General features: G+C 43.3%; 5 protein-coding genes and 1 long non-coding RNA gene across 16 annotated transcripts; 3 read left to right on the top strand and 3 right to left on the bottom strand.

The window, feature by feature from the left end:
- Nucleotides 1-48,379: 48,379 nt before the first annotated feature.
- Nucleotides 48,380-57,965, top strand: ZFAND2A (zinc finger AN1-type containing 2A). 3 transcript variants are annotated; one of them, XM_079954076.1, is made up of 7 exons: nucleotides 48,382-48,523; nucleotides 51,984-52,080; nucleotides 53,051-53,145; nucleotides 53,383-53,514; nucleotides 55,246-55,397; nucleotides 56,329-56,397; nucleotides 57,811-57,965. In XM_079954076.1, exons 2-7 carry the CDS (start codon nucleotides 52,026-52,028, stop codon nucleotides 57,827-57,829), a joined length of 522 nt encoding a protein of 173 aa, XP_079810202.1. In that variant the 5' UTR covers nucleotides 48,382-48,523; nucleotides 51,984-52,025; the 3' UTR covers nucleotides 57,830-57,965. The 3 variants fall into 3 exon arrangements, with proteins under 3 accessions (XP_079810204.1, XP_079810202.1, XP_079810203.1); XM_079954078.1 differs by lacking the exon at nucleotides 53,383-53,514 and having other exon boundaries at nucleotides 48,380-48,523; XM_079954077.1 differs by lacking the exon at nucleotides 57,811-57,965 and having other exon boundaries at nucleotides 56,202-56,335.
- Nucleotides 57,966-62,299: 4,334 nt separating this feature from the next.
- CHLSN (cholesin) lies at nucleotides 62,300-215,446 on the top strand. Of its 6 annotated transcripts, none has more exons than XM_079954038.1 (6): nucleotides 62,300-62,455; nucleotides 65,913-66,072; nucleotides 104,266-104,313; nucleotides 186,260-186,447; nucleotides 212,963-213,044; nucleotides 214,260-215,446. In XM_079954038.1, exons 2-6 carry the CDS (start codon nucleotides 65,914-65,916, stop codon nucleotides 214,440-214,442), a joined length of 660 nt encoding a protein of 219 aa, XP_079810164.1. In that variant the 5' UTR covers nucleotides 62,300-62,455; nucleotide 65,913; the 3' UTR covers nucleotides 214,443-215,446. The 6 variants fall into 6 exon arrangements, with proteins under 6 accessions (XP_079810164.1, XP_079810169.1, XP_079810167.1 ...); XM_079954041.1 differs by having other exon boundaries at nucleotides 62,303-62,450; nucleotides 65,902-66,072; XM_079954039.1 differs by having other exon boundaries at nucleotides 62,303-62,455; nucleotides 65,902-66,072.
- Nucleotides 82,376-87,149, bottom strand: GPER1 (G protein-coupled estrogen receptor 1). The gene is made up of 2 exons (XM_079952248.1): nucleotides 86,706-87,149; nucleotides 82,376-84,046 (listed from the first exon to the last, which is right to left on the bottom strand). Exon 2 carries the CDS (start codon nucleotides 83,710-83,712, stop codon nucleotides 82,642-82,644), a length of 1,071 nt encoding a protein of 356 aa, XP_079808374.1. The 5' UTR covers nucleotides 83,713-84,046; nucleotides 86,706-87,149; the 3' UTR covers nucleotides 82,376-82,641.
- GPR146 (G protein-coupled receptor 146) lies at nucleotides 96,106-162,990 on the bottom strand. Of its 4 annotated transcripts, none has more exons than XR_013833150.1 (3): nucleotides 162,230-162,990; nucleotides 131,951-132,074; nucleotides 96,106-98,386 (listed from the first exon to the last, which is right to left on the bottom strand). XR_013833150.1 is itself a non-coding variant. In XM_079953973.1 (3 exons), the coding sequence occupies exon 3, from the start codon at nucleotides 118,144-118,146 to the stop codon at nucleotides 117,145-117,147; it is 1,002 nt and encodes a 333-aa protein (XP_079810099.1). In that variant the 5' UTR covers nucleotides 118,147-118,190; nucleotides 131,951-132,074; nucleotides 162,230-162,961; the 3' UTR covers nucleotides 112,380-117,144. The 4 variants fall into 4 exon arrangements, 3 of the variants coding, with proteins under 3 accessions (XP_079810099.1, XP_079810101.1, XP_079810100.1); XM_079953973.1 differs by lacking the exon at nucleotides 96,106-98,386 and adding an exon at nucleotides 112,380-118,190 and having other exon boundaries at nucleotides 162,230-162,961; XM_079953975.1 differs by lacking the exons at nucleotides 96,106-98,386; nucleotides 131,951-132,074; nucleotides 162,230-162,990 and adding exons at nucleotides 112,380-118,190; nucleotides 122,251-122,674.
- Nucleotides 214,577-229,320, bottom strand: LOC307203350. Its single transcript, XR_013833172.1, has 2 exons — nucleotides 228,867-229,320; nucleotides 214,577-215,598 (listed from the first exon to the last, which is right to left on the bottom strand). It is a non-coding gene; the product is annotated as an uncharacterized lncRNA (long non-coding RNA).
- A 10,789-nt stretch (nucleotides 229,321-240,109) lies between these two features.
- Nucleotides 240,110-260,843, top strand: LOC307203220 (cytochrome P450 2W1-like). Its single transcript, XM_079953878.1, has 9 exons — nucleotides 240,110-240,335; nucleotides 244,796-244,958; nucleotides 247,584-247,733; nucleotides 247,839-247,996; nucleotides 249,652-249,828; nucleotides 252,071-252,212; nucleotides 253,025-253,209; nucleotides 254,197-254,338; nucleotides 260,652-260,843. The coding sequence occupies exons 1-9, from the start codon at nucleotides 240,135-240,137 to the stop codon at nucleotides 260,831-260,833; spliced, it is 1,500 nt and encodes a 499-aa protein (XP_079810004.1). The 5' UTR covers nucleotides 240,110-240,134; the 3' UTR covers nucleotides 260,834-260,843.
- Nucleotides 260,844-277,905: the final 17,062 nt, after the last annotated feature.

Below are 277,905 nucleotides of genomic sequence, written 5' to 3'. Positions count from 1 at the left end.
CAGGTCTTTCTGTCTTTCCCTTGCCTAGGGGCTGTGAAGAAGCGCGGGGGGGGGGAGCCACAGGGAGCCTGCTACTCGGAAGCAAGCGCCTTCAGAATCTGCGGAACTTGCTCCCTAGTAAACGCGTCGAGGGCGCAGCAAGCTCTTGGGGCGGAGCCTTCCCACACCTGCACAGCAAACCCTCGAGAATCTCCACGCGGCTCCCTCGAAGGCGCTTCAAGCCGGAGGCGCCTGCTGAGCTTCTGGGCTGGGGGGCTACATTTCGGGACCCCCCAGGACGATCGGAGCCCACCTTCCTTAGGAAGGGAGAGTCTAACTAAGCCCCTTTCTCTTTCCCCGCCTAGTCCGTCCGTCCGTCCGTTCAGGTCTTGCTTCACCAGCCACCGGCGTCGCCTTAACTCATTCATAGATTTTAATCATCCCTGAATCTGTTTCGGAGGAAGGACTGTGGGTTTGGCACAGATGCCTCGCCTCTTCTCTCTCTCTCTCTCTCTCTCTCTCTCTCTCTTTTCTAATTTGCTGTGCTTTATTTGAAAGTGCAATGGAAGTAATAAGGGAGGTTAATATTTTATAAACAATAAAAATTTTTAGCTCCGCTGGTTGCCTAGTATTTTATAAATTCAATCTGCGCGATGTTGCCCTCTTGTGAGCCGTTTCGAACCGAGATCTCCTGGATTGCCACTTGCCTGCCAAGTGAAAAGAAGGCACATCCTCAAACTTTCCTCCGCCTCTGTGTGTGTGTGTGTGTGTGTGTGTGTAGGGAGGCAGACTCACAATTCCCCCCCCCACCCCGGATTTGGGACAGTTCAGACCGGATCCAGGCTGTTCCCAGGGAATTTCAGCCCTAGGATGGCTTTGGTCCCCGAATCATAAGAGGAAAGAGGGGGTGGGTGGGTGTGTTTTCCTTCCTGATCCGAATCTCCCTTTGCTTTTTAGTTAAGACCAGACAAAACACCGGAAGGGGAGTCCCTCTCCTCCCTTACCCTCCAGCCCGCTTTTTGTCTCCTGGATCAAAGGCGCGCACCGCAGAACGAGGCTTTAGTTATTACAGAAACCAAATCGCTGCCCTTTTAGCCCGGGAGAGTCAAAATAATCATGACAGATAGCCAATAAGGGGAGGCAGGGACGCTGGACTAGGGGAAGGCGAAAGCGGAGTTAAGCAGCTGCGCGGAGCGGAGGTGGGTCCTCGGATGCAAGCGCACGCGCACGCGCGCCCCCCCCCCCAACGCGCGCAGACGGACAGACAAAAGCCACCAGTCCTGGATGCGCGGCCCCCTGAGTTCATTTCCGGATTCACTCCGGGGTGAAAGCTCTCAAGGTTGCGGGTTAATTTTCCTACTCCGGAGTAATTTCCTGCAACTCCAAGGGTTTCACTCCGCAGACAAGGATCTGCTTCCTCCGCTCCGGAGTAGTTCCCTCGAAATCTCCCTTTCCCATTGTAGCGAGCCCAACGCCTAGCTCAAGAATAAAAAGACCTGGGTTCGCCTTTCCCTAAAGGGAAGTCCTGATCCTTGTTTCCCACGTCGTTAAAACATCAGAGGCTTTAATGGGGCTTCTGGAAGAGCGTTTAGAGTCGAATTGGGAATCGGTTTAGCCGGCGGTAAACCTAGCCGCGTTCAGACGGCTTTGCCCCTAGGAAACGTGCGCCTTAATCGACTCTAATCTCCCACCCATCTCTGATTCACCCAAGGGTGTTCCAAACAGAGTCTGGTCACAAGCACACGTTGCACATAGGCCATTTGTTTGGAGGTGTAAGCGCCATTCATTTCCATGAGATTTCCTTCCGAGTAAAGTCAAGATAATCTCGCTTCTCCAGAGGCCTAACGTTGGTCAGAATATTCACGTACTGTATCTGGATTCCTCAGTGTCTAATCCAGAAAACGCCTGTCGTGAGTAAGAGAACGCGCTAGATTGAATAAGGGCTGCGTGGCCGTTTCCGACTTTCATTAAGAACAGTCACACGTGCACACGGACAACGGGGAGGAAAGGCATTTCGGAGAGCCTCACGTGTGAAAGTGCATATGACTGAATAATTCCTACAGGATTCTACCCCCACCCCCCTTCCTTCAGTTTATAAACAGTTTTAGATTTGGAATCCTTCGGGAATTTATTCTAACCCTGAGGCAGGGTGAGATGATGTGTTTGTAGTGCTTAAGGCGAACCAATTTGCTTTCTCGCTGCACCAGGATTCGAACTCGCTTCTCTCCCCCCAAAAGACGCCTCAGGCTGTTCGCCGACAGGCGCAACCTTCCTTCACATAACCGGCAGAACCGACTTATTTTTCACAAGCGAGGCCCTGAGCTTTTCGTAGCCTCTGACGCCTAACTCCGGAAAGTCAAACTGAAAATGGCTCGTTTTCACTGAAACACACTTTCCAGGCGAATTGCTGCACCGAATGTATTGTAAAATGTGAATGCGCCAGCGGGTGTTAGGAAAGACGCGTGTCATCCCGCTCAGGGGCCCGCTAGGCTCCGAGAGCAAACACTGGATGCTCCCTGCTGCGCGACCCCTGTGTGTGAATCGTCCGAGGGCTTTCCAAGGTGGCCGCAAAATAGCTCGGATGTGTTTTGGTTTGCAAAACAGCTGCAGGCCAGTTTTCACAAGTGACGTTTAAATGGGAATGTATTCATTCATTCCCTGGATTCCTCGTTTTGTCATTCGCCTCGAATAAACCCAGGACCGGCTTTGAGGTTGAGAAACGGCTCTTTCCTGCATTGGCCCGGTTCAGAAAGGACGAGAGAGGAAACCCCACTCCCCAAATAACGTGTGAAAACGTCTTTTAGCCAGGGACGCTTTTTGCTCGAGTTTATACATTCCCTGGTCGTTCGCCAGAAAGATTTCCAATTGCCTTTGGGTTTTTGTCATATATAATATATATACTCTCTCTCTCTCTCTCTCTCTCTCTCTCTCTGTGTGTGTGTGTGTGTGTGTGTGTGTGTGTGTGTGTGTGTGTTCCAAAAGGGAGAAAGCCTATTTATCTGCGGAATCTGATTCAGATTTGCTTGGGATTGGGTTTAAAAAAAGATTTACCCATGGTAAATCAAAGGCGAATCAGTACCGCTTCAATTCGTATCTGTAAAGACTCAACTTTCTCCCCCGCCAGAAGAAAATCATGTAGCCTTATTTCCATGAAAACAGCCAATTAACAAAGTTCCCTTTATCCGTTAATTTATTTTGTGTGTGTGCGTGTGTTTTAACCAACCTTTATATAGGTCTTTCGTGGTCCAAACTATTCAGGTGCTGTCCCTGGTTGCCCTGCTTACAACAACCCCAAAAGGTAGGCCGGTATAATAAGGTTCCGTTTGACCAGAGAATGCAAATCTAGGGGAATCCTCGACTGGCCCCGAGTCGGAAGTTTCTCCCCCACCTTCACTTCGCCCCGCCCACCCCATTTGCTCCTCCCATCGTCGAATTTCCGATTGTAAGCCCTCGCGGGGCAGAGACCCGATTCTGGTTTTGCTTTTAAATCAAGTTATTTATACTCGCGCCGCTATGCAAAAGCGCCCTGTTTTATGAGCGTGGTGAATGCAGCGAGGAATGTAATGATTAAGGAATAAGAAAACTGCTAAGAATTTATTAGGAAAAAGAGGGAAAACTCTGTCTAACGGCGTGCCTTCTTCTCTGGCCGACCTTCTGTTTCCTTCTGACACCTTTCTCTTTGCCCAGAAAGGAGAGAGAGGGAAGGAGGGAGGGGGAATAAAAAAATAAACCCTCTCTCGGACGTGTTCCCGGTTTGCACGCGCGCCCGGCCGTCCCCCCCCCCCTCCCCGCCTTGTTTGGTGTCTGTAACCTGCACTCTAAAGGGTTAACAGCTCTTTGTTCGCCTTAATTTTAATCCGCGCCTGGGTCGCCAGCTCACGTTGTTCGGATCTGCTAGAGAGAAAGCGTTAACTATTATCTGCTTCTAGCTTGACCATCTGCTGTTGTAGAAAATTCAAAACCCTGGAGATCTACTTATATCCACATCGTAAACGAGAAAAGATGTTTTAATTAAGGGAAATCAGGTTAACTTAGCTCTAATTTACAAGCCGCCTGCCTAATGAATTGTCTGCGCAGTTCCCTCTTTGTAGAGAGTAAATCTGAGGATCTTTTTCCTCTGCAGTTCAGACACTAATTAAGTAACCAAGATTTTAGTAGCAACCCGACTTTTTCTCCTCTAATAGTTTTTACCTAAAGCCAGGCTGGTCATTGCTTATACAAATTGCCAATTAAATTTGATTGATATAATGAAATTGGATTTTATTTTCACTTACCTTATCCCTCACACTGTCTTGCTGTTCTCACCCCCCACGCCATCGCCCCCTCCCCAAGTTGCACACGCGCGCACCCGTGCCTCCCTCGCCCAGGAAAACAGCATTTCTCTCCCCAAACCAAACCTCTTTTTATATCTTAGCCCAGGACAAAAAGTTGCCAACTTAAGTTTCTGTTGCAATAAAGCGGGGGAGTTCGTGCGCGCATATATATATATATTTCTCTCTTACATCTTTTAAAACGTATTTATCCTGGTTTTCTAAAAGCTGTACTTTCTTTTTTAAAAAAAATAATTTTTAAAAAATCATCTTGTTTTTTGAAGTTAGCAGCAAAAAGCAGAGATCTAAAGGAACCGTTCTGGAAAGATATTAACAGTTCCCAAAATCTATATCGCTGCTTAATTAAATATGTTATCCTGTTTATAGGATCTGTGGCTAATTATTTAGAGTCATTTAATCTACTCAATTTGCACGTTAATTAAACAGCACTGGGTTGGAATAGAGAAAGGGAGCGCGCGGGAGCGGCGATGCTTTGAAGGGGGTGCAGCGCCCCCTAGAGGCTGAGCGCGCGTCCTGCGGCTCCAGCATCCACAATTTCGAAACTTTGCTCTCACGCGCCCAACGCGGGTTTTATTTTATTTATTTATTTTGTCCCCGAGATGAGCGGGAGCGAGAAGTATACAGAGTTTGAAAGTCTACTCTGCAATAGATTTGAAATTAAACAGCGAAAAAAATGAGTGTATTTTAATAGTAGGCAATACATCTTAAATACCTCATAGGAAGAAAACGTGGAGATGGGCAATAATAATAATAATAATAATAATAATAATAATAATAATAATAATGATGATGATGATGATGATGATGATGCATATGGTCTCATGCACAGGATTAGGGGGAGAATAGAGATTGGTCTAAATGACCTCCCTGCTTTTCTTTCTTCCACACCCAACGCCCCCCCCCCCAAGAAGTTCTAAACCCTAGAAGGTTCAAACACTGAAAGTTATAATCCCCATCTCATGTACTTCAGAGTAAGTTCTGCTGAATTTAGTATTTTTAAAAAAATTACCTACATTTATTTGTATTCCTCCAAGGAGCTCAAAGGTGGTTCCCTGTAGTTCTCCCCCTGCTGCATTTGATCATTACAACAACCCTGTGAGGTAGGTTAGGCCAGAAGACAATGACTGGCCAGTGAGCTTCATGGCTGAGTGTGGATTCAAACCATCATCTCCCAGGTCCTCGTCCAACACTCTAACCACTACACCACATTGGCTCAGGAGGAGTTATTTCTGAGGAAGCTTAGCTAGGACTGCAGCGTCACTTGTTACAAGTTGGCACACAAAAAATTAAAGTCCGTTTATATATCCGTTTGGCCTCACTTTTTGGGGGGAAAGCAAATATATTTATTGCTGCTTCCTTGACCGAGGCTACGCGTCTATCCACTTAGGTGAGGACTAAATGCATTTGACAAAGTAAATTCAGACCTATGATGAACTGCTGGTCTGGCTCGGTCTAATGCAAACTTTTTCAGCAGGGGGCCAGTCCACTGTCCCTCAGACCTTGTGGGGGGCTAGACAATATTTTTTTGGGGGGAAATGAACAAGTTCCTATGCCCCACAAATAACCCAGAGATGCATTTTAAATAAAATGACACATTCTACTCATGTCAACACACTGTTTCCTGGACTGCCCACGGGCCAGATTTAGAAGGCAATTGGACCGGCTCCGGCTCCCGGGCCTTAGTTTGCCTACCCATGGTCTAATGTCATGTCATCAATGTGCTCGGTGTTAGTCCAGTTCTGGATGTCCAAGATCTCAGGTACAGAGAGGTATTTGCAAGAAAATGTATCCTTTAACTCCGGGATTGCGGAACATGTGGCTCTCCACATGATTCCATGGTCTCCCTAAGGAGATTCTGTGATTCCCATCATCTCCCATTAGCATGGCCAATGGCCAGGAATAATGGGAACTGTAGTTCAGTCACATCTGGGGGGGCACAGCTCCCAAATTATCTGGAGCTGCTGAGCTTTGATCCCAGGACCAAATGTACACAGCCTATGTTCTTTGCCTTTGAAATATAAATGTTGGCATTTTTCATTAGATTTCTTTTGCAGAGTACCTGCAGTTGCAAACAGCCGACTTCCTGGAGCAGAATAGAGCCTGCAAGAGGCAAAGTGTAAACCAGGGAAGCACAATGTTCCTTGCTTCAGGCACTGAATAACTATCTGTCTTGAAAACACACAGGCACACCCCCCTTTGGAAACAGGAGAGAGCACCCAGCAGTAATCAAATTCGAAGTGTAGAGTGGTACTCTGAACATGCCTACTAAATGAAATTCCAGTTTGTCACTGACCTAGTTAGAACTATGGCAGCACCTCCTGGATCTGACCAAAAAGTCCATCTAGTTCAGCATCAAGCCAGCCAACATTTATTATTTCGATTATGGTGCATTGGATATTAATTATTATATTTTTGTAACACTCCCTGAAACCACTGGGCAATAACTACGTTTCCATAGTGCTGGTTAAAACCCTAAACGGCCTTGGCCCAGTATACCTGAAGGAGCATCTCCACCCCCATCATTCTACCTGGACACTGAGGTCCAGCGCCGAGGGCCTTCTGGCGGTTCCCTCCCTGCGAGAAGTGAGGTTACAGGGAACCAGGCAGAGGGCCTTCTCAGTGGTGGCACCCACCCTGTGGAATGCCCTACCATCAGATGACAAGGAAATAAACAACTCTCTGACTTTTAGAAGACATCTGAAGGCAGTCCTGTTTAGGGAAGTTTTTAATGACTGATGTTTTAATGTATTTTGAATCTTTTGTTGGAAGCCCCCCAGAGTGGCTGGGGAAACCCAGCCAGATGGGTGGGGTATAAATAAATTATTATTATTATTTGTCGTTGTTTAGTCGTGTCCGACTCTTCGTGACCCCATGGACCAGAGCATGCCAGGCACTCCTGTCTTCCACTGCCTCCCACAGTTTGGTCAGACTCATGTTTGTAGCTTCGAGAACACTGTCGCACCATCTCGTCCTCTGTCGTCCCCTTCTCCTTGTGCCCTCCGGCCTTCCCAACATCAGGGTCTTTTCCAGGGAGTCTTCTCTTCTCATGAGGTGGCCAAAGTATTGGAGCCTCAGCTTCAGGATCTGTCCTTCCAGTGAGCACTCAGGGCTGATTTCCTTAAGAATGGAGAGGTGGTTGTTGTTGTTACTACTACTTCTACTACTACTACTTCTTGTAGGCTTTTCATTGGGGCATCAGGTTGACCACTGTGAGAACAGGATGTTGGCCTAGATGGGCCATTGGACTGAACCACCAGGCTTGTCCTATGTGCTTAATTTTTCTACCCCCAGAGGATGTCAGCCTGGGTCTGGGCTGTCCCGCTGCAGAGAGGAAGTGTAATATAACTGAATGTTGCAACAAACTTTAAAAACAAAAACAAAAAGCTCACATGATGAGGAAAAGGGTTCTAGCCTTGTACTCTCCCTGACATGCTTGTTTTCTTTGTGCAGCCATTTATGTTATTTTATTGTTTGGAATGGAGAAGCATTAGGTCCAGTCGCTTTCTGAAGGGCTCCAGCCCAGCCCCCACCTCCATAAGAAAGGGAGGCACCCAAGATGGATGGCAGGGCATGTCCTTCTTTGCGTGCAGAAGGTCCGAGGCTCCATCTGTTGACTACCCTTTGCAAGTTAGCAGGCAGCTTGGAAGCTGGCTGCATTCTGCGCACTTGGTTGTATGAATACTTAACCTCAAGGCAACCCCACAGAGACTCCAAGTGTGGAAAATAAGAAAGCCGAGCTTATTTTAAGAAACACATACTGGATAGCAAAGAGTTCCCCGCTCTTGCTAACTAAGCTGGAGATGCTTGCTCTTCGTCATCTGCTAGAGGGATACAAAAGGAAGATGGCTCCTCTCCGCTCTGCTTCAGATGTCAGAGAAGAAGAGAATTGTGGGGAGCAGGAAGGTGGTTAGCAACCCAGAGAATCGGGGCCCATAACCAGTTGATTACTTTGCAGAGTTAGCACCCAGCTTGGACGCTGGCTGTATGCTGAATAACTTGGGGAAGGGCCCCCTTTTAAGTCTTGATGGAGACATACAGTCCACATATTGAAAGCACACTGCGCCCTTTATGCTTCCTTCCGCCCAAAAGTCTTTGGGAACTGTAGTTTGCTGGGAGTTGTCAGGCAACCCTCGTTTCCCTCACAGCGCTACGATTCCCAGAGCAGTTTATAAAAACCCTCCCTCTGGGAATGGTAGCTCTTGAGAGGCAGAGGGCTTCTCTTAGCAACTCTCAAGCGTCTGTAACAGACTGCAGTTCCCAGGCGGACGCCGCAGCTGTTTAAAATGCTACGATGCCGTTTTAAATGTATGGTGCAGATGCATCCTCAGAAAAAGCAGCCGTTCTGAAGCAAGATGCAGAGGCCTCTTGGTGTGTGTGTGTGTGTGTGTGTGTGTGTGTGTGTGTTAGCAAGCATCAAGAGGTGTGTGTGTAATGATGGCCTCATCTGAACTTTACATTCGGAGCAGTATCAAATCACTATGAACAATCATGTCTCCCCTCCCCCCCTCCCCCCAAAAGAATCCTGGGATCTGTAGTTCATTGGGGGTGCCAAGATGTGTTAAGAGACCCCTAGGTAAAGGTAAAGGGACCCCTGACCATTAGGTCCAGTCGTGACCGACTCTGGGGTTGCAGCGCTCATCTCGCTTTATTGGCCGAGGGAGCCGGCATATAGCTTCTGGGTCATGTGGCCAGCATGACTAAGCTGCTTCTGGCAAACCAGAGCAGCGCACGGAAACGCCGTTTACATTCCCGCCGGAGCGGTACCTATTTATCTACTTGCACTTTGACGTGCTTTCGAACTGCTAGGTTGGCAGGAGCAGGGACCGAGCAATGGGAACTCACCCCGTTGCGGGGATTTGAACCGCCGACCTTCTGATCAGCAAGTCCTAGGCTCTGTGGTTTAACCTGTGTGATCCGCAGTTAGAAGGATAGCAGGAGACGGCAAAGGCTTTTCTCTGCCTGAGGAAACTCTGGAGAGCTGCTGCCAGTCTGAGGAGGCAACGCTGGGCTACGAGGACAAAGAGCCCAACCTGCTAGAAGACAGCTTGCTCTGTCTGGGCTGCACATGGGTCCAGAGAGCCGAAAGGCTTAGGCCCCCTGCCTTGCCTGCAGAAGGCCCCAGCTTCAGTCCTCAGTGAAAACGACTGGACCGCAGGTGCTAAAGGAAGGCCTCAGCCCCCCCACAAAGGCTGGGAAGCAGGCAGCTAAGCTCACAAAACAAAGGGGGACTTGGGCAAATACTCTGATGGTATTTAAGGCATAGGATGGAGCCCAAATTGATTTCCTGGCCTTTTGGGGGGGGGGCAGAGAAGCTTTCTTTTTCAACAATTCCCCTGAACCGTCTAATAATTTCACACCATTCCTAGAAAATGGCCTCCCCCTTGTGCTATCTTTGAATTTTGGGGTGCAAAATTTGATATTGCAAAGGGTTTGTCCCCCCCCCATTTGAACTATAACCACTGCTTTCCAAACAGTTTAAATAAGCTGAAATTCCTCAGAAGAGTTTTCCGGGGAGGGGGGGGGAGAAAGTGTTGGAGAATCTCACTCATTCACTTGCCCGCAATGATATTTTGCAGAAATGCCCCTCCAGTTTCTCACTGCCTCTCCTTGACTGGCCCCCTTGCAATTGCCTTGTTGATTTGGCCATATTTACGTAGGTTTTGGTTCGGGGATGAAAGGTTGTTTGTTGGTTGTTAGTGCTGGTTTATTAATGCTTATGAGCTGTGATGGCACATCACATGCTAGCGTGATGATGTTCACTTTGCACATGTACATTTTAGATGACTGTGAATAGTATGATGGAAATTATTGGGGGTTTCCCCCCACAACCTGTCTTGAAGGACATTGTTAGGGGGTAGCCCAGGTATCCCCCAAGCCCCTAATATTTTGTACCCAACCCTAGATCTCCTGCCCCCTTTACAAACACAGTGGTGTCTCTTTGTTTAAAAGAAACTTTCCTAACAAGGTAGCTTTCTCTTCAGAAGTAGGTCACATCCACACCAAACCACTTTGAGGGTTGTTTTTTTTTCTGCAAGCAAGCGGTATATAAATTTTATGAAATAAAATAAATACATCCATTTAAAGCTTTGGCTTCCCCTAACGAATCCTGAGAACTGTAGTTTGCTGAGGTTGCTGGGAATAATTTGCTGAGTGTGTAGTTTGCTGAGGGTGCTGCGAGGGGGAAAACTACAGTTCCCATGATAATTTCTGCTTTAAATGCATGGGTGCAGATGTGATCACGGCTTAGAGGCTCAGAAACCTGCAAGTGTGTTCTGCCCTCAACCCTCCAGATGTTTTGGCCTACAACTCCCATGTTCCCTAGCTAACAGGACTAGTGGTCAGGGATGATGGGAATTGTAGTCCAAAACATCTGGAAGGCCGAAGGAGGTTGAGGATGCTTGATCCAATGGCTGCAGGGCAGCCTGAGCTCCAGATATGGAGGGAAGGGGTCTGGATACCTTGCATGAATAAGCTCTCTTCCCGCAGGAGACATTTTTCTGGCCAGGAAATGCTGACCCACACAGGGCCGGATTTAGGTTTGATGAGGCCCTAAGCTACTGATGGTAATGGGCCCCTTTCTGTGTCCAGCTGTCCTTTGTCAACAACAAATAGTCGCTGTTTTTTGTGTCGAATATATACTATATGGTAATTTATGGACCTAATCTTAAGCCATTTGCACATGTTGTCATGCAACCCATCCATGCAGAATGTAGGCACCCTATATATAGAAATGAACAAACCAGTGATATTTGAGGGAGCAGGCTAGCAGGCAGGGCCCATGACTTACATCATAGGAACCTTCGCAACACAAAACATGGCTGCTATATGTAGGTTTTATTTTACAGTGGTACCTTGGGTTACAGACGCTTCAGGTTACAGACGCTTCAGGTTACAGATGCTTCAGGTTACAGATGCTTCAGGTTACAGACTCCACTAACCCAGAAATAGTACCTCGGGTTAAGAACTTTTCTTCAGGGTAAGAACAGAAATTGCACGGTGGTGGTGTGGCAGCAGGGGGAGGCCCGATTAGCTAATGTGATACCTCAGGTTAAGAACAGTTTCAGGTTAAGAATGGACCTCCAGAACGCATTAAGTTCTTAACCCAAGGTACCACTGTATTAGTTTTTTATCTTATATTTTGGAAATGTACATCCAGGTTTTTCCCCCATTAATTATTTTGGTGGCCCCAAGAGTGTGACGGGCCCTAAACTATAGCTTGTTTAGCTAATACATAAATCCGGCACTGCTCTGAACCTTGCATGAATAATCTCTCTTCCTGGCCAGGAAAGGCTCACCCACATGTATCTTAAAGAATCCAACAGGCCGATCGCCATCCCCATCGAGCTTGGGGGGCTTATTATTTGGGGAGGAAGTAAGTGATGCCTCTCTGCTCTAGACGAAGGTTCGCTTTCCATAGGGTCCCTGCAACCTGGGGGTGGGGGACCTCGGGGCAGTGGGGGTGGGGGGGTTATGAAAATGGACCCTCCCCAGAGTCTCTCTCTCTCTCCCCCCCCCCCAGGCTGAGGGGCCTCTGAGTTACATACAGCAAAGGCCAATGAAATTGACGAGGCGGGCTGGGGGTGGGGGTGGGCTGCGACTCCTGTCCCTCCCCCCCCCCCTGCCACCTCCTTTTGTTTTCTTTTATTCCAGGGAACATGTTCGGTAATAAAAGGGAGGGGGGAACCTGTCCGCCCCCGGCCTGATTAACTGATAAATGATAAAGCCTCCTCTCCTAATTGTTTTTCTCTATAGCCCCCTTCTCCCCCCCCCCCGTGATCTCCTTTCACTCCCATCTGTCTCTCTCTCTCTCTGCCTCCGCTGCCTCTTTGTCCTCCGATCTCTCCAGGGACACGTCCACCGCGCCCGGCCCGCGGCTGTCGCCGGCCCGGCCCCCCCCTTCCTCCCCATTAACCCATCGGCACGAGCCGCCGGCCACAAAAGACCCGCGAGCGGAGAGCGCGCCGGGGAAGGGGCGCCCGCTGCTCGCTATAGCCCCCCAGCCCCAAAGCAGCCACCTTAACCGGAGCCCCCCCCCAAAAAATAGAGATTTGTTTATTAAAAAGTCGCATTATAGGTTTTGTTTTAATGGGGGGGGGTGGAGAACATCACCCCCGCCTCGTTTACTCTGAAGTAGGTCCCATTGAAGTGAATGGGGCTCCTTCTCAGGAAACCCCGTGTAGAGTTCCCCCCCCAAGCCCCCCCCCACATCTAGGATGTGTTTACTTTGAAGTAGGTCCCATTGAAGTGAATGGGGCTCCTTCTCAGGAAACCCGTCTAGAGTTCCCCCCAAGCCCCCCCCCACATCTAGGGTGTGTTTACTTTGAAGTAGGTCCCATTGAAGTGAATGTGGCTCCTTCTCAGGAAACCCGTGTAGAGTTCCCCCCCAAGCCCCCCCCCCCCCACATCTAGGGTGTGTTTACTCTGAAGTAGGTCCCATTGAAGTGAATGTGGCTCCTTCTCAGGAAACCCGTGTAGAGTTCCCCCCCAAGCCCCCCCCCCCACATCTAGGGTGTGTTTACTTTGAAGTAGGTCCCATTGAAGTGAATGGGGCTTCTCAGGAAAGCCCCATCTAGAGTTCACCCCACCTCTGTTGTTGTTTAGTCGTTTAGTCGTGTCCAACTCTTCATGACGCCATGGACCAGAGCACGCCAGGCACTCCTGTCTTCCACTGCCTCCCGCAGTTTGGTCAAACTCATGCTGGTAGCTTCGAGAACACTGTCCCACCATCTCGTCCTCTGTCGTCCCCTTCTCCTTGTGCCCTCCATCTTTCCCAACATCAGGGTCTTTTCCAGGGAGTCTTCTCTTCTCATGAGGTGGCCAAAGTCTTGGAGCCTCAGCTTCAGGATCTGTCCTTCCAGTGAGCACTTAGGGCTGATTTCCTTCAGAATGGATAGGTTGGATCTTCTTGCAGTCCATGGGACTCTCAAGAGTCTCCTCCAGCACCATAATTCAAAAGCATCAATTCTTCAGCGATCAGCCTTCTTTATGGTCCAGCTCTCACTTCCATACATCACCACTGGGAAAACTGTCTCCATTTCTTCCCCTTCAATTTGTCAGGAGGTGATGGGACCAGTGGCCATGATCTTAGTTTTTTTTTATGCTGAGCTTCAGACCATATTTTGAGCTCTCCTCTTTCACCCTCATTAAAAGGTTCTTTAATTCCTCCTCACTTTCTGCCATCAAGGTTGTGTCATCTGCATATCTGAGGTTGTTGATATTTCTTCCAGCAATCTTAGAGTTAGCCCCACCTCTAGGGTGTGTTTACTCTGAAGTAGGTCCCATTGAAGTGAATGGGGCTCCTCAGGAAAGCCCCATCTAGAGTTCCCACCACAGCCCCCACCACACCTGTTGGGTGTGTTTCTTCTGAAGTAGGTCCTGCTGAGGACTGTGTTTGCTTATTTATTTTTATTGCATTTAATACCTCACCTTCTTTGCCAAGGAGCTCAAAGTGGCCTACTCTAGTCTCCCTGCTTCCAAGGTCACCCAGTGAGTTTCATGGCTGAGTATGAGGATTTGAGCCTCAGTCTCTCCCAGGTCCCATTCTGGTACTCTAACCACTGCACCACACTGCCACAACAGGCTCCCCCTTCCAATTTTAAGTGGGTATAGGATTGCAGCCTGATCCTCCCCAACATACTAGATTTCTGTGTGCAGATTCTCATATGTTTTCATTTTGATTTGGTGCAGCAGGCAATTATGGGGATCCGGTGTCAATATCTTTTGTGTGCACAAGTGCCATGAATCTAGGAGGTGTCCTTAAACAAGTCTCAGCCATGGTCTCCATCCCATTCTTCTGCTATTTGTGGGTGCTAATAATACTGACCTGCCTTCCAAAGTTATAAGGCTGAGAACAAGAAAAAACGGTTGTGGAAGAAAAGGATTGTGGAACATTTTGAGGACTCCAGAGCGCTGCCTGAGCTTTGAGGGCTGGCCAGAAAGCAAAGTTCAGTGGGGCTTGCTTCTGAGTAGACAGCCATAGGATTACACTGCACTGCCACACTCCTGTGCATGCTTACTCGGGAGGAAGTACCGTTAAACTCCATAGAACTTCCCTCTGAATTAAACACTAATAGGATCAGGCTTTACAGCTGTGATCCTGGGCACATTTGCTTGGGAATCAATCTCAGTGAAATGAGTAGGATTTTTTTTACTTTTAGTTGGCACGAATGGACTACAAATCTCTTCTCTTCTCTTTGTATTTTACCAAGGCGCTTACTTGCAAGTAAGGTGTCTGCAGAGAAGAAGATTGCAGCCTTCTAGTCCTAACTAGTACACATTTACTAGGAGATGGAAGGTCCATGATGTTCAGTGGGGCTTTACTCAGTGGGAAGCCACCAGGCCCTGTCCACAATCTTAGGGACATGTACAGTGGTACCTTGGTTCTCAAACTTAATCGGTTCCGGAAGTCCGTTCCAAAACCAAAGCGTTCCAAAACCAAGGCGCACTTCCCCATAGAAAGTAATGCAAAATGGATTAATCCGTTCCAGACTTTTAAAAGCAACCCCTAAAAAGGCAATTTAACATGAATTTTACTATCTAACGAGACCATTGATCCATAAAATGAAAGCAATAAACAATGTACTGCAGTCACACAGTCAGTCAATCAATCAATCAATCAATCAATCGGTAGCGGAACTGGGTTCCATATAGTCACAAAAACAAAAGAGCCGCAAAAATGCAAAATAAATAGCAAAAACAGACAGATCTCAGTGTAACATTCAAAACAGAAGTGTGGCACTCAAAATGGAGTATGTTCGACTTCTAAAAAAAGTTTGCAAAGTGGAAGACTTTCTTCCGGGTTTGCAGTGTTTGGGTTCCAAGTTGTTTGAGTACCAAGTACCACTGTATTCAGGATTGACTTCGAATCTAGCCAGTTGCTCTGAAATTACAATGCAAATTCTGGCCTCTTCTGCCACCAGCCAGAGAAAACAGGACAGTTTTGGACAACCTAACACATTCCAACTGTTTTGGACTACAACTCCCATGAGCCTCAGCCAAGTTGCTGAAGGCTGACCTTCAGCCATTTGGGAGGCTGAATCCATAATATTCCCAGGAAGGATTAGGCGGCATTTCAGATCCCACCCCTGATTTATCTCTGAGCCTCTGCTGCAACGCTTGCTTTTCTCTTCCCTCCCCATTCCTCTTTTCCTTTTCTTTTTGTGCTGCGTCTCTCAAAGGATGAGCCTGCAAAGGGGGGCTGTGTTTACTTCTGATACTGCATGCAACACTTTCAAAGTGTTAAAATTGACAAATAGGGGCAATAAAAGTCTGGCTGGTGTTCAAAGCTTGCCCCCAAGTAACCACTGGATTCAATTGAAGACTTATACAAACTCGCAACATATGAACAACTTGCATATAAACGCAGACTTACCATGGACAAACTCAATGATATTTGGAATCCATTCTTACAAATACTGTAATAGGTAAAGATTTGGTGAAGTACAATAACAACTTTGTAAAATATATAATTTGGGGTTTTCCCTTGTACACGGGTTCTGTTTCTCTTTCTTTTTCTCTCTTTTATTTATGTCTCACCATGTTTGGTGCACATATAATTATGTGCTTTTTTGAATTTTCAATAAAGATGTTATTTTAAAAAATAAAAATAAAAAGTAACCATTCAGCAGAAATATCCATACAGAAAAAGATACTGTACAAAATTGTAAAACAGCGAGATGATAGGTTTGTACCTAAGGAACTTGCAATTTGTAGCTTCTATATGTAAAGCTACATACACACAATTCTATGATTCTATGCCAGTGATGTCCAAACTTGGCCCTCCAGCTGTTTTGGAACTACAGCTTCCATCATCCCTAGCTAACAGGACCAGTGGTCAGGAAAGATGGGAATTGTGGTCCCAAAACAGCTGGAGGGCCAAGTTTGGCCATCACTGCTCTATGCATTTAAATGACCTTGGAAGAACATTTCCCCTTCAAACAATTCTGGGCACAATAGTTTATCCCTCACAGTTAGAATTCCAAGCAACCCTTAACAAACTTCAGAGCCCAGAATTCTTGGAGTGGGAAGGGAAACATGCTTCAAAATGTGCTTTAAAGGAATAGTGTGCGCACGGAAAAGCAGCTGAATGGGCTGGCAGATTCCCGAAAGCACCAGGGTGGTGCGCTGGTTAGACTAGGACCTGGGTTCAAATCCTGAATGAGTCATGAAGGTCACTGGGTGACCTTGGAAGCTGGTCACCACCTCCCTTGGCCTAACTTACCTCACCGGCCTTGTTGTGGGGTTTAAATGAGAAATTGGGAGGGCAGGAGAGAGAAGCACGTATACCTGCCCTGAGCAACTTGGAAGAAAAGGTGGGATGTGTAAATTTGACAACAGCAGCACCAACAACAAAAGTTTGGGTCATGGTTCCAGACTGCAGCTGTGAGAATCACAATTTTGAATGGGGGGGGGGGAGAGACGGCAAAATTAATTCCTTCCAGGAAGCAGACCACCAGCCAAACAGGGAGGAGACTTTGACAGAAGGACTGCAAGAGAGCTGTCTTCTCGCTTGCATCGAGGGCCTGGTTTTAAAAAAACAAAACTAGGGAGCATTGAAAAATGGCGTGCGCACCCTTCGCCTGACACAGTCCACTCTCCTGATTCAAAATTCAAAGATGGCGAGGAAAGCCTCCATCACCAACACCCCTTTCCCTTTGTATTTACGGTAATAGGTTAGAAAGGTTTGTCTTGCGCCGAGGGCATTATGATGAGGTACAAACAATAGAGAACAATTGTGTCCAACGTTCTTGGAATACCTTCCTCTTTCTTTCCTGCAATCAGTGCACCCATGAGTGGGTCAGTGGATCTTGCTGAAAACGGCCCTCTCTCTATCAAAATATCTTGACCCACCCCCCCTCTTCCCGCACCACCCCCTCTACTGAAATCTAAAATTACGTCCCTGGATCTAAGAATAAATAAGAAGAGAAAAAGAAAGAGGTTTAATTCTGCTTATCGCAACTGGGGAGCATCTCTTGAATTCCAAATTTGGGTCCAGGCAAAAAGAAGAAAGGGTTTTTTTTGTGGTGGGGGGGTGGCAGCAGGGAGAGAGGTGGGGGGAGGCAAGCCAAGCATGGCTCCAAAGCCCCGTCAAGGAGAAATCACACAGCTTTTAAAGAAGGGATTAGGGAAAGTGGTCACTTTTGACTCAGTGGGAAAAATCTTTCCCTGACAGTAATGAAAGCTTGGATGATATAAGTATCTTCTGGTTCACAATAGCAATTAATATGGTAATATTCTCCCATTAAAGATGCTAACTGCTAAGATGGAAGTGGCAACATGGATAAAACATTGAATTGGGGGGGGCGGGCGGAGGCGGGATGCGTTTGTAAGGCATCAGGTAACAAAGTCAAAAGAAAGATGAGGCAGGAGGATGGGGAGGGGGCTAGGAGAAGACCCCTTTCTTCTCAAGAACTGTATTCCGCAGACCTCCTGCGGAAGAGGCTTTGCTTTCCTCAAGGACACAGAACAGTAAACCACTTGGCCACATTAGTACCACTTCATCCTTCCTTCCATCTCCATTCCTTGCCTCTCACAGCACAGTTGGTTCCAGTCGAGGGTGTGTAAGCTCCTCAGGGCAGAGGCCTGCCACTCTGGGGGTGGGGGGTTTTTTTTTGCAACTGATTCATTCCAGTTTTAGGGTTTGTTTTGAGAATGCTGCCTTTCACTGAGTTCATCTAGCTTTCTCTTGGTCCATCTAGCTCAGTATAGCTTATACTGGCTGGCAGCAGCTCTCCAGGATTACATGCCAGGGTCTACTCCTAGCCCTATTTGCCACTGAGCTACAGCCCTTTCCCAAACAAACAAACCCGACCACAAACCCTGAAGTGGCTTTACAGCCAATAACATGGAAGGAAGGACCCAACGTCAGCAAAGGGCGAAACTGTAAGGAAATTAATGCAGCAATTGAAAAAAAGGGAAAAGAAAACACTCACCATCTCTGCAGGAACTCCTGAAATGCAGAGCAGAAGAGTCAACACCAAGAGCTATAAAAAAAGCAGACTGAAAGCCCTTACAGTGGTACCTTGCTTCTCAAACTTAATCCGTTCCGGAAGTCCGTTCCAGAACCAAAGCGTTCCAAAACCAGGGTGCGCCTTCCCATAGAAGGTAATGCAAAATGGATTAATCCGTTCCAGACTTTTAAAAACAACCCCTTAAACAGCAATTTAACATGAATTTTACTATCTAACGAGACCATTAATCCATAAAATGAAAGCAAGAAACAATGTACTGCCGTCACACAGTCAGTCAGTCAGTCAGTAGCTGAATTGGGTTCCACACAGTCATAAAAACAGAACAAAAAGAGCCGCAGAAACAAAAACGCAAAATAAATAGCAAAAACAGATAGAATTCAGTGTAACACTCAAAACGGAAGTGTGGCACTCAAATCGGAAGCATTAACATTCAAAATGGAGCACATTCGGCTTCCGAAAACCAGAACACTTACTTCCGGGTTTGCAGTATTTGGGTTCCACGTTCTTTGAGTAGCAAGGTGTTTGAGAACCAAGGTACCACTGTATTTTGGAAAAAAAAAAGCAAGATTTAGGATTGGCATGTAACGTTGAGGCCCAGTAGGCTTCCTGGGAAGGGAGTTCCATAAGACAGGGACCGCCAATGAAAAGGCTCTGCTGTTACTCCAGTCCTACATGAACAGTGGTGGTTGGTGGCCACTGGGACCGATAGGGTGGGAGGGAGGGAGCCCAACAGTAGGTGGAGCCAGAGAGGCAGTGAAAGGCAGAGCCTTGACCCCCCCCCTCTCCTCCCTGCTGAGTTCTACAAGGGCAGCACTGAGACTAAGGAGGGAGGAGTGAACAGCCAGGGCTACCTCCTGTAAAAGGTAAAGGTACCCCTGCCCGTACGGGCCAGTCTTGACAGACTCTGGGGTTGTGCGCCCATCTCACTTAAGAGGCCAGGGGCCAGCGCTGTCCGGAGACACTTCCGGGTCACGTGGCCAGCGTGACATCGCTGCTCTGGCGAGCCAGAGCCGCACACGGAAACGCCGTTTACCTTCCCGCTGGTAAGCGGTCCCTATTTATCTACTTGCACCCGGAGGTGCTTTCGAACTGCTAGGTTGGCAGGCGCTGGGACCGAGCAGCGGGAGCGCACCCCGCCGCGGGGATTCGAACCGCCGACCTTTCGATCGGCAAGCCCTAGGCGCTGAGGCTTTAACCCACAGCGCCACCTGCGTCCCTTCGGGGCTGGTTGTAAAAGTCAAGCAGGCAAATGGGGGTTGGGCAGTGCCCCACTTGCCCTGCCAGCCTCCGCTGTGCATGATCAAACATGCTCGGGGCCATAGCTTGGTAATAGACCTCATGCTGCCCATGTGCAGAGAAGGTCTCTGGTTTAGTTCCTGGCACCTCCAGGTAGAATAACAGAATCATAGAATTGGAAGGGATTCTGAGCGTCATCAAGTCCAATACAGAGGTGGATTTAGGGTAGGATTACCAGACATCCCCGGTTCCCGGATTTGCAAATCTGTCCCCGGACAAATTCCCAGATTTGCAAATCTGCCCCCGGGAAATATGGCAGTGGCAGCCTCAGCAGCCTGGAGCCAGCCTGGTAGCGCGGTTGGCAATGGCTGGCTTCAGGAGCTGCTCGCTGCAGTGGCACCCGCCATTTTTCCTCGCCAGAAGTCCCCATATGATACGTCTTGTGTGCATATGATATGTCTTGTGCGATGTCCTGCCCCCTGCCCCCTTTGTTTTTACTGATCAGGGGAGGCTTGGGAGTCGCAGGCAGCCAGCCATTGCCCAGTTTTTTAAAAACTCTGCGCATTTATGTTTTACAGGGTACGAAAGAAGGGCTTTGTACCTGAAATATATTCAGAGTCGCAAAGTGATTTCATGCTCTTTATTCAGCTCATAGCGGTGAGGAGGAATGAATGAATGTCCCCTCAAAGTATCTGCTTTATATACATTATTTACACAATGGGCTGCACATGATTGGCTAATTCTGGAATTCTACTGTAAGCCAATCAGGTTGTGGATTCACTTCAATCTGCAGCATGATTGGGTGGTTCCTGCCAACCAATCATACTGCTGCATTGTTCTAGGACCAATCAGACTGCTGCATTCTGAATCCTATTGTTCTAGGACCAATCAGACTGCTGCAGTTTGGATCCTATTGTTCTAGGACCAATCAGACTGCTGCAGTTTGGATCCAAGAAGGCCCTCTGCCTGGTTCCCTGTAACGTCACCTCTCGCAGGGAGGGAACTGCCAGAAGGCCCTCGGAGCTGGACCTCAGTGTCCAGGCTGAACAATGGGGGTGGAGATGCTCCTTCAGGTCTACTGGGCCGAGGCCGTTTAAGGCTTTAAATGTCAGCACCAATGCTTTGAATTGTGCTTGGAAACGTACTGGGAGCCAATGTAGGTCTTTCAGGACCGGTGTCTTATGGTCTCTCCCAACATTTAGCTTCATTGAATGTCCATGAGTTCTAGTAGGGGAGACAAAACTTTCTCTATGCATAGGGTTGCATAGTTACTTATCTCCTTAGCTCAGGGGTCACATAATTACATGCTCTCCAACATTTCTCTGATGAAAATAGGGACATCCTAAGGAAAAGCAGGGACGCGGGTGGCGCTGTGGTCTAAACCAGAGAGCCTAGGACTTGCCGATCAGATGGTTGACGGTTCAAATCCCTGCGACGGGGTGAACTCCCGTTGCTCGGTCCCTGCTCCTGCCAACCTAGCAGTTCGAAAGCACGGCAAAGTGCAAGTAGATAAATAGGTACCGCTCCGGCGGGAAGGTAAACAGCGTTTCCGTGCGCTGCTCTGGTTCTCCAGAAGCGGCTTAGTCATGCTGGCCACATGACCTGGAAGCTGTACGCCGGCTCCCTCTGCCAGTAATGCGAGATGAGCGCCACAACCCCAGAGTCGGCCATGACTGGACCTAATGGCCAGGGGTCCCTTTACCTTTACCTTAAGGAAAAGCAGGACATTCCAGGATCAAATAAGAAACCGGGACGGCTTCTGTAAATCTGGGACTGTCCCTCAGAAAATAGGGACACTTGGAGGGTCTGCTACAGGGCTGCAAATATAGAAAGTGTAGCTCATCCAAAGCAAAACTTGAACCCTGGTGTGTTTTTGTGTGTGTGTGTGTGTGTGTGTTTAAAATAAAACAAGAAAGACTAGCCAAGCTCAGCTGCCTGGATCTTCAGGTCTTCCTAGACAACAGTTCGATTTTCATTAGCCGGGACTGTTGTTTCTTTTTTGCTTTGGTGGGCAGGCATTAATTATTTATATTTAATTTTCCGAGGCGAGAAGGGGGCACCGTCAGCGGGACGCCAGAAACCTCTCTCCCCAGCCAGGGCTGCTGTTAAACATCCTTCTTCCAGCTGCCCCCAGCTGCCCCTGGGGGCTTCCTCCGTGCAGCGCCGTGGCCTCATCTTAATTGGCCCGGCAGATCACACCTTTGGCTCCCGCTCACCTGGGTTCCTCCAGCTCGTAATTCCTGGATATTAAATGCGGTTATCGGGGAAGAGCCTGGTGAATTAAAGCCAGGAAGTTTTCCTTGCCCTCCTTCGACCTTTTCCCCTTTAAACTCCTTCCCTGGGGGGGGTGCGGGGGGGCCGCGCGGGGCGGCTTAATTCATTCATATTTGTGTAGTGCTTTGAAATACTACAAGAGGCCAAAGTGTTATTATTGTTTCTGAACCCAACATCTTTGCGTGCCGGAGTAGTCAATGAGCTCGGTTCAGGTGCGTGGGAAGCTGGCCTTCCACCCGAACCTCGCGTTTTTATTGATAAAAATCGTTCTGCGGTAATTAAAGTCTGGAGGGAAAGGAGGGTCAGGCCTGGAGGAAACTGACTAACCTGCAACACGGGAGATGCAAGCGGCTGCTGGGCTCGAATAGAGGGTGGTCCGGGGGTCCGGACAACCAGGGACCATTAGGGACCAAGCAATGGAGAATCTCAGGCCCTGGGGGCCAAATATGACTACTCTATCCGGCCCTTGAGACTCTCTCTCCTGGCCACACCCTCTACCCCTAGGCCACACCCTCTCTGCAAGGGCCACACCCCCTCACCAGCCCTGCCCACTCCTCAAGCTGAGCAGAAACCAGGATAATGCCCTCTGCTTAGCTGGATGGATGGAGAGAGGTGGTCAGGTGGTGTAGAAACACCTCACTCTTGAGCAGCGAGAAGGAACCATCCTGAAAGCTGCATGCGTTGCTCCACCTCGGCCTTGGTCCAGTATGCCTGAAGGAGTGTCTCCACCCCCATCATTCAGCCTGGACACGAAGGTCCAGCTCCAAGGGCCTTCTGGAAGTTCCCTCCCTGAGAGAAGCAAAGTTACAGGGAACCAGGCAGAGGGCCTTCTTGGTGGTGGCACCAGTCCTGTGGAATGCCCTCCCATCAGATGTCAAGGAAATAAACAACTACAGTGGTACCTCGGGTTAAGAACTTAGTTCGTTCTGGAGGTCCGTTCTTAACCTGAAACTGTTCTTAACCTGAAGCACCACCTTAGCTAATGGGGCCTCCTGCTGCTGCTGCACTGCCGCTGCACGATTTCTGTTCTCATCCTGAAGCAAAGTTCTTAACCCGAGGTACTATTTCTGGGTTAGCAGAGCCTGTAACCTGAAGCGTATGTAACCCGAGGTACCACTGTATCTGACTTTTAGAAGACATCTGAAGGCAGCCCTGTTTAGGGAAGTTGTTAATGTTTGATATTTTATCATGTTTTTAATATTCTGTTGGGAGCCGCCCAGAGTGGCTAGGGAAACCCAGCCAGATGGGCGGGGTATAAATTATTATTATTATTATTATTATTATTATTATTATTATTATTATTATTATGCCTCAGGCACCTCCTACCACTGGTGCGCCTCGTGAATTTGTCTGAATACGTTTCGAAGCCATCCAAGTTGATGCTATCTCTTGTGGAAGCAGGTTCATAATTCCGCCGTGTGAAGAAGGGCTTCCTTCTGCCTGTCCTGAAGCGCTGACTATGCACTACTCAGCATTTCATAGAATCATAGAATTGTAGAGTTGGAAGGTACCCAAAGGTCATCTAGTCCAACCCCTTGCAATGGAGGAATCTCAACTAAAGCATCCATGACAGATGGCCACCCAACCTCTGCTTAAAAACCTCCAAGGAAAGAGAGCCCACAACCTCCCGAGGGAGGCTATTCCACTGACGAACAGCTCTTACTGTTATATGTTTAGTCAGAATCTACTTTCCTCTAACTTGAAGCCATGGGTTCGAGTCCTACTCCCAAGAGCAGGAGAAAACAAGCATGCTCCCTCCTCCATGTGACAGCCCTCTCAGTCTCCTCTTTTCCAGGCTAAACACACCCAGCTCCTTCAACCGTTCCTCATCAGGCTTGGTTTCCAGACCCTTGATCATCTTGGTTGCCCTCCTCCGCACACCTTCCAGCTTGTCACCATCCTTCTTAAATTGTGGCGCCCACAACTGGACACAATATTCCAGGTGTGGCCTGACACATCTCTCCCTGCCCCAAGCAAGCGCCCATTAACCAAACAATGGCCAGAAAGTGTTGGTCCAGTGGCTTCCCCTTTCCACATGCTGCTTCGGAGACCTAGGGTTCAAATGCAGGGCATTTTTTTTAAAAAAAAGGATTGTGGTATTTTGTGCATTGTAGTTTTACTGTTATTTTTATTTATTATCCTTTAGTACCGCAATTGCGAGCAGGGACGCAGGTGGCGCTGTGGTTTAAAGCCTCAGCGCCTAGGACTTGCCGATCGAAAGGTCGGCGGTTCGAATCCCTGCGGCGGGGTGCGCTCCCGCTGCTCGGTCCCAGCGCCTGCCAACCTAGCAGTTCGAAAGCACCTCCGGGTGCAAGTAGATAAATAGGGACCGCTTACCAGCGGGAAGGTAAACGGCGTTTCCGTGTGCGGCCCTGGCTCGCCAGAGCAGTGATGTCACGCTGGCCACGTGACCCGGAAGTGTCTCCGGACAGCGCTGGCCCCTGGCCTCTTGACTGAGATGGGCGCACAACCCCAGAGTCTGTCAAGACTGGCCCGTATGGGCAGGGGTACCTTTACCTTTACCTTTTTACCGCAATTGCGAGAGCAAATTTCTGTTTAATTATTATTTTGAAAGTTATTTTTATTGTGTACTATTGTATCCCAACAGATTATTGAATATTACTCTGTTTATTTTAAGCCATATTTTTCACTATGGCTTATTCATGTTGGGTGGGATGCGTCGTAAGATGTACGACCTTGCATGTTTTGTTGTTTCTTCGGCTTGTATCCCGCCTTGGGTACAGCAATATAGAAAGGCGGGATACAAAATTAAAAGTGAAATGGAATTAAAGGAAAATGAATGACAATAAACCTCCTTCCTCCCAGCTGTGACCTCCTTCTTTGCAAAATTTCAGGACCGGGGACCCGACTGCCCTCCGGCAAGACAGTCCGTGGCAACAGACTGGTGCCTGCTAGGGTCAGAAAAAGATACAGTGGTACCTCGGGTTACATACACTTCTGGTTACAGACTCCGCTAACCCAGAAATAGTGCTTCAGGTTAAGCACTTTGCTTCAGGATAAGAACAGAAATCGTGCTCCGGCGACGCGGCAGCAGCAGGAGGCCCCATTAGCTAAAGTGGTGCTTCAGGTTAAGAACAGTTTCAGGTTAAGTACAGACCTCCGGAACGAATTAAGTACTTAACCCGAAGTACCACTGTGGTTGGCTTTCAGACCCTCCAAGTGTCCATATTTTCCAGGGACCGTCGCTGATTTACAGAAGCCATCCCGGTTTCTGATTTGATCCTGAAATGTCCCGCTTTTCCTTAGGACGTCCCTATTTTCATCAGAGAAATGTTGGAGGGTATGGAGTTATCCGATCCCTGAGCCGTCCGAAGGCAATCCTGTACAGTGGTATCTCGGGTTACAGACACTTCAGGTTACAGACGCTTCAGGTTACAGATGCTTCAGGTTACATACTCCGCTAACCCAGAAATAGTGCTTCAGGTTAAGAACTTTGCTTCAGGTTGAGAACAGAAATCGTGTGGTGGTAGTGCAGTGGCAGCGGGAAGCCCCATTAGCTAAAGTGGTGTCTCAGGTTAAGAACAGTTTCACGTTAATAACGGACCTCCAGAATGAATTCAGTTCTTAACCCCAGGTACCACTGTATAGGCAGGGTTTTTTTAATGTTTATTTTTTTATTATGTTTTTTATAGGAGGGACGTGGGTGGCGCTGTGTGTTACACCACCGAGCCTAGGGCTTGCCGATCAGAAGGTTGGCAGTTCGAATCCCCTCAACAGGGTGAGCTCCCGTTGCTTGGTCCCTGCTCCTGCCAACCTAGCAGTTCGAAAGCACGTCAAAGTGCAAGTAGATAAATAGGTATCGCTCTGGCGGAAAGATAAACAGCATTTCTGTGCGCTGCTCTGGTTCGCCAGAAGTGGCTTAGTCATGCTGGCCACATGACCCAGAAGCTCCAAGCCGGCTCCCTCGGCCAGTAAAGCGAGATGAGCGCCGCAACCCCAGAGTTGGCCATGACTGGACCTAATGGTCAGGGGTCTCTTTACCTTTACTTTTTATGTTTTTATATATGTTGGAAACTGCCCAGGGTAGCTGGGGCAACCCAGTCAGATGTGTGGGGTATAAGCAGTAAAGTTATCATTATGGAATAGGACGTCCCTATTTTCATTGGAGAAATGTCGGAGGGCATGGGCTTTGGGTGTGCGTGCGCAGCCTTGAGCCACTGAATCTGAGGAAGGAAGGAAGGAAGGAAGGAAGGAGGAAGGGAAGGAAGGGAGAGGGTTAGGAAGGGGGAGGAAGGAAAGAGGAATGGAGGAAGCAAAAACGCCACTTCTCTCTCGATTGGCCTTGCTGAGGCTGAGGCCTCAAAGAATATTCCTGTGCTAAGAAAGTTTCCTCCCTGTTATCATCACCAACGTGGAGGAGACGCGCTGTTTCAGTTCTTCTCCCGGAGCCATGGATCGATTAAAGTTGTCAACACATAGGCCTCCCCTTTTCAAACACCCCACTGAGAGTTTCTGGGGTCTGCAGACTGCTTAAAGCAAACGGCGTCGCGGCAGCCGCGTTTTGTTATCTGCCCGCGGAACTGCGTGCATTTTTTAATACTTAATTGCATAATTGCTGCTGAATTCCTAAGCAGCGGGTTATGTGTGTTTGTTTTTTCCTCCCAAAAGACACGCTGGGGTTGGGTACTTTCTTTAAGTGCTAAAGGGAGCAAGGAAGGCCCCGGCGGAAGCCTTCACTTGAAGAGTACAAAGAGGGAGAATTCAACCTCCCGATGACGATTGAAAAAAGTTTCTGAAGAAAGGCACGAAATGGTATAGGCAAGTGGTGCTGGGTTGTGTCATTTGTCTAATTGGTGATATCATGGGCACTATCCAATAGGTCCCCATGATGCTAATGATCTCATACAGCACTTGCAATAGCAATTAACAAGCTAGTTAGGAATTACGCTTACCATTCTTAAATTGGGAACAGAGTAGTTGCTTTAGAAGACGATAATCAGGCATCCACACAACATGACTAGTCCAAGGAAGCTGATGTTGAAGAATCATTGCTTTGGCACTGGTGATCTTGGCTTCTTCCAGATCACCAAAGAAGAAATAGCTTAGGAATGACGTTTCCCCTTCCCCGAAGTGACAATGTATAGGAGTTTGGGCGCAGGGAAGACATTGATTCCCTGCAAGACGAGCAAAGTCTACATCCCAGGGAACACCTGGGATCTTGGATTTCCCAAAGGGGTTTGGACAGAGGGAGGCGAGGACATAAATTTTCTGGAGCATAGCTATTAGCAGCAGAATCCTAAACATGTCTACTGCAAATCCCATTGAGTTTAATGATGCTTACTCCCATGCAAGTCGGTCTAAGCCTGGCAGCGAAAGTGATGGAATCAGTGTGACATTTTGCCCCTCCTATTGTCTCAAGAAGTGCCCTCACTGCCTCTCAGACTCAGTTTTCCCATCCATGATATGGGGCTAATGATACTGAGTTTCCATAGGGATTTCTGAGATAATGTATTTATACGCAGCGCTTTGAACACTCCAGGGCTGCAGTATCATACCCAATGTTCCAGAAGCAAGCCCCACTGAACTCAATGGAGCCAAGTAGAATTGTATAAGATTAGGCTGGGACACTGGGCACCAGTTTGGTTCAAGAGGGGGGACCAAAGCACGACTTTGGGGCAGCAGATACAAAAAAGCGTTTCTCCCTCTCTCAGAACACTAGAACTCATGGAGATCCAATGAAGCTGCAGGTTGAAAGATTCAGGGGGTGAGAATATTTAAAGAATATATTTTTAAAAATTGTAAGAATAAGAATCTCCTGGCAGAACTAGAGTGATTCTTGTAAACAAAAGATGGAAATGATATTAGGTCTGGACGTACGAAAATAATTAAGCTAATTTGAGACTGTACATTATAAAGGAAAGAATAGATACAGTAAATGAAAATATTTGGAAGTCTTTTTTAGCTGCTTCACAGTAATGTTTTTGTTCTTTTTTGTGAGTTTGTAAATAATGGCATTTACATATATGAAAGGTATAGTAGCTAAAAAAGCCAATGCAATTCTGGGCTGCATCAATAGGAGTATAGCATCTAGATCAAGGGAAGTAATAGTGCCACTGTATTCTGCTCTGGTCAGACCTCACCTGGAGTACTGTGTCCAGTTCTGGGCACCACAGTTCAAGAAGGACACTGACAAAACTGGAACGTGTCCAGAGGAGGGCAACCAAAATGGTCAAAGGCCTGGAAACGATGCCTTATGAGGAACGGCTAAGGGAGCTGGGCATGTTTATCATAGAATCATAGAATCATAGAGTTGGAAGAGACCACAAGGGCCATCGAGTCCAACCCCCTGCCAAGCAGGAAACACCATCAGAGCACTCCTGACATATGGTTGTCAAGCCTCTGCTTAAAGACCTCCAAAGAAGGAGACTCCACCACACTCCTTGGCAGCAAATTCCACTGTCGAACAGCTCTTACTGTCAGGAAGTTCTTCCTAATGTTTAGGTGGAATCTTCTTTCTTGTAGTTTGGATCCATTGCTCCGTGTCCGCTTCTCTGGAGCAGCAGAAAATAGCCTTTCTCCCTCCTCTATGTGACATCCTTTTATATATTTGAACATGGCTATCATATCACCCCTTAACCTCCTCTTCTCCAGGCTAAACATGCCCAGCTCCCTTAGCCGTTCCTCATAAGGCATCGTTTCCAGGCCTTTGACCATTTTGGTTGCCCTCCTCTGGACACGTTCCAGTTTGTCAGTGTCCTTCTTGAACTGTGGTGCCCAGAACTGGACACAGTACTCCAGGTGAGGTCTGACCAGAGCAGAATACAGTGGCACTATTACTTCCCTTGATCTAGATGCAATACTCCTATTGATGCAGCCCAGAATTGCATTGGCTTTTTTAGCTGGCGCGTCACACTGTTGGCTCATGTCAAGTTTGTGGTCAACCAAGACTCCTAGATCCTTTTCACATGTACTGCTCTCCAGCCAGGTGTCACCCATCTTGTATTTGTGCCTCTCATTTTTTTTGCCCAAGTGCAATACTTTACATTTCTCCCTGTTAAAATTCATCTTGTTTGTTTTGGCCCAGTTCTCTAATCTGTCAAGGTCGTTTTGAAGTGTGATCCTGTCCTCTGGGGTGTTAGCCACCCCTCCCAGTTTGGTGTCATCTGCAAATCTGATCAGGGTGCCCTTGAGTCCATCATCCAAGTCATTGATAAAGATGTTGAATAAGACCGGGCCCAAGACAGAACCCTGTGGCACCCCACTAGTCACTCTTCTCCAGGATGAAGAGGAACCGTTGATGAGCACCCTTTGGGTTCGGTCAGTCAGCCAGTTACAAATCCACTGAGTGGAGAAGAGGAGGTTAAGGGGTGATATGATAGCCATGTTCAAATATATTAAAGGATGTCACATAGAGGAGGGAGAAAGGCTGTTTTCTGCTGCTCCAGAGAAGCGGACACGGAGCAATGGATCCAAACTACAAGAAAGAAGATTCCACCTAAACATTAGGAAGAACTTCCTGACAGTAAGAGCTGTTCGACAGTGGAATTTGCTGCCAAGGAGTGTGGTGGAGTCTCTGTGATGGCCTGGGAATCCGATTCAGAGGCTGAACCGGAGGAATCCCAGCCTGCACAGGAGTCCCCGCCTCCAGGGCCAGCTGAACTGGGGCAGGGCCTTGATTCTGAAGCGCCTGCACCTGTGCCGGATCCTCAGGAGCAGGAACCAGGTGAATCCACTCTGGCTCCGGAGGTGGTTGAGGACTCAGTGCCTACAGGTGAGTCTCCCCCTGGGCCCAGTAACCCTTCAGCCTCTCCTGAACTGCAGAGGCTCAGGGCAGAGAGGCGAAGGGAACTGGTTTCTCCCAGGAGGAGTGCTCGCCTTAAGGCCAGGAGAGGCGGGTCTCCTGGGGGCCGGGACCGCCCCTGGCCTCAGAACAGATAAAGGCCAGTCAGCCCAGTCCCAGGTTGCGGGAGCAACGTCGTTGATGAGCTGTTTCGGCCAGCATCCAGTCCTGTTTCCCCCAGAGTTCCTGTCCTTGCCCGGCTTCCCTCTGTGGACCCCGCTTCACCCGAGGAGGACTGTCTGCCGACCCTCAACTCAGGTCCTGGACCTCGCCCCACGGTAACTCCCCCCCCCCCCCCGGACCAGCACAGACTCCTTCTTTGGAGGTCTTTAAGCAGAGGCTTGACAACCATATGTCAGGAGTGCTCTGATGGTGTTTCCTGCTTGGCAGGGGGTTGGACTCGATGGCCCTTGTGGTCTCTTCCAACTCTAGGATTCTATGATTCTAGTATTATGTTTTTTTCTTTTTTTTCTCTTTTTCTCTCTTTTTATTTTCTTTCTTCTTTGTTTTTTCGCTTTCTGCCTGTATTAAATGTCGTTGCATTTTGATATTTTTTAATTCAAATGAATAAAGATTTAAAAGAAAGAAAGAGAAAGAAAGAAAGATTCAGGCTGGGTAAAATAACTTTGCAGCGCATAGTTAAAGCTATGGAAGTCACTCCTTCCAGAGGTGATGATGGCCACCAACTTGGATGGTTTCAAAAGAGGGTTGAACAAATTCACAGAGGAGAGGGTTATCAGTGGCTGCTAACCATGGTGGCTTCCACCACAGTTGGAGGCACCAATGCTTCTGAATACCAGTTCATACCCTCCAACCATCCCTATTCTCCCAGGACATTCCCAGAAATGCAGAAGGCATGCTGGCTTCTGATTTGATCCCAGAATGTCCCAGGGATGAGCTGCTGCTGCGCTTCTGTGTGAGCCAGCTGACTTGTGCAACAGCGCAGCAGCTAAAGACATATGTCCCAATTTTCATCAGGGGAATGTTGGTGGCAGTGCCGGATTTACGTATAAGCTAAACAAGCTATAGTTTAGGGCCCCACTCTCTTAGGGGCCCCCAAAAAATGTAAAGGGGGAAAAAACCTGGATGTACATTTCCAAAATATAAGATAAAAAACAAATAAAATTAAACCTACATACAGCACCAGTGTTTTGTGTTGTGTAGGCTCCTATGATGTAAGTCATGGGCCCCGCCTGCTAGCCTGCTCCCTAAAATATCATAGGTTTCAGTTCAACAATTAGATACCTACCAGGTCCATAAGTTACCATAAAGCATAAATTCAACACAAACAACAGTGGCCATTTGTTGTTGACAAAGGACAGCTGGACATAGAAAGGGCCCCATTACCTTCAGTAGCTTAGGGCCACATCAAACCTCAATCCAGCCCTGGTTGGAGGGTATACCAGATGGTTCCCTCACATCACACAGTTTGGGAAAAGCTACTTTAATCTGGGGATTGTGCAGAGGTTAGACCAGACTCCTCTTGTAGACCTTTCAGTGACTTCCTGTACATGGGCTTTTGATTTCCAACTGTTTAACTTTTAAGTTAGGCTGCTAAAATGAAGGAAGCTTGAAGGGAAAACCAGGAGTGGATTTCTACGCGGAAGGACTCTAAGCACAAGAGTTCTAGGGCTGAAAATAAATTTGTGGGCCCAGCATGCATTGAGACACTCTGGTCCTCGGTTCTACGTTCTTACCCACCCCTCTGAATTTTGCACCTGGGTCCAGTCGGTCACCCTTGAGGTCCCTGCTGGCTGGGGCTCCTGGGAGTTGTCGTCAAAAACATCAGAAAGGCGCCAGGTTGAAGGTGTACTTTCATATGCACCCTGGTATGGATTCTGGATCGTGTTCCTTGGACTTTCCTAGGGAAACAACTGCAAACTTCCAGAAATCCAAGATACTGTTATCTCCTACAATCTCTCACACACAGGCTAAAAAAGCCACGAACTCATAAAAACAACCTAAAACAATAAACAGCATTATAGTCAGATCCCCAAAGCTTGGAGTCAGGAGGAAATGAAAGACAAAGTGCGAGATTGGTTACATTATGCTCAGATTAAAGAAGTTTTTAAACTTGAGAAAAAGTTAGGATTCCAGGTGGAAAAATCGAAGTTAGAAACGGAACTGTTAGAGCCTAAGACTAAGGTACTCTCAAGAATGTATAACTTGCTGTTAAAATGGAACACACAAGATGAAATGGTTAAATCGGCTATGATAAAGTGGGCACAGGACATAGGGTATAATATTATGTTTGAGGACTGGGAAAAGTTATGGACCATTGGGCTGAATTTCACTGCATGTAATGCTTTGAAAGAAAATGTAATGAAAATGATATATAGATGGTACATGACCCCAGTCAAACTTGCAAAAATATACCACTTGTCTGATAATAAGTGAAGGAACGTTCTTTCACCTCTGGTGGACTTGCCCTAGGGTTAAGGCCTTTTGGGAAATGATATACAATGAGCTGAAAAAGGTATTTAAGTATACCTTCCCTAAGAAACCAGAGGCCTTCCTTTTGGGCATCGTTGACCAGAGGGTGCTAAGGAATGACCGAACATTTTTTATGTATGCAACAATAGCAGCAAGGATACTCGTTGCTAAGCATTGGAAAACCCAAGATCTACCCACACTGGAAGAATGGCAGATGCAACTGATAGACTATATGGAACTGGCTGAGATGACTGGCAGAATTCGAGACCTGGGAGAGGAGACGGTGGAAGAAGATCGGAAGAAATTTAAGGACTATTTGAAAAAATATTGTAAACTGTATGAATGTTAAGGAGGATGCTTGATCACAAACAACTTGGCACCATTGAATTAGATAAACTGAACTATGAAGATAAGCTAAATTTAGGAAAAAATCAACTTTTAGATAATGATTAGGCTAAACTAAAAAGTTTTAAAAAGTCAAATGAATATATCTAAAATTTAAGATATAACATTGGAAAATTAGATAAGGTGGGGACAAGGTGATAAATTGCTGAATTAATTTTTATATTTTGGAACGTAGGAGAGGGAGATGTGAGGAAGTCCAAAAAGGATAAGAAAATATGTTATGAAATGTGATGTTTTTTGTATGTTTTGTTTATTATGTTATAATTCAAAAAAAACCCTATTAATAAATATTATATATATATATATATATATATATATATAAAGATCCCCAAAGCTTAGGGAAATAAAAGGGGCTTGTTTGGTGCCAAAAGAACAATAACAGGGGTGCCACCACTGAGAAGGCCACGCTCTTCACCCTAGATGATGGGGACACCCATAGGAGGACTACCATTGAACATCTGACGGGCACCAGGTTGACAAAGGCTACTGTACTTTCATATACAATCAGGTATGGATTCTGGTTCATGTTCCCTGGGCTTTCCTGGAGAAACGACTGCAAAGTTCCAGCAATCCAAGCTATTGTTATCTCCTAAGTGCTGCATGCATTATCTAGCTATCTCTATAGGCCCAGGGCACCTGGCTAGCCTGATTCCATTTACCATGTCCTTATATTTATTATTATATCGGTGCCCTGGAGCAAATTGCTTTACAACTCTGAGCATTAAATATAATTTGTCCATATTCCAGTCAGCCCAAGCTATTATGAATTTTTCATCTGGCGCAAGCGCCTCAAATTATCGGCCATCAGCAAAAGTTTACTGTTGTTGCTAAAATATCAATTTGGCAAGGAGGCCCGCAATATACTTCCAATCCAGCTCTGTGATTTACAAACTTACATTTTATGATTAGAGGGAGACGGGCAGCATTAACTGAAGAGGCATCTCAGGCTAAAGGGAAGGCGCTGCTGCCACCTTTTGGCCAAATCTCTCTCCTCTTTCCAGTGGATCAGTTTCTGCCCATTGGAAAGCAGCTAATGTGGGTTAAACCACAGAGCAAGGACTTGCCAATCAGAAGGTCAGCGGTTTGAATCCCCGCGACGGGGTGAGCTCCCATTGCTCAGTCCCTGCTCCTGCCCACCTAGCAGTTCAAAAGTACCTCAAAGTGCAAGTAGATAAATAGGTACCGCTCCGGCGGGAAGGTAAACGGCGTTTCCGTGCACTGCTCTGGTTCGCCAGAAGCGGCTTAGTCATGCTGGCCACATGACCCGGAAGCTGTACGCCGGCTACCTTGGCCAGTAAAGCGAAATGAGCGCCGCAACCCCAGAGTCATCCGCAACTGGACCTAATGGTCAGGGTCCCTTTACCTTTGCTACCCATTGGAAAGCAGCAACACACATTGTGCTTTGGGTTTCTCAGTGTTGAAGCAATGATTCTTCAACATCAACTTCGTTGGACCAGTCATGTTGTTTGGATGCCTGATGATCATCTTCCAAAGCAACTACTCAATTCCGAACTTAAAAATGGAAAGCGTAATGCTGGTGGTCAACAAAAGAGGTTTAAAGACTGTCTCAAGGCAAATCTTAAAAAAGGTAGTATAAACACCAACAACTGGGAAACACTGGCCTGCAAACGCTCCAGTTGAAGAACAGCCTTCACCAAAGGCGTCATGGGCTTTGAAGACACTCGAACTCAGGACACAAGGGAGAAACGTGCTAGTGTGGAAGGACGTGTGGATCCAGAATCGGCCTCCACAGTCACTTACGGACTCATTGTTAAAACCGTGTTTATGGAAGACACTCTTACTCGGCTATGAGTGATCGCCAAAGAAGTGTGTTTGTTAAAATTGTTCACGATCCATCTTTGGACCAAACGTTTCCAAAGATGGACCCTTTCTCTCATGGAGAATAGCCTTTCCATTCTGGAAGGTGTGCAGAGGAGGGCAACCAAGATAATCAAGAGTCTGGACTTATGAGGAATGGTTGAGGGAGTTGGGTTTGTTTAGCCCAGAGAAGAGAAGACCGAGAAGGGACAGAATAGCCATCTTCAAATATCTGAAGGGCTGTCACATGGAAGAGGGAGCAAATGACCAGAAAGGAGATTCCAAATAAATATTTGGAATACCTTTCTGATGGTAAGAGCAAAATGGACTTCCTTGGAAGGTCCTGGACTCTCATTCTATGGAGGTTTTCAGGGGTTCTTGAGCTGTGATTCCTGCACTGGAGAGGGTTGGACTAGATGACCCTTGGCGTCCGTTCCAATTCTACAGTTCTACGATTCACGGAATAGAATCTTCTACACTACAGTAGCCTTCGTCAACCTGGTACCCATCAGATGTTCAATGGTAGTCCTCCTATGGGTGTCCCCATCATCTGGGGTGAAGAGTGTGGCCTTCTCAGTGGTGGCACCCCAGTTATTGTTCTTTTGGCACCAAACAAGCCCCTTTTATTTCCCTAAGTTTTGGGGTTCTGACTTTAATGCTGTTTATTGTTTTAGGTTGTTTTTCTGAGTTCATGGCCTCTGTCTGTGTGTGTGTGTGTGTATGTGTGTGTGTGAGAGAGAGAGAGAGAGAGAGAGAGAGAGAGAGAGAGAGACCGAATTTTTCCGTGTATAAGACTAGGTTTCCCCCCTTAAAAATAATGTCAAAAATGTGGGGGTGTCTTATACACAGAGGCCATCTCCCCCTATTTTCTTAAATCCAAGTTCCCCAAAATAGGGGGTGTCTTATACATGGGGGCGTCTTATAGATGGAAAAATATTTTTATTGTTTTAATCTTTTTGTAAACTGTCATGGGAATAGATTTGAAAAATACCATAAACAATACATGAAAACAGATTATTGTCAATATGATCATTTAAAACTGAAGCAGTTAAGATGATGCGGGGATGATAACTGCAAAGGTAATGCCAATACTTTATGATAACCAATGATGGATAATTAAAAATAAACCACTGTCAACCAAACCACTTCAGATTGCACGCATACCAATATGTTCCTATTAAACAGAGTCAAGACTTTAGAGAACCCATCCACAATGAACTGGCGACACCTAGTGGGTGATAGGTGCAAATGCAATGTACACACTCATGCGTGGTTCCTCTGCTTTCAGGCGTCTATCCTGTAATAATCATTCAGTGGCCTCCAGGATCGAATATTAACTGGATGAAAAAGGGCAGAGCAGTGCTGTCCCTAGCAGAAAGTTTTTATACAAGATTTTGTGACGTTGTTCAAGTGAAGCACATCTTAATTTGCTCAGTGTCTGGATGTTCAAGTAAACAGGAGCCCATTTAAAGCAACGCTGAGGTTGCCGAGGAAAATTCAGATTGTAGCCCCATTGCCAGTCAGCAGGGTTGCCGGATCTCTAGGGCTGACCCGAAGTCTCGGGGTGGCAAGGGGAGGACTTGAATCTCTAGCTTGAAATTTCAACTTTTAAAAAAATTAAGAGGACCATGTTGCAGGAATTTATGTATGGGGGGGGGGGTGTTTGCCCCTCCAGCAGATATCATGCACATGCAGCCCACTACCAAAATCAGCACAATCACTTTTGTGGCTTTTGTGATTTGTCCCCACAAAACACTTCATCACAGTTTCTTCCTATCTATTCAAAGGGCCTTTGCTGCATGATACCAAATATAAGAATTCAGTGATAAATATATCTATGTACTGGCTCACTGGAAAAACTTCAGAAATTCATATAGACATGTGAGCTCAGCTACTCAGCAGCCCTTCTGCCTGAGTGATAATCCCTGACATCCTGATACCTGAGTGCCAGACAGGTAGCCATTCCAGAAATAACAAACCCAGATGAAGACAAAAGGGTGTGATTAACTTGGCTGGGAAACAGGGAAATGTAAATATCTTTTTTGTTACACTTGATGGGTGTTTGGTGGAGGGCAAGGGGAACCATGGGGCAGGGTCCAGGATGCTCAGATTACTGCCACCAGACCTCCCCTTTCATGAGGTAACCATGATGTATTAGTGATGTAGTTTGGGGGGGTGTAACATGGGGATTAGTAGCTAATAAAAAATTGGGGGCTCTTTTGTTTGGGGCTTCCATCTTGTTCCACCTGGTGGCAGGTGGGAGTCCTGTTGCAACAGTCTTCAATAAAGACCAAGCCTACTGGCTGCTGTTTTGCTCTGGTATTCCTCGCTGGTGTCCTTGTTTTTTGTCCAAGGGAGCCCTCAGATTTCTGCGTTAACAACCATACTCCCTACTTGCAAGCTTCAACCCTATCAAAAGCCAGTTGCAAATTATTTCATAGACTCTCACGTGTGGAAGGCCTGCTCTCCTCTGCGGCCTTCTCCCCAATTAACCTCCGTCTCCATGGCGAAGTGGTGAAAGGGAGCACAGAGCAAAAATCACCAGGGCCCTCCCCTGGGTCTCATGTTTGGTCCCCAAGATCTCAGGTTCTGGGAGGCTCCTGACCTTTGCAACCCTGCTGGTCAAACACACCTTTAGGCTACAGCCCTACACCACTCAGTTGGCTAGAGTGTCATGGTGATAGTGCCAAGGTTGCAGGTTTGATCCCCGTAAGGAACAGCTGCATATTCCTGCATTGGGGGGGGATTGGACTAGATTATCCTCAGGGTCCCTTCCAACTCTATGATTTCAATGGGAGTGTAATAATAACATTTAAGGTCATATATATATATATATATATATATATATATATATATATATATAATAAATGTTCATAAATGTACCAACCAAGCACGTACATAGATCAGCACAGGAAGACAGTCCTGAAACCATTTTGACTCCCAAGCTGACCAAATGTTTTCTCTGCAAGGAGGGAGGAGGTGAAAAAACCTTCCCATTGTCTCAGGAATTGGGTGATCACCATCTCAAAGGAATGGCCAGACTACCAGGAAAGGCAATCAGATAAGGCATTATCAGATAACCTGGCAGACAGGAAAAACCACAACATTCACATTTCTGTTGTAGACTACCTTTTCTGTGATGCAGGTATGATGTTTGTGGGGGGTGGTCTTGTGTTAGACCCCTTCTGTGATGTACGTATGATGTATGGAGGGGTGGTCTTGAGCTCCAGGGCAGGGAGTTTAAAATGTCTATATAAGAGCGGGCACACCTTTGTTCTGGGTCCTCCTCCTTTCCTGCGTGTGAGGGGAGCACCCTGTTGCAACAGATCAATAAAGACCAGGCTTACTAGCTGCTTTGCTTCTCAATATTCTCTAGTTGGCCTGTTATTTTTTCCTACCAATAGGGAACCCATGTAAGGACTCTATACGGGCTCTTGGATACCCCATAACGGAAAAAGGGCAGATTTTGTTTACAACAGGAGTTACTTTTAAGTGCCACGCTTAGGATTCCACAGCTAAGCTCTCCAAGTCACCTCTTTTTCTGAAGCATCTGAAGCATCTGAAGAAGAAGAAGAAGAAGAAGAAGAAGAAGAAGAAGAAGAAGAAGAAGAAGAAGAGTTTGGATTTGATATCCCGCTTTATCACTACCCGAAGGAGTCTCAAAGCGGCTAACATTCTCCTTTCCCTTCCTCCCCCACAACAAACACTCTGTGAGGTGAGTGAGGCTGAGAGACTTTAGAGAAGTGTGACTGGCCCAAGGTCACCCAGCAGCTGCAGGTGGAGGAGCGGGGAAGCGAACCCAGTTCACCAGATTACAAGTCCACCGTTCTTAACCACTACACCACACTGGCATCTGCTCACATGCTTTGCTGAAAGTCAAGTCTTTAAGTGCTTGCTCCAGGGATGAGGAACTGGTGGCCCTCCAGATGTCGCTAGACTCCAATTCCCATCATTCCTGGCAATGGGTCATGCTGGCTGGGGCTGATGGGAGCTGGAGTCCAACAGCCTCAGGAAGGTGACAGGTTCCCCAACCCCTGGGTTAATCAAACAGTGTCCCTGCTTCTAGATTCAGGTAGATAGCCGTGTTGGTCTGACGCAGTCAAAATAAATTTAAAAAATTGTCCAGTAGCGCCTCAGAGACTATCTAAGTTTGTTCTTAGTTGGTCTCTAAGATGTCCCTGCTTGTTTCAGCTGTCCCTGAGAAGTCAAGTTCCCTTTCTGTTGCCGCCGCTGTTAGGTGATAAATTACACTCCCTTGTCCAGATGCTGTCCAAGAGCTTCTGTCTGCAAATTTGTGGATTTGTGTGTATCTAGGAGGAGAGAGAGAGAGAGAAGAAAAGCTATTTTCAAAATAATGAATCTTAAGAAGGCCATTAAAGTTGTAGAACTCCTCTTCATTATTTCTCTTTAAGGTTATTTATTAACCCAGAATTGCTCTTCTCATATTTCTCTTTTATTTGCAATCTTCCCCCCGGGCTAAAGTGTTATATATTTATCCTGCAGGTTAGCATTCTTTTTATGGTGTTCCTGGAGTTATATACTGCCCTTAATTTTATTAGTTTGTGTTGTATTTTAAATTATGCTAAGCAAAATGTGCAGCAACAGAAAGGAATCTGTCCTCACTCCTCCCCTAAGTGTACGTCTGATCCTATTTTCCAGTTACTGCTGATCAGGCAACATGGAGGCCATGCCTAAATTTACAAGGGGTGGGGTGGGGGGGACAAATAAAGCCCACCCAAATGACTTTCCCTTTCTCCCCTTGAGTCTGGAACCCCATAAAGCTCACCTTTAGAGGTAACGCATTTGACTTAACCCCCACTGTAACAAATTACAGCATGATCCAGGAGTTGCAGTGACTTCTCTAAGAGGAAAGACAGAGGCCGAAACTAGGAGTTGCTGAAACTGGCCCCTGCCAAGAGCACTGGCTTGGGTCCAAAAAATCACCATATCAGACTATGGAGTGTATGACCTATTTGTGTGTGGCGACGTGACACTGCTGTCGTGAGCGAGATCAAACACAGCAGTAGCACCCTGTGCTTTTCACACCACAGCACAAAGGCATGCAACATTTCCCCACCTTTCCTCCTCACCTCGCCCTCCCTCTGGGCGCTTCAAGTACTCAGGTCATGTAAAGGGGACCCCTGACCATTAGGTCCAGTCATGGCCGACTCTGGGGTCGCGGCGCTCATCTTGCTTTACTGGCTGAGGGAGCCGGCGTACAGCTCCCCGGGTCATGTGGCCAGCATGACTAAGCCGCTTCTGGCGAACCAGAGCAGCCCATGGAAACGCTGTTTACCTTCCCGCCAGAGTGGTACCTATTTATCTACTTGCACTTTGATGTGCTTTCAAACTGCTAGGTTGGCAGGAGCAGGGACCAAACAATGGGAGCTCACCCCGTCGTGGGGATTCGAACCGCCGATCTTCTAATCAGCAAGACCTAGGCTCTGTGGTTTAACCCACAGTGCCAGCCGTGTCCCAGGTCGTGTAAAACATAGCAATTTCTAAGTGTCATGGGCCAGAAGTCAGCTTCGCCTGCTGAACAGCCGCCTGAAGGGGGGAGAAAGCCAAGTGACAGCCTAACCTCTCTGTGGCCCAGCCTCAGTTAGATGCTAGAACAACACTCACTGTTCCTGGCTCAACTTTGCTGCTTCTTGCTCCTTTTGATCATTGGCTTCCCTGACCCCTGGACTGTCTGACCATGTGAACTGCTGTTTCCTGACCCTAGGATTGGACATGACTTTGGATACAGACTCTGCCTACAGGCAAGTGCGCTGTGGTCTAAATCACTGAGCCTCTTGGGCTTGCCAGTCAGAAGGTCAGGGGTTCGAATCCCTGCGACAGAGTGAGCTTCCGTTGCTCTGTCCCAGCTCCAGTCAACCTAGCAGTTCGAAAGCACACCAGTGCAAGTAGATAAATAGGTACTGCTGTGGAGGGAAGGTAAATGGCGTTTCCGTGCGCTGTGGCTTCCATCACGGTGTACCATTGCACCAGAAGCAGTTTAGTCCTGCTGGCTACATGACCCGGAAATCTGTCTGTGGAGAAACACCGGCTCCCTCGGCTTGAAAGCGAGATGAGCGCTGCAACCCCATAGTTGCCTTTGACTGGACTTAAACGTCCAGGGGTCCTTTACCTTTACCCCTGAGACTCTGTTGCTTGGCTGGTCTCCCACTCGCAAGCTCACTCACTGTTGCTCAGCAAAAGACTGAGACACTAACGTGGCTGTTGTGTTAAAGTGATTTTTTTCTGGAGCAGGGGGTGCTGTCAGGGACTGGCTAGATGATGAAGAGCGCTAGGAGGTACCAGCTGGGGAATCCCCACGGGAATCCCTAGAGGAGGAAGGTTCACCGCTGAGGGCTTAGTGGTGGGACACTAAGGAGAGAACTTTCTGTAGACTTTCTTTAAACTATTTCTATACCACTTTTCGGGACGCGGGTGGCACTGTGGGTTAAACCACTGAGCCTAGGACTTGCCGATCAGAAGGTTGGCGGTTCGAATCCCTGTGACGGGGTGAGCTCCCGTTGCTCAGTCCCTGCTCCTGCCCACCTAGCAGTTCGAAAGCACATCAAAGTGCAAGTAGATAAATAGGTACCACTCCGGCGGGAAGGTAAACGGCGTTTCCGTGTGCTGCTCTGGTTCGCCAGAAGCGGCTTAGTCATGCTGGCCCACATGACCCGGAAGCTGTACGCCAGCTCCCTCGGCCAATAAAGTGAGATGAGCGCCGCAACCCCAGAGTCAGCCACGACTGGACCTAATGGTCAGGGTTCTTTTACCTTTATACCACTTTTCCATAAGAAGTTCTCAAAGGGAAAGGTAGGTTACAAACATGTTTCCATTGCTCTTTTATAGAGCAAGGTAAAAGTTTACTTCTAGGCCCAAAATATATGGGACACCTTGTTCTGGTGGGCTACCTTGCCTGAAGGAAGATTGACTTCCATTTGGAAGCAGGGCCTTTTTGGTTGTGGCACCTCCATTGTGCAATGCTCCCCTGCCCGATAAGTCATTGACAACCTCCTGGGCTCAGGTCAAAGATGCCTTGTTCCAGCAAGTCTTTAACTGTCTGCTGTCTTTCTTTTCCTGTGCCCACTTCCCATAGACACCATCTCTGCGGGGTCCAGGGGCCGAGGCACCTACAAAATTTTTACTGTGGGTGCCCGGCTGAGCGACCCCATGCGGTGTGCGCATGACATCACATGGTGCGCCGAAGCCCAATGGGGCTAGTCACAGCTGCACCATGTGATGTCATGCATGCGACATGCTGTGTGATGTCATGAGTGTGACACTTGTGACGTCACTCACGTGCGCTAGGCATCCACGATGTGCGGGAGAACCCAGCGTGCCTGCCACCTCATGCCGCTGAACAGATCTGACATGTTTTAAAATTTAGAGGAATATCAAAACAAAAAAACAACTAGAGAATGGATAATATTCAAGAATTATGTAAAACTTTATTGTACAAATAATTCCATATTAGCAGAAACTGAGTGATATTTGTAAAGAGAAAGATTAAAGGAATGTATACAAAGTAGAAATAAACAATATTACAAATATAAATATGTAAAAAAGAATGTTTATATAGCAGTATAATGAGAACGATGGGAAGGATTGTGTCGATGAACACTTTTACTATGTAAATAATTTTGTCTTGTCGTTTTCCTTTTTTTGACTTCTCTACATTTTATCTTTTTTCTTTATTCTCACTTTTCTTTCTTCTTTTTTTAATCCTTTATAATCTTCTATTTTCTATATAATTTTACTTTTTCTTTACCTGTGAAAAGATAATACACAATGTTTGTATAGACATGCAAATTTTTAATCAATTAAGTATAATTTAAAAAAAAATAGATTTTATGGAGCTGCCGCCTGGACCCAGTGGATAAAGGCTGCATCAAAGAAGAGACAATACATGGACACATAAATTCAACCTCCCTAAAGCACGTTCTACCTAGCTACGTAAATACCCCTCCAATACTTGGGCGCTTGTTAGGTGCAACTTTCCCCCTTCTAAATTCAGGCTGCCTGCCTCTAATTAAATTCTGCTTTTCAGGCACTTTCCCCCTTGCTTAAATCCCTGCAAATCATTTCTAACTCTTTCTCATTCCTCGGCCGCTAAGCTAGCCAGCCTGTAATCCATCACCTCGCTGTGTGATCCTTTCCTGAATGAAGCCGGGTCTGGAGCTTTTCCTCTGGATCTCAGGAGCCCAACCTGTCAGGAGAGGGGAAAGCATCTAAAAATACCACTTAAGACCTCAGCTAATTTCTAAATCCTCCTTTTTCTGTTTAAGATGCCTGCCTCTGCCAGATGGGCTCCTTCCGCGCTTGGATTTGCAGTCTTCCTTAAGAATCGCAAATCCGCCGCACAACCGTCCCCTTTGTTATCTGCATAGGGGCTCCTCCTCTATCAAACCCCACAGACCGTGATCCAGGTCTTAGCCTGGGTAACAACATAAGCCAAATAACTTTCGCAGCCGCTCCACCTCCTTTCTCTTCCTGCTCTAGGGGGACGAATTTAGGCTGGATTCAAGCAATTCCCCCATCAGCTGGGTGTGTGAGTCCCTTAGCCAAGGGATGGGCGACTGTGTCAAATTTGGTTCCTCTGCGTTTGTCATTTCCCCAGTCTTGCATTCAGTTCTACACATTGCTAGATCGCATGGACGTCCTGGTAGAAATCCATCGGCGCATAAGTGCAATTTTTATCCTACCGCATGCATTTCTGCCTAATATGCACACTTCCGGGAAGCAATTTCCCCCAGCGGAATGCATTTCTGCATATTGTTTGCATATTGAAAATACTTTTTGCATATTGAAAATACTAATGTATTTTCACTAATGTACAGACTCTTTTACCTCCAGTATATGCGCTTTTTGGCTGGAGACATGGCTGGCAAAATTAATCAAATGTGAATTTAGAAGGACAGCCAAGCTTAAATTTGCATATTGTTTTAGAAAATGTGAATTGGATAAGCTGGCTTTTAAAAAGGGCTTAGGCTCAAGGCTGCCTGAAATATTGTATCTCCCTATAACAGGCACCCCCAAACTCGGCCCTCTAGATGTTTTGGGACCACAACTCCCATCATCCCTAGCTAACAGGACCAGTGGTCAGGGATGATGGGAATTGTAGTCTCAAAATATCTGGAGGGCCAAGTTTGCCTATGCCTGGTATAAATAAATTATCATTATTATTTTTATGTTCATTATATCTCCATGCTGCTTTTCATTCAAATGAATCTCAAAGTGGCGTACAAACAATAAATAACAATGACATGATAGAACATCACCAATACAGCATAAATAATATAGAATAATTAACAAATCACCTGCGAAACAATCACTATCTGTTAACGGAAAAATCCGAGGGCTCCCTTGGACAAAAACAAAGACACCAACCAGGATTACTTGGAGCAAAACAGCAGCCTGTAGGCTTGGCCTTTATTGAACTGTTGGAACAGGGTACTCCCCTTACTTGCAGGAGAGAGGAGGGACCCAGAAAAATGGTGTGCAACGCCTTATAAAGACTTTTGAAATTGCCACCCTGTAGATCAAGACCACCCCCAGAAGCATCATACATACATCACAGAAGGGGTGTAACCCAAGACCACCCCTCAGATACATCACACCTACATCACAGAAGGAGGGGTTAAGGGAGGAGTTGTGGTGGTAACCTGAGTGTCCTGTCACCTGGCTGGTTCCCCCTTTCCCCCTCCCCATGAGTACTTTCCAGGTGACAAAGGGGAGTTTGCAGTTTCCTGCCCCCAGAGGGAAGAGCTGATTTTTGTCCTTTGTTCCAGTCGTGCTGAATCCACTCCCATATGCAAGTTCTTTGTGATCTTGATGGTCTTCTGTCTAGGACCATCAGGGTTGGCATGCCAACTGGGTAGGGCTCCTGTGTATGTGCTAGTATGCTCAAGGGATTATGGCTTTGTTGTTGTTTAGTCGTTTAGTCGTGTCCGACTCTTCGTGACCCCATGGACCAGAGAACGCCAGGCACTCCTGTCCTCCACTGCCCCCCGCAGCTTGGTCAGACTCATGCTGGTAACCTCGAAAACACTATCCAACCATCTCGTCCTCTGTCGCCCCCTTCTCCTTGTGCCCTCCATCTTTCCCAACATCAGGGTCTTCTCCAGGGAGTCTTCTCTTCTCATGAGGTGGCCAAAGTACTGGAGCCTCAGCTTCACGATCTGTCCTTCCAGTGAGCACTCAGGGCTGATTTCCTTCAGAATGGATAGGTTTGATCTTCTTGCAGTCCATGGGACTCTCAAGAGTCTCCTCCAGCACCATAATTCAAAAGCATCAATTCTTCGGCGATCAGCCTTCTTTATGGTCCAGCTCTCACTTCCACTAGTATACTCAAGGGATTATGGCTACCCTGTATCAAACCTTCCCCATTTTGTAGTCCTTCCTTCATGGAGTAAAATAAAAGTGGAACAGTGCAAATCCGATGTATGGTTGATTTTCTATGAATTTATAACAGAAGCGTAGCGTATGTAGTGTGTGAGTGTGAGTGTGTGTGAAGTTTGTACAAACTGAATGATTGGGGGGGGGGTTCCTGTGACATATCTATAAAGCACTATTTAAAAAGCAACAACTAAAAAAATAAGCTCATGCCTGTTATCTGTTTGCTCAATGTGGAGGCATGAGTCAGTGTCTTGTGAGCATGATGTAAGGCCATAGGGAGATCACATGACCCCTGTGAGATCACATGACCCCCACACCCTGATTTTACACAGCATCCAGCTTGGTCACCGTCAATGAACACCCTGTCCTGGTCATGGTGACTTTCTGACACCAACTACGGTAGTTTAACAATTAATAGAAGACTGTGCTTTCAAGTGAAGCTTGCTAACTGCCCAGAAAATGACAGCCTAGTCTGCTCTTGAGCTTCTCATACCTTTAACCTCTGCTTAAAAAACCTCCATGGAAGGAAAGTCCATCACCTCCAGAGGGAGTCTGTTCCAGTGTTCAGCAGCTTTTACTGTCAGAAAGTTCTTCCTGAAGTTTAGTCGGAATCTCCTTTCCTGTAACTTGAATCCGTTGGTTCGGGTCTTACCCTCCAGAGCAGGAGAAAACAAACTTGCTCCATCTTCTATCTGAGAGCCCTTTAAATATTTGTAGATGGCTTTTATATCAGCTCTTTGTCTCCATTTTTTCCAGGCTAAACATACCCAACTCCCCTTCCCCCCCCCCCACAGGTCGCCCTCGTTCCAGCTTGTCAATAACCTTCTTAAATTGTATTCCCCGGAACTGAACACAGTATTCCAGGTATGGTTTCATCAAGGTAGAATAGAGTAGTACTATTACTTCCCTGGATCAGAACACTATACTTGTGTTGATGCAGCCTAGAATAGCATTAGCTTTTTTTGCTGCTGCATCACACAGTTGGCTCATGCTAAGTTTGTGGTCCACTAACACCCCTAGATCCTTTTCACATATACTACTGACAAACCAGGTGTGCCCCATCTTATATCTGTGCAGCTTGTTAATCCTGCCTAAGTGTAAAACCTTTTATTTGTCCCTATTGCGATTCATTTTGTTAGTTTGGGCCCAGTTCTCCAATCCGTAAAGGTCATATTGATCCCCAAGTCTCTTTTCAGCAACATTAGCTACACTTCCCAGTTTGGTGTCATCTGCAAACTGGAAGATCCCCCCCCCCCCAATTCCTTCATCTTAATTCAGGTAGGTAGCTGTGTTGGTCTGACGCAGTATATATATATATATATACACACACACACACACACACACACACACACACACACAGTGGTGCCTCGCAAGACGAAAAGAATCTGTTCCGCGAGTCTCTTCGTCTAGCGGTTTTTTTGTCTTGCGAAGCAAGCCCATTGACGGCTTAGCGGTTTAGCGGCTTTTAGCGGCTTTTCTAAGCAGATAAGCAGCTTAGAAAAAGGGGGGGGGGAGGGAAAAAAACCCGCAGGAACTCGCAAGACATTTTCGTCTTGCGAAGCAAGCCCATAGGAAATTCGTTTTGTGAAGCACCTCCAAAACGGAAAACCCTTTCGTCTAGCGGGTTTTCTGTCTTGCGAGGCATTCGTCTTGCAGGGCACCACTGTAATTAGAGGCAATTAGAGATCACACTAGACAAGTGTTTCAAAAAGCATGGGGAAAATTCTGAGAATACTTCACAAAACAGTGCCCTAAAATACATACCTGGACTTGTTTTGATTAATGTATGCAGGAGACTTTGTGGATATTTAAGTTATAATTAGAAAAACCTTAATAATTATTCATATAGGAAACAGTTTATAAGAAGTAAATAATGAGGCCAGATACAGGATAAAGGAAGTCTTTTATTTGGTGGTTTGTATGGTTGTATGTTATGCTCACTGTATGTTATGTTCACTTTTAATTAAGATGGATTTGTGTATGTGGGGTGGGGGGTTTATGTTATGTTGTAAATAAAATTCCAATAAAAATAAATAAATAAAATTGTCCAGTAGCACCTTAGAGACCAACTAGCGAAAGCTCATACCAAGAACAAATTTAGTTGGTCTCTAAGGTGCTACTGGACAATTATTATTATTTTTAAAAATATATTTCTCCTTCATCTTAAGTTGTTTATAAAGAAGACATTGAACAAAACAGGCCCATGACAACTCTATGGTGTAGCATTCCAGTTGTCCCTTTTTCCAAGATGATGAGGAATCGTTACTGGGTTTGGTCACTCAACCAGCTACAGATCCAAAAGTTACCTCATACAACCTACATTTTACCAGCTTCTCCACCAAAACACCATGGGGAAACTTTGTATAGTTGCACACTTTACGCAGAAGGCGGCCCTTGCACCCTGAGATCAATAGGATTTACTTCCGAGTAGGTGCGCAGGTGGCGCTGTGGGTAAAAGCCTCAGTGGCTAGGGCTTGCCGATCGAAAGGTCGGCGGTTCGAATCCCTGCGGCGGGGTGCGCTCCCGCTGCTCGGTCCCAGCGCCTGCCAACCTAGCAGTTCGAAAGCACCCCCGGGTGCAAGTAGATAAATAGGGACCGCTTACAAGCGGGAAGGTAAACGGCGTTTCCGTGTGCGGCTCTGGCTCTGGCTCTGGCTCTGGCCAGAGCAGCGATGTCACGCTGGCCACGTGACCCGGAAGTGTCTCCGGACAGCGCTGGCCCCCGGCCTCTTGAGTGAGATGGGCGCACCAACCCCAGAGTCTGGCAAGACTGGCCCTTACGGGCAGGGGTACCTTTACCTTTACCTTTTAGGTGCGCATGTGTGCAAAAGGCATGGATGGGGTCAGTGCCGGATTTACGTATACTGTTGTTGTTTAGTAGTTTAGTCGTGTCCGACTCTTCGTGACCCCATGGACCAGAGCATGCCAGGCACTCCTGTCTTCCACTGCCTCCCGCAGTTTGGTCAAACTCATGTTGGCCGCTTTGAGAACACTGTCCAACCATCTCGTCCTCTGGTGTCCCCTTCTCCTTGTCCCCTTCTCCTTGTGCCCTCCATCTTTCCCAACATCAGGGTCTTTCCAATATAGCTAAACAAGCTATAGCTTAGGGCCCCTCTCTCTTGGGGCCCCCAAAAAAATTAAAAGGAAAAAAACCTGGATGCACATTTCCAAAATATAAGATAAAAAACAAATAACATAAAACCTAAATACAGCAACATTGTTTTGTGTTGTGTAGGCTCCTATGATGTAAGCAATGATTTTAATAATTATTAATATAATTGTTAATTAATATAATTATTAATTATTTCACTATTAATATATTTCTTCTTTATTGTATTCCAGCTCAACAATTACATATTTTGTTATGCGCAAATGGCTGTGGATACCTATTAGGTCTATAAATTACCATATAGCATATATTCAACACAAAAAGCAGCGACAATTTGTTGCTGGCAAAGGACAGCTGGACATAGAAAGGGCCCCATGACCTTCAGCAGCTTAGGGCCACATCAAACCTCAATTCGGCCCTGGATAGGATGCCCAACCACGTCACGCGGATTCCCTAACTCGCGTGGGGAGGGCTTGAGAAAGCAAGGCTGACTCAGCGCGATTCCCCCATCACTGCCACGCCGCCCGCGGACAATCAAGACTTTCGTGATTCAGCAGAAACCGGGCGGGACGAACGGCGTCTCGATTGGTCGGGTGGTGCAGTGACGTCAAGGCCGGCCACTTTGGATTGGGGAACCGGGAAGTGGAAGAAGCGAAGCATGATTCAGCATATAGAATCCACCTACATAAAGCTCTGTAGAAGTCGAAACTTAACAACTCTTTGGGAACTTCACTAGAAACCGGAGAAATACAGAGTTTGGGGCATCAGGGAAACGGTAAGTCAAGTGCTGCCGCTGATCTGTCAGCTGATTTTACCCTTTAACTCTTCCTTTATTTTTAAAGAATCTGTTCGTTTCTTCATTCTTCTGTATTGCTGTCATTCTGTGCCTGAAATTATACGAGGCGGGAAGGAGGGATTTTTTTATCGGTAGGTGAAAAAAAAAAATCCCATTTCCATGCAGTATCTTTTTATATATATATAAATATTTATTAAGCATTTTTTAAAACAATCAAAAACATAGTATTTTCAAATATCCATGTTTCATGCACCTCCTTGGACTTCCTCACAGCTCTTGCTCCTGCATTCTAGACTTATAAATTTTGCTAGCAAATTATTAAATTAGTTCCATTCATATGATAAAATTTCCCCAAATTAATTCTCAAATTTCGGAATTTAAAACCACACTTATAAAGTACTTAATTATAAAATACTATTTAACCAAAATTTATCTTTTCTTCCAATTACGCTTAAATTTATGTTTTTTATGTTTGATTTGTTGAAGCCATGTTGTTACTAATCTTACATCTTTCTTAACATTCATACAATTTACAATATTTTTGTAAATAGTCCTTAAATTTGTTCCAATCCTCCTCCACCAGTTCTTCTCCCAGGTTCATTTCCATGCAGTATCTTAAAGCAGCTGGGGTGAAAAGGTGCTTTGCTTGGGATTGTACCAGTCCTTTTTTCCCCGCTCAGAAATATAAATATACAAATCCTTGTTAATGCTGTCTTGCCATTAACTAGTTTGTCGAACTTCCTTCTCCAACCCTCTGAAACTCCTTAGGTTTAGGAACTGCTCCCTCTTTGCTTACGATGATCTCCACCCCTGCCTCCTCTTCAGATACATTTTATTAAATGTTAATAACTAAAAAACAGATTACAGAGAAAAGGGTTTTTTTTTGGGGGGGGGATAAGCTGTCACAATTGCCAATAAGGAAATGTAAGATACAGCTATACATGACTTTTTGAGTCAATACTAAAATTGTTATGAGGGGGGGTATTTTTTTGGGGGGGAGGTTGTATGCTGAGACCCTTCTAATTCCTGGATCCAGCAGGTGTTAAACATCTAAGCAAATACAGTGGTACCTCGGGTTACAGACGCTTTAGGTTACAGACTCCGCTAACCCAGAAATAGTACCTCGGGTTAAGAACTTTGCTTCAGGATGAGAACAGAAATCGTGCTCTGGCGGCACGGCAGCAGCAGGAGGCCCCATTAGCTAAAGTGGTGCTTCAGGTTAAGAACAGTTTCAGGTTAAGAACGGACCTCCAGAACGATTTAAGTTCTTAACCCGAGGTACCACTGTATTTGTAGATTCAGATCAAGACCTGAATGGCAACGAACTGGTTTCACATGTTTTGACAGTGGTCTGGGTCACAACTGAGACCCTTGTTCTCATTAATCTGGATTTAGTGCAGTTCAAGGTTACTTCGTATATATTTTTTAAAATTAAAATAAATAAATTGTTTTGATTTAGACCACGGAACCTTTTGTATTTACAGACCACACATCTTTTCTCTTGATACTGTTGGACATCACCCCAGTCTTTGAGCGGTGCGAGATACCAGGGGTATCAAATGAAATACAGCTTACAAATGAAATACAGCATAGACTGTGGTGCCTTTATGATATATGGTTTATTTACACACACACACACCAGTGCCGGATTTACGTATAAGCCCGCCCCGCCCCAAATTTCACTACAGTGGTACCTCGGGTTAAGAATTTAATTCGTTCTTGGAGGTCCGTTCGTAAAATGAAACTGTTCTTAACCTGAGTTACAACTTTAGCTAATGGGGCCTCCTGCTGCCATCACGCGGCCGCTGCACGATTTCTGTTCTCATCCTGAAGCAAAGTTCTTAACCCAAGGTACTATTTCTGGGTTACCGGAGTCTGCAACATGAAGTGTCTGTAACCTGAAGCTTCTGTAATCCGGAACCCCGTTTGCACCCTGAGGCGAACGCAACCCGCGTCTGCGCGTGCAAGGGTCGCGATTCGCCACTTCCGTGCATGACGTCATTTTGAGCGTCTGCGCATGCGCAAGCAGCGAAACCCAGAAGTAACAAGTTCCATTACCTCCGGGTCGCCACGGAGCGTAACCTGAGAACGCTCAACCTGAAGCATATTTAACCCGAATTTTGACTGTAAATCCTAACAGTCCGACAAGGGGAGGGGTGATTTGTTTGTTCAGTTATCACTGGGAGCTCAGAAAATACTTTGTCCAGAATCCTTTTACCTTGATGCTCTGTGTAAATAAAGTACTTGGCATCAGCCCATAGCTAATCTTTTTCTCTGACTTAGTTTCCACCCCTTTTCTACTGTTGTTCCTGTATTTGCTTCCACATGACCTGTTTGTTGATTTTTATTATTATTTATTGAATTTATATACTGCCCTATACCCAGAGATCTCAGGGCAGTTCCCAGAACATAATCAAAATATAAAACCACAAATTATATAATCATTTGTTAGTGGGAAGCCTGTATTATATAATGTAGCAATCAGTACCCTATGGTTCTAAACATGTTTTCCTGTCACTTCCCTTACAGCAAAAAGCAATTTCTTTATTTTTAGAAACCGTTTTGTCATGCAGGAGCACCAAATCCACTTCCATTGCACAGCCTAAATCGGTTTCTTTTGTAGCCCATATTCCGCTTTTTCTTCTGTGTTTTGTGCCTCCCTCGGCACCTGTAATTCAACCCTTTAGATATTGGTGTCTTTGTTCAGCTGGGTGAGGAACTGGTTTTCTCTGATAAAAGTGTCTCAAATCTCAATTAGGCAGTTCTCAAGGGTAAAACTTTCAGCTTACTTGAAATTCATCCAGGCCGTGGCTGATTGGACGCTTGCTCACACCTCTATCTCCTTATTCCTATGGAATTAACAGGCACTTCTAACAATGCTACTATGCACCTTGTTTACTAAGACATCATTTAGCCTTGCAAGCATGCCCATGGTGATTTGTCTGAATAGAAGACCCTGGTCATTTGTGGCTTGGAAGGAAAAACACCTGACTTATATTGCGTATTTTCAGGCTTCTTAGAAAACCTGATGCATTTAAACCAGTAGTACCTCCTCTTACGGGACGCAGGTGGCGCTGTGGGTTAAAGCCTCAGCGCCTAGGGCTTGCCGATCGAAAGGTCGGCGGTTCGAATCCCTGCGGCGGGGTGCGCTCCCGCTGCTCGGTCCCAGCGCCTGCCAACCTAGCAGTTCGAAAGCACCTCCAGGTGCAAGTAGATAAATAGGGACCGCTTACCAGCGGGAAGGTAAACGGCGTTTCCGTGTGCGACTCTGGCTCTGGCCAGAGCAGCGATGTCACGCTGGCCACATGACCCGGAAATGTCTCCGGACAGCGCTGGCCCCTGGCCTCTTAAGTGAGATGGGCGCACAACCCCAGAGTCTGTCAAGACTGGCCCGTACGGGCAGGGGTACCTTTACCTTTACCTTTACCTCCTCTTACAGGTAACAAAGAACTGTTTAAGAAAAGCAGGTTGCTTCCTAGAAATGGAGTTTCCAGATTTGGGAAAACACTGCTCTGAGAAGACCTGCAAGCAGCTAGGTGAGAACCTGCTCAGGGGGGGTGTTGATGCTGTGTTTGGATTGTGCTGACCTTTCCTTAAGGGTAGAGTGCCATGGTATCAGGCAGACAACCAGAGCAGGAAGGAGCGCATGTAATAAATGAGGAGTCAGGGATGAGGAACCTGTGGCCATCGTCTACGGTGAGAGGAGGTGGGAGCCCAAGAACATTTGGAGGACAGCAAAGTCCCCAGCCTTGACTTATTTCTCCCCCACTTTTCCAGGTTGCCAAGGTGGCTTGCATTGCAAAAAAAGCAAATATAACCATATTGCTTGCTTAAAGTGTTTCTATACTGCCAATAACCAATGCCTTTCTGGGCAGTTTACAGTAAAACTGGCCACAACAGGTGCTTCAGGGCTTGGATAATCCAGTTTAGAGCTCCTCACATGGTGGAATGGGAAGAACAAGGGCTTGATAACCCTTCCTCCCAAGGGGAGGTGGAGTGACCTAGCTAAGCCTGGCAGAACAGCTTACTCTATGCTCTTAACCCCTTCATGCATTAATTAGACTTGAGCATGTTGGTTATAGGGACGTGGGTGGTGCTGTGCGTTAAACCACAGAGCCTAGGACTTGCCGATCAGAAGGTCGGCGGTTTGAATAACCGCGACAGGGTGAGCTCCCCTTGCTCGGTCCCTGCTCCTGCCAGCCTAGCAGTTCGAAAGCACATCAAAGTGCAAGTAGATAAATAGGTACCGCTCCAGCGGGAAGGTAAACGGCATTTCCGTGCGCTGCTCTGGTTCGCCAGAAGCGGCTTAGTCATGCTGGCCACATGACCCGGAAGCTGTACACCAGCTCCCTCGGCCAATAAAGCGAGATGAGCGCCGCAACCCCAGAGTCGGCCACGACTGGACCAAATGGTCAAGGGCCCCTTTACCTTTTATGTTGGTTATATGTGACTCCTCATCCCATATTTTCTTTGAACTAGGTATGTTTTCTCTTTTTTTCCTTGTAGACTTTCTACCTCTGAAATGCGATGCATGCGGTGAGGTCTTCTGCAAAGACCACTTTGCGTATAACCGGCACAAATGTTCCTCTGCATACCAGAAGGTAATGTAAACTGCAGAAAGGGTGAAATTTGATTAGTGTGTGGGAAATGAAGAACAGCGCTGCAAAACTGAATAGCTGACATTTTTTGAAAAGAAGTAGCTGTAGATAACAACACACGTGCTGTTCATAGGACCAAAGCAGGGATGGGGTTGTGCATGATGGAGTGCAGACTTTGCGCCTTAACACACCTGAGTTCTGCAGCCATATTTCCTCACTAATATCCAGCTTCTTTTTCAGGATGTGCAAGTTCCAGTCTGTCCCCTCTGCAACACTCCCATCCCAGTAAAGAAGGGAGAGGTGCGGGATGCTGCTGTTAGTGCCCACATGGACAGAGACTGCAAACGTGATTCTGCTCAGCAGAAGCAAAAGGTTAGCACCTTTTCCCAGAGCTATACTGGATGTACACAGCAGTTCAAGATGAAGCATCATTGTGAGGTCCTTGCTCTGTATCCAGTTTATCTTTCATCAGGAGACACTCAAATACTTTCCTAGCTGGCAACCCAACTTTGAGGAGGACACAGATTTCCAAAGTTCCTCTTTGAAGGCCCCTAAGAATTTTGAAGAAAACGGCTCTGTTTAAGTTGTTTCATAAAAGTTATACTGTAAGCTCTTCATAAAAGTTATACTGTAAGCTCCTCACTGGATCAAGAGTGCTTTTGGCTGGCTGGGAAGTGTTCTTAACTGTGATACCTCTTGCTTGCCTGACTGATTATTATTGTTTATTAATTTTGTATACTGCCCTTTGTACGTAGATCTCAGGGTGGTTCAATACATAAAATTATAATATAAAAAACACAAAATACCTATAATAAAAACAGCAACAACCAATAACCCCTCTCCCAGAAACGCATTTTAAAGGCCATAGGTTATTTAATCAGCCAAAGGCCTTATTGAAGGGAAACACCTAAAGGTGTGCAGTCAAACCTTCGTTGTCGAACGTAATCTGTTCTGGAAGCCCTTTCGGCTTTTGAAATGTTTGACAACCGAAGCACAGCTTCTGATTGGTTGCAAGAGCTTCTTACACTGTATTCTAACTTGTATTTTAATCAACTATTGGTTTGGGGTTGTTGTTTTTTTTGTTTGGTTTTGTTTTTAATGTTTTTACTGTATTTATATTCGGTCTTAGCTACCCTGAGCCCAGTCTTGTCTGGAGAGGACGGGGTATAAATATTTTATTATTATTATTATTATTATTATTATTATTATTATTATTATTCAAGCAGAAGCCACATTTTGAACGTTCGGCTTCCGAAAAACGTTTGAAAACCGGAGCATTTACTTCCGGGTTTTTGGCGTTTGGGAGCCGAAATGTTCCAAAACGGAGCCAAGGTTTGACTGTATAATGAAGACGTCACATGAACCTCCCTGAGGAGAGCGTTCCACAAATAGGGAAGCGCTGCAGAAAAGGCCCGTTTTTGTGTTGCCATCCTCCAGACCTCTCATGGAGGAGGCACACGAAGAAAGGCCTCAGAAGATGATCTTTGGGACCAGATAGGTTCCTATAGGGAGAGTCGGTCCTTGAGGTATTGTGGTCCTGAACCATTTAAATATCTATAGGTCAAAATCAGCACTTTGGATTTGGTCTGGAAACTTAATTGACAGCCAGGCTAGGAACGGTGTAATATTTTCAAGCTGTCTTGTTCTGGTGAGCAACCTAACCCCCAAATTCTACATCAGCTGTGATTTGTATGAGGAGAGACAGTCCTTAAGGTATTGTGGTCCTGAGCCTTTGGTGTGTGTGCAAACCTCCGTTTTGTGTGGCTGGAATGTAGCTTACGTAAAGGTAAAAGTTGCATCCCTTGACCTGCCCACCACTGGGGGTGTGGCCCCTGGAAGCCTGCTCTCAAGGGAATGTGGCCCTGGAGCTGAAAAAGGTTCCTTTCCATTGCACAACAGGGAAGCCAGATTCTCTTACTGGATTTGGTCTTAGCAGCACAATCCTAGACCAGTTCACCCAAGTCCCTCTTAGTTAAATGGAGTTTGCTCCTAGGAGATCATGCCTAGGGATTGCAACCATTAAAATGGTAGGCAGTTGTGGAATCCTTGCGAGACGGTCAACTTTCCTGGTCCAGTTGTAACTTGACTTCCTTCTTAATCTAGATCTTCACAAACAAGTGCTTCCAGCCAGGTTGCAAAAAGAGGGAGATGATGAAGCTGGTTTGCGACCAGTGTCAGGGGAACTTCTGTCTGAAACACCGACATCCTTTGGACCATGCCTGCAAAGGACAAGCCAGGGCCATTTCCAAAGCTGGGTAAGGCTAGAACCAGGGACTTTTGGGGGGGGGGTCCCACCCTGGGTGTCACCCTGACAGGGGCAAAAAAATAGTGGGTGGCACTCACCGCGGGGCCACGCCTCTCGGGCACCTTCAGGCTCCGCGCTGTTCGCCCGCTGCCTCCCTCCCAGCTGTAGGTCAGCTGGGGCCCCATGGTGCACCCCGTCCCTATGGGTGCCACACGCCCCATGCCGTCCCTATGGGTGGTTCACCCTGCCCCTATGGGCACACTGCCCTAGTTGCCTGAGAGGCTTCCTTCACTGCTGGCTAGAACTTCTCTGCTGGCTCAAGAAGCTGCCTGCAGAAAATATTAAATGTTTTAAATCCCCTTGAGGGTTTTAAAGCCAGTGTGGCCTTCTGAGGCCTTCTGCCAGCCAGCTCACATGCATCCATGCATCCATCATTTTATTTGTATGCTGTCTTGCCAAAGGCTTGCATAAGTCTAATGTCATCAATAGACAGCAGTGTGGACTTAGACCTTAAAACCTGTACAGTGGTCCCCCTGGATACGAATGTAACTCGTTCCAGGGGTCCGTACGTACCCCGAAAAATCCGCAAGTAGAGGCGCCGCTTCTGTGCACGTGCGTGGCATGATAGAGCGCTTCTGCGCATGCGGCAAAACCCAGAAGAATACACTTCCAGGTTTGCAACCTGAAAGTTACGTTACTGGAAGGTAATGTAACCTGAAGGTCCACTGTATTGGTCTTTCTGAATAATGTCAGCTTTTTTTCTTCTCCTGTGGCAAAATGTCCTGTCGTTCCCCCCCCCCCCCCCCGCCCCCAGGCAAAGAGACCTTTGCCTTGTGCAGTGAGGCTTCCTGAATGACGGAAGGGGTAATCCTGCACCAACCCAGAAGTGGCACAGCTTGGCTGGTGCATGCAGAATGCTGAGTGTGGCTGTTTCCTTGCAGATGTGCTGCTTTGATGAGATCGCTGGAATCAAACAAAATGTCTCTCAACCACCGGGTTCTGCAAAACAGGTAAATAACAACAGAGTATCCCCAGCCACTCTGGGTGGCTTCCATCAAAATATTTAAAACACACACACACACACACACACACACACAAGAAAACCTCCCTGAACAGAACTACCTTCAGGTGTCTCTAAAAGTTATGTTTATTTCCTTGACATCTGATGGGAGAGCGTTCCACAAGGTGGGCGCCACTACTAAGAAGGCCCTCTGCCTGTTTCCCTGTAAGCTCAGTTCTTGCAGTGAGGGAACCGCCAGAAGACTCTCGGAGCTGGACCTCAGTGTCTGGGCTGAATGATGGGGGTGGAGATGCTTCTTCAGGTATACTGGGCTGAAGGCGTCGGCACCAACACTCTGAATTTTGCTTGGAAATGTACTGGGAGCCAGTGTAGATCTTTTAGGACCGGTGTTATACAGCCCTGGCAGCCACTCCCATTCACCAGTCTGGCAGCCACATTCTGGATTAAATGGGGCTGGCGTGCTTCTCCCATGTCTGTTGAACCTAATAACTGGAGCAGAATCTCACCTGTCATGTACCACAGAAGTGGGCAGACCCAGACTTGTAGCATCCACTTCATTTTGCACTTGGACTTTGGAGGGCCACTAGATATGGCTTGGGCCGAGGCTACCTCAAAGAGTGTATCTTAGTGGGAGAATGTATCCCTACTAGTTCAAGAGCTGGTGTGCTGAGTGGATCTTGCCTGGGAAACAAGGCAGAGCTTAAAAGCTCTTTTCTCGCCGGGTCTGCTTGGGGCTACCCAGTGCAAAAAAATAGCTTTTAAGCACTCAGCCTTGCTTCTCGGCAAGGCCCACTCAGTACACTGGCTTTGGGAGTGTACAGGATGCTCTTGTGAGACAATCCAACTTCCCGCGAGATCTTGTTGAGAGCATCCCAACCGTGCCCATATATAAAGAAATACTGCAAATTAGAAGTACAGGTGAAACTTGAAAAATTTGAATATCATGGAAAAGTTCATTGATTTCAGTAATTCAACTAAAAAGGTGAAACTAATATATGAGATTGACTCATGACATGCAAAGCGAGATGTGCTTCTACTTAGAGGTCCACTCTTGCTCAATTTGCAATCCTTGTTTTGCTGATTTCATTGAATATTCTAATTTTCTGAGATTGTTAATTTGGGGTTTTCATCAGCTGTACGTCATGATCATCACAATTATAACAAAGAAAGGCGTGACATATCTCACTTGGCATGTCATGAGTCGATCTCATATATTAGTTTCACCTGTTAAGTTGAATTACTGAAATCAATGAACTTTTACACGATATTCTAATTTTTTGAGTTTCACCTGTACTTAAGATGTGGGCGTACTACAAAGGTAGAGACATGTCTTCTGAGAAATGGGTGGTTCTTCGTTAGCTGCAGTTTGTGGTTGACTAATTGCTTGTTGTTGTTTTTTCAGCTGCAAAGCAAAAAGCTGAAGTTTTCACAGCCTGGGTCCAAAACTGCCTTGTCCTGTTGACTGCTGTACAGATTTAGCTCTTAAAACTTCTGCGTATTTTCTATATTACTTTTAGATGTCTATTTCTTCAATAAAAACTGATGTCTTTACAAATAGTGGCGCTTCTCTGGTAGTTCAGTCCCTGGGAAACCTGAAACCACGCCCTATATTTGTTCGATAATTCTCCCAAGAAGCAAGGAGGAGATTTATTGCATTGCCCCAAGTTTAATGGCTTGCAAGTACGATGCCTTGAGCCATCCAGCTTTTGCCAGTCTGGTGGCCTTCACATGTTTTGGCCGCCAGCTCCCATCAGCGCCAGCCAGCACGGCCAACAGTTAACAATGATGGAAGTTGCAGTCCAAATAAATAGGGACCGCTTACCAGCGGGAAGGTAAACGGTGTTCCGTGTGCGCTGGCTCGCCGGATGCAGCTTGTCATGCTGGCCACGTGACCCGGAAGTGTCTGTGGACAGTGCTGGCTCCCGGCCTATAGAGTCTGGCAAGACTGGCCCGTACGGGCAGGGGTACCTTTACCTTTACCAGTTTGGCAAAAGCTGCTTTGATAAATGAATCCATGTCCTGTGTTCATCCTTCTCTTCTCTTCTTCCCTGCCATGCCCCACCCCAAATCCCTCCTCACTAGAGAGGAGGAAGACCTTTTCAAAAACGAAATACCGTATTTTTCGCCCTATAGGGAAATGTGTGTGCGTCCTATGGGGCGAATGCAGGCTTTCGGTGAAGCCTGGAGAGCGAGAGGGGTCGGTGCACACCGACCCCTCTCGCTCTCCAGGCTTCGCGGACCTCTCTGCAAGCAGCGGGAGCGCTCCCACTGCTTGCGGAGAGTTGCCTGCGTGCTGAAGCCTGCGCGCGCTGAGCTCAGCCCGTCCAAGTTTCGCGGACCTCTCCGCAAGCAGCGGGAGCGCTCCCACTGCTTGCGGAGAGTTGCCTGCGTGCTGAAGCCTGCGCGCGCTGAGCTCAGCCCGTCCAGGCTTCGCGGACCTCTCTGCAAGCAGCGGGAGCCAGCGCTGGGCTCCCACAGCTTGCAGAGAGCTGCCTGTTTGGGGACTGGGGTCGGGGGAAGCTCGGGCGGGCCTCGCCCACCCCAGCCCCGCACCTGAGAGGGAAATAATTTTTTCCCTTTATTTCCCCCCCAAAAAACTAGGTGCGCCTTATGGGACGGTGCGTCCTATAGGGTGAAAAATACGGTACTAAAACGATCCTACCCATAAAATGCTTCATTTCCCCCCTCTTTGCTACAGAGGGAAATTTTATTTATTTCATAAAATTTATACCCCGTTTGATTGTAAGAACAAATGAACCTCAAAGCAAGTTGCAAAAAAGATAAAACAATAAATCACCGATAAGAAAAATGAGCAATTTAGAACTTTCAAAAAGTAAAAATAACAATCGACTAAAAACGTCAAAACTTGCACCGGCTTTCTCTAAACATTAGCTCTGGCTTGTCTAAACAATATTTTTAGCACATGCCAAAAGGGGTACAGTGAAAGCAGCTGCCCAAGTTCAATAGTGTTATCAAGAACATGGAAGCCTAAATTTTTCAAATGTCAGATTATGGCTTTAAAGTCAGCCAGTGTCCCTGAGAAACCTGGTGTCTGTGGAAGTCTTGGATGCAATATCAGATCCAGCCACAGGGTGTCACAGCTGAGAGGTTTGTTGTGTAAACTGCCAAGTCTTATTCCTGCCTTTAAAAGGAAGGAATGTAATTTTGTGCATTTTGTAAATATTCCAGCAGATGCATTTCTTTCGAGAGCAAAATGTGGAAATGATCCCTCTGACAGTTGACCAAAGGGAGTCATGGCTCTTCCTCTGTATTGGTCACCATATTCTAGTCCCACTAATAATACCGCAATGATTTCTTAATCATTGAGAGACGGTGTAGTGTAGTGGTTAGTGTCAGACTAGGACTTGGGAGACCAGGGTTCAAATCCCCACTCAGCCATGAAAGTCACTGGGTGGCCTTGGAAAGCCAGTCACTGCCTCTTAGCCTAGCCTAGCCTACCTCACAGGGCTGACAGCTTCTGGGAGCCACAGGTGAGAGCCGAGTGCAGAATAGGAACCAAAGGTGGATAAACTCACCCAGAAGGAGCATGATTTACCAGAGGGGATGTACCCATTCCCTATAAATAAGAATCACTCAATTTCACTCAAATGTAGTAGGGAAAACACATTAGTCCCTGACCTGAAGAATCGCATTTAGGGCAGAAAATGCTTATTTTCCCTGCTGCTCTATAATACTAGTTAGTATTAAGAATAGACTGACAACACCTCACTCACCACTATTGTTTTACTGTATTTTTAAATCTATTGCAAGCCACCTTGATAGCTCTAGTTCATGGGTAGGCAAACTAAGGCCCGGGGGCTGGATCCGGCCCAATCGCCTTAAACCCGGCCTGCGGACGGTCCGAGAATCAGCGTGTTTTTACATGAGTAGAATGTGTGCTTTTATTTAAAATGCATCTCTGGGTTATTTGTGGGGCATAGGAATTCATTCATTGCCCCCCTCCAAAAATAATATAGTCCGGCCCACCACGTGGTCTGAGGGACAGTGGACCGGCCACCTGCTGAAAAAGTTTGCTGACCCCTGCTCTAGTTAGTAACTGCCATAAAAAGAGTCGTCTTAGAGGCAGACGTTAGAAACCTGCAAGCTTTATACCTTTAAATAAGTTCAGACAATATTGGCTAGCATATTGATTTTATCTTAGGGCCCTAAGGAAGTTAGATTGGCTTCAACCAGAGCCAGGGCCTTTTCAACACTGGCTCCAGCCTGGTGGAACGCTCTGCCTCATGAGACCAGGGCCCTGCAGGATCTGATTTCTTTCCGCAGGGCCTGTAAGACAGAGTTGTTCCACCTGGCCTTTGGCTTGGAGCCAATTTGATTCCCTCCCTCCCTCTCTTTCTTTTTTTCTTTCTTTCTCCTGCGTTGAGGCTACATTTTATTTTAATGTTGTAATATTTTAATGTTGCATTTTAATTTTGTTTTTAAGTTGTAATCATTCAACTTGTTTTTATTATTGCTTGTAAGCCGCTCTGAGCCCGGCCTTGGCTGGGGAGGGTAGGGTATAAATATATTATTATTATTATTATTATTATTATTATTATTATCTGCTTGATTGTCTCTCTGCTTGAGGGAGACCACAATCTGCCTAGCCAACAAGTTAGGCACTAAAGGTAAAGGTAAAGGTACCCCTGCCCGTACGGGCCAGTCTTGACAGACTCTGGGGTTGTGCGCCCATCTCACTTAAGAGGCCGGGGGCCAGCGCTGTCCGGAGACACTTCCGGGTCACGTGGCCAGCGTGACATCGCTGCTCTGGCGAGCCAGAGCCGCACACGGAAACGCCGTTTACCTTCCCGCTGGTAAGCGGTCCCTATTTATCTACTTGCACCCGGAGGTGCTTTCGAACTGCTAGGTTGGCAGGCGCTGGGACCGAGCAGCGGGAGCGCACCCCGCCACAGGGATTCGAACCGCCGACCTTTCGATCGGCAAGTCCTAGGTGCTGAGGCTTTAACCCACAGCGCCACCTGCGTCCCAAGTTAGGCACTAGGCATACCTAAATCCTTCACTGCTTTGGGCAGGCTCCTTTGGAAGGAGGTGGTTTGCAAACCTGGGGCTGCTCCTGGATCCATCTTTCCTGCTAGATGGCCAGATGATCTCTTACAAGGAGTGCCCACATAGCTATGACCATTTCTGGACTGATAGCTTAACCATGTGCTTGACCATGGGTAGGCAAACTAAGCCCCGGGGGCCAGATCCGGCCCAATTGCCTTCTCAATCCGGCCCGCAGACGGTCTGGGAATCAGCGTGTTTTTACATGAGTAGAATGTGTGCTTTTATTTAAAATGCATCCCTGAGTTATTTGTGAGGCATAGGAATTCGTTCAAATTTTCAAAATATAGTCTGGCCTCCCGCAAGGTCTGAGGGACAGTGGAACGGCCCCTTGCTGAAAAAGTTTGCTGACCCCTGTGCTTGACTGATCACTGTGGCAGAATACCACAAAGTTAATGCTTTCACTGAAAACAATTGCACTGGCTCCCAATTTATTTATCTTTTAAAGCGGCTACTAAACTGAATAAACAGTCACAATCATAATCTACTTCTCCCTGGGTGTGGTCTCAATTGGAGCCTGCCCCAGTTTTGCGCATCTCCCTGCGGCGTGGTAGTGCGCTGAACCAGCCCGAGAGGAAACCGCGTGAGTACAACGGCGGACGCAGACGTCACGCGCACTGGACGAGGCGGCGGGGTAACGGGTGGGGCGGGAGGAAAAGAGCGACGGCCTTTGAGCCCAATAGGAAGGGAGAAACCCAGGGCTCGCGCCCTCTTCACGTGCTTTGCTCCAAAGCCCCGCCCCGCCTTCCCCCCCCCCCAGGGCGCGAGGGAGACGGAGAGGAGGGGGAGGAGGGCCTGGGTTCCGTAGCATTAGATTTTGATTAGCTCCGCTGCTTGATTGAAATGCGGGGAGTCCAATGCGAGCGAGCGCGTGGCCTCCGGGCACCCAATGGGAGCGCCGGGGCGGTCTGAGGCGCTGGGTTGAAACGTGCGCGAGGAAGCGCGTGAGCGGCCGCAGCTGAGGAGGCGGGCTTGAGAGTGAGGTGGGTGGCGGGAGAGGGAGGCGGCCGCCGCCTCTGAGGGGACCGGGGCGGGGGCGGGTGTCGCCGTTTAGGGTTCCTGTGGGGAAGAGGAAGGTCCCTACCCCACCCCGACCAGAAGGGCGCCGGCGAGGGGGTGGCGCGCAACACGTGCCTGCGTGAGGGAAAGACTCTTCCCCCTCGCTGCCCTGCTCACTTTTCTCACGAGCGCCTTCATTTCCCTCACAACAGACCTGCCAGGTAGGCCAGGCTGAGAAAGAGAGTGGCTGGCCGCCGACTCTCAACCCCCCCCCCCCCAGTTTAGCCTCACAACAGACGTGACGTAGGTAGGCCAGACTGAGGAAAAAACATGAAAAACGTTCACTGTACAGTTTTGCGTGAATTACGTTTAGGTATTGCCCTTGCCCGGACGGGTGGCGCTGGGGGTTAAACCACAGAGCCTAGGACTTGCTGATCAGAAGGTCGGCGGTTCAAATCCCTGCGACGGGGTGAGCTCCCGTTGCTCAGTCCCTGCTCCTGCCAACCTAGCAGTTCGAAAGCACGTCAAAGTGCAAGTAGATAAATAGGTACCACTCTGGCGGGTAGGTAAATGGCGTTTTCGTGCGCTGCTCTGGTTTGCCAGAAGCGGCTTAGTCCTGCTGGCCACATGACCCGGAAGCTGTACGCCGGCTCCCTCGGCCAGTAAAGCGAGATGAGCACCACAACCCCAGAGTCGGTCACGACTGGACCTAATGGTCAGGGGTCCCTTTACCTTTACCTATTGCCCTTGCCAACATCTGACAAAGCTGTTTTTCACCCATGAAAGCTTATATTGTAATAAATTTATTGTAAACTCTCACTTTTTCTTACCACAGGGTAATGTAGATGCTCCTCTTGAGCTGGTTACTCAGGCCACCTGAGGAGTACCGAGGACTTGCAGAGTTTAAGACCTATTTAATTGTAAACATTTCTATACAGCCGCCAAAAGAAAAAAAGAATAAGGGTGGCAAACAAAATAATCACTTAAATTACACCACTAGCAGCAAAGTTTATAAGTCAATCATCAAATTAATATGCAATCAACTTTACTGGATCACACAGTGAACAGTGAACGCCTGAGAGAACAAACGTGTTTTAAGCTGGTGTTTAAAATCCAGTACTTTTAAGTGCCTGTTTAAATACTTGCTGAACGTGAAAAACAAAAGAGGTACCCCATGTTCTCTTAGTTTGGTACATTAACCATGGTACACATAACACCTGCCAACTCAGGGTAGCCATAGGTGCATATGGTGACATAGATCCTAATCCATGAAAGCTTAAACTACAATAAATCTGATAGTCTTTGTGGAGTAGTCTATGTGGTACTCTCCAGATGTGAACTGCCACTCTCATCCCCAGCCATCATAGTCAGTGGTCAGGTATGATGTGAGTTGTCCAGAATGTCTAGAGATCAGGTTGGCTGAACCTGTTTTTAGGTGTCCAAAATAATGTTTTCCAGATGTAGCCTGTACTTGATGCATCAGAAACAAAAGAGTATTATGTCACCTTGAAAGACTGCTGTAAGCTTTCACAGACTACAGTCCATCAAATGTTGCAGATTGAGACAGCTAATCTTCTGGAAGATCTAATGTATGCACATCCCTACTTTAGAAGGAGGGGGTGCTATGTAACATTTCACAGAAGAAAATAGAAACACCTCGAGGAGCAGCTATGTTAAAATGGCCACAACAAAAACAATGGGACAGCCTTGTGTCTCAAAGATTACATGTTCTATTCTGCCTCTCTGTGTCAGAAATTATTTGCTTTTTAATTAATGCTGTATCCTGACAAGATATATGCATTTTCATGAGGTGGATTATATTTCCAATGAAGGTTGGAGCCTATTGTCTGCAAAAGTGACTGATCACAGTATCCGTTATAGTCAAAAGCAGATAGGGCATTTCCTTGAAATGTTCTAGGTTGTTTCTAGAATCAAGTAGGATACCTTTTGATTTAAAACACCTGTTACTGATAGGCTGCATATAGGTTTCTAGGATTTATGTACAGTACACTTTTGTAAGAGGCTTGAAATTAATTCAGGCAGAGGATATTTTGTCTAAAACCCAAATGTCTATATATTTGTTCACATTATCTAGTGTAGTATGCTGTCTTCAGAGTACTACTCTCTGCCATCTGTTCTTGTGGAGCAAAGGAACAACAAACTAATCTACATGCCTCTAGCAATTGCACTGTATACCACATTATAGGGGAAATTAATCCCCAGCTCACTCTCAATTTGCCTGGAGGACAATTAATTCCTGTTTTCAAATGCGTCGATTAATCAGTTGTATGGAAGTAAAGTCTGTCCACCAAATTTTTCCAAGAGAATTTTTAATAGCTCTCTTATGCAATCCTACCCCCATTAGAGTTGCCAGATTAATTACAGAACTAGGCTTTCATAGTTACATTAAGGGGGGGGGGGAGATGGGTGGAGCCTAGAAAACGGAGTTTGGCACCCTGTTGTATTTTTAGCTAGGAACCAACTCTTCCCTTTTTTCTTGTGGTTCCTGTAGGACTGTGAAAAAGTGAACATACTTGGATGTTGATCATTGCAACTGTGGATGCAGCATGGCCATATATTGAGTGATACAGGCTGAGAGAACCAGTATATATTTTTTCTGGAGTTAAATATAATATTCATACAACGTGATAGTATATTTAGCTCATGCAGATAGAAGAATGCAGTTCAGGTAGTAATTTGGTAATCCATGTATTTAACTATGTAATGCACTTATTAATAGTTGAGATTATGTATAACAAAACAAAACAAAAATTTACATTTATTTACTTAACAGTAGTTTTTATACTAAAAGATGACTTGTCCACCACTACCAAGTTGCAGGGGAGTGTTAGTTGTGTTCTATCATACTCACTTGATGCTTGGGTATTGCTAATGACCAGTCTGAGCTGAGTACTTGGCCTAGGCCCTAGAACAGGCATAGGCAACCTTGGGCCGCCAGATGTTTTGGGACTACAACTCCCAAGATCCCTAGCTAACAGGACTAGTGGCCAGGGATGATGAGAATTGTAGTCCGAAAACATCTGGTGGGCTGAGGTTGCCTATGCCTGTCCTAGAAGAACCCAGCTCAACACACAGGGCTTCCATGATGCAGCCTCAAGGGTTCCACATCAGATGAGACAATGGAGAAAGAGTTCCCCTAAACCAGCCTTTCTCAACCTGTGGGTCCTCAGACGTTGTTGAACTACAACTCCCATCACCCCTAGCTAGCAAGACCAGAGCTCAGGGATGATGGGAGTTATAGTCCAACAACATCTGGGGAAACGCAGGACACTTTACTTGCTTTCAGGACAGGAGCTTTGTGAAAAACATTTGTATGTCTTGCTAAATTTTCAAGAAATATAGCATTGATGGCATTTTTATGTACAATGAAATGACACATAGATTCTTTAACAAAAAATGCACATTTCAGTTGTTTGTTAGAATGGCAAAGAAAAGAAAAGCTGCCGACATGAAGTCAGAAAAGAAAAAGGAAGAAATGAAGCATCACTTGGCAGAAAAGAAAAAGGAAAAAATGAAGCATCTCATATCAGAAAAGGAGCAACAGGTCGATGAACCTAAGTTGAAAAAACAGAATCTGGAGGTGAGTGAACAAGTATGAGTTTGTTGAACTTGCATATTTTCATATTTGCAGGAGAAGATGCACATCTTGACACTGGAAAATATTTGCAAAATGATAACTTTATTGGGATAAGTGCCATGCAAAGCATGTTATCAGTTCTGGAAATAAATGTTTTCTTGTTGTGATGCACTGAATTAATAAAAGTAGGCAAGGAAAGAAAACCAACTAGCTTTAAAAATCTTATATCTTGACCTCAAGCATGTACCTAGGAGCCTACAAAATGTGTGCACACAGTTCTGTAGTTAGGTAGTAACTACTATCAAGCCAAATTTCTAAATATATTGTGATACTTCATCCTCACAGATGCAAATATGTGTAGGGGCAAAAATATATAGACACTGTTGTGTAAAAATGCACATGTGCAGGATTTGCATCAACACACAGATTCTGAGTTGAGGGTGCATATAGTAAAATATACATGTAGGCAATGTTACTTAAGTTCTACAGTATGTATGTCCACATTTCTCATAAGTGATTTACATGTGGCATGCTTGAAATCTGAGGGAAGTTGGGAGTCTGTTGCCATTTGCTGTCCAGACACTATTGGAACAGCTCACACTTGAAGAAAATGGGTGGAAGATGACTGACTCTCCTCAAGTGTTTTCTGCACTGTCTATAATAAAGTTATTTATATTCACCTTTTCAGCTACAAATTTTGCTGTTTTTGTTCACTAAGTAATTTGGTGATGTCTCAGAGAGGAAAAGTGGAAGGAATACTCTTACCACACATCAGATGGTATAGTGCACATCTGTTTACCTAAAATAAAATGTGTATGCATTAAAAATGTAAGATGTGAAGCAGCCCTAAGATGCTGCCCTTTGTTCCACAATCTGTCCCTTGTTATCAGGACCTGACTACCCAACCCAATGTTCCTGCTGAGACAAGAGGAAATTCTTCATATACCCCCTACTTCCCAGCTCTGTAGGCTGTGTCATTTGCTAAACAGAAGAGGCCAAGAGGTTGCTTGATATTGGCATGTTGTTTACAGCAAGGTTATATGCTGTGTAGTGGTAGCAGTTTTGAAAAGTGCCAGTATATTACAACTAGAGTATAAGATTAGTTAGAGAGAATGGTAGTTATATAGCTGAAATTCTTGGTTGTCATTGAGGAAACGAGGTTTGCTCTTTGGTTTCTATAAATGATGTTTTTGATTGATTGGCAAAAAGTCAACATTACTATTTAATATTAAAGTTGGGAAATGCATTCCTATATGGTTCATTTTTGATGGGGAAAGATGTTTCACTGATTCATTAGGTTGCTGCATATAGCTGTGATTTACACAGCTTTTCTGTCCTCACATTTCCAATCTCCAAAGTGTAAAATGCAAATTTCTAATTGATTTTGGTGCAGAGCTGTTTAAAAGCAAGCTGAAATATTTCGTAAGTGAAGAAGTTCAATATTATGTTGACCATACTTTTAATGAAATTTGTTCCAACAAAAATTTTGCTCAAATAAGACTAGTACATTTGCCTGTAAGACATGTTGACCTTTCAGAGCAATCTTTCTTTATTGATTTTTCATCTATTCATTTCCTTCCTTTTACATTAAATAGCAACAAGCAACTTAAGTACTTTGCTAAGCATTAGTATGAATGGCTTTAGAGGCCACATTGGGCTGAGGTAAATAATGATCCGATCTTGTAACAATGCTTAAGAGATAAGGAGTTGGTTGTGGGGCCATGTGTTCCCTTCCGCCTTGAGCACAATTTCTCCTGCCTTTTCCTTGCTAGCCTGAACTGTGATTGTTACATCAGCACTGCCACTGACTAGTTGAAAGCAAGTTAACCAAAGTTTGCTAATCAGTTGCAAATTCTGACTAAAAGGTAACCTTAGTTCCTGATAACAGAGTTAAAATACTAATTCACACAAAACTAATATTTCATGCAATTGTAGAGAAATATCAGCCATGTCTCATTTTTAAAAAGCATAGTAAGAGGCACTTAAGTGTTGTGGTAGGAGTTATAATTGCTGCCAGTCTCATCCCTTATTGATTCAGATTACAGAAAAAAAAATTGATGGTTGACTGCAGCTTGTTATTAAAAGGTTTGCATTATTTTTCATCAACAGAAGTTGATCTACTAAATATAATTGCATTGCATAAAGATGTGTCTTGATTTGCAGCACCAGCATGGCAGTTGCTTTCATAAAAAGTTGTCCATTTGTGGAGTTATAATTACTTCTTTTATCTCTAAACATGAATTCTAATGGGAGCCTTGTCAGATACAAGCAGCTGGAGGCTTTGGCTACAACCATAACCTGGAGAATTTGTGTTATGTTCATATTGTTTGACCTTTACACAGACCCTGATGCCATTGATTATGATAAATGTTTGTGGGATTTGGCCATATTTGTGTAACTACTACTACTTGGCAGGGTTGAGGGGCGTTGATGGCTAATAGCTCATCACCTCTGTAAGACTTCCCCAGAGGAGTCTCACAAGGCTCCGTTTTTGTCCCCCTCTCTGAGATCTAGCAACACTTGTTTGTCTATCTCTCCTAACAGAGAAGAAATGATGATAAGCCTTCCCACAAACCAGCAAACTATTTCATCTTCACCAGTATCTTTCCACTTAGAGCTCAGCTAATTATGCAGAGCCTGCTAATAATCCATCAGGAACCCCCCCCCCACCCCCACAGCTGGACAGTCAGAGATCCAGTGGCAAAGGAAAGAAAGAACAAAGAACCCCATGAAAGCGGGAGCAATGGATATTTTTGTAGAAAGTATTCACTATTCATTTTTTAAAATGTTTGAATTGCTACGACACTGTTCAGGAGACGCCTACATAATGGGGGATCTGGGCATGGGCGTGCTGCTCAGGTGGCGAGATCAGCTACATCTGTCTTTATTCCAGTCATTGATGTGAAGCTTTTTTTTTTCTTTTTAATATAAAAAAAGACAGCTTCCGAAAATGAAATTTCAAGAAAGAATATGGATGGGTGGGGCTCTTCCCCCTTTTGTGTCACTTGAAAACAAAAACAAAACAAAGAACTGGAAAGCTCTTCTTTCCCCCCCCCTCACACTCGCCCCCTGCTGGTGAAAAAAAGAGGGGGAAGAGTTTTTATTTTTATTTTCTGGTGGTGTTTATCTTTGTTGGTTCCCTCTAGATAGCTTTCCTCCATGTAAAAAAGGAAGGGTTATTTTTCTTATTTAAAGGAGACTATCATTTTTCTTGCTTGCGCTCCCTCCCTCCCGTTATAAAAAGGGAGAGATTGGTGGAATGAGGACTTGCGGGCGGGGGGGGGGGGGGATGAAGGTGAGAAGGTTTAGCTGGCTGCCTTATGCTGAAATGGGAGGTTGGGTATTATGTGAGAATGATGGGGAGGGTGTTTTTCCGGTAAGCAGTGAAAGCAAAGGCGTTTCTACTCACAAGCAAGCCCTACTGAATTCAATGGGGCTTACTCCCAGGAAAGTAGAAGTAAGTTTAGTTTAACTCAATGGGGCTTATGCATGCACAGATTCCACTTAGACCTCTGAGTGGGGAAGCAGATGCAGCTTGACTAGTAAATCACTTAAACTACTCTTAAATTAGTTGAAAATATATTAAATATATTACAGTGGTACCATGGTCCCTGGAACGGCTTGGCTCCTGAACAAATTGGCTCCTGAATGCCTCAAACCTGGAAGTAAGTGTTCCGGTTTGCGAACGTTTTTCGGAAGCCAAATGTCCGACGTGGCTTCCGCTTGAGTGCAGGAAGCTCCTGCAGCCAGTCAGAAGCCACACCTTGTTTTTCGAATGGTTTCGGAATTCGAATGGACTCCCAGAATGGATTAAGTTCAAGAACCAAGGTACCACTGTACATAGAAGTTTATTTAGTACAGTATGTTTTTAAAAAATCTACTACTTCTTTACATTTTAAGGCCCTCCACCACCGCAGGAAGCCTCGTCAAGGCCCTTGGCTGCTGCAGGGAAGCATGGCGCACCCTTTGCTGCCACACAGAGGCCTAGTAAGGCCCTCCATGACTGCAGATATATCTCGTGATATATTGAGATAGCGTGATATTTTGCTGGAGTTATATCACCATAGAGATATATCGTGAAAATCAGATATTTCCCAGATATTGCTCTGTAGGGTTGTATGTATAGCTTGTGATCTAAGAACCCTAAGTGGCTTGGGTGTTGTATATCTCTGTGTCTTCTTAAAACCATTAAAATAATTTGAGAGCATCCTGTTAACAGTGGCAGAAAAGTTTTATATGGTTTTGTTCTTCTTGTAACCATGTTATCCTTCTTTAGTCTTGATGAAAAGGAAAACAAAAGGCAAATACTTGCAGTAGACATAATTTATATATTGCACTCATTCTATTCAATACCTGAAGTATTCTTACATTCTTCACTAAGATCAAGCATTTCTTTTTGTCCACCCACTTCTTCCGTGGATTGAATCCTCACCTGTTCGTTCAAATAAACGGAAGAAGCAGATGGGGGAAGCATTGGGGGAAAGAATGGGAATAGCTGGGGCTGCTTTATTGGTAATCTTTAAAGGAACTGAGTGAATATTTGGGTTGCAAACCACCATCTTTAGTAACCTGCTGTTTATCCCATGTTAAATGGCTGTTTATAGGAGTAAATTCAACTTTCTTAAGACCCTGGAACCATTTGAACACCCTATATGAGGGAACCTGCTTTCTGTGAACAAGACTTAAGTTACTCATGGGGGAATATGGATTAATTTGGTACATAAATTGGCAACACTTTTTTTGTTGTTGCTTTGCTTTGCTATTAATGAAGTATTCTGTCATGACAGCAAATTGAAGAAAATGTACAAAAATGTGTTTGAAATATTTGTATGCATAGATAAGAATGAATAATTTTGCATTCCTTTGAATATTTTTGTAATGGGCTGAACAAATTTCCCAGGAAAGCATATTCACAGCTGGGAAAACAGCTCCTACTTTGAAAATGGTTTTCCCAGGCAAAAAGCTTGCATCTCCAACTGTTTCTGGTATAAACACAATATTTTGTGTACTATTTAGCAGGGTTTCAAAAGGTTAAGAATTCTTCATCGGGCATTATCCAACAGAATGCAGCAGCATCTATATGTTGTGCTGTAGTTTTGGTTTCTTTCTTCAAGCTCAGATCAAAGTATAGGGAGAGGGGTGAGAAATGTAGTTCCCTTTTTGTGCTAGACATGATAGTGTGTTCATTTTTTAAATCCATGGAAATCCGTCAGTTAAACATTGTCACTTTATATACATGTTTTTATTTATTTAAAAACTACTATAGCCCACGTTTCTCTAGGGAGTGAAAGGTTCAAGATGGCTACAATAAAGATAAAAATACAGTGATGCAGTCAGTCAGAATTGAATTACTTAAATTCAAAGGCTATAGCTATATTCATTTTCCAGCTTAAGTGAGGTTTGCATCCAGAAAACAGCCCATTGTATTGTTGACATTGAGAGAAAAAGGCGTTTTGCTGCCAAGTTTTCAAATACATTTTATTGTAACTGGTGATTGAATGCTGCCTTTCAGACATTCAGTGGTTACTCTTGTGAATTATCTTACACTTTATTTACCATTACTATCTAAACCCTTAGCAGCAGCCATCGAGTATTGATATGTTGGGGTTTCTGGATGTCTAAGAAACAGCTATGAGCAAAACTTGTCATGGTTCTTTCCATTTCTGCTCAGGGTCTGCAGCTCTCATCTACCTTAAATGATCATAGGGTTTAGTTTACAGTTTGAACAAGTAGTCTCATATAGGAAGGTATGTGAAATCTTTTGAATGTCTAAATATAAGACATGTGACATTTAACCAAAAGATTTATTTTAGGAAAGAAAAAGCAACCTAGAATTGGCATAAAAGTTGCATAAGGATATAAAACTGTTCCTTCAGTTGAACAGAAGTTCATTTTTAGAGCAGGACGGAGTGCTTTTCTTTTCTTAACAGATTTTAGTAGTCAGGAGGCTGAAAATCAAGATTCCTGCTTTTGGGAGCCAGGAAGCATGCTGGACTCTTCAGAGCCAAAAGCCCATAGAAACATTAATGGATAAAGGAGGAGCAAATAGCAGTCAATCTTGATAGGCACACCCAAAGTTAGCCTCAGACCAAGAAGTAGCTCTGGCTCTGCCTTATGCAGGAAATCACTGTACAGTCAGACCTCGGGTTGCAGTAGCTTCATGTTAAGTATTTTTGGGTTACACTCCACGGCGAACCGGAAGTAATGGAGTGTGTTACTTCCGGGTTTTGCCGCATGCGCAGACGCTCAAAATGAAGTCATGCGCATGCGTGGAAGTGGCAACACGCGCAGTCGCGTATTACCTTCTACTCAGGATGCGAATGGGGCTCCAGAACGGATGCCGTTCGCATCCAGAGGTACCACTGTATGGTGTAGTGGTAAATCCTTAATTGCAGGCTATGTTCATGACAGTCCCCATAGCCATGCCCTCCACAAGACTACAACAAAAGCAATATTTTATCCAGTGCAGACTTTCTTGCTTAGCCCCTCATCCCCTTACTTAATATCTAGCATGACCACTATTTTGCCTCAGGTTGGTTGGCCAGAATAAAAGAATTTTGGTTTTCTAAAAAATAAAAGTGGCAACTTAACCCTTACACATACTTGGCTTATTTGGTGCATTTATCTCTGAAAAAAGCCTATTTATTTGGTTTGTAGAAGATTGGCAGATAAAGTCTCAGGAGATGACGTTATCATTCCTGCTCTATTGCATCACTGCTTATTACAAGACAGAGAAATTGACGGCTCTCTGCCTCCTGCCATGTTGGTCATTTGCTACTGTGTGTCACAGTGACACAAGACTGGAGAGCCAGTCCTGACATTTCGTTTTAGGGCAAAGGTTCCATGTCCTGTGCATATGAGGGTTCATGGCAGGAAGAGCTTAAACAACATCAAAGATTGGGAAGCCAGGCAGTCAGCTTTTCTCCTGCCCCAGGAGTGTCTTGCACAGATACTGAATTCAGTAAGGAAACTAAGGAGGCTCAAGGATAAAGTGCTATAGAAATTAGCAGGTTATTTATTTCTCTCAGTTGCTTACACATACAGAGTACTGAAGGGGTAAATATATCTTTTTTATATTCCAACTCATGAGATTGGACGACATGACCCTTGGGGTCCCTTCCAACTCAGAGAATGGCAACCAAGATTTATTTCTTATTATTTGTTTATTAAATTTATATACTGCCCTTCCCACATATGCATTTAAAAGGTTGTAGAATAATCAGCCAAAGCCTGGGAGAAGAATGTTTTTGCCTGGCGCCTAAAAATATATAATGAAGGCGCCAGGCAAACCTTCCTGGGGAGAGCATTCCATAAATGGGGAGCCACTGCAGAAAAAGGCCTGTTCCTGTGTTGCTGGCCTCCAGACCTCACTTGGAGGAGGCATACGAAGAAGGGCCTCAGAGGATGAACAGAGTCCAGGACAGTTTATATGGGGAGAGGCTGTCCTTGAGGTACTGTGGTCCTGAGCCTTTTAATAATAATAATAATAATAATAATAATAATAATTAAAAAAAAATAAATAATTTTATTTATATCCCGCCCTCCCCAGCCGAAGCTGGGCTCAGGGCGGCTAACAACAATCAAAATAATCCAACGATTCTAAAAACATTTCATTATAAAAATTAATTAAAATCAAATTTATGGCAACCAATAAGCAAAATTCTGTGCAGATTGCCAGAGGAGGGGGGTCAGGCTGCACCCTGACCAAAGGCCTGGTGGAACAGCTCTGTTTTGCAGGCCCTGCGGAAAGATGTCAAGTCCCGCAGGGCCCTGGTCTCTTGTGACAGAGCGTTCCACCAGGTCGGAGCCGCGGCCGAGAAGGCCCTGGCTCTAGTTGAGGCCAGCCTAACCTCTCTGTGGCCTGGGATCTTCAAGATTTTTTTTTATGAAGACCGTAAGTTCCTCTGTGGGACATACCAGGAGAGGCGGTCCTGTAGGTACGAGGGTCCTAGGCCGTATAGGGCTTTAAAGGTTAAAACCAGCACCTTAAACCTGATCCTGTACTCCACCGGGAACAGTGCAGCTGGTATAGCACCGGGTGAATGTGATCTCGCAGCGAAGACCCCATAAGGCTTTATCGGTCAAAACCAGCACTTTGAATTGGGTCTGGAAGCTAATTGGCAGCCAGTGCAGTTGGGCCAGGATCGGTGTAAAACGATCAAAAGTCTGGAAATCAAGCCTTGTGAGGAACAGTTGAAAGAACTGGGTATGTTCAGCCTGGTAAAAAGGAGACTGAAATGAGATATAATAGCCATCTTTGCATATCTAATGGGCTGTCACATGGAGGATGGAGCAAGCTTTTTTTCTTCTGCTAGGGAGGGTAGACCCAAACCAATGGTTTCAAATTACAAGAAATAAGATTCCAACTTAACATCAGGAAGAACTTTCTGACAGTAAGAGATGTTTAGCAGTGGAATTGACTTCTTCAGAAGGTGGTGGACTCGCCTTCCTTAGAGATTTTTAAGCAGAGGTTGGATGGCCATCAATCATGGATGCTTTAGTTGAGATTCCTGCATTGCAAGGGGTTGGACTAGATGATGCTCGTCTCCCTTCCAAGTATACAACTCTATGATCATAATAGCAGAAGTTCCATAAGGCCCACTCTCACATTCTTGGAATATCAGTCAATTTTTGATCAGTGACAATATTTGATTGGTCAGTTGATAAGCATGCCAACCCTAGCTGCTTTTAAATCTATTCCTACATTTCTTACAAGAGGAGATCCATTTTAAGAGGGGGAGAGAGATGAATGTATAAGGGATCTGGAAAGGAAAAAGCTATTTTTTACAGTCTTGATAATAAAAACTCCTATGAAATATGATAGCATAAATGTGACAGTGGTTTAAAAATCTGGAATTTTGAGAAGCATTGTATTGGCACTCCTGAACTATGGTTCATGTTATCATCCCAAATAATACTATAGAATTCACCAGAATTGCTTGTAGTAAGTCAGAACAGCCCCCAAGAGCTAATAGGATGAAACTGTGCTGTCTCAGTTCTTCTGAACAAAACAGAGCTGGCAGCTTCCTCTGTTGCCACCTAGGATAGCTGGCTCAGCAGACTGATGTTTATTCTTAGCCTCTAGCATTGCTGTATCCCTAGGTGAGGAAAGGAGAAACTATAGTGAAGTGTGAAATAAAGGGTTGAACTGTTTATCATGTATGTTTGATCCTTGTATTACTGTTTAAATGGGAACACATTTAGAATCAGTCTAAATTTAGATGAGTGGAGAGTATATATAGTTCAGGGACAGAGCATCTGCTTTGCATGGACATCGTCTTATGTTCAATTCTTTACATCTCTAGTTGAAGATTCCCAGGTATTAAACCATACTGGATAGCTGGGCCAATTGTTATATGTTCTTAATCCCAGGGCCAGTATCTTCCATGTTGAAATGCATCTGAGGTCATAAATGATATGATTGAAACCCTGCTGGCATTGTAACTTGAGAGCTCAGTCTTGCACCCATTTAGCATACCTGTGAAATGGAAACAAAATTTTTTAAAAATTATTTTGTTTCGACTACGGCAGACCAACACGGCTACCTACCTGTAACTGTGAAATGGAGAAATTGTTGCTTCATAGTTTATACTTGCTACACTGAAGACAAAGCTAGACCTATTATTACTCTCACAAATACTCTCACTATAGCAGGCAACAGAAGTTACCAGCTGATATTCAGTCAGTGGATGCATTGGAGAACATGTCAGCCTGACTGCAAAATTAATGCATACTTTTTACCTTCCAGTAAAAAGATGTTGTTTATCCGCGTTAGCAGAGGCCATAACCCTTTTATACAGATTTCATTGATTTGGCTGCAGGCTTTTAACACTCTGAGAGGTCACCTTAGATGCTATATAGAACATCGCCTCTGGCATCTATTGTTGACTGCTTATTGGCTCCACAAATAGTGCCCTTTGATTTTATTATAGATGGGGAAATTTCCTTAATTAGTTCTGCTTCAGAGTGAAAACCATATATTATCCTCATGGATAAGTGTTCAAAAACTAGCAGCTTCATTTAGCTGGTCTCTTGATATACATTCTGAATGTTTCTACTTCTGTGTTGCTTTCAAGTGGCATCAAATGTCATTGCATGCTTGTTTTGTTGCTTGAGTGCCAAAAGGCTGACTTTGAATGACATCCCACATACCAGACTTTCCACAACTTCAGGCATCTTTTTGCACAGAGATTTTCTCATGGGCTACTTCCTTTGCTGTTCTTCCAAGTTGCAGACGTAGCTTTGCTACCTCATTCACAACCATGTAGTATCTTTGCATTAGAAATAGCAGTTGTGTTGTGTATAAGTGAGTTTTTAATATTGTTGGAACTTAACTTGGTTTCACTATAAAATTATTGTGTTCTTGTTACCCTCTGTTGACCAACACGCTCTCTTCTGACGACTTTCAAGTGTTCCACAAACAGCTATAACTGTGGGTGGGAGAAGAGAGCATGCTGTTGTTTTAACTTTTACTCCTCATAATACTGGAAAGATTCCAGGCAAAATCAGCTAAATACATCATTTTTTCATCAACTGTACAGATGCTTATGACTTTCCCACAAAAATTCAAAGGTTGTCTTATACTTTATAAGAAAAGAAGCAGCAACACTTAGCTTTCATATCTTGACCTGTTCTAATCCAGATGGGGTCAGGTCTAATTATTGGACTGAATAAGCCTTGGTTGCCCTGATAAATTACATTTCTGTCGGAAGATGGACAAACAATTGCAACCTTGTTATACTTTCTTGATCTGTCACCATCTTTTGATACCATTGACCTTCGTATCCTCCTGAACTGTCTGGCGCACTATTCTGGTCTTATTGTCATAGTTGGATTCAGTGAATAGAATTACGTAATGATCTCTTGACCCTCTGGCAGTTATGCTGTGGGGCACCACACCAGAAGGTACCATTTTGCCTCCAGTGATATTTAACATCTACATGAAGCCGCTGGGAGTAGTCATTAAGAGATTTGGGTAGGTAATCCCTAATTTTATTTCTCTGTAACATCTGAATCAGCACCATTGGTGAGTGCTTCCTGGGTCCAGATAATTGGTCAATTGCCTACTTTGGATGGGATTGTATTCTCTCTGAAGGAGCAGGTACAATTGTCTCAGGGTGCTTTTGGATCCATCTCTCCAGGTAACCTCGGTGGCTATAAGTGCCTTATAGCAGCTTCAGCTGGTAAGACAGCTATTATTGCCATTTCTGGATCAGGATAGCCTGGTCACTGTTGTCCATGCATTGGTAACTTCCAGATTATTATATTTTTCATTTAAAAAGTTGTAACTAAAAAAATTTACAACTGTAATTTAAAACATACAGAAGGTTAAAACTGCAATAAAATAGACTAAAATGCATTGAAACTTCTACAAAATTTCTAAGCATTTGGGTAGGCTTGCCTAAATAAGAATGTCTTCAGCAGGCCTCAAAGACTGCAACGCACTCCCTGTGGAGCTGTCCTGGAGATTGACCCAGAAGCTGCAGCTAGGGCAAAATGCAACAGCTCAGTGGCTCTCTGGGGCAGCAGATCTGCATCATATTATGCCCTTGCTGAAATAATTGCACTGGTTGCCACTTAGGTCCCAAGCCAAGTTCAAGGTGCTGGCATTGGTGTTCAAAGTTTGCTTGAGACATGACAAGGATACTGTTTCATTGCTTATATATACATCATATCACTGCATTATTTAGATGAGGGCAACCTACGGGTACCATATTATTAGGAGGTCCTTTCTGAACCATATTGCAACCAAGTCTTTTAAGTGTGACAGCACCTACTTTTTGGAACTCCTTCATGTTTCATATTAGACAGACACTGTCTTTAATGTATTTTCTGTGCCTGTTGAATACTTTCTTCTTTCCATAAGCCTACTAAGTGGACTCCCCCCCCCCCCACATCCCAGTTCATTTCTGAATCCATTTGAAATTCTTTTAACTTTTTATTTATTGTAGTAAAGTAAAATTACTATGAGGTGCTTCATAGGAAGCAATTTATAACTAAAATAAATAATAGTAATAATAATATATCATTTTAGACCGTTCTAATGCTTCACACCTTTTCAATATGCCTGCAAGGTAAGGCAACATTATTACTCATATGTATTGCAGTTTTAGGGTGCTGAAACTCAAAGGATTGACTTAAAGGATTGTGACTCACCTGAGCCCACCTGGAAATTTCATGGCATGTTACAGGTTTACTCCTAGTAAATTCCTAGAGACATTTGGGTGGGAGTCTTCTTTGTTCAAGTTAGTCTACTAGCCCTGCTGCAGAACTGATTGTATGAACCTGCAAATTAGATAATGCATATATGTACATGTAAAAATATATCAGAAATGGTGATCTGGGAGGGATTGAGCCTATGCCTTTGCATCTTTTACACATGTATCTTCTACTTAGAAATTCATTTGTACCCACAAAAATATAACAAAGGGTCTGTAAATTAGGCAACAAATATTTATTTATTGATTGATTTTAAATTCTAACTAAGCTTTTAGAGTTTAGTGCACCCTTAGTTTAAAGTCTTATTGGGAACAACGAAAAGCTTCATAAACTTTTTAAAAAAGTATTGTTTGCTGTGGTCTTACTTGGGATCCTCATTCAGATTGTTGGCACCTGTCTGTCTCAAGGGACAATGGAGTGTGCCTCTGGGGGTGAAGAGTAACTGCTGCATTAGCAGCACTGAAGTGATGTCACCGTAGCATAAGCCTGTGCTGTGTGTATGGAGCTCTTAGGGCTGCCCAGAAAACAAGACCCCACTCTCAGCCTTGCTGATGTGCTCCAAAGGAAAGGAAAGCAATACATTTGACACCAGCCGGGCTGCTGGGAGTTGCCGGAAGGTGGCATACAATGTGCCATCCAGCCGTCTTAGGGATTCCACTTTGGATTTGTGTAGAGTCTACTCCTTAGCCTTTTCTCCCCCCAAAGATATCCTGCAAGGCAGCAGAGGTTTAGGATCAGAGTTTTCCTTCTCCCAGATGGGAGATTGACAAGCCCCATCTGCCCCTCACTTGCCTCTACAGCATGTGTAGAAATCGCCTTCTTTGCCGTTAGACCCAGTATTGGTCTCATCTGCTCAATCCGCCAGAGCCTGTCTTCACATACAGGGGAAGTCCTGGAGTGTTTGAGACCCATCAGCTACCCTCACCTGGTTTAGCTGGCCATTCGAAGCCATTGCCGGGTTGTCACTGCTGTTGCATGCTGACAGCTTCTAGGAGCCACAGGTGAGAGCTGATTGCAGGATGGGGACCAAAGGTGGAGAAACTACTCCAGAAGGAGCACAATGTGTTCTGTACCAGAGGTATTACTCTCTCCTAACACTCCCTACACCCAATAGTAGTCATCCAGTTTACATACAGTTTGCATGTGAGACTGTGGGGTGACCACATGTTAGTCTCCTTGAATTACTGGCTCCATGGGAAGCTTTATAAATTTAGATTTTTAATTTTTTTTAAAAAAATGAAACTACATCTTGGAAATTTGTAGTGAAACTTTTTGCTTTTTTGTTAGCTATGTGCCGCAGCCCTAGTCAAGATCTAAGTCTTCCTGTCCTGCAGCAGGCAGAGCATGTCTTCTGTGAGATCTGTGTGGAGGTCATAATATAGCACAGTTCTGGAGGGTACAGAGCACTTCATAGAGTATATATCCTAGAAGGGATTGAAAGTCAATCACATGGGAAAGATAATCTTTTGAAGCTCTGAAATGCAATCAGATTTTAGTTCCATGCCTAGCCTGTAATCAAGGGTATGATCAGCAAAAGAGACAGACCCCATCCAATAATAGGAACATTACCTAGTTTAGTGCAGCATCTCTGTGATTATCTTAACATTGCTTGAAAAGGAACTAGTGCATGCTAAACCTGGATGTACAAGAATGTTGTTTTTCTACACTCCAAAGTAGCTCTCCAATACTTTCTCCATGTTGCTTTCCAAAGCTCTCAAGACCTTGCAGCTTGTTAGTGACAAGCATGAAGAGGTTGAAGTCTAGGGAGCTAAGCCCAAAGGAGGCAGTCAAGGGTCAGCCAAGGTCCACTTTTCCCTTAAACTCAAATTTTTTTTCCCGTAGAGTGGTCAAAAGGGAGTGATTCAAGTCCAGTAAGAAGCAAACTTTTCTCCATCCTGGCAGGAAATGATGAAATCATCATAGTATGCAAATTGTCTTTACAAATAGATGTTAATATCCATATAGGAAAAGGTCTCTCTGATTCTGACTGTCCAGTCTCTGAGCCAGTTTAGATGATAGCCCTCCTTGTTCATGTGTACCTCCTCCCCTCCTTGCATGTAGAGTGCAATTTCTAAATTTGACAGTGCCTTATTTATTGGCAGTGCCATCTTTCCGTGATACCATGATGAAAGATTTTAAATAAGAGAATTAGGGAGAATCTGCAGTAAATTGCAATTCATGAGATATATTCTATATTACCAATGGCACGGGTGGCGCTTTGGGTTAAACCACAGAGCCTAGGACTTGCTGATCAGAAGGTCGGCGGTTCGAATCCCCACGACGGGGTGAGCTCCCGTTGCTCAGTCCCTGCTCCTGCCAACCTAGCAGCTCGAAAGCACGGCAAAGTGCAAGTAGATAAATAGGTACCGTTCCGGCGGGAAGGTAAATGGCATTTCCGTGTGCTGCTCTGGTTCGCCAGAAGCGGCTTAGTCATGCTGGCCACATGACCCGGAAGCTGTATGCCGGCTCCCTTGGCCAGTAAAGCGAGATGAGCGCCGCAACCCCAGAGTCGGCCACGACTGGACCTAATGGTCAGGGGTCCCTTTACCTTACAAATAATATTTGTTATTTTCAAGGTATTGTACAGTAAATAAAATTAAAGGAAGGTGAAAGTGAAATAAAAGCCAATTCTATTTTATGAATGGAAAGGGAAGTGGGAGGGGGGCCAGTTACCCATTGAATCTCCTGATTGCAGTGTGAATACAGGTATTGAGAGTGAATATTGCTTGAATATGCCCAGGATCCAAGTATTCTGGAAAAAAAGTTGATTCAAGTTAGTGGATATTGCAATACCCACTAGCAGTGTACTTCCCTACCCTGTAAGAAGAATGTCCTCATTCAGGGCTCCAAGTTGCTTGGACCAAAAGATGTGTAGTGGTATTTGACATCTGGGAGAGTTTCAGGAGAAGAAAAGTGAAACAAAACACCTTCCCACATGGCCTTTCTTTGCTACCCTATAAAGCACTAGACAGCTCAGGGTGATCTTAAGCATTTAATTGCTGTATAGTGCAAGAGGTGTTCTGAAGAGTGGAACTGTAAAATGTGTTCATTTTCCTTTTCTTGGAAACATTTCCTATATAGTGCAGGAAGAGAAATATTTTCTGCTTTAAACTGATGGCACACATACCCTTCCAGAATACTTACTAAAGGCTACATTGAGCTAGTAATTTCCCACTTTTCTCCCGGAGTCCATTTTCCTTCCCCCACCCTCAACTGGCACACTAACATTTTGCGTCTCAGCTCACTCACAGTCTGTCCTGGTTCTTTTAGAACTTTTCCTTTGTCTCCTGAGGTGGAAGTGAAATCTACCCATAGGGAAAAAGCCATAGGATTTAGCACAGTGGGGGTTATGCATCATTTGCCCCAACAACTAAAGCATAGTGAATGCACAGGAACTCCTATCTTTTATGTTAAATGTGGTCATGGAAACGTCATCTTCAGGTAACAGGATGAGTAATAGAATATTTCTTATTTCTGTAGGCACAGCTGTCATCCACATTCCATGAGTTAAGGAAGTTCACAAACCTTTGAGCCATTTTCAATTGTTTTTTTTAAAATACCGTTCTTTCCTGCTGCAAACTTATATAGTTCTGTATAACTGGAGAAGTCCCTTGAGTATGTACCATTACCTTAGTTTTGGGTGGCCCTGTTTCACTTACAAGCTGATTAGCACTCAACTGCCTGAGTCCACTATTAAAGGGGAAGATTCTTGGTGATTCAGGGGATTTGGAAGTAATAAAAGCCTAATAGCTATCTGTAATAATTAAAAAACAACAACCCAGAAAGAGAGGTCCATTGTAAATCTAGATTGAATTTCTATTTTCTTAATAGTTTGTGCAACAGTATGTGTCTATTAATATACAGTTCCAAGCTTTCTACGCTGTGGCTGTTTTCTTCACCAGGTTTGCAAGCTGATATTCTTGGAAGGAAAATCAACAATTCTCTATATCTGTGACTGCATCTCTGTATCAATATGTTCTATTGAATTTCCCTATTCTTAGAACAATATCAATATGTTCTATTGAACTTCCCTATTCTTACTTCAGTTTTACTATTTTGTTCAGGGTATCTAACATATGGCAGAAAAATAACATTATTTGATAAGTATATTATAGTTAAGTTCTTCCTTAGACAGTTTTCTGCTACCTTATTGTTCACAAGTATGCAAATACAGCTGGCCCCCCATGAGCCTTTTATTAGTTTCTAACCTTAATGAAATGCAGATTTGAGTAATGTGTAATCTTTTACATATCATAAAAATAGTACAAATCTTTGTGCATAGGACAAAGTATATGATTTTTCTATTAGCATTGTGATCAAGTTCCATTATGGCACCTTTAAATACAGGCTAAATTAAACTTCTGATTGCTCGTTGCTATCAGGAATAACAGATTTCAGGGTAGCATGACAAAACCGGTTTAAAACAGAGACTTTGGTTTTCTGTTCAATATACAATTTCAGTTTCTCTCTGAAAGTTTCACCTAGGAAGCTGTAGATAAGAGGATTCAAACAGCTGTTTGAGAAGGCTGCAAGGTTCACAATGTGTCCGGTTAAGGGATAGTTATGTCTGAAAGACTGGTCCCTTGATGAGGTTTGCTCTGTCTTTTGAAGAAGTTGCACACTTATGAAGACATTTTCAGGAAGCCAGCAGATGAAGAAGACAAGGACAACAACAAAAATCATACGAAGAGCTTTCTGTCTGCGTATCCGCAAACTTCTGTGCTTGTGGGCTCTTATCAAGACTCTTACAATTAACGAATAACAAAGGCCTATAATAGCAAAAGGGATGATAAACCCTAAGGTTATTTCTAGCCACTGAATTTCTTCTACATCTGCAAAGCAAAAGGAAACCTCCCCAGCATGTTGCAAATGTACAGCTGTGAAGGGCACTAGTGCTGCCGAGATAGATGCCAACCAGATGAGGCCACAGCTTAATCTGGCATGTTCCATGGTGCGAAATAAGTTGGACTTCATTACTTTTGCTAGTGCTATGTATCTGTCAAAACTCATCCATGTTAGGAAGAATATGCTGCTATACATGTTGATTTGAAGGAACAATGACATAAAAGTACAAATTATTGTGATATCGTAATACTTTTCGTCGAGATTAAAAACTTCGATGAGAGAGTCAGCCACCAAAATGAGATCTGCTACTGCAAGGTTTATGAAATATAAGTCTGGAATAGTCATCTTTTCACGAAAACTTATGTTCACCACTAAAATAAGAATGTTTCCCACAAAGCCAATAGGAAAAAGGAATATTGTGTAAAGGCATGATAAGAAAAGACCTATAATGTATTGCTGGTGTTCTGATTTATCCGCGAGGCTGACAGTTTTGTTTTCATTGCATAGATATGATCCATTTCGTTCAAAATATGTGCTGTTACAAAGTACTTGAGATGTGGATGCTGTGAAAATTTCCATGGTATGCGCCTCTCTTGGGTATATCACTTAGAACTTCAGTACCAAAGTGCTTAAATTGTTGGTGAATCCAAAGAGATCTGTAGAAGTCATATTTTGTATTCTGCAAAGGCAGAATCAGTTTAGGTCAAGACTTGCAGAATTTCTACAGTACCTTAAGAAAAGTGGTAAGCAAGAATCAATCGATATGTTCTATAACACAGGAACTTTTGTATGGTAATGATGATTTCAGGTGCATACATATTTCTTCTATTGTAACCTTGCTTACAATTTGAAAGATGCTGAATCATAATAGTTCTGTTTACTTCAGTTTAGCAACTAATGAATCTTGTTTGACCTGCAATTAATAAAAAGGAAAATAATTAATCTCCTTCCTGTAAAAATGAAAGAGTTCATTGTTTATTAACATGAATGGCCTTAACATCTGTTCATGTATATCCATGATGCTGTCTTTGTGAATTTAGTTAGATGAACCACAAATATATGAATGTATATGTTCAGTGTAAATGTTTTTGGGATCATTTTAGGATCTATATGGTGGCAATGAGCAAAACATCTTTTTGGCATTGCTCTTATGAGAAAAGGATAAAAATCAGGACTAAAGCCAGTTTTGGAAGAAATAAAAGATCAACTTTCTGTTGTATCATGTTCTTTGTTTTCATAGATAATTATAGAAATCCTAACATATAACCCCTACAGCACATGCTTTGGCTGCAAAACTGATAGCTAGAGGAAAAGTATGGGACCCTTCTGATTCTTATTCTGTTTTTCTCACAGAGGCTTAAAAAAAAAGAGAGGCTCTTATAGGTCTGCACATTTTAATTGCTTTTCAATTGTATAACAGAAGTCTTTGGGGAAAGAATATTTATCTCTTAAGCAGTTACCTTTTCTATCTATGTTGTTAAATGATTTGTGAAATTATAAGGAAATAAAAATAAAGCAGATTACCACAGATGATTAAAATCTTGAACTGGATTATGTAAACCTTGTTGCCAAAAAGCCATGAGCAGCTAAGATTCTTACAGCATTTTAAGTATATGGAAGTGGAAACACATGTAAATAAGATGTAAACTCTGTTTGGCCTAAATATCTCTGACCTAATTTTTGAGCCAGATTGAAATATTACATACATTTGATTATTGAGACCTATCAGCCTAACCTCTTCCAGCGCAATTGGTAGTAGAATGCTGTGTGCAGCTCTGGTTGCCTCATCTGAAAAAAGCTATTGAGGGGATGGTGAAGACAATAACTGGTTTAGAATCTCTATGAAAATAGACTAAAGATAAGCTATTTTTAGTATAGAAGGTGGAGGATCAAGGTGGCAGTGGCAACATGATACAGTTATAAAAGTGTAACCAGAATACCTTTCCAAATAGTTCTCTCCATCCGGTTAAATTGATTGACATTAATATGTGTTTCTTTTTACAAAATTTGTTACTACAAGCTGTGGTGATGGTCACCATCTTAGATGTCCATAGAAAATAATTGCAAGGATACATTTATTAATAGTGATTAGCCATAACAGTTTAAAATAAAAAGCCCAAGTTTTGAGGTTGTATACCTCATGAGTACCAGATCCTGGGAACATGCATCAGAGAGATACTTATTTCCCTCTTGCTCGGCTTTTGAATATCCAGAAGTAGCTGGTTGCTGTTGGAGACCAAATACATGCCTACCCAGAAGTGAGTTGAATTCAGTGGAACTTACTCCCAAGTAAATGTTCATTGGTTTGCAGCCTTAGCCTGGTCTCAGTCTTAATTTTTACTGTTTTATATGAAGGTATGCATAAAGTTGTTTCAAGGGGATTGTCATGTTTATTTCCAGAAAGAAAATTTATTTTCACTTGTCCAAAATAAAATACTGTGTTGTTGAATTACCATGAGGCTTGTAACAACAACATTTTAGATTATTTCCTTTTTTAAAAAAAATGCATAATCTTGTAAAAAAACTGATTTTAGTAGTAGAGGGTTTAAGAATAACTCAGCTATTTTTAAACTTGCCAATCTTTATAATTATTGTTTCTTCAAGGTAGAATAAATCACTTTTATACATCACTAAAAAGCAGGCCAATGTAAATATTGAAGGGAAAACTATATTTCAAATAGTAGTGCATCAGTGGCATTTTGATAATGCTCTGGGTTCTGCAAGAAATCTAAACGATTTCAACAGTGTTCATTATTTTAAATTGTTCTTACCATCATGTGTTTTTAGAATTCATTTTACCTTACACTAATGTGTATTCATAGGTTTTAACTGGTCTTGAGCTGGTTTCCTCCTAACCACTGGTTGGCTAATTTATGTTTAATCACATCACTATCACCACCACCAATTATAAAAATTAGTGCTATTCAGATTATTCTAGATTGAATTGAAGGCAGTAGTGTATTGGTACAGTTAATTTAGAACTGAATAAACACCTGCATTTTAAAAAGATTGTTTAAGATACTTAAGTGGTTTATAGCAACAAATCCAGGTCTTCCTGCAAGTCTTACCACTATAACAAAGCTTTATAGATTCTTGTAGTTTCTACAATTTTTGTTGAGCTGACATCATTTTAAAGGCTAAAATTAACTCTGTTTCTGCTGGTTTATTTCTCTTTGCCAGTTCAATCTGTAAATTAAAAAAAAACCAACATTTTGAGAGATGTGGGATGTTTGCCTATTTTCATCCCTCTTTTGCTTTTGGGATCCTACTTCAAATACAAAAATAAACTCAGATGCCAGTACACTGAGCACCATTTCACAGATTCAGCTAGAAGAAGCACCTTCAGCATATACCACTGCTTGGCTGTACAAGCGTATAGCAAATGCAATTAAAAGAAAAACAGAACTCAAAAGTGAAGAATGATTCTTTAACATATGCTTTAATAACTAGAGTGAGATATTCCTTGGCTGTACAAGCGTATAGCGAATGCAATTAAAAGAAAAACATTAAAGCTCAAAGTGAAGACTGATTCTTTAACACATGCATTAATAACAAGAGTGAGATATTCCTACCCTCTTTCGTGAGTCCTGTTTTCCCTTCTTAATCGCTTGCATGTTTCGGTCAGCTCAAGAGATATTCCCATCGTGATGTATTGCATTGTGGTGTTCATCATTGCTATCATTTTCCTGCAACAAACTTAGCTGTATCATACATTCAATGTGTCGGTGCTGCTTCTAAATCGTGATGCAGCAGGTGGAGGCTTGGGCTTCATCTGCTGCTGAAGGAAGCTTGTTGATAACTGCACAAACACCACCTGGCGGCTGCGAGAATTGCTCTGCTGACTGTGGGAAAAGAAGTCTTGAACAGCTACGTTAAATCCTGTTTTCTCAGTGGAAGGGACAAGACTATAGTGCATGTCCTCAGCAGACTTTTTACTCCGTGTGTGTTTGTGTGTGTGAGAGAGGGGAAGAATAAAATACCCATTCCTTTCTTAAGCAGCAGCACCCAATGCCTCATTCAAACTGCTTTTGAATGTTTTGAAGCAGTTAGGGATATTACACCAGGTTGGAGTGGGTAAATGCTGTTTAAAGGGGAAAAGCTCAAAATTCCACTTGGCATGCCTCCCAAGCCCATGGCAGCTTATTGGATCCTGGCCACAGCTGGGCATGCTGAATTAGAAAACTTAAGATAGAGGGGGAAATTGGGATTTCTGCGGATCATAAATGACCTATATTATATTAAAATAGTGCTTAAAAAGTTCAGCTTTCTGAGAATTTTTTCATTTTAGAAAACAAAAAAATCTGTCTAGTTCTTACGGTTATGAAACTATGCTTGAAAGTTCTGGTGCATGAAGTTGCCATACCAACACCTACCCTAAGTGTACTTCAGTAATACCATTGTACATCTGGGTACAGCATGATTTTAATACACTGTGCAGTTTCCATTATCTGATCCTGTTGTGAATAAACTTCTGGAGTTCACCTTTAATGCATTTCTCCACTTCCCCAGAAGTGCCTTACCTAGCCTGGTACCCACCATACATTGTGGAATATACAGTAGTCCCATTATCCCTGAGCATTATTCATGCTGGCTGGGGGTGATGGGAATTAGGGTCCAGTTTCTGAAGGACACCAGATTGGGGTAGGCTGCTCTGGAACCATGGTTGTTCAGCAAACCTTTCCCTTGTTCACTTCTCTGCCAGATAAGCCCTGTGTGCCTGCAGTGGAATCTTGGTGCATTGTAGAAGATTCTGAGGAATGTTATGGGGCGTGTTCTCTATGCACCATCTTGGCTTGCTGGGCGTCACTTTTGCCTCCGTTAACATTTCTAACCAGCTGCACATTACACAGAGAATATCGGGGGGGGGGGGCTGAGTTTCAGAGGAGCTTGACGCAGTTTGAAAATCATTGCTGCAGAACCCAGAAATCACAATTTTGGTCATTATTTCTGGCTGTTGATAGCCTTTATTCTAAACTATGTATGTATGTATGTACAATCCGGTTTTTGGTCAGAAACCAAACGTGAGATTTAACATTTACTAAATTATTCTGTATTTTGTAACATGTCCCAGTGCATCAGGGACAGCCAATATGGTGCCCTCCATATGTGAGCTCCAACTTCCAGTAACCTCACCCAGTATGGCTAGGGCTCAAGTATCAAGGGAGCTATAATTTCAAACATTGGCTACCCCTGCTCTACATGGCACCTCTTTATTATTCCTTTTTCATGCTTCATGCTAAGAGTGACCTTTTCTAAACTCAGTTTTTAAAAACTACCTGTATGCATGCTTTTCAGGTTAAGAATCCAGTTATTATCCAGTGGTATTGTGCTCTATATTTTACTGCGTGTCAATATTTTATAGTTGAAGCTAGCAAGACAGACAGTAAGTAATCATACTGCTTTGGGCATCGGTGGCTCCCCTGTCATACCTCAGAATCTCTGCTGTTGCTGAGATTCCACTTGCTGGCATTTGGTATCTCCACGTAGTAAGATGGAGTGAAATTAGGTCAGCGGCAGCAATTTATCAGAGTTCCATTTGTGACTAGGTAACAGTTATCGCTGTTCAATTTGGCATATGTTTCCTCACATTTTCAAAGAATGACCCTTGTTTTCGAATACCCAAGCTTTAGTGCTCATACTTTCTGAGCGTTTAACAGGTGTGCTGGGTCTATCTACAGATTTCTGTCACAAGTGCATGCAACGGCAAACTTACATTTCCCTCCATCTGAATGTAACAGATGCTGGAGTGGGGAGAACAGTTCCATGGAGGCAGGGGCAGTCAGTGGTAAACCTCACATCACAGAGCAGTTTAGTTCTAGCTTGTATTGTACATATCACTGTTCTAATGCTCATTTTATTTTCTCGGTATATGCATTTATTGGGTTCTTTGGGCTATTCCTTTCACACAGTGAGTAAGATAAATGGCTATTAGTCATGACGTCTATATGGAACCTCCATGTTCAGAGGTAGTATACTGCTAAATACTAGTTGCTGGAGTGTGCAATAGTTATTTCGTTACTGTCGTTTTATTCCAAGACACCCAAGAAAAGACTTAAAATTTCAAAATACTAAAACAAATAATAAAAAATGTAAAGTTGGCCTTGTGAGTTGAGGGGTCAGTCTGACTGGAGCAAGTCCTGATGTTTCCTTTTTTATATATAAATATTTATTAGAGTTTTTAAATACAAATGCAAAAATCAACAATATAACATATATCATGACATATTTTCAAAACCTCTTGGACTCCCTCACATCTCCCGCTCCCACTTACATCGTCTTAAATTTTAACCAGCAAATTATCATCTTGTTTATATTCCTAGGTCCCATTCTTTTAAACATAATCTATTCGTTCTCCAAATGGTTTATATTTACCTTGATTAGCTTATCGTCCTGATTCCATCTAATTTGGTGGTGGTCAATTATTTATGATCTAGCATCCTTCTTAACATTCAACCAAATTACAATACTTTTTTCAAGTCCTGATGTTTCCTTTGTCTGTTTGCCTGCCTGCCTCACTCTCTTCTGCCTTCCCACAGGGTGGATGGCGTCCTTTGGATCCATAGGGGAAGGGTTGAATTTACTGGAGCAGGCCCTGATGTTGACCATGCCTTCCTTCCTTCCTTCCTTGCTAGCTTCTTTAAGCACTTTTGATACCCAGGTCTCTGATCCCCAGTCCCCTTCCCATACCTTTTCCAGTCCCATGAGATCCCTTGGATTCTCTGTAGTTTGCCCTTCTTCCTCCCCCCCACCTCCAAATCAGGATGCATCTTTCCTTTGGTGGATTCATTTGAGATCAGATAATGCTTAGACCCCCCCCCCAATACTACTTGCTTAAGTGTGGGTAGATGTTAAAGAATCCCCTCTAATCCCCAAAGGAAAAATTTGAAAACTGTTCGAAGAGGCTTGGAAATGTCTCCAGCTTAATAGAAGCTAAGGATCAGGTTAACTACACAATGAATTATTAGTTTACAGTGTAATGGTATACGTGTCCACTCAGAAGTAAGTCTCTTTGTGTTTAATGGGGCTTATTCCTAGATAACTAGGTACAGGATGGTAGCATAGGCTTCAGTTTAGAGTTGGCAATTGGCTAAATCGGGGTTCTTGTGCCTTTAACAGTTGTATGACAGGCAGACATTCAACAGGTTAAGCCTTTTATAGAATGGAAGCACAATTACAGAAAAAACTTCACCATGACTGTGCTACCTCTAGTTTTGTGTATACTGTGGCCCCATGGCAGCCATGTTGTGACTGGTGCCCACAGCACTCGCTAAAAATTTGAAATCTGCCCATGTATCCAAAATAGTTGGTGACTCCTGTTTTATGCAGACAAAGGCACTTGTGGAGGGCGCAAAGCAGGACCATGGCCTAGGTATGTTCAAACATCCCAACAAAGAGGCTTGACAGGGCTTTTGGTCCCTGGGCCTGAGGTTCTCACCCCTGTCCTAGAGGCAGCTAGTTGGTTGCTCTGGGAAGCAAGATGCTGGAGTAGATGGTATTTTATATTTGATCCACTAGAGCAGGCATAGGCAAACTCTGGCCCTGCAGATGTTTGGGACTACAATTCCCATCATCCCTGACCACTTGTCCTGTTTGCTAGGGATGATGGGAATTGTAGTCCCAAACATCTGGAGGGCTGAGTTTGCCTATGCCTGACATATACCCCGCCCATCAAGCTGGGTTTGCCTGTGCCTGCACTAGAGCTCTTATGCTTTTATGGGCAGTGCTAATCAAACGATTAATATTGTTGGATTAAACAAATGCATTCCAGTAGATTAAAATTTCATTTGCATATGAATAAGAATAATTACTTGGAATAAAAAAGCATGCTTTCTTTGGTTGTAGACATTGGAAATGCATCCCCCAGGTCACAGCACCTAAGCCTATTAATTCCCTCCTGTATGCAGTGGAAGGAGAAATACTACTTCTGATGGAACTTGCAGTCTCTGTGGTGTTATATAAAAGATAATTTTAGAAATCTATTTCCTGATTAAATTTTTAAATGAATTAGTCTGAATGAATTGACTAAACATTGCAGCCCTAGCTTTCATATCTTGTGTAGAACACAACAATGTACTTGATTCTGCCACAAGTATCAGTCATAGTTCCTCTTCAAGCCTACTGAAATTTAAACCATAGCTTTCCATTTATATTTTTAAAATGCAGAGACTACAGAAAAATGGGATATTAAAAGCACATCAGATCTCCACAGGCTCCGGGTAAAGAGCTAATGCAGGCTTAGAATACTTTCAGTATACTCTAATAATTCTCACTCATCTTTGTTCGGATATGGGTGATGTTCTTTTCCATTTGGCTTATGGTTTACTATAATAACATTTCCTTAATTGCTGCAGGAAAAAACACACTACTGTATCTGAATAGAAGTAGACAGCTTTTCCCCATGACTGGAACAAACATCCATACACTAAAATGCTTCTAATATCCTACTTGTGCTTGCTATAAAAATGAATTATATAATAATTGGAAGATCATTTAGACTGCTGAAATATTTTTAGAAACATTTATTAACCATATGCATTGAGAAAACTTGAATTTGGTTCACATTTTGATAGCTGAAAAACAGTTGTTGATTCTTGTTGATCATATCATCATAAACATAATCTATATATACATAAAAAATAGCTTCTAGCATTCTGTCACACTCTAGTGAGATCAAGAAATGAAACACAGGGCAGGGCTATGCAGATGAAGGATTGGGGAAAGTTTTTTAAATCAATGGCTGGGATCACTAGGGGTGGGGATCATGCTTAATACCTCCCATAATAACAACCCTGAGTACATCCTTCATTGTTTCCCAATTCAGGGAAAGTGTTACACTTGGAGATCCTGTTGTAGTCAGGGCAGACCTTAGCCTCAGCCCCCTAATATTAGTTGGTCTAATATTGACTGGCATAGATGTTGAAAGGCTCACTACAAAATCCCTTCTAACATTTTCCCTATTGCAATGTATAAGCTCACAATGTTACAATATTTTCTTGCGAGCTATCTCAGACATAGAATCCCCTGAGTTCTTTCCTGGCACATATGTTTACTGCATCCCAAAGTCCAGCCTGTGGCAGTAGTTGATGTGTGATTTTGTTGTAGGAAGTTGGTGAAACAAAGATACCCTTTGTCATTACCAAAAAACAGTCCAAAGCAATAGTTTGCCTTGGATATACATTTCTTTTTTCATTTCCAGAAGTACTGTATTTGGAATAAGCCAGTCTTCTTGATGAGAAATCAAAGTATCATTATTAATAATGATTATTATGTTGTACATGGTGCCATAACCATAGACGACACTTTACAGAGTAGCATATGGGAGAGAAAGGTTCCTGCCCTAAGACACATAATTCCTGACCATCAGCCAGGGTGGTTGGGGTTTATGGGAGCTGGAATTCACAGCATTGATGGGCAGCATGTTGCCTACCCCTGCTTCAAGGTAAGCCCTGAACCAGCAGATAACGCTCTCTATGCATGAAAAGAAAAAGGCTCCAACACCCTGTTAGATCTTTCATGCCTTGCCTTACATTCATCTCATTTACTGTTAAGAAACTCCTAGACTGTTATTTATTACCCATCTTAATGAAAGAACTACTGTCCTCCTTGCATTTTTTTCTTGCTATGTCTTTTGACATGATTTTATTTTTCTCCAAAACATTTAAAGAGGCATGATTCACCATGATCACATGGACACATTTCATCTTACTATACCACATTATCCCCAATAGCACCATTCTCATGCTAAATCTTTCATGTTGTTGGTCATTGTTACATCAATTAGATCTTTTGGCAAAGGGGTGCCCAAATGTATTTAACACTTCCTGCACCCGAAATAATTAATTTACCTCAAGCCCAGAACAGCTGTTCTGGTTTATAGAACCTGTATTCATGTCCCATCCCACCCTGAAATATGACTTTTCCATTTCCACTTCACAGCAGTTAGGCTGTCTTGAATATACTGCACACTTCCAGCAAATAGCAATGCCCTTTTGCAACCCCTTGTTTTTTAAGGGAACTTACAGAATGATATAATTGTATAATTGGAATGGGCCCAATTCTAGTCCAGCCCCCTGCAATGCAGGAATCTTAACTAAAGTGACCATGACATATGGCCATCCAGCCTCCAATGAAGGCGTGTCTGCCACCTTCTGACAAAGTCTGTTACCATCAGAAAGTTTTTCCTAATGTTTAGTCGGAATTTCCTGTCTTGTAACTTGAATCCATTGGTTTGGGTCCCACCCTCGAAGCAGGAGAAAACAAGCTCCATGTGGCAACCCTTTAGATATTTGAAAATCCTCTAGTCTCTTTTCTGGGCTAAACATACCTAGCGCCTTCAACCTTTCCTCATAAGGCTTAGTTTCCAGTCCCTTGATCATCTTGGTTGCCCTCCTGTGCGCACATTCCATCCTGTCAACATCCTCCTTGTGGTGCTAAGAATTGGACACAGTCCAGGTTGGTCTGACTAAGGCAGAATATAGTAGTGATTTTCTCTTGATCTGAACACTGTACTTGTGTTGATGCAGCCTAGAATAACATTAGCTTTTTCTGCTGCTGCATCACACTGTTGTCTCACATTAAGCTTGTGGTCCAACAAGACCCCTAGATCTTTCAGGCATATCCCATCTTATATTCTTGCAGCTGATTATTCCTGCCTAAGTGTAGAACATTACATTTGTCCTTACTGAAATTAATTTTTTTAGCTTGGGCCCCGTTCTCCAATCTATTAAGGTTCTTTTGAATTCTGATTCTGTTTTCTGTGGCATTAGCTACCCCTCCCAGTTTGGTGTCACCTGCAAATTTGATGAGCATCCCCTCTGAAAAAGGAACACGACAAGGTTGCCCTATATCCCCTTTGTTATTTATATCGGTCCTAGAAGTGCTCTTGAATATGATCAGAGGAGACCGGTGGGTGGAAGGTATCCAGGTCGGAGCGAAACAATACAAACTGAAAGCATTTGCAGATGACCTAGTTTTGACCCTACAGGAGCCAGAGCCCAGTACTAAAAGGGTATTACAACTGATTTATGAGTTTGGTCGAGTGGCGGGATTTAAGCTTAATAAGCAAAAAACTAAGGTTTTGGAAAAAAAATTGACTTCTTCAGAATCAGAAAGGTTTCAGAAAGAGACAGAATTAAATGTGGTTAAAAAAGTGAGATACCTAGGGGTAAATATAACAGCGAAGAACAGGAACTTATTTAAAGACAATTATGAAAAATGTTGGTCTGAAATTAAAAGGGATTTAGATGCTTGGTCAAGACTGAAACTTTCTTTGACAGGACGTATTGCTGCAATTAAGATGAATGTATTGCCAAAAATGTTATTTTTGTTTCAAACTTTGCAGATTGTGGACAAAATGGAGTGTTTTGGGAGGTGGCAGAGAGATATTTCAAGATTTGTCTGGCAGGGCAAAAAGCCCAGAATTAAGTTTAAGATATTAACTGACGCTAAAGAAAGAGGGGGATTTGCCCTGCCAGACCTAAAGTTGTATTATGAATCAGCAGCTTTCTGCTGGTTGAAAGACTGGCTACTTCTTGAGAACACTGATGTTTTAGATTTGGAAGGATTCAACAATGCGTTTGGGTGGCATGCATATCTGTGGTATGACAAGGCTAAAATACATAAGAATTTCAAGAACCATGTTGTCAGAAAAGCAGTATTTAATGTCTGGTTGAAATATAAAGACTTATTGGAAAATAAGACCCCAAGGTGGTTATCACCAATGGAGGCTAAGGCCTTGAAAAAACTCAATATGGAGGCCAAATGGCCGAAATATTGGGAAATAATAGAAAAAGATGGAGATAACTGGAGGTTGCAGAGTATGGAGAAAATAAAAGATAAAGTGCGAGATTGGCTACATTATGCTCAGATTAAAGAAGTTTTTAAGTTGGATAAAAAGGTAGGATTCCAGGTGGAAAAATCAAAGTTAGAAACTGAACTGTTAGAACCCAGCTCTAAGATACTTTCAAGAATGTATAATTTGCTGTTAAAATGGAATACACAGGATGAAACGGTCAAATCAGCCATGATAAAATGGGCACAGGACATAGGGTACAACATCATGTTTGCTGACTGGGAAAAGTTATGGACCACAGGTTTGAGATTTACGGCATGTAATGCCTTGAAAGAAAATATTATGAAAATGATATACAGGTGGTACATGACCCCAGTCAAGCTTGCAAAGATATACCATGTGTCTGATAATAAATGTTGGAAGTGTAAAGAAGCTGAAGGAACATTCTTTCACCTCTGGTGGACTTGCCCTAGAGTGAAGGCCTTCTGGGAAATGATTTATAATGAACTGAAAAAGGTATTTAAGTATACCTTCCTTAAGAAACCAGAGGCCTTTCTCTTGGGCATTGTTGGTCAGAGTGTGCAAAATAAGGATCGAACCTTTTTTATGTACGCTACAACAGCAGCAAGGATACTCATTGCTAAAAGCTGGAAAACTCAAGAATTACCCACACTGGAAGAATGGCAGATGCAACTGATAGACTATATGGAACTGGCGGAGATGACTGGCAGAATCCGAGACCTGGGAGAAGAACTGGTGGAGGAGGACTGGAAGAAATTTAAGGACTATCTACAAAAATATTGTAAATTGTATGACTGTTAAGAAAGATGTAAGATTAGCAAAAACACGGCTCCAACAAACTAGTTATAAAGAATATAAATTTAAATTTAATTGGTAGATGAAAAGATAAATTTTGGATAAGTAATATTTTATGATTAAGCTTCAATAAGAGTATGTTAAATCCCAAAATTTGAGACATTAAATATTGGAAAATTATATTATATGAATTAAATTAAGTTAATAATTTGCTGGTAAAATCTATGTTTAGAAAGCAGGAACAAGAGATGTGAGGAAGTCCAAAGTTGAGAATGAAATGTGGATAATGGAAAATATTTTGTTATTATGTATGTTTTTTATTGGTTATACAAAAATTTAATAAATATTATTATAAAAAAAAAAATGATGAGCATCCCCTCATTTCCTTTATCCAAGTCATTTATAAAAATGTTGAACAACAGACCCAAGACAGAACCATCCCATGTGGCACCCCACTTTGTCCCTTTGTTCCAGGATGATGAGGAACCATTAATGAGCGCTCTTTGGGTTTTGTCGGTAAACCAGCTACAAATCCACCTAACAGTAACCTCGTCCAACCAACATTTTACCAGCTTCTTCAAGAATATCACAGGGGACTTTGTCAAAAGCCTTATTGAAATCAAGATACACCACATCCACAGCATTCACCAATGCACCAAGCTTGTAACTTTATCAAAAAAAGAAATGAGTCTGGCATGACTTGTTTTTGAGACATCCATACTGGGTCTTCGCAATCACAGCATCCTTTTCTAAGTACTCACAGACTGACCATTTAATTATATGTTCTAGGATCTTTCCTGGTATCAAAAAGCTGACGGATTGGTAGTTACCTCAATCTTCTCTCCCCCCTTTTGAAGATGGGTACAATTTCTAATCTCAGAGCCTCAATGTCTATAATTCAGTATAACTAGTTTGCCTGTTGTTCTGTGCAGTGCTGTTCCGTTCTGTACACTGGAAAGCCTTTTAGAAGCGCCCACATTCAAGCAGGCTGGATTCTGAAAGCTGGACTTCTTAGGCTAGACAATTCCATGGGTGGTGTTTATTGGTCCAGGATTGGTGAACAGAGAAAAAGGGCCCCCTCTGCAAGTGACTTGTATCCCTTATGAATGTATGTTGGGAGGGGGATAAAAATGTACGGACTGAAGGATTATGGTGTATGATAACTTAGTTAATTTTGTTGCTGTAAAAGTCACTTGTAGAATAATACATTAACTTCTAGGTGATGCACTTCTTTATCAAGATCTCCCTTCACTCTCCCATGCAGTCTTCCATATTCATTACCCCTTTGTTGATCCTGGAAAAGTTTCTTTTTATAAAAGCTCTTGACCATGTTGATGTCCTGTTGTTCACTCTGCTATCCATACATCAGCACACAACAACGACGTGCAATAGCAACACAGGAGGAACATTAAGTAACCATGATTGTAGCTTTCAGCCCCAGCTGGAGAATATTTGTTCCTCAGGTTGTAAGAATAAATAAGCTTGCAAATCTTTTATTCCTTCAGGTTCTGTATGTTGGCAGATTTGTAGCTTTTTTCTTCAATGCTAATATTTTGGAAGGCAAAGGTCAGTGTGATCCATTTTCAGAGGGCCCAGATGAGACTTCAGCACGAGTCTCTGGTATTTCAAGAGGACTGTTACTAGCATGTCTCCTCCTGCAAACTTTTGTGAGATTAGTTATAACATTCAGTAAGCCGATTCTGCATGGTTTATGAAGGCAAAGAATGATAACTAAACTAACACAGCTTTCGCTGAACAGCAGGATCTCTGCAATATTCATTGTCAGCTCATTTTGGGGTGTCCCTATTATCCTCTGTATCTTCAAGCTGGTCCTAGAGAGAATCATACTGTTGTAAAATAGACGACACACAAACATTGTTATTGTAATAACCAAAACAGTCAAATATGGGTGAATATTGTCTCTAGAGGGATGGATTTCCGGCTGAACTTTTTTAACAAACATTAGAATAAAGCAGAGAAGCTTGGCCAAAGATGGAATGCAGAAGCCAAAGGTAAATTTAATAATCTCATATTCAGGCCATGCAAATAAAGGATCTAATTGGCAGTCTGTTTCTTCGTGGTAATTCTCCATGCCCAGCAGTGCCACCACTATTAGTGCAGCACAAAAGGCACATATCAGTGCAAATGCAACAGATACCATAGGGTTTTGATGTGCCTTACTAATTAAAGCATTTTGGGGTGGGTGCCTATAAAGAAAAAAGCTAAGCACCATGAGGACAAGAAGGTACTGAGAGCTGAAGTAATTCAAATTGAAAAAAAACGACAGCGTTCCACACTCAAAATAGGATACTTTGAGGTAGGCAGGCCTTGTGATGATGGTGAGCGATAAAAGAATCATTAACATGTTGCTGATGGTGTGAGCAAAAAGCATTATATCTAGTTTCTCATTGGTGCCCTGCATATGGTTCTTGATGAGGATGCCTAAAATAACAATCCCAGCTAGTAGACCAGTTGGTACAAAGAGCGTAATATAGCAGTGCATAAATCTTGATATTACATGTTGTGAGAATATGATGTCTTCAAAACTTGTGAATGAATCTCGGCTCTGGCTTGGGTACTTCATCCAGGTCATATTATGAGAGACCATTCTTGTGAAGAACTTTGGTTGCTTGGTGTTTCTGCAAACTGGAAAACAAACAATCAAAGGACTTTAAATGTATAGTCAAAGCAGAAGAAAAGTGAGAAAGTACCACCGCATATCTTTGGATTTTTTAAATGTCAAAATGTGCTTACAGTGCACCCCAGCTGCAAACTGTAGAGCCATGTGCTTTGTCAGAAAGGAATGTAGAGTTGCTGTTGAGCCTGAGTACAATGTTACTTACTTAAGAGTAACTAGGGCAACCTAGCCAGATGGGTGGGGTATAAATAATGAAATTAGTAGTAGTAGTAGTAGAATTGGGAGGTGGTCTTGAGACAGCTTCACAAACAATAGAAAATGATGTTTATAGCCTCTATGGGGGAGGGCTTAGTTATTATAATAACTAGAGACACAACCATAGCCCCAGTAAAAGGACAGGGCGCTCTGTTGTCATCTGGTCACTACACTGGTATATCTTTGAATTCCACTATCAAAAGTAGATTCAGTAGCAGTTCTACCCTCTTAGTGCACATTGTGGCTATTGGGTTACTATGTTCACATTGATTGTTTCAGAATAGTTGTGAAGACTACAAGACTGCAGCAATAGAATTTCAGCAGTAATATTATGACCCTTTAATTTTAAATACCCCCAGTCTCATGATGGAACTATAGGAGATTGGGGAAAATAATTGTTTTTTGAAAACTTCCTTTTAACACCTTTATCTGATTATACTCTTTTGTTAGCTTAGAACTGTGTGTATGTGTTTATAGCAGTTATAAATTCCTAAAGATGGGGTTTTTTAAGGTGAAGCTGACAGGGAATTAACTGTAATAGCTCAATCATGTGATGCCATCATGATTCTGTTCCCATGAAAAGACATCACTTTCTCTTTTAAACAAATAATAGACTGTGTAAAAAGATACAATAGTTGTTTACTCTGCAGAAAATGACTGCCATAAATATGGAATGTGTAATTTTATAGGCTACCTAAAAGCACGATTTGTACGTTATCAAAAAGGTGATTTCCATATACTTTGTTGAAAGAAATCTGTTGCTAATATTATTCGGAGGTTTTTAAAAAAAGGATTGCTGCAATAGGATAAACATTTCATATTTTAAATTATGTAGAAAACTATATGGAGCTTTTGGAGTGTAATTATTAGTACATTTTAAAATATAGCTTCTATTTCCCAAGCTTTGTGCTCATATTAAAAGATGTTTTAGCATATCTGCAATTAAAAAATATAGCAGGCTATGTTTGCTATTTCGTCTTCTGTTTCCTTTGTAACATAAGCATTTCAGTTTTCACATTAATCCCCAGATTTAATACTGTGGTTTCTTCAAATCATTCAATAATATGCAAAGCTGATCCATTCAGGCAGAGTGTATATGTACAGTGAATTGCAGGGACACTACAATGCCTTGGGTCTCTTATCAGAAGTTTCCATAGAGCCTCATCTAATAATGGAATAATGTTTCTCCCTAAGACTTTCTTCCATAGCTTATATGTTATTAGTACAGTTCTGTCAATGTTAGAATGCTGTGCTTTAAGCTACAGTGTAAGTTTAAGGCTTTGGTTGTATGCCACATTTAAGAAGACTAAGAAGAGCCCTGCTACATTAGACCAAACACAGTGGTACCTTGGGTTAAGAACTTAATTCATTCCAGAGGTCCGTTCTTAACCTGAAACTGTTCTTAACCTGAGGTACCACTTTAGCTCATGGGGCCTCTCGCTGCCACCGCGCAATTTCTGTTCTCATCCTGAAGCAAAGTTCTTAACCTGAGGTACAATTTCTGGGTTAGTGGAGTCTGTAACCTGAAGCGTATGTAACCTGAAGCGTATTTAACCCGAGGTACCACTGTATTCATCTAGTTTACCATCTTTGCATCTTACGTCCCTTAGAGACTTAGAAACAGGACATGAAAACAATAGTCCTTCCCCAGATCAGGCCTCCAAACATGGACTTCAGCTTGGAACTAATGTCTTTTGAACTCAGTTGGACTTTCTTCTCAATAAACATGCACAGAATTAGTCTGTTAGTATGTTAGACAGAGCTGAAATATTAGCTTATTCACACACACACACACACACACACACACACGCACGCACCCTGACATCCAGCCAAAAATGGCACCCATGTTGACTTTCAAACAGTTGAGATCTACTATAAAAATACAGTATCAATAACAAATATTTCCGGTTGTTGGGATACGGGTATGTATGTGCAGAGTGGTGTAATAACATGGGCTTTTAATTAATTTATTAGACTTCTATCCTGCCACTCCTCCCTCTCCCCTTGTTCTCACAATAGCCTTCTGCTGTACATTAGGCTAAGGAATTGTGATTTAGGTCCCTCAGTAAGGGCCATGCTAGACGTGAAGTAAGTAGGTCTTGTGTTGCTTTCCTTTCACTGTGAACAGCAAGATGGATAGACTATCTGATTCAAATAAGGACCATGGTAGGGGTGAATACTCCCTCCCATAGTCCTGATTCAGCCCCCACCCCACCACTGGCTGTTAGTTAAGGGGTGGGGAGGAAGAAGCCCTGCAATAAAAGTGAAGCTACCACAGAAAAAGCTATATATGTCTCCTGCCTTTCACCCAAAGAACTTTAAGCAGAATATTTGTTTTCCGTTTCCTTCCTACAAATACCTTGTGAGGTAGAATTAGGCTGAGACAGTGACTGCCTTGGTTTTATAGCCAAGAAGGAATTTTGATCCCCAGTTTCCCCAATCCAAGGTGTTCAAGATTGAGAGAGCCATGGGATATAATGGTTAAGGTACTGGCCTTTGATGCTTGGACTTTGACCAAGAAGACACAGGATCGAACGCCTGCTGTGCCACAAATCCCTCTTCATGAACTGCAGGCCAGATTTTTGTCATGTAATTTGGTCCTGAACAGTTATGATCCCTAGCTAGCAGGACCAGTGGTAAGGGATTATGGGAACTGTAGTCTCAAAACATCTGGAGGGCCGAGTTTGAGGAAGCCTGTTCTAGAGCATCACAGGCAGCATGGTTGCATCATTGGCTGAATTATGCTAGATGAAATCAACAAAACCCTTTCCTGTACTGAGGCTTCAGCAATAAGTTTTGGGGGCAGCTTTTTCAATTAGGTATCTGTAATGGTTCTAGGGGTTGCTCGTGCGTAAACCGCTGCAACACCTGGCTGGGTTGCCTGAGTGAACCTTTTCTGTCCGGACAGCTCAATTGCTGGCAGAATCCGTCAGTGGGCGTTTCTTGAACTTCTTCCAGCAAAGAAGCTCTTTGACGCCTAGTCTCCTCCTACTCTCCCTGCATGGAAGCCTTCTGCGCAAGGAGGGTGTAGGCAGCGGAGGACCCTTACTCTCCCCGCTGGTCCCTGGCAATGAGTCATGGGACCGCCTCGCCGATTCCCCCATCTGTCCCCCTTCTCCACTGGTGCTACGCTGATTCTCTTCCCCAGAAGATGGGCTGCCTCTCCCCATCCCGGGACGCTCTCTGGGACCCCTCCGGAGCCCGCTCTCTCCCTCCGGCCCTGATGGCAGTTCCCTGGCAGCAAGAACCCGCAGCTTACAGTAGAAAGGTGGAGTTGGCTAAAATGAGGTAGCTTTGAAATTGGGATTTGGAGCACCCAGAGCATCAGATGCAAGAAAGGGAAGGTGGGCTGCACACAAAGGACATTAGACTAAATTGTTAAGTGGGAGGGAGGGATTTATCTGCTCCACTGGCAATAGCTAGCTAGCACTCAGCATGGATTTTTAAAAAAAAAAAATGTAAAAGGGATTAGTTCCTTTCCATTTTGCTACAGAATGAACTCTGTTTCATTAATGTAAGTTGAAATGAAACTCACTTGTGGGTTAGAAGAAGAAGAAACAGATTGTTTGCTAACAGAAGAAAAGCATTTAGTGAGAGCAGCACATCCGCAAAAGCCTGAGCCACTAGGTTATTACAATAATTATACCATTTATAAGACACTGAAAGAGTGTTCAAAGCACATGACATATTATATCAGTGACTCTTAAAAAGCAACTTTATGATGTAGGCCAGTATTAGTATCTGCAAATGTTTGTGTTGAGCTTAGTATTAGTACTGTCAATGTCTACCTTTCTGCTTCCTGACTCACAAGCAAGCTGTCAGACAAAGTGGCATTTAATAAGCATATTTGTAAGTGGCAATAAGAGTTGTGATTGTTGAGCTTTTTTTAGGAAGACCTCAATTTTTTGTTTTATTTTTACAAACCTCAGAGTTTTCCAGTTGACTTGCCTATGAAGATCCAGGACAAAGCGCCGCCTTTCAGAAATCCCCCCCAGACATCAATTCCGCCTTTGAAATCCCAGTAATGTCCTGGAAAATCCAGACGTGGGGTAGCCCTGCTTGTGATAGAATGGATCTAAGTTCTGATAGAATAATATAAGAGTAGTCTACAGCTTGAGTGTTGAAGAAATGCTTTCCATTTGTGAACTGACAGAGTGCATTCAACTAGAATAATAGAATTGTAGAGTTGGAAGAGATCCTGAGGGTCATCTAGTCCAACTCTGCAATGCAGGAATCTCAGCTAATCTTGAATGCATCTTTTGGATTTGAATTCTAAGGAAGTCTTAGATTCATTGCATTTTGTGTTGCCTGAAAAGCACTCAGCATCAAATGTACATCACCACATAGTACATTCTTAGTAAAAACCTTATAATGGCATTGAGAATTCCATTTTGTAAAATAAAATGAAAAACATTTATAACTGGAAAGGGTACCTTTTCTGTTAGTGAAGAAAAAATTACATGGAGGTATATAGATTGTGAGGATCTTTAATTTCCATTACTCTGGGAAAATAATTTTTACCACCACCTTTCGCTGATTACCTAGCATAACAGCAAATTTACTGCAGCAATTCTAGCAAGCTGTATGGCTTGTGCATCCCTTCACGTTGTTTAGTGGCTTCTGCAGAATGAAGTGTCTTAGAAAATCATCATTTCATGACAACAGCTGAAATTACAGTCAGAACGCATTAGGTTTAAAGCCATGGATTTTATACTTTTTGCTTTAACGCAGTCCTTCTCATATTACCTTTTCTGCTGAGGATCTTCTGCATATCTTCTATTAATGGGTGTTGCAGAGCATTCTGGGAAGTATTCTGAGGTGTGCAGTCAGTTTATCCAGAGCACTAACCTAGACATTGGGCCTCATAGTTACCACACGTGAAAGGAATGTCTGTCCAATAACAAACCCAACATTCTTCTTTGGATGCTTGTTGCATGCAAGGGAAAGCATGTTGTAGTAGGCAGGCTTTTAGGGGAGTTTCCCATATTACAGATTTTTCTCAGTGCAGAACCTCTCTTTTGCTTCCAAGGAACCCACAGGGTTTATTTGGAACATAATTTGAACAAGGAAATAGCATTTATTCCTAACACACACACACACACACACACACACACACACACACACAAATTGTCCTGGCTTTTGGAATATAACTAGATTGGAGCCTAATAGTTAAAGGTTTATTGTTCACTATGTTATGTTTTAATAGTTGGATTTTGTTGATGTTTTAGTTATTGTTGTACTGTATTTCTATTTTAATGGTGGTTGTTAGCTGCTCCGGGCAGGATATAAGACAAATGAATAAACACAATTTTTTAAAAAGTATTTTTTAAAAGAAATGAATGCAGTTCTTTTTTAGGATATGCATTTGGTTTCTTTTTTGAAAAAAATAATAATCTGTATACTGTTCACTTCTGTTTCTCAACTTCTTTCTGATCTTTTCTTTCACTGATGATTCTTCCCCTTATTTCTTTCTGACTTTTTCTGACTCCTCCATTTTAAAGAAAGCCCTTCTCAGGCATTGTGCTACTAGTATGTTAGGCTTTATTTGTTTTGGCAGTGAATACAAAAATGTTCTGGAATCCTGTTCTCAGGCTCAGACACACAGCTAATAAATTATCCTTGCCTCCAATAGATGGAGCCGAACCATTCCCCACAACACACAGGAGAGAACTACAGGAGGGCAAGTACTGCGAGGGAAATCTCTTGAGAAAGGCAGAACTTGAAATTATTTCCCCCTTGCATGCGTTTGCTTAAAACACTCTAGTCTGGGCATTTCAGTTTAATGAATTAAACTGACGACTTATTTGAAAGCTTCCAAGCCGCATTACTATGTTTAGGAATCGTTGTTTTAGAAACCAGATCTATTTTTGTATAGATGCTTAGCATATGACAGCCCTTCCCTGGTTTCTTTTCCCAACAGGAGAAAGAAGTTTCTTTTATACAAGCAAGCCTTGTGCGCAACTGGAATGTTATTGCTATTTTAGCTGTTTAGTGTAAATGTGTTTATAATTCTTTGCAAAAGATGGTTCTAGGGATTCTGACATAAGTTAAATTCAGATACAGGATTTGTAGAGGCAGAGAAATAAAAAATGGAGTTACTTATACAGTTGATTACAGTAAGAATTTAACTGAAGGAGTGCAGTTTCTACAGAAACAAACAAATTGAGAAGAGATTTTTTTTCTTCTACACAGAGGAAGAATGTCAACAGTGTTGTGTTTAAAATCTGTTATGTGTGCAACTCTTGCTTTAGTCTTATTCTAAAACAGTAGAAGGCAACATTCCGGCTCAGTAGAAAGTTTTGATTCCTCCTCCCCACTTCCTTTTGTTTAAATAGTTGAAGCATCTGGCTTCTTGCACATTTAAGAATTCTGTGACACTTTAATTATTTATAAAAGGATTCTAGCAGAACAGAAAAATCCTGGTCTCTTTTGTTTTCATAACATTTTTTTTAGATGTGATATTTTGCTGCATTTTGTGCAGCTTTAAGCATATTACTGAAGTAAAGAGGTTGAAAGAACAGAGCTCTTTTCACACTGTTTTTGGTCCTTAGTGATGATGAAAACATTTCATATTTAAAACAAAGTAGGTCACTTACCCGTGAAACAAAATGCAGATGCAACAGGCTGATTCTGTCTTTATGATCAGATTGATGAGAAAAATAAGTTTTAATGCATACTTGGCTTCCTGCGTGTGGTGACGTGTTCAGTTCGAAAACACAGACAACAAAAAACCACAGTTCTTCTGTAGGAAACAGGAACTTGGTTTCATGTAATTCAAACCATACACGTTGCAATTTTAGCCCGCGTATGGCTCCATCATGTGACTTTCAAGTTTGAGTTGACCTACACAGAGTGATGTTTGGGTACTCCAGAACAGAAAAGTAGTGTTTAGTCATATATTTCTGAGTCTTTGAGGCCATCCAGTGGCTTCTCAGTTATTTTAAATCATGAAGCCATTCTACCCCTATTCACTAATACTAGAAGTACGGTATGTTTTCACATGTCCAGATGTTTAGCATTTTCAAAATGCTGCACAAGTAAATATAAAATAAAAGTATTTTATACAAGTAAGACCTGCAACAAAATATTATCTTATGGAGTACTTCCTGTCCAGGATTCCAGCCAGTCCATTCCATTCACCCCTCCTCTCCCCTGATCTCCCTCCCACTAACAGTCAGCTTTCCATGCCCACTGAACGTGCTCAGTGATTTGGCTGTTGTGAAAGTTCATTTCCCATTTTTTTGAAATATATTTTTATGCTCCTTGAAACCTCCGAGTTCTCTGGCCTGCTGATAGTTCCCTCTTACGCATAAGCAGTGTTGATTAGGCTGCATACGGACTAGAAGAAGTGAGATCACTAGAAGTATAAATGGTAGTGATTAAAACACTCACACCCTTACCTTCCCCCCTTCCAGATGCTGATGCTGAATACTTTGCCTAGAATCAAAAGTTTGGAAATAAAGATTCCTACCTTCTTGCTCGGTTTGGAGGCATAATTGTGGTGTGTCCATGAAATAGCTTGTCCAAAATACCCTATGCATTAAGAGGTTATATTTAAGACAGGGTTTCCCAAACTTGGGTCTCCCAAGCTATTTTTGGACTACAACTGGAAACCCAAGTTTGAGAAACCTTGGTTGAAGAGATAGTCTATTTAATCTGCTCACTACTAACCTATAGTGTGCAAGATTGCTGAATACAATTGTAATTAATGATAATTCTAAACATTTTACACAGTGTAATTTACACAGTGCTGTAATTTTCATGCACATTTCCCTCTGACAGTTACTGTTGCTATTCGAAATTGAATGAGGAAGAAAAAGTGGGCATTCTTTTCAAATGTGGTTTCTCTTGAACATTATTTTTATAGTCTCAATTTGATTCAGTTGAGCAATCATAGGATACAGTCATATGAGCTCAGTAAGAAAGTAAACTTTATTCGGATAGCACACAAGGGGCTGTTTTAGTGTGAGTTTTCTTTTCTTTTTTAGTGGTTGGTCAACTGATTTAGGGCTAACTTTCTGCAGTTCTAGGAGGTTGCAGTCTTTATTAAAGCGAGCATTCAGCAAATTTAAGAGTTTAAATCATTTGCGACTTGGGTGCATAATCATTATGAGAGGCCTGTAGCAAACAGACAAGTGTTTGCAATATAAAGACTTCCTAGTTAAGAAGGAGCTTATGCACCAGCTGACAGCCCTTACACCCCTTCTGACAGTGAGGTAGCTGAAAACACAGTTGTCTGATGCATTATTGGAGAAAGCCTTAACAATGGTTGATTACACTCAGAACTAGCTGTTCACAGTTGCAACTCAAACGACACCATTTGGGTTTTTCATGGTATGAAACCTAAGCATGGGTGTAGCCAGGAATTTTGTTAGGGGGGGACAGGACTTTTGTTAGGGGAGTGGAACCAATGTGATTTGTCAGTGAGTATTTCTATTGTTTTACTTCATATGGGGGTGGGCAGCTGCCCCCCTGGCGCCCCCCCCCCAGGCTACACCCATGAACCTAACCTGTGTCATTTGAGAGTGTTTGGTTGCACAGCATGGGTGCACATCCTGGCAGAAATGCACACCAAGATGAGTCCCAGGGAAAAATAGGGTGTGTTCCTCATCTGGCTGGGTTTCCCCAGCCACTCTGGGCAGCTTCCAACAGAATAATAATAATAATAATAATAATAATAATAATAATAATGTGATAAAACATCAAACATTAAAAACTTCCCTAAACAGGGCTGCCTTCAGATCAAATCAAATCAAAAGGTTACTGGGTCTGGTTGCCTAAGCAAATAAAGATGCTTGTCAATAAGTGTGTCAGCTTTCAGGAGCAGAAACGTAGAATAATTTTCGAGGTTTTTCTACTTGTGAGAAGCGGTGTAGCTAGCCACTTGTGTGCCCAGTGCGGTGCGTGCATCCTGCAGCTGGGAGCAGGACGAACTGCATGGAGCCTCTGGCCACCTCCCCCTCAGCTGTAGGGCGGCTGAGGGAGAGGCGGTAGGCAGGTGCAAGCCCCACGCTGCCCTTTTAGGCAGTGTGGAGCCTGCAGGCGCCCAAGCCATCACGTCACTCCCAGGAAGGACACGTGGCTCGGGCAAACTACAGGCCCTGCGGTGTGGTGCCCATTGCCAACCGTGTTTTGTTACGTTTCTTGACTGAACTAAAAAGTTTAGTGAGCCCATTTTTAAAATAAAAAAACCCACTCATATTTTTGTCACCCCCCTCAGTGATGACACCTGGGGCAGCCTGCACCCACCACACCCCCTTCCTCCACCACTGCTTGTGAATGATGATGCACAGACAAGTGCCTCTCCCCTTCCCCCGCTCTGATACTCTCTGGACTATTCCTCTGGAGCTGCACATACTCCACTGATCACACTGGTCAAGGTATGTTATAATAATGCTATAACTGGTGGCTGCCTTGTGCCTCGTTCAAGCTGAGCAAGTTGCTAGAGCTTTGTGCAAGACTTTAAGTGATGCAAAAAAGTTTTGCAAAACCCTAGGAGCCAGTGAATTTTCTGGGAGCCAGGCTAGAAGCAGAGAGCCTGGATAGCTCAGTTGGTTCGACCATGGTGCTGATAACACTCAAGGTTGCAGGTTCAATCCCTGTATGGACCAGCTGCATATTCCTGCATTGCAGGGGGTTGGGCTAGATGATCCTCAGGGTCCCTTCCAACTCTACAGTTCTATGATTCTATGATTCTAAGAAATGGAGACCTGAGCATGCCAATGAGAAAAGGGATCCTGGTCTCACTAGTGCATTTTGCTCTGCTCCTCCACCCCCCACCCCGACTTTCAGATAAGGTCAACTAGGGAAGTGCTAGACCAGGCATAGGCAACCTTGGCCCTCCAGATGTTTTGGGACTACAACCCCCATGATCCCTAGCTAACAGGACCAGTGGTCAGGGATGATGGGAATTGTAGTCCCAAAGGTTGCCTATGCCTGTGCTAGACCTCAAGCTTAGCAGTGTTAAAGTGATAACCTAGGTGCTCCCAAGTAAGGAAGGCTGGCACTATGGCTCAATAGATAGCTCTGCATTTTGTTGTTAAAGCCTGTGTTAATGTGCTTATATCAAAAATAATGGCCCAGCAGAATGGTTTCTGCTATTGTAATTAAAGGTGTCTTCGAAGCAGGCAGTGTAGTGTGGAACAGACTTGTTTAGTGGGTTCTGTACCTCGATTTCCTCTGAGGTTTCAGCAAGGATTAGGAGCATAATGTGAACTCAAGACCTCTTGAGTAAAGGGGACAGGGTGTGGCGTCTGCTAAAGGCACAAGTATGGTATAACTGGTTGAACCCTTGGGCCTAATTGTAACTGATAAGACTTATGCAAGTCATTATATGTGTTCCTGCTGCATATGTAGAGTACAGTGGTACCTCGGGTTACAGACGCTTCAGGTTACAGACTCTGCTAACCCAGAAATAGTACCTCAGGTTAAGAACTTCGCTTCAGGATGAGAACAGAAATTGGGCTGCAGCGGGAGGCCCCATTAGCTAAAGTGGTGCTTCAGGTTAAGAACAGTTTCAGGTTAAGAACAGACCCCCAGAACAAATTAAGTTTTTAACCCGAGGTACCACTGTATATGGATGCCATTTATTTAGCTAAATTATAGATAACCAACCTGAGGCACCAACAGGGAAGTGGTCTGTGGTGCTGCAGGACTGGAGCAGAAATGTAGATCTACTACAGTATTAATAGGCATTATTATTTTCTTACTATTTAAATTATTATTTACAGCAGGACTACTGTTTCATTAATTTCTATACAGAAAGCTCATATAAACATATATGTATACAGTGTACAAAATATTCTGTTATCACTTGCAAAATAAGTCTGTGCTGTATGTTAATTTATGTTTCAGTTTCTGTGCATGCTTATGTTATTGTTTGCTTACATTATCTGTTTTGTTACTACTTAACTGAAAACCTCAAAAACAAATTTTTAAAAAACTTTAAAAATGTAACAAAAAATAAAATACACAGAGGAAACAAGTTTGTCAGCTGACAAGAAGGGTATTAAAAATAGTAAATCTCAAGTAGAATGGCACTATCTTAAACTTAAGCAGTGTATATAGGTGTATATATAGTTTCTCCCTTAAATTAGTGCTCCTCAGAGTATTCATTATTCATTCTAGAATGAAGGTAATTGATGAGAGAATGTTGTATTGCATTCTATAGTTAACCACAGGGTGGCGTTTCTGAAGGAACAACAATAGCCTGGTATTTCTAAGGGTGAGCTGCTCATAGAATCAATTGTAGAGATAGAAGGGACCTCGAGGGTCATCAGCTCCAACCTCCTGCAATGCAGGAATCTCATACATGACAGATGGCCATCCAACCTCTGCTTAAAAACCTCCAAGGGAAGAGAGTCCACTGCCTCTTCTAGGAGTCTGTCCCACTATCAAATAGCTTTTACTGTCAGAAAGCTTTCTCATAACTTGAAACCACTGGTTCGAGTCTTAGCCCGTGAAGCAGGAGAAAGCAGGATTGCTCCATCCTCCATGTGACAGCCCTTAAATATTTGAAGATGGCTATCATGTCTCCTCCCAGTCTTCTCTTTACTATACTAAACATACCCAGTTCCCTGAACAGCTTGTCAGTATCCTTGACATGAGCACCAAGACATGAAAATTGTGATTGCAGCCATCAGCAAGGAAAAGAAGTATTGTTTGTGAGGTCATTTCCCTCCATGGCACCTGAGGCTGCAGCCTGAAATGAGTGGGGAGATCCTGTGTGTGCTTGTGTCACTTACTTGGTTCAGGCAACCATGGTTTATATTATATTTATATTATCATGAACAAGCGGCAGTGATACTTGGTCTCACATGCTCCCTTCTTGTCCTTTTTGTGCAAGGGGAGAAGAGTGAATAACCCCACTTCCATTTTTTTACTAAAACATAGTTCTTCCAACACATTCCAACTTGTAGAACTGCGGTTCCGCAGTGATTCTGGGACGGCATTCAGCTATTTGGGGTGGCTCCTCCCTCTGACTTTAGCAAGCAGTGCACAAAGTTTTGACCACCTTGTCTTGGAGAGGAACCATCTCACACCCTCCAAACTGGTCCCTGCCTTAAACTGTGAGTGGTTGGGTTCACGACTGCTTTCCCTCTTTCTGATCTCTCTTTCTCCTTCATGGATCTTTTATTCACTCTATTGATCTTCAGCCTTTCCTCCCTCCCCTTCCTCTCTCCCATTTCCTAGTATAGGGCAGAGCACCCAGCGCATGGCGAACAAGAAGGCTGCAGAACCAGCAACGCAGCGAGGGAGCCATGGTCTTTTTTAGTGGTTGGCATCTTCTCCATACAAGGAGAGGCCATCTGTGCTTAGAGACAGCCCACAGTAGTCACAGTGGATTGTATTTTCCTCCCACTCATATGCAGAGGGGGAGTAATGCTTGGTACTGAGTAAAAGAGGCTGTAACTTGCTATCCAATCCCTTCCCACACCTGCCTTTGGGTCAGCCAGGACCTTCTCACCACATGATGACTAGCAGAAAAGCTACAGTGCCCTCCAAGCAGAGCCACTTGGAAGAGTGCAAACAATCTTCCCATTTCCAGCACTCATTTTTGGTAGAGCCTAAAAGCAGGCCACTTAGCACTTTCTACTATGGGTGCAGGGTGGGGAGGAATTCTTCAAGTTTCTCAAGTGAGGCTGGTGGTCAGGGAAGTGAAAGTGGTAGAGTCCTCACAAACAGCAGGCCCTTGTACCCCCACAAGAAGAAGAAATCCCCCTCAAATAGCCATAAAAAGCTGGGCATAAGAAGAGGAGGCATGTTAAGTTAAGAGATGCGAGAGCCCAGAAAAGGGGGACACCTCCTTTTCCCGAAGCCTTTTGTTTGTTTGTTTGTTTCGCCTTCAAAAAATTGAAAAACCGAATTATTGTTATTTGGGGGATTATGAAATACTTTCTTTTAGAATGATGAACAAAATGTTGAAGACGAAGTGCTCATATATTTACTTGCCCAAAATAATTTCTAATACTGTGTAACAGGAAGACTTTTATGCAAGAATGTTGGTAGTTAATGTTTTATTGTTGGGGCCCATAGGTATTTTAGGAGAAATTGGCACAGTTTTCCTTCTCTTAACTTTGGACCCCTTTAATTAAATAAGTAAATAAAGGAATAACAGTAGCAGCTGTGATGGGTCCTCCAAGCCCCTTATGTCGTTGGCATTACCTTGAGGGTATTGTGTTTTGGTGCCAGGCCTGATTGGGATGATGTGGTGATGATGAGTTAACAATCTGATTGCTGGGTTCTTCAGCAGCTGAAGCTTCTTGACATTTTTAAAAGATAGCCCCTTATAAAGCACATTACAGTAATTATACAGTCCTAGCTTTTATTAGAAGTTGAATGACTGCAAACTTAATCTAGTGAAAATACCTCTCCTCTTGTCTGCCTTCAGTATATTGTAGAGTGACTGGTTTGGTGTAAGAATTTAAATCCAGGTATGTCTCGGGATACAATGGAGGAGTGCGTCTTTGAGGGTGAAGTCAAGCTGTTGTAGAGACTGATACAGGAGAGACATGTTTTGTTGCAGTTGGGACAGATGAAGATGATATAAGATAGATGAAGAATTGAAACAGAGAATTGTAGAGTTGGAAGGGATCATGAGGGTCATCAGGCCCAATCCACTGCAATGCAGGAACCTTTTTGCCCAGTCTGGGGCTCGAACCCATGACCTTGAGATTAAGTGTCTCCTGCTTTACCAACTGAAGATATAAAAACTTTGGGAAAAGATGACACAAGTTGAGGCGGGGATGGATTTTTATTAGTTTATTGATTTGACATAAATCTCTCCCCATTTAGAGGAGATCTACAAATCATAAACCATTTTCAAAAATACGAATCTTTACTCTGAGAAAAATAATACTGTTAATAGTGGCACTGTTGTGCTGACTTTCAGAACACATATAAATCATATACAGTACTCTTTAATGATCTAGAGAAGTTTATTTTTAAATGATGATAAATTTGTATCTTAGGAAATAATTTAATAAATTCTTTAAAATGTTCTTTTTACATCAGTAGATTGCTTCTCTCTGCATATATACAGTAATATTCATTGTAATGTCAGTTTGGCTCATATATACAAAGTAACTGGAAACCTTCAGGCATTGAAATGGAAAGGCCCCACATTTTATAAGTAGAAAGTTAATATGCTTTAAGAAAGAACATAATTCAATTTTAATTCTTTAGAATTCTTTATCTTCACTGCTTTATATTTCCCCTTAGACTCATAGCTTTTTATTGGCATAAAGGTGGCAGACCTGTTGTCTTCTTAGTTATTTATGTGAAAGCTTATCTGAAAATCACATGTGATGCAAAGTTTATGGAAGTGTGTTTGCAATTCCTGTTCGGCATTGTAGAGGTAAAAATAGCACAGGGTGGTTTTGTGGAACATTATCTGGAAAGCAGCTAAAAGATCAGGTAATTTACATGTGTTACACACACACACACACACACAATCTTTAACCAGTTTAAGAGAGAAAACACAGAACTAGGAAATAACCACAAATGAAAAATTTGCAAACATTTTGAACAAAAGTGGCTCAAAATGTAGAACAATCTTCATATTAATGACTTACAGAGTTGATTGCATAAAAAGTAACCTTTCCATATATCTAACATGCTGCCCTTTTCGATTTTCAAAGTACTGTTGCTTTTCTAGAACATTGCACTGTATTGTAACTCAATTGAATTTGAGCTTACTTCCAAGTAAAAAGCATGCCTGAAGTGCAGGAGGCAAGACATTCTGTTGACTACGCAAAGGCAGATAGTCAGGCCCTTGATATTTATATTGGGCCTGATCAATCCAGGGGCTTCATGGTGTCTGCCAATCACAGGGACTGATGCTGGGGTTCAAGCTTATATCTAAAACGAAATATCCAATGAGCTGAAATGAAAGTCCCAGACATATTGTTGAATAAAGCTCATGAAACTAACTTCTGAAAAAGCATTATTTCAAATCTATTGTGATGTTTTAAGTGTTACGGAGAAGACCAACAAAAAGAAAAAGAAAAAGTAAACAAAGCTTCCTAATGCATTACAGTGGTACCTTGAACGTTTTTGAACGTTTTTCAGAAGCCAAACGTCTGATGCGGTTGTTGGCTATTGTTTCCAGGGTGCCTGCACCAATCAGAAGCTGCACCTTGGTTTTCAAAGATTCGGAAGTCAAATAGACTTCCAGAACAGATTAAGTTTGGTGCTTTTGTTTTTGCTATTTTGCGTTTTTGTTTTTGAGGCTTTTTCAGTTAATTTGTTTTTATGACTGTGTGGAACCCAGTTCAGCTACTCATTGATTGATAGTGCAACTACGGAAATGGATAAAAGCCCCCCATCCAAACAATGACTATTATCAGTGCAGGTAAGAAAAAAAATTAATTTTAATTTTTATCATCTACAATACTGTCTTATTTATTTTATAGTACAGTAAATTGATTATTGCTTTCATTTTATGGATCAATGGTCTCATTAGATAGTAAAATTCATGTTGAATTGATGTTTTAGGGGTTGTTTTTAAAAGTCTGGGACGGATTAATCTGTTTTGCAGGACTTTCTATAGGAAAGCGCACCTTGGTTTTGAAACAGACTTCTGGAACGGATGAAGTTTGAGAACCAAGGTACCACTGTACACATGCCTCGTTTTGTGGATAAATTTACATTTTCTGAAGCAGAGAATTTTGTGAGTCGCAAAAGAAATTACTGATATTCTATCTTCTGCAATTTAAGAATGTTTGTGGAATTTACAAAGGAGATTATTCCAGTACCAGTTCACTATGCTTAGATTCGTTTTTAGAACACACCTGGCAATATTAATAGACCAGATGTATTTGGTTAAATATTTCTCTACTGAGAAGGAGTCTCTACTTTGATAGGAACAGATTTGACAATATAAGGGTTATAGCCTTCTGGGCAGTTTCAGTGCTTAAAATAATAAAAGGCCATTGTGATTTTATAATGCCTACGCAGGACTGAAACACCAAGTAGATACTGTAAATCAGAACATCAGGTCCTGAAGTCATGCAATTTCATCTTTGTTTTGTTTAGCTCTTTTTACAACTTGTGTAGCACAAAAAAGCTGAATATAACCTAAGTGAATCTGATTTTTTGATAGTCGAGTCTAAAGACCTAAACTAAGAATTGTGAAATATCCTGTATTTTAGTCCACTCAGTTCCAAGAACCACTGTCTTAGAGATCCCTTCCAGTACTACCTTGACAAATGATGTTGTGTGGCAGCAAGAGAAGAGAGCAATCACCCCAGATGTCTTGCTCACTCATTTATGCAGTGGAAATAAGATGCTATGTTAAGTTCTTGCCAAAACTATCTTATTAGTGCATATCAGGACCAAATGGGGCTAAATGTCCAATTCTGATGTAGAATTGGTATGCTTTCAATTACTGAACCTATGGGATTTAACTGGAGCTGCAGTAGGAAGTAAATAGAGTTTTGTACTAGTGGAGAAGATACCAGGGGAAACCTTGCATCTCTGGTACTGATAATAATATTTTGGTGTTAAACATACTTGGACCTTGGACCTGCAGTGAAATTAAGACTCTGAATATGAAATACTGAAGGACAAGTCACTTATGAGACTAAACATGTGAAAAATTCAGAATCATGTACTCTGTCAAGGGGATTTGGAGAGCATTGGGGGGAATATACTGTGATGGTATAAATAGTGTGAAAACGTAGTGTGCCATTAACTTACATTTATGTGATCCTGCTGGATAGTCCTTTATGTGGACAAACTGCAACAGAGTGAAGTTATATTAAAGAGAGTTTGAAGAAAATACACGTAACGGAAATATTTATTCAATAAATGAATGTAACTATATTTAAAAAGTAACTTAGGATGTTTCTTTGAAAAAATATGTCTTACTAATAGAATCAGAATCAGGCTGTGAAGAACAGAATGTAGCTGTATTAAAGTGTGGATACGAGCAAAAATATTTATGTGCATGATTATCCACCTCTACAGCCTGATTTCTCCATGTATAGTGCACTCTCTGTGTTCATGAAGCAAAACAAGTTTTTTCTTAGGCAAAAATGAGCAGCCATTTGCATATATCTGAGGTGCTTCTACAAACCCACTAAGTTTTCCAGTTTCATCCTTCCACCTGCAATGCCCCATACTGCACTGAATGGTCTTTGACCTTCTCAGATGCTATGTCTGGAGGCAACTGGAACTGTAGCAGGGGCGGCCTGGGATGTATTGCCGCTTGAGGTAAAATAAAATCCACTGCCTGAGACTGCCACCTCACCTCATGGGTGGGCCCTGAGCAGCAGTGCATGTGTGCACAGGATTTCTAATGTGGCCCTTCAGAGCCTAACCTTTGCCTGCTCTTTTCACTGACTTGCAATATGTGACAAGAATGGAAGAAAAGCAGCACCATCTAAGGAGGAAGTGGGCAAAATCAGCTAAAAAACTAGGGCTAGAATGATCAGAATCCTGCTCCTGATGCATTTCATAGGCTGCATATTCACACAAGTTGCTGTTCTGTGGCACAAGTGAATTAGAGTTCCCTCTCTTCTGTCTTTCATTTAATAACGAAAAGATAACAAACACTTGTAAACCTTTAAAGTTACTCCTTTCCATTACAGAAGTAATACTTTTAAAACCACAATTATTTAGCCCCTAAAATAATGTAGTTAATTCGCATGAATATTTGGGGACCATAACAATTAGATACACACTGTTTAACCCATGTGCTTTTTAATTTTTTCATATTAAATTTGTCCTTCATTTTATTAGGTAAAGCAATATTTTTGTTTTTCTTACTTTTTCTAAAAGTGGCTACTTCTGACTGATTGAAATGTTTTTGTGATACAAAGTAAGAAAAAACATACAAATGCTTCTTTTGATGCATTGCTAAATGTAGGAAAACATGAATAATTAAAGATACATTAAAACAAATATTAATTTGCAAATAATCTGTTTTAGAATTGCAAATAGACCCTCCTTTTACAATACGATTTTGCAAAATAAGCAAGAAAATATAATTAAATACTAAAGTAATTTTATCCTTGATACTTCATTGTTTAGAGTGCTACACAGTTGGACCAGTATGATCATTAGTGGAGAGTATCTCAATGAAAAGGTACTCTCCTCATCTTGAAATAAAACCACTTTGTAGAATTAAAAATCATGTTATTTTATGTGGAACATAAAAAATACCATATTTGTTTAGCTCTAGAAGATTACAAAGTGCTAGGTGTTCAGTCAAAGCTTTTTGGCCCTCTAGTGATTTTCTCCAGGCAGAATTCTCAGAACAAAGCTCATATAGTGTAACTGAATCAGTGCATTGAAATCTCAGAAATCAAAGAGTAACCTGCAGATGGAATCTGAACAATTTTCTAACCATCTTCATTACCTGTATAGTTTAAAACTGAGAGCTCCTGATTTACAGTGTAAACCCCGTTTCCTGTCATCCTTGCTAGGTGACCTGCACAAAAGAGAAACTTGGAGAATAAGAGAATAAGCTTTCCAAACTAGGTTCTGGCCCACTGGCATTCATTCATACCTACGTTATAACTTGCTGAACAACCGTGCGTTCATGAGAGCATCCTTGATTTCCACAGTGCAGTTTTTTAAGCAGCCTTCGCAATTTGATTGGAAAGTTTTTGTTGATGTATCGGTAAAGTAGAGGCATGACAAAACTGCTTGAAAAAGCCAAGAATTTTGACAGTCCCTTGGTAAAATGTAATACTCTAGTGTAATTTTCATCCGTGACTTTTCCTTGCATACTAGTTAATGTGTTTACTAGAAGAGTTACATAATAAGGTGTCCATAATGTGAACTGTGTACAAACAGTAGCAATCAAAAGCCTGTGTACTGATGGATCTAATCTTCCAGTGTCTTGGTCCAGCGGTGTTGCCTCTTTGCGTATTCGCAGAATTAACACAAGCGCATACAGCACAGCAATGGCTGGTACGATGTATCCAATAAAAACCATGATGGCATCTGCTGCTTCTTTGTTCTGCATTTTGGAACATTCTATGATTTTAGTGGAGACATGGTTGCAGACATAAAACAGAAGAGATGAAAAGCTGGTAAGCATAGCTCCTCCCCAAATAAATCCACATACATGTTTTGTGTTGTATACACTAGACATGTAAGTTCTTGGCAAAGCACGTTCAATGTAGTAGTCCAGGCTGAGCAGTGTGGTGGAATACATGATAACCAGAGATGATACATTGAACAAGATAAGCAAGGTAATGTAGACTTCATTGTTGAAACTCCAGATGGCCCATTTTGTACTGGCAGGTCCTAGAAGGTACATTGGTGCAATAGCATTGATGATGAGGCCAGCAATTGCAATATTGACAAAGTAAACATCTGGCATGGTCATAGTTGCTTTGTTGTATAGGTTGACTAGCACCAGTAGGGCATTATAACACAGGCCAATGGGGAAACAGATGATGAGGTAGAGCAATGAAAAAATGGAAAGTACAAGATGGAAATCATGGCAAAGATGCTGGTCCTCTATGCTTTTGGTACCATTGAAAGATTCGCAGTTCCACATAGTGACCTTAACGTGTATGTCTTCTCGGCTGGTCACCAGCTTTCCTAAACGGGGGGAAAAGACAGTATATATTTTTTAAAAAAAAATGAAAACAATTCATCATTTTCTTTCATCTAGATATAGTGCTATTTTTCTAGAAAAGAGGTACGGAACTCACCATGAACGTCTCACTGGTTCTGTTATAATGGCAATGGTGCCTACCTGAGAGGTGCTGCAACTGAGTTCCGGATGAAAAAAAGCCCTGTCTAATTACCTACACATTATTGAAGTTTAAAATATCATTTAGAGTACAGTGGTACCTCGGGTTACTTCGCTTCAGGTTACATACACTTCAGGGTACAGACTCTGCTAACCCAGAAATAGTACCTCGGGTTAAGAACTTTGCTTCAGGATGAGAACAGAAATTGTGCTCCGGTGGCACGGAGGCAGCAGGAGGCCCCATTAGCTAAAGTGGTGCTTCAGGTTAAGAATAGACCTCCGGAATTGTTTGCCAAGAAAATTATGTGTCTATGTTTATTTTTGTAATTTGTGTGTAATTTGGTATTTGTGGTTTTTTGTGGTTTTTTTTCTTGTTGTATAAATAAATATTATTTGGGGGGGGAAAAAAAGAACAGACCTCCGGAACGAATTAAGTACTTAACCCGAGGAAAAAAGGTAAAGGTAAAGGTACCCCTGCCCGTACGGGCCAGTCTTGACGGACACTAGGGTTGTGCACCCATCTCACTCTAGAGGCTGGGGGCCAGCGCTGTCCGGAGGCACTTCCGGGTCACGTGACCAGCGTGACAAAGCTGCTCTGGCGAGCCTGCACCAGCGCAGCACACGGAAACGCCGTTTACCTTCCCGCTAGAAAGCGGTACCTATTTATCTACTTGCACTTTAGGGGTGCTTTCGAACTGCTAGGTGGGCAGGAGCTGGGACCGTAGATGGGAGCTCACCCCGCCGCGGGGATTCAAACCGCCGACCATGCGATCGACAAGCCCTAGGCGCTGAGGATTTACCCACAGCGCCACCCGTACCACTGTATAATTTTATAATTTGAAGACTGGAATATAAAGTCATCAAGACTGGAATATAAAGTCATCAACTTCCTTGTGCCTGTCTAGGATGGCATGCTTCATGACAGCTATTTTCTGCTTAGCATGGCTGTGATACTGACTGGATAATAATTGCTGCTGTTTAACCTAAACATTTCCTTCCTCAATTTAAGGTGTTTTTCTCTTGGAACCACAGCTAGCCTTTGTTCTTCCTGTGGCTTATAGCAGCTACATAGGCATTCAAAAATTGTTTTTATGTTGAACCCCTCCTATATTGTGCTCTTGCTCCTTTTAACTGATCTGGCCATTCTGTTTTTCTTCTCTATGTGTTTGGAATGACATTCGATGAGACCTAAATGGCATTACCTTTCTCCCTTCTTTTAAACGCTGCCTCAAAACTCTCCTCTTCTATGAAGCCTTTGGCTTAACCATACAAGTTCTCACACCCAGTTGAAAGGAAATCTAAGCAGTATAACAGTACTTGTACATATTTTGCCCCTGTGATCCTTTCCTCTTTACCCTGCTGTCAAAGCATAAATCTTAAACTCCTTGGGCCAGGGATATAACATTTAATCTGTGCATCCAAAGAACTCTGATATGAATTTACCAACAAGCAATCTCAGGTTGAGACCTATATAGTGGCAGTAGCTGTATCCCAGTTCTTAGCCACATCTCCACAGGAAGATGCTTCTTCAGTTAAAAGGTGCACAACCGACTCTAATAGAGTGCTGCTGCCAGCAGAACAGAAAAGCCTCTAGTCTCACTGGGGCTTCTGCAACGGAGTCCTCTAAGGACAGCAGGGCCACAACTTGGAGGACAGTTCCAGCTCCACATTTGGAAGGGCACTAACTACAGACTCATCTTGTGGAAGTGCATCTGTGGCTGGCACTATTTTCCCTTCATCTTCTGGTTTGGAGATACCGACTTCATTCCCAGAAGAATTGCTGGGGGTGGAATGCTTTGTATTTTATAATTTTTAACAGTGTAAGCCACCTTGAATCCCAACTTGGGAGAGAAATGTAGTATAAAATATATTAAACAAATAAATAAGGGGATTCTTAATTCATGGTCATGGCACCTCCTTTCCCCCTCCCTCCCTCCTCCCGCTCTTTCTTTCTTTCTTTCTTTCTTTCAAAAAAGCAAAATCAGGCTATACCCTTAAAGTGCATTCAGAGCACATTTCCCCATCAAAGAATTCTAGGCAGTGTAGTTTGTTAAGGGTTGCTGGGAATTGTAACTTTGTGAGGGTTACTGTGTCCAGAATTCTTTGGAAAAGTTTGTAATACTGATTGACATGGTTGCCTCTTAGCTACACAGGAATAGCTTGGCTGAGGTGTGAAAAGGAATTGCGTGGGTGTGCAGCTGGAGAACCTGGCCCCAAATCAACTTAGTTCTACTGCTGTTGTTTTTAAGCACATGTGTTTTGTTTGTGTTTTCAATTATGCACCCCTAATCTATCTCAGGAATCAAGAGAGCTCCAAAAGTTTTATCAGGCACAGAAGTGGCTGGATAATTTATAAGAACTGACCTCCCTCTCATAAGACAGTTTTCCCTTCTGGAGCAGCAAGCAAATGCTTTTGCAATTGCTTTGATCATAGCTTAATTTAAAGGTGTGTTATTTCTGCATATAATGATTTCCTATTTTAATTAACTGAAGGATTAGCATAGCATACCTTATGACACTTAAATAACGTATGTTTATCTTGAAAATCTAAAGCACTGCACATAATTCAACTGAAAAATATTAAGATAATATTCAATATTTTAACATCATGTGTACATGAAACTGATTTCACTGAGTCAGGATATTGCTCCATCTAGCTCAACAAGGTTTCAGGCAGAGACAGCAATACCATGTCAGTTCTCAGTCTCCTTTTTTTTAAACTAAAGATGTCAGGAATTAAACCCTGCAACCTTCAGGTTGCAAAGCATATGCCATACCCCTGAGTTGTGGACCCGCCACAACTGAGACCAAGCAGAAACCCAGGAAATTTGAATATGACTTTCTTTGATCCAATTTACCAAACACTGCTACTATGCAACTTCCTCTCAATTCAGTGGAAGAAGTTAGTTCTAAGGAAATAAAGTGATTAGGCAGCAGTCACTGGTGGATTGCATCTTTTGAGTTCATCAGTACCATAGACTTACGTGTAAACCTGCAATCTTCACTACCTCTCTTTTGTCTTTTCCAAGACGGGCAGGTTATCAATTCATACCCTTAGACTTAGTCCCACACAGCCATTATTTAAACAATATTATATCTCGTCATATTTCTTCTTATGCAGTGAAAGTGGCCCCAGTGTTTCCTATATAATGCCAAGATAAACCCTCCATAATCCCCAAGATTAACTGGTTTTTTTTTTTTTTTTTTTTTTTTTTTTTGAGGCCAAAGACCCATCTCGTCCAACTTCCTGTTCTCACAGTGACCAGTCAGATACTTATGAGAAGCCTGGAAGCAGGACCTGAGTGCAGCAGTGCTCTTCCCACTTACGATCCCCAGCAACTGGGATACCGTGGGATACCTGAGTGCAGCAGTGCTCTTCCCACTTACGATCCCCAGCAACTGGGATACCGTGGAGGTAGAGCATAGCCACCATGGGTAATAGCTATGATAGTAACTGATTTTTGGTGAAATTATCATGGTTATTCTTTCTGTTACATCATTTGAGTAATAAAAAAATTACATCATTTGAAAGCCCACAATAAAAATTTATCTAGGAGGTAGTGAGACATCCCTACCCCTATCCCAATGAAATCGGGGTTTCAGTCTGAAAAAATTACATTTTGCTAGATAACATGTCATTTGATTCTATTTTGTTTATTTTTCAGATAAAAAATGCTATTTTATAGTACCTAGAGAACAGTTATTCCTGGTAAGATAAAGTACCATGTGTTGCTTAGTACAATAAAAACCTTTGTATGAACGTGTGTGTTTCTCCAAAGGCTTATACTGTATTAAGTTTTAAATAAATTTTTGCTTCTTTAGAATATTGTATTACTAAAACTTTTTGCATAACATTCACTCTGTTTTGATTCTCAATTCTTACAGCTGTCATGCCCACTGCCTTACCTCAAACTCCCTTTCCCTGCTGCTACGAAACCTCTTAAACTCCTACCTTCAATTCATGTAGCATTTTCCTTTGTACTTCGGAGTCCAGATATGGCTGATAAATAACATCTCAGGAGAAGAAAGCATGCTGAAGGGTGTTGTATTTTCCCTCTTGGAACACATAGTGATCTTCTGCGATCACCAGGAGCCTTACACAGCTTGATAGTTTTTCTGCATGTGTGCTGCACTTGTTTTTCCTCTAGTAAATTACTCACAAAGTTTCTGCTTCTCTTGGCAAGCCAAGGCTAGCTCCTCCCTTTCTCTGTTTACAGCCAGTTTCAAGAAACAGGAGGCTGATCTCAGAGGGGAGTGTTTCCTGACATTACACTCTGCTGAGTGTTGGCTGCTTCCGATTGATTGGTAGAAAGGGAGATGTTCCTGGAAGACTCCAGTTTGGTGTTCAGTTACAGTTGCTCTATCTCTCTCTCTCTCTCTCCCCCCCCCCCCCCCACCCCACTAGCTGCCTGCCTTTTTCCAATTCCGCCGGGTTAGTTTACTGCATTCTCAGTAGAAAGCAGTTTTGCCCTAAGCTGGCAGATTCCATTGAAGATATGAAATGTCTTACGGGAAACTGTTATTGGGAAAATCAGTTTTCTCTTTTGATTTTTTTGAGGTTAAGATATTCTGGGCAGCAGGGCTTAATTCCACTGATTTTTTTAATAATTAAAACATATCTTAGCATTGTGTATATAGATCTTGACAATGAACAATTCTAAAAGTTTTGAGATATGCTATAAGCCGCCCAAATTGGCTGAGGTATAAATAATGATGATGACAATGACAACAACAACTAATAGCTACTAGCCAAGATAGCTATATTAACTCTTCTGTTGGACACAGTAGGTGCCTCTGGATACAAGGTGCTGGGAATTATAAACAGGGCAAATCTTTCTATCATGGTTTTAATCTGTTTCTCTGTCTCTCTGTCTCTCTCTCCACCCCCTCCCCGCCCCCCCATTTCAAAATCAGTTTGCAGTTTAACAGGGGGAAGGTGCAGAATCATTATGAAAATTCATCAGCATTTTACTGTGCATTTCTCCTAATATAACCCTTTTGTGTGCAATTTACAAGGATAAAAGGTAAAGGTAAAGGTACCCCTGCCCATACGGGCCAGTCTTGACAGACTCTGGGGTTGTGCGCCCATCTCACTTAAGAGGCCAGGGGCCAGCGCTGTCCGGAGACACTTCCGGGTCACGTGGCCAGCGTGACATCGCTGCTTTGGCGAGCCAGAGTCGCACACGGAAACGCCGTTTACCTTCCCGCTGGTAAGCGGTCCCTATTTATCTACTTGCACCCGGAGGTGCTTTCGAACTGCTAGGTTGGCAGGCGCTGGGACCGAGCAGCGGGAGCGCACCCCGCCGCAGGGATTCGAACCGCCGACCTTTCGATCGGCAAGTCCTAGGCACTGAGGCTTTAACCCACAGCGCCACCTGCGTCCCTATAACCCTTTTGTGTGCAATTTACAAGGATAATATAATGCATTTTTGTATGTTGTTCATAACATGCTTATAGGCTTATCAGAATCAACTAGTTGGCCGTTGTGAGGGCAAAATGCTCAGCAATATATGATATGGCTTTGGTCAGATCCACCAGGGCTCATCTCAATTTCTTATTTTAGTAATTTTGTTATATTATCAAGAGTACTGTATATCCAAGTGTATATACAGAGAATTACTAGGAATGAAAGAGTTGCACTGACTCCCTTAAGGGTCTCTGTTTATTTGTTTAGAATATTTATATAGCACTTTTCTATTTTAAAAAAAAGTTCTCAAAGTGGTTTACATGGTACAAGGTGGCATTAAAAAATGTTTCAATGAGGTTGTTTACAGTCTCAGCATGGGCAGGCTTCCACATGTAGATCCTCCACCCTAGAACAAAGAAGCAGACTCCCTCACCATATGCCAGATGTTTACTCAGATTCAGGATGTCTTGGCCTTGGTAATGGGGCAAAGAGCAAACCCTGGTAGAAAGAGCTATTATCCCCTTGCCCCACACCAAATCTGAGAGGCAGCAGCAGTGTCTAGGTCAGGAAGTCAAGATTGTTCCAGACTCACAGATCTTCTCACAGACAACTGATTTGAGGACAGTTGATGAAGTTGCCCCTTTTCCTTGCTGACGTCACTGGCTGTTTCAGTCTGCAGTGGAATTAACAGTAGTCCCTCGCTCGACGTACATCCGCTTGATTAGATCTTGCACTAGTCAAAATGGAATTTTGGGCTTTGAATAGCTGACAACTATGCCACATCATAAACCATTTCTGAAACTACTGACACTTTCAAACTGAGCAGATTGAGTGTTGTATGTTCTGCTCTTTGAAAAAAGTAGTCTAAAGTTTGTTTAAAGTCATGGAACTAGTTTCATGATTCTTCGTAGCCTGACCAATGTCCAGCTAATGTCGTTAAACCTGGCTCATACAAAACTGTTGCTGTGCTTTCATGTCACCCACAAAGCAGCCTAATCTTAAGATTGCAAAAGATGGGATTTGCCAAGGGTTAGACAAGAGGGTTAGACAAGGGTTTTCAGCAGAAACATGCATGACAAAAAGGTTAGAAACTGGTTGCCTGATAGCGCCTTATAATTGTTCGGGCTAATTAAAACACTTACTGAAATGCAGCTGAAAGGTTTACCATTAAAAATGAAGCTAATAATCATTAAAACACAAGCACAAACACTGCACTCTTTATTAGGCAATGAAACAAGGCTATGAGAGAATTTGCTTGTTGCTTTGTGTGTATGTATGTGCTCTGTAGCATACTAAGCAGACTTACTATTCAACCTCCAATATACATCATGGATAATTTTCAGGATAGTTGTTTAACAAAAGCGAACTCTTGGGATTTTTAGCTGCATGATCTTTAGATTCTTTTGACTTTTATTTAACCCTCACCTAACAAACATATATTTTACATGTAGTACTCACTAGAGAATTAAAAACATAAAATGGCAAACTTGTAGCTGTGCTCAAGTATGTCATGTACAGTGGTGCCTCGCAAGATGAACGCCTCGCAAAACGAAAAACTCGCAAGACGAAAGAGTTTTCCGTTTTTGAGTCGTTCCGCAAGACGAATTTCCCTATGGGCTTGCTTCGCAAGAAGAAAGCCCATAGGGAAATCTCCGGGAACCTCTTTTAAATGCTGGCGGTGGGGAGCAAAGCCTTTCGCCTCCCTCCGGCCTTCAGAAGAGGTCCAGGAAGGCCGGCGGGGGCCGAAAGGCTTTGCTCCCCACCGCCAGCATTTTAAAAGCGGTCCGGGATAGCAGGGAAGCGCGCTATCCCGGACCGCTTTTAAAATGCTGGCCGTCGGGAGCAAAGACTTTCACCCACCACCGGCCTTCCTGGACTTCTTCTGAAGGCCGGCGGGGGGCAAAAGTCTTTGCTCCCCCCCCGCCTGCCTTCCCGGGATAGTGGAGAAGCGCAGCGCGTTTCTCCGCTATCCCGGACGGCTTTTGAAGGCAGGCAGGGGGGAGCAAAGACTTTCGCCCACCGCCTGCCTTCAGAAGACCTCCGCTGTCCCAGGGGCTTTTAAAATGCTGGGGGTCGGCAGCGAAGGCTTCGCTGCCACCCGCCAGCATTTTAAGATCGCCCCGGGACAGCGGAGAAGTCTCCGCTGTCCCGGGGGCTTTTAAAATGCTGGCGGTCGGCAGCAAAGCCCTCCTGTCCCCGGAGCTTGCAGGGCGGGAGGTGGGGAGAAGGGCTTTTCTTCCCACCGCCAGCCTTCTGAACAGCCTTCTGAAGGCTGGCGGTGGGAAGAAAAGCCCTTGTCCCCCCCCCCCCGCCTTCAGAAGAGGTCGGGGGACAGACTGTCCCCGGACCTGGTCTGATGGCGGTTTCCATAGGAACGCATTGATTGATTTTCAATGCATTCCTATGGGAAACTGTGCTTCGCAAGACGAAAAACTCGCAAGAAGAAAAAACTTGCGGAACGAATTAATTTCGTCTTGCGAGGCACCACTGTATTCATGTTTCCTTCCAGTTCACTTTCTTTGTACCCATTGTTTTACATCAGAGACAACCAATGTGGCACCCTCCAATTGTTGGACTGCAATTCCCATTGTCCCTAGCTTTGCCCTTACTAGCTGGGGCTCATGGGAGCTATACTCCAGCAACATCTGGAAGGCACCACATTGGCTACCCTGTTTTACATAAATAGTGAATTTTCTTTTCCTGCATTTATTGTACAGAACCTAGTCAATTTCAGTTGCCATAGGGCTCTGTGGTACAGCACATGTTCTGTGTCATGTAATAGGGAGGGCAGATTGGGCAATAGGATAATCTTTCACTTGCAGATGGATGAGTCACAATTACTTATAACACAGGTATTTAATAGATGAGTTTTTTTATTTTAATAAGTGCAGTAGAAAATCCTGCTTGGTCAAGGGTGTTGGCATGAATAACCTACAAAACGTTTTCCCAAGCCTGTCATTTATTATTGCATGGTGGCGCCTGTGACCAGTTTGACTGGTGGGAGGTTGCAACCATCAGTATCATATAATGGAGATTGTGCAGTGTGGGTGAAAGCAAACAAGCTATTTTCCAGTGTAGTATTCCATGGTGGTTGTTTTTTTAAAAAAATATTGCCAAATTATGCCTCCTCCTTTTGTTAAAGGTAAAGGGACCCCTGACAGTTAGGTCCAGTCGCGGACGACTCTGGGGTTGTGGCGCTCATTTCGCTTTACTGGCCGAGGGAGCTGGCGTACAGCTTCCGGGTCATGTGGCCAGCATGACTAAGCCGCTTCTGGCGAACCAGAGCAGCTCACGGAAACGCCGTTTACCTTCCCTCTGGAGTGGTACCTATTTATCTACTTGCACTTTGACATGCTTTCAAACTGCTAGGTAGGCAGGAGCAGGGACCGAGCAATGGGAGCTCGAACCCCGTTGCGGGGATTCGAACCGCCGACCTTCTGATCGGCAAGCCCTAGGCTCTGTGGTTTAACCCACAGCGCCACCCGCGTCTCTTCCCATTTTTAATTTCGTTTGTTTTTCATCCTTGGGGAGCATCCAGGAGCATGGAACCCAATACACTTAGAACTTAATGAGGTTAATGGAACCCAGCCTGAAATTGTTGTGTGGTGAAGAGCGGGTAAGAAATGCTTTAAACAAACAAACAAAAATAACTTAGAGGGGATATGGATTGGAGTAACGGCAAGTGAGAGGAGTTAAGCACCAGTTCTGTGCTCTAAAGTTCTCCCTCCCAAAGCAGATTTTCATTTTTAACCAGTGTTTGGACTCAGCTACATGTTTGTGTAAATGTGTGATTACACTTTAGTAGTTCTCATTATCTCCTAGTTCAATCTTGGCAGGTAAATTTGGTGTAATTTGCTGTTAACATTTGAAATCACCTTTTCCTGGTTGTTGATCTCTTTAATCTCCTTGTGCATCTTCCACTGCTCCTTAATGAGGTTGGCCTAATTCTATGATTCTATGAACTGTCATATACATTACAAAAGGTAGTGGAAGATTGATGCAAAGAATGCATTTATCTTTCTTCAGATTAGAAACTATTCAGAAAATATACTGTTACAGATCTGGAGTAACAGGGTTTTTTTTTGGGGGGGGGGCGACGACCTATAACTGCTAGAGTTAGTGAATGTTAGAAATAAATAAATGGTAGAATTTAGATAATGTTTGGAGTAATGAAAGGAACATGCCAGACCAGTGAAGAATACAGGCTGAACCAGTTCTCCTGTTCAGGACATCACTGAAAAATTGACCATGCAGCTGCTGTTTGTCCCCCTCCCATCTGTGTGTTATTTAGCAGAAGAAATAGCAGAGTTTGGAGGGGGAGGTTACAGGAGGTGTGGTATCAAACAGGAAGAATGTGGTTCTTTTGAAAAAAGAGGTCTGGATAGGGGGGGGGGCGAACAGACACAGGGGGAGGAGTTGCTTGGACCAAGGGTTCTTGGGAAGAAGGGCAAAGCCAAAACTCCAGGTAGAGACCCTGTGGGGTAGAACCAGATTGACAGGCTAGGAAAGAGACCCAGAGATGGTGTGCAGGATGTTTTGGACTCCAATGCTGCATGGCTGTGGGGAACAAGCCCTGCTTCAGATGTACTACTCTGAACTCTCTCCAAAGTAGATCCAGATGTAAATATGTGTACAATAAACCATATTTCTTAAAGACACTGCCTTGATCTCCCAAAAGAAACACGACCCCAGGTGAGCACCTGGACCCCCCTGGAATTTCGCTACAACTTGGCAGAAATTGGGGGGTGGCACAGAACTTTAGTAACAATACTGTTCTGCCCTCATAAATTTAACTTTATTGCAAAAACTTCACAGAAGCAAAACGGACAACTGCTTTAGCAAAAGAGCAGGTGACTGAGACAGCCTAGCAACCTGAAGTACAAATGGATAAGAACGAGCCAGATTGATCTCTGAAAGAGATGCTGTAAGCAACAAATAATCTGTATATTGTAGGATTTTTCTTCTTTTCTCTGAATCACCTTTCAACTTTCAGTTTCATTAATCTGTATTAAAAATAGATGCATACATGAAATCTGGTGAGATCTGACATGGTTCACTTGAGATGTGTGCTGACACAAATCATCGTTCCAAGGCAATTCAAATCTCCCAAATTGTTGGCCACATTAGTTTCAGTGTGAGAAATGATGGTACTGTTGATTTTATTGCAGCTTGGCTGTTATTTCAGAACTGAATCTGCCTCAATGAATTTGGCACAACAGAAGCAACAGTTCATTTACTAACCCAAACACCATTTGTTGAAACTTTGTGAGTTTAGACTTTGTGAGTGGGGAAAGAAGTGAAACTTGGCATCATGGGAACATTTTCCATAGATACTCTTTTGCCAGTTGGAAAAGATTCACAGGCGGCACAGATGGTGCTTCTCCTGGAAACCATTATGCTGTGCTACTTCCTGTCAATAAAACAAGTGAAAGTCGACCTAGTGACTTATCAGCAGTGCATTATGCTGGCTGCAGTGGAGTTTCCTGTTGAGAAACGGGCTCATATTCTGTGGCCCCAGAATGCCAGGACTGGTAATGCATAAATATTTCCAGGAAATGCATTGAAACAGGATATTTTCTCCCGTTGGTGTTCATAATAAGGATGGTTGCTTTGGTTTGCATTTCTGGTCTTGAATGTTCAGGGTAGCTGCTTTGTGGCTAAAATTACTAGGAAGCGTGCTAATTCCCAATCAAACCATACTCTCTTTACTTAATCCCTAGCAGAGTTGGTAGCCTTAAGTGTTCTTACTTTATTAAAGTGTGTAACTGGAGGTTACCGTAGATTTTACTGAACATTCTTCCTATTATATTTACTAGGCTACACCTTTAGTAACTTTTGACAGTGAATTAGAGTTCAATTTTCCTAGCAACTATTTTTTGTTCTTCATTATTTCTAATGATGCAGACAATAGCAACATAATTAGGAAGTAACGTTGTTGCCTTTGGTCGGGCAAAATAAAAGGTCAGGCAAAATATGGGACATGTTGGGGCAGGGAATTTGGGGGTTACAAATTACCTGGTGCAGAAATGACTTCAAAGCAATCCATTACAATGGCACACAGGGGTTACAGTGGTTTATTCAATTTTTTTTAAAAAAACCCTATCACTCTCCGTCCCACCCACCTCTGCCCATGCAAAAACACTCATACCCAATCCCTCTGCTCTCTACCGAATGGACAGACCAGGCCCATGCAACCCCTCTTCACTCTCTGACGCTGTGTCTCTGAATCTCCATCTTTGATGCACCTGCCTCTGCCCCTGCAAAAACTCTTTCCCCCCCATCTCTCATGTTCCGTGACCCATCTCTACCCATGCAAAAACTGGCCCCACCCTCTGCCCATGTCCTGCGACAACTCTCTCACTCTTGGCTCTCTTCCTCCTGGACCCATCCTCTGCTCGCACAAACTCCTGCTCAGGCTCTCACTCCTCTCCTCTCACTGGACCCACCCTCTGTCCAAGCAGTTTTGAGGAGGAGGAGGAGGAGGAGCTGGAATGCATGAAAAAGGGGTCCCGTTTGAATGTCCAGAAAAAGGACAAACCACATTTTTCTAGAGATGGGTTGCAACCTTACTGGGAAGCTGATTGAAATGTTTCTAAACGTTAGATCAAATGTTTCTAAATGTTAGATCCTTGAAGCAGGGACAGTTGGTGAAGTTAATCATCCAGTATTAACCATTTTCTTTTTCAACAAGTCTCTTGTTAATGTTATTCATGTATTTATTATTATTACTTGAAATTTCTTGTGCATCTTCTTTTCTACTGTCCGTTTAACTGAAGTCCTTTGTAATTTATGCCCACATGTTATTTCACTAGTTGCATAAATGTTCTTTGTTCATGAGCACTATTATCATTATCATTATTATTATACCCCATTATTATTATTATACTGTTGGTCTGCAGTAGTTGCTAAGTTCCAAATTTTCCTTTACAAAAGGGCTTCATTTGTAAACTAGTTCTGCAGGACTGCATGGCTCCTGTCAGGCACATTTTTATTTTAGAAAAGAGCTGTTTGTTTCAGACACAATTGATTTTCTGCTACTGATCATTATTTGAACCAACAGTCATATAATGTTTACCAGTAAGACTATTCATATCTGCATTTAAACATACACAAATATTTCAGTTCATCTTTGACTCCTGAAGTCAGTTAGATAATATTTCTGTATATTTCAATTGGAAACTAAGGAGCAGGTATTCAGAACATTTTTGTACTTTTGTCTCTTTAGCTTTTTTTAAGGATTTATATAGAGTATCTAAGGTTCTGTTATTGATTGCTTAGCTCAGACCACTTCTGGGGGGAGTCTGCTGTACCAAAAATCACAAAGCTGGCTTTGTAGCACCTTAAAGAAAAATAAATTGATTATGGTACAATGTTTTGTGGACCAGAGACATAGAATCATAGAACTGTAGAGTTGGACTAGATGAGGGTCATCTAGTCCAGCCCCTGCAATGCAGGATTAATTTATTAGTTGACTTAAAAATTAATCTTTAAGGTGCTACAAGATTTAGCTGTTTCAGCCAATACTTCTTTTGAGTCTTGCTTAATACTACAGTAGACATGCAGATATCAGACTTAAACGAATACTTCATATCTGTGTCATATATTCATTCATATATATTGCAAAACAGGATTAAAAGTTCTTTTGAATCTATGTTAGCATTAAAATACCAAGCCAAGTCTGTTACAATCTAATGAAGTTTCATCTTTTACTAACCATCTCTTCTAATGACTTAATAAAAATGCAGCTGGATTGCTGACTCTAACTTATTGCAACATAAAATGTAAAATCACAGCTTTGTAATATTTTGTGTACCATTATATTTCTTCCTTAAATCTGTTGGTATAACCTTGTATTTTATGAATGACAAAATAGAAAGTATTAAAGTTACTGATCCATTTTAATGTATACAATACATATTTCTAGAAAAATTGCAGTAAAGAAAGTTGATAAGGTTAGATGAAGTTTAATTAGATATAACATCCATAGTATTGAAACAAAGATATCTACATACACAATTTCCTAACAGATTACCTTTTTTAAAAAATTATGAATCGTCTCACAGGTGCTTACTGCCTTCTGATGCAGAAGTTCTATGTTTTTGCTCATTAACCGTTTGCCTGTATTATAGCAAAAACAACACCCTTTAATTCCCTTTGTTTTAAAAAGCAAGCTACAAAGCAACGTAGCTGAACACTCACCTGGTATGCACTACCTTGCCTCAGAGTGAAGTATGTAGGCTTCTTGACAGCAGGCAGAAACATTTTGCTCCTCAAATTGGAACTTTCTCAGAGTAAGTTCAGCAAAAGCTCCAGTGTCTCATTTCTGTAAAGGGTAAACAATAGCTGAGCTTAGGAGAAGAACGCTGACTCCACCACATCACTGTTGTTAGTGGCACTGAACTCCATGTATTCACGTGACCTCCCCCAACACATACACACACAGCATAATCCTTTAAGCTTCAGCTGTACTCTCCGATTGGCAGAGAGGTCTGTTACAAAATCAAGCCCTCCACAGTGATATCTCTAAGTGATTAAGTCAGGAGGGTGAAGGGGCATTAATCATGAGGTCTGATTACTGCCCTGAGGCTGATTTGCCTCTGCAGCAGTGTAGAGAGAGTCCTGAACGCTCTCTGTATTTTTTTGAAAAGGCATCACATTTAAAAGGCATTTTTCTAGTTAGAGAACTGTTAAACCTCTAAGACAGTTTCATAAAAAAACCATTATCAAGTGCACACAGGCCACGGGACCACAATAGGGAATAAGCATTGAAGCTGTCTTAACTGAGTAGTCTTGTTAAAAAATAGGAATACTGAAGCATGTACATTTCCTTTGCAGATTATTCCAGGAAAGTGTTTTTTTTTTTTTTTTAAAGTCAAACATAGCAGTATTACCTTATTAATAGAAACATAGCCTTAGGAAGAACAGTATTCTAAAAAGGAACTTACAATTTTACAGTGTAACAAGGATTTCAAAGTACAATGCAGTACAACAGCAGGATTATTTAAACCAAGACTATACTACTGTATATTATTTCTGCTTATTAAAATTGCCTTTTTGTGGGTTTTAATTTTACTGTATGTTGCCTAGAATCTCAGTTAAGCCTCCGGAGGTTTCTTGTTTGGCCCTCAATAACAGCCACTGCTGTCAGAAATATCCTGCCTCTTCTTATGCACCTTCACGGTCATCGTCCCCCCACCGCCAGAACTCACTGGAACTCAGTTCCGGCATCTCTCAGGTCAGTGCCATTGCCATTAAAGAGTATGAGGGAGGTGTTCATGGTGAGTTCTGGCATCTCCTTTTCTAGAAAAATAGCACTGTGCACATCACTTGCCATTGCCATACCTTGAATGTTGGACAAAGCACCCTCAGTAGATCCACTTCATGTATTGTATATGAGGAGTGGAAACAGTTTTCCCTCTGACCTCAGGTGCTCCATGCAAAATGAAAATGACTGTGCTGTTGCAATGGTTGGCATTTGGCAGGTCTTGGTGCCTTAGAAAATACCAACCCTTGGCACTGTCTGGAGACAGGCATGTGGCTTCAGACACATACATTGCAACAGGCCCTGTCAGTGGCTTCTTCCTCAAAAGCTCTGATGCACAGGCTCTTTTACTGCCTTTTATCCTGCCTGAACACCAGCAGAAGACTTAGCTCCCTTTTGCCTGCATCTTGGCTCAAATAGGGAAGCAATAAATTGAAGTGTATAAGGAGTAGGCATTGTCAGAAGCTGTGTTGTTCATGCTGGGAAGAGGGTATTAAAAACATTTTGCCCATGTCACAGTTCAGTCAGTGGCCAAAGCCAGTGGCCTTGATCCTTGAGTCTTTGCTGCATTGAAAATATGGTCCCAGTTTAAAAATTAGTTGCCAGCCAGGGCTTTAGAATAAACTCATTCCTTTTTTTATTGGATTCCATATTCCCAGACTCGAGATTTTTCAGTCAGATTTTTAAATGGAGCGGCATTGCACGCAGAAGGTCCCACATTTAATTCCCAGCATACACAATTTTTAGAAGAAGGATTTCTGAAAGATAGACTTTCTGGCCCTGCTATGTGACACCCTGGAGAGCCATTGTCAGTCAGAGTAGACGGTACAGAGTAGATGAACTAATGGTTTATATGCTCTTCACATGTTGGTTTTTCAGTTGTTTAAAATGAGAATTAAGTTGAACCTCTAACATGTTTTTTGTGTGCAGCTTATTCTACCATTCTGACAGTTTTACTTACTCTTAAGCCATGTCTTCACAATATGAAAATTACCAAGCTATGTTTTTGCTAGCAGCTGAGTAGCAGAATCTTATTGGTTACTCACTCATACACATGAGCTGGAATGTGTGCAGAGAAGGGAGACCAAGATGATAAAGGGTCTGGAAATCAAGCCTTGTGAGGAATGGTTGAGGGAGTTGGGTATGTACTAGTCTTCAGTTATCTGAAGAGCTGTCATATGGAAGATGGAGCAAGCTTGTTTTCTGCTCCTCCAGTGGATAGGACCAGAATCAATTAATTCAAATCTGAATAAAAAAAGGAGAGAGATTTTGTCTAAACATTAGAATGAATTTTCTGACTATGGGAATTGTCAGCATTGGAAGGTGGTAGGCTCCTTCATTTGAGGTTTTTAAACAGAGGTTGGATAGCCTTCTGTCTGGGATTCTTTAGCTGTCATTTCTGCATTGCAGTGATTTGGACTAGATGACATTAGTCAATGTAGTAACATTGGCTTCCTGTTCTTTGGCATTATTTGATTTGTGTTGGGAGAGTTTAGGTGTTGGTGTCAATTTTGTATCATTAACAATGATTTGTGAACAATCAGTTGTGTAATATAATATTCTCTGGGGTTTTTTTAATTGATGCAAACATTAATTATACCATGTAGACTTTAAGGAATTGTAGTAATTTATATATGGAGAGAGCGAGCGTGTGTGAGTGAGCGAGCGAGCTACTTCAATATTACTGGTGGGGTCTAAAAAATTGCCCAACTATGTTGTTGCTCCATGTTTTGAAAGAGGCATATTGATGTGAAGGATGCCATCGTTTGTGGTATTCTGCACAATGTAGATGAGGTGGCTGTAATGAGGGGTGAGAACAGGAGTCATACTCCCTTGAGAACTTAACTATTGGATTTGAAACTACTGCTTCTTCTCTTAACAACAAACTAGATGATATTTGTTGACTTTTTTGTTTTTGTTTTAATAGTTCCATCATTTGTTTTAATAGTCCCATAGTTACCTCACCTCTTGAAGCAGTCACTTTCTAAAAGTATAAGTGAGGCTGTGCAACAAAATATTGCTGTGCTGAGGATGTGTTTCTGTTTTCTGGCTTCTCCACCACTGGAAGGATGGCTGGGACCCTTGAAGGTATCCAGAGTGGAAAAAACTGTCCCAACTAAGGAACCCTTGAAGACCAAGGTCATGTTGGCTGTCAGTAGAGTCCATGGCCATGTAATGAGCTCTGGCTGAGACTCAGGTCATGGCTTTGTTTGACTTTGATTCTGCACTCCTTCTTTCCATCCTCTTGTTTTCTCTATTTGGGAGGTGGGGTGGTATTCCCTCCCTTTTTTTGTACTGCAAAGTTCAGCATTCACCTGAGCCTGCTGATAATTTTCTTTTGTGAGTAGGTGGTGCTGTTTTGGCTACATAAGGATCGGTGCTAACCCCAAGATGGCATATGTGCTGGGGAAAAAGTAATAGCTAGAGTCTTGTGGCTACCTAGAAGATAAGCAGATTTAGCGTCAAGCTTTCATGAGAAGCATGAAGTGTATCCTCAGTTGGCAAATATATATCCACATATGTGCACAAAGGGGGCAGGAAGTAAACAATAAATCCTCAAAGCCAGGAAACGTATTGGATAGTGGTGGGTCTGTAACATTTATGTATAGCTCAAATCCATGCAAGAACACATTCACAACACTTTGCTAATACTACCTTCTCCAAAGGTTCACAGAGGGCATTCCTAATCCTCAGGATGATGCCCCCTTCTGGGGCATGTAGACAGAACCATTCACAATTACTTCACCGAGGGGTAGGGTGACCTTGACTCATAAACTGACTCTACCTGGTTAGCCATAATGTTGGACCATATTGGTGATTCTAGGAGCCAAACTCTGTAGCTCCAAGCCCTTTGAACAAGTGGTCACATTTTTCCTATTTTGCTCACATTTAGATGGGTTTTTTTACTGGCCATAACGCCAGCCCACAAAGACTCGGGGCTGAGAGTGTTGTTAGTGGACCAAAAGCCATGTGTCTTCAGCGTGATAGGCCTGCAGCCATATTTTCCCTGATCCATAGATTCTAGATTTCTCTGCTGTCCTTCTGCACCAAGCCTGTTCAACAGTGGAACAGACTCCCACAAGAGGTGGTGGACTCTCCTTCCTTAGGGGTTTCTAAGCAGAGGTTAGATGGCCATCTGTCATGGATGCTTTAGCTGAGATTCTTGCATTGCAGGGGTTGGACTAGATCACCCTTGGTCGCCTCCAGCTCTAGGATTCTATGATTCTGTGATCCCAGGGAATAGAGCCGGCACAAGCTAGAAGTATGTGGTGCACTGTGGGTGTGCACTGCGCTTCTATTTAGATTGCATGGAAGAGTACAAAGGTCAGAGGCTAGAGAAAGTAAGATGTCCAAATCCATATGGCTTAAAGAACACATACTCTTAGCCTATAAAGTGTTAGTGAAAGACCTACTAATGGGGTTATTGCTGCCCACTCTTTCTTGCAGGCAGCAGCTTCAGCAGCCTTTGAGGGTGATATTTGAGGGTGTCTTATACTTAGTAGCCAATGGCCATTAAATATAAATCATTAAAACAACTAATCGGAAGAGAAAGTTAGAACATACTGTTGTGAGGCTTTTTGGGGTGTGTGTGTGTCAGACCCCTCTAATCCCTTGATCCAGCAAGTGTTAAAAGCTAATCAAGCCTTCTAATTCCTGAAATAGGCAAGGTAACTTCCTGGTGAGGCAATGAGGAATTAAGGGACTTGGTGCAAGATGGCAAATTGGTGGAGGGCCCTCCCCCTACAGAAAAAGCCAGAATGGAGAACAGAATTTGGCAGTGATGTGAGCTAGAAGAAAAGCAGCAAGCTGGGGAGAGAGTCAGAGCAATTTTTGAAAGCAAGGTTTGATTTCTGTTTGAATCCAAGGCTGCGGCTGTGGGATAAACAAGACCCTTTGGGGGGTGTTATTGCTGTGAACACATCCATCACAGGCTCAAGTTGCGTAAGTGTGTAAATAGACCATATACAATGGAACCTTGGTTTTCGAATGTAATCCATTCTGGAAGACTGTTTGACTTCCAAAACATTCAGAAACCGAGAACTGAAAGCGGAAGCCTCAATATAATAGGGAAACTCAAAACGGAAGCTGTGAGGCACGTTTGGCTTCCAAAAATTGTTCAAAATCCAAAGCAGGTACTTCTGGGTTTTCGACGTTCGAAAGCCAAAACATGCGTCAACAGAGAGGTCAACAACTGAGGTTCCACTGTATCCTAAAGACACCACAGTCTTCACTAGGCCTCGTTCCAAAAGGAAACACAAACCCTGGGTATGTGTCTAGAACCCCTGGAGTCTCACACCACTCAGAGACTGGGGTGGCATGCAACAATACATTTTCAGAATTGCAAATTATTAAAGCTTATAATCACAAGGTTCCTCAAATCATTTAGATGAAAAAAGAACTCCTCTTTGGAGCTTACTGTATACTGTTTTAGGTCAAAAACATATCCTGTGATTTTTCTTGCTGCTAGCACATATAAAGAGGCCTTATAGGTAACAAACCTGTCTGCATCAACCAGTAACTATCTAATTTTGAAATAATCTGATTAACCTTCCAGAAAATTCTGTAGTGAATAGAAAAATACATCCCTAGGTGAATTATACAAAAGGCTATACAGGATATGCTGTGCAGTGTCTTTGTTCTGGCCTGATTTACACACACAAAGATGGTCATTGGTTGGCCTGTTAAAGAATTTACCAGTCCAGTATTCTGTGGGCATAAGTTGAAATGAAGCTGAGTAAACATGTCTAATGGGTGCGAAAATTAATTCCCTTAGATAAGCAGCCTTTTGTGGTTTGTTTGAATTTTCATATACAAACCGTTGTGCAAATCTAATAATCTAATCAATCAAATCATGAATCTTAACATAAGAAATATTACATAAGATATTACAGCTGAAACAGTTACAGCATTGTTTATAGGTTTCTCTGTTCTGGAGATCTAAAAACTACAGCTTTGCTAGATAATGATTTGGCCTTACTGAGAGTTTGTTTCCCAGTATAGAATCATGGATTTATTTATTTATTTATTTTATTTGTATATCACCCTTAATCTATAGATCTCATTGTGGTTCACAACATAAAAATACAAGAACAAAACACATAATAAAAACAAGAACAAAAACAAACCAATAAGAAAGCAAGAACTTTCCGCCCCTGTTAACAGGGTTGCCTCCATCTTTGGTGCCTTTGAGAAGGGGCATGTTATACACAATTCTCAAATACAGGACCATAGGATTGTAGAGTTGGTAGGGATCATCTAGTCCAACTCCCTGCAATGTCTGCTCTGCTTTGTTTGTGTACATTAAGAGAAAGCTTTTAGATTACTTCAGTTTTAAGTAATACACCAGGTTTCAGCTTAGATATGTATATTGTTGCATCTTTGGCATCTGTTCACATGTTTACTAAACATTACTAATAGAGTTTCTTGCCCCTGCAGATGGAACACTTGGCCACTGAGTTCTGCAGCAGTTGTTGGGACAGTATGACTGGTCCTCAGGAAGCCTAGGAGTATTACTGCTCTGTGAAATCAGAATTATTCATGCACTCAGGGAGCCTCTGAAGAAAATGGAAATGTTTTTGCCATGAATTTCTGTTCTCTGAGTCTCCCAGACGACATTCCACCCACCCTTCTTTCTGGGGCCAGCATATAACTTTCCACTAAGAATTAAAAGTATGGATTCTGCAAGTGCCATACATGTGAGAGGGGCCTCTACGGACTTCTGGGTTCAATTCCTTTCTCACTTCTCTTTTCATACATTATATTCATCATTAATAGTTACGTATATGGGATTTGCTTTGAGGTAACTCACATACCAGTCATGTGTTTTGATTCCGCGACCCCCCTTTCAGTTTGGGGTTAAGAGGTTGCTTGCTCTTCCATTCTAGATTAGAAGTCAGGGGAGCAATGGGAAATGATCCTGCCTAGGTGTTCCAGAGGGCGATGCCATCCTGATATGGACAACCACAGTTACCCCATTTCATGGTCTTTTGGCCCCACTAGTTACAGTTTCTTTCCTCTGTACCTGTGTGTATGTCTGCTAGGCTTTAAATTACCAATGTATTTACTAGTCTTTAAGCTGTTATAAAACTCTGTTTTGTTTGTGCTTATCTAAGTGAGCCCTCACATTTCTTTACCTACATAGCTTTCAAATGCAGCTCAAGGCAATTTTTTTTTATCTCCTATGCCTTTTCAGCTACACCATAAATTGCATTGGTCTTGCAAAAGCTTATCTTTGCTATTTTTTATGAGCCAAGAACATGCAAAAGTGGTAGCATTTGCTTCTCTGATTTTTACAGTGGAGCATTGCCATTTTCCTTGATATAGCATAGATAATGCTCCCAGATATGTAAAATTTCCTGTTGATGTGGCTTTTACACGTACTATTCAATAGTATAAGTGTAATGTAAATTCAGTTACATCTGAGTAAATGTCTGTAGGAATACATTCCACGCTAGAATTTTACAAAACCACAACAGCACAAATCAGCTGAGCTGAAAGCTATCCGAGCAGCTTGGATGATCTTATAAATGGCTTTTGTAATGGTTTAAAATTCATTAGTGATCTGTATTATAACATAGTGCATGTGCACAATTTGAGTCCATTTCAGTAGCAACTGCAAATGCATATCAAAAGAAAAACACATCATTCTTCCTGGAGTTTAGATATGAGTATTGCTCAGCAATTGAGCAATTCCATGTTTCTTCACAGGTCTTAAAACATAGGATTTTCCTTTCCTTAACCTTTTTTATAGTCTTAAGAATGTAAAGCAATCTCTGGTTTTATTAGAGTAAAGGCTGATAAGATACTTTTATCTTTTTTTGTACATTCCATTGACTTGGAAGTGTGCTAAATAGTTGGAGATCTGAGTGCCTCTATCTCTTGTACTTAAGGACATATTTGCATTTCTAATCTTGAGTAGCGGACCTATGAAAGTTCACTTATAGGTCAGTGGTGCTATGGCAGATGTGTTCAGAGGCAGCGGTGGCTGCTCAGTGTGCAGCTGCACTTCTGCATTCCTTGTGCAATTCTGTGCTGCTTTATATAGAGGGTCACTTGCCTAGCTGCACCTTTATCTCTTGCTACTACAATGCACTTTTATATGGGGCTGCCCTTAAAAACAGTCTGGAAACAACAGCTGTTGCGTGATGCCATAGCTTCTTGCCCAGTGACAGCATTTGCATTTATGAATGAGAGAGGAATTCACTTCAGTTCACATTTAAAGGAGAATATGTGTAATTCACACTTTCTAAAATGCTATGCAAACCAAAACACAGCAATCCTTTGAAAGTCACACTTCTCTGAATTTTGCAATACAGTTCTCCACACAGATCAGTAAAAAAATGCACACACTAAGGTAAACTGTGCATAAAATGCAAGTGTTGGTGAAAGTAACATAGAAAAATTGCATTATATTACTGAAATTTGCTTTGCAGTTTTTTAAAAAAACAACGACACAAGCATATGGAGAACTGAAGATTGGAAATACTAGAAACTGTGAAACCAAAATTGAAAGATTCACCCATCCCTATTTGCTTGCCATGGTAAGCCATGGTGAATAGAGTTACAGTGATACCTTTGGTTAAGTACTTAATTCGTTCCAGAGGTCCGTTCTTAACCTGAAACTGCTCTTAACCTGAAGCACCACTTTAGCTAATGGGGCCTCCCGCTGCTGCCGCGCCACCGGAGCCCGATTTCTGTTCTCATCCTGAAGCAAAGTTCTTAACCTTAGGAGTTAGAGGAGGTTAGAGGAGTTAGTAACCTGAAGTGTATGTAACCCGAGGTACCACTGTAAGTCCCTTTTTACTCCTCCCCAGTACAGGTGGGAACAGCAAACCACAACCCCTTACTCAGCATTATGTCAGAACATAATGATGGTTTGCTTTGCTCCATGCAAAACACAATATAAAGCCAAGCAAAGTTTGTTTTTGGCTTACCAGCCATGGTTTGAGCAAAACAAACCATGACAATTCAGACATAAGCTAACCCAGGAATCACAACTGATTTATTCTACTTTGTTTTTCACTTACTACAAGGAGGATCAATCTCCCCATTTCGAGGTAAACAGTTAACTGTGGTTTGCCATAATGTGCAGACTGGGCCAGTGAATTTCCAGACTTAAGCCAAGGTTTTATGACCTTTAAAGCCTTTCATAGCTTGGAACCCATGTATCTCAGGGGCTGGGCTGCCTTGGATATCTCAGAAACACATCTACTTTCTCCTCTTCCCCTATGTGTCATCAGTAAGAGCTCTGCTCCAGATACAGTCTTTGGGAGAGGGTAACACCAGTGCTGGAAAGTAAAGGGCTTTTCTGATAGTCTCAAGGCTTGGGCAAAGTTGTCCAAAATAAGTCTATTGCTGTGGTTACCCTTCAACCTTTTGTTTAAAAAAGGGGCAAGTGCATGGTCTTTTGTTTGTAGACTGAGATAAGAGTAGTAGGTGGGATCTGTTCTGTTTTGACTGCGTTTTAATGTCCTAGTAAGTGGTTTTTGTACATTCTTTTGCCTCTTGATATTTTATTGCTATCGGTTGGTTATTGTGGGCCTTAAACTGCTGCCAGTTCTCTCTTTCACCTGTGTAGGTGATGCCACTCTTGCCAGTCTTTCTATTAAGAGAAACAGAGAGCGTGCTCTCAGAATGACTGGCCCACCTGCTCCTTTTCTCTCCCTTCTGTCTTTAAAAGGGGATGGTAGCCCTTTAAAGTTGAGAGAGAGAGAGAGAGAGAGAGAGAGAGAGAGAGACGAATGAGAATGAATATGAATATGTAGCTGCTGTGGCAATCTTTCTCATTAAATGTCAAGGTTTAAGTAGAGACAATTTAGAGAAAGTGGTTTCATCTTCCAGAACATGGGTTGTGTGGGAAGGAGATAAGAGGAGTTTCAGGCAACAGAACTGTGTTTGGATGATGTCCTCTGCAAAATTATTTTGTCTTGCAAGACACACGTGAGCAATGGGGAAACCTTGAAAAGTAAGTGGGAACTCTGGTATAGGGGCAGTAGAAGGCTTCCAACCTTTTGTATGCGGAAAACAAGCTGGCCATAAAGCTTGGACGTGAAGCTTGGATTAGGTCAGAGCTTTCAAAACTTTTCTTGTTGGTGTCACACTGTTTTTAGACATGCAACATTTCGTGACACAGTAATTCAGTTTTACTAGCAGTAATTCAGTTTTACTAGCAAACTGGAGGTTAAACTAACCTCTTTCCACCCCAGGAGGTGTGTGGAGAACATTCACGTGATAGACCTAGACACTGCAGCCGACACACTAATTGTCGCGACACACAGTTTGGAAAGCTCTGGATTTGGTGGTTCACTAGACTGTGAGTGTAGTGATCCTAGAACCAGAAGAGTGCAGTGCAGAGTTCAAGCAGATCTACTGTCTTTTCCTCTCTAGGCAATGCTATACACAAACCTGTCCTAGTAGTTTACTTGTCAAGGTGAAATATATATAAAACCCACAGCAGAAAATCTAAGGGAGAGGACACACCCAGCATAGTAATAGGCAGAAAATTTCTTAACCTTCTAATCTGTTTTACTGTTGCAATCCCTTGAAGCAGACAGAGAGGAAACCTGTCTTGGATTTAAGAAACTGCAAATGAAGTTCATTTTGATTGCACCATACACAGTTTCACTCAATCTTGGTATTTCCTCCCCCCCCCCTTTCGTAATCAGCTTCTTATAAATTATTTGCTACCAAAGGAGAATAAGTTATTTTCCTCAGTTCTTCTTGGCAACCAGTTAAAATATGTTATACCGTACTTGGTAAATTCTACAAAGAGAAAAGGACTAGACAAAGGCAACTATAATTTGCACCCTGTGTGAATTTAAAAACTCTGGACTGTCACTTCAGCAAAGTTATTTCAAGAGAACAGCAGATACAGAAACTCATTGTGCACTTTTATTTTATACCTTCAAGAGCTAACGTCATGTGGTATTGAGCTATGAATCCAGAAATCATGGTTGAAATCTCACCTCAGCTATCAATTCACTATTTGCCCTTAGGCAAGAATAGCCCTCCCTCCCTCTCTCTGGCTACATACACACAATACATTTAAAACACATTGCTTCCTCCAAAGAATGATTGGAACTATAGTTTAAGGGTGCTGGAAATTGTAGCTCTGTGGTGGGCTAACTGCAGTTCCCAGTAGAGGATAATTGTATTAGATTAAACCAGTGCTTTTTTTATTTAAAAAAATGTTTAGGGGTATTCTCATTTTGACTCAAGAAAATCACCATAAACGCTTGCTTCCGTCTGAGACTCAGGAAACACCGTGACAGAAAATGAAGCTGCCATCGGAGGTAGCAATGGAACCGACGATTCACCGTGCTAGAGAAAAAACTAATTTTTTAAACATTTTTAGTTTCTTCTCCCGTTAGATTCACAAAATGTTTAGGGGTATGCGTCTCCCTGCATCCCCCAATAAAAAAAACCACTGGATTAAAGTAGGTATAAAGTAGGAACTGCTTTTTTCTGGGGGTACACAGGGGTGAGGGATGCAGGTGGTACTGTGGGTTAAACCACAGAGCCTAGGACTTGCCGATCAGAAGGTCGGCAGTTCGAATCCCCGCGACGGGGTGAGCTCCCATTGCTCGGTCCCTGCTCCTGCCAACCTAGCAGTTCGAAAACACGTCAAAGTGCAAGTGGATAAATAGGGGGCATTCAAGCATGTTAAATGTATGGTGTGTATACAGCCTCTCTCTCTCAGCCCTTATGCATTATGGGGATATTAATACTGACCTGTTTTATAGGGCGTTTTTAAGGATTTCTGAGGAAAAGAAATCTGTGAAACACTTCGAACTCAAGAAACACTATATAAACTTATCAGTATTTTGCAGGGCCCCTCATGCTTAGTTGTTTTCTACATTTTTTTCCTCTACTAGGTAAAACTAAGCTGAAGTAGCAATAATAAAAAGGAGGCGCTAACATTTTTAAAACAACATTCCACATGATAAAATTTATCAAAACAACTCTTCGGTTATCTTTTCAAAACATAAATGAGCATACACCAAAACAAAGTTTACATGCCAGTTTCTGCAGTTTACCTAATGTCTCATATCTGTGCAGCTGCTGAGAAAGTAACTGTTCTGTTAAAACGCAGCATGTTCTGTATTTTTAATCATGGTTGCCAGATAGGCTAGTCCAGTGGTTCACTTTTGGGGGGAGGCAGTAGTGGGACCCTTCACTTTAAGGAAAACTTTGGTGGAATCTTTTTAAGGGGAATAAGTTCAGTTTTGGCAGAGCAGCTTTGAAAATCTTTGCTGTCTCCTGATGTCCTCTGATGGGAGAAGCTTTTGTTTTGTTTGCTGTGCTTAAGACTGGCTCTTATCAGAGAGAGTTCTTACCTCTTTCAGAGTTAGAGAAGCTGCATATTTAACCCTTGCTACCAAGTGGCAGTTCAGTGGAAGGTGCTAAGTGGAGACCAGGAATGGCAGTTGTTTGAACAGCACATTTAACCAGTAGCAGAGCAGCACTGGGAGGGCGGTGTTGCTCACCTGGCTTTCCAATTCCACACTTGGTTACCAAGTGGGTTGAGGCAGTGGGGAGAGATGGATTGGCAGTGCTGCCATGCTTGTATTGCACCTAGCTCCCTGCTGCCTCCCCCTCCCTCTTGGTAACTAGTGGTTGGCACTGGGAAGCCAGGTAAGCACTGCTGCCTATCTTTGTTGTGTTGCCCCACCAGCCACTACTTATTCAACCCTTGTAAAGTATGGCAAGGGAAGGAAAGAAGAGGAAGCGATTCCCAGGACCATTGCCTGAGTAGTACACTTAATCCCCATGGTATCCTGCTTATAAAAGGAATTGCTGCAACCAGTGGCTATTCATAGTTGTGTTGTATAGTCTGTGTTGGTCTGCCGTAGTCGAAACAAAACAAAACAAAAATTCATTCCAGTAGCACCTTAGAGACCAACTAAGTTAGTTATTGGTATAAGCTTTCTTGTGCATGCACACTTCTTTAGATACAGATGCTCAGTATTCTCTACCCTGACTGGCAGCAGCTTGAGGGTTTCGGGCTGGAGCATAGGACGTTCTTCATGCAAGGCAGATGCTCTACCATGGAGCTACAGCATTTCCCCCAGTTAAGGTGAGAGTGACAAAATTGTGTTTGGGGTGGGAGGGTCTGTTGGCAGAGAGCATATAATCCTCCATCTTGGTTCTGATCTCTTAATCACAGTGAAGATAGAGCCAACATTATCTTTACACCACCCCTAAAAACAGTTTGTTCATTAAAGTTTTAAAAAACCCAAAACAATTATGACTGTTTAAATTCTGTTTAAGGATTTTTAAAATCTATATATTTGCAAGTAGTTTCTGCTTGTATGAATAGAGCATCTACTTCTGTCTGAAATATTTTACAGTATACCAGCAAACAGTGTCTCGTATTCCATTTGTCGGACCAAAGAAAGGGTGCATTCAGGATGTAGTTGAAGTCATACATTTTTGCCAATGACACGAAGGCTGATCAGAATTTTAATTTTAAGGGAAGGAAATGGTTTTGGCAGATACCCACAGTCCAGAGCAGTCCTTCTGTTAATGCACAAGTGCAGTACTGTGCTCTTGAACTTTGCCTTCTGATCCAGGTTATTGCTTGGGCCTAGAAATAGCAACTGCCACATTTACTTTTAGGATCTTTGATAGTATTCAAAATACCTAGCTTGTAGGGTTTGACCTCAAATACCTTGACTCCAAATCACTTGATAGTTTATCTCTGAAACTGAATTAAAGGCAGCTTATTTTTACATTATAAAAACAGAAGTTTTCAACTTTCCTATCCTCAGGGAACTCTTTCCATATTGATTTGCCTGCCAAGGAACTCCTCGCTTTTTTAAACAGGAAACTTGTGTATTATAGAGGTCTTCAGGTATTATTAAAGGAAAGAAATTGTTTTGGCAAATACCCATAGACCAGAACAGTCCTTCTGTTAGTTAATTAGTTAATAAGGTGCTGCCCAGACTGGCCTCTTGTACTGAGTGATTGAGTGGACTCTTAAGATGTGTCCAGCACTTTTGCTGTGGCTCTGCTCTGCAGGGGTAGATCATGGACAAGTTGTATTTCAAGAAACTTCTCCAAAATGACTGATCTGCTCAGCAAGGAACTTCTCCATGAAATGCCAGGGTTTCTAAGAACACAGTTTGATTCATACGATAACTTGCTGGTCTTCCCTAATATAGTATGCCTTTTCAAATTAAATTCATCTAAGAGGTTTTCTATATCAAGATGTGACCTTATTACTGCTTACTGTACTTAGTTCTCTGTAAATCTTTGATAGAAAAATTAAACCTCATGGGGAGACAAGAATACAGACTGCAAGAACTATTGTCTACAGCAATGTTTCATAGCCACAAGTAGGAGATAAATTCCTAGGAAACCTACCAGAAAGAACAGTTACAATAAGCTACAATAAGTCACAGTAAGGCAGCAGTTTTTCGATATTAAAAATTGGCTTTGCTGTGACCCCATTATCTCTCACAGATAATGACATTAGTATTATTTGTTCTCTCTGTTAATAATGCCTGCTTGTTCATTTATCACAGAAACATACTTCTAAATCCGCAGCCCTAAAATTAGTCACACTGATTTTGCTTTCATTCTCCCTCTTCTCCTCATACCACCAAACAAATTATATAATTGTCCAAAAAAAAAAATCCTATTCCTTTTCATGGTGTAATAAAGAAGCTTACCTTTGCTTTTCTTTCAGAAGGTAGTCAGGCATTTCTTGGGCCAGAATAATCCTATTATGATTTTAGAATGCACCTGGGTTACTTTGGCTGTCTCTTTATTTTCTATATTCCATATCACTAGATGTGAGTTATTGGTTAGCCCATCGTTTGCATGGCATGTCACTTTAGAAATTGATATGACATGGTAGCTTTCTGTTGGAGGAACAAACCCTTGACTGTTGGAATAGCAGCCATTGCTTGTAGAGTGGTCAATTGGTGTCAGGTATACTCTCATACTAACTTTCCCATTTCCTGAGATTTCACACACCCATCCTGAAGAGGAGATGTACAGATGAAACTCAAAAAATTAGAATATTGTGGAAAAGTTCATTTATTTCAGTAATTCAACTTAAAAGGTGAAACTAATATATGAGAGAGACTCATGACATGCAAGGCAAGATATGCCAAGCCTTTATTTGTTATAATTGTGATGATTATGGCGTACAGCTGATGAAAACCCCAAATTAACAATCCCAGAAAATTATAATATTAAATGAAATCAGCAAAACAAGGATTGCAAATAGAGCAATATTGGACCTCTGAGAAGTAGAAGCATGCATGTGTACTCAGTACTTGGTTTGGGCCCCTTTTGCATCAATTACTGCCTCAGTGTGGCGTGGCATGGATGCTATCAGCCTGTGGCACTGCTAAGATGTTATGGAAGACCAGGATACTTCAATAGCAGCCTTCAGCTCTTCTGCATTGCTCGATCTCATCTTTCTTTCTCTTGGCAATGCCCCACAGAATCTCTGGAGTTCAGGTCAGGTGAGTTTGCTGGCCAGTCAAGCACAGTAATCCCATGGGCATTGAACCAGGTTTTGGTACTTTGGGCAGTGTGGGCAGGTGCCAAGTCCTGCTGGAAAATGTAGTCAGCATCCCCATAAAGCTCGTCTGCGGAAGGAAGCATGAAGTGCTCCAAAATCTCCTGGTAGATGGTTGCGTTGACCCTGGACTTAATGAAGCACAGTGGACCAACACCAGCTGATGACATGGCTCCCCAAATCAACATAGACTGTGGAAACTTCACACTGGACTTCAAGCATCTGGCATTGTGTGCCTCCCCATTCTGCCTCCAGACTCTGGGTCCTTGGTTTCCAAATGAGATGCAAAAGTTGCTCTCATCAGAAAAGAGGACTTGGGACCACTGAGCAACAGACCAGTTCTTTTTTTCCTTAGCCCAGGTAAGACGCTTCTGACGTTGTTTCTTGTTCAGGAGTGGCTTGACAAGAGGAATACAACATTTGAAGCCCACCTCCAGGATCCGTCTTTATGTGGTGGCTTGATGCACTAACTCCAGCCTCAGTCCACTCCTTGTGAAAGTCCCCAACACGTTTGAATGGTCTTTTCCTGACAATCCTCTCCAGGCTGTGGTCATCCCTGCTACTTGTGCACCTTTTCTTTCTACACTTTCCCCTTCCACATAACTTTCCATTAATGTGCTTCGATACAGCACTTTGGGAACATCCAACTTATTCTGCAATTACCTTTTGAGGTCCTTATGGAGGGTCTCAATGATGGCTTTCTGCACAACTGTCAGGTCAGCAGCCTTCCCCATGATTGTGCTTCCTACTGAACCAGACTGATAGACCATTTAAAGGCTCAGGAACCCATTGCAGGTGTTATGGATTGAACAGCTACTGCACCTTTTCACAATATTCTAATTTTCCGAGATTGTTAATTTAGGGTTTTCATCAGCTGTACACCATGATCATCACAATTATAACAAATAAAGGCTTGACATTTCTCACTTTGCATGTCATGAGTCTCTCTCATATATTAGTTTCACCTTTTAAGTTGAATTATTGAAATAAATGAAGTTTTCCACGATATTCTAATTTTTTGAGTTTCACCGGTATTTTTCCCTAACTCTGCTCCACCAAAAAAGAAAGAAATGCCAAAACAATTCTGGACTGAATACTGTGCCCTTTGCTAGTTAAATGGTGATACTGGTAGCAATACGTTAAGCAGAAACCTTTCCCAGGACTCTGTGCTGCAGCTTGGACAGAGCAATAATTTGATCATACATTTTAAATAAGGCATGCCTGGATCATCCAGAATTGTTCCAAAGACAGACAGAAACCAGGACAAACCACTTGGAATGAAGACTAAATATTGCAGTTAAAGGGACATTGGCATTTTTTATTTAATCTCTCCATTTGCTAGAACAAGAGTCAACAGGAGGTAGATAGCAGTCCATCAGTGGTTCACTGGCCAATTTCTGGTGGGTGATGATCTTCTAGCACTTCCTGGTTTTGTGATTCTTGCCAAGCATGCTGGATGATAAGGGTTTGTTCCAGAAGGCGCTTCTCAACATTCTTAAGCAAGAGTGCATATTCTGGACCATTTAAAGAAGGTTCCTTTTAAAAATCAAAGTATACGTATATGTGCTGCTGTTTTACTTTATCAAAGTTTGCTATTCTGTGACTGTTAACCAGTCATGAGTATACACCTTTGCTTTATAAATTTATCATAGATCAATGAACTACAGAGAACTACAGAGCAAAACATTAATAATCTAGCAAACTGCCTTATATGAAGTTGGACCATTGATCCATCTGGCTCAGTATCTTTCAGACAGGGGTCTTTCCAAGCCCTGCCTGGATATATTGGGGAATTGGGCTATGCAAACATGAAGCCAGCTCAGCTTATGGGGTACAATGTACGCATGATTTACCTTACCTTAAAAGCATTCGGTTATTTGCTCAAATAATAGGAGTGGGTTTCGAAGTTGCTCCTTATGTTTTGTGTAAAAAAGGCATTTTGTAAATTCATGGGTGCAGATCAAAACATCACAGCCTAAAATAAATTCTGGAACTGGTTTCTGAAAACTTGTACAGTAATTGAAAACTTACAAAATAACATTTCATGCATTTCAAGCTGTATAATTTGAATTTACTTTGAAGTAAAATTGATTTCCCCTCCTAGCCTGGATGATAGTGCCAGTAATCACTCACTGTCTTGGTAGATGTTGCTTTTCATACCCCATTAAAATGCCTGAAAAGACCCAATATTTAAATGATCAAGAGCCAGTAGATTTAGAGAAGAGATGATATAATGAGTCCTTTGTTGAGAACAGAGAAGCATTCAGTCTCTGCTCCTTCAAATTCTTACAGTAGAAATTCACTACTGTTTTCCGTTTTACTGTCAGATTGAATCACTTTTTGATAAACATATATATGGGTATGGGGTGGGGGAGCGAGTTGAGACTGGGCTCCAGTCTTTGTAAAATGTCAAATTGTTCATATTTCAATTGACATAACTTTTCTAGAAAAAAATGTACTTTAACCACATTTGCAACTAGATTACTAGCTGCATTATTACTTCCATTATTGAACACACAGATGGCCTAAAAGGTTTGTTTTCAGTTTGTTTTCAGTTGTTTATATACACTCTAATCATGCGAAGCAATTTTGTAATTGGAAACCCTGAAAAATGTGGAAGTTGTTGGGACATACTAGATACAGCTTTTAATGGAACAAAAGCTTTTATTGAGGAGCTTTTTCCAGTGATTTTTTAAATCTGCAGATGTCATTATTTTATGCTACAACTATTACTTAGCATTTTCATATCTTTTGTTTTTGGTATGCAAAGGGCATTTGCAAATTATGTCAACATCCATCTTTGCATTAGCACTTTGACTAGATAGGTGATAATGAAAAATCTTGACTTGCCTGAAGCCATCTAGCAAAACCTAGGGCTGACCAGAAAAATTGGACACCAGCAGATCATCCAACAGGCAGCAGATGTCCACAGACAACCAATAAATATAACATGCTTCACAGAATCTTATTTTTTGGGGGGAACCTATTGGATATTTTTAGACTGAAGTTTAATAAGCTGCAATTTCATGGACGTTCTTTTACATATAATCAGGTGTATATACAAATGCTCATTAAGATTCTGAGTTTGCATATTATAATAAACCATGGTTTAGCAAGATGCACATGAACTACAGTGAACCTTTGGTTTGCATGCTTCCCTCCTCCTGTTTTCTTTTCCCCAAACCTAGAGAAGGATGTTTTTGAAAGCTTTTACTTTTGGTTTAGCATAATCCATGCAATTGAAATCATGTCCCTATAACAGTTGCAGCTGGATTTCTGGTTACTTGTTTAACCATTGCCTATGTGCATATTTGTTGGTAAAAATGTTTGAGTAGTATCATAAAAGTATATTGCCTAGTGCAAATCCTGTCAAAAATATTTGCTCAGAAGGTCCTGGGTTGAATCCAAGAAGGATATTGCAGTTGTGCAATAGAATGTTCTCTCCCCCTCCTTCCTGTGTGTCCCCTGCACTCACCCAAATCTACCCTAGAGAGTTGGGAGAAACCCGGCCTAGAGCATATTGGGGAAGGAGTGGGAGTAGACTTGCCATTGCGCAAGCAGAATTCATTCCTCGTGCACAGTTACAGTACTTTGTTGACCACAACAAGTATACCCATTTAATTTTATCCATATAGGCCCTGGTCTTACCCACACATATTTATTTTTATAAAAATCATGTGGGTGCAAGCCCCCCTTCTTCTTTACCAGTACGACAGTAGAACCTGTGTAAACTTGGGAGCCTATGTCAGCAGCCATAGCCCTAATGGTAAATCCTCCCCATTTCTCGTTGTGGATTTTGCAAGTGCTTCTTCGACCAACCACAAAATCTTCAGCTCTGAATGGGGAAACACCAGCAGTAAATCTATCTATGGCCACAGATTCCTTTGTTTGCATTGGATTTGCTAGGACTTGGCTCTTTGTGCTTGTATGTGGTAGCAAGAGAGGAGGTATATGTGGTAATACAGGACTTTTGTGTACTGCCTCCATAACAAAAATAGAGCCCACAAAGTTTTGACGTCAATACCAAATCCCCACAATGGCATTTCCAGATGTTATGCCATGCTCTGTATGATTTTAGTGTTTACTAGTTCATGCAAGAAGAGTTTAATGAAATTGCAATATCAGTTTACTACAAAAAGAGTGGTAATTGTTTTAAATGCCTTGGAAATGTGCAAGGATGGTTACAATTAGTTTCCATTCATTTGCGAATCCTAGATGAAATAAGTTTCATATGCCTAATGTTAGATTTACATGTAAAATGCATTACAATTGTTGTGATTTCAGAGCTATTTTAGGGCAAAGAATATTTTTAACGAAGTTGCTTGTTTTGTGTTGAACGTATTGCAATTTTTTTGCATGAATTGTCTAATAACATCTCAAAGACCTTTGCTCCATTTTAATATTTTTCCTTTATCTATGCTCTCTTTAAGATACAAATGTATGGGATTAAGGTGTTGAACTGTAAATATTCTGATTCATTGGGGTTTCTCCCTCATCATCCGAATACTTGAATCAAATAGGTTACTTAAAATGTAGAATTCCATGCTTCTTACAAAACTGATTGGGGTTTTTTTTGTTTTTGACTGTGAAAGCAAAACAGTCCAGGTGATATTCAGAATCTTGTGAAATGTTGAGTTTCTGGGAAGATATGATTGGAAGCCCAGTACATAAATAAATTAATGCAAATGGGCTGCACAGGCACTTAAGCGAAGTCCCCTCACCCCCCAGCTTCCTATTAATACCAATTGCTGCCTTCTAGCTTAGATGGTTTTGAGAGATTTGGGTGGGATGGGGCTGAGTATTCCTAGAGTTCTATGCTGTAGCAAATCACTCAAATTTGCCCTCTAGCACAATCTGCTTCCTGGGTACAGAACAGAAAGAAAGAATGTTAAATAAAAGAGAGAACATATTTAATTTCTTCATGTAATTTTAAAAATAAATATTGAAACTTGTTCATAGAATTGGAAAGCTTTAATATCTAATTATCCCTAATACATCAGATATTCATAATGTCATATGTGATTGAAGTTGAAGGGGAGAATAAGATGGACTATGCTATTTAAGTAATATATCAATTTGAGTGATGATGCAATTGTTCCAACACAATATAGTGGTTCAGATGTAATTCCAAACCATGGCCTGGTGGTTGTGAACAAGGAGTTAAGGCCTTGGAGTCATTCAGCCTTGCATACATCTATTCCCTGCCTAGTGTGACCCTTGTTTCCAATCCTGATTTGCAGGGCACTGTCAAACCTAGGACAAAATGGCAAATTACATACATTTTGCTTCAAAACACAACTGGAGGCAGGGAATCAGTGCATGGCTCAAAATTTTGCAATAGTGTATTCACAAATTTAGAAGGAAAACACTAAGCATTGTGTTTCCAAACTAATCAAAAGCAAAAGCTTCCTTTCCTTTTTCTTATCTTGTGAGCATTAAGAGCAAAAGGCAGGGAGTTGTTGAAGGTTTTGATTTATAGGCACATTATAACATACAGGATATTAACTAGTATCTCACACCACAAAAAATACCTTATTTGCATCCAGCAAGGTTAGGCCCCCTTATGATCTTTTGGCTGGTGGCACTTCTGTTTTCTGATTTTGTTTTGTCTTTTTGAACAGGAAGTCTGTACAATTAAAGGTAAAGGTAAAGGTACCCCTGCCCGTACGGGCCAGTCTTGACAGACTCTGGGGTTGTGCGCCCATCTCACTTAAGAGGCCAGGGGCCAGCGCTGTCCGGAGACACTTCCGGGTCACGTGGCCAGCGTGACATCGCTGCTCTGGTGAGCCAGAGCCGCACACGGAAACACCGTTTACCTTCCCGCTGGTAAGCGGTCCCTATTTATCTACTTGCACCCGGAGGTGCTTTCGAACTGCTAGGTTGGCAGGCGCTGGGACCGAGCAGCGGGAGCGCACCCCGCCGCAGGGATTCGAACCACCGACCTTTCGATCGGCAAGTCCTAGGCGCTGAGGCTTTAACCCACAGCGCCACCTGCAATTAAAGAATGCTAAAAACACTGTGATCTGAGAAAGAATAGCTCCTTCAGCCCAAGTAAATTATGTAAAGAAGGATTCCCAGGGTTGGTTGTGGTGTGAGCACTTAGCACATTGTTTTAAAGTCTTATGTTTTGCATGTGGTTGCATATAAATAAACAATTTATTTTTAATTATTGCTGTGATCATTTTTAATGGAAGGTGGAGTATAAATATGTTAACTAGTGAATAAATGTACATGAAACATGTAACCAGAGTACAAGAGGCACATGTTTGCAGGTGTTTTGCATGCTGCTGTGACATATATGGACCTTCTTGGTAGAAGCATCCCCTCCTATTTGAGAATGAAGGTAGAATCCCTTTGTTAATATGGTGCCTATCACCTGCAGCTTGTGGAACTTACATTAAAAATTAAAATGCCTGACCAACTGGGCAATGGAAGTGGTTTTTTAATTATTATTATTATTTAATTGATTACAAGTTGCAGATCCAGTTTCTAAGTTGATTTTAGCCTCATCACTTGCTTTTTAGAGTGTGTTCATGGAACGCAACACTGAGCCTACCACAGCAAACCAATTATAATACCAAAGCTGCTTTTCACATTTTCACATAATAGCATTGAATGAAATAGTCAAGAGCCTCAGATTTGACCAAGGATTATTCATGCACTTATTCCTGTAAACAGATCAGTGCTTGATGCAAGTTATGTGCAGAGCTATGTATATTTAAAATCTTAATCTGCCAGGGTAGTGGCATTTTCTTGCATTAAGAAAAACTGAATGTTATTACTTATATATATTGTGTATAATTTATACGATGACCTGGTTTCCACATAATACTAAGACAAACATTGGCTTTGTGCAAACCATGGCATAGCTCCTCCCCCTGCTGCACTACCCAGGGCTAAGCCATGGATTGGCTTATGGATTGGTTTGCAGGTGGTTGCTCACAAGTAAACAGCCAGGACTTCGACCTGTCTTTTACAGGTTTTATTTAGTGCAAACTATGTACAGTGCTGACTATGCAAAAGCCTTTGACTGTGTCGACCATGGCAAACTATGGCAAGTTCTTAAAGAAATGGGAGTGCCTGATCACCTCATCTATCTCCTGAGAAATCTCTATGTGGGACAAGAAGCTACAGTTAGAACTGGATATGGAACAACTGACTGGTTCAAAATTGGGAAAGGAGTACGACAAGGCTGCATTTTGTCTCCCTGCTTATTTAACTTATATGCAGAATTCATCATGCGAAAGGCTGGGCTGGATGAATCCCTAGCCGGAATTAAGATTGCCGGAAGAAATATCAACAACCTCAGATATGCAGATGACACAACCTTGATGGCAGAAAGTGAGGAGGAATTAAAGAACCTTTTATTGAGGGTGAAAGAGGAGAGTGCAAAATATGGTCTGAAGCTCAACATCAAAAAAACGAAGATCATGGCTACTGGTCCCATCACCTCCTGGCAAATAGAAGGGGAAGAAATGGAGGCAGTGAGAGATTTTACTTTCTTGGGCTCCATGATCACTGCAGATGGTGACAGCAGCCACGAAATTAAAAGACGCCTGCTTCTTGGGAGAAGGGCAATGACAGGCCTAGACAGCATCTTGAGAAGTAGAGACATCACCTTGCCAACAAAGGTCCGTATAGTTAAAGCTATGGTTTTCCCAGTAGTGATGTATGGAAGTGAGAGCTGGACCATAAAGAAGGCTGATCGCCGAAGAATGGATGCTTTTGAATTATGGTGCTGGAGGAGACTCTTGAGAGTCCCATGGACTGCAAGAAGATCAAACCTCTCCATTCTGAAGGAAATCAGCCCTGAGTGCTCACTGGAAGGACAGATCCTGAAGCTGAGGCTCCAGTACTTTGGCCACCTCATGAGAAGAGAAGACTCCCTGGAGAAGACCCTGATGTTGGGAAAGATGGAGGGCACAAGGAGAAGGGGGCGACAGAGGACGAGATGGTTGGATAGTGTTTTCGAGGTTACCAGCATGAGTCTGACCAAGCTGCGGGGGGCAGTGGAGGACAGGAGTGCCTGGCGTTCTCTGGTCCATGGGGTCACGAAGAGTCGGACACGACTAAACGACTAAACAACAACATGTACAGTGCAGAAACCCAAAGTTCATGTCTGTCTCAGTCACTTGCAGATTCCGGGAGTGGCCCCTTCCGGTTTCTCCCCCAACATAAGAACTTGGACACCCCAAATCTCCGCCTACCCTCCTTCCGTTTCATCCGTCTGTGAAAACTGGGCAACGGAAGCAGCATGCTTGTTTCCTGACCAGCATGGCTAAGCGAAGCGCTTGGGCTCACATTAGCATCTGTGAGCCTTTCCCTCACCTCGCCCCTCCTTTCCCCCTCTGCTTCACTGGAGGCGTGGCTCTCTCCACTTCCTGATGAAGAGCTACTTCTGGGCAACAGTTCCCTGACAGCTTAGCTTAGCATGTCCAAACCCAGGCACATGGCTTGTCAGATAAACTTTTACAGCTCATATCTGGAGGAACCAAACCATGGGTTTTATGGTGCATTGCCAGCCTGAGGACTAGAAAATTAACTGGAGACTAGAAAATTTCCTTTTGAGATTACATCAGGCATTGGCCATGCACTTTCAGGCTACTCTTGGTTACTGCAAAGGTAAATTAGGACTACGTATTTGAGGATTATAAATTCATTGCCTGCCTAGAGTTGTAAAATCTTGCAAAAACAACCTGGTCATGAGCCAGGATAGTAATGGATGTATGGTAAACAGGACATATAACTCCACAGAAGCTTGGTGAGGGACCTTATCAAAACTAAAAAAAAATACCATTCTTCTCATATTTTATAGATTGGGAGATGCTACCTTCTCTGGCTGAGGCAACATGTAGACAGAGGGAGAGTTTTAATTCAGGTTTAAGTCTCAGGCTTGATGTTCACAGATGTAGGTTGCTCAATTCTTCTCAGAGGAAAGTATGCTGAATGTGTCTTTGTCAGCTTAATTCCTGCTTAGACACATTGGGCAAGCATCTTTACTCACTCTCTATTATTCTCCCCTCACCAGTGCTCTTTTTCTAAAAAAAAATGTTTAGGAGTACTCTCATTTTCCTACTCATATTGAAATACTGCCCCTTAATGAGGGCAAACTTAGACTCACAAAATGTTTAGGGGTGTGCATACCCCTGCGTACCCCGCAGATAAAAACACTGCCCCGCACCTCCTAGTGACTTGTTTTTTCACTTGTCGCCTTTACTTTACTTACTTGAATAACTCTTTTCCATAGTTACAATTCATCTCTTTTTCAATGAAGTTTGCAGATTCTTATCTGCTCCCTATGTTTGCCTTATTAGAAAATATTTAAAGGAGAAAACACTACATTTTGACAACAAACTTAATTATTTAGTGTGTCACTGAAATATATCTGAAGTGAACAAATAGGATAAATGGGGCCAGTGTAGCCTCAACATATAATTTCCTGTGGTTCCAGAAATGAAAACTAAACTGGCCTGATTCTTTTTATATGCACATGCATATGTGGTCAAGTGTGTAGGTGTAGGAAGGGAGATGTGAAAAGCAGAGCTTCTGCACTGGCATTGAATCTGAACTGTTAAGCAGCTAAGTCACAGCTGCTTAACATATGCCCCCTGGTTGAACTCATTTTATCGCCTGACATTTGATATCAGACTTCTCTCAATGCAAGAAAAGGTTGTTGGAATGGAATACTTTTCATTGCTAGCAATTGGATGACATATAATTGTGCAGCTTCAATAATATGGAAAGCTGAGGAAGAAAGTGTGTCTGCATGTGAGTGTGCACAAAGCCACTCAACAAGCTAGCTTAAGGCACCATGTTTTGTGTTGTTGAAGTTAGTAGTTTTCTGTGTATTGCTTCTTGATTTCCAGTGCATGTCTGCTCATGTGTTTGTCTTTCATTGGGGGGAAAAATTTAGAACTACAAAACTATATGCTTGGCCAGTGAGAACTCCATTTGTGCAGAGGTTTTGCTACGTTTTGCATTTTGTACAGCCTCTTAGGGTCACTAGTGTGATTTGTGAAGACTGGAGCTTGATTACCGATGCAATCTGTTATGTAGGCTAAATCTTTTAATTGCTTGAATAAGAAGATCCCCTAACTCCAACAGATAAGAGTTATATTTCAGGATTTTAGCTTGCTGTGCTGCTCCTGAGCCACTACTAAAGCTGATACAGTGGTACCTCGGGTTATAGACGCTTCAGGTTACAGACTCCACTAACCCAGAAATAGTACCTTGGGTTAAGAACATTGCTTCAGGATGAGAACAGAAATCGTTCGGTGGCAACGGGAGGCCCCATTAGCTAATGTGGTACCTCAGGTTAAGAACAGTTTCAGGTTAAGAACGGACCTCCAGAACGAATTAAGTTCCTAACCCAAGGTACTACTGTAGTTTCTACCTGACCATACCAGCTTACTACTGGCAGAAAGAGAGAGGGTGCATACAGGTTAGCAACTTCACATTGTGGCAGGTTGGCATGTGTATGGTACTAGTTGTATGACTGGAAAATGGAATACAGTGGTACCTTGAGTTACAGACGCTTCAGGTTACAGATTCTGCTAACCCAGAAATAGTGCTCAGTTTAAGAACTTTGCTTCAGGATAAGAACAGAAATCATGCTCCAGCGGCGCAGCAGCAGCAGGAGGCCCCATTAGCTAAAGTGGTGCTTCAGGTTAAGAACAGTTTCAGGTTAAGAACAGACCTCCAGAACGAGTTAAGTACTTAACCTGAGGTACCACTGTATAGTAGTCTTGCTTTGTTCCAAACTTGAACATGTCTGTCACTATTTCTGTATGGTGCCTAAGAACTATGATGAATGAGCCACTTGCCAGTAGTGTCATAATGGGTTGATTTTTTTCTGGTTTGCAGCCGAATCTAAACATGTTTACTCGCAAATAAATTACAAGGATTTCAATCGTGTGTTTCTAATGGAGAATGCTTGAGGCTGTAGGCTTAGATAAATTTATAGCCAAAAAGATGGTCTGACAGAGTGTTTTTTGTTTGTTTGTTCAAAGTATCTGTACTATTTTGGGATTGATATGAGTGAATGCATAGTATCAAGGGATCTGTGGAAATTGTGCTCAACTGAAGGATATTGAATGGCTTACTATCTTCAGACTTATTCTTAAATTAGTCTGGTTGTTCAAATAGATGATTCATAAACCTTGTGGTTGGCCCTAGAGTGAATTTCATTCTCAGATAAAGCAAAATGTGGATTAACTAATGTAATTTGACAGTGACGGGAAAATATTCCACTGTTCTTGTGGTGAAGGCAAGAGGCGTATCACCTGAACCTTGAAAGTCTGGTGCCAATGCATACCCCAAGAGGGACTTTGTGCAGCCAGAAAACATTGAGTTTCTGGCAGTATGTCAAGGTGGATGACTAGACAAAATAAGTTTAGCCTTCAGCAACAGGCAAAAAGCAAACAAAAAGCTAGTAGAAGAAAGGTACATGCAAAGTTTTGCCATTGTACACTTGTTGCATTCATTTTTCATTATACTAGACTTTCATTTTACCAGCTACCTTTTGAATCACCATTTAAAAAATGCTTTGTTTTGTTCTCTTATTAGCCAAACTACCATATTTATGAGCATTTCTTTTGAACCAGATATAATATGCTTGAGGCTGGTGCAGATTGCAGGATAAATAATAAGTGGACCCATCAGAGGGTTGCCAAAGTGGCCAGGGTAGGGAGGGCAGGAGCAATACAGCTGTTTTTCTTTTTACTTCTGGTCAGTTGCTTTTTCAAGTAAAAGCAGCATCATTTTCACAATACCCAGGCCTAAAATGTGTATCTAATGTATGTGCCATGTTGTTGAGCTCAGTCCAAGCTCAGCACCAGCTCAGCATTTAACATACCCCTGCCTGTGAGCCTGTAAAGTACATGTGTCTGTTTATTCCATAACTCTCTTTCCACTTCCCCCAAATAAGATTTTTAAGCTGAGGCAGATAGGGTGGGTGGTGGCAGAGCAACTTGGCAAGTTCTCAGTGGCAGCTGGGGAGTCGGGATTGTTCTTACACCTGCTTCCCTATGCAGCTTTTTCACCCCACCCTAGAATGCAGACATGGGCTCAGTCCACTGTATTTGGCAGGAGCAAATGGAAAGCTTTTACTACTAGCTCTACTCTCTCTGGCGTCCAAGAGACTCCACCTTCTGACCTTCCCCTGGCTCCATAATTTTTGAAATCAAAAGTTGGTCCCCTATCCACCATTCTTAACTACAGATAAGAATTATGTTGGTACAGTGTGTACTGGGTTAAGACTCATCAAGGTTCTCTCGATTAGACAGGAGTCCTGTGGGTATCATGGTCAGCTTTAACTGTGGTTATATTTGGCACCAGATTAATTGCAGCTTTTCTGCTCATAAAGTATTCCTGAATTGTTTGTCCCTTCTCCCACCCCCACTGAAACATAAAAATGGTTGTTTGCTGAATCAGAATATGCTGATATTCTGGTCTATCTAACTCACTGTTGGCTCCACTGACTGACAACAGCTCTTTGGGATTTCTGACAAGTTCCAGCCCTACCTGGAGATGATGTGACCTGGGGAATCTGAATACAAAGCATGGACTCTGTCATTTTGGCCTGTCTGTCCCCTCAAAATAAAACATCAGCTATGGAATCTCAAAGGTTCTACTATCCATGGTGGTTTGCTATTGAATCCCCTTACTATAGATTCTACCCATCCACTACTTTTTGCCTTTATTGTTGGCGATGGGAGGAGCAGATGGCATCTGTAAGTGGCCCATACTTGGCTAAGGAGTTGTCAATTTCTGATCTGTTGCAAGTCAGTTTCTCTATAGACCATGTATGACATGGAGTTTAATATACAAGACAATTTTCAGTATCCATATGGTGTAGTCAGTTTCACGAGTCTTGCCATATCTTCTTAGACTCAATCAGATATTTGTTTTTAATCAAATCAGTTTACTTATTAGTACTAAAACATTACAAGTTAATCCCTTATCAACTTGAAAAAACCTGAGGTGAAGTAAACATTCAGAGGATGAAGGGGAAATTCACTGTGTCCCTGCAGACAACCAGTTTTACAGTTTTTGAAGTAACGAATGGTTCTGGATTTTGTATATCTGATCATAAAGAAATTGGGAGAAAAGTTGATGTAAAAGCCTGATTTTACTCATTTTTCATACCATTTCCTTTAAAAACAATGCTCTTTCTTTTACATTAGCTTTTGGATATTTTCCTCTCTCTATTTTTGCCATGGATTTGTGTAGTTCTGTTTTCTAGTCTGTTCACATATGGGAAGTTCTTTTAATGGTGGGAGCTGTACAGACACCAGAATTCCAGGTCCAAATTAGAGGTCTTTATATGAAATTCATTTATAAATCATCAATGCTTTAAAACAATATTTCCCCCACTTACATACTCTCTGACTGTTCTGTTTTCTGGGATGATAAATCACTCTCTCTATTTTTAGGCTCTTGATACGTCTTTTCAATAGTGTGAGATTCTAGAGTTGTCATCATTCTGGCCTTAGTTCCCTCTCTGGGGCGGCTAGAACTTAAATCTCTTGCATGGATGACACCATGTAGTGCTCAGCCTATCATTTCACAGACTGCAGCTGCTGAGGTGTATTTTAAACTACTGATAACATCATGTAGGACAATAATGTTTTTCTAGCATATCTTTAGCCAAAAGAACAAGGACCTTGGCTTTTAAAATGAATGGCAGTTAGGCTGTTTAAAATAATAAATGAGGCAGAGTAGAACCTTCAGGAATGTGTAACAGTGGAAAGGGGGGGGGTCTTAGCTAATGATCCTTACTATGGAAATAGGAGTGTTGGAAGCATGTCCCTATTTTCATATGGGAATTGTTGGAGGATATGCACTTGCTTTCTTTGTTTTCAGCCTAAGATGCTATTGACTTGTATCAAGTGTTTTCCCTTCTCTCTGCAACCATTATGGGGAGCAAAATAAAGTTTTCATGATTTCAAGTTTCTCATCATATTAAAATCATGAGTGTTGGCAGCAGAACTTGCTGCCCTAGTCTCCTGTACATTCCTTAGCAACAGTCTCTCTCTCTCTCTCTCTCTCTCTCTCTCTCTCTCTCTCACACACACACACACACACCTTTTAACTTCTCCACATGAAAATAAAATTATTCTGTTGCATTCTGTCATAATTGTTTAGGGAACAACAGATACTTTAATTTTTCTAGTTTTAAGAAGCATGCAGACTGCTTACATGGTCCATGTAGCTCTCTATAAAACCGATCAAGTGGATACATACTTCATTTGAAAATCATTACAGAAACCTTCAGAAATGCAGCTTTCTTTCTTTCAGTCTATGGGCTCCCCGATGTTTCACAATGAAAACAACAAATCAGGTTCCCAAACGCATGGAACACAGAGTCCTTTGGGGAGCGGGTAGAGTTACGTAATGGCCGGACTCTGGTCAATAAATCAGATTACACAAAAACACAATGACAAGAATAAAAAAGGAAATTCCACAGTCTTTGTGCATATTTGGCCATTCTTTGCTATGATTGGTGTCCTGGCAGAATTTTCAAAATGTCTCATTTCGGATTGCTAAAATACGTTGCATTCAAATATCCTTTAAAGAGTTAACAGGAAGGCACATTGAAAACATTTTTAAGTCACCATGAAGATAAGTGTCTTTTTAATTTCAAATTTTCAACCAAAAGGCTAAAAACTGCTCAGAGACTTACCTGAGATTGATCCTGAACTCTTAACTGAGCATGAATTCTCAGGTTTTTCTGCTTTAGTATGGAATCACCCCCCTTCAAGGCTGTCTCTTCAGCAGCTTCAGAATTCGCCACAACAGCAGCTGACATGCTATCCAGACAGAGAGCTTTCTTCTGAGCAAAATTCCATGTTTTACTTCCTCTTTCATTTCTTCACACGTTTTTCTGCTACAGGCTTCATCCTCTCTGCCCCCCACCCCCACCCCAAGTCGTAAGATCAGGCACTTGTCCGGAGGTGTCTTTCTCAGCAGGTTTCACGTTCAAAACAATCCTTTCATTGCTGCCCACGCTGTAAAAGAGAATGGAGGGGGTGAGTTGGAAGGAAGCTTAAAGCGGCTGTCCACTCGCCAGACCCCTGGACCAAAAATAATTTTTAAAAAACCTTTAGAGTCCTGCAAGGAGTAGCATATAGTTTTTCAAAGTTTAACTTCTGAAGGAAGGGGGGAAAGTGGAAAGCAAACTGAGTCCTGGAGTGTAGATTTGGTTCTCCCCCCACTTGGGCCCCTTGCCGACTGTTTTTATTGATTTCAATCACTGGAGGCTAGCTTAGCTCTCTGAAGAAACACTGTGTAATGTGTTCTTTCCTGGCTTTCATTAAAGAAACTCAATGCAGCTCCGTCACGCTGCCGAGCTCACTTGGCAACCTGCCTACACTCTGTGGTACTTCTTCTCCTTTCATTGGCGGAGACTGCGTTCTTGTTTCCTTCTCCAGCGAAGGACCTCAAAAACATCATATTCTCTCTGCCACTTCTTCTCTCCCCCCCCCCCCCCGCCCAATACTCCAGTCCTTCTGAGCCTTGGCTGGTTTACCCACAGCCTAAAAAAAGAAATGATTTTGCTGGAGCTAACATGGCTGCAGAACTTGCACCAGTTTAACAAAAACACACATATTCAGTGTTTTTTTGGTCTCTTTCACATTTGGAAGTTAGTGCCCAGATTTTTGAGCAGCGTCAGAAAAGCCTGGATGTAACTGTATAAATTAGGGGGCTGGGTGGGGAGCAGTTTTAAAAGCTTCCCCCCCTCTCTGTACTAAAATTATTTGGCATTTATCTAGCAATGCTGGGGAACAATTTTAAAAGCTTTCCCTCCTCTCTGTACTACAATTCTTTGGCATTTATCTAGCAATGCTGGGGAGCAACGAGCTGACTTAGAAGCAGCCAGTTGCCTATCTGGGCTTTGAGTGGGAGCACAGAGTGGCCTCTATACCAGGCTTAGAAATTCAGGATCAGCCAATGCATCTGGGGAGAATAAAGCTGTACCTTTTCTTTTCCCTTATTCAGAAGCACTGTGCTCCTGAAGTTGCTGGGGTGGGGTGAAAAGAGTGGGGAGGGGTTGGGGCTCTCAAGGACACGTAACATTGGTGTTTTAAAGTTGAATGTCTGTTCACATTTTGTTATGGCTGCTTAAGGAAACACAGGTGTAAAAACTTTGTCTGCAGCAAACACGAGCAATAATAGGTACGGTAAACTTGGGGCACGGGACGCGGGTGGCGCTATGGGTTAAACCACAGAGCCTAGGACTTGCCGATGAGAAGGTCGGCGGTTTGAATCCCTGCGACGGGGTGAGCTCCCATTGTTCGGTCCCAGCTCCTTCCACCTTAGCAGTTCGAAAGCACGTCAAAGTGCAAGTAGATAAATAGGTACCGCTCTGGCGGGAAGGTAAACGGCGTTTCCGTGCACTGCTCTGGTTCACCAGAAGCGGCTTAGCCCTGCTGGCCACATGACCCAGAAGCTGTACGCCGGCTCCCTCGGCCAATAAAGCGAGATGAGCGCCGCAACCCCAGAGTCGGCCACGACTGGACCTAATGGTCAGGGGTCCCTTGACCTTTACTTTAAACTTGGGGCACAGGCCATGAGAGAGTTTTGCATCTACAAAAGTTAAGGTGTCTGGAGTCCTCCCAGCACGGTGCTTTGCAGCCTGCCCAGCCATCCTGTAAACAAAGTTTTTATAAAATTAAAGGGCGTGGAGAGAGGCATGAGATATAGGCCCCATGGCAAAAGACCCGGGCCCCAGGCCCACTAGGCCACTCCCTAAACAGTATTCCTGAGAAAACACATTTGAAGTGTGCAGATGCTCCCACTCTGTATCATGATAAGGTCCACCTTAGCAAACTAGGTGATGAGAAGCAATATGAGAGATGGGGCATGGTCTGCCAAGCACTCCTGATGGGTAACATATTCCTGTTTCAATCTAGTTTGCTTGGGGCTCTCCTGTGACCTATTGTAACAAATGGAAGTTGTTTTACAGTCACAGCTTGGAGAACTTGCATCCATGTACAGATGTCATATTTAGGGGTGAAACTGTTGCCTTCAAACACTCCTTCAGAGGAAGCTTTATATTTCTGTCATTCCTTGGAAAGATACATATTGCAATTTCTTTAGCAGTCTTTTTTCACTTTTCTGTACCCTGTATATGTTGTCGGTTCCCAGATTGGGTAGCTCCATACACCACTAGTTAGGCTTTATTTATTAATTAAAATTCTGACGAGGGCAAATTCTGGTGTTTATAATTCAGTATAATCTCTGCTTCTTACTAATGAGACTGATTGGTAACTCCTGGCTGTGCCCCTTCTTTTGTGCTGTTTAAGATCCTGCTGCCTCTGGCAATATGTTTTATTTGATTGATTATGTTTAATTGTATTTTTAACTTTTTTCTGGATGCCACTTTTTAATAAGAAAAAATGTGGCTTATATAAATAAATACACGCACAAATTACTCATATACAGAAGCTTCTTGTTCTCCATACTGAAGCCATTCGTTTCAAAAGAGGAGGTGATACTGACATTCTACCCATTTTCCAGACAACATTGGCTGAAAACAAGCAGATGTTTATATTGTGGCCTGAAAAATTTTCACATCTTTTGAATTTCCAGACAAATAATGGTCGTGTTAGTCTTTGGCACCAAAAACAACAAAGAATCCTATTCACCTAGGTGGGCATGAGAAAGTCACTTTCTCAATCTAAACACCTTCACGGGACCTTTGTGATGATAAAACTATGCTCATTTACTGGTATGAAAGGACTGGGGACGAGGGGAAGAGACCTGTAAAATTTAATTGATTGCAATCATTATTATTTTTTCCATGCATTTCATTTTCTTCTGACCTCTCTACGCGCAGCCCCCTCCACCCTGAAACTCTGGATATATGTGTTTGTGTGTATGTATATATCTTAGAATAACACGTGCCATAATCAATTTGTTAGTCTTGAAGGTGCCATACTCTGCTGTTTTCCCTTAATTTTTTATATACACTTGTTATTATGGATGATTATGTGTTGTTCAGAAAAATGTTTAGTTCAGTATGAAGTGGCATCAATTTTAATTGAGTACATGCTGGCTGCTTCAGTGTGCATCGTAGGAGTAACAAACACGTGTGTGTGTGTGTGTGTGTGTGTGTGTGTGTGTAGATGCACCATTCTCCTTTTTCTTTCCAATAGTTGAAAGTTTTCCTAGCTCAGAAAGGTACAAAGGCTTTCATTTAAATTTAGCTTCCTGGAGAACGTGTTTGGGGGTTTACTGCTCGAGTTGCATATAAAGCAACCTTTCTAACTCTCTAGCTAATGTAATTTCTTTCCAGTGTTTTCCCCCCTGCCAAGCATTCTGTGAGATATTTTTGAGGAAGGCTATTTAAAGTATTTTGCAAAGGATGACACTTGAAATATTTTCCTTCATTAGTTTGAATAGCTTATTCATTGTTCCTTATTTGTTAATTTATATCTGGCCATTTGGACCTGGGGAGAAAACAGCAAAGACCTGATGAAGAGAGCACAGCAGAGATTATATTTTCTGAGAATCCTGCAGAAAAATAATCTCTCAAAGGACCTGTTGATGGCATTTTACCATTGTACTGTTGAGAGTGTATTAACTTATGGTTTGGGAGCTGCGCGGTCAGGGAAAAAACAATGTTGTCCAGGGTTGTAAAGACTGCAGAGAGAATAATTATGTGTGCTCTCCCCACCTTGGATCAAATCTATGCTTCCAGGTGCCATAAGAAAGCTGCAGAGATAGTGCAGGATAGTGCGCACCCTGGAAATGATCTCTATCAGCTTCTGCCTTCTGGAAGAAGGTACAGGGTTATAAAGATGAGGACTAGCCGCCTGAGAATAAAGATTATCGTTTCGTATTGGACTGTATCTAGGCCTACAAGGCTACTATTAACTCCACCCCGCCCCGCCCCCCCCCAAAACCATATTCCATACAATTTTTTAAAAATTGCTACACTCAGGAATAGTTATAAAATCAGTTTTAAAACCACGGTGATGAGTAATAAAATCAAGAACCAGCATATACCTAGGAACCCACAAATCATCCAAAGGCATTCTGAAGCAGAAAGTCTTCACTAAACATGGAAAAACTGGCAGTGAGCCAACCATCCTAATGAGCTCTCTTGTGAAGGAATCCCAGAGAACCCGGGATGCCACCCAGAAAACCTGCTCCTTGTAGACAGTAGTCTCATTTATGATTGCTTGCAACCACGATGCAGTGTGTATTATTCTAACCAATCAGCCACATTTTCCTCCAGGCTACTCCATTTTTCCCTCCCACCTGGTTTTGCATCCCCGTCTGCCAATAGCCTGTTACCCTCCTGTGACCACTGATCACTCTCAGTCCACATTGGAGATTTGGGGGTTAGTTCTCCCTTAGGAATCCCCTCTAAGTTTTTTTGTACTTCTCTAAACCTTGGGGTTTCCTGCAAGTCTACAGATACCAGCAGCACGACTCCTGAATCCAGCAGCAATCAAGTTCAGCCCTCTGAACATGCATATGTAAGGACAAGCACTAATCTCTGAACTTAAGAAATATGGAAAATGATTGTTTTTTGAACCAGTTATGTTTAATTTCCCCAACAGTACAGTAGATTGATGGGGAAAAAAGAAACATGAGGAGAGCCATCCTTTGGGGGAAATGACCATTTTATTGGGAAAGTATTACTATTTGGAGCCTCAGTCTGTTTCTATCTTAGTGAAATATGAGGTCTGAGATACGTTCATCATACTCAAGAGTAGATCATGGAAAGACCACTTAAATCAGTGGATCTGCTCTGAGTATGACTAACATTAAGTATCACCTGAATCATAGAATCATAGAGTTGGAAGAGACCACAAGGGCCATCGAGTCCAACCCCCAGCCAAGCAGGAAACTCTCTATGAATTAACAGTGCAATAAATATATGGAACATGATGACTTAACATAGTTACAATCAGTAACGTATCAGTGCACACACCCCAGGTCAGCCCAAAAATATTTGAGATTGTCAAATATTTCGGTAAAATACGCAACATTTTTTGAGGGGTTTTTGAGTATTTCTGAAGAGCAGAAGTGGGTGGAATGTTGCCTCCTATTCCCCATAAGTCCCACCCAAGGGGTGGTGGTAACAGATGGTTCTCTCTGAGGTGGTGAGCTCACCCCACCATTTGTTTTCTCTTTCCCCCAAAGCACGGCTCTCTCCCCTTTGGTGGGCTTTGCTGTCAGGGGACAGTTTTAGAGCTGCAAGGATGAAGAAGTGGAGATCCCATTTTGAATCAGCATAGCCCAAAGGAGCCTGGTCCTAACTTGAAATGGGGCCATTTGAGGGGTTTGTATTCTGAACTCCACATACACATGGCGTTTTGCACTGTCTCTAGTTTTAATTGTCTTGATTTGATTTGTATGGCGGTGGGGCAGTTCTTTGGCAGAGCCTCAGTTAGTTAATTATCAGTGAGCCTTTCATCATTAATATACCACCTTGAGATCTGCATAATTTGGCAAAACTGTTTGGACTTCTTTTCAGCTGTTCTGTATTTTAGCTGGAGTATTGCATTCCCATCCATTTATGGGACTCAGGGGAAGGAAGGAAATAGCTCAAATGTTTTCTTGTCTTATCTTTAATAAGTGGATGGAGACTGCTTATGGACAAATATGAAAAAGGCTTACCAGGTGAACATCATCTTAGCACATTTTGATGAGCTAGCACCTGGTAATCTATATTCAGGCACTGTATAGAATGAACACCAGTATTCTTTGAACTAAGTGCAGGGCAATGAATCCTTCATTTATTTATTTTCTTTCACAATCTCATCAAATTGTCATTTGTCATAAAAAAATTCACAGTAGTCAATAGTATTTCCTTAAGGGTGTTTGCAGTGTATTCTTTCTTAGATATTTCGCAGTTTTCAGTTTCTTATTCATTCTGTGCTCCTCTTCTGAAGAATAGTTTTATTTTACTTACGTACAGTATGAGACTCAAGGTGGATAACAAATCCATATATGACAACAATATTGAAATAAATAACAGTCCCCATTAAAATATTAACATGGGGGGGGGGAAGCAAAGTAAGAAAACATCAAAAGATAAAGCATAAAAATAATCAGCCAAAGGCCTTTTTAAATAGCCATGCTTTTAAGGTAAAGGTAAAGTACCCCTGCCCGTCAGGGCCAGTCGTGACTGACTCGAGGGTTGCGCGCTCATCTCGCTCAAGAGGCCAGGAGCCGGTGTCGTCCGAAGACACTTCCGGGTCACGTGGCCAGCGTGACGAAGCTGCAGCTGGCGAGCCAGCACCAGCGCCGCACACAGAAACGCCGTTTACCTTCCCGCTATAAAGCAGTCCCTATTTATCTACTTGCACTTAGGGGTGCTTTCAAACTGCTAGGTGGGCAGGAGCTGGGACCGAATGACGGGAGCTCACTGCGTCGTGGGGATTCGAGCCGCCGACCTTACGATCAGCAAGTCCTAGGCACTGAGGTTTTACCCACAGCGCCTCCCGCGCCCCCATGCTTTTACTAGCCATCGAAAACAATGCAGCGATGCAGTTTGCTGCTACCTTCCCTTTTTGAGGTATTTCAAATAATAGAGCACATGCTTTGAATGTAGAAGGGACCAGCTTCAATGCCTGGAATCTCTAATTTAAAAGTATCAGGTAACATATGATTGGAGAATACTTCTCTCTGACGTTCTAAGTAGACAACACTGAGGTATGCAGACAAATAAGCTGACCTAGCTTCATAAGTTTCTTTGCACCTTTTAGCAGTATGCTAATTCTGTTCCTCGAGCCTTACCTATTCTGTATCCATAAAATCCAGCTTTCTAAATTCACTGTTTTCTCAACTTAGACTCCTTAAAGGCCTGCTATGGTTAGGGCCCTTCATTGTAACTAGTGAATCCCAAACAGTTTGCATACTGACACAGTACTTGGCATAGCAGTTAAAAAATCCTTGCATATGTGACTCAGAGTTGCTATTTGGTGTGTGTGTTTTGCATGTTTGTAGTTGCTGTGAGTCTACGGGGTTATTACCTAGTCAAAGTCTAATTTGGAATGGTGGTGCAAAGTGTGTGGCTATTTCGCAAAGGCAGATCATAGAAATAATGCAGCACAATCTGTTCTGTTATTCTCTGAAGAGGCTGTATTCCAAAATAAGGAGTAAGCAATATTTGTAGGACTGGCCCTAGGCCTTGGAGACAAACATATCCCACTGTTTTGATGCTTCTAATAGTCCTGTCCAATAGCTACCCATATTGTCCATCTATTCTCAGAAGTACGCTTCCTTCCCTCACACTTATGCTCTCCTAGTGTGCACTCCATAATGACTTTCTTGCCACTTCTTCATAGGCATACTTCTCAGTTTGAAAGCCCATGTAGGCCCTTTGCGAGCTTTCCCAGCAGTAAAGATTGTTCTTCTTGCTCAGGTAAACTGTAGGCACCTTCCCTGGAAAATTCCACATCAAGTTCCTCTTATAATTAGTTACTGATTGATGCAGCCTTAAGAGGATGTTTTATGTGAGCCCAATAAAAGTGGGAGAAAGTATTGCAGTAGCATAACCTAAAAGCTGGCTTATGTAGTAGACCAAGATTCTGATATCCCGTGGTACCTTGGGTTACATACGCTTCAGATTACAGACTCTGCTAACCCAGAAATATTACCTTGGGTCAAGAACCTTGCTTCAGGAGGAGAACAGAAATCGTGCCCCAGCGGTGTGGCGGCAGCGGGAGGCCCCATTAACTAAAGTGGTGCTTCAGGTTAAGAACAATTTCAGGTTAAGAACGGACCTCCAGAACAAATTACGTACTTAACCCAAGGTACCACTGTACTGTTCAGAAAATCCACAGTTTGCATCTTGCCTCAGCCAAGAACTCTCTTGAGTAGCCGCTTTCTCTCAATCTCTACTTCCTCCATCTAGGATGATAATACCTACTTTGCAGAGTTATTGTAAGAATTACTGAGCTGATGCTTATGCCATTATTTATTATGGCCTCTAGCAAGCCACCCTTTTCCAAATCCAACAGCTTCATTTGTGCAGTAGTGCTAGATGTCTGATAGGAAGGAATTAGTACTTCTTGCTCCAATAATCCAAAAGTTGCCACTTGCTGGGTTTTAAACTCACCTGTCCATATTTTTTTTTTTTTGCCCTCTCCCTTGTTGTTTTGGGGTTTTTTCGCTTTAAGCTTCTCTGTGGCCTCTGTGTGGACACCTGTGCAGAGCCTTGTCTTAGAACTTTCTGGAGCTAGTGCAATGTTTTGGCATTGATTGCCAAAACTCTGGTCATTCTTTTCTACCTTTGTATTTTTATTTTATTGTTATTCTATCTTACATTTTGTTATTTGTTTTATTTGGTTACAGTATAACTGCTGCTATGTGTACCTGTGAAAAAAAGCCCATCTTTTCTGAACCACTGTTGCAGATACTCTCCCAGGGTTTTGGATAAATGCATCTCAGAAAAAAGGCTGGCTCAGCCCTGAATTCAGCTACAATCTTCACTTTGGTGGAAAGAGACCCCCTTGTCGTCACTCTCTACCAAAGCCTTAAATTGTGGGGAAACAGTCCACCAGGCCAACCTAGAACTGTATATTACTGAATTAAATACAATAATAATATGCCACAATATGCAGAAAAGTGGATGAGGGTATCATTAAGGGCAGAAGGCACAGAGCAATTAGTGGTGCTTGAAAAGTTATAAAAATATTTCACATTCTCTTAAATACTTGTGCTAGGAGGCTTGAATCTGAAAGTTTTGTACGTCTTGCTTTAATGTAGTTGAAATACTGACTGTTCCCTTGTAGGTTACCTGGATGAAGGAATCCTTTACTCACTTGGGTAAACCCCATGACAAGGGAGAACAGCACATAGCTTGTATAGAAGATATATGGATGTGATTATCTTCCAAATGGAGGTGTTTACAAGGGTTGGTGTTTTCTGCTGGGGTCTTGCTACAGAACAACAGTTGCTTGTATAGTTTTGGTTGTTTCCCACTGGGGGAGGAGGGAAACAGAGGAGGACTGCAAATAAAGAGATTTTTGATAATGTGAGGAATGTGGAGGAGGGAGAGAAGTGATAAGGATATACTGTAGTGGAGAGAAGGAAGGCCTATGTTATCAGATACATTCTCATGAAGGAATTAGTCTCATTTTAATTCAAACGCTTTGCAGCTGAGGCAAATACAAACAATTGGATTGTTCCACAAAGAAGATTTAAGTCAAGTGTGTCTAGCTGTTAAAATAATCTTTAAGAAACAGTTTGGCAATAAGCAAACTTCTTGCTGTTCCCTCCCCACACCCACTTGGTTCTCGTTTCATTAAATAGCATTCCCTAAACAATGGCTTATTGTATGAACATTCTGCATCCTGTGATACAATTATTTCCTTACTTTTATTTGAGATCTTGATTCCCCCCCCCATCTTCAGTTATTAAATATTCTGCCAACAATTGCAGCCCCTGCTTTTGATGCTTACAATCAATCCTAATATCAGGTAAGCCAGTGGTGAAACTCCTGTGGACTTTGATCTCAATGTGGCTTTGACCTCAGATGTTTTATCATCTCCCTGTGGAACATGTGACGGGTGAATCTTTGTGTCACGCTTTTGACCTCTGTTCAGTTATTTATTTAAAAATGTCTCTTTCCCCCATCTCTTTGAAAGTTGCGCTGTAACAGACTGAGGAGGTGAGACACGGGTGAAGGCAGAGTGAACATTTAGCACTAAGAAGCTGGGTTAACATCCAGCCAGGCTCAGGAACAAGGTATCTGACATCTAATCAATTCTAAAAGGAATGGGCATTGTCTTGTTTTTCCTGCTTGTACTAAAGATTTACAGCGAGGGTTGTTACAGTAGCTACAAGTAGGGTGTGTGTAGGGCATTAGTCATAACCTCCAATGAGGAGGCTGAAGTGTGGTTTTTTTATGTGTACCCTTAGAAATGGAATGTGGAAAACTGAGTTATTTAGAAAAGGTGTCCTCTGCCTTTTTTGCAGTTGCAGCGCTCAGGGCAGCTTGCAACTATCCACAAGAAACAACAAACAAAAAATCAATATAGCCACAAAAGCTTTAAAAAACACACGAGGCAGCAGATCAAAACCCTTTAAAAAAAAATGATGCTAGTCTATTAAAAACACGCAACCTGACATGTCAGAACAAACATTTTGACCAAATAAGAGATGATTAAGAGTAGGGGCCAACTGAACATCTTAGAGAAGGGGACGCTGCTGTTTGGGCACAGCCACAAAGAAGGACCTCTTGCCATCCTCGCCATTCACTCCTCCACCACTATCAGAAAGCAAAGAAGAGCCTCCCCCTTAGACCCTAATTTCTGGCTTGACAAGTGGGGTGCCGCAGGGTTCTGTCCTGTGTCCATTGTTGTTCAGAATTCAAAATAACCTTAACAGATTGGAGAACTGGGCCTGAGCTAACAAAATGAATTTCAGTAGGGACAAATGTAAGGTTCTACACTTAGGCAGGAATAATCAGCTGCACAAAAATAAGACTGGGTACACCCAGCTTGTCAGTAGTACATGTGAAAAGGATCTAGGGGTCTTGGTGGACCACAAGCTTAATGTGAGACAACAGTGTGATTCAACAGCAAAAAAGGAAATGTTATTCTAAGTGACATCAACAGTAGTGTCCAGATCAAAGGAAGTAATATTACCACTCTATTCTGCCTTGGTCAGACCACACCTGGAATACTGTATCCATTCTTGGCACCACAGTTTAAGAAGAATGTTGACAAGCTGGAACGTGTGCAGAGGAGGGCAACCAAGCTGATCAAGGGTCTGGAAACTACCGTATTTTTTGCTCTATAAGACTCACTTTTTCCCTCCTAAAGAGTAAGGGGAAATGTGTGTGCGTCTTATGGAGCGAATGCAGGCTGCGCAGCTATCCCAGAAGCCAGAACAGCAAGAGGGATCGCTGCTTTCACTGCACAGCGATCCCTCTTGCTGTTCTGGCTTCTGAGATTCGGAATATTTTTTTTCTTGTTTCCTCCTCCAAAAACTAGGTGTGTCTTGTGGTCTGGTGCATCTTATAGAGCGAAAAATACGGTAAGTCTTATGAGGAAAGGTTGAAGGGGCTGGGTATGTTTATCCTGGAAAAGAGGAAACTGAGAGGAGATAGGATAGCCACCTTCAAATATCTAAAGGGCTGTCACATGGAAGATGGAGCAAGATTGTTTTCTCTTGCTCTGTAGGCTAGGATTCAAACCAATGGCTTCAAGTTACAAGAAAGGTGATTCTGACCAAGCATCAGGATAAACTAGTAGGAGCTGTTTGACAGTGGAACAGTTTCCCTTGGGAGGTTCTGAACTCTCCTTTCTTGGAGGTTTTTCATCACAGGCTGGATGGCCATTTGTCATGGATGCTGTAGCTGAGATTCCTGCATTGCAGTGGTTGGACTAGATGATCCTTCCAACTCTATGATTCTATTCAGTACAGTGGTGCCTCGCAAGACGAAAAGAATCCGTTCCGTGATTCTCTTCGTCTAGCGGTTTTTTCGTCTTGCGAAGCAAGCCCATTGACGGCTTAGCGGATTAGCGCTATTAGCAGCTAAGCGGCTTTTAGCGGCTTATCAGCTTAGCGGATCAGCTGATAAGCGGTTTAGCAGCTTAGAAAAAGGGGGGGAAAGGGGGGGAAAGTCGGAAAAACCCGCAAGACATTTCGTCTTGCGAAGCAAGCCCATAGGGAAATTCGTTTTGCGAAGCGCCTCCAAAACGGAAAACCCTTTCGTCTAGCGGGTTTTCCGTCTTGCAAGGCGTTCGTCTTGCGGGGCACCACTGTATTTTGTCAATTTAATCCCACAATTGGATTAAATTATTACAGGGAGCAGGTGTATTTGCTGGATATAAAATATTTTGGAAGTCTAAATCCCTAATTTTAGCCTGATTAGCAACCATTATTATCAAAGCCTCAGGTGAAAAGCCCAATGCAGATATCTTGTTCCAAAGCAGCTTTCATTGATGCAAAGCATAGTTGGCCAAAAGAATGTACAACTGCATTACAGTATAATCAAATCGAAAGGTTCAGGGTAATGAGCGCTAGAGCTCACTGGTTGAAATCCAACTTACAAATAAAAAGCTGAAGCCCCAACTCATTTAAGAATGCCAAGAATAGACCAGAGGATGAGTGCCTGCTCGGCATCCACATATGGCCCAGCATCTTTAATCCAGATTGCAGCTCCAATCAGCAACCGGATAACAGAGTTAGCCTTTAAAAAAATCTAGAGCTCAGTGTTTGTGGAAACCACTGTTAGTGTAACAAAAGTGGACAATTGCTAAAGTAAAATATCACTTTTAAAAGAGTGAACAGAAGTGGAGAAAACACACATCCTTGATATACTCTTCTTGTAGTTGAAATTGGATCAGAGACGTTCTCACTTGTCCACAGTGAACCTACATTTCAGTTTGACTAGACATTTTACAAATTCAAAACAAAGGCCTCTTGTGAATAGACAGGGCCTCCAGCTTTACACATAACAAATTCCTTGGAACTAAATCAAAAGCATAGAAAGGTTAACGCCTCCCCCACTTTGATTGGAGTACTCTGCTGCATGATGGTACAAAAAGAAACAGTGATCTACAACTGTATGGCTTGGTCTGGAGCCAATTTATTCATCTCCAAGACTTTCAACTTCTTACTTCCATATCTCTCCCCCCACCCCTTAAACACTACAATTGCCTTATGATATATGGGGAGCACAGCTCATCTTAACACACAACGTGTAAAATGATGCTAAAAGGGGCACCTGTCGACTCAGATTCTCTTTTAGTACAGATGGAGGAATACTATCAAGCCTGGATGCCTTGTTCAATTCACTCTGTGAAGTTAAATCATGGACATCGTGTTACATTTGTGCAAGTGTGTCCACACATGAACCCTAAAACATGCTTCCTAGAGAGGTGAGGCCTTTTGTGTGAGACAGTCACATGCTTCTCTGAAAATTTGTCACACCAAAGTATCATTGGACACACAAGCGACACATACGGTTATTGCAAGAAAGTAACAACGAAATTAATCCTAAATTGATAAATGCAGTGCAGCATGTACAGTGAGATGAGGTGGGAGTTGGAGGCACAGCGTTATGGTGGTTCCACTCGTACCTAAAGGTTGATTTCAGAAAGCAGCATTCAAAGACGTCTGCTCAACATTTGAGCTGCAGGGTCCTGTAAGCTTTCAATTCTCCTCCCATGCTTTTTAACATCTCTGTGAAACCTCAGGGTGGGGTCATTAGAAGATTTATAGTGATGTGCAATGAATGTGCTGGTGGCACTTGTCCCTGTTTTTCATTGTCAGCTGAGTCAGGTGAGGTGGTCCAGGTGCTTTGTTGTTGTTTAGTCGTTTAGTCGTGTCCGACTCTTCGTGACCCCATGGACCAGAGAACGCCAGGCACTCCTGTCCTCCACTGCCCCCTGCAGCTTGGTCAGACTCATGCTGGTAACCTCGAAAACACTATCCAACCATCTCGTCCTCTGTCGCCCCCTTCTCCTTGTGCCCTCCATCTTTCCCAACATCAGGGTCTTCTCCAGGGAGTCTTCTCTTCTCATGAGGTGGCCAAAGTACTGGAGCCTCAGCTTCACAATCTGTCCTTCCAGTGAGCACTCAGAGCTGATTTCCTTCAGAATGGAGAGGTTTGATCTTCTTGCAGTCCATGGGACTCTCAAGAGTCTCCTCCAGCACCATAATTCAAAAGCATCCATTCTTCGGCGATCAGCCTTCTTTATGGTCCAGCTCTCACTTCCATACATCACTACTGGGAAAACCATAGCTTTAACTATACGGACCTTTGTTGGCAAGGTGATGTCTCTACTTCTCAAGATGCTGTCTAGGCCTGTCATTGCCCTTCTCCCAAGAAGCAGGCGTCTTTTAATTTCGTGGCTGCTGTCACCATCTGCAGTGATCATGGAGCCCAAGAAAGTAAAATCTCTCACTGGCTCCATTTCTTCCCCTTCTATTTGCCAGGAGGTGATGGGACCAGTAGCCATGATCTTCGTTTTTTTGATGTTGAGCTTCAGACCATATTTTGCACTCTCCTCTTTCACCCTCAATAAAAGGTTCTTTAATTCCTCCTCACTTTCTGCCATCAAGGTTGTGTCATCTGCATATCTGAGGTTGTTGATATTTCTTCCGGCAATCTTAATTCCGGCTAGGGATTCATACAGCCCAGCCTTTTGCATGATGAATTCTGCATATAAGTTAAATAAGCAGGGAGACAAAATGCAGCCTTGTCGTACTCCTTTCCCAATTTTGAAGCAGTCAGTTGTTCCATATCCAGTTCTAACTGTAGCTTCTTGTCCCACATAGAGATTTCTCAGGAGACAGATGAGGTGATCAGGCACTCCCATTTCTTTAAGAACTTGCCATAGTTTGCCATGGTCAACACAGTCAAAGGCTTTTGCATAGTCAATGAAGCAGAAGTAAATGTCTTTCTGGAACTCTCTAGCTTTCTCCATAATCCAGCGCATGTTTGCAATTTGGTCTCTGGTTCCTCTGCCTCTTCTAAATCCAGCTTGCACTTCTGGGAGTTCTCGGTCCACATACTGCTTGAGCCTTCCTTGTAGAATTTTAAGCATAACCTTGCTAGCGTGAGAAATTAGTGCAATTGTGCGATAGTTGGAGCATTCTTTGGCACTGCCCTTCTTTGGGATTGGGATGTAGACTGATCTTCTCCAATCTTCTGGCCACTGCTGAGTTTTCCAAACTTGCTGGCATATTGAGTGTAGCACCTTAACAGTATCATCTTTTAAAATTTTAAATAGTTCAGCTGGAATACCATCACTTCCACTGGCCTTGTTATTTGCAGTGCTTTCTAAGGCCCATTTGACTTCACTCTCCAGGATGTCTGGCTCAAGGTCAGCAACCACACTACCTGGGGTATATGAGACATCCGTTTCTTTCTGGTATAATTCCTCTGTGTATTCTTGCCACCTCTTCTTGATGTCTTCTGCTTCTGTTAGGTCCTTTCCACTTTTGTCCTTTATTATGGAAATCTTTGTACGAAATGTTCCTTTCATATCTCCAATTTTCTTGAACAGATCTCTGGTTCTTCCCATTCTATTGCTTTCCTCTATTTCTTTGCATTGCTTGTTTAAGAAGGTCTTCTTGTCTCTCCTTGCTGTTCTTTGGAAATCTGCATTCAATTTCCTGTATGTTTCACGATCTCCCTTGCATTTTGCTTGCCTTCTCTCCCCCGCTATTTCTAAGGCCTCATTGGACAGCCACTTTGCTTTCTTGCATTTCCTTTTCATTGGGATGGTTTTCGTTGCTGCCTCCTGTATAATGTTACGAGCCTCCATCCATAGTTCTTCAGGCACTCTGTCCACCAAATCTAAATCCTTAAACCTGTTCCTCACTTCCACTGTGTATTCATAAGGGATTTGACTTAGATTGTATCTTACCGGCCCAGTGGTTTTTCCTACTTTCTTCAGTTTAAGCTTGAATTTTGCTAAGAGAAGCTGATGATCTGAGCCACAGTCAGCTCCAGGTCTTGTTTTTGCTGACTGTATAGAGCTTCTCCATCTTTGGCTGCAGAGAATATAATCAGTCTGATTTCGATACTGCCCATCTGGTGATGTCCATGTGTAGAGTCGTCTCTTGTGTTGTTGGAAAAGCATGTTTGTGATGACCAGCTTGTTCTCTTGACAGAACTCTATTAGCCTTTGCCCTGCTTCATTTTGCTCTCCAAGGCCAAACTTGCCAGTTGTTCCTTTTATCTCTTGACTCCCTACTTTAGCATTCCAATCCCCTATAATGAGAAGAACATCCTTCTTTGGTGTCACTTCTATAAGGTGTTGTAAGTCTTCATAGAATTGGTCAATTTCAGTTTCTTCAGCACCAGTAGTTGGTGCATAAACTTGGATTACTGTGATGTTAAAAGGTCTGCCTTGGATTCGTATCGAGATCATTCTATCATTTTTGAGATTGCATCCCAGTACAGCTTTTGCCACTCTTTTGTTGACTATGAGGGCCACTCCATTTCTTTTACGGGTTTCTTGCCCACAGTAGTAGATATGATGGTCATCCAAACTGAATTCACCCATTCCCGTCCATTTTAGTTCACTGATGCCCAGGATGTCAATATTTATTCTTGCCATCTCATTTTTGACCACCTCCAACTTACCCATGTTCATGGTTCTTACATTCCAGGTTCCTATGCAATATTTTTCTTTACAGCATTGGACTTTCCTTTCGCTTCCAGGCATATCCGCAACTGAGCGTCCTTTCGGCTTTGCCCAGCCGCTTCATCAGCTCTGGATCTACTTGTACTTGCCCTCCGCTCATCCCCAGTAGCATGTTGGACGCCTTCCGACCTGAGGGGCTCATCTTCCAGCGTCATAACTTTTATATGCCTGTTGTCTTTGTCCATGGAGTTTTCTTGGCAGGGATACTGAAGTGGCTTGCCGGTTCCTCCTCCAGGTGGATCACGTTTGGTCAAAACTCTCCACTATGACCTGTTCATCTTGGGTGCCCTGCTCGGCATAGTTCATAGCTTCTCTGAGTTCTTCAAGCCCCTTCGCCACGGCAAGGCAGTGATCCATGAAGGGGTCCAGGTGCTTAGAACTGATAATGAGCTGAATGAAGGTTGAATCCTAACAGCATGGAGGTGTTGACAGGTGGTTCCATGCTTTTAATGCTTTCTGTATGTGTATTTGCTCTTTGCATTGCTGATTGTTATTGTTTTTGCTTGTGATATAATTATTCTAAATAGAGAAACAAAATTGATAAGAAGCAAATATCACTTAAATCACAGTAGGATTTAATTCTGAGAAAACATGCTGCTAGCTTTCTGCTGTTATCACCAAAGCAAGCCTATCTGTCTGTTTTTATTTTATTTCTAATGTATGTGAGATATATGTATGTATGAGATGAAATCTTCCTTGGGCACCACTAAACTGATGTCGGTAACCCAAGTAAAAATGTTTTTAATTTGTAAATGAATATTTAATTTTATTTATCTAGGGCATTTGTGGTCAAATGTGTTGACCACAATTGACTCGGGGATCACTTGAGAATTTTGGTCCATCATGGCTGCTTCAAGCACCCCGCTCGGCCACCGGCTTTGCCCGACACCCAGTCAGCTGGCCGGCCCAGACAGGTGCAAGGCTCCTGCCTCCGTCTCCTGCAAGCTGCAGCCCCGGGCAGGGAGGCAAAGATGAGGTGTGTGGGCTCTGCATGGGCTGCAGCTGCGGAGGTGTCCGGTCAGCTGGCCAGCCACGAAATGGAGCTGAGGGAAGGGCAGCACGGGAGAGAGACCATGACGTTTCTCCTCCTCCCCCCTCCCGCCATTTCCCATGGAAAGAAAACCCTCCCCTTCCTAGTTCTGCATGGATGCTGAACTTTCCCCACCTTTCCAGCTCCAGCCTAGCTGCATTTATTCAAAAGTAAGACGCTGCCGCCCCTTCCCACATTGCTCTTTCATCTGGTAAAGGGGAAAGTGGACATTCTGGGGCGTGTTGGCTTCCCGTGTGCACCAACGGCCCTGTGAAGGGGCTGGTGTGGGGGTAATAATTTGTTATTATTGTATAATCATAATTTGTATAATATGATTATTGTATAATCATATTATACAATAATGATTATAATATGATTATTGTATAATATGATTATTGTACAGTGGTACCTCGGGTTACATACGCTTCAGGTTACATACGCTTCAGGTTACAGACTCCGCTAACCCAGGAATAGTACCTTGGGTTAAGAACTTTGCTTCAGGATAAGAACAGAAATCGTGCTCTGGCGGCGCGGCAGCCGTGGGAGGCCCCATTAGCTAAAGTGGTACTTCAGTTTAAGCACAGTTTCAGGTTAAGAACGGACCTCCGTAACGAATTAAGTACTTAACCCGAGGTACCACTGTATCATCATAATCTGGCTGGGTTTCCCCAGCTAAATATAATATGTTTAAGTTGACGAATGACCATGGGGATGTTACCAAAAAGGAGCAATGCAGCAGCGAGCAGCAGCTTCGTCAGCTGCAGGTGGCTGGAAAGCCTTACAGGATGTTGATGTTTGTGACTGTTACCATGGGAAGAAAGGGGCAGTCCATTCACCGTACTGAGCACCGGATGTTAGCTCAGTGTGTCATCTGACCTGTACTGGAAGTACATGGGAAGAGTTATATGCTCTCTGCTGTTGTTGTTTGAAGAGTACGGACATGTTTCTCTGTACTGCTGCAAAGGACAGAAATAAAAGCATGTAAATACATTCTGTCTGTCTCTTTCCCCTCCCTGGGGATAGCAGGGAGGAGAGTGAAGGAGTGGTGTGTTCTTCTCACGTCTGGGAAGGATCGCCGATTACAGACCTCGCCTGATTTCCTGCCGGGAGTCGCAGGGGGAGGTCAACAAGGAATTCAGCCAGTGCCTGGAGAGTGGCACATTCCTCTGACCTAGGCAGGATTCCAACAATGGTAGCAGAGCTGCTGGTTTCTTCGATCCATCAAAGTCTGCAATGAGAGGTTGATCCTCTGCACCCACGGAAAGAAGATAACGTCTGCGTGCAGCCAGAAGCTCAACAGACGAGGTGACAGCCAAGCCACGGAGCCCCAAGGTATGAGAATTTCGGGCTAAAAGTGTGAACGCAGATTGATTTATTCTCTGGTTCACGGGAGCAGCGTTTGGGAAAAACAGCTCCGAGAGAGAAGGCTTGCATTCCAGGAATTCTTGTGGTTGATAAGGTTTCCTGTACAAGAAAGGAATGCACAGTTGCTAAGCAACGCCCGTCAGTGTAGTGGAAAGCTACTCAAAGGGGCTGGACTGTCAGGCTGTGCCTGAGAGAGGCGAAAAACAATGTTTGTTTTGGCTAGTATCTCACGAGCTCTTGGAAGGGACTTTCCAAAGCAGCCAGCGTAAGAGCTGCCAGGTGCCAAGAGCGTAAACAACCAGCTATTGGATTTTAGCAGGCTTGAGAGCTAAGGCAAGGACTCAAAATGGATGCCAAGAAGGGGGGAGGCCTGCCTTATCCACCCCTCCTAACTAATGACAATTATTCATCTTGGTCTGTCAAGATGAAGGCCCTGCTGCAGAATCAGAGGCTGTTTGGGGTGATTGAGAACCCCATCCCTGCAGCACCAACGCGAGCTTGGGAGTCACAGAATGTGAAGGCCAGGACGGCTATAATTCTGTGTGTTTCAGATTCCCAACTTGTGCATATACAGGATTTAGAGTACGCGCAAGAGGTTTGGGACACACTTGCTGCACTGGAAGTAAAGGACAAGGGGAGGGAGGAACGGAGTTCTAACACCCCCACTGCTGTTGCTACTGGAGAAAATGCTGTAGCTTTGAACGTTGTCCGATGTTACAATTGTGGACAGACTGGACATCTTCAGCGGAACTGGAAGAAGCCACGTCAGCAGAAAGGAGCCAAGGGGAGCTCTGCGAAGTCTGAGGCGTCAGGCAAAAGTCATACCAAGTCACAGGCGAAGCCTGCAAAGGCTTTGATGTCGCTAAAAGCCACACCAGAAGTGGGGAACTCTTTTGTTCTGGACACTGGAGTGACCGTCCATATGACATCTCACAGAGAGCTATTTTCGACGTTTAAGAAGCAAAGCTTCGCTGTGCAACAGGCCCAACGGTCAGGAGCTGGAAGCGACTGGGATTGGGACTGTGTATCTTGAAAGTCTGAACTTGACTATAAACAATGGTTACTTGGTTCCAGAGTTGAAGTTCAATCTGCTGAGCGTTTCGCAGATTGCTAAGAAAGGACTGAAACTGTCCTATGATGCTAAGAGCTGCAAGATCTACAAAGATGGAGAGTTATATCTTTCTGCCAAAGAGAAAGATGGACTGTATTTGTTGACTTTTGATCAATGTGATTACATGAAATGTAATTCTTCTGATTCTAACATGATCTCTTTTGCAGGTGTAACCAAGAAGAACGCCAAGCAGGTGACCTCAAGGGTCGACAGGGCATTTCAGCGGGTGTATGCTGATGTGATTGGTCCTCTAGCACCATCTAGAGGCAATGCAAAATTTTACCTTGTGTGTGTGGATTCTTTCTCTAATTTTGTCTGGATTTATGTTCTGGAGAAACCAAAAGAAGCCTTAGAAAGGTTTAAAGAGTTTTGTGACAAGGTTAAAAGCATGCATGATGCTAACATAGATTGTCTTTTCACAGATGAGAAGCCAATTTTTCTTTTACAGGATTTCCAGGAGTTCCTGCAGAAGAAAGGGATTAGACACAAGATTGCTGCTTCCGCAGAAGTGTGGAAGAAAAGTGTCTGTATTAGGGTGAACAAAGAATTGCAAAAGGGAATGCAGGCGCAATTGCTTAGTTCACATCTGCCACATGAGTACTGGGCGGAGTCGCTATTGTCATATACTTATACATGGTTGAGAAAGGTTTCAAAAGAGTTGGGAAGTTCTCCTTTTCAGAAACTGTTCCATAGAAAACCTTCTGTTGCCCATTTCAAGGTTTTTGGGTCTCATGTGAGGACAGAAGCTCCAGGTGGAGTAAAGAATGCCAGAGGCATTTTTGTGGGATATGAAAAGGGTCTCTACGGAGTAATTTTGTCTGAATCTGGTCAGGTGATTCTCACAAAATTTCTAGAGAGTGCTCCTGAACAAGAGAGAGTAATTGTTCACACATTTCCCACAGGGGATGATTCGGATGATGATGATTTTATTGATTACAGTGGTACTGTTGATGACAGTAGTAGCTCAAAGAGCTCAGTTGACACAGTCATTGAGAGGAAATCTCACATAATGGCTAGACCCTCAGAGATGGAGGACGAACCACTGATTACACTTAGTACTGGTTCTCCAGAGAGTTCAGAGGCTGAACCAGAAAGCAGAGAAGATCAGCACCTCCTACGTAGGTCTGAGAGAGTAACGAAGGGTGTACCACCCAAGAGGTATTCAAAAGAGTTTGCCAACTTAGCTATTGCATGTGTTGCTGTTGTAAACAACCGAGGACAGGTTGAAGCTGTGTCTAAGTCAGAGACAAAGGCACAACAGAGAGTTGTTAGCCAAGGTAATACAGATGCACTCGTTCCTTGGAAGTCACACAACCAGAGAGGTACACTGGAGAAACCAGTGGCGGGTATTTCCAAGGGTGGAACTAGAACAACAGGGGAATGTTATATGTGTAACAACTGTTTGTTTTCTTCTCTGGATCACGCTTTGCTCGCAGCACGCATTGATTCTTTTGGGGGAGGATGTTACCAAAAAGGAGCAATGCAGCAGCGAGCAGCAGCTTCGTCAGCTGCAGGTGGCTGGAAAGCCTTACAGGATGTTGATGTTTGTGACTGTTACCATGGGAAGAAAGGGGCAGTCCATTCACCATACTGAGCACCAGATGTTAGCTCAGTGTGTCATCTGACCTGTACTGGAAGTACATGGGAGGAGTTATATGCTCTCTGCTGTTGTTGTTTGAAGAGTACGGACATGTTTCTCTGTACTGCTGCAAAGGACAGAAATAAAAGCATGTAAATACATTCTGTCTGTCTCTTTCCCCTCCCTGGGGATAGCAGGGAGGAGAGTGAAGGAGTGGTGTGTTCTTCTCACGTCTGGGAAGGATCGCCGATTACAGACCTCGCCTGATTTCAGGAATTCAGCCAGTGCCTGGAGAGTGGCACATTCCTCTGACCTAGGCAGGATTCCAACAGGGAGAGTGTGGTAGATCACTGCCATTTTTTTATATTGGATGGTGGATTGCAACCTGTTGGATGTTGGACGTACCTCAGCTAGGGAGCTTTCAGCATTCATTTTGCAGAGGTGCTAGTTGCGGCAAAAGCCACAAAGAGTATTGCGTTAAAGACTAAAAGGTTTATTATGGCATAAGTTCTCTCTCACTTTCATGAAAACAAAATGCTGTCACACTGTAGCATCAGGGGAAGAAATGGAAGCCACAGTGAATATAATGTAGGTGAATAGGTGGGGTTTTGCAAATGAAAGCTTGTTCAGTTTTCAGTGGCTGTCACAGTGTGCTGATTATGCTTTAACTCTGCCTTGGACTATTGTCTCTCTTTTATTTGTGTTATAATTTTAATGTGGAAGGCAGTACAGTCAAACCTCATTTGTTGAATGTAATTCGTTCCGGAAGCCCGTTCTGATTGGCTGCAGGAGCTTCTTGCACTCAAGAGGAAGCTGCATCGGAAGTTTGGCTTTCGAAAAATATTTGAAACCCGAAGCACTTCTGGGTTTTGGTGTTCAGGAGCCAAAACATTCCAAAATGGAAGCGTTTTGGAACCGAGGTTTGACCATATAAATAAGTTTTTAATAAATAATTAAAATTCCGTTTGATGGAATGAAGTAGAGGGGCTGTGGAGTGAGAAAAACTCACCCCTTACTCCAGGAGCAGGAAGCTTGTTTTTTTTACTCACCTCAGTGGTGTCTCTATATGCAGCCCTTTTCTTTTCTCCCATATAAGTGAATGGCTGCTTTTCATTCTGCACACGGGAGCATTGCTCTATGAGGTAAAGATGTCTCCTGACAGTGGGTGGTTCTGCCTCCATTGACAAGGTGGGAACAAATATGTATCTGTGTGCTGTTCATAAAGAGATACCATACAGCCTACCCTGACGTTTCTTTTTTTTTAAATAATTTTTATTAACCGGCCAATCAAATCACATCACATAAATTCCGAATTACAAAGCCGAATTTTAGATTTTGTTGAGGGAACCCATATTTCAAGATCTGAAGGGGAATTCTGATCATCTTCTTGCCACTGCGTTAATGTCCAGATCAGTCCAAACAAAGTTCATAATTCTATCCAGTCTTATATTGCTGTTTCCACATCACATCTTGTTCATATATTTTCTCTTTTTTCTTTATGATCTCTTCTGATAGTCTCCTTAAGACGATAAACACCAATAATAATCCTGTGTGAATTTTTCCGTTCTTCCAATCCTCAAATCGAGATGGTTTCCGTATATCATCACCTTCATAGATAAGAGCGCTCTTTCCATCATTAATTACAGAACTGTCATTCTTAAGTCCCACTGAGGAGTTTCACCCACAATATAAAAACAGCTCTATTTCTCCGTTTCTCCTCTCAGACTTAAGTCCTCCGACAGAACTTCCCAATATGGCGATGGAATTTTTAACTGCGTCATTCCAAAGCCCTTATACATTCCACACTCTTCTTAAAACATGCTTTGGTTCGAAAGTTTATCTCCACACAGCCTTAAATCCACAGCTTAAGTCCTTAAAACGACATTTCTGACTTGTGGGGGGGGGGATTCTTGTTTAATCACATAAGGGAAAGAAAGGAAAGTTCCCCCCCCCCATCAGTCCCTTTGCCATACCGAGTCTTGGCGTATCTTCTCATGATTTATACTTGCTCCTCGTCTTGTTTTATCAGAGATCTCTTCTGTTAGCAGTCTTTACTCCCCCTTCTTCCTTGAAACATGTGCATTCGCTTCATCCAAATTGTTTCTTTTGAAGTTCTTGCAGCTAGTGGATCAGAGACGGCGCGGATCAGAGACGGCGTCCAGGAGCGCCGAAATCCCACAGGAGGGCATTGTGCCTAGTGCCCCCATCCCCACAAATTCGGGGGTGGTATAGGGCACAGCAGGCAAGGGCAGTCCCCCACCACAATCCTGGGGGGGGGGTAGGGAGGCTATTTACTCCCATCACAGCCTCCAATTTACCTCGTGTGGGTCGGAAAGATGTTATTGTCAGCCATCTTCTGATGCACCCCTAGTGGTCCCCTCCTAACGTTTCTACAGCATTTAGGCCCTCCCCTCACATGCACCCTGTCTATCAACATAGAAACTGGGACATTTTCTAATAAACAGTAGATTGAGTATTGTACTTTTGTTATTCAGGAAAATAAACCGGAGGAGGATTCAGATGAAGAACTTTCTCCAGAGGAAAAGAGGACGTTGGAAAGAAAGCTGAAGAAAGAGCGCAAGAAGGAAGAAAAGAGATTAATGCGAGAAAAAGGGATCGTAGTTAAGAAAGTAGAATCTAAGAAACCATCACCGTCAGAGTTGGCACTAAACTATTTAACTAGGTAAGTTCAATAGCTTTGAAGATTCCTCAAGAGTTGTTGGCTTCCATCTGTCTCAGAAGACAATGGAGTGTGCCTTTGGGGTGAATGTTCAGAATATGTCATATGTTTTGAACTTGCTACCAAATTTTATTCCTGAAGCACCAAGTAGAGGCAAATTCCAGTTATTTCAATGAAACTTGTTTCCAGGAAGTTTAGGATTAGGTTTAAATGGTGATAACTTCAACAGGTTGGTTAAAGTACAAGTTCTTAGAGTTAAGGTTAATATTGGGAGACCTACTTCAGTTGGTGTGGGACTGATGCAAGCCAGACTTTCTGACAATCCTTTCAACAAGAGCATATAAAATCTATTCATAGAGTGATACAAAATGAATGATTGGGTTACAAATTGTCTCCTTATGCTCTCCTAAATGGCTTTCTTTCTTTCTTAACTTGGTGGCCCCATATGCATATGCACAATATCACAAACCACTTGTGATCACAAACCACTTGTGATCACAATATCACAAACTCCTTGCAATTTCAAAAGCAGCGTCCCATGTGGCAGTATGAGGAGTGGGACTTGTGTTATAGAAAAGCAAATTTAAATCCCTCATGGGCTCATGGAACTGGTTCTGTGTATGGATCCCGGCCTATTTACTCCTCCCAAATTCCTGGTTTATTTTGTATAGTTGTCTCCCACTCTCAAGCTGGCATTTGTAGGATGCACAGGTAGCCTCCCATCCAGGTACTGACCAATCACAGATCTGCTTAGTTTCAACATGGTTGTTGTAGCACATACATGGTCTGAAATTAAGTGGGAACCCTTGTTCAGCAAGTAACTGCAGGGAAGTTGAGTGCTGACATTTCCCTTAACCACAGTTAATGCAGAAGAGGCAATTCACTCGCAAGAGGGAATGAGAATGGGAAGGGGTAGGGTGTAAATCTGGATGCTGGCTCTCAGTTTCTGAATAGTACTTAGGAGGGAGGCAACGTCATGTCTGCACTGATTCCATAACAAGGTGACATAAAGCAGGCGAAACCAATTATATTCAGGCCAGACGTCCTCCTGCAAAAGTGGGCAACACTATTTGTGCCTTGAATCCCAGAAGAGGTTTGCAAGTGAAGAGAAAGAGAGAGATCAGAAACCCTAAACCAGACCTTTAGAAACACATATCAAAGCAGCAATAAACCAAAAAGGTTGCAGCACACACTTTGAACATTCACACAACCTTTGTGCCGTTAGTTATTTTGTATTTAATAAGATGATTAAATGGAGATAAGTCATTGTTTTTCCATATGCACTGAAATTGCATGAAGTGTCTTAAAGTCATGCAGCTTTAATGATTCGAGGCAAAGTATTACATGACATTTGGTTGATAGAAAAGAGCTAAAAGGGTTGTACATTTTAGAAAGTTTGGTGAAGAACAAAGCCTCATATTTGAATACCAGGGTTTTATAATTATATGCCAGGGTAAGTGAGTGGTTCCAGACTTCAAATAATGATTTACTGTAATTAGATATTGGGCCAGGGTGGGGGGGGGACGACAACTTAAAATTCCAGTAGGGGATAAAAGGGAGAGGGGGGTGGTTAAAAGTAAAAAGCTTCCATAACAGGCTACAGCCAATTACAGGACCCAGATAAACACAAAGGTGGTGTTTATTTTTTCCCAACAGCAACCCAGTTTCCACTCTAAAACCCAGAAGACTAGCATGTTACAAAATATAGGTTACCACTTGAAATAGCTCCAGTATCTGATCTCCAGCAGTACTTAGGACTAAAACACACAGGCAGGCTAAATGGTTGCTTATAACTTTTTAGTGTGGAGGGAGGAAATTAATTGCCTTCCAAGCTGGGGGAACGTGTGTTTTTTGTGACATAACCCTCATAATGGAGTGATAGCAAAATGACAGCAATATTCTCAATATGGAGCATAGCTGGGATTCTTCACCATTGTTTGAAATGGCAATTAGATGGGCAAGTTATATGCCATCTGCTCAAAAAGTACTCTGGAATGTACCGGTAAGTGATTACTGCAGTATTAGCAGTCAGGTTTGATGAATAAAGGATGAAACTGTGGCCTCTTTTAGTCAACATTTTATCTATTTTGAATATAGTCCTATTTTGAGGACTATTTTGAGTATCATTTTCAACTGACATTAAACAGGAAATCACTCATAACCAGTGTTCGAAACTCCAATTGTTTTAGGCGCATTTTGCGACAGGGAATTTCATTAGCATGAGCAGTTTCTGAGTTCTGGGCTCAGTACTGCACCTAAGATTTCAGATTAAAACTGCAGAGTGCAAGGAAAGGGAGAACCTTTTTCTGCCTCTCCACATCCGGCTTCTCTCTGAAGACTGGAGAAGAGACCCTCTTAAGAATATTAGGGGGGTGGGCAGGGAAGGACTAGACCATATGAAAAACGAACATAATATTTTAACTGCAGTTCATTCATTTTCAGCTTTGTATTCTTGTTATAAAAAAGTGCGCCTAGACATTCCGCTGATGTGCTAATAACCTAGGTTTAAGAAAGCTCCTAAATTTCATATCTCAATTTCTAACACTGCTCATAACATATTAGGATTGGCTGGCATTGTTACATCTTGGGAGACAATGGAAGAGTGTACCTTTGGGGTGAAGTCAAACTATGGGATAGTTCCATGCCTGCTGTCGCTATAGAGACCGATACGGGAGAGATAGGTTTTGTTGCAGCTGTGGCATATAAAGGCATTTGGTTGTGTTGATGCAGCTGTACCATGACATTTTCACAATTTAAAAAAAATGCCATTGTACACTTGCATCAACACAACCAAACGCCTTTATATGCCACAGCTGCAACAAAAAAACCTATATCTCAACAAAAGAGGTTTAAAGACTGTCTCAAGGCAAATCTAAAAAAATGTAGTATAAACACTGACAACTGGGAAACACTGGCCTGTGAGCACTCCAGGTGGAGAACAGCCTTTACCAAAGGTGGCATGGACTTTGAAGACACTCGAGAAATGTGCTAAGAGGAAGGCATGCTTGGCAAATCTACACTGTGATCAACTCCCACCCGGGAACCAATGTCCCCACTGTGGAAGGACGTGTGGGTCCAGAATTGGCCTCCACAGTCACCTACGAACTCATTGTTATAACCGTGTTTATGGAAGACAATCTTACTTGGCTACGAGTGACCGCCAAAGAAGAAGAAGAAGACCATGGCATTTATTCTTTCTGCACTCCTCCCGGCGGTCATTCTTCCTCTTGTCACTGCTGTGAATACACAACCTGACTGTCTCCAGGTGCTGTAGTAGTCTGTAAGGGATTTCCCCATGGTGGGGTTAATGTTGCCAATCTTCATGTCACTTTTGCAGACATCTTTGTAACACAGAATTAGTCTGCCAAAGAACCAGGTGCCTGAAGCCAGTTCCCCGTAGAGCACTTCCTTGAGGATCCTGCCATCTTCCATCCTGTGGACATGACAAAGCCAACGTAGACGTAGCTGAGGCAGGAGTATGAACATGTTGGGAATGTGGGCTTGGGAGAGCACATCATTGTTTGAGGTTCTGTCCTGCCATGTGATGCCCAAAATCTTTCTGACGCAGCACACATGGAGGGCATTAAAGCATTGCTCCTGGCGGGAGTAAGTTGCTCATGTCTCACTACAATGAAGGAGTGCGCTCAACTTTCAAGGCTGGTAGACCTTCATCTTGGTATTGGTCGTTAGCCTAACATTCTCCCATGCTGTTCTGGAGAAAACACAGCCCTGTTCCACACTGCTCTTTAAAGGGAAGGCATCCAAGGATGAGCTGTCATAGTGGAAGGTGCTACACATGTTCTTGTGGAAGGACAACCGTCTTGTGGCGCTTAGGTGGGCATACTATCATATTGAGTAATGAAGCGTCCTTTTCAGTTGACGATGTCAAAGTCCTTTGTCAAGTCTTTGGAGGTGATGTACAAGGGGCGACTCTGCTCTCAGCATTTCTCCTGCAGCTGACGCAGTGTGAATATCAAGTTGACTGTTGACCTCTGAGCTTTAAACCGGCTTTGTGACTCAGGATAAACCCTGTCAGTGAGTAACTGTAATTTATTGAGAACTACATGAGCGAAGACTTTCCCCACAGTACTCAGCAGGGAGATTTTTCGGTAGCTGTTGCAGTCATAGTGGTCACCTTTGTTCTTGTAGAGGGCCGGAATGCTGGAGTCGCACTTGTTTTGTGGCACAGATCCTGTTTCCCAGCATTGCAAGGGAAGGCCGTGGAGGTGCATCATGAGGGAGGAGTTGAAGCTGGCTTTCAGCACTTCACTTGAGATTCGGTCCTGTCCTGGGGCTTTATCACATGCCTGATAGTTAAGGAAGGGAGGGACATCCAGCTCTTCCAAAGACAGGCAGAGTCTGGATGCTGTCAACTGCTGTGTCAGCAATCATGTTTTTCTGCAAGTGCTGTTCTTGATAGTGCTTGCTGCAGTCTGTGGTGATCTCTCCAGACAAGCTTTTCAGTGGTACGGTTTTCCTGACTTTTGGTCCAAAGGCTTTCTTCATGCCTTCATACATTTTGCAAGTGAGTTGAATGCTCTGACACAGCTTTAGCCAGTAATCATTGGCATACCATCTGGCAATCCTCTGGGCCTCACTCCTTGCCTTTCTCAGTGCAGACTTTAAACAGGAAATCACTCATAACATAATGGGATAGTCATTACAAATTTCCATGGTTGAAGGAAACACCTTAAAGTGACTTCCAATGCTAATAACACCTTGTAATTGAAGGAGTGTGAATACCTGCAGTATAAAGAGCAGATTAATGAAAGAACTTAGTCATGCATGGCTATTTAGATGAGAATCCACCTAACTTTTAAGAAGCCATGTCAAGCAGCAGCTTTCCACAAAGAAAGTCAACTGGAACCTGTGTTTTGGTAGAACTAATGCTAAAAGGGTGGTGTATAATTTTAATAATAAACAATAAATAAAATAAAATAATATGATGAATTAAGTTGCGTAGTGTGGTGTTTGTTCGTTCCTGGTATTGTTCACGATTACTTGTGTTTAGTTATTAAGCAGAAATATCTGGCATTGCTTTCTATTGGCATCATAATCTTTGTGTTGTTGAGCTACACTCTCTTTAAGTCAGTTGAGCCTTTGGAAGGGCTGAAGTTGAAGAAAAAAATCAACCTCAAAATTTTGAAAAGCTTCTCAAGTTATTTGGTTATCTACATTTATCTTGTTTTTTCCCCAAGAGGAGAAGATGGAAGACTTCTAAGAACTGATCCAGCTAAGACTTCCTTATGGGGGGGGGGTGTATTTTCAGGAATGAGAAGACTGATAATTCTGTTTTTGATGTAGAAGAAAACAGGAAATACTGAGATAACATTCTTAACAAGGAAGTAAAAAAAGGAGGGTTCGCCCACAATTTCCCAAATGTTCTGTTTACTGTTTTATTTGGGCTGATTGTTTTGGATAGATCCTTATGACAAGCATGTTTAGATGTTTTTGCATCAGCCGCAAAGATAAAAGTGAGTGGGTGGGAATTGCAAATGTTAGTCAGCACATGGTACCTTATCTAGAAATGGTCACTTCTGACCTGGGCCATGTAAACAACTCTCCAGTATCTAAAAGAACCAGCAGAGGGCATAATTAAGTTTTCTCCGGCTCCCTAATGAAATGAGAATATGTTTGTCCCTTAGTATGCTTTGGCCAAAATGCTCATAACAGGAAAATACTCTCAAAAGCTTCTGGTGCATTTTATTTAAATATTTCTTATTATTCCTCTTCAGAAAGTCATTCCTGGGTGGTATACAACTGAACTGAAAAAATATACTGTACTGTGAATTGCCTATACAACACACCATAGAAAAAAGAGCAAGCAACAGAATTTGAAAATCCTGAGTTAAATTTGCTTTTTAAAAAGTTTTAATCTGGAGTCTAAAAATAGTATTGGATGCCTTCTTAGGTTTTCACCATGCCCTGCTACTAATTTTAAACCTTTTTTAAAAAAAGAAAATCACATTTTCAAAATAATTGTTACATGCTTCCAGTGTTAGTGAAAAATTCCTACAGATGTCTGAATAGAATTCACTTTAGGTAAAGATGGTGAAAGGTGTGGAAGTGTGAATTGCAGAAAACATGTACCTAAATGACCTCCTTCCCAGCTCTGTGTGTTCTAGAGAGGTTCCTGTCTGTCACATTTAGCAAGTTCTCTTGTTTCCTGGGGGACGCGGGTGGCACTGTGGGTTAAACCACTGAGCCTAGGGCAGGGGTCAGCAAACCTAGCGTGCCTTGGGCCGGTGTCTCCAGCGCCTATTGCGTGGTGGGCCGGAGGGCGGGGGAGCGCGTGCCCATATGCATGAGCACACGCTATTTCAGGCGCGCCTCCAGGTCGGAGGAGCACCGGAAATAGCTTGTGCACAGGCCTCCTCCGACCTGGTTGTGCACCGGAAATAACACGCATAAGCTATTTCCGGTGCACCTCTGACCTGGAAGTGGGCAGCCGCTCAGCACAGCGCTGGTAAGAGCAGGTGGTGGGAGCAGGCGGCGGGGGTCACCGCAGGCTGGATAAACGAGTCCCTCGGGCGTTATCCAGCCCGTGGGCCTTAGTTTGGGGACCCCTGGCCTAGGGCTTGCCAATCAGGAGGTCAGCAGTTCGAATCCCCACGACGGGGTGAGCTCCCAATGCTCAGTCCCAGCTCCTGTCAACCTAGCAGTTCAAAAGCACGAAGTGCAAGTAGATAAATAGGTACTGCTCTGGCAGGAAAGTAAATGGCGTTTCCGTGCACTACTCTGGTTCGCCAGAAGCGGCTTAGTCATGCTGGCCACATGACCCAGAAGCTGTACACCGGCTCCCTCGGCCAGTAAAGCAAGATGAGCGCCGCAACCCCAGAGTTGTCTGCGACTGGAGCTAACGGTCAGGGGTCCCTTTACCTTTAGCCTTTACCTTGTTTCCTGGAGATTTATATATCCACTGTTTTCTCTGGGTGTGATGCCATACTTATAGTGATCAAATGAGGCATAATATGGGGGGTGGGTAGGTGGGTGAGATGGCCACATTGCTGATTTAAGCATTCACACTGTAGATCAGCAATAGTTTGCTCTGTCTCCTAAATCAGGGTGGTCCAACACATGGCCCAAGGGCCACATGTGGCTTTTGAGGCCTTTTGAGGCGGCCTTCAGCAACATTTGATACCCCACAACAGCCATTGCACTGCCTTCCCAAAGCAGGGTAAGAATGGTCTTGGGCTTGGGGCAGGAGTCACAAGGCTCTGACAGGGTTCTAGAGTCCACCTTCCTGCTTCCCAAAGCCTAGTTACTGCTTTCCCAGCTTTGGGAAGGAGGTAGCAGGGTTCTAAGACCCTACCAGAGACTCGCGCCTCCTTGCCAAAGCCTAGTGCCAACATCAAATTTTGGCTTCGCTATCCCCTCCACCACGCAGCAAGGCATTGTGCAGCCCATGGGTTAATGCTGAAGGACTCCTGCAAGCCACTTGGTAAGAAAGTTGGCCCGCCCTGTCCTAAATGGATTTTCTGGTGTAAATCATCATAGCACTATAAATCACGAGGAAGTCCCCATTTCAAATCTCCCTGTAGACATCAGGTCAGTAGGCAGACTTAGGCAACCTGCTCACTCAGCCTCCACTGCTGATAAGCAATATGTGGATAATTGTACCTTGTAGGGTGGTTGTTAGCTTCATTGAGCTTGTATTATCTCAAATGCTTTGGATGTTCCACAGCACTATATAAACAGTAAATATTACTGTCATATTTTGGACTCCTCCATGGGAATGGGGTTGCAGTTTGGACAAGCCACCTATGATCTCCAGGCCCTAGTAAAGTGTACTCTCTCCCTGTGGGCCCTCATGTCCACCACACCACTGTGTTGCCCCTGACTGGTTAGTCTACTTTGGGACTCTATTAAAAAACAAAGTAGATTCCAGATGTCTAAAGTCTTGCCACCCCTGGATCAGGCAGGAGAGCAGTGAAACCAAATCTGGTTTGCCAGTGCTTATTATTTATTTTTCTTTGTTTCCTGCCTCTTGCATGTGAAACTCAAACCTTCTTAGGACCTAAGTGTGTTGCTTGGTTGGCATACCAGCATTGTCGGAAGATGATGTTTGGCTGTACTTTGAAAGAGGTGCTTATATGGCAGCAGCTTCAGTTATCCTATAATAATGTCTAGGAATGCCATGTCTTTTAAACAGGTATTTGATCAAATTGTCCCAGTCAGATAGCAAAATTCAGTAGGATTACCTTGTATTCCCTGCCAAGTAGGTGGAGAATTTGCAGTCTCCAACATAGAGGCAGCAACCATTTTGCGAGGGGTCCCAGCCCCGATACAAGTTGGTGGAGTGCATATAAGTTTTGTCCCCCATTCCACCCCTGTTCTGCCTTCTTCAATTGGCCTAAAATGGTTGCCGCCTGTATTGTAACTTTGCAGTGACCAGTTAAGTTTATATCAGGCAGATACCAATACAAAATCTTTACTGTATCTGTTGAAATCAGCACTACTTCAGAAGGCCAACCAGGTCTTGGCTGTAGCACAGTGAAGGACAAACAGAAGCTTGACTAGTTTGATTATCTGAATCCAAATCTAAGCATAAAAATGCCACAACGGAAGCTTAAGTGTTTGTTGATTAACCCGATAAATTATTAAAAACAGCAGACCAGTCTACAGATTTAAGATTATAAATACCACACACAGAACTACCTAACTACAAATGCCTTGCATTGTTTTAGGAGAGAGTCATTCCCCCGAATGAGAAGGGAAACTTTTTTCTCACACAAATATATGCAGTTTTCATTAATTAATCATCTAGAACTAATATGATTTATTAAGATTTCCTTATTTGAGTGACAGCCCTAGTAACAAATGATTTTTTCAGGGTGGGGTTGGGGAGGTTGCCAAAGCTGACCTGGTTTCTCAGATCCCAGCACAGAAACACAACACTCTTTCCTTCCTCTGCCCCTTACTAGCATGAATACATATTTGTGTGTGTATTATAGTTCTTATAAATAGTGTGTTGTTTCATATTTTATTGAATGCTTTGTAAAGTCTGGATTGAGCTTTTTAAAATTTTCCCTGTCCTAGATCCATCACAGCTATCATGCTGCCTTGAATTATTGTTGTTTGCCTGCTTGAGTCATGGAAATTTATCTAATGTTGTGTGGTTACATTTATATAATGCATCATATTTTAAAACATGTCAACAGTTTATATGACCGGACAAGAGGCCCATGCTGAGAAAAATCTGGACTTAATTATGTAAAGCTAACTCAGTCTCAGCAGGTGTGTCTAACAATATACTTCTATCAAAATTTTGGGCCCCTGTGGGACTGCTTTCTCTGCCTCTGAGAACATAAATTTTTTTTGTTCTACTGACCTTTCTCAACTCAAGTTCGTCAGTGAGGAGCTTCTTGTGAAAGATGTCAGTTTATTACACTTGAATCTATCAACATTTTCTTTAATACTTGTTTCAAGAAAACTTATGTTCTAGTCTAAGAAGTAAGGATAAACTAGTGTTTTCTTAACTAAGAAGTTAGCAATCTGCTGTAAATCCTAATATCCAATTTCAGTATATTTTGCCTCAAGTTCACTGCAAAATAATTTTGTGTACTGGTGCTTTTCTTTTACAAAAGAGATTAGCAATCCCCATGTAAGTAGTACAATACAGTGAACAGTAAAGCTATATATGAATCAACCCTAACACTCCTTTGAAGGGAGGGACTGGAGAAGTAGACACACTTTATAAAATATAGTCAGTAATTTTGGACAAACTTCCTTTCATTTGGTATCACCACTGGATTATTGAAATAAATCATTTTTGTAAAGAAACAAAACAAAGCTAAGGGTCCTGATTACCAATAGCTGGATGGATTCTCCTTACACAGATTACCGTATTTTTTGCACCATAACACTCACTTTTTTCCTCCTAGAAAGTAAGGGAAAATGTCTGTGCGTGTTATGGAGTGAATGCCTACGGGTGGCGGGGGGGATCTGCTGCAGTCATGAGCAGAGGATCCATGGTTCCCCTTCCTTCCCTCCTCCGTGGCTCGTTTTGAAACAGCAAAGCGGGAGAAGAGCCGCTGAGTGGGGAGGAGAGAGGGACAGAGAGCCTGCTTCTTTAAAGGAGCAAAGCGGGAGAGGAGAGGAGCCGCTTACACAAGTGTAAGCGGCTCCTGTCTGGTTGGCTCCTTTAAAGCAAGCAGGCTCTCTGTCCCTCTCTCCTCCCCACTCAGCTCGCTAAATAGCATTATTAGCAGTATCCACACACCCCATGCGTGCTCCTTGTCCCTTGAGTGCTTTTCCTTCCCTCCCCACTTAAAATGTGGTTACAAAGCACGGATCCACATGGATCCTCAGGATTTTTGCACTGGGTCACCCCAAATTCACCATCAGATCACATAGCATGTCCATGGCTACATCTTGCACCAAAAAAATCACGCACCCACTGTTGCCTGGGGTTGCCGTGGATCAAAAACGTGGTTACAAAGCATGGATCCACATGGATCCTCAGGATTTTTGCATTGGGCTACTCCAAACTCACTGTCAGATCACATGTCTGTGGCCACAGCATGAACCACAAAAATCATACATCCACTGTTTCGTTTAGAACATTTTTTTTTCTTGTTTTCCTCCTCTAAAAACTACATGCGTGTTATGGTCTGGTGCGTGTTATAGAGCGAAAAATACGGTATTTACTGAGCCTGAACCTTTCTGATGAGGGAGAACCATTGACCAGCCTAAGTGGGCAGATTCACACTGAGGTCCAGCTCCGAGGGCCTTCTGGCTGTTCCCTCACTGCGAGAAACAAAGTTACAGGGAACCAGGCAGAGGGCCTTCTCGGTAGTGGCACCCGCCCTGTGGAACGCCCTCCCATCAGATGTCAAGGAAATAAACAACTATCTGACTTTTAGAAGACATCTGAAGGCAGCCCTGTTTAGGGAAGTTTTTAATGTCTGATGCTTTAATGTATTTTTAATATTTTGTTGGAGGCCGCCCAGAGTGGCTGGGGAAATCCAGCCAAATGGGCGGGGTATAAATAAAATTATTATTATTATTATTATTATTATTATTATTATTATTATTATAGTATCTGAGAAGCTGGCGACTCACCTCATGTGCATAGAGTGGTGGGTTGCTTTTGAAAGAAAAATAGTCAAAGAAGTTCTCCTGCAGAGTAGTGTTCTTGCACACACCCATTCATTTCAATGGTACTTGTAGAAGTTATCTTCAAAAATTCCACTATGTGCTCCTAAAGTAGCTCTTTGTGCTTAAGTAGTATCTCATTTTTAAAATAACCAGAAAAATAAGAAACTAATCTTTCTTTATACTTGTTACCAGATTTGTTTCCCATTTTCTGATATCCAATTAATATGGGGCCACAGGAAATTAAATTACCAAACTGAATGCATGTTTAACTGTTGGAGATGCTGAGTTATTTATTGTCTGCAACCTTGCTCTCCTACCATCGTGTCTGCATACAGCAAAGCTGTCACAATATTTATGCAGTTTTTTCGGTTCAAACACACTCTTTGGGGTTGCAGCATACAATAGTGAATGGTATGAATAATAATAATAATAATGCCTTAGGTCTCTGCGTGAAAAATACCTGCTGCTTGCAGAGTCAGCTGGTGTTGTTTCTGTTGCTAATAGGAGGGGCCTAAGGCCAAAGTACAAGAAAGTATGTGTTTTGCAAAACACCATCAAGACTTGGATCTCAAAAAATCATTTACTCAGGTTAAGTCAGAAAGGCTAGAAATGCCAGGGTTGAGGACAGTGTCCTACATTTCATTTCCTTTTCCATATTCCCAGTGCTATTTTCTAGAAAAAGAGATGCTGAAGCTCACCACCCGGGAAAACCTGGACTTATTTTTTGTCCGGAAACTCATTTTTGGGAATATGGCAACCCTATGTGCCACAGTTGCCCAGATATGATTAGTAGTAGGAACACTGGAGCCACTAAGACCATTTTTTTGTTGTTTAGTCGTTTAGTTGTGTCCGACTCTTCGTGACCCCATGGACCAGAGCACGCCAGGCACTCCTGTCTTCCACTGCCTGCTGCAGTTCGGTCAAACTCTTGTTAGAAGCTTTGAGAACACTGTCCAACCATCTCGTCCTCTGTCGTCCCCTTCTCCTTGTGCCCTCCATCTTTCCCAACATCAGGGTCTTTTCCAGGGAGTCTTCTCTTCTCATGATGTGGCCAAAGGATTGGAGCCTCAGCTTCATAATCTGTCCTTCCAGTGAGCACTCAGGGCTGATTTCCTTAAGAATGGATAGGTTTGATTTTCTTGCAGTCCATGGGACTCTCAAGAGTCTCCTCCAGCACCATAATTCAAAAGCATCAATTCTTCGGCGATCAGCCTTCTTGATGGTCCAGCTCTCACTTCCATACATCACTACTGGGAAAACCATAGCTTTTACTATACGGACCTTTGTTGGCAAGGTGATGTCTCTACTTTTTAAGATGCTGTCTAGGTTTGTCATTAGAGAGTGCATTAAAATTTGAGCTTGGTAATCTTACCTTTGGTTAAAAAAAATCGTTTTACCGTTTGCACTGTGAATTTCTGTTTGAAGATGCTGCTGAAGGATATTCTTGATAGGGATGATGCCACCTACAGGAAGGACCAGCCCTGAAGCCTTTTGCCTCCTCTCAAGGGGAGAGGCTAAGCCGCCGCACCCTGCAGATCCACTGTTGAACAACCCCTTGACCCCTAAACTTGAGAGTGGAGCAACAGCCTTCTAGCTACAGAACTAGCAATTCATGCACAGCATGTTCTTTACCGGAGATCATCTGGGGTGGGGGAAGGGACTGAAGGCTTTATTGCACAAGGGTGTAATTAACGGCCTGTTGGTGAGGAACAAACTGCACATCTCCCTAGTGCACCTTCTTTCCCAGAGAACTGATGACTTTATTTGTAGATCATCTTGCGACCTTCCTTAGGATATAAATATGCTGCAGGCCATATTAGAAATGAGCAGGAGAAAGAAGCAAATAAGAACAGATTAAGAGCAGGTGCTAGTTCTGTATGTCCATTAAAAAAAATACTTCCACAAGGTTGGGACTTTTAAGCAAAACTATATTAGAACCTTAGCATGTTATGAGACAATTTTGCATGATTAAAAAAAGCAGGTCTTACTCAGAGCTCGTACCTAGCCCTACTCCTCAAATGCTCTTCCTCCTTGAAGGCACCTGTGGCTGTTAGGGAGAAGGCACAATCTTGCTACATTTGCTCTCCTGTAGTAAAAGAGGAATTCTGAGTGAAGATGGTGATGTGTAATGTTGCTTGTCCTTGAGCTCTGGGATCTGTTTTAATTTGTTTTTATTTTGAATAGTCCTAAGGTCAGTTGCAACATGCTGGCAAGGTGGATCTGTTGTTTTGGTTTAATTATTTACTTGTGTTTTATCTTGTATTTTATTCTGTGAACTGCCCTGGGGTCTCTTGATGAAGGGCTATATATAAATTTAATAAATAATAATATATGTTTACTTTTACATTTACTTTAAGTGGTCTGGTTTCATTTGAATGACAGCAATGGCTGTATAGCACACAGAGTGGCCCTCTATTAACTAGCTGGGGGGGAAATCGGGAAAAAATATTGAAATAGAATCACTATAAATAGTAGTAGTGATTTGGAGGTTTAATTTGAAATCAAGCTGGATTTGAATTTGTTGGTGTTTCTGGTAACCTCCCTCTTACCTCATGGCTCTTGGTTCGTATTATGGATGTATGATCTGTATTGCTTTATTGGTACTTTTGCTGCAGGTTTGCTGGCTAGAAGAATAAACTTATATTGAAAATGAATTGTAGTAGAAGAGGTTCTGAGGATGTCTGAAAAGTGACTACATGTTTCTTTATTAGACATTTCAAAATTAACTTACCTTATTTGGACTTCATTTTTTAAAAAAATACAATAATCTGGTATTTCCTCCCCCCGCTTCAGTCTGGTCCATGAGTTTATCTAATCATAAACATTCTCAGATAAAATATAACAGCTGTAAAACTGAATTAATATTGAAGCTAGCCATCCTGCTGTGAGCACTTCCTCCAGCACATAAAAGTACGTAACAGGTGTTAAATATCTGCGTACAAAGCTCATATTTCTCTGCCTGAATCCTTCCTGCAAAATAGCAGTTTAATTTGCAAATTTAATTCCAACAAAATACTTTCCTTCTTAATGATTCTCATTTCCAGCAAAAAAAAAAAAAAAATGTGGTGTAAGTGAATTTTCTTAGCAATTCATTAAACTTCAGGATATGTAGTAATTATGTTAGTTTAATTGACATTTGCACTATGCACAATGCAAGAAGCTCTGAAACTGCTAAGCATATTTGATGTGAATTTTCTGTGTCTCTGAACAGTTCTTTACTAAACTTGAAAATGTCGCAAAAGGGAAATGAATCAGCATCTGGCTAAATCTAGAAACTGACCTTCAGTTTGAGTGTTCACACACTTAACATAATCAGGGACACTTAACAAATGGCCATTTCGTATTTGCGTCAGACTCCTCTTCCCCTTCATACAACCAGCTCCATCACATCTACTTATCTGTATGCAAATTTTCTTTTTATATGGAGGTGCATTCCATCTATGAGGGTCATACTGCAGTCTTGACATTAGTTTATCTTATCTGTTATTAGTGAGAAATAGGGCAGAATCTCACTGTCCTGTGCTATAGCATAACCACATGAAATACTGAACTTTGATTACTGGAGGGATAGCTCAGTTGGTAGAGCATGAGACTCTTAATCTCAGGGTTGTGGGTTTCAGCCCCACATTGGGTTAAAGACTCCTGCATTGCAAGGGGTTGGACTAGAACAGGGGTCAGCAATCTTTTTCATCTGTGGGCCGCTCCACCGTCCCTCAGACCATGTGGTGGGCCAGACTATATTTTTGGGGGAAATATGAACAAATTCCTATGCCCCACAAATAACCCAGAGATGCATTTTAAATAAAAGCACACATTCTATTCATGTGAAAACACTAGGGAGGCCCCACAAATAACCCAGAGATGCATTTTGAATAAAAGAACACATTCTACTCATGTAAAAACACGCTGATTCCCGGACCATCCAGCGATTGGGCGGCATCCGGGCCCCAGGCCTTAGGTTGCCTACCCCTAGACTAGAATGATCCTTGTGGTCCCTTCCAATTCTACAAGTCTGTGATTTCTTTCTTTCCTTTCCTTTCTTTCTTTCTTTCTTTCTTTCTTTCTTTCTTTCTTCCAGAGGAGGGTCAAACCACACTTCATGTGGGAATACTATAGCTATGATTCTTAACAGCTTTTTAATTTACAAATAGTAGCTGGAAAGACGTAGCCCTTATCCAAACTGGTGTGTCCCACATCAACTGCCCTTGGCAGATTTTTGTAATAGAAAAAGATACTGGGAGTTCCAGTTATAGAACACCCACATCACATGTGCCTTGACCCTAACTTGGGCAAGAATCCAAGGGGCTGGTTTAGATTGCCCAGTGGGGTTTTTAAAAAACTTTAAAAATTTATAGTCTTTAAAGAACAGGCACCACTCTGACATATGGGGTCTATGTGTAAGTGTGTGCACGTGTGAGGAAGAGAGAGAGAGCTGTCCATTTAATAAATCAAATGTTGGTCAAGTATTTAAAAGAGTAATTTGTCCAGATTATAGAGAGCTCATAAACAAAAACAACAACCCCACTGCCAAGATCCCCAAAAAACAGTGCATCTCTCTTTCTGGATCCTTGCCCAAGTGTTCCTTTGCAGATACTGGTTCCAGCTGCATTTTCTCTGCATTCCAGTACATATTGTTATGTATTGTGAATTATTAAATAATGAGGGATCTCTGTCTTGCCACTGGTGCTTACATATTTCTCTGAGCTGCCCCAGTCATCGACCCTTTCCTCATGCCGACTTTCTGCAGGAAGTGGCACACAGGCTCAGTGTGTGGAGTGGTGTAAAACACTTTAAAACCATGTTGGCAAATCAAATGGGTAAAATAAAAATTTATCTGAAAAAATATTTGTTGACTTAGTGTGATTTACTAACATTTTCCTTGTTGAACAGTTTTATACTACGTCTTGTAAAGAATTAATAGCTCTGACTTACTCCAGGGAAACATGAAAGCTCCTCGTTTATGGCCCAGCCCTGTGAAATACACTAGTCCATCCTTGTTCCAGTGAAGCATTTAAGCTTGTCAACCAAAGATAAAATTTAAATTTAAAACAGCTGAACATGATTATTAATCATTCAGCTCTAGGGAGTCATTAAAATTTCCCAACTTCTGAGTACAAATAATAGATTACATCTATAAATACATGAAGAATTTTCATACAATTATTACTTCTTCCATTTTTCATTAAAGGGGTGGTGCCAGAAAAGGTGTAGTTAGTTTTAGAAATGTAGATATCTTAGTACAAAGTGTTCCTTCTTTTTCTTCTGAGTTCATCTGCCACTGCCACAGGAACAAAGATTGGGGGGGGATGAGATTTCTCTTTTCAGTTCGGGAATATTTTTGTCTTTAAATTCTTCGATAAACTTTCAGGCTGCTTGAAAATTTCTTATGAATGTCTGCTGCATTACTTTCTTTGTACCTTAACATTTTGGAATTTGAGAAATGAAGGAGCCTAGGCCAGGGAGCACACATACCATCAGCTCCTGGAAGAACCATCAAGGACCTGAAAGAGATGTTGAGGCAGTTCCTCTTCCACCATCCCTGGGGCTGCAACAGACCAGGGAGCACACATACTAATGGGTCCCAGTTGGCCTGAGAGAGCTCTGTCACTCTAAATTTGTGTTTGTGTGTGTTTCAGAATTCTAAATCACATTGGGTGCCTTGGCAGAAAGGCAGTGCATAATTCCATTAAATAAATAATTGCAGGACCAGATCCGTATGTAGCATAAGCTCTCTTGAATTCATGCCTGAGTTCCTTGTTTGTCCCATTTTGCTTGGGAAGTGAAAGAGAAATGCAAAATAGGTGAGCCATTGTGTTTTTGAACAATGTTTTGTTGATGCTGAAGTGCACCAAGTTTTGAGCGACTCAGAACTTTCCATCAGTTGCCGTGGCTAAAAGTTGCTTTAAAAGTTGCCTCAAAAGCTAACAAGCCACATTCAGGGTTGCAGAAAATTCAAGATTGGTCTGATCTGTACCATGGAAGGTGGCCTGCTAGTTATCCTGGTCCCAGGTTGTTTGCACCTTTAAGATCTTTTCAGGAGACCCTGCTGTACCACAGGGATGTCCAACCGGTCAACCTCGATCGACAGGTTGATCCTCAGGTGATAGTGGTAGATCGCGGGCTCATTTTCCTATGCAGGGGGAAAGAGCATCCATGTGCACGCCATCTTGACCTCTCATTGCTCAGCCACCGGGGCTGGCGCCCTGCCACGCTGGTGTGTATGAAGCCCCTGGCAGCAGGCTGCATCAACTTCACTCCAGCAGGAGGCTTCACAGATCCCTGGGCATGCTGGTCTACCCATGTGATCGGGCGTTGGTAGACCGTTCCTGGTGCCCGTCCTCCTCTTCCCCGCAACGGCATGCCTAAGTGCTGTATCAGAGGTGAGATGAGAGCGGCGGAGTGTACAGTGGAACCTCTGGTTATGTACTTAATTGGTTCCGGAGGTCCGTTCTTAACCTGAAACTGTTCTTAACCTGAAGCACCACTTTAGCTAATGGGGCTTCCTGCTGCCGCTGCACTGCCAGAGCACGATTTCTGTTCTCATCCTGAAGCAAAGTTCTTAACCCGAGGTACTGTTTCTGGGTTAGTGGAGTCTGTAACCTGAAGCGTCTGTAACCTGAGGTGATCTATGGTGTACCCCCCCTAAAAGCAGAAGAACTGTGGTGCCCACACCAAAAAAGCCCAACAATTTTGGCCCGTCCCCCCCCCAAAAAAGCTCAACAATTGTAGCCTGGCCCCCGAAAAGAAGCTCAACAGTTTTGCCCCCCACCCCTGCCCCATGGGTAGATCAATCAGTGCCGGTTTTTTATTCTGGGAGTAGATTGCAGTCTCTTGGGAGTTGGACGTCCCTGCTGTACCACAACCAACAAATTATCACTTGGTGACAACACAGAAGCAGGCCTTCGTGTTGATACATTCAATCCTCTAGAACACCCTCTTTCAGGTAATTTGTGAGGCAGAGACAGTAATGACCATTAAATGATACTTTAAAACTTTTATTTATACCCAGGTTTTCCTGCACTCTTAGTTTTTAATTTCTTTGTTTTATATATGGCTCAGTTTTATTTGTAAGAATCGGCTGCATTTTGTTTTTATCTAATTTTTAGGAAATGTTATTTAAGATTGTGCTTTTATGTAAACTTCTTAGATATTTTTGTTAAGTGGTAATTTTTTTATAAATAAAGCAGCAGCAGCTGTCAGTACAAAAATATTATCATTTCTGTTCTGCATTCTTAAAGAATGCATGCTGCTTATCACCAAATAAGTTGTTAAAATTTGTCCTAACTCTCAGGATACAGAGCAGGTTAAAAGTCTAAAGCCACAAACACACTTGTATAGGGTAAGTTTTGTGGAGTCTGAGTAAACATGCTTGGGGTTTTGCTATAAATAAGGGTCCTGCAGCAAATTTACCATCTTCCATATGAACTAGAGTTGATAATGACATTGTTAAAGTATTTCACTTGAATGCATTTCTGCAAAATTTGCCTTCATGAAGATGCAAGAACTGGCTGCTTTCTCTTTTTACCATTATAATCCCTAGTTTTCCCCTTGTCCATTATGGTGGAGGAAGGACTGACTAATAGAAGAATACACAGCCTAAAATTTTATTAGAAACATCTGTTCATTCATATTAGGCTGTGCCTGATTACCAGTAAGTCTTAATCAGGGTGATGCACCTTCTAACAGCTACCCAGTTTCAAATCTCTTAAAATAGACCAAGCATGAGAGTAAACAGCACAAGTTCCTTACGAAATGTGCCTGGTTGTAATCTGGTCTTTGGCATCCTAGCAACACCCAAAGTCATCTGAAGAGTTTCAGATCTCCAGTTGTTTTATAGTTCCTCTGTTCTTTTTACTCAGTTTTAACTTGAGTGGTGTTTTTTATGATACAGCAGAAACACTTCAGAAAGTTATCTTAATAATTTTGCTGTAATGTCATACTGATGGCAAGATGCTCATATTATAATGCTACATTAGATCTTGTAATGACAACATCAGACAGCGTCTGATTATTAACGTTCTTCTACAGGTTTCTGTTGGATAGAATATCTTTGCTAGAGATTGTGTGTAGACAAGTTTGATACTACCTGGGTTAGTATCAAAAGTATCTTAGGATTTGTTGGCTGCATTTGTATGTAAAGGTTTAGCAAGACATGAACAAGCCTAACCACCTTCCAGGCTAACACACATTCTCCTCATCCTCCTGCATGGCTGGAAAGGAGTAGTTCAGAAGCTCTTCAGCCAAACTCCTTGTTCTGAAAGATTCTGGGAGGTGTTCCTGCGCTTACATTGCACAGGGTGCTGTTGTGTCTCACCATTGTGACAATGGACTGAAGGTGTGATTTTGAGCACCTAACACACACACACACACACAGTGCTTCATTGCAGTCCATAGACCCAAAATACACAGTACAACAATAAAATATGTTAAAAGTTATTAAGGTGTAAGTTTACTCTTGCTAGCCAATGGGGGAATGTTTAGCCAGTACATACTGTACAGCGGTACCTCTGGTTACGAACTTAATCCATTCCGGAGGTCCATTTGTAACCCGAAACCACTCATAACATGAGGCGCGCTTTCACTAATGCTGCCTGCTGCACTGCTGGCGTGTGACTTCTGCTCGCATCCTGGGGCAAAGTTCGCAACAAGGGGCATCTACTTCCAGGTTAGTGGAGCTCGTAATCCGCAGTGTTCGCAAGGAGGACAGTACATAACACGAGTTTCCACTGTACATATAAGCCAAATTTCTCCTGTGACACTGCATTTTAGGGAACAATCTGTAATAGCATTTATATAGTGCTTTGGGGTGAGTGTTCAAAGCACTTTTCATATATTATGTTGTCCTTTACAACAACCTTGTAAGCTAGGTCACTATTATCCCATATTGCAGTTGGGTGGGGGCAGGAAGAGCCAAGGCAGAAGGAGTGTGACGCCGCAGCTAAAAAAGCCAATGCAATTCTGGGCTGCATCAATAGGAGTATTGCATCTAGATCAAGGGAAGTAATAGTGCCACTGTATTCTGCTCTGGTCAGACCTCACCTGGAGTACTGTGTCCAGTTCTGGGCACCACAGTTCAAGAAGGACACTGACAAACTGGAACGTGTCCAGAGGAGGGCAACCAAAATGGTCAAAGGCCTGGAAACGATGCCTTATGAGGAACGGCTGAGGGAGCTGGGCATGTTTAGCCTGGAGAAGAGGAGGTTAAGGGGTGATATGATAGCCATGTTCAAATATATAAAAGGATGTCACATAGAGGAGGGAGAAAGGTTGTTTTCTGCTGCTCCAGAGAAGTGGACACGGAGCAATGGTTCCAAACTACAAGAAAAAAGATTCCACCTAAACATTAGGAAGAACTTCCTGACAGTAAGAGCTGTTCGACAGTGGAATCTGCTGCCAAGGAGTGTGGTGGAGTCTCCTTCTTTGGAGGTCTTTAAGCAGAGGCTTGACAACCATATGTCAGGAGTGCTCTGATGGTGTTTCCTGCTTGGCCGGGGGTTGGACTCAATGGCCCTTGTGGTCTCTTCCAACTCTATGATTCTATGATTCTATGATGAGTGACTTGCCTTGGGATGCCTGTCATGGGACAGACTACAGACATGGGCTACTTCACATGTTACAAGCGGCTTCTAACCCGGGAGGGAGGCATTTTCATGTGTGACACCATTGCATGGGGTGAGCTATGTGTAGATTGCACATTAACACCTTCATAAAAGAACCTTTTGTGTGAGGATTTTGTGATGTGCAAAGTATTCCCTGTGCCTTTTTCTGTCACCATCATTATCCAGCTGCATATTATATCCTACCTACTGCTTAGACACTGCAAATTATTGTAAAATGAAAAAAGCAAAAACTAACTTGCTTGTTTAAAAAGTCATCTTTTGAGATTTCAAAGAGAAAATGGTGAAGCCGAATGAGGGGACACTACAGCACTTGGGACCTTAGAAGCTGTTCAGATACATAATATGTGACATGAGCAAATAGTTTGGTTTTGGGTGTTTTAATGAGAGCACTTTCCCCTCCCATATTCTTCCATGTTGTTTTTCCTCTTAAAACTCAAATGAGGCCAGGAAGAAGGGGGGAGGGTGGAATCCTCTCCAAATGAAAAATAAATAAAAAATGAAACCAACCAGAAAACCCTCTAATCCGTTGGAAACATCCAAAATAAGCTGTCAGGCTTAGCCAAGCTCAGATCTGCTCCCCACCAAGAATATTTTTAATGCATGTATCAGACAGTTTGTGACATTGTGGTATTGCGGGGGAAGAAGAAAATGAGACAGTATTATGCCTCTCTCTCTCTTTTTTTTTTACATTCCCCTGAGGCTGGTAACATATCCATCGCCTGGTGGTTGTTTTAAAAAAATGTGTATAAATGAGAGGGATTAGCCACCCTGTTTGTAAATGATCCCGCATGCTTGAGCGATACTCGTGCCAGCAGTTGGGGCCCACTTTCCCCTCCGCAGCTACCCCCCAAGATGTTCGTTGTGGGAGGGAAATGAAAATAAGTTGCTTTTCCTCTTTCATGTTGCAGTGTTGCCTAATCAGTGCTGACCTCAACCCTGAAGCTGACCAGAATTAGGTGTAAGATAACATGGACATCTGGACAGAACTATTAGCACATCTGCATTGTCTCATAGTCAGCACAGAATAAAAATAAGTAGTCTGATAAATATTTTAATGCTATGCAGATAATGGCTTTACTAATTCTGCACAGCCAGGCTGGGATAGCAGGTTTGTTGGTTTTTGAATGTCTGATGTAGATTTTTTTCAATTTCGTTGTTCTGTATGGGACAATGACAATAAAGATTATCATATCTGTCAGGGACTCAGCGGGAGCGCAGGGAGGAGAGGAGATGGAGAGCGAGGGGGAGCAATCTGAGGGCAGCGTAGGAGAATATGACAGCAGCCCGATAGATTCCATGAGCCTCTCCAGCGAATCGGAAGATTCACAGAAGGGGGCGCCGATGGGCAGGGCAAGGGGCGACCCAAGGGGGACACCCCAGAAGCAAGGGGCCAGCGGGGACTCCCAGAGCAGCAGTTGGAAATCAGGACCAGCTTCCCCACCAGAGCGTAGTGGGGGGGAGGAGTCCCAGGTGTCAGAGCCCACATATGCACCACCAGCGAGAGAAGATGAGTCAGGGTTGACCACGCCTCCATCGGAAAGCGAGTTAACGGTCAAGAGGAAAGTTGCAGGCTGGGCGCGCGCGCCAAGTTCAAAGGTACAGGCGAGCGGCACAGAAGGTAGCCCGGATAGGGAACCAGGTCCTAAAGCCCACCGGAAGGAGGGGCAAGAATCGTCAGGGTCAGCGTCAGAGGAGTCCAGGAAGGATGAGACCCTAGCGGGCAGGAGGGCCCAGAGGAGAAAGGAACTTAGGAAGAGGTGGAGCAAGGCGAGGGTCTTAAACTGGTGTGGAAGGGGAGGAGACTCAGACGGGACTTCGCCGGTCTAAGGTCGAGACGTAGAGCTGCACGCTGCGGCTTTAAAATGGAAACTGAATCTCAATAAAGACTTTTGTACATAACTACAGCCTAGCGTTGGTCCTCTGTGAGCTGGGACCTAGAGGCAGCTCTGACAATATCGTATCATATGTAGTGGGGACACAAATTAACACAGGACTGATCCATGCAATGAGATTGGGGCACACCTCTCATATGGCAACCTTATCAGTCGTTTGCATGCCCCTGTTTGGACATGATGCTCAGTGCATAGGTGTCTGATGGAGCAGCTGGCTTTCTCCCAAACCCACATGTAGGTTTTACGCAGTGTTTGCACAATAATGCCACACACATGGGCAGCCGATAAGCTAAATGACTTCCAGTTGAAGGAGGTGGGTGTTAGGAGTCATGCTGACATGGTAATGTAATCATTTCCCTGTTAAATTTCCTTGGTTTACTGTGTCCGGGTCTTTCTCTTAAGATTGGACCTAGTAGCTACTGCTGCAGTTACTAATCACAGAAGGTAGAAGGTTTATATTCAGCATTCATGCTTTTTTTATGCCCTTTATGCCCTTCTTTTTGCAGTAACAACAAGAGTCTGAATCCCCATTCCCACCGTACCAGGAGCTATATTTGCAGGGGGGTCAGAAGAAAGCAGAAAGCCTCCAGAATCTATTTGCAGTGTGAGGCACTTTGCTTAGACATGTCCATCGTTGGTTGGATGTCAAGATTTGTATTGTATCGTTTGTATGTATTTTCATGGATCTGTTTATTCTTGGCAGCCTTCTTGGCTGAAAGGTGGCATAACTTAACAAGATTGGATACTCACTTTTTCTTCTGTTCTAAACAGAGGGTAGGAGCAAATCTTTTCACTCTGTGAGCAAGTGCAGAGATGTACGTGCCTCTTTGCCCGATGGAGGGGGGCACACCTGCACCACCTCGTAGTTCTGTCTTTTATTCTGCTCTTTTATATGTCACAGCCATTTTGTGTTATGCCACAGTCCCACAACAGCCATTTTGTGACCAACGCTGATGGCCCTTTTTCAAAATTTCAAATGCGCCCATGGGCCCAAAAAGGTTCCCTGTTAATCTTTGCTTTGAATTCCAAGCTCAATATTGAAATGAAGGGTTGCAGTGATTGACATTTGCAAGACTGCTCTGCTTGAAAATTTATTTTGGACACACCTGGAGGCTTACATATGTCCAATAAATTGTGGCTTTTGCAACTTATTGATTCAGTAGTAGAGCTGTTGTTGGAGCTGCTGTTGGAGAGAGAGAGTTTGTTGTGTATGGCACCTTACAGACCCCGATAAGCTTACAGTACAGTGGTACCACGGGTTAAGTACTTAATTCGTTCCGGCGGTCCGTAATTAACCTGAAACTGTTCTTAACCTGAAGCACCACTTTAGCTAATGGGGCCTCCCGCTGCCGCTGCACCGCTGGAGCACGATTTGTGTTCTCATCCTGAAGCAAAGTTCTTAACCTGAAGCACTATTTCTGGGTTAGCGGAGTCTGTAACCTGAAGCGTATGTAACCCAAGGTACCACTGTATAACATTCTACACAAGGCAAAAGACAGAAAGGTGGAAGCTGGGGAAGTATATGCATTTATTTCAGATACACATACTCTGGCTTAATTAGGATATAGTGTCTAAGGGGCTATGCCAAAGACTTTTCAAACTTTGAATTCAGTTAGTGTTCTGAAGCTATTTTTTGTGCTATATTATATATTTCTTTCCTCATTGTTCCCATTGTTATTTAAGATAGATATACATTGATTGTATTGTGTAAGTGCTCTGGCTGAAAATGCAGCCCAATCAACCCATTTTCTGATAATTTTAGGGACTTTTGAGTCTAGAAAAGGAAGCGGATATTTTTATATTTAGTTCTCACAAAGCCCTCCTGGCCAAATCTTGCAATTATTCTGAGTTCACTGAGCAATTTATTCACTAGGGTAGAACAAATTTAATTTGTGGTCTGTTTCAGTGTATCAGACTTGACAGCGTTTGAACTATATTAGCACTCTTGCAGAATTCCCTTTCCAATTTATTTTTGAGTTTATTATTACTATGTCAAGTGAAGAATCATACACTAGATCTTCCTTGCACCCATACATCTACAAAATAGTGGTTGAGGCTGTAGGAACATTCAATTTTAAAGTTTCGTATCTTTAAGTTTTACATTTCACCATCCTCTCTCACACACCGATAATATAGACAAAAAAATCTATACTAGAATATTTTGTAATGAGAGTTCAACTTCAGTTGAGAGAGAGAGAGTCATGCTTCTTATTTTATTTGTAATACATACCGTAGGTTTTGTGCAGATTTACAATGGCTGTTGAAGGCAACCTCCTCTAAGCCATCCCCTCTGCTTTCTGTGTGTGGGGAGGAAAGGGTCTAGAGCATGGGTAGGCAAACTAAGGCCCAGGGGCCGGATCCGGCCCAATCACCTTCTAAATCTGGCCCACAGATGGTCTGGGAATCAAAGTGTTTTTACATGAGTAGAATGTGTCCCTTTATTTAGAATGCATCTCTGGGTTATTTGTGGGGCATTATTTTTTCCCCCAGAATATAGTCCGGCCCCCACAAGGTCTGAGGGACAGTGAACCGGCCCCCTGCTGAAAAAGTTTGCTGACCCCTGGTCTAGAGAGTGAAGGTACCTCCTTCCACCCATGCACATGCCCTCAAAGGACCTCAGGTTTCTCTAACAGAGAAAGCAGTAATTGAGGGGCAGGACAAGGGCCTACCATCCTAATATAGCCCATCAAGCATTGCCCACTAGTGTGAATGGGAAATGTCAAGATAGATTTGGGAAGCTTAAGGCTGAAGGTGCTCATACGTGGGCAAAGTTAAACAAAAGTGCATACAGGAAAATCAGTTCTGTTCAATCCGTGTACATAGCACATGGTTAAACTGTGAAACTCACACAGGAGGCAGAGATGGCTTTGAAATAAGATCAGACAAATCAGTGGAGGAGAAGGCTCCATGATGGTTGTGCTCTGCCTCTGCAACTGCAGCAATGCTTCTGAAGAGCAGTTGTTGGAAACCACAGGAAGAGACAGTGCTCTTGTGCTGAAATCCTGCTTGCGGTTTTCCTACAGGCACCTGGTTGGCTATTGTGAGAGCAGGATTCTGGACTTGATGGACCATTGCCTAATTCCAGCAGGCTCTTCTTAAATGCAAAAAGCCTTAGCATGGATACAGCCTCAATTTCCAGCAACATGCATTAGCTTTTAGGCCATGTTTACTCTGTAACAATTGCACAGAAAGCAGCTTCATGTTGACACCTAAAACCCTTGAACTATTTCTGTATATTTAAAGTTTGCCAGTGAGATATTTGGGAAAGCATTTGCAGATATTGCAAATAGTTTAATATGTACAGTGTGTAAAATAAAACAGCTAAAAAGTCCACATCTCTTTGGGGCAAGAAATGAACACATACACCTGGAAACACAAAGCGCCAATCAAACTGTGTTGGCAATTGAACTCCTTGAATTTCACACAGCTGGAAAGAGACTGAAACTTCTGAACTGTTTCTGCACTCTCGGGCGGCACCAGAGGAGTTTTCCTCCCAACACTGTTGCTGAGCCTGTGGTTACTTGAAGGAAAGGTACTTTTCACATGCTTCTATCCTCCCAATCTCTGTGTTCACCAGTGGTTTCCCCCCTCCCTAGTGCAATCTCTGATTAAACTAAGGTATGGTTTTGGAAGGTTTGAGGCTCTCATTTAAGGTTGCATGAGAAACAGACGTTCAGTGGAATTTGTTGCCAAGGAGTGTGGTGGAGTCTCCTTCTTTGGAGGTATTTAAGCAGAGGCTTGACAACCATATGTCAGGAATGCTCTGATGGTGTTTCCTGCTTGGCAGGGGGTTGGACTCGATGGCCCTTGTGGTCTCTTCCAACTCTATGATTCTATGATTCTATGATTTTCTTTTTTATATATATTATAATGTTGAATTACTTCAATTTATTTCTCTTCTTTCAGCTGGTCTGAAAGTCCCAAAGAGTGGAAGTTTCAGAAGACAAGGCAAACTTGGCTTCTTTTACACATGTATGAAAAAGACAAGGTATGTTCTGGTGCCCTCTCCGCCCCCCGCCCTTTAAACAGTAGCAAAATGTCCATCTTTATATAGTCACGGGGCTGAGCAAAAGTCTTGTTGCATGTTAAATGATAAAACAAACTACCACACATAGTTAATCATTAATTTGTTAGTTTCTGCTGTATATTCCTAACCCATGGCAAGGCACCTCCTCCTATGCAGATTGAGCAGAGTCACTTACAGCCTTTTACCTCCTCTCCAAGGGGAGGAGGCATCCTGCGCTCCAGAGTGAGCCTAAGGTCAAAGGAAGTTGGATCTAAAAAGTTCTCTTTAGAGGCTTTCCTTTTGTGAAGTCTCCCACCCTCTGTTTTATCTGCAATCTACCCTTCATTCTGACACTTCATTTTGAACTTTTCCCACAGTCTGTGTTGTCAAGGTTTCCACTCCTTTTTGTGTGTGTGGTTCTATGTCGTCTTTCCCCTAACCCCTCCCTGTTTCCAGTTTGGGTATGGGGCGAGCTGGCTACCGGTTTCTTAGAAGGCACCGCATGGGTATAGTTGGAAATTAAAAGCCTGGGATCTGTCCTATGCCTTTATATCCGACTTCCAAGAATTTCATCAACAGGAGAAGAAGGAGGGGGTTGGCTTCATGTGAACTCTCCTAGCCCTCTGTATTCAGTTCCTTTGAAGACTGTTGGTCCAGTGTGGCAGCAGTGGTGTTTTTAAGGAAATCGCCATTGTGTACTTTGTATTTTTATCCCACCCTTCCTCCAAGGAGTTTAAGCCATTGTTCCATTTTAAAAACAAGATGTGAGGCAGGGTATGCTGAGAGATTTGGACTGACCTCAGTCATGCAGTACATTTTATGGCTGTGTACTTGTATAAGGTTTTTTTTGTGTGTAGACAAGAGCAAATTAAAAATAAATAAATTATCCAGCTAAGTATAGAGTGAACTTTTAATACCCCTTTAAATACTTAGCTCACATCAGTATGACCATGTGGAAGGTTCTGAAAAATGTTTTCTTGGGGTGGTGGTTGCTCCTCATGAAGGTGATAATATTGAAAATCTTAGAATCAGTCCTGTTGCCTGCAGTCGCCATGAAAAGTCTTCAGTAAAAAAGTTTTTTTCCCCCAGTGGGAGGCATGGTTTAACTTAAACACCATTCTATCGGTGTTGCTGGTGTCTCAACCCAAAGTCATTGAATAACAGATCCTTCACTTTCTCTTCCTTTTCATCGTGAAGGTTCCTGGTGAATATTTTTCCATTTTGCTGCGTTACCTTGAAGGACTCCAAGGCAGTGCGCGAGACGTAACTGTGCAGAAAGCAGAAGCTGTCATGAAGGAATATGACAATTCTGAAAGAGAAGATTCAAGCCAACTGGAGAAATGTGAGCGGATCCGAAAAGTTCTACAGTTGTTATCATGAAAACATCATCCTATCAAGCCTTCCCACACCCATATATCTGCATTTTATTACAGGACCAGAGTTGAATATAGTTCCTAGCCTTTAAGCAGCCCTGTGAAATTCAAACTCTCTTTCAAAAGCAGTATTTCCCCCCCCCCCCCAACTTTGTCCTCCCTCTTTTTAAGCAAATTTCTTCCAGTATTGCAAAGGTGATGAAAAGTAATTGATCCGTATTAAAACAGCAGTAGCGACAAGACTTTGATTCCTACCAGTATTTTTCTGCTCTTCTTTTGGGAACTATTTCCTTTAGCTTTTTCCTACATAATTATTATTAAGGGTTTTGCATCTGTTAGTGGCAATTCCCTCCATAATAATGGTTTTAAGCCCAACTGAAATGATTAACTTCCATTGAAGCAGTTGATTTAATTGCTTGAGGCGTCTTTAGTCCGTTAACTGCAGGTTTCATTACTCAACTTGTAGTCAAAGTTGAAGGTCTGGAAGCTGTTGGCTTATGTTGGTCTTCCTTTATTTTTCTTGAAAGTTTTGTTTCTTTTAATCAGCAACCACAAAATAGTGCTGAAATGCACACAACTGTAAGAACAACAATTATGAGAAGTTTACAGTAAAGTAGACAAAATATCATCACACTTGCAAAGTACATTTCAGCAAGGCTTACAAAGAACCATAAAGCACAAAAGTAATTGTACTGTATTGAAGAATGCTCCAAGCATTATTTTAAGCTGACAGCAGACAGGCTTCCAGATAAGGTCCTGTTTTGAAGATCTTCCTCAGATGATAGATAATCACCCCAAAAACATTTCAAGGCCCTGATTGCAGTTTTCAACTGGGAGGACCTCAGGAATGTTTTTTCTCCAAGAAGTTCCTCGATTCCCAAAGGATAATACCACTTCAAGGGTCCAAAATTCTGGCAGATTTTTATTTTAATTACCTACATGTTCATGTGAGATAACAAAATTATGGACTCTTTCATGTGTTATCATCAATAAAAGGATACATTGTTGCCATTTTGGTGCATACCGGGCCTTCATACTGTCCTTGTATGATTGTTTTCCTGATGAGTAAACCTTGCATTCAGTTGTTTTGTCTGGCAGTCCATTCTTATCATAAGAGAGAAGACTTCTGCAAATAGTCATGCAGGAATAGTGAATTCAGAGAGCTGGAATGACAAACATATCTATTACTAAAATGTCACAGGTGCTAATTGAACTGTTGTCTAACTTTGGTTACCAGATTTTCGGAACCTTTTACTGTTTTCAATTGTAGCATTTGTCTAGGTTTTTGACAACCCATCACCAGCTTGACTTGCTAGAGTTCTTGGGAAAAGCATGGAAGATATTAGGAATTCTGAAAGTTGCTAACATATTGCATTCCCTTTAAGACAACTTCATCTGAGAGCCAAATACTTAAGTGAATCAATATGTGCTATGCTAATACAGTAACTATAATGGAATTTAATATACTGGAACAAGCCAAGGTATGTATGAATCAGAGAAAAAGAGAGAGACAGAAAGCACAGCAGTGGGAGGCAGCAAAACCCATCACATACATTTTCTGGACTACCTGACTAACTTTTCTATTGTTCTTTCTCATTTCCTCCCTTCTTCTGGTGTCTTATATTCCTCAGTACAGTTGCGGACGGGATCCGTTCTGGAGATCTGGTTGGATCCCGAGGTTTCCGCAACCTGAGGACCGCTTCTGCGGATGCGTGCGCGGTGAAACCCGGTCACATACTTCTGGTTTTGCCGCTTTCGCATCCTGAAGTTTACATAACCAGAGGGTTACGTAACCGGAGGTACTACTGTATATTGATTGCCAGTTCTTCAGAAGTTCATTTTTAAAAAGGAACTAGTTCTAAGTCAAGTTCATTCTCTCCAAAAAGGAACTAGTTCTGGTTCAAGCTCATCCTTTCACAAAAAGAACTGGTTCAAGGTCATCCAAACATTAGTTCATAAAAAGTTCATTCTTGGCAGAAAAAGAAAATCAGCATTCAGAATTCAGTTGCTGTGCTGAAGTATAGGATTCAAAAGCAAATCAGGGCCACACACAAGTAATCAAATGGATGACAGACTGCTTTTCTCATAATTGTACTTACATACTAGAAAAAAGATTACCCTGCCTCTACACAGCTGTTAAAGGCACAAGGTGTCATCTGCTTTGTTCCCTGTACTTCTCCCTGCAAGCTACTCTTGTTAGAAGCCAGAGAATCCTTTCAGCAGAGAAGATGCTGAAAACACCTCACATTGCTTCCTTCTGATTGCTTAGCTACAGTGATTAAGTGACTTAAAAGACCGTAGCAACAGCGGTTACTCCATATCTGCCTAATAAGCTTTAGAATGTTGCCCAGAGCTTTGCTTTCTAACTTCCTTTATAGATATGCAACTGACTTTTTAAAAAATGAAAACTAATGGTTCAGACCAGCTGTGGTTGGATGGGGGAAGTGAATGTGAACTAGCAGAAACTTCTGCCCCAGAATGAACTTAATTCACCTTTAGTTTAGGCAGCAGTTATGGGAATGATTTTCGGGTGGCATTCACAGATTTTTGAACTGGTTAAGTGAACTTTGTTCAACTGAACTAAATAATTCCAAGTACTGTTGATCACTTAAAGCAGAAAAATCAAAGAACACAAAAATAACAGGTGATTTGTCTCCTATGTGCAATGCAGATCTTTATTAAAAACAAAACTGAGGTTTGTGTGGCACCCACATCCCTCAGATGTGTTCACTACCTAAGTTTGGAGTTTATTTGTTGGTAAAGCTGCAAATATTACAACATTCAGAGTCTTCCTTTGGAATTGGAAATGTACCTGTATAGACCACCCAGGATGACCCAAGTGATTATAATGTTCTGCTGTGATAAGACTTTTAATTGTCATTAATTGAGCCATCTTTCTGTACCACTGTATCACTTTATGGTTGGAATGTGGATGGCATCAATTCCTTAATAGCATGATTTCACTATGTCTGAAACCTTAGGCTCAGTCATGCGGAGATCCAGGAACTCTTTGGGTTATCTGGCCTGTTTGCCTGCACATTTATATCTTCCAGTTATTTCTTTTAACATGGTCTAGCGAGAACTGGATGGGACGCAGGTGGCGCTGTGGGTTAAAGCCTCAGCGCCTAGGGCTTGCCGATCGAAAGGTCAGCAGTTCGAATCCCTGTGGCGGGGTGCGCTCCCGCTGCTCGGTCCCAGCGCCTGCCAACCTAGCAGTTCGAAAGCACCTCCGGGTGCAAGTAGATAAATAGGGACCGCTTACCAGCGGGAAGGTAAACGGCGTTTCCGTGTGCGGCTCTGGCTCGCCAGAGCAGCGATGTCACGCTGGCCACGTGACCCGGAAGTGTCTCCGGACAGCGCTGGCCCCTGGCCTCTTGAGTGAGATGGGCGCACAACCCCAGAGTCTGTCAAGACTGGCCCGTACGGGCAGGGGTACCTTTACCTTTACCTTTAGCGAGAACTGGGGGCAGGGTTCAGCAAAATTATGTGAGTAAAATCACCTTGTTGTGTTAATAATAAACCTAAAATCCAAGACAAAGAGTATATGCACAGAGCACAAAATTGAATGGTCGTTTGCCAACTCTAATTGGCTCTCGGATGAGTTAATCATTGTGTATGTGTGTCTGGGAGAATTCATATATGGTAGTAAGAGAATGCTGAAGTCAGGGATTGATGCAGTATAAAACCAAATCATTCCTGAGACTGCTGAACCCAGTAGATCTGCCTCTGATTATGGTGCTAATTGCTAAAAGCAGTGTCAATGTAGTGGTCTGCCCTTTAATTTGACTGGTCTTTGCCACACATTGTAAATTTCAGAGATCTAGGATGTCTGTTCTCATGTTTAATTTGAAACCATTGCTTTATAAATAAGATTGTACTAGGGAAATAGATCCATCATCTTAAATTGGGAAAGATGTATTGCGTATGTATTATTTAACCAGCACTTCAGAAGTCTGGCCCATTGCCATTAGTTGAACTGTAGAGAAAGGTGAAAGTAGATTGACCTCACACTTTGTCAGTCATACTTCAGTGTTTTATAAACTTAGCATAATAATCGAAAATGAGCAAGAAAATTAAACAAAATCTCCTTATTGCCATAGTTGTTGCAAGAACACAGACCTCCCACATTCTCCTAACGTACAAAGCTGAGATATTGTTTGAACGCCAGTTCTGATTTTTGAAGCATTTTAAAAACAAAACAAAGCACCCCACTATTGAATTTTCTTAGGACTTGTGTAAAGTGTATGCTATGGAGCTGCTCATTTTTTTACAAGGTTGATGATATCTTCTTTGGCGATCACTCATAACCAAGTAAGATTGTCTTCCATGAACATGGTTTTAACAGTAGGTCTGTAAATGACTGTGGATGGTTTGCCAAATGTACTTTCCTCTTAGCATGTTTCTCCCTTTCATTCTGAGTTGGAGCATCTTCAAAGCCCACGACACCTTTGGTAAAGGCTGTCCTCCAATTGGAGCGCTCACAGACCAGTGTTTCCCAGTTGATGGCGTTTATACTTCAGTTTTTAGATTTGCCTTGAGAGAGTCTCTAAACCTCCTTTGTTGACCACCAGCATTACGCTTTCCATTTTTAAGTTCAGAATAGAGTAATTGCTTTGGAAGACGACAATCAGGCATCCGCACAACATGACCAGTCCAACAAAGTTGATGTTGAAGAATCATATGGTTAATTGTTAGAGTGAAATAATATGCATAAATCAGTCATTCTGATGTTTATCTCATCCAGTTGGCCACCCATATGTGAAAGATATTATAGATCACTGCCAGGACCAGGCTAGAGCTATGCACAGCTGTACTCAATACAAATCTAAAAATGCATATTCTCCAGCACAATGTCCCTGAGGTCAGTTGTTTTGAGTCTGGGGCTGTAAGGCGGGTCTTGAAAGAGCAGCAAGTCCTGAGCTTTTGACCTGGCAATGGCAGAATGCCTGGTTTTGATGTGACAAGACCAATACAGAGGATTTGTGGTGCCTGCACAGGTTTGAGTGCTGCCTATTGAAGTTCCCTTCTCTGCCTGTAAAAGGCTCTGAGGCTGGGGTTCACACAGTCATAGAATCATAGAATCATAGAGTTGGAGGAGACCACAAGGGCCATCGAGTCCAACCCCCTGCCAAGCAGGAAACACCATCAGAGCACTCCTGACATATGGTTGTCAAGCCTCTGCTTAAAGACTTCCAAAGAAGGAGACTCCACCACACTCCTTGGCAGCAAATTCCACTGTCAAACAGCTCTTACTGTCAGGAAGTTCTTCCTAATGTTTAGGTGGAATCTTCTTTCTTGTAGTTTGGATCCATTGCTCCATGTCCGCTTCTCTGGAGCAGCAGAAAACAACCTTTCTCCCTCCTCTATGTGACATCCTTTTATATATTTGAACATGGCTATCATATCACCCCTTAACCTCCTCTTCTCCAGGCTAAACATGCCCAGCTCCCTTAGCCGTTCCTCATAAGGCATCGTTTCCAGGCCTTTGACCATTTTGGTTGCCCTCCTCTGGACACGTTCCAGTTTGTCAGTGTCCTTCTTGAACTGTGGTGCCCAGAACTGGACACAGTACTCCAGGTGAGGTCTGACCAGAGCAGAATACAGTGGCACTATTACTTCCCTTGATCTAGATGCTATACTCCTATTGATGCAGCCCAGAATTGCATTGGCTTTTTTAGCTGCTGCGTCACACTGTTGGCTCATGTCAAGTTTGTGGTCAACCAAGACTCCTAGATCCTTTTCACATGTACTGCTCTCAAGCCAGGTGTCACCCATCTTGTATTTGTGCCTCTCATTTTTTTTGCCCAAGTGCAATACTTTACATTTCTCCCTGTTAAAATTCATCTTGTTTGTTTTGGCCCAGTTCTCTAATCTGTCAAGGTCGCTTTGAAGTGTGATCCTGTCCTCTGGGGTGTTAGCCACCCCTCCCAGTTTGGTGTCATCTGCAAATTTGATCAGGATGCCCTTGAGTCCATCATCCAAGTCGTTGATAAAGATGTTGAATAAGACCGGGCCCAAGACAGAACCCTGTGGCACCCCACTAGTCACTCTTCTCCAGGATGAAAAGGAACCATTGATGAGCACCCTTTGGGTTCGGTCAGTCCACCCAGGTGTCAACCACAGGCCAGACTCAACCTGAGAACCTGACAACAACAGTTACAGGCATGGGCAGCCCTTACATGATGGCAGTGGCGTAGCTAGAGGGGCAGAGAGGGAGGTGAGTCACCTCAGGGGGCACTTATCCTTTGGGGCAGCACATCGGGCACAGAGTGGAAGGTGGCACGCAAGCCCGGGCTTCCCGAAATCCCAGTGCGGGGCTCGGCTTGCAGCTTGCCCAAGCTGCTGCCCCCCCTCCCCCTAGCGGCCCCCCCTCTGGCGGCCAAGAAGGGTGCAAAAGGTACGCACTGGAGAGCACCCAGGAGGGGCATGGAGGCTTGGGCGCCCTGTAGGCCCAGCACTGACTGCAAAAGCAGTGCAGGGGCAATGCACACCCACTGCGTCCCTGCTCAACCATCCTCCAAGTGGAAGGCACCCAGGAAGGATGTGGCAGCTTGTGTACCCTGCAGGCCCACACTACCCACAAAAGCAGCATGGGGCTGGTGCACTTACATCACATCCCCCTCGGCTGAGCTGAGTAAGTTGCAGCTGCCCACTTGCCACCTGAGGCTGCAGATATAAGCCTCCAATTGTTACAGTCTTATTTCTTTCTGTAGGCCACAAGACAAAAGCCGTGTGGACATACTGGAAGCTAAAGCCCACTGTCAAGAGAATAGCTATGCGAATAGCTTCTCCTGTCTCTCTCACACTATACAAAAGGCGGCTTTTACATAACGATGTTGCTGATTGTTGGTACCTTTTACTTGTAAAGAAAAGAAAAATCCTGTTTTTCAAGATGCAGCTCTCTTCCAGTGAAGTATGCTTGCTAGAGGCAGCCAAGATGCCATGATGAGCTCGAGGGTTGGAAAGGCTGCAAGGAGCGGAACCCCACACAGTGCCACAGGCAAGGCTCTTGGCTACCACAGGTTCCAAAATTAGGAATATGGCCTTCTTGCTACAAGAGCAGAGATGATTCCTGATACGAAGAGGATCGTTAAACATTGCTTCACCAGTTTCTTCAATCCTCTTCTCCAAAAGTCACATGAAGCTTCTACCCAGTTCTGTGTTGGGCAGGATGCTATTTTAAAAAGTTTAGTCAATTTTTGGAAAGGAAGGTGTAATACTCAGGTCCCATCACTGTTTTCTCTCCATCTTCATTCTATCACAGTACAGTGTTGAAGAGAGGCAAATACATTTTAACCCACAATGGCAATATGAGAAGCAGCTGGAAGAGGAGAAGTGTGCAGAGGGCAGAGAAACAAGGGTGAGTGGAAGGGTGTCTTATTTGCTGTCATTGCCCCCCCCCCCCCCGGAAACTTGCCAAATCTGCTTTATCTTGGTTCTGGTGCCTGCCCATAAAAGGCAAACCTAGAGTGAGAGACTAGGGCGAGGTCAGCAGTTTACAGGAACCCTCTTCTTAGTGAGATTTTGTGGGTGAGCTGAGAGCTTGTTTAGGTGCTGGGTGAGAGCCAGAGTGGATGGGTGGAGCTCTGGGTGAGAGAGAGCCAGGAGCTGAGAGTGAAGGTATTTCAGAAGGAAAAGCAATTGCTCTTGGCCTTTATTTATTAGTCAGTTGTATGAATGTAACATTTGTATACATAGCTGTGCATTTCTGTAAGAAAATTGCGGCACAAATGGAAGTGAAGATGAACCCTATCTTGAAATGCTATCATTTCACTTGCAGCTAATTAGCCACCTCCCCATAGAGGTCATTTCGGTGCTGCTCACACAGCAGTTTGACTTCACCCCAGAGGCGCACTCCATTGTCTCTCATGACAGACAGATGCCAACAACAACAAATTATCCACCTGCAGTCCTTGCTATCATAAAGCCTATGCAGGCATAACACTCCCCAACCTGACTCATGGCTGGAAGAGAGCTTTTATGGAAGTATGCATTTAATTGCAAAAATTGTAATGCTTCAAGGTGGCTTACGATAATAAAGCACAGTACAATGCAATAACTGATTAATTAAACAAAATAAAAAGGCAAACCAGCAAGAAAAGGCTTTCTGTTACAAGCTATCAGTGCTAGAATAGTGCTAGAAACCTGATGTTTTGCCTGTGACCACCTTAAGTGAAGTAACCTCAGGTTATGGGCTACTCTTTGGGACTTCCTAGGCAGAAATAATTGTAAATCAATTTGTCTGGAACCTTGCCGGAATAACTGCTGTCTTCCTCGCTCTGCTGTCTTTAGATTTTCTGTCTCCTGGCTTTGCTTCCCAACTCTGAACCCCCGGTAGAGCTCCTGGCTCTACTCTGACAGCTGACTGCAGATCAGCTCAGATACAGTTAGGTAAAGGTAAAGGGACCCCTGACCATTAGGTCCAGTCATTGCCGACTCTGGGGTTGCAGCGCTCATCTCGCTTTATTGGCCGAAGGAGCCGGCGTACAGCTTCCAGGTCATGTGGCCAGCACGACTAAGCCACTTCTGGCGAACCAGAGCAGTGCACAGTAACGCCGTTTACCTTCCCGCCGGAGCGGTACCTATTTATCTACTTGCACTTTTTGACGTGCTTTCGAACTGCTAGGTTGGCAGGAGCAGGGACCGAGCAACGGGAGCTCACCCTGTCGCGGAGATTTGACCCGCTGACCTTCTGATCGGCAAGTCCTAGGCTCTGTGGTTTAACCCACAGCGCCACGCAGGTCCCTTTCCAGATACAGTTAAAAACCCATAATAACATCATATACTTAATTTTGGCCTAAAGAATACCAGAGCTGACATCCATTATTAGGACTCCACCACAGAAGAGGCCTCTCTGCTAGCCTCTCTCTGCTAGCCTCCCACCTGGCTACAGAAGGTGAGGATACTTGGAGAAGGGTCTCTAGAGAAGATCTTAATTGATAGGCAGGCTCAGGTAAGAGAAGGTGGTCCTTTACTACCTTCTGTCCCTTTCCTTTCTCCCCAGTCCTTCCTCCCTTGCATGTGAATTCTCACAACCTGACTTAACAGTGGTTAAGTCTTACATTAGCACCACAGTTAACAGTGGTTGCCTGGTTGACACAAACGCAGTGCCAATTGAAACCAGCTTCAAATCATGGTTGGCTTTAAGGACAAAATAAGAGTCATGCTGGAGATCAAGCCAGTGACCAGTCTTCTGCAGCACCCTCTTCTCACAGTAGCTGACCAGATGCCTTTGGGAAGCCAGGAAGCAGGACATCAGCACAACAGTACCCTTCCCACCTGCTTTTTCCAGCAACTCCTATTCAGAAGCATTGCTGCCTTCAACTGTGGAGGCAGCTCATAGCCATCATGGCTAGTAGCCATTGGGAGTCTTATCCTTCATGAATGTGTCTAATCTTTTTAAGCCATCCGCATTGGTGGCCACCACTGCTTCTTGTTGGAACAAGTTCCAAAGTTTATGCACTGTGTGAAGAAGTACTTTCTTTTCAGTCTATCCTGAATCTTCCCACACTGAGCTTCCTCGGGTGTCCACAAGTTCTAGTGTTATGAGAAAGGAAGAAAAACTAAATCTCTGTTTACTTTCTCCATGTCACACATAATTTTACCTCTTATCATGCACTTCATAATCGCCTTTCCTGTAAGCCAAAAACCTGCAAATATGGTACCCTTTCCTTATGGGAGAGCTTCCTCCACCCCTCTTGATCATTTTGGTTACCCTTTTCTGAACATTTTCCAATTCTACAATACCCCTTTTGAAGTGAGGCAATCAGAACCATACACAGTATTCCACATGCGGCCACACCATAGATTTGTATAATGTAGGACTACCATACATCTGGAGTTTCCCGGACATATCTGGGATTTGTCTATTGGAAACAGCGTCTGGGCGGAATTTTCAAAAATTGGTTAAAATGTCTGGGATAATCCAGGCATTTGGCAATACATGTCAGGAATGTCCCCCCCCCCCAAATAATATCAATATCATCATTGAGATATGTATTTTGACCTCAAGGTCTCATTCCTAGTCAGCCACTGCCAGTTCAGATCCCATGAGTTTACCTTCCAGTTGTACCTTGGAAGCCTGAATGCTGCAAACCTGGAAGTGAGTGTTCCGGTTTGTGAACGTTATTTGGAACCTGAACATCTGGCGTGGCTTCCGATTGGCTGCAGGAGCTTCCTGCAGCCAATCGGAAGCTGTTCTTTGGTTCCCGAACGTTTTGGAAGTTGAACTTCCAGAATGGATTCAGTTTGATTTCCGAGGTACAACTGTATATGAATTTTAAGATTTTTTTGGTCCTGACCAGTTTGCAATGAGTCAGTCACAGCCATTTCATTAGGTTTCCTGATGGTGTGGAGGGTTGCTAGGAATTCATACACACAGGAGAGGACAGCATAGTCCTGTTGCCCTCTCCTGATCCCTTCCTAAAGGAATTGAGAGCTTTGAATCTGCATAAGCTCTGTACAAATGCCAGTTGTTGCTTTTCCAGTAACCGGAAGGAACACCTCCCTTGCTGGTTTTGGTGCCTGTTAATGGTTGTGGGCAATACACAAAAGGAGGAAAAACGTGTGTATTCCTATCTCAAGGTTTTATCACATGCAATGTGTTTTTTGTTTTATAACAATGGATAAATCTTTGACAAGCGGATGACTGCACTGAAAATGTATCCAGTCTCCTTTCCTTTCTTCCTGTACCAGAATTTCCTGAACAAATTAAAGCTAAGCCTAATTAATAGGTGAAAAAATGTATCTAAGCAAATTTGCATGTGAGACCAGAAATAATTTTTTTTATCAAGGTTATGGAATAATCCTTAGGCATTAAAGGCAGAAGTTGGCTTTGGCTTCAAAACAGCCTGGAGTGCTGTTTAGATTTCAAGTCTTCGTGGTATTTAAATAACTGAGGCTAAAAGTGACCATCTGTGCAATAATTTGAAACAAAGTTGTATTCTACATTATATTATAGTGGCTCAGTTTTTTTTATAAAAAAGTTGTGGTTGCAAACCATATATATGACATGAAAAGTACAGTAATTTTTTCTATTGTTTCCAGAAACTGGCTAAACTATATAAAATTCTCAGCCTAGCAGATTTTTCTTTTCCAAAGGCATCCCTGTCTTTGTTTTCTAAATCCATTTTAATATTATTTCAGCTGTCTCTGAACAAAGCAAACCAAAAAACCTACAAATGCAAAGATCAAGAGTACAAAGTACATGAGAAAATACAAAGTTTTATTGGCTTTTCCACGTTAACATATAGGAGCCAAAGAATACCAAGGGTGGGGAAGAAACCAGAATGAAAGAAGTTGGAAGTTAATCCATTTACAGGTTTGAGGGCGTAAGTGAAAAAAACTATTGGGAAAAGTTTTTCCAAGATACTTCTACTGCAGAGAAAATATTTGGGGTCATTTAAGAGAGTCAAGATGGCTTCAGGATTGCTCTGTGTACTCAGATAAAGTGTATTTATTTTTCAGGGAATATTTCCTAATTTTGAAGGGTGCCTGGTTGGTTTTATGTGGAGTGTGGCATACTGTGTGTGTGTACCTTAAAACTGTAATAATAATTCCGACTCCCATCAGCCCTAGCCAATATAGTCAGTGGTCGGGGGTGATAACAGTTGGAGTCCCAACAACCTCTGGAAGGCCACAGATGTTATTGTTGTCCCCATCCCCCCATCCCCCATTTATGGAAATGAGTGGTGGACCCATTAAGATGGCCTTCCCCTGGAGGCCAATGGATTTCTGAGGATGGCGGCATGCAAATACAATTGTACATTCTTAGGTGGGCATGAGTATTAACAGGTTAAGCTAAAACCTTTGTACTGTAAGTTTTGCAGAAATTGTGGTTTCTGAGCAATAATTTGAAGGGAGAGGTGGCTGCACACAGACTCTTAAGGGCAGAGTTCCATATATAAAAGCATTAAGGGAGAATGTATCCCATAAGTAGCAGAGTCAAATGTGTGTTCCATGGCAATGCAAAAAAGCAGCAGTGTTGGGAAGTAGGTTATGTGCTGTGGGGTCTGATGTTCTGAGACCTGGGACAACCCTTTAGCATAAAATGGTCACCTAGCACTAGCAGCAGAATGGTCTACAATGAGATAAACTTTCCATCTGTGTTCTCTCTCTCTCTCTCTCTCTCTCTCTCTCTGCAAAGATTTTTTTTTAAAAAAAAAAAAACTTGGAATGTAGTGGTGATTGCACTGACGCAATACTAGAGGAGAAAGAAGAAAGGCCAGAGGAACATGGGGTGAGTGGGAGAGTGAGCCTCTTCTCCATCAATGCTGAAGGGCATCCAGCAGTTCTGGGCTGTTTTTCAAAATCTGCTTTGTGATTACTATCTTTGAAATGCCAAAATATTAAGCAGAAGGCAAGAAGAGCTTGCTGGATCAAGCCAGTGGCCCATCTAGTCCTGCACTCTGTTCTCACAGTGGCCAACCAGATGCCTCTTTTGGGAAACCCATGAACAGAACCCCGGTGAAAGTGCACTCGCCCCTCCTGTGGTTTCCAGCAACTGGTATTCACAAATATTACATCTTCCAACATCATGGCAATTTTTTTTATAACGGTAGTTTTGCATGGCTGGAGCATTCTAGAGCAAGCCCTTTCCTTTAAGTTCCCATTGCTGTCAAAGTAGGAATTCATGGGTGATTTTACGAGACTCTATTCAATCTGGATTATCCACAATTCGGGGAGATTGTTTCACATCCAACATAATTAAAAGTTTTGATAGCTCCAAAGAATACCTTGTGGTAAAGGAAAGTGCATGCCTAAAATATTGACTGCCTTTGGATTCCTGTAGTGTTCCTTATCCCCACCCCACCCCCATAAAAGCTCAACAACTTTGGTCAACCCTCCCCTTAAAAAAAGCAGCTCTACAACTCCTGGCAATGACAATGGGTAGATCACAGCCGATATTTTTATACTGGGAGTAGATCGCAGTCTCTTGGGAGTTGGATCAGTGCTTTTCAAATTTGTTACCTACTGCCGTGGGATCCCTCAGTGTTGGAGGAACCCTGCTAGATGAGACCAAAACTCATCTAGTCCACCCTGCTTCCGGCAGTCAGGACCAGCCCAAGGCCTTTTGGCACCTGAGGCGAACCACACATTGGTGCCTCCAAGGGGTGAGTGAAGATCTGCATCAGGAAAAAGAAATAAAGATACAGTGGTGCCTCACAAGACGAAAAACTCGCTAGACGAAAGAGTTTTCCGTCTTTTGAGGTGCTTCGCAATACAAATTTCCCTATGGGCTTGCTTCACAAGACGAAACGTCTTGCGAGTTCTTGCAAGTTTTTTCCCTTCCCCCCCCCTTTTTCTAAGCCGCTAATAGCCACTAAGCCGCTAATAGCGCTAATCTGCTAAGCCGCTAATAGCCGTGCTTCGCAAGACGAAAAAACCGCAAGACGAAGAGACTCGTGGAATGGATTAATTTCGTCTTGCGAGGCACCACTGTATACATTAAGAGCAAGGGTGGGAGACCTGCAATACCTCCTATTCACCAAAAGACAACTGCAGAGGCAGCACTGGGGCTGCTGCTAAGGAGGCAGAAGATCCAGCTCCCAATGAGCGCACCACACCTGTTACTGCTACCACAGCAGCAGCATTGAGCAATATATTCCCTGGAGGCCAGATCTGCCCCTGTGGATCCTGCTGCCTGAGGCGGTCACCTCAACTTGCCTCATGAATGGGCAGGCTTTACCTGGAGATGATGGTCTTTTCACTAAGGAGCTGCCATTCGGAGCTGTGTTTCCTTGTGACATGAAACTGCTATGGCTCCATTTAGCTATTATATGGCTAGAAGCAACTGGTAGGTTCAGTCTCATAAGAACATCAGAAGAGCCTTGCTGGCTCAGACCAAAGGTCCTTGTAGTCCAGCATTCTGCTTCCTGTGCTGACCAAACAGATATCTCAGTGGGAAGCCCTCAATCACAAAGGGAACAGCCTTCTCCCATTCTTGCTCTCCAGCAAATAGTTTTCAGCAGCATCCTGGTGGTTCCATGTCACCATCGTGGCTAATAGCCATTGCTAGACCCCTTACCTCTGCATTTGTCTAACCCCCTCTTAATCCAATTTAAAACAAATTTTGGTAGTTGGTAGGCCGAGAAGGTAGAAATCAGGCCTTTCCCAGTTCAAACTACAATACAGTGGCAGCACGTTTTAGCAAACTCCTTGCATGTAGTAGCTGCAGCATTTGCTGAAGCACTAGCTCTCCATATCTGCTAGCTTACTAGACGCAGGAAGAATTTAACATTTGCTGCTTCAGAAAATTAATTGCTTAAGACTTATAGAATTGTAGAGTTGAGAGGAACCCTGAGGGTCATCTAGTCCAACCCCCTTGCGCTGCAGAAATCTGAACTAAAGCATCCATGACAGATGGCCACCCAACCTCTGCTTAAAAACCTCCATGGAAGGAGAGTCCATTCTACTGCCAAGCAGCTCTTACCATCAGAAAATTCTTGATGTTGAGTCGGAATCTCCTTTCTTGTAACTTGAAGCCATTGGTTTGAGTCCTACCCTCCAAAGCAGGAAAAACCCACATGTTTGTTCCATTTCCCATCTGACAGCCTTTTAGTTATTTGACGATGGCTATCGAAACCTGTATATGATCTTCATTTTACTGTTGTTTATTAGTAGTTAAATAACGCTTTCGACTGACAAAATAGGACAGCTTTCCAGAGCATGTTAAAATCTGTAAAACATGATGGGACTGGGGATCTATTGCCTCTGGGAAGAAAGGGAGGCCTGTTCAGTCACTTGCTCATTGCTTGAGTGAGCGAAAGGAGTACAGAAACTCCTGCGGCTGAACAGTTTGTGTCGCTGGGTACATCTCTTGACTGCTTGTCGTGATGTGGCAGTGACATCTGGTGGCACTAAGACTCTAACAAAGAAGTTAGAACTAAGTACCGTATTTTTTGCTCTATAAGACTCACTTTTTCCCTCCTAAAAAGTAAGGGGAAATGTGTGTGCGTCTTATGGGGCGAATGCAGGCTGTGCAGCTATCCCAGAAGCCAGAACAGCAAGAGGGATCATTGCTTTCACTGCGCAGCGATCCCTCTTGCTGTTCTGGCTTCTGAGATTCAGAATATATATTTTTCTTGTTTTCCTCCTCCAAAAACTAGGTGCGTCTTGTGGTCTGGTGCGTCTTATAGAGCGAAAAATACGGTATTTTTGAAGTTTGTTTTTCTAGTCCTTTCCCCCTTAGTTGCAAAGTATATTAATTATACCAATCTCTGTTCTTCTTAGAGTTCTTTGGTAAAAGTCATCACCATTTTTCATTTAACATTTAACTGTCCACAACTGCATTCCAAGAACCTCTACAAGTCCCCCCACCCCAGTTGCTGGATTGCTATTACAGCTGAATAGCTTACATTAGGATATGATGATAATTTGCTTTGACTCAACTTTGAAACTATATTATTCTTTTTTTTTATTCGTATTATGTATATACTGCTTTTTTGCCTAGGCACTAAAATAAATAAAATAAAATAAAATAAATACATTATGTAAAATGAAGACCAAAGTTTTGGTGCATGTGGTTTTAGTTTTTGCATGCACTGAAACCTGACTACCAAGGCATCTCAAGAGAAAAAGCATCTGTCTGTGGCCCAGAAACTGCAGCCTTTCAAAAGGTAAGGATTGGAATGCATGCACTGCTTGTAGTAAGAAAATCTCCTGCATTGTCCATCCACCTTTGTTAAGAAAAAAACTGCAGTTTGAATTTCACTGTGGAATTTGCTTTAATCCCGATTTTAACTGATTATTTTCCAGACTAGTGCGAGGTTGAAAATCTGGTGATTTTGGTGCTTTGAACAATGTTTTTCCTGGAATATGTGTGGGTGAGAGAGAAAGAGAAAACCTGCAAATCGCCTCATGCATTTAATTTGGAAACTTTTCAGATGCTGTGGTTTCGTAAAGGCAGTTGGCGTAACCATCAAGCTCTGTGATGCTGTCAAGACGAGAACTTCTAGAGGACCACCCACAGTCTCCTGGCCTGGGAATTCATTCCCCCTTTGAGGCATTATTTTTCACACTCCATTTGCATCTCAACTCGAGCAAGTTTCGCTCCAACTCTCCTTCCCTGCATCATGGCCTTTGGTGAGTATTGAGTTCCTCTGGAGAATCCTCTCCAATATGCATTTTTGCAGTGGTGAGATGGAGGGTGGAAGGGAACTGGCAAGCTTCCATATCAGTCCTCTTGGGCCCAGCTGGACTAAGAAAACAAACTTGGCAAATATATTCCCAGACCACTTGGCAAATGCAAAAAAATGAAGTCAGGGTACTCCATGGACACAGTATATTCCTATGCCATATATAGGGCTAAAAATAACTTTATACAAACAGTCGAATAGCAATTGGCCAATGAGATGTACAAATGCAAACAATCGTTTACAGCTTCATATAAAATAAATACATATGTTTGCACAGAACACATTACAGTGGTACCTTGGTTTGCATACATTTTGGATTATAAACACGTCAAACCCGGAAGTGTGTGTCCCGGTTTGCAACCTTTTTTTGGATTACAACCCAATTTTTTTGGAGGCCCCATTGGCAAACGCAAGCCTTGGGTTACAACCTGTTTTGGTTTACAAACGGACCTCCGGAACAGATTATGGTTGTAAACCAAGGTACCACTGTACTTTGTGTGATTATATACATTCATTGTATTTTATTGATGTGAAGCTACACGTTATTGATTGCATTTCTATGTCTCATTGGCCATATGACTGTTCTTGTGAAGTTACATACTTTCCATCTGGAATAAACTTCTGTCTTTAAATTTTATTTTACAGAATCCCTCTACCTTCGTACTTGTGGCACTTGTGGCACTTTAGCGGTCCTCACAACAAGCATGTGAGGTAGTCCATTTGGACGCCCCTCCTTTTACAGGTGCATTATGGGCACTGAGAACATTCCCCACTACACAGTGCCAAGTCCATCATGTCAGTGCCAAGTCCACTGCTGTTGCAGCAGTTAATTTTTTTTGCAAGGGCTATTGACTTCAAGGTTACTTCTCTCTGTTTTAATATTTAACCAGGGGCATCCACTTTGGTTTATTTTATGTAGCTCAGCCAAATTATTGAAGAGTCAGCAGTGCCCCTGCTGGAACTGCCTCAAGGCCATGTGTGCTAGTTAGAAATTCACTTTCTATTGACAGTTCCCATCTGTTCCAGAAGTGAACATAAGTGATTGGTTTGGTGAAGTCCTTTGGACAGACCTCGCTTACACCATCCAGTTCTGCATCCCATAATATTACATATCTATGGGCCAGTTTGCTGTTGTTGTAAGTGGGGAGGACCTCTGGCTCTGTGGTTGTGAACTTGCTTCATAACGGGGGGGGGGGGGGATGAACTTGTGCCCCCCCCCGATGTTTCTGGGCATCAGCCCCAGACAGCGTGGAACGTGGTTTGGAGTGATTAGAGTGAGGTTTCACAACAGCAGGAGAGCCATAAGTCCACTAGTCCGGTTTTTTTACACAAGGCCCAAGATTCATTATTTTGGTTTTAACCGTCTGAAAAGGGTTTCCAGACCCTTCAAATGTCCCTATTTTCCAGAGACAGTCCTGGATTTACAGAAGCCATCCCAGTTTCTGACTTGATCCCAGAATAGTCCCGCTTTTCCTTAGGATGTCCCTATTTTCATGGGAGAAATGTTGGAGGGTATGGTAGGATGTCCCTATTTTCATTGGGGGTGGTGGTATGGAGTTACGTGACCACCAGAGATAAGTATCTATACAATCTTTAGAAGACATCTGAAGGCAGCTCTGTATAGGGAAGTTTTAAATTTTTTTATTATGTTTTTATATGTGTTGGAAGCCACCCAGAATGACAGGGGCAACCCAGTCAGATCTGTGGGGCATAAGTAATAAAAATAATAATAATAATAATAATAAGAAGAAGAAGAAGAAGAAGAAGGAGGAGGAGGAGGAGGAGGAGGAGGAGGAGGAGGAATAGGACATCTCTAATCATTGGAGAAATGTTGGAAGGTATGGGTTTTCAGTAGCAGAACTAAGAAAGACCTGAGATGTAGACCATGAAGAACAACTGCCAGTCCAAACACACAGTTCTGGCTTATAGGTGGACCTTTAGTCAGTATTTAGTTGCTTCAGATATAGATAGAGAGACAGAGAGATATACTCATATGCATGTCATGGTGAATTTATTACTAATTTATTACACACACAAAAGAACAATACAACTTGGCCCTTCCTCTGAGGGGCTCTGGACAGCAGACATGGAGTTTTAGACTTGATTTATTGATTTAACCAACCTTCACAGGCACTTTGGGATGCGGGTGGCACTGTGGGTTAAATCACAGAGCCTAGAAGGTTGGCAGTTTGAATCCCTGCGACGGGGTGAGTTCCCGTTGCTCGGTCCCTGTTCTGCCAACCTAGCAGTTCAAAAGCACATCAAAGTGCAAGTAGATAAATAGGTACCACTCCGGCGGGAAGGTAAACAGCATTTCCGTGTGCTGCTCTGGTTCTCCAGAGGTGGCTTAGTCATGCTGGCCACATGACCCGGAAGCTGTACGCTGGCTCCCTTGGCCAATAAAGCGAGATGAGCGCTGCAACCCCATTGTCTGTCACAACTGGACCTAATGGTCAGGGGTCCCTTTACCTTTACCTTTACACAGGCATTTCAAACCTACTATATATCTGGCAGCCAACTCATTTCCTATAACTTGATGTGTGGAATGCCCACACCAAATTGACATGTACAGTTATGACCATAATAATAATAATTTTATTATTATTTCCCCCAACCCATCTGGTTAATCAAGATACATGCCCAGACTGCCTCACATCTGGTCAAAGACCAACATTCCTGGACCACGAAAGCCTTGCCACAGTACTTTATGCCAGGGTTTCCAAAACTTAGGTCTCCAGCTGTTTTGGGGTTACAACTCCCATCATCCCTAGCTAGCTAGCAAGACCTGTGGTCAGGGATGATGGGAATTGTAGTCCAAAAACAGCTGGAGGTTCAAGTTTGGGAGACCCTGCTATATGTGCTGGTTACTTTGAGACTGAATTACTGCAATGCGCTTTTTGTGGGGCTTCCCTTGTGCTTGATATGGATGCTGCAGTGAGTGTAGAATGCTGCAGCATGATTGCTAACAGGCCTCATCACCATATAAAACCTTTGCTCTAGAGGTCTACACTGGTTGCTGGTTGCTACCAGGCCAGGTTCAATGAGCTACTCTTGGTATATAAAGCCCTCAACAACTTGGGACCAGTTTACCTGTGAGATTTCCTTTCCCCTCATGTGCCCACTCATCTACTAAGACTGGTAGAATTGACATTTGTAAGAACTCATTTAGTGTGGTATCACCTACGCTTTGGAACGCCCTCCCTGTTGATAGCAAGCAGACATCTTTACTGTATTCTTTTTGTCAGCTCCTAAAGAAAACCCAAAACATTATTGTTTAGGCACACTTACCCAGATGCTAAGAAAGTTGATGTGGAGACTTCCGGTTGGCGCCAGCGCTAATGGCGGCTCGCTCTCCGATCTCCGGAGAGGGAGCTGCTCCATGAGTTCGGGTCTGACCGCTACGGCGAAGCGGGGACCCCTAAAATCACAGGCGCGGAAGCCTGTGAACAAGGAGACTCGGTGGGCATCGTTTGCGCCCCCCTTTACTGCAAAAGAGCCTTTTTAAAGGCTCCGGAGGAGCATCGGGGGTGCGCAGAGCTGAGAGTCGCTACCCAGCCCGTGGAGTGAAGCCGCATCGCCATTAACGGAGAGCGCCGATTCCTTCCTGAAATTTGGACTAAAAAGAGACTCCCGTGAGTAGGATTGGCAACTTTATCGGGACTTTAAATTAAATTCCTAAAAAAATCGGCCAAAAGTGGGGACGGTAAATAAAGGAAGTCTGCCTTCCCCAGATTGCATGACTGCTAAAGCAACGGATCCAGCAAGCTGTAATTGATAAATTTAAGGATAAATTCTTGAAAGGACCAACCCCAGCATTGAGCTTAAGTCCCCCCCCCCCCTAGTAAGCAGGAACAGGGGGGGGAAGAAGAAGAAAGGAAACCTGCGGGAAAAGTTTTAAAGGGACAATTTACTGCAGACTCTGACTCTGGGAACGGACTGTCTGGGTGAAGCACTTTGACAGGGAACTGTCAGATGTGTTGCAAAGTGGGGACTTTATTAGACACAATTTATTGAGACTTTGTAGAAATAATACGGTTGCAACTAAAAAGACTGAGAGATGTTTCTTAGTAACTTTTTCCCTCTGAGGGTTTTTGGACTCATTGTTTCCCTGTTTTACTGAACATCTTGGCTCCCTCTAGAGGGCTGAAGGCAACAGTTGCAACACTGACGGTTAAAAACAAAGTCACTGGATTTTTCCATTCAAGACCTGTTCCTGTGAGAACGACCTTGGGACATGAGTGGCCCTGCAGATGAGATAGCAACAAGATCCAAGTCTAAAGCAGCACAAAAGAAAAGGGGCTCTTTATCAGGACTATTGCCAACAGGTACAGGCGGACAGGAAAAAGGAATAAGTGCATTCATGGAGTCAGTGACGTAGGCATTATTGAAGATAAATGAATCTTTAGAAAAATTGAATAAACAGAGTACAGAAAATACTAAGCAATTGGCAGATTTAACGGCAAAATTAGACTTGAACACCAAGAGTGTGACATCTAATACACAGATTATACACAAATTGGTCGAGGAAAACGCCACAATTAGGAAGATTGCAGAAGAAGCCAAATCCACTGCGGAATCTACACAGGAAAATTTAGTACCGGTTTGCAGGAGGCTTGACCAACATGAGGCGACCCTGTCTTTATGGGACATGCAGCGTAAGGAGAAGAACTTGAGACTGAGGCTGGTTCCAGAAAGTGAAGGGGACAACCTAGTGGACTTTCTCACAAAAGAAATTTCAGACTTTTGGCAGGAAAACCTAGAGGGAAAAGAATTTGAGATAACAACTGCCTTCAGACTGGGCAGAAGGCAAGGCAGGAAGATTCCAAGGGATTGCCTGATAACATTGAGATCCAAAGAGGAAAGAGACAAGATATTAAGCTTGCATTACCAGAAGACACTTCAGATTCAAAACGTCTCTGTGCAAATCTACAGGGATATCCCAAAATATATTCTGGAGGTGAGAACCCAGTTCAAGACTTTGGTTGACCTGCTGAAGAAGAACAACATACCTTTCAGGTGGGAATTTCCACAGGGTCTGTCTTTTAATTTTAGAGGAAAGAAAGTCAAGATAAGAACAGTACAAGATAAAGAACAATTTTTGCACAAGTACGGAGAGGACTTGGTGAAAGGGGTTTTAAACTCAACATCGGATACAGATTTGGGGAACTTGACATTTGGGCTTAAATCACCAACGGACGAAGAACAGCTGCAGGGTGCAGTTGGAGGCAACTAATTAACAATGTCTCTGAGATTCTTAACTTGGAATTGTAATGGACTGAACCTTCCCAGAAAAAGGCGTGAGGTTTTTCACATTCTGAAAAGAGAACAATTGGATCTGATTTGTTTACAAGAAACCCACGTGACAAGGGCACAGAGAAGACTACTTATAAATAAAAGATTGGGACAAGAATTTATTTCATCAGATAAAGTTAAGAAAAGAGGAGTGGTGTTCTATGCAAAAGAGAAACTGGCTCCAAAACAGATTTTCAAAGATGAACAGGGTAGAATTCTGGCAATTGAGATACAGATTCAAGGAGAAAAAATTTTGATATTTGGAATTTATGCACCGAATGAAGGGAAGGCAGAATTTTACAAGAAATTGCATGAGACATTAATGGACTATTTGGACTATAAGGTGATCCTTTTAGGGGATATGAATGGTGTCGTCTCTACAAATATGGACAAAGCACAAGACAGGTGATCTCCAAGGACGGGAGATTACCTAAGACTTTCTTTGAAATGACTGACAACTTGGACCTGATTGACATTTGGAGAACAAGAAATCCTCTCGAGAGGGAGGGAACATTCTTTTCAGAATCACAGATGACTTGGACAAGAATAGATCAAATATGGATTACTAGTGGAATGGCTCCAAAGATAAAGAAAGTGGAAATCTGCCCAAAGACATGCTCCGACCATAACGCGGTAAAGATGGAAATGAAAATAACAACAGCTGGTTCCTTCAGATGGAGAATGAATGACACCTTATTCAGAGATTCAGAGGTGTACCAAAAGGCCCAAAAGACCTTGAAGGACTACTTTGAGATAAATCTGAGGACAGAAGTGGAGAAACGAGTGATCTGGGACGCAAGCAAGGCCGTGATGAGGGGTTTCCTGATATAGCAGAATTCCTTGAAAAGGAGGAAACAGCAGGAGAAGAAAGATAAAATTTTGGAAAAGATAAAAGACAGTGAAAAGAAATTGAGATCTAACCCAAAGTCACATGAGATCTTGAGAGAAATTAAACTGTATCAGAAGCAATATATGGAATTGATGAACCAGGAGATTGAATGGAAAATTAAGCGAATGAGACAAGACATTCGAATCGGCAGATAAATGTGGGAAACTCCTATCATGGCAATTGAAGAAGAGACAGAAATTGAACACAGTCACAAGTTTGGAGGTAGACGGAAAGAACATTTCTAAACCAAATGAGATCAGTAATTGCTTTCAGAGTTATTTCAGAAGACTGTACGCACAAGGGCCGGAAAACGAAAGAGAAATGGAAGAATTTCTCAAGAAATATGGATTACAAAAAATTTCGCAACAAAGTATGTTGCTTTTAAATGAGAAAATAACTGAACAAGAAATTGAGGGTGCCATTCAAAATATGCAACTGGGGAAATCTCCAGGGCCAGATGGATTAACCTCCAGATACTACAAAGCTTTGAAGGACTGGATAATACAGCCGTTTAAGGAGGTTTGTAACGAGATATTAGAGGGGAAAAGGGCACCTGAGACGTGGAAAGAAGCCTTCATTACACTTATACCAAAGACTGAGGTTGATAAAAAACAGATCAAGAACTACCGCCCTATATCACTACTTAATGTGGATTATAAAATTTTTGCAGACATTTTGGCAAAAAGACTAAAGAAGGTGCTGGTGGAGGAGATCCATAAAGATCAGGCAGGCTTTCTCCCGGGTAGACATATATCTACCAATGTAAGGAATATAATTGACATTATAGAAATGTTGACAGTGAACATTAATACAAAGGCAGTTTTAATTTTTGTGGACGCAGAGAAAGCCTTTGACAATATATCTTGGAAATTTATGAAAAAGAATCTCCATGGGATGGGGGTAGGCCAAAGGTTTGAAAATGGTATAAGTGCAATTTATTCTGAGCAAAAGGCAAAGTTAATTGTAAATAATGTGGTCATGGATGAATTACCTATAGAAAAAGGGACACGTCAGGGATGCCCAATATCCCCATTACTTTTTATATCGGTCCTGGAGGTTCTGTTAAATATGATTAGGGGGGACCAGCTGGTAAAAGGGATTCAGGTCGGAGCCAGACACTACAAATTGAAGGCCTTTGCAGATGACTTAGTATTGACCTTGCAAGAGCCAGACACTAGTACCAAAAGAGCTCTAGAATTAATTCAAGTATTCGGCCAGGTCGCAGGATTTAAGTTGAACAAACAAAAAACCAAGGTACTGGAAAAAAACTTAACAAATGTTGAAAGAGAGAGATTCCAAGAGGAAACTGGGTTAGTGGTGGCAAAGAGTGTAAAATACCTGGGGATTAACATGACATCTAAGAATGTAAACTTATTTAAGGATAACTATGATAAGTGCTGGACTGAGATAAAGAAAGATTTAGAAATATGGTCAAGCCTGAAGCTTTCCTTGTTAGGTCGAATCGCAGTAATTAAAATGAATGTATTGCCTAGAATGTTATTTTTGTTTCAGACATTACAAATTGTTGATAAACTGGACTGTTTCAAGAAGTGGCAGAAAGATATATCTAAATTTGTCTGGCAGGGCAAAAAGCCCAGAATTAAGTTTAAGATACTTACCGATTCTAAAGAAAGAGGGGGGTTTGCCCTGCCGGACTTAAGACTATACTATGAATCGGCAGCTTTCTGCTGGTTAAAAGATTGGCTACTTCTTGAAAATGCAGACATTCTAGATTTGGAAGGATTTGATAACAACTTCGGTTGGCATGCATATATTTGGTATGACAAGGTTAAAGTGTATAAGGGTTTTAAAAATCACATTGTCAGGAAAGCACTATACAATGTTTGGATACGGTACAAAGATTTATTGGAAAATAAAACTCCCAGGTGGCTTTCACCTATGGAGGCCAAGGAGGTAAAGAAACTTAATATGAGAACTAATTGGCCGAAATATTCTGAAATTTTAGAACAAGAAGGTGGTGAACTTAAATTACAAAGTTATGAGAAAATAAAGTCCAAGGTACGAGATTGGCTCCATTATTTTCAAATAATGGAGGCTTACAAACAAGACAGGAAAATTGGTTTCCAGGTGGAGAAATCGAAACTAGAAACAGAACTGTTAGAACCCAATACTAAGAATTTATCAAGAATGTATAACTTGCTGTTGAAGTGGAATACAATAGATGAGACAGTGAAGTCAGCTATGGTTAAATGGGCACAGGACATAGGTCATGACATTATGTTTGCTGACTGGGAGCAGCTATGGACCACAGGTATTAAATTCACGGCATGTAATGCCTTACGAGAAAACATTATGAAAATGATTTACAGGTGGTACATGACCCCAGTCAAGCTTGCGAAGATTTATCATCTGCCCAATAACAAATGTTGGAAATGTAAAGAGACTGAAGGTACCTTTTTCCACCTTTGGTGGACCTGCCCAAAGATTAAGGCCTTCTGGGAAATGATTTATAATGAGATTAAGAAAGTGCTTAAGTGCACCTTTAACAAGAAACCAGAGGCATTTCTCTTGGGTATGGTCGGCCAGCTGGTGCCGAAGAAGGATAAGAATTTCTTTTTGTACGCTACTACGGCAGCAAGGATTCTTCTAGCAAAGTATTGGAAGACACAAGAGTTACCCACGCTGGAGGAATGGCAGGCGAAAGTGATCGACTTTATGGGACTGGCAGAAATGACCGGCAGAATCCGCGACCAAGAGAAAGAGACTGTGGAAGAAGACTGGAAGAAGTTTAAGATGTATCTTAAGAATTATTATAAAATTGAGGAGTGCTAAAATGCTGAGGGAAAGGAAGACGTAGAATTGCAGCGGCAAACTGTGTTTAATTTTAGGGTGGAATTGAAAAGGAGAATGAATTTATATTTAACTGGCTAAGAAGGGTTGCTGAATAATGGTTTAAAATTAAGGATGCAAAAAGGGGAAGGTATGGGGAAGTCCGGGAAAAGAGGGTTATGGAAATAAGGTAAAGAAAATATGATTTTTTGTGTTTGTTTTTATGTTGTTTTTGTGTATGTTAAAAATTTGGAAATTAATAAAAATGTTATTTAAAAAAAAAAAAGAAAGTTGATGTGCCAAGGATAAAAAGGTGGAAGAATGCACTGGAACAGTCCATATCTTGGAAGCTCTAAATGGCAACTGGTGAAATCCTCATGGATGACATAAGCCTCTTTCAGTATTGCCTCATAATGTTTGGCTTTCAGCAGGTGGGAAGACTTTGCCCAGGGCAAAGTGGAGTGCAAATCTTAGATGTTATGTAACGTGCCCCCACCCCCATGCAAAACAAAACGCTGAGCAAATAAGCAGTATTTGAGAGTTGCTCCATCAATTCTTGCTCTCACTCTCTTCCTTCCAAGTCAGCCTCAACATGGCTCTGTGGACATTCGTCCTCCTTGACCCAGTCTCAGTTTTCTTGCTGCTTGTGCTGATCTTCTTAACGACATTCTGGTTTCTGAGCAGCAGCCATGGGAAACCACCTCTGCCCCTGCCTCCAGGTCCTCGTCCACTCCCAGTCATTGGCAATTTGCATTTGATAGATATCAGAAGACAAGATTTATCATATATGAAGGTGAGATGTGGTGATGGCTTGTGGTGGGAGGGAGACGTTGGTTCTGTTTTTAAACCTTCCCATTTCAGTGCAGCCAACGTAAATCTCTGAGTATCGTTTCATAGCGTGATTTTCAGAGCAGATCACTTGCGATTATGATGGTGAAAATGTTAAACTCCTTAAATAATATTCAAGGTCCAAGGCTGTAGTCCTACATAGGTAAAGGTAAAGGTACCCCTGCCTGTACGGGCCAGTCTTGACAGACTCCAGGGTTGTGTGCTCATCTCACTCTAGAAGCCGGGAGCCAGCGCTGTCTGCAGACACTTCCAGGTCACGTGGCCAGCGTGACAAAGCTGCCCTGGCGAACCGGCACCAGAGCAGCACACAGAACGCCGTTTACCTTCCCGCTATAAAGCGGTACCTATTTATCTACTTGCACTTAAGGGTGCTTTCGAACTGCTAGGTGGGCAAGAGCTGGGACCGAACGACGGGAGCTCACCCCGCCAACCATGCGATTGGCAAGTCCTAGGCGCTGAGGTTTTACCCACAGCGCCACCTGCGTCCCTGTAGTCCTACATACCAGGGTTCAGAATTAGAGGGCCGCTCCAGGTCTCCCCCACCTCAGAGACCACCTACCAATTTTGGCAGTGGCATGAAGAGAACCTGGGGCATGACTGCCTGCAGCAGCACCTGATTTGCAAAGCAGAAGCAAATCAGTTACGTAAGTTTTCTGGGGTATTTTGCAGCTTCATCCATCCTGACCCAGTGCTGTGATCAGCATCTGATGAGTCGTCCAGTGAGATTGTCCCCACTCCCCTCGCCGACACCTTGGCCCTCTTGACAGCTGAGAGTGCAGTTTTTGGAGAGGTGACAGGTCACAAGGATCTAAAGTGGCCAGGGAAGATCCGTACTTGTTTCTCTGCTGCCGCCAACAAGGCCTTTTTTCCAGCTGTGGGGCAGATGAGATAAAATCCCCTCTTTTTCACTGGTTTATTTGACTGAAAATATTCATACACCGCTATTCAAAAAAAACAAAAAAAGATACCAGGGCAATTCACAATTGGAACAATAAAATCATACAATAGAAACCATATTTAAAAACTTAAAATTAGATATCAGCTGACTATGGCAGAAAGTTATCTTCTTCATTGCCCGCATTTGTTTTCAGCAGGCGTTTAAAAGGTTGAAACAGAAGGTGCCTTCTGAATCTCTATTGGCAGAGAGTTGCACAGGGCTGGGCTGATGACAATGGCTCGGTTTCATGTTGTTGTCAAGTGAGCCTCACAAACTCGGGGAATGAAAAGAGACACTCTTGCAGATGATTTCTGTGATCAAGCTGGAATATAAAGGTCCAGGCAGACCCAGAGGTACCTTAGACCCAAGTTGCCCAGGGCTTTAATGCAAGGGCTTGAACCTGGCTCGGTAGCAGGTGACAGATGCTTTGATCATGGAGTCACATGGCCACTAATAATGAACCATATGATGTAGATATTACTGCAAATTTATTATGCTGTTTTTCTGATGCAGAAATGACATGGTTTGGTATACATATTTCTGTCATTTATTATTCCTATGAGCTTTGTTCATGAAACCCATTAAAAAGTTATTCAAAACAACGATTCTACACCCATTGGAGCTTCTGAACAAGCTCCAAGGGCACCCACACATAGGGTGTATTGCAGTAATCCAGCCTCAAGGTTTCCAGCAGCAGTCAGGCTATCTCTGATCACTTGCTGTTCATGGGGGGCGGGGGAGGAGAAATCACTGACCCATTGAAGGTTGCACACACACAATAAATCACATTATGCACACAGAAATTCACATTGTTTATCAAATACTTATTATCCAGAAGATAAATAAGGTGCATTTTCAGCTCCTAAAATTTCCTGGAAACAAACTGGCAATCAGCATAGCTGTGGTTTTGTCTTTTTTAAGAGTTGAAGGAACTCTCCTGCCCCTTTTAACCTGGCGAACCATTTTCTCTTATTGTTTTGAAATTTCATGAGGTTCTGAATATTGGAGAATGAGCACTTTAGCACATAAGGTATTGTTTGTAAAAAAGAAAGAAAGAAAAGAAGATCTGTTGTAGACATAAACAGCCCTCTTATTTCACCTAAATGATTCAGTGGAACTACTTAAAAAGTATTGGAGTCTCCAGCACAAACTGAAATTTGTTCTTTTTTAAAAAACAAAAAGGATCCGTTTCAGTTTGGGCCGCACCACTGTTTGCGGTGGGAACATCTTAAAGCAGATTGGAAGCAGATTCTTTCTCCCCCCCCCAAAAAAAAAATTGGGCACTTTAGTTTACCCCTCTCAGAGTTCCAATTCCCAGCGACTCTTAACAAACTACAGTGCCCAGATTTCTTTGAAGGAAAGGATGTGCTTTGAATGTGTTTTTAAAGGTCTAGCATGTACAAAGCCAGAAGCAGATTTAGGACTGCATGACCAGTTCCGCTGGACCGGGCACTGAGCCTAGCGGGCGCCGCAGGGTGTGGCAACCATGATGTAGTGAATTTAGCAGAATGGAGGGCAAGAGGCAGAGGGGTTCCAAATTTTGGCCTTGCACAGGGTGCTGCTGAAATTTGAAAGATCAAACTTCCCAGAGTGGTTTAACAATCAATCCCCCTTCCCAGGGAACACTGGGAACTGTAGTCCTGTGAGGGGAATAGGGAGTCTCCTAGCAACTCTCAGGACCCTTAACAAACTACAGCCCCCATAATTCTTTGGGGGAGGGGGAGCCATGACTGTTTAAAGTGGTATCAAAGTGCTTTAAATGTACGGTGCAAATGTAGCTGCTTTTGATCCTACTTTTCCAATTGAGCCCTGCCTGTGACCATTGCTCCTTCACACCCATGTTCCCCTCACAGAACTACAATTCCCAGAGTTCCCCCCTTCTCTGAATTTCCACCAGCACCACCACTCTTGTAGCATTGCTGTGCTTTGGCTAGACTGAAAAAAGAGATGAAAGATGGAAAGCAAACCATCAACATGCCCTGCCTCGTTGTAAAGTTCAACACAAAGGCAAGGAACAGTTGTGTGGTGATGTAAACAAAATCTGCTCCTTTTGGCTTATGGGGTATCCAAGAGCCTGTATAGGAGGCTCAGTAGGAGAAAATAACAGAGGCCAGCCAGAGAATATTGAGAAGCCAAGCAGCTAGTAAGCCTGATCTTTATTAAACTGTTGCAACAGGGTCCTCACTCACCACACGCAGGAGGGAGGAGGGACCCAGAACAATGGTGCGCAAGCCCTTATATAGACTTTTGAAATTGCCCACCCTGTAGCTCAAGAACACCCCCCAAAACATCATACATACATCACAGCAGGAGGTGGTCTATAACAGAAATCCTGTCTGCCAGGATACCTGACAATGGCCAGTGATTGCTTACTTGGCCAGCCTGGCCATTCTTTTGTGATGGTAAATACTTCAATTCCTGAATCCAGGTCACCAGGCTCACCCTATTCATACACAAAGATGCCCTAAAGACAGGTAAGCAAATGACAATAGAGAGGCTTTTCCATTTCCTTCCTCCTTGCAGAGAAACATTTGAGGTCAATTTGGGAGAGTCAAAATGGTTTCAGGATTGTTCTCCTGTACTATTTCAGACACGTGGTTTACATACTTATGTATATGCTTCCCTTGTAAATTCATGAACATTTAATTTATATATTTGAGACCTTAAGTTGTTACAACAGTGGCATTAAAGTATGGTGTTTTATATTTGCTTGGGCTTCTTTCTCCCCACCCCCCCAAAGTGGCACCAAAGAATGATTATGAAAGGAGATAAACTTTATTTCATCTTCACAGGAAGCTTCCAGCTTCTCCAAGTCATTCATCTTGTCGTATTGATTTTCTCATCCTCTGACAAGGCAGTGGATCCTCTTCCCCCATACTGGAATGGCGGGGGGGGGCAAGAATGGACTATTGCAACTCCACCACTGCCATTCCCCAAGAGCCACACAACTGCAGAACTGTTGCACAACAGAATGCTTTTCACCACTTGGAAAGGTTGAAGAGCTTAGCTCTTGCATCCTCCTCTGGCAGCCTGCAGCACTGCATGTTGAATTTTTCAGCTTTCAAATTCCAAAATTGAGGAGTGCTGAAAAGTTGTAACATGACTTGGGAATTCAAAAGATATTTTGGTTAAATTAAAATAATTTAGTTTCCCTTAGTAAGTAAAATGTGTGTGAAATTGCATAGAAATAATTAAAAACGATTGCCAAATACTTGCAGCTCCCTCCCAAAGGAGTCTGTCCCACTGTCGAACAGCTCTTACTGTAAGAAAATTCTTCCTGATGACTTAAAATAAACAACTTATATAAAAGAAAGGAATATGCAACGATCTATTAGAGTGTAATAGCATGCTATAGAATTAACTCTTGAAACATCGACAAACAGAAATTCACTCTCAACAATTGCAATAAATCATTACTTAAATTATAATCAAGAAAAACGTAACAGCAAGCTCATCTTCTCTTCCAGCTTTCAGAAAAATATGGCCCAGTCTTCACGGTTTATTTAGGTTTCCAGAAGTTTTTGGTGCTGACTGGCTATGAGGCCGTGAAAGAGGCGCTTACGAGCAAAGGCAATGAATTCATAAACAGGCCTCCACTCCCAATATTCCAACAGATGCAGAATGGACACGGTAAGAGCAACATGGGAATAATATTTTCTGGTGCATATTGTTCCGAAACGGGGCTGCAAGGGCAGCTGAAGGAAGACAGGGAGAAGAACTAGAATTTGGGTGCTGTTAAAAGTGAGAACTTGAGTCTGTTCCTTTTAACTAGTTGTATCACAGAGTTTGAATTATGCTTTTGAATTATGGTGCTGGAGGAGATCTTGAGAGTCCCATGGACTACAAGAAGATCAAACCTCTCCATTCTTAAGGAAATCAGCCCTGAGTGCTCACTGGAAGGACAGATTGTGAAGCTGAGGCTCCAGTACAGTGGTGCCCCGCAAGACAAATGCCTCGCAAGACGAAAAACTCGCTAGATGAAAGGGTTTTCCGTCTTTTGAGATGCTTCGCAAGACGAATTTCCCTATGGGCTTGCTTCGCAAGACAAAACGTCTTGCGAGTTCTTGCGAGTTTTTTTCCCTTCCCCCCCTTTTTCTAAGCCGCTAATAGCCGCTAAGCCGCTAATAGCGCTAAGCCGCTAATAGCCGTGCTTCGCAAGACGAAAAAACCGCAAGACGAAGAGACTCGCAGAACGAATTAATTTCGTCTTGCGAGGCACCACTGTACTTTGGCCACCTCATGAGAAGAGAAGACTCCCTGGAAAAGACCCTGGTGTTGGGAAAGATGGAGGGCACAAGGAGAAGGGGAGAACAGAGGATGAGATGGTTGGACAGTGTTCTCGAAGCTACCAGCATGAGTCTGACTAAACTGCGGGAGGCAGTGGAAGACAGGAGTGCCTGGCATGCTCTGGTCCATGGGGTCACGAAGAGTCGGACACGACTAAACGACTAAACAACAACATCACAGAGTTGGCCCCCACAGAGCTGCAATTCCTAGCACCCTTAAAGAGCTACATTTCCCAGGATTCTTTAGGGGTGGTGGAAATGTGCTTGGAATGTATGGCGTATATGCAGCTCATGTCCCATATCTGAAGGAGTACCGAAACCTGCCTAATTTTTCAGATCCTTTGCCAAAGCCCTGCTCCATGCGTCTGTGCGTTCCAGACGCCTCTTGTGGAATTTTCTCTCCAGACATGTTCTACTTTGCTAGCATTTGCGGGGGTGGGGTGAAGGAAGAAGAAGCCAAGTGAAGAGAGGGGCGGAGAGTGGGGAGCAAGAGGGTCTTATCCCCTCCCGATTAACTCACTTGCTTTCGCAGATGTGCACATAAGTGTGTGTGAGAGAGCAAGGGAGGTGCCTTGCATGTGTTTATGTGAGAAAGAGCTGTGGGTCTGTGTGCATGTGTGTATATTTACACACACACACACACACTTGCATGCTTGTTCCCAGGGGCATCTGATGGGACCCTCTAGAAAGCCGCTTGCCGGACTAGATGGATCCTTCAATCTCATCCAGCAAGACCCTCTTAGGTCTTCATGTTCTGATCACTTAAGCCCCCACAGAACTAATTTATATATTACTTGGATTGGATAACTCCCTCGAAAATTCTGCTTTGTGTCTTTCGTTTATTAATACCCTCAAACAATACATTTCCCCCCTTAAAATCAACAACTCCCCTCTAACCTATCAAAAAGGATGTTTCTGGTTCAACCTTGCATACGGAGATCTCATTTTCCTGCTTACTCAGCAGCACACCTTCCTGGTTTGCTAGTGGGTGTATTGGCTCGGGCTGATGGGAGATGTAGTCCAAAACCTCTAAAAGAGCACCATATTGGCAAAGGCTGCAGCAGAGCAGAAGGAGCTGGGTAGAAAGAGACAATTCATCAGTCTTACGGCTTCTGTGGCCCTTCCTGGTGCCTTGGTAGGACTTGATGAAGAGCATGCCTCAGTTATTGCTCCCTGCTCCTGAGTATTTTTTCTCTGACAAAAGGCTTTGTGCTGCTGGGCAGTGGAGACTGGTCCATTTGGGAAGATGGGGCACTGCCCTACCAACCTCAGCCAGCCTCCACTTACATCCAGCCCAGGAGGTGTCACTGCCTGTCATCTTTCTCCTCCTCCTCTTCAGTCTCAGTGTTGCCCTTACAGAACTCAGCAGGGAGGAAGATGGGGGCAAAACTTGAATTAGTTGGCTCTGCCAGTCATCAGCTCTAGTGCCACCTATTGTTAGGCTCCCTGCCTTCAGGGTCAGACTTTGGGCTCTCACATTTCAGCGGCTCCCTGTGCGACACTAAAATTCAGTGACCCCTGCCTCTTGCACTCTGTTCTACAGCATTGTTGTGGTGCCCAGTGCGGCTGCACCAGTCACTCTACCCTAAAACCACCTCTGCTGTCCTCCACCCTACTAGTCGCATTAGGCACCATCCAGCACTGCTGCTAGGTGTGTGTCGGGGCTGCTGCTGCTCTGCGGTTCAGCTTAGGCTTGGTACTGCGCCTGCTGCTGAGGGATGAGTGTGGAAGGTCAACTAGGCCGTGGCAACTAGGCCGTGGCACCTGCAGCCTTGCTGAGAAAGGTCTTTTCCAGAGTGGGAGCCTCCAGGGGTCCTGCAGGATATGCCATATGTTCAACTTCCCCCTCCCCATATGTGCTAGAGCCAGAGGTAAGAACGTTTCCAGACAGGTGGGTTGGGATCCCAGTCCACACAGCTTCTTGTGGAAGAAAACTTCATCCTTGTGTTCTCTGGGTTGTGTTCCTCAGGTGTAATTTTCTCTGATGGGGAACTTTGGAAAGCCATACGTCGATACACCTTGGCGAGCTTGCGGGATCTCGGGATGGGCAAAAAACGGATAGAAGGAAAGATTCAAGAAGAGCTGCAATTCCTGGTTGAGCTGATCGAGTCTTTTAAAGGTGAGGCATTTTTTCCACTTTTATCGCTCCTTTTCTATGCCTGCCATCTGGCAAGTGCCACTGTGTTTATTCTCCATTCTTTTCTTCTTCTTTTATGTTTTAAAGGTGAACCCTTTCCGCTGAAGACATTAACTTTAGCTGCAACAAACATCGCCTATGGCATGGTGTTTGGAGACAGGTTTGACTATGCCGACGAGACTTTTCTCACTCTGTTAAAATACATTGATGAAGTGGTGGTCCACCTGGGAGAACCACAGCTGCAGGTAGGCGATCCTTCCTGCATCTTCCATTGCAAAAATAATCCAGACTTGGCTGGATTTTGTGGAGTTTTAGAAACTCCACATGCTGGCCAGTGGAAAAGGGTGCTGTGCCTTAGAAACTGGTTTGATGCAGTCTAGAATCCCGGAGATTTGTCAGGTACAGTGGTACCTCAGGTTAAGTACTTAATTCGTTCCGGAGGTCTGTACTTAACCTGAAACTGTTCTTAACCTGAAGCACGACTTTAGCTAATGGGGCCTCCCGCTGCCGCCACACCACCGGAGCACGATTTCTGTTCTCATCCTGAAGCAAAGTTCTTAACCTGAGGTAATATTTCTGGGTTAGCGGAGTCTGTAGCGTATGTAACCTGAAGCGTATGTAACCCGAGGTACCACTGTGTACACTATTCATTTTGTAGCAGTAAAACCACAACCAAGTGTGCTTTGTAAACACACCACAGGCAAAGCAACAATGTGATGGGCACTTAGATATCAACAACTTTTATTATTATATATGTTGACATCATGCCTTTCCCCCAGACTGGGACTCAAGGTGGCTTACAACCAAATTAAAATATCATCGATAAAATACAAAAAGCTAATGACATTTAAAAGACAACCATTAAAAAGTAATGAAATTCAAATAGTATTAAAGCAAGCATGAATAAACTGCTTCTGGCGCATGGAACAATGTGATGAGTGCCAGTGTGCGTGCAAATGCTGTTTACCTTCCTGCCGCAGCGATACCTATTTATCTACTTGTGCTGGCGTACTTTCGAACTGCTAGGTTGGCAGGAGCTGGGACAGAGCAACGGAGCTCACACTGTCACGGGGATTTGAACTGCCAACCTTACGATTGGCAAGCCCAAAACGCTTGGTGGTTTGGACCACAGTGCCCCCTGCAGAGCAGCTGTACGAAGCTGGCTTTACTCTCCAAGTGGAAAACTGGAACTGTCCTTGAGTCAGGCTGGAAAGAAATGTTTTTATTTGAAGCCAAAATGAGTTTGGGCTCCCGTCATCTCTCTCTCCCCGCTCTCCTTACTGAGCGGGGGCCTAGCCTGTAGGTTCCCGCCAACCCATCTACAAACATCAGTTTGTCCTGGAAGTCTTTGCAGCCCTCCCACGCAGATCCTGTTGCACAGTGCGTAGCTGGTGTTTAAATTAAAACCACATGTAAACGGAGCGAAGCCTTTTTAGGCTGGGATTAAGCCACTGTTGCTCCACCCATCAATAACATTTCAAGCCCCAAATCTGAAAGTCTTTGTGTGGGTTCTCCTCACTATTCCCCCCCCCCACTTGCCCTGCCCTATCCCTCCCTTCAAGGGGCACTAAAACGCTTCGGGTCACTGGGAAAGGGATGGAGGACAGAAGGCAAATCTGTGGTGCTAAGCTCACGCTATCTCTCCAAAATGTCAGATTCCAATGAGGCATTCCCATAGCCTTTCAAACGATTCCCCTAATTCAATCTCTATCGCATAGCATGCCACTTTCAGGAACGCCACCAAGATGACTCCAAGGCCCCTTGCACAAACCCAGCAGCAAGACATGGGAGTTGTGTAAGAGCACACTATCTGGCACAGAATTAGGGTACTCTCACATTTTTCTTGCATGCAATCTTTACTTGACTTTTCATTTACTTCTCTTTTTGGGTTCTTCTCTAGGTATATAATGTCTACCCGTTCCTTGGATTCCTTTTAAAACCCCACAAGATGATCTTGGACACAATGGAAAAGACCCGTGTCATTCTGAGGGAATACCTTGCAGCAGGCAAGCAGAGAATCAATGAGAACCTCTTACAAAACTACTACGACTATATGCTAACCAAGCAACAGTCAGAGGTATCTATCATCTATCTATCTATCATCTATCTATCTATCTATATCATCTATCTAGATACAAAGCCAACTTTTCCAGTGCTTATTTGGCGCTTGGTGGGGTGTTTGTGTGTATCTGCATGTCTGTTCCCCAGTAAGTTATGTTCAGAGGATAAAGCATGTCCCTAAACAGTGCATGAGCTGAGTTTGAAAGTGGTACAAAATTCAGGGAAAGGGACAGAAGTGGGCAATCCCAACCATGATGCTGAGTAAGTCTCAGAACAGCCTGCCAAGGTTAGTCAGTGGGCCAATGAGAGAATGGCGAGAGTGATAAATGAGAAATTGTTTATTTGCTTGTTGAGAAGATTCAGTATTTATTTTCCCAGGGCAGTTGTTAGTCAAGGAAATATATTAGCAGCAAATTCATCAGCTAAGATGACCACCCTAGTGGTCCCGGGCCCTAAGGACGTTAGATTAGCTTCAGCCAGGGCCTTTTCAACACTGGCTCCAGCCTGGTGGAAAGCGCTGTCTCATGAGCCCAGGGCCCTGCAGGATCTGATTTCTTTCCGCAGGGCCTGTAAGACAGAGTTATTCCGCCTGGCCTTTGGCTTGGAACCAATTTGATTCCCTCCCCCCTTTCTTTTTTCTTTTTTCTTTTTCCTTTCTCCTCCTGTGATGAGGCTGCATTTTAATATTTTAATGTTTCAATACTTTAATGTTGTATTTTAATCTTGTTTTTAAGTTGTATTCATTCAACTTGTTTTTATTATTGCTTGTTAATAATAACAAGCAAATGGGGAGGGCGGGGTATAAATAAAAATTATTATTATTATTATTATTATAAGATAACCTTTTGGCTTATTTTCCATTCCTTGCCTTGAGAAGCAGATTTTGCCATTCTGTGGTTCATCGGTTCTGCTGTTTTACTGTGTTGTGATATTGTTGCACATCACCCCAATCTCTGAACATTGCAAGTTTCCAGGGGTTCCAGGCACACTTACCCAAGGTTCGTGTTTCCTTCTGGCAGTGAGGCATCTTTTTCTGTCTCATTCACATCATAGCAACCCTAATTCTCTCTAAACTCTGGCTGTATATGTTGAGGGAGAGAGGGGCCCCTTCTGTTTGCCATCTCAGACAGAGTCCCTGGATCCTTTGTTCTTCCTAATGGCTCATTACCCAGGGTATCACCTCATGAGGAAGTTAACTTGGCTTAATTAGCTCTTAACACTTGGCTTAATTAAAGGATTAGAAGTGTCTAGCACACAGCTTAATGCACACTGGCTTAATCTATACGGGTCTGGCATCTAGTCTTAACACCAAGGCCTGATGAAATTCTAACTCCTGCTAGACCCAGAAATTTAGGATGTCTAACACCCTCAAACTCATAACAGTATTTTTCTGTTAGCCACCTTGAGCTTTGTGTCCTGGCTCTCACCCTGGATGAAAAACTCAAGCTTGGAGCATGGTTTGTTCCATAATATTTAATGCTTTTCAGCATGATACATAGGCAGAGTAAGATTCAAATTTAAGGCAAGTGCTGTGCATGGCTAATAATAATAATAATAATAATAATAATAATTTAATTTATACCCCGCCTATCTGGGCGGTTTACAGCATTTCTAAAAACATAAAACACCAAGCATTAAAAACCTCCCGTTACTGGGCTGCCTTCAGATGTCTTCTGAAAGTTGTGCAATTCTTTATCTCCTTGACATCTGAAAGGAGGGCATTCCACAGGGAGGGCGCCACTACCGAGAAGGCTAAGCAAGCTTGATCCAACAAAGAAACATGCCTCCTGTTATATGGGAATGGGGCAGGCACAACTTCAGCGCAGCTGGCACCAAAGCCGGCATGTGACTCAGGGGCAGTGCAGCCAGGGAGATGGAGGAAAGAACACAGCAGAGCACTGAGAGACTGCACTGCTGAGACACTCCCCAGAAACTGATTGCTTGTCTGTAACGTAATGAAGGAGCAGGCCCGCAGCTTTGTTATATATCTTTAGGTGGCAGGCAAAAACATTTCTCTTCAACCAGGAATTTGACTGATTAACATTCTGTGGCTTTTTAAATGTGTCGGTGTGTATGTGTGTGTGTTACTTGTTTGTTTTTGTTTTATTATGTTCTCATTTTGTATTTTTCTGCTGGAAACCACCCAGGGATCTTTGAGTGAAGGTCAGTATACAAATTTCTTGCTGTTGTTGTTTTGTTTTGTTTTGTTTAAATATAAATGAACCACAACATTTGCACCTTGCTCTTCTTACTCTAAGGAAAGGAGCAAAGACAGGAACTTTTTCCATGATACCAACATTTTGGCCGCAGTCTTTGACCTGGTCCTAGCTGGGACAGAGACCACAGGCACCACACTGCAGTGGGCTATCCTGCTGATGATGAAATACCCCCATATTCAACGTAAGCCATACTTTAGTGTTTCAAAGTTGGACAGCGTTGCATTCTGATTTTTACTATGAACCAGCCAAACTCTTGTCGTCATGACAAAGATGCACTGGGAGGGATGAATAAAAGGAGAGGTCCTGTTGTGGATCACGGTTTGAGTAGATCACAGGAAGCAAAGAGTAGGAATAAATGGGAAGATGTGGAAAGTGGAGTCCCCCAAGGAACAGTATTGGGGCCTGTGGTTTTTAACTTGTTCATGAACTATCTAGAGCAGGGGTCAGCAACCTAAGGCCCATGGGCCACAAGCGGCCCATGGGGGTCATTTAACCGGCCCATGGACCCCTGCTGCCCACTCCTGCAGTCAATGGGAAGCTCCTGCAGCCAATGGGAAGCTGCACATGCCTCCTCCGCACCAGAAGGAGCGCCGGAAATAGTGTTCGCTCATGTGTGTGTGTGTGTGTACACGCTCTCTCTCTCTCTCTCTCTCTCTCTCTTTCTCACACACACACACACACACACACACAGAGTCTCCGGCACACTGCGGCATCTGTGGGACCATGAACCGGCCCAAGCCACGAAAACTTTGCTGACCCCTGTTCTAGAGTTAGGGGGAATCTGTGAGGTGGCCACGTTTGCTGACGATACTAAATTGTTGAGGGCCATTAAACCAAAAAGAAATTGCAAAGAGCTCCAAGGGGGCCTCTCCAAACCATGTGAATGAGTGATAAAGCAGCCAATGCAAGTATAAAAACCTGCGTTAAGTTGTTGCATTCATACCTGGTTTCACCTCTTTTTTTGTAATAACTGTCAGAGAACTCCCGTTTCAGGGCAGGCACGAGAGGAAATCGAAAGGGTCATTGGGCTGGAACGTCTGCCCACCTCTGAAGACAGGAAGCAGCTGCCCTTCAACAACGCCATAGTCCACGAGGTGCAGAGGTTTGCCAGTATCCTGCAGCAGCTTCCTCGCTGCACTGCTGTGGACACTTGCTTCCGCGGCTACTTCATTCCCAAGGTAGGAAGCTTGGCCTGCTGGCACGGCCAAGTGGGCAAGGTAGGCTGGGAGTGCACCGTGTCTGAAAGAGGACGTCTGGCGTCAAAGCTGACCTCCGAGGCTGCGTTCAGGCAGCATGTTCCTCTTTCCTGATCTTCCCTGACCTGTCAATTTCCATGTTTCATGTGATCATTCACACAGTGTAAAGTGGGATCTAGCAGAAGCTTAGCACTAATTACCACAATAATGGTGTCCAGGGAAAAAATCCCGTTGCAACCCGATTAGCTCAGAAAATCGTGAGGTGTGCTTGTTTGTGTTGGAATATCATGTAATTGGAATTTCCCGACATTTAAGCTTTAGTGCAGCATGGTAGTATATCAGTCAAAAAGGCCCAGTTCCGTAACGCAGCAGGAACTGCAGAGTAAAAGGGTTGTTAGAACTCGGTACAGAAGCACTAGCATTATAACCCAGAAAACAAATGCAATAAACTGCATGTCTGAATGCAGGCTGAAAAAGGAAGTTGCCTAAGGCCTTCCCTGCGTTCCTGCTGTGACTTTTCCTTCCTTGAGAACTTGAGAGGCAGTGTGGAGTAGTGGTTAGAGTGTCAGGATAAGACCTGGGAGACCAGACTTCAAATCCTCACTTGGCCTTGAAGATCAATAAGAGGCTTTGAGGCAGTCATTATTTCTCAGCTGAACCTCCCTCACAGGGTTGTTATGAGGATAAAACGGAGACAACCAGGTATGCCACCTTGAACTATTTGGCGGAATGGTGGGATTATAAATGGAATAAATGATGATGATGATGATGATGATAAGAAGAAGCAGCAGCAGCTGTGGGCGATGGAATGCCTTCCCTCCGATCATCATCATCATCATCATCTGTGGGCGATGGAATGCCTTCCCTCCGATAATCATCATCATCATCTGTGGGCAATGGAATGCCTTCCCTCCAGTTCCCCCCCCCCCCCCGCCCCAATTAACAATGTAAACTCTGCTTGCCTCCCAGGGCACACCCGTGATCCCCTCTCTCACCTCCGTGCTGTATGACAAGACCCAGTGGGAAACCCCCACCCAGTTTAACCCCAACCACTTTCTGGATGCTGAGGGGAACTTTGTGAAGAAGGACGCCTTCCTGCCCTTCACTATAGGTAACACAAATTCTTCCTGCAGGCAAAGAAGGTGCTTGATGACGACCACCCTATCTTCCAAGGGTATAGCTATGTTCTGCCTCCACTGTCAGAGGCCTTGTGTCTCTGACTACCCATTGCTGGGAATCACAGGTGGGCAGAGCGCTGTTGCGCTCCTATCCAGATCTCAGGCTTCCCGCTGGGGCATCTGGTTGTTGGCTGCTGCGAGAGCAGGTTGCTGGACCAGATGGGCCATGGGCTCGTGTTCTTACACAACAGGCAGATTCCCCTCCACTGAGTCAGTTCTTGGAAGTTCTAGGCATGAGATGTGGAGACCACCTGGGAGTGCCGTGTATGTGACCTGACTTGATTATGCGCATGAGATGAGGCCATAGGGAGAGATCAGCTTCTTGTGGCCCCAGACACAGCCCTTGAGGACCAACAGGACCACAGCTAGCTAGGAGAGCAAGTGGCTGATTTGGTCTGAGTGGCTGAACCTCAGAAAGCTCCAAGGATGGCAGTGGAGTTGACTTGCACTAATATCCTCCCCTGGGCTTGGCTATCCACCCAGAGCTCTGTCCCTTCTTGTCAAGGTCTTTAAAGGGGCAGTCTGCACACCTGCAGCTTTGGGCCACATCGCCGCTATGCTAAGGGTACCTGTGTGTGTTGCCAGGCAGGGGTGGAGAACGAGAGTCTCTCAGTGGTTCCTCTGAAGGTTCCCTGCCAGGGGTGACTGGCTTGGAGCTGGAGGCTGCTAGGTCCTGCCTCAGTGTCAGAGTCTGTGCCACTTCCTACATCACAGCCCCTCTTGGCTCCCCAGGACTTAGGGCACCTTCTTATTATCAGTGCTCCAGTCACTGCGAATAGCCCAGGGTCCCAGCGAAACTCCCTTGGAGTGTTAAGACAGGGCATACACTCACCAAATAATTGATAATGCTGTGCACAACCCTAGTCTCCTAGGGTTCAGTTTCCTGGAAACTAAAAGGGTTTTCTTGTGTGTGTGTTTAAAAGGGTTTTCTTGTGTGTGTGTTTAAAAGGGTTTTCTTGTGTGTGTGTTTCTTTGTGGCTGATTAGCTGCTCTCCCTGTGCAAAGGTCAGAGGGGGCAGGGTTTCTGTTGAGGCAGGTGATGGGAGGAGCTTATCAGAGCTTGCAGGGCAGCAGCGTTTGATCCATCTTTTAGATTTAGGGGAGCTAGTCTCAAACGTTTGTTGGGGGAGACCTAGGGTTTTTTGGGGGGGGAGTTATTTGTCCTGTCTGCACGCTTCTTATGATGGAGGACCGCTGTAGCCAGCCCCAACGACACGTTCTCAAGATGGAGAGTGAGGGAACAGCTGCAGTCGCCTGCGGTTCCTGCACAATGCTTGCCATCTTGCCAAAGGTCGCAGGCAGCTTTACCAGCAGCAATTGCATGTTGATTGCCCTCTTAGAAGACAAAGTCCAGCAACTGGAGGAACGTGTAGCTACGCTCCAAAGAATTAGAGAGCTGGAGCTCTTCTTGGAAGCAACAGAGCACACCGTCTCCACCAAGGAGGAGACAGGGGACTCCCCTGAGAAGGAGGCTAGTTCACCAACACAGGAGCCAGATATATGGAGAAACGTGACTCAAAGAAGTAGGAGGCCCAGGGTTCACTCTGATTGTTTAGAAATACACAATCGCTTTGAGGTCCTCTCCCCTAGCATGGAAGACGAAGAGCAGACTCCATTTGAGGATCTCTCCCTCGTTACAGTCGATCAGGTATATGAAGACGAGCAGCAAAGTCAGTCCTCAGGGAATGTGCAGGCGACCTTGGAACGGACAGCTCACGGAAGAACCCCGACCAGACCTAAGAGGAGGCGTGTAGTGGTGATAGGGGATTCCCTACTGAGGGGAACAGAAGCAGTGATCTGTGGGCCTGACAAGATGTCTCGGGAAGTGTGCTGTCTCCCCGGGGCTAAGATCCAAGATGTAACTGAACGACTGCAAGGAATCATAAAACCCACTGACAAATACCCCTTCCTCTTGGTTCATGTGGGAACCAATGACACTGCAAGCAATAGCCTCCAGAAGATCAAAAGAGACTACGAGGCTCTGGGCAGGAAATTGAAGCAATTAAATGCACAAATTGTCATCTCATCTGTCCTCCCAGTTGAACGACGTGGCCCAGGGAGAGAGGGCAAAATAGTGGAAGTGAACAGCTGGCTTCGCAAATGGTGTAAACAGGAACGGTTTGGATTCTTAGATCACGGACTGCAGTTTCTTGAAGATGGACTTCTGGCAAGCGATGGGCTGCACCTCACAATGGTTGGGAGGAATGTTTTTGCCAAAAATCTCAGAAACCTCATCAGGAGGGCTTTAAACTGACTAATGTGGGGGAGGGAGACAGTGCTCCTGAAGGTAGGAGTCTATCCATTGATGAAGATGATCATCCAAATGTCATAGACCAAATGGAGCAAACAGCACGCAGACCTAGTGGTGGGAGGAAAAAATCCTTAAATAAGAGACACGGGGGAATGATTAATGGACTTCAATGTCTGCACACTAATGCGCAAAGCATGGAAAATAAACAAGATGAGCTTGAGCTCTTGGTACAGCAAACTAAATATGACATAATAGGCATCACTGAAACCTGGTGGGATAAGTCCCACGATTGGAATGTAATAATGGAGGGATACAATCTATTTCAGAGAAACAGACCAGACAAGAAAGGAGGAGGAGTGGCGTTATATGTCAGGGATGTGTATACCTGTGAAGAGATCCAAGATTTAGAACCTCAAAGCCAAAGTGAGAGCATTTGGGTCAAAATTAAGGGAGAGAAGAATAACAGTGACCTCATTGTGGGAGTTTACTATAGATCCCCAAGCCAAACGGAGGACATAGATGATGCCTTCCTGGAACAGATGGCCAAGCATGCAAAAGGAAGGGAGATAGTAGTAATGGGGCACTTCAATTACCCAGATATTTGTTGGATGTCAAACTCAGCCAAGAGCATAAGGTCAAACAGATTCCTCACTGGCCTTGCAGACAACTTCATTGTCCAGAAAGTGGGGGAAGCAACAAGAGGAACAGCCATTTTAGATCTGGTCCTAACCAATGTTGATGACCTGGTTAGTGGGGTAGAAGTGGAAGGATCATTAGGCGCGAGTGATCATGCTCTTCTGAAGTTTACTATACAGCGGAAAGGAGCAGCCAAGCATACTAGGACTCAATTTCTTGATTTTAAGAAAGCCGACTTCATAAAACTTAGGGAAGTGCTGGGTGAGATCCCATGGACAGTAATACTAAAAGGAAAGGGAGTTCATGATGGCTGGGAGTTTGTTAAGAGGGAGATAGTAAAAGCACAACTTCAGGCAATACCAATGAGACGGAAACATGGAAGGTGCCTAAAGAAGCCAGGGTGGCTATCTAAAGAACTTTTAACTGAGTTAAGATTAAAAAAGGATGTGTACAAAAAATGGAAAAGGGGGGAAACCACCAAAGAGGAATTCAAACAAATAGCCAGCACGTGTAGACACAAAGTCAGAAAAGCTAAAGCACAGAATAAACTCAGGCTTGCTAGAGAGGTTAAAAGCAACAAAAAAGGCTTTTATGGGTATGTTCGTAGCAAAAGGAAGAACAAAGAAACAGTGGGGTCACTCAGAGGAGAAGATGGTGAAATGCAAACAGGGGACACAGAAAGGGCTGAACTCCTCAATGCCTTCTTTGCCTCAGTCTTCTCCGATAAAGAAAACAATGCCCGACCTGAAGAATCTGGAGCAAATGATTCAGCAGAGGAAACACAGCCCAGAATAACTAAGGAGATAGTACAAGAATACTTGGCTAGTTTAGATGTATTCAAGTCTCCAAGGCCAGATGAACTGCATCCAAGAGTATTAAAAGAACTGGCAGGTGTGATCTCAGAACCACTGGCAGTCATCTTTGAGAATTCCTGGAGAACAGGCGAAGTCCCGGCAGACTGGAGGAGGGCAAATGTTGTCCCTATTTTTAAAATGGGGAAAAGAGAGGACCCAAATAATTACTGCCCAGTCAGTCTGACATCAATACCAGGGAAGATTCTGGAGCAGATCATTAAGCAAACAGTCTGTGAGCACCTAGAAAGGAATGCTGTGATCACCAATAGTCAGCATGGATTTCTGAAAAATAAGTCATGTCAGACTAACCTGATCTCGTTTTTTGACAGAATTGCAAGCCTGGTAGATGAAGGGAACGCAGTGGATGTAGCAAGGCATTTGACAAGGTGCCCCATGATATTCTCGTAAAGAAGCTGGTAAAATGCGGTCTTGACTATGCTACCACTCAGTGGATTTGTAACTGGCTGACTGACCGAACCCAAAGGGTGCTCATCAATGGTTCCTCTTCATCCTGGAGAAGAGTGACTAGTGGGGTGCCACAGGGTTCTGTCTTGGGCCCGGTCTTATTCAACATCTTTATCAACGACTTGGATGATGGACTCAAGGGCATCCTGATCAAATTTGCAGATGACACCAAACTGGAGGGGTGGCTAACACCCTAGAGGACAGGATCACACTTCAAAATGACCTTGACAGATTAGAGAACTGGGCCAAAACAAACAAGATGAATTTTAACAGGGAGAAATGTAAAGTATTGCACTTGGGCAAAAAAAAATGAGAGGCACAAATACAAGATGGGTGACACCTGGCTTGAGAGCAGTACACGTGAAAAGGATCTAGGAGTCTTGGTTGACCACAAACTTGACATGAGCCAACAGTGTGACGCGGCAGCTAAAAAAGCCAATGCAATTCTGGGCTGCATCAATAGGAGTATAGCATCTAGATCAAGGGAAGTAATAGTGCCACTGTATTCTGCTCTGGTCAGACCTCACCTGGAGTACTGTGTCCAGTTCTGGGCACCACAGTTCAAGAAGGACACTGACAAACTGGAACGTGACCAGAGGAGGGCAACGAAAATGGTCAAAGGCCTGGAAACGATGCCTTATGAGGAACGGCTAAGGGAGCTGGGCATGTTTAGCCTGGAGAAGAGGAGGTTAAGGGGTGATATGATAGCCATGTTCAAATATATAAAAGGATGTCACATAGAGGAGGGAGAAAGGTTGTTTTCTGCTGCTCCAGAGAAGCGGACATGGAGCAATGGATCCAAACTTCAAGAAAGAAGATTCCACCTAAACATTAGGAAGAACTTCCTGACAGTAAGAGCTGTTCGACAGTGGAATTTGCTGCCGAGGAGTGTGGTGGAGTCTCCTTCTTTGGAGGTCTTTAAGCAGAGGCTTGACAACCATATGTCAGGAGTGCTCTGATGGTGTTTCCTGCTTGGCAGGGGGTTGGACTCGATGGCCCTTGTGGTCTCTTCCAACTCTATGATTCTATGATTCTATGATTCTAAAGTCCATGGAGACTGTGGTGTCTTTAGGACGTATGGTTTTGTTGTTATTGTTTAGTCGTTTAGTCGTGTCCGACTCTTAATGACCCCATGGACCAGAGCATGCCAGGCACTCCTGTCTTCCACTGCCTCCCGCAGTTTGGTCAGGCTCATGTTTGTAGCTTCGAGAACACTGTCCAACCATCTCGTCCTCTGTCATCCCCTTCTCCTTGTGCCCTCCATCTTTCCCAACATCAGGGTCTTTTCCAGGGAGTCTTCTCTTCTCATGAGGTGGCCAAATATTGGAGCCTCAACTTCACGATCTGTCCTTCCAGTGAGCACTCAGGGCTGATTTCATTAAGAATGGATACGTTTGATCTTCTTGCAGTCCATGGGACTTTCAAGAGTCTCCTCCAGCACCAGAATTCAAAAGCATCAATTCTTTGGCGATCAGCCGAAGAATTGATGGTTTTATTTACACATATATGTAACCTGAGCAATGGATGAAGGGTCTTGCAGCATTAACACACCAGGCGGTCTTGCCTCCCCCTTAGGGGTCCAGGAGATTCCCCCAACTCAGGTTTTGATTCAGCACAGAGCAAGATGTGCCTCTGTTTCTTTGGCTTCCAGCATCAGCCCAAGTCACACACACTCACAACTCTCCCATACACAGCACCTCCCCTGCCTTGGCCTTGTCGTTCTTCATCCTTGGATGAGAGTGCCATCCAGCCAGGTGAGGTGGGAAAAGCTCCACTCATTTGTCTCTATGACAACCTCTTGTGAATGGACATGTGAATGGTGGCACTTAACTGGCCGACTAAGACCACTACAGTAACAAAGCAACCAGGTTGACTGATTGACCAGGTTCCTTCACAAGTTTGGAACTGACCCATGGGTATCATCCGGACTACCACTGCTCCGCCACACAAAAGAACTTACAAAAATAATATTGTAAACTGTTGGACTCTTGCTTCTATTTGCTGTTTTCATTGAAAGTCCAAACCACTGGTTTGTTGCAGGCCGTAGGAATTGTCCCGGAGAAAGCCTGGCCTTGATGGAGATCTTCTTGTTCATTGTTGGGTTGCTCCAAAGGTTTACGTTTTGTCCTCCTCCTGGAAAGACCGTTTCAGATTTGGACCTCACCCCCGAAGTCACCTTCACCCTGAGGCCCCAAGCTTACTCTACCTGTGCTGTGCACTAAACGGAGAACAGCTTGTCCCAGTGGAAGTGTTCTTTTGTCTCATTTGCCCAGGTGAATGTTCAGATTACAATATGCACATCTGCTAGATTACAATATGCACATCTGCTAGTTAGTGCATGACGATGCTAAGGACTACAGAGTTATATTGCTAGATAGAGAGGGAGGAAGTGAAGCCTTTCTACTTCCTTTCTCTGTGTATGTGTGTGTACCAGGTAATGAGACAGACAGGTGTGAGCTTGCTCCCAAGCTTACAGCACATGCTTAGAATTATATTCTGTACTTTCTGTCCAAGAGTGTTCTGCTTATGCTTTCCCCCGCAGCTGCATGGAACAACACATGTATCAAGCCTATGAATATGTAAGTAAAACATTCTAAACTTGCTTTTTTTAAAAAAAATCTTTATTGAAAGTATTATATGTGCACTAAGCACGCTGAGACGTAAATAAAAGAGAGAAAAAGAGAAACAGAACCCGTGTAGAAGGGAAAATGAAGGGGGGAGGGGGAAACCCAAAACTGTGTACTTTATAAGGTTGTTAATGTACTTCACCAGATCTTAATCTATTATAATATTTCTAAGAATGGATTCTAAATATCATTGAATTTCTCCATAGCAAGTCTGCATTTATATGCAAGTTGTTCATATGTTGAGAGTTTGTATAAGTCTTCAATCCAATTGTAGAAGGGAGCTGCATTTTCATTTTTCCAGTTCATCAGGATCAGTCTTTTTGTTGTGGTAAGGGCACGGAGAGACCACTCATATTGTCCTTTTGTAAGGTTCCATGTGCTAGGTATATCATTCAAGAGGGTATTTTGCTCTGTAAATGTAAGGTTGTTTCGTACAGTTCTGTTGATAGTTTTAGTTACCTTCTGCTTGGAATTATATTCTGTACTTTATATCCAAGAGTGTTCTGCTTGTGCTTTTCCTTGCCGCTGCATGAAACAACGCATGTATCAGGCATATGAATATGTAAGTAAAGCATTCTAAACTCGCTTAGTAGTGTGTGGTTTGTTCCTTGAAAAAGGGATAGAAAGAAGAGAGCATTGTAAACGGAATAAGAAGGGTCAAACAAACTATATTCCTAATGCTTCACAGTGCTCCTTAACTTTTGTGAGTTTAATATTCTTCCTACTGGGGGCTCTCTTGTGTGCAGGCCTTTTGTTTCGAATCCAGGCACATAGCTGATTCTTTAGTTGTTCACCCACACTGTGGGTCCACAAGGATTAATAAATTTCCTTCCCGACACAGAAGTCATTATCCTGAGACAATAACCCTTGTCTGTACAGAGCGGGGATTCTTGGAATTGGTGCTTCAGAAACATACCGGCTCTCTTGGATTACAGGTCACAGCTTTCTTTTCCTTTATGGAGTGATGAACTCCAACCAGCAGAGGGGACATCCATTCTTTGTTCCTCGTGCCCAGAGCCTTCCTGCCCACCTCCTGTTCTCTTCAAGTCCTGCTCTAAGCCTCCTTTTCTGTGCAGCCTTCAACCTAACCTCTGAGGGTTATTTCTCGTTGATGCTAAAACTGCACCTGCGCTCCACCACTTAAGGCTGCTACATCACTCTTTGTGACTGGTGGTCCTCAGGGCTGGACCTGAGACCGGCGTGCCATGGACCTTCCGCCTTGCCTGGGGAAAGTGAGAAAAGGGCTGTGTGTGCACACTATACAGGAGATGCTCGGGTTGCGAACGTGATCCGTGTGGGAGGCACATTCACAACCTGCAGCATTCGCAACCCGCAGCGTCGCGTCTGCGCACGTGCGGGTTGCAATTCGGCTCTTCTGTGCATGTGCAAAGTGCAATTTAGTGCTTCTGCGCGAGCGCCGAAACCCAGAAGTAACCTGTTCTGGTACTTCCGGGTTCGGCACAGTGCACAAACCAAAAACATGCAACTCAAAGTGTCTATAACCCAAGGTATGACTGTACATGGAAACCACATTCCTTTTTTAAAAAATTAACATATAAAACGCATACATTTACATTTACACAATACATATACACAATACACTATCTTATTTTCATAGCATAAAACATACCTGCATTACTCTATATAATACCTACCTATACTAGACATATCAACATACCTACACACCTACCCCACACGGACACCCACCAAGTGACTTGACTTCCAGCCATTCTTGTTACTCTACTTTATTTTTCCAATTAGTTTAAACGCATTTCATTAATTTCCTTAATCTCTTCTATCTTAATTTTACTTTCCTTTCACTGTAATCATTTTCTGGATTCACTCAATATCTGTCAAAGGTTCTACTTTTTCCACATAGATTTTGATGTATTCCTTAAAGATAGCCCACTCCTTATTCACTTTTTGTGCCATATCTTCTCTTATTCTCCCTGTTAATTCGGCAATATTAAAGTATGATAGCCAGTCTGTTTTAGTTGGGACGCTGCTGCTTTTCCAATTTTTGGCAATTAATAACCTTGCCGCCGTAGTTGCATACATAAATATTGCTCTGACCGTTCTTTTTATTTCCTCTGACATGATACCTAGGAGAAAGAATTCTGGGGTTTTTTCAAATGAAAATTAATTGTATTGATTGTTATTGTTTTATGGATTGTTTTACCACATTCCTGGCACATTCTTCTCCTCAAAGAATCCCAGGCCCTATAGTTTACCATGCTCAGAGTTACAATACCCAGCAATCCTCAATGAACTGCAGTTCCCAGAATCCTTTTGAAAGTGGACAGTGTGCTGAATGTGCTTTAAATATATAGTGTGTTCACAGCCTTAAGGGTCCACAGATATCAGTTTGGATTAGGAGTGGGGCCTCGTCAGAAAATCTGAAGCATCTACACTGGCTGTGCATCTGCTATTGAACCAGATTCAAAGTCCTTGCATTAATTTACAAAGCTCTGAACAGCTTAAGTCCAGGCTGCCTTAGTGATCACTTGAACCCTTATATCTCAGCTCAATCACTGAGGTCATCTGCAGGAGCATCTCCTTTTCTTCCCCAAGTTGGTGAGGCTCAATTGACCACAAAAAAAAAACCTGAACCTTTTGTGTCATCGGTCCAGTCTGGTGGAACTCCTTGCCAATAGAGATTCAGCGGGCACCTTCTGTGCCAACTTTTCATACATCTTTCCATAGCAGTTAGCTGATTTGTAAATGTGGCTTTTTATCTAGTTTTTATTGTATGGTTTCATGTATAATTGTTGTAAACTGCTCCATATTTTCTTAAATGAATAGTGGAATACAGTCATACCTCGGGTTACAGCAGCTTCGGGTTGTGTTTTTTTGGGTTACGGACCGCCAAAACCCGGAAGCACTGGAACGGGTTACGTCTGGGTTTCGGCAGTGGCTCATGCGCAGAAGCGCCGAATCACAACCCGTGTGTGCGCAGACATGCCGCTTCGGGTTGCGAATGCTGCGGGTTGTGAACATACATCCCGCAAAGATAACGTTCGCAACCCGAGTGTCCACTGTACAAATATTTTCATAACTAAATAAGATCCGAAGTTTCCAAGAGGAGATTATAGACATCTGCAGGAGGGTTTTATAATATTGTTTTATGCAATGGTTTTTCAAGACACACACACAATATTAAGTGGAGCAACAGTTGCATTTTAAGTACACATTTAAATTTTTCTGTGCAAAGCACTGTATACCCTTTATGTTTGTGCATGCCCCGTGATGATTGTATGTCATTTATTGCATGACCATAATCTGTAACATCATAACATTGGGGGTGGGGGAGAAATAGACAGTCCTTGCTGGTCCTTTCCAACCCTACCACTGATTATAAATGTTCCTGCCACAATCTTCTTTGTATAGCTGGTCCTTCCTTGCCTGTTTCACTCTGCTGCCACCTTGTGCCCACCTTAGGTTACAGCCATCCAGTTCCTTGTCTACTCTCTGCTTCCACCTATTGACTTATTCATTCAACAGGAGCTCATTTCTCCCAAACGGTTTGCTGTAAAAAAGGGGAGATCATGGATAGAAGCAAGCAAGCCAGCAAGCGGGAACATACCTCTGCAAAATGCAAGTTATCATGCATGAGTGTGTCACCAGATCAGAGGCTCCCTTCCTGCAGAAAGGTTCGATCCTCATATGAAAAAGCTGCATATTCCTGTATTCCAGGGGGTTGGATTAGATGATCCTCAGAGGCCTCCACATTGGGTGTCTAGGCTCCCAACTGGATTCCCCCAACCCGGCTCCCATCACTCCCAGGGAAAGATGACAGCTTCAGATCCACAGGCAAAGGACTCAGCTTGCCCCATGAGGATACCCATCATATGGGTTTACTGGGAGGAAAAGGATGTCCATGTAAACATCTGCCTAGAACAGGGCCTGCAAGTCACGCACGTCTCAGCTGAGGATTACATGGAGGCCCTGCCATTGCATTAGACCTTGGATCAGACTTGATCTGGGGCTTAGGAGGCAGGAACCTCAGATGAGACTGAGTAGGGGCCCCTTCTCTGACCTCAGATGTAGGGGAAGTGGACGTGCTTTGGATAAAACAGCCTCACAGTCCTATTGAGGACCCTGCCAGACTTAATTAGGTCCACGGATGGGAGAGGCTCCCCACCACTGACCTGCTGCAAGCCACTCAGACATCTCCCAGTATATCCCACTCTACCTTCTGTTTGGTCCTGCTTCGTGAATCTCAAAGACCAGCATTGAACTCAGGCTCTCAGGCTCGGGTCCCCAGTCTCTCGCCTCGTTAGCCCAAACAGAGGAATCGTCTTTTGTCACAAAGACGCGAGACTTGCTGGAACCTCACATGCAAATGCACGACTCTGCAAGATGCAGAACAGGCTGGTCCTGCTGCTTTCTGCTGCGATTTCGTTCCCTTCTCTCAGGTTGCTACAAGGCACCTGCAATGTGTCCTTTCGCCATCAGCCATTGTGCACAGAAGGGTGTGTTTTAATACGGCTGGCGATGGCAGCAGCCCTATAGCAAAAGTCTGTCTGCAGAGGCCAAGTCTTAGCTCAGCAGCTTTTAGCATCGCTCGGGCATGTGATGCTTAAATGGGAATGATTCATGGCCCAGTGAGTTCATTGGGAGTAGCTTCTGTGCCCTAGGGTGGCTCTGCCACCTTTTCCCCAGTGCTCAAGTGGTTGTAAAGCACCATTCACCTGAGGGATGCAGCTGTTTTGCGTTTTCTTTAATTGCAAGTGCTTATTCTGCAGCCTTCAAATGTTCTCTCGTCCACGAAGAACCCCCCCCCCAAAAAAAAATAAAAATTGGAGACAGTCTATGAAAATTTTGCATGCCTGTTCTTACATTTTCTCAAAACATATTTTACCAGTTCCAGCTTCAGGTTGCTCCCAATATTATCCACCTCAGGTGCAAACTCACTGGGGACCTGGGTGCTTTCGCACACACAAAATTCCCCATGAAGGGGCCAGGCACCCACAAATTTTGGTGCCAGGGCCATGCACGTTGCATGGCACCCATAGCCCTGGGCACTCCTGTAATCCACTAGGGCAAAAGAGTGCTGTGCAGAGTTTTTTTAAATGACATTAGACACCTGGAACTGCATTGGCTGAATTATATCCCTGCCAGCGAGCATCTGATAATAAGAATTTTGCATAAAGAGAAGCTGCAACATCTGTGTTGGTTTAGGGGTGCCTTCAGAACAAATGCGCCTTCCTCTGGACCCTGTGCATTAATGCACATGTGGCACCCGGTCTTTGTTCTTTAAAAAAGGTAGTCAGAAAGCTCACCTGAAGTGTAGGGGTAAGAGGACGCAACACCGATAACTGACCTGGGATTTGATGTGATGGGCAGTACAGTGGTGCCTCGCAAGACGAAATTAATCTGTTCCGTGAGTCTCTTTGTCTAGCGGTTTTTTCGTCTTGCGAAGCAAGCCCATTGACGGCTTAGTGGATTAGCGCTATTAGGGCTTAGCGGCTTTTAGCGGCTTATCAGCTTAGCGGATAAGCAGACAAGCGGCTTAGAAAAAGGGGGGGGAGGGGAAAAAAGTTAGAAAAACTCGCAAGACATTTCGTCTTGCGAAGCAAGCCTATAGGGAAATTCGTTTTGCGAAGCGCCTCCAAAACGGAAAACCCTTTCATCTAGCGGGTTTTTCGTCTTGCGAGGCATTCGTCTTGTGGGGCACCACTGTATGTCTGTTGTGTAAACTGCAAAGCTGGGACAAAGTAGGGCTCCTGCTTTGGGGGAAAACCTCAGGTTTGGGGGTGAAGTGTGGCCCTCCAGGCATCTCTCTGGCCCTCAGGACTGCCCCCTGGGTTCAGCCCCTACTCAGCCACATCGTCTTTTCTCAACCATGCTCCGCACCAACCCCGATTTCCCCTCTCATGGAGTGATTTTGCCTGGAATTGGTCCTTAAACGCCAATCGTGCTTCTTGCTTGGAAGACTGAGAAAGGTGTCTGTGGAAAACACCATACATTTGTTGCTCTGCTCGCTTTTGCCTGTGGCCCCCAGAAGGCGTCACAGAAGGGAAGGTGGCCCTCAAGCTGAGAAATGTCCCCCTCCCCTGCTGTAGGTGGGAAAAACTCCTGTTGATTTCTCTTTACATATGCCAGTCTTCCGCTTGTAACAGAATCCAATTACTTGACAGTTTGTTTGCTTATTGCATGCACATTCCACCTTTTCCTCCAAGGACCTCAAGGTGGCGTACGTGATTCTCCCCTCCCTCATTTAATCTCCACAACAGCCCTTTGAGGTAGGTTAGGCTGAGAGGCAGTGACTGACCTATGTTTACAACTGGGTGGGGATTTGAACTCTGGTCTCTCCCAGGTCCCAGTCTGATGCTCTAATGCAGTTTTTCTCAAACTTAAGTCTCCAGTTGTTGTTGGACTACAACTCCCATAATCCCTGACCACTGATGGGATTTGTAGTCCAACAACAGCCAGAGACCCAAGTTTGAGAAACACTGCTCTAACCACTCCACCACATTGGCTTTCATATTTTTCATGACAGCCTGGCTGGGCAACCAGAGATTTCCAGAACAGGAAAATGTCACAAAGGCCTCTCCTTTTCCTGCTTTGCATATGGGTCTCTGCAACCCCTCCTGCTTTTTGTGACACGCAACAGCAAGAAAAGGTAGATAACCTTTCCCACCCTGTGTTTGACGTAAGTTAGACGGTAGCTGCAAATTCAGTGATATCATGATTTCTCAAGAAACTGCCGCCCGTGGCTACTGGCATCAGAGATGCCCCATTTCCAAACAGCAGGGGGTTAATGATAATCAAACACAGTCAAAGTCCATTTCCTGCCTGTACGACAATTAGTCTGAGCTTTGAATGAGTGCATTCTGGCCTCCCAAAGCTTCTTGGAGGAATAGTGGAATATGCATGTGAAGAAGAACTTGTTTGTATATAACTATCATGTCAGGGATTCTTTAGCTACGATGTCTGCATTTGCAGAGGGTTGGACTAGAAGACCCCTAGGGTCCCTTCCAATTCTACAGTTCTATGAGTGGTAATAATAATAATACAGTGGTACCTCGAGTTACATACGCTTCAGGTTACATATGCTTCAGGTTACAGACTCTGCTAACCCAGAAATAGTGCTTCAGGTTAAGAACTTTGCTTCAGGATGAGAACAGAAATCGTGCTTCGGCGGCGCAGCAGCCACGGGAGGCCCCATTAGCTAAAGTGGTGCTTCAGGTTAAGAACAGTTTCAGGTTAAGTATGGACCTCCGGAACAAATTAAGTACTTAACCTGAGGTACCACTGTAATAATAATAATAATAATAATAATAATAATAATAATAATAGTAATAATAATAGTAATAATAATAATAAAATTATTTATATCCCACCCTCCCCAGGCAAAGCCGGGCTCAGAGCGGCTAACAACAGTAAAAGTCACAATCAATTAATTGAAATACATTCTAAAATCAATTCATTCTAAAATCAATTCAGAGTCAAATTAATGGCAACCATTGGGCTAGAGTTCTATGAGGATTACCAAAGGAGGGGGTCAGGCTGTGCCCTGGCCAAAGGCCTGGTGGAACAGCTCTGTCTTGCAGGCCCTGCGGCAAGATGTCAAGTCCCTCAGGGCCCTAGTCTCTTGTGACGGAGCGTTCCACCAGATCGGGGCCACAATTGCTGGCAAAGAAGGGCAGAGATGTTTGTATGTGTATATTCTCAAGCAGGCACTGCTTTAAAGACGCTGATGTTCAGACAGTGGAAGGGAACTATCGTCTTGTTTCGTTATTGCTCTTATTATGTACTTTGTATTTTTATGCCACAAACAGCCCGAGATCTTTGGATGAAGGGCAGTGTACAAATTTAGCAAACAAGACAAAACTGAAGCTATTCAGATGTATGTATGTTCGTTTATTACATTTTATATACAACGCTCCCCCCAAAACAGCTCAGGCCCTCCTTCTCTTCTGTTTGATCCTCAAAACAACCCTGTGAGGTAGGTTACCCTGAGAGGCAGTGACTGGCCCCCAAAGTCACCCTGTGAGCTTCATGGCTTGGGGGGGGGGGCGTTTGAACCCTGGTCTCAAAGGTCCCAGTCTGACAACACTCTAACCATGACACAACACACTGGTTGTTGTTGGACTCAAACTCCCATCCTGCCTGATCATGAATCAGGCTGGCTGAAGCTGATGGGAGTTGGGATCACCTAGCAACACCCATGAATGAATGAATGAATGAAGAGCTGCTCGATAAACGTCAAACTCACCCAATGCCACATCACCTCCATGCTGCCTGACCTTTGCCACAGACAGCTGCTGGTGCAAATACTCACGGCAGATCAGTGAGTCGATGTCCCAACACTTTATTTTTTAAATATTAGCTAGATTCTCTCTCTTACCTCATTAATTTATTGGGTTTTTTGGGGGGAGGTTCCCCACCCCCATGTTCATAACCCTGTTTTGCACCACAGCTCCATCACCCTTCCCCGTTGGTCATGCTGGCAGGGGCTAGAGCAATTATAGAGTCTTAAGAGTTGGAAGGTAGGGACGCAGGTGGCGCTGTGGGTTAAACCACAGAGCGTAGGACTCGCCCATCAGATGGTTGGCAGTTCAAATCCCCACAATGGGGTGAGCTCCCCTTGCTCGGTCCCAGCTCCTGCCAACCTAGCAGTTCGAAAGCACGTCAAAGTGCAAGTAGATAAATAGGTAGCGCTCCGGCGGAAAAGTAAATGGCGTTTCCGTGCGCTGTTCTGGTTCGCCAGAAGCGGCTTAGTCATGCTGGGCACATGACCCGGAAGCTGTACGCCAGCTCCCTCAGCCAGTAAAGTGAGATGAGCGCCGCAACCCCAGAGTCGGCCACAACTGGACCTAATGGTCAGGGGTCCCTTTACCTTTTAAGAGTTGGAAGGGACCCTGTCGATCATCTAGTCCAGGATTCCTCAACCTTGGCCCTCCAGATGTTTTTGGCCTACAACTCCCATGATCCCTAGCTAGCAGGACCAGTGGTCAGGGATGATGGGAATTGTAGTCTCAAAACATCTGGAGGGCCGAGGTTGAGGAAGCCTGATCTAGTCAAACCCCCTGCAGGATGATGCAGCTGTCTCATGCGGGGATCGAACCTGCAGCCTTGGCGTCATCAACACCACACTCTAACCAATGGAGGAAGTTGGAGCCCTGAACACCTGGAGGGCACCAGGTTGGAGAAGATAACATCTCTGATCTTCTGACAAATCTGTGCTTCATAGCTGTGAACTGCCCTCCCCACTAGATGGCTCCAAGTTTGTTTTTGCATCCCAACTGATTGGAAAGAGGAGAATCAGCTAATGGGGTGGACAAACTGACCTTCTTCAGATGTTTAACCCCATTAGCTCCAGTCAGCACAGAGCAGGGAGTAAGAGTAGCTGCAGACCCAAACATCTGGAGGGTTCCAGGTTGAGTAAGGTTGCTCAAAGGCATGGATAGAGTTAGAAGGGACCTTGAGGGTCATCTAGTCCAAACCCCTGCAATGCAGGAATCTTTTGCCCAACTCAGGACTAGAACCCATGGCCCTGAGATTAAGAGTCTCCTGCTCTACTGACTGAGCAATCCAGGTGGGGAACCTATTAGGGAGACCAAGGTTCAAATCCCCGCTTGGCCGTAAAGCTCACTGGGTACCCTTGGGGGCCAGCCCCTGTCTCTCAGCCTAACCTACTTCACAGGTTGTTGTATGAATTAAATGAGGGGGAGAACCATGCATGTTACCCTGAGCTCTTTGCTGAAAAAGGTGGGGGAGAAATTCAGTGATTAAAGTACGGTAAATAAGCGCGAAACCTTCTCTTGGTACCAGTGATTCTCAAGCTTTTTTTCTCAGCCACACTTTTAGAATAAAAATCTGCTTGTGCCACTCCAGTTTTTTATTGGAAAAAAAAATAAAGAAATAACTTCAGCAGTTGATTGATTTATACCATAGAACACAACTACTGTATAATATGATCATGGGACGTCCAGTAAGTATAAAACAGCGCAGCTGCATAAAAACATGAATCATTCCCAAAATATAATATTGATTGTCCCTTCCCTCCATACTTGCCGTCCTCTCCTGCCACACAAGTGTGGCGCATCACACCCTGTGAGAACCACTGGCCTATGTGCTTCTGCCACCTAAGGAGAGTTTTGAAAGAGCTTATAACCCAATTCCATGCTTTCCCTTTGAGGGCACAATTGGACCAGCTGACAGCCCACCTGATCCGCACTTGCAAATGCACCTCTCCTTAAGTAGGAAGCTGCAAAGCACTGGGAGGCCTCCAGCCCCACCTGAAAGGGTTGTTGTAAGTCTTGTAGCCAAAGCAATGCACACCAGGTGCTTAGAACACACACAGATGCTCTCCCAGTGCTTGATCTCGTGATTAATAGTATCGGTCATGCACAGAAACAAACGAAGGGTGGGCGGGTTTCAGGAGTTGCAAAAACGATCTTTCAGCAGAGCCCAGTTTGGCTCCTGCCTCTCAAAAAAACGCATCTTTAATTCATTTCCTGGACGCAAGTGGTTTTGGTGACTCACCCACTTGGTGCCGGCCTTTGTGGTAGGTCTGACTCAGCTGAAGTGGACCAGAACAGGGGCGGGCAGAAGATCATACTAGCTAAATCAGCCATTGCCAACCTCATGGTCGCCAGATCTTTTGGACTACAAATCCCATCAGCTTTAGGCAACATAGCCATGTTGGCTGGGGCCCGTGGTTGCAGTCCAAGACATCTGGAAGGTACCTGGTTGGAGTAGATTGTTGTTCTGGGTCGCCAGATATAGGTAGACTACAATGCCTATCATCCACAGCCAGCTTAGCCCAATAGTCAAGGATGATGGGAGCTGTAGTCCACCCACATCTGGGGACCCAAGGTTGAAGAACATGGGAGTAGATTGTGTGCATGCATGCACAGACTGCTTTAGAGCATGTGATGTTTGTGTGCCTGCATGTGCCCCTGTAGCACATGCTGAGGATTCCCAAATATTGTGCTCTTCATAGGAGTGGGGAGAGAGCGGTCAAGCGAGATGCACACTCACAGAACCAGAGGGCACCAGGAGGGCCATCTAGTCCAACCCCCTGCAGTGCAGGAAACTTGCCTGACGCGAGGCTCCAACCCGAAACCCTGAGATTAAGAGCCTCATGCTCTACTAACGGAGCTATACCTCCTCCCCTCTCTGTCCTGATGGGGCTGAGGGACAGGGAGGAAAGCTATGAACACAACTCCCAGTCATGCAGAGCAATAGGCTTGTGTGTGCCCATCAACATAAAATACGTAAATACTTAACCCATCAAAGCAATACACTGTGTTGCCTGCAAAATTCTCACACCAGGAACAGCAGGTGGTGGTGAACTAGTTAGTAAATTGTACAAATTTCACCCTGGAGCAATAGTATCCCGCAGTTGCAAATACCTAACAACCGGGAAGGGGGGATAGGTGGAATGGAAATTGGGAACTCAAAGGGTATATAATATAAACTTGCTTTTTTGTTTTGTTAAAGAGTTGGGAAATTCATGGAAGGGAATTTTTTTTTCGACCTTGGAGAAACATCTTAAGAATAAGTAAAGATATAGAGGTTTGGATGAGAGTTAAGATTGGATAAAGGAAAAGTGGTTTTTTAAAATAAATTATTTAAATGAAAATAAGGTTGGAAGGATTTGCAGAAATAACGATTTGAACTAGAATACAAAAATGGGAGGTGTGAGGAAGTCAAGGAAATAAGCAAGGAAGAAAGTTATGCAAGGTTTAATCTGGTCTTTTTTCTTTTTTTAAGTGAGGGTATTTTCTTTTTTGTTGTTGGTGTATTTTTATGTATTGTGTATTTTTCCCTTTTTCTTTTTCTTTCATTTTGTAACTTTTAAACTTTGAATAAATTTTTTTTTTTAAAAAAAGAAGCAAATACCTAACTAGGCAGAGGGCTTTCTCAGTAGTGGTGCCTGCCCTGTGGAACACCCTCCTATCAGATGTTAAGGAAATAAACAATTATCTGACTTTTAGAAGACATTTGACGGCGGCCCTGTTTAGGGAAGTTTTTAATGTCTGATGTTTTATTGTATTTTTAATATTTTGTTGGAAGCCACCCAGAGTGGCTGGGGAAACCCAGCCAGATTGGCGGGGTATAAATAATAACTACTATTACTACTACTACTAAAGGCTTATAGATTGGTGTGTGGTTTTTTTAAAGGAACAAAGAAAATCATCTTTCGATTTAGAATTGATCTACAGTGTACTGCAATGAATTTTAGCTTGACTGTCTATCTCGTCCCTGGGACTCTTTCCATAGGATGGTGTGAAATGCATCTGGAACACAGAACGCTCATAATTCTGACCCAAAACCATTCAGCAGAAAGTAACACTCAACAATATGTAGTGCTGGGTGCATTAAAAGTGTGCGTTTTGCTATATAAGGGTTTAGCAGTTGCCTGTGGTATTCATCCTGTTAAATTGTTTGTTAGTTTATTAACTGAATTTCTATCTAGCTCTTCGTCTCAAAGGTTCTCACGTCAGCAAAAACCAGCCCAATTAAAAAACAAATTTAAAGCATCTGCAAACAATATTAAAAAGTTCAAATGGTGTTTAAACACGTATAAGAAGAATACATACACAGTGGTGCCCCGCAAGACGAATGCCTCGCAAGACGAAAAACCCGCTAGACGAAAGAGTTTTCCGTTTTGGAGGTGCTTCGCAAGACGAATTTCCCTATGGGCTTGCTTCGCAAGACGAAAATGTCTTGCGAGTTTTTCCGACTTTCCCCCCTTTTCCCTAAGCCGCTAAGCCGCTTACCCGCTAAGCCGCTAAAAGCTGCTAAGCCGCTAATAGCGCTAATAGCGCTAATTCGCTAAGCCGCTAATGGGCTTGCTTTGCAAGACGAAAAAACCGCTAGACGAAGAGACTCGTGGAACGGATTCTTTTCGTCTTGCGAGGCACCACTGTGTGTGTGTGTGTGTGTGTATATATATGGCCCAGGAACTGGAGGCAGGAGTGATCTTCTTGCCCCTTCGTGGGTTTATTTGCCTTTCAGTGGAGGAGAATACACTTCCGCCTCCCAGCCAGGCGCTGGTGGTTAGGACGGTGTGGAGGTGATCAAAGCCACCTTTGATACACAAGAGAGCTCCCTCCCAGCTGCAAAGAAACCACAATTCTATTCATATTTATTTACCAACGTTATGACAATATGGAGGCTGGCTGGCTGGAGCAGGTCTCTGGGCCCTGCATCAAACAAGGCAGGCAGCATCACTTTAGCAAGATGTGTCAGGGAGATAAAGGACGACATCTTCTGCAAGGAAATATAGCCTGGACCCTGGAGACTGGGATGTTGACGCTGCTCACGCCTCCTTTTAGAGGAGGGTGTAACAGTCCTCATCTTTTGGTGGAGTGGCGTAGGATCCAGTCTTTTATTTCATAAAACTTGCATACCGCTTGATTGTAAGGAAAAACAGAGCAGTTTACAAACAACAAGAATTGTAAATTAAAACAGCTATTTAAAACAGTCAATTAATAATTAAAATAAACAATAAGCTAAACACAGATTAAATCATGTGTCAGCATTTTTATAGCTTTATAATAGTAGTTTAGCCATATTTCAAGCCACTTTATGAAGGATCTCTCCCCCCTACCTGAGAAACAGGATATTAATACCTAAATATGTAACAAAATCATGTTTTTAAGAAATCAGTGAAGGACAGACTGTGGCAGAATAAATAAAACATACAGTCATACCTTGGATCCCAAACACCTTGCAAGTCGAACGTTTTGGTTCCCGAACGCCACAAACCTGGAAGTGAGTGTTCTGGTTTGTGAACGTTCTTTGGGACCCAAAGGTCTGATGTGGCTTCTGCGGCTTCTGATTGGCTGCTGGAGCTTCCTGCAGCCAATCGGAACCCGCGCCTTGACTTCCAAACATTTTGGAAGTCAAGCAGACTTCTGGAACGGATTCCGTTCGACTTCCAGGGTACCACTGTGCAGGCTACTGGTGAAAGTCTTCAACACTATAAAATTTAGCCAGGGAGGAATAGGAAAGAGAATGAAAAAAGCTGTCTGAGGGCGTGGGGGGAGATGTCTTTTATTTTCACCTGTGAAACGCTGGAAGGGTGTGGGAAATACCTCTGAGCATGTACAAAGTGTTTTCCCATTTCCCCACTGACTAATCACAACTCATGAACATGCACCTGGGCTGTGTAGGCAACATACATTTAAGCACACTCACCCCACACAAAAGAATCCTGGAAACAATAATTTATTCCCTCCCAGAACTACAATTCCCAGCACCCTTCACAAACTATATCTCCCAGGATTCTTGGGCATGTGCATTAAATGTATGGATGCACTCCTGGCTTTAGGGCAAATGCTTCCAGGAGAGCAGGTTGCATTTCTTCTTCCTCCTCCTCCTCCTCTTCCATCCTTCCTTCCTCTCCGTCTCTCCGATTATATATACTTTCGAAATTAAGCTTTGGGTGGATCTTGGTGCTTTGCCACACGGTTAAAACAATCCACTAAACTAAAGCAAACAGGAGGTTCCAGGCTGAGGGTGTTTGTAATGTAGGAGGGAGTCATAAGAGCGCAGAGCAAACTCAGGGCAGGGAGCGGCCGTCCCAGGAAGGAATTTTGCAGAGCCCTCCTCCCAAGAAAGCACCTTGGACCTTAAGGCTGAAACGCGCTCGCGGGGTGGTTAATGAGCCAAGGGGCAAAGCGAGCACAAAGGGTGCCTTTCAAATTCGCACCGTTGGCCCCCAGCCAGAGCCACCACCCTTGGGAGCAGGCAGAGGGAACTGGATGAAAGGGAGCTGGAAAAAAAGACCAAAAAAACCACCCTTCCATGTTCTGCACCTGCCGTCCTGGCAGCAAAATGGGCCTCTCTCTCTTTGCACCATTATGAAAGGAATCTAGCACGGCCTCTGCTAAGTCACCCTCCAAAATTTCACAGCGATTGTATAAGGAGAAGTCTGGTTTCAATGTACAGTGGTACCTCGGGTTACATACACTTCAGGTTTACAGACTCTGCTAACCCAGAAATAGTACCTCGGGTTAAGAGCTTTGCTTCAGGATGAGAACAGAAATCGTGCAGTGGCAGTGGGAGGCCCCATTAGCTAAAGTGGTGCCTCAGGTTAAGAACAGTTTCAGGTTAAGAACGAACGTCCGGAACGAATTAAGTACTTAACCCGAGGTACCACTGTACGTTTTTGGAAAGCAGCTATGAGATTTTCTTTTTCTTTTTTAATGAAAGAGTGGCATAGATTATACAGTGGTACCTCGGGTTACATACGCTTCAGGTTACATACGCTTCAGGTTACAGACCCCGCTAACCCATAAATCGTGCTTCAGGTTAAGAGCTTTGCTTCTGGATGAGAACAGAAATTGTGTGGCGGCTGCGGGAAGCCCCATTAGCTAAAGTGGTACCTCAGGTTAAGAACAGTTTCAGGTTAAGAACGGACCTCCAGAACGAATTAAGTTCTTAACCCGAGGTACCACTGTATATATGTAAAGAAATAAAGGCTACGTACATGTTATGCCTTTAAAGCTCACTTGAATCACATTTCATCCCCTCAAAGAATTCTTAGTGCGTAGTTTGTTCATGCTTGCTTGGAAGGGGAACTCTGTGAAGGGTAAACTACAGTTCCCTGAATTCTTTGAGGGAAAGAGTGTGCTTTAAAGCTATTGTATGCACATGGAGAGAAGAAAGGGGAGGGAAATGATAGCAATGAGTGCCTTGGCAGTTAAGCTTGGCTGTATACTGTATAGCATAAGCATCGATTTAAGGGTAATGGGGTAGCTCAGCTGGCAGAGCATGAGATTCTTCATCTCAGGGCCTTGAGTTCGAGCCCCACGTTGGGCAAAGATTCTTGCATGGCAGAGGGTTGGACTAGATGGCCCTCAGGGTCCCTTCCAGGTCTATGATTATATGAAAGGGGGCCTGTAGTCCTCCAGAAGAGGCTGGACTCCAACTCCCATCAGCCCCAGGTAGCATGGCCAGTGGGAAGGGGATGATGGGAATTGGAGTCAATCAACATCTGCATACTGCAGGCATGGCCAAACTCGGCCCTCCAGCTGTTTTGGGACTACAACTCCCATCATCCCTAGCTAACAGGACCAGTGGTCAGAGATGATGGGAATTGTAGTCCCAAAATGGCTGGAGGGCCAAATTTTGCCATGCTGTGTACTTGTTGAATGTGGCACTCCAGGCTTCTCTGCCCAGCGCTCAGAACTCTCCCCAGGCACACCCTCTTAATGGCCTGCATTTCACCCTCCTGGAGTATTTTGGTCTGGCTGGGATGTGCCCGTGGACTCAGACAAGGCCTCCTGCTTGCTTGGTTGGAGGATAGAAAGGGGAAATTTGCATTCTATTCATTGCTCCTCCCACTCTTGCCTCTGGCCCCACCTACCCCTGGAAGGCGGCCCCTGGAAGGCTGCCTAGCAGATAATGTGGCCCTCAGGCTGGAAAAGGGGAGCCTCAGGCTGGAAAAGGGTTGTTTTTAAATAGAAATTTCTAACTAAAATATTTGTGCATTTCAGAAACAGAAATGGTAAGCAAAATGCAGCGGCTGAAATCTTGCATCTTTACAATCCAGGGCACATATACTAGGGAAGCAATCTGATGACGCCAAGGTTGCAGGTTCAATCCCCACATGGAACAGTTGCATATTCCTGCATTCCAGGGGGTTGGACTAGATGACCCTGGGGGTCTCTTCCTGCGCTGTGATTCTGTGATTCCATTGT

This window comes from Podarcis cretensis (genome assembly GCF_951804945.1).
Source record: "Podarcis cretensis genome assembly, chromosome: 14".
NCBI lineage: Eukaryota > Metazoa > Chordata > Lepidosauria > Squamata > Lacertidae > Podarcis > Podarcis cretensis.
Note: the sequence above shows the minus strand (reverse complement) of the source record. Positions and strands in the feature narration are given on the sequence as shown.

Coding starts and splice junctions, on each gene's coding strand:
- ZFAND2A (XM_079954076.1), top strand. CDS start 52,026: ATGGAGTTTCCAGATTTGGGAAAACACTGCTCTGAGAAGACCTGCAAG. Junction 53,146..53,382: donor GTTCCTCTGCATACCAGAAG/GTAATGTAAACT, acceptor CTTCTTTTTCAG/GATGTGCAAGTTCCAGTCTG. Junction 55,398..56,328: donor AGGGCCATTTCCAAAGCTGG/GTAAGGCTAGAA, acceptor GTTTCCTTGCAG/ATGTGCTGCTTTGATGAGAT.
- CHLSN (XM_079954038.1), top strand. CDS start 65,914: ATGGCAAAGAAAAGAAAAGCTGCCGACATGAAGTCAGAAAAGAAAAAG. Junction 66,073..104,265: donor TGAAAAAACAGAATCTGGAG/GTGAGTGAACAA, acceptor TGCCTCCAATAG/ATGGAGCCGAACCATTCCCC. Junction 104,314..186,259: donor CAGGAGAGAACTACAGGAGG/GCAAGTACTGCG, acceptor TTTGTTATTCAG/GAAAATAAACCGGAGGAGGA.
- GPER1 (XM_079952248.1), bottom strand. CDS start 83,712: ATGGAAATTTTCACAGCATCCACATCTCAAGTACTTTGTAACAGCACA.
- GPR146 (XM_079953973.1), bottom strand. CDS start 118,146: ATGTGGAACTGCGAATCTTTCAATGGTACCAAAAGCATAGAGGACCAG.
- LOC307203220 (XM_079953878.1), top strand. CDS start 240,135: ATGGCTCTGTGGACATTCGTCCTCCTTGACCCAGTCTCAGTTTTCTTG. Junction 247,734..247,838: donor GCTGATCGAGTCTTTTAAAG/GTGAGGCATTTT, acceptor TATGTTTTAAAG/GTGAACCCTTTCCGCTGAAG. Junction 253,210..254,196: donor GCGGCTACTTCATTCCCAAG/GTAGGAAGCTTG, acceptor CTTGCCTCCCAG/GGCACACCCGTGATCCCCTC.